Raw genomic sequence first — 260629 nt, 5'->3', positions numbered from 1 at the left:
TAATTAAAATGTTAGTACATAGTAGTTAAGGCCACCTAATATAAAGTGGGTCCTCGGTTAATGTTTTTGAAAGTGGTCTCACCAAGGCTGCATTTATTTGATCAAAAATACAGCAAAAACAGAATTATTGTGAAATATTTTTACAATTTAAAATAACTTTTTTCTATTTGAATATATTTTAAAATGCAATTTATTTCTGTGATTCAAAGCTGAATTTTCAGCATCATTACTCCAGTCTACAGTGTCACATGATCACATGATATAAAATTATATGCAACATTATGAATGTCTTTACTGTCACTAGATCAATTTAATGCATCCTTGCTGAATAAATGTATTCATTTAAAATAAAATAAAAATCTTACCGACTTTTGAACGGTAGTACAATGTTATAAAAGCTTTCTATTTCAGATAAATACTGTTCTTTTGAACTTTCTATTCATCAAAGAATCCCAAAAAAATGTTTTATACAACTGTTTTCAACATTGAAAATAATCATAAATGTTTCTTGAGCAGCAAATCAGGCATATTAGAATGATTTCTGATGGATCATGTGACACTGAAGACTGGAGTAATGATGCTGAAAATTCAGCTTTGAATCACAGAAATAAATTGCATTTTAAAATATATTCAAATAGAAAAAAGTTATTTTAAATTGTAAAAATATTTTGAATTTCTACTGTTTTTGCTGTATTTTTGATCAAATAAATGCAGCCTTGGTGAGATTAAGAGACTACTTTCAAAAACATTAAGGTTTTTTAATGTTTCCAAACAGTTCTTATTTGTCAATGGATATATACTATAACTATAACTATACTTTGAGGACACATTGAAATTAGTTGAATCTGGTACAACATAATTCTCAAGACATCTCAGGATATTCGCAATTAGAAATAATGTGTTCTCAATTGGTGTGTTCTCATGTTGTTCCAGTGGAAACCACTGATACCACTTTGTAATAGTAGAAAAAGAATAAAACATCTTGTCCTCAGCTCTGGGGGACATGACGTGATACACATTGCTGTGCCTAATAAGATCATTGTGAACAAAATTATGTTGTTAAACAAGGATCGGCGACCCATAGTGAAAGACGGGGAGGAAGAAGGGAGGCAGGAGGTAAAAGGTCACTCTACAGCCTTTGAAAGAACAACAGCTCACCTAATGCAGAACAATAGCACTTAAAGTCAGCATGAAACAGAATCTGTGATCGTCTTTTCTTCCCTATTGTGACGTATATTCGAGTGAAACGGCTTCTTGAACAAGAAAAAATTTAGGGCGGGACTTGATTTTGTCCATCAGGAATTGATTGGATTGTGGTTTGCTATTGGTCAAGCTCACACTCAAAAAAAAATTATTCAGGAGCTTCATAGATATGACATTTAAATTCTGTTCACTTTACTTAAACATATATAATTTTGCCACAACTTAATTTAATTGTGTTCAATCAACCTCATATATTTAAAACTGAAGTTTACTTAATTAGGTTGTGTTAAAACTTCATGACATATTTGTGTTGACATAACTAACTGTGCAGTGGATCTGTAGTTCCCATCATGCTTTGCAACGGACTCCATTAGGAGAGTACATTTAGGGATTAAAATGTTATTTTATGTGTTTTTCTGTAAAGGGAAAGATGTTGTTAGTTAATGCTAGTGTTTAATGTTCAGTTATGTTGGACATTTAGAGGAATTTCTGTTATGTTGTTTAATTGTGTGGTTACCATTATGCTGTAGAGTGGCGCCATTGATTAGGCTGTGGGCACTCAGTGAGCTGTGCTAATGTCAGGAGTGACACCTCTTTTCTTATATTTTCATTATATACATTACATTGTGTGTGATGATGAATGAAACTGTTTATAATTGATTTTCTAATTTTATGGTTTAATTTAAGTTTGACAAGTATAAAAAAGTCATTTTATAAGTATATAAATACCATTTAAACTGTATTTGATAAAATTGAGTTGGACCAACAACTCCAACATTTCATTGCATGAATTCGTTTTTTATGAGTTGGGGCTACACATATTTATTGGATGGAAAACCTGCCCTCAATTCAATTGAATTTGTCCAATGGGTTATTTTTTTGAGTGCATGTGAGTGACAGGTTGTCCCGCCCTCTCGCCAGTAAACACATCATCAGAGAAAAGATGAGATGTCATTCCAAGCGTCACAAGAACGCCAGGCTCCACCCTCTCCCAGTCACACACACTCCATCACCAGAGTACTGATCACACGCACCTGCACCTCATCATCACCGTAATCACTGCCTGCACTTAAGCACCACGCTCACAGTCATTCACTGTCCGGTCTCGTTCGCAACAAGCTTACTGCTTACCTCCAGGAATCCTCTACGATTCTTACCTCTTCTCATCGTGTCTGCAAGTCTCCAGTGTGTCTCCTCGTCCTGTCTCCTGTCTTCATCGCTCCTTCTGCCTGTACGCCATCACCATCTGCAAGCAAGAGTATAGTATTTGCCAGTTATCATCTACCATAATTTGACACTCACCTGACCTCATCAATAAACACTGTTTACCTCCATCATCTGTTCTCCGTGTCCCTCTGTTTGTAACACCAAGAGGGAGGGAAAATTATTTTGATTAAAGATTACGAGGGCACATTAATAAAAAAACAAAAACAAAAATAATGATGTGCACAGATAAATCATTTATAATATATACTGTGATATTCCATAAAATTAAAAATAAAGAATTTTGAAGGCATCATTCATTCACTCCATGTTATTCCAACCCCACATTAGTTTACCTTTCTCTGGTATCAAACAGATCTGTTGACAATGAATTGCAGACCGTGGCATACTGGTTAATTAACTTGGCTTCCATATCTAGAGACAATATTTGTTTTTTAACATTACCATGTTATGTGTCATGTCCATGAGTAAGTTGAATCAAGAATACAAGAACAATTTACATTTCAAAAATAAATAAAAACTTAAATAAAATACATAAATGTACAATCCACTCATTAATTACAAAACCCCTTGTTAAATCATATTTTGCTGTATATTCAGCATTCGTGTATTTTCATATATCAGCCAGGAAAGGTTTAATAATAAAACGTAGTGATTTTTTTTGTTGTTGAATTTTTGTAACCGTAAACTGAGCAACTGACACAGACAGGATACAAGAGAATTGTATTTTGGAGATTAAAGGTTAATAATGGCTCATCTTGCATTTAATTGTTATTCTATGCTAAGATGCATTTGTGCATTTTGACCAGACTGAGCTGAGTTTACTTGCAGACTTACACAATATGCACCATAAACTGAAAACTGCACAGAGAGAGAGAGGATGGTAAGTGTTGACCTCGCTCTGTCCTTAACTCACCCTGTGATATCAGGCCAAGAGCTCTGTCTGTGTGTGTGTGTGTAGGCTCAGTGACTCAGACTCAAGCAACCGCCTTAATGTCCTTAATCTAACAGAGATGTCACAGACCATAACAGGTCATGCGTTTGTCCTTATTTTGCGTAACTGCAGTAAGACAAACACTCTTAAAACATAAAATTGGTTAACTGGTCTTAATAAGAAGTATTTAAAGAAGCCATATTATGCCATTTTACAAAGTCTTGATTTTGTTTTTGGGGTCTATGGGTATAATAATAATAATTAATAATTTGTTACATTTATATAACACTTTTCTAGGCACTCAAAGCGCTTTACATATAGAAGTGGGGAATCTCCTCAACCACCACCAATGTACAGCATCCACCTGGATGATGCGACGGCAACCATATTGCGCCAGAAGGTATGGGTTTTCATGTTTGAATGTTTAAAAAACACATTATTTTCATTTTTACATATTTTACACTGTTGCAGCACCTCTCTTCCCAGTCTGTCAGTAACACTCTGGAGTGCATTTACCTAAGGCATTATTAGCGAACTATGGTTGCAAGTTCCATTGTTATCAGCATACCGGTAGTTCAATAAGTCTGTGTTTACCGAAACCATAGTTCCAAAGAGCATTTGCAAACACCATTGCAGAGTTGTGTTTCGAGCTGTGGTAAGAAGAATAGTTTCTTGTATGTATGACATATGGACTTAATATATCCTTATATTGAGCAAAATAAGCAAGCTGACATTCAGTACAATATGCATTATACTGCCAAAAGTTTTTGGACACCTGCCTTTACATGCTCATGAACTCTAATGACATCCCATTCTTAATCCGTAGGGTTTAATATGCAGTTGGCCCACCCTTTGCAGCTATAACAGCTTCAACTCTTCTAGGGAAGCTTTCCGCAAGGTTTAGGAGTGTGTTTATGGGAATTTTTGACCATTCTTCTAGAAGCGCATTTGTGAGATCAGGCACTGATGACGAGAAGGCCTGGCTCGCAGTCTCCGCTCTAATTCATCCCAAAGGTTTTCTGTCGGGTTGAGGTCAGTCAAGTTCCTCCACACCAAACTCACTCATCCATTTATGGACCTTGCTTTGTGCACTGGTGCGCAGTCATGTTGGAACAGGAAGGGGCCATACCCAAACTTGGATAAGAGCATGAAATTGTCCAAAATGTCTTGGTATGCTGAAGCATTAAGAGTTACTTTCACTGGAACTAAGAAGCCAAGCCCCTGAAAAACTTGGTGATGTAAGGCTTGAATGCAGCTGCTCGGCCATGGAAACCCATTTCATGAAGCTCTCAACGCACTGAGATAATCTTGAGATAATCTGAAGGCCACACGAAGTTTGGAGGTCTGTAGCTGTTGACTCCGCAGAAAGTTGCAGACTTCTGGCACTGTGCACCTCAGCATGCGCTGACCCCGCTCTGTGATTTTACGTGGCCTACCACTTCAAGGCTGAGTTGCTGTTGTTCCCAATCGCTTCCACTTTGTTATAGTTGATCATAGAATATTTAGTAGTGAGGAAATTTCACGAATGGACTTATTGCGCAGGCGGCAACCTATCACAGTACCACGCTTGAATTCACTGAGCTCCTGAGAGCGACCCATGCTTTCACAAATGTTTGTAGAAGCGTCTGCATGCCTAGGTGCTTGATTTTATACACTTTTGGCCATGGAAGTGATTGGAACACCTGAATTCAATGATTTGGAGGGGTGTCCCAATACTTTTGGCAATCTAGTGTATATATTTCTTTTATTTTAAGTATACCTTGGGCGGGAATTATTTGAATTAAGAATATTGTGACATGTACGGTCCCAGAAGAAAACTCAAGACTACAATCAAGCCATTTTGTGGGAGTTCAGAAAAAGTGCACACTGACATAGAGAATAACTCCCTTTGGAGCTTTTTAACTCTTTTTCATGCTCAAACAGCAACATTACACACTAAAGAAAGTTGAAAATGTAAAAAAGCAGGTACTCTTTAAGAGTAGATGGTCAAAAAAAAGAATGCTATTGTATGCATCATTTCTCTTTTCCAGTCATTTGCATATTTTAAGGTCATATCTGCATATTCTAATATCTGTATGTGACATTTTACAATTATTGATGTTCTGTTGAACTGAAATTACTACTAACACTAATGTCAGTCATAGAAATTGCTTACAAACTCTCTGAATTTGTAAAGCATTAATACAATAATGCGGTTAAGCATGATCAAATTGGTTGCCCACGTCCAACACACACTCTGTTAGTTAAGGGCTTAGGTTCTTTAAGGTAAGAAAGAGACTAATGGTATCATGAGATTTCATTGCATGCTTTGTTGCTGTGGTAACTCAATGAAGAGCTGCTTTACAAAGGGTCTTTATGTTGTTTATCTCTGGCTGTCTGAGGTCAACAGTTCTTTTTCAAGACAGGCCCAATGCAAGACTATTTGTGCATCTGTCCTCTCTAGGATTTTTCAAATTTATTACCAAGATCCCTGGGTGGACAGAGAGACAGGCCAGGGATGTTCATATATCATTTATAAAATTAAATGCTGCATTTAATGCTTAATTGTCAAATAACATGTGTATTGTATAGCAGAGATGCAGAAAGTACAGCATGGTCAGTAAGGAGCTCTGCAGGATTACACATCAACTAAATCACTCCTCTTAAGCTCAAAGTCACTTTCTCCATTCAGCATATTGTGCAGATCCATTTGGTTAAAGATTCTGACATAAAAAGGTGATGTGTCTGATTGGTATCACTGCAGGTGAAATCTTTTAAAGCAGTTAAGTTAAGAATGCATGTTATAGTTTTTACAGACTAGCCTTAATTTATCACAAAAAAGGAATATAAACTTTCTTTAAAAAAAGAATATGAAAAACATTTGGGTTACACGGAGGCACTTAAAATGGAAGAGTATGAGGCCTATAAATGTTATATCCAATAGTTTTAACACACACACACACACATATATATACACTCACCTAAAGGATTATTAGGAACACCTGTTCAATTTCTCATTAACGCAATTATCTAATCAACCAATCACATGGCAGTTGCTTCAATGCATTTAGGGGTGTGGTCCTGGTCAAGACAATCTCCTGAACTCCAAACTGAATGTCAGAATGGGAAAGAAAGGTGATTTAAGCAATTTTGAGCGTGGCATGGTTGTTGGTGCCAGACGGGCCGGTCTGAGTATTTCACAATCTGCTCAGTTACTGGGACTTTCACACACAACCATTTCTAGGGTTTACAAAGAATGGTGTGAAAAGGGAAAAACATCCAGTATGCGGCAGTCCTGTGGGCGAAAATGCCTTGTTGATGCTAGAGGTCAGAGGAGAATGGGCCGACTGATTCAAGCTGATAGAAGAGCAACTTTAACTGAAATAACCACTCGTTACAACCGAGGTATGCAGCAAAGCATTTGTGAAGCCACAACACGCACAACCTTGAGGCGGATGGGCTACAACAGCAGAAGACCCCACCGGGTACCACTCATCTCCACTACAAATAGGAAAAAGAGGCTACAATTTGCACAAGCTCACCAAAATTGGACAGTTGAAGACTGGAAAAATGTTGCCTGGTCTGATGAGTCTCAATTTCTGTTGAGACATTCAGATGGTAGAGTCAGAATTTGGCGTAAACAGAATGAGAACATGGATCCATCATGCCTTGTTACCACTGTGCAGGCTGGTGGTGGTGGTGTAATGGTGTGGGGGATGTTTTCTTGGCACACTTTAGGCCCCTTAGTGCCAATTGGGCATCGTTTAAATGTCACGGCCTACCTGAGCATTGTTTCTGACCATGTCCATCCCTTTATGACCACCATATACCCATCCTCTGATGGCTACTTCCAGCAGGATAATGCACCATGTCACAAAGCTTGAATCATTTCAAATTGGTTTCTTGAACATGACAATGAGTTCACTGTACTAAAATGGCCCCCACATTCGCCAGATCTCAACCCAATAGAGCATCTTTGGGATGTGGTGGAACGGGAGCTTCGTGCCCTGGATGTGCATCCCACAAATCTCCATCAACTGCAAGATGCTATCCTATCAATATGGGCCAACATTTCTAAAGAATGCTTTCAGCACCTTGTTGAATCAATGCCACGTAGAATTAAGGCAGTTCTGAAGGCAAAAGGGGGTCAAACACAGTATTAGTATGGTGTTCCTAATAATCCTTTAGGTGAGTGTATATAGCGCTGAGCTAAACTCATCTTTAGGGAGTCTGACCATCGAGTTTGGCAGGTGTCTGAGTGGTCGCTTTATCCCGATGAGATAAAGTGACCACTCGGACACCTGCCAACTTGATGGTCAGACTCCCTAAAGAAGAGTTATGGCAAATCATGGATCCGTACAGCCAGAGACAGACGGGAGAAGATTGAATTTGAAGATAAAATAAGTTAAAAATAAAAATTGAAGGTAAATTGTACTTAATTTGTCTTCTGGGAAACATATAAGTATCTTTGTATCTTCTGTTGCTTCCGAAGGGCAGTAATAAATGAAACAAATGTTTAAACAAAATTGTTATTTTTTTGTCTTTCGGACTGTATGTAAACATTTTTATGTAAAATATCTTATTCAGGACAGCACTAAATACAAAATAGCGCATTTTGTATGATATCTTTTATTTTGTTAAAATTATTCACATTTTCACAGATTCTGCAAGCGGTTCATATACTTTTTCTTGCAACTATATATATATATATATATATATATATATATATATATATATATATATATATATATATATATATATATATATATATATATACACTATATATATATATATATATATATATATATATATATATATATATATATATATATATATATATATATATATATATATATATATAGTGCAAATTATACATTTTAACAGAATTATTAATGGATGACTTTACAATATAATTAAACGTAATATTTCAGATACTCCAAAATTGGTCCCATTCACTGAAAGTGTGAACAAAATTTTTGCTTTTTTAAAGAAAATAAGGGATGAGTCGAAATTAAGTTTAGCTGTACTCAATATAGCCTACCACAAATGCTGTTGAATTAGCTCAGTTTATTACGTGCATTTACAAGCAACACCACCAAGTAATTCAATATTACTGTAATGAAAACACTGCCATTTGAACAGTTGTATGTCGCTGCCCTTAACAATGTGATAAGCATTTTTGCATTCAGTCTGTTTGTGTAATCCGGCACTAAAGTGCACTTCGCGCGCGCCTGTTGCGTTCGTTGCTCGGTCTGAGTTCAAACCAGCTGACCTCGCGACTCGCGACCCGAGCTAAACCCTTCAGAGAAAGAGAGATATATGAGCAGCCGTTTCCTGATTAGGACAGACCCCTGCGCTCGCTACACGGAGGACATCGCTTTTCTCCTGACTTCTGACATGCATCTTCCGATTTTTAAGCGAATCATTAAGCGTTTTACTGGAAGGTAAGCAGATGTAATAATTTGACAGCTCGTGGTTGGCCGTAAAACATGGTCCGTTATATAGGCTATTTGTACATGGTACACTTTGTAAAAAACCACAGACATGGATAATCGTACAATAAATGTAAAACATTTGACGTAATCGGTAGTAATTGCGTTTTAAGAAAACTCCACATTCTGAAATATAGCGCGTACAATTTTGTGTTAAGAAAAATGACTAAGTTAGCATGCCTACCATTTTAAATCTGACATTAGCTCTGATTATACATGCAACATCATTGTGTTCTACTCTACATTTCTTTCAAATATATTTTTCTAAGTAAATTTGAACTGTATTCAACATTTTTTGAGTCATGCTATCAAGATTTTCACGTCACTCATGCCTTTGTAACCTATACAAAAATGTAAATATCAGATTTTTAAATATTTTTCGGATAAAACACTGTGTTCCATTTTTTTAAGTTTTATTTTTATTTATTAATAATTAAAAGTGATATTTAAAAATCGGAATAACGAATTATCATGGTTTTCTGGCTTTAAGTTATGCATAAATGTTTGGATTCTCGACAGATATTACACTATACACAGATAATTATTATATTTTTTTTCCTCAAATTTGTCGCTGGGGCAGTTCCCTTAAAAGGACATATTTGTCCCTTTAAAATGTGCATATAAGTACCTTAGAGTACAAATATGTACCTTAAGGTTCTACTATGAACCTTTTTGAGGTAAAAAGGAACAAATATGTCCTTTTAAGGGTACTGCCCCAGCGACAAGCTGTTGAACCCCTAAAGATACAATTTTGACACCTTTTTTCCTCTGTGAGTACCTTTATTTGTAATTTGCCATATTGCTACACAGTTATGTAATATGTGAGCCTGCTATACATAAACACCTCAATTTTATTTCTGCGTTCAACCACTAGGGGGAGCTAAAGGTCTTCAGGACGGCAACAAAGAGATATTCTTGAATGCCAGCATTGCAGGGCCTGTGAGTGTCTTGAGATTTCACACATTCATCAAGCCCCAGACTCGCAGTATGAGGGACCAAAGTGTCATGCTGGCAGAACAGAGACTAATGTACCCTGAAGGAGTAACTGGTCCAGTCAGTCAGGATGGTACTGTATCCTTCACAGAAGAAACAGTGTCCAGCAGCATGCTAGCCCGCTCTCTTCTCATCCATCCAAGAGGTCTGAGATGCCAAGAAAGTTCAGAGACTGTCTGCAGTCGCAAACGTGAGTCTATCCCTGCCGAGAAAAAAAACGAAGGTTATTGGGACAAGCGCAAAAAGAACAATGAAGCTGCCAAGCGTTCGCGTGAGAAACGCCGCGTCAGCGACATGGTGGTAGAGAACCAAGTTCTGGCTCTTCTTGAGGACAATGCACGCCTGAAAGCTGAGCTACTGGCACTTAAGTTCAGATTCGGTTTGATCAAAGATCCCACAGATTCACCAGCACAGATCTGCTCATATGGTTCATATAACCAAACATTTCCAGCAATACCCTGCAACACTAACACACAACCTACCGATGGACACCTGTTGTCGACCCCACAGCCAAACTATGGGCTCTTCATCCCCGGAAGATCAAGCATTGGGAGGCCAGAGCTCTTAGATAATGCTGTAGGTGAACATATTAGAGGACCTTATAGAGGTGACGAACAGCCAGGCCGTACCACAGAAGTGGATACGAATTCATTAGTGTCAGGATGGCAAGAGAACAATATGAAAGGTCTTCCTCATAAACTGCGTTTTAAGACGCCATGTAGAATTGAAGGTGCTGAGGTGGAAAATATCTCCTCGATTGTACAGTCTCATTCTACAGAGGGTTTATGGAGGCCACAGACACACACAGTACCAACAGCTTGTTCAACAGCACCTCAGAATAACTCTTCCATTGACAGATACACAGAAAGTCACGGTGCTATTCGATTCCAGCTTAGAGCTTTGACTGAGGAAGTGGCCGAGCTCAAAAAACTGTTCTCTCAAAAGCAGCAGTGAACTGAGATCGAATCTGTAACACCTGACTTCTGACCTATGCAAAGAAAGAAGCTCCTTTTTCTGATTGCCACTGACAAATATAAGAAGCCAGCTGGAGATTCACTGAAACAGCTGGCAATCAGAGCGATTTTTCATTCTTGTGAAATTTTCATATGCCTATCTGCACCACTACTAAAGTTCATTACGTGCTGATAGATTTAATGAGAAATATTGTGCAAACAAAAGCTCACCGGGTTTCTCCTGTATACTGTTGTGGCGTATTGTGCTTTGTTTAATATTCAACATTGAACCTTCACAATGCAATAAAATCCAAACCGTTTCTGTGTAAATTTCCTATTCAGCACCCGTTATGTTTTCATTACATTTCTGTTTATGGACTTTGGTTTTGTCAGTTTGTTTAAATGCACTTGGGATTCACAGCATTGTTCCTTTTTTACATTAATTTTACACATCATTAATTTGATACATCTAGCAAAAGTGATGATTTTTTTTAATAGTTTTTTTTACTCCGAAAGAAGGGTAGTGAAATGTTACAACTCTGATCTAAACCACATCTCTTATTAAAAGATCTGAGATATAAAAAATATAAAAAAGAACACCACACAAAGGTCCACAATGACACTCAAGAGGATTTTTATGATAATATTTTTTCTACAAACCCCCATTCTTTACAACCCAAGGTCTATATTTACCTCCATGTTAATAATCTATAAGACTCAACAGAAAATGAACTGTAGTTTTTGCTGCATAGTTTGAAATACCCAATCTGTAAGATGTATATCATTTCAAAAATAAGAATAAAGAAAGTGCAATCATGACAATTTTATTTTTATTATTTAATACTGTCCGGGAGCTATTTTTAACACAAACAATTTATACAAACATTCAAAATAAAAGTTGTTTGTTTTTTTGTTTTTGGTTACACTTTATTTTTAGGTTTCCTTGTTACAGAGTAATTACACAGTAATAAGAATTATTATTACAGTAATAACGAGTAATAAGAATCAACTACATGTACTTATTATAGGGTTAGGGGGTGGGTTATATGGTTAGTTGCATGTAAATATACATCATTTATAGTTATTACTAGTAACTACATGTAACAAGGACACTGTAAAATAGTATGACACCAATTTCTACTTACAATAAGGTTAGGGTTAGTTGCATGCAGTTATGCAGCAAGAACATGTAACACTGTAAAATAAATTAATAATTTTATTCACCAAGTATGCATTAAAAAGTGATAATAATGTGTCAAGAAGTGTTAGTAAAGACATTTATGTTACAAAAGATTTCTTTTTTAAATAAATGCTGTTTGAAAAATATTCAGCAGCACCATTTTCAATATTAATAATCATAAGAAACTTTCTTTCTTGTGCACCAAATCAGCATATTACAATGATTTCAGAAGGATCATGTGACACTGAAGACTGGAGTCATGATGCTAAAAATTCAGCTTTGCAATCGTGTTGAATAAATTACATTTTAAAATATATTTATATAGAAAACAGATGTTTTAAATTGTAACAGTATTTCAAAATATTACTGCATTCTCTGTATTTTTGATAAAATACAGTCTGTGTTCATAATATTTTGAGTTTATTATTTTGAGAATATTTGAGCAACCACTGATCAACTGTAGGGAGAATCCAAAATGTGAAAAGGGGTCAAAAACTATATTTGTTATGCTTATTTTAAAATTGTACAAAAAAATATATATATAGAAATAAGCATATTGCAGAGCAGAACTATACATATTCATATAGTAAAATATACTTTTTATGTATTAATTTAACTCTGGTAACCAAAGCACACAAACCTCAAGTACTACTGATCACAAGCAGCTCTTTACAGGGCAACAGTCTTTGGCTCCTACAGTGCTGAAGACTATAAGTGGCTGATAACAGCAACAGCTTCAATGGCAGCGTCAGCATCTAAACGGCTATTTAAAGATGTGGGAGTGAAAGTCATTGATTCCCTATAGGAAGGTGTGACTATACAAAGCTAAAAGAAACATACGGTTAAGCGGGGAATGGTGTTCTTAGGGTCACTGTGATTTTGCCAAGACAGACATGTTCCTGGATCAACATTCCTGAAGTTTAGTCCTAACCCTATCCCTACCCCTAAACCTAATGCTATTGATAACTTTTCCCTAAAATCAGAGGGAAATGATAGGTGAATAACCTAACCCTGGTTTTAAGCCTGAGTTTATAGATTATGTCAAGTTTGTTCCATAAATCTGATTGGTTGATTGCAATTTTGTTCCAGGATCAACAAAGATTTTGATTCAGGAACATGTTGTCCTATGAAATCACGTCCACCGTGTTCTTGCACTAAGGAGTGAGTATAGCAGAAAGAAACAAAAATGTATTTTCTCTGGAGATTCCCACAGTTCCACTGTCTGCTAGACAGTTTATTGCAGCTACATGTTCAATGTCAACATCAGCACTTCTGTTGCTATTTTAAGCAGCGGGAGACAAAGATATTGATTCACGAATGCATTTTTGCTCAATGTTAAACATGCAAAGCAATGCAAAAAGAAACAAGCAAGCAGCAGGAGTGGATCGAAGCAGAAGGTTTACAGGCTCAACCGCCTAAACTGTGCTCTGTATTCTGTACTGATCTGTGCTTGGTTTATCTGTTTGTGTATGAATAAACGTATTAATTTAATGTGTAAAGCAGCCTTTAGGGGTAAGGGGTCAAAGAGTCGATTTGCACCCTGATGTAAATAGTATATACAGTACTTCTATAATATACTATTGCCTAGTTTCACAGATGGGGCTTAAGCTAGTCTCAGACTAAAATACATGTTTGAGCGGTTTTAACTGAAAGCAACTTGTACTGACAGATTTTAAAATATGTTCAAAATATGCCATTGTTTTGTCTCAAGATGCATACCAGTAATGTTTTTTCTAAGGCACATTTATAAAAGTTACTTAAATGTCCTAAATTTAAATAAAACCTAGTTCTGGCTTAATCTAAGCCTTGTATGTGAAACCAGGCCTATATTTACACTACAAATATCCACCAGATTATCATTATAATTAGCTAATAATTATTAGCAGAGCTTGACATTAACTTTTTTGCTCACCAGTACTGGTGGCTAGTGGTTTCCTAAAGTAGCATTTTTAATAACCACAATATTGACACTGATACCATGGGGGAAAACTGTCATATACTGCAGATATTTTTAATATCTCATTATTTGGTATTAGGTATATTAGGCTGCTGTCACTTTAAGACCTGACGCATGGATCCATTATACTGTTACACGTTTACTGTTACAGAATCTTCATTTTTGGTCATTTTAGGTTTCAACTAACCATTTAAAACATAACTGACTGTATGTTTACCTGGATACTTGCCAAGACAGGCATTTTTCCATTATTGTGTGGGTATTTTAGCCTAACGTCGTCATACTGTCTTAGCCTGAGTCTGATACTGCTCCATTGGGCTATGATTTTTGGCATTTCAACCAAACCAGGAAAGAAAATGCCTCTGCACTCAATTGGATAGACCTACAACCAATCAGATAAACGGAGTAAGTGATGTATGTTGAGCGACGCATAGTTGTCAACAGAACTGCACGCACACTGGAAGAAGTAGAAGAAGAAGATGAGTGTAAACGATCTTTGCCGGTGTTGTAAAAGGAATTTAAGGATTCACGGAGTACTTACCAACACGATCATCATTTTTGAGAGAAATAGTAAAGGTGAATGCATATACAAACATGTTCTCCGTTTAGGATTAGAACTCGACAAGACCTAAGCACTCTATGGTGACGTGGATGTTTACGTTACTGTTGATCCTCTGTCTATCATCGTATAAAGCCCGCCCTGACAATTTGATTGGTCCAAAAAGCTCTGGTTCGAGCATAGTTGCTCCACAACAGATCAAGTCCAGACCGAATTTTACTGTTTAACTTTGACTGTTTAAGCGCAATAAGCAGAAAAAAAGAACTAAAATTCTAGTACTAGCTTTATGGGTGTGAGCACAAAATCTGTGGGAATGAGTAAAATTCTGCGCAATATGTGTAATCCCACCCTGAAATTCAAGCTCTGTAACACCAACAATATTCATCCAGAGCAAATTAAACGAGTGAGGGGAGGCGGGTTTGTGTGTCAACTCGGAAAATGAGTGTTGGAAGTGTTTCAGATATTTCAGTATCCATATGTATCAAAAAAATAGATGTTTTCGACAACACTATATAGCACTTATAGCCTTTTTTAAAAGACTACAATTGACAAATGTGCGTATATATTCCACCCACATTTGGCAGGTGTTAATGTCAAGCCCTGATTATTATAATAATAAATGTCTGATATAGTAGGGAACATAATATTTTACTATAAATTCTTGAAGTTGCGTCTCCAATCTCATAATTTGTTAGGTCAGAAAGGAACAATCTTTAATAGGCTAGTCAATCCTGATACATGATTTTATGCAGAAAACCACTGATTATTGAAAACTGAATATTTGTAGAAATATCAGCGTTACATTTTTGTTCTTATAGGGTCATGACCTTGAGCACAAGGCTAAATTACCTGTAAAAACATGAACACTGTTAGTTTTTTAACAGACACAGTTATAATAACAATGATAGTTGTTGTTATGTATATTATTATTATTATCATGAGACACTTAACATGTCTCATGTTTTAAATGTTACCATGTGGGGGCACTACCAAGCTTTGTTTACATATTTATTGGTTGGCTGTTGACTATGACGCAATAAAATGTGTTTTTAAAATGTATATTAGCTACAATCATACCAATAAACAATATGCAAATCTACAACATAAAGATGGTATTTTTATTTTAAAACACTGAGGTGTAAAACACATATATTTTATGAATGAGGCAGGAATGGATTTCATAATATTGCCCCCACTCATAACTACTAACATCTGCTCCCCTTGGATCTTAGATCTACTAGTGGACCGGCAAATAGACAACACAGCTTCACAGAGGATGCCTACGCTGCTTCCTGTTCCATGATTCACATTAGATAAACACACATTGGGTTCTTTGTCTCTCCCAGCACCCCTCATCAACCCCTCTCTATCTGCAAGGAGGGAGGGGGGTGTGGGGGGAACCAGTTGCTAGGCAGGCAGCATAACGGTTGCCTAGGGAACTGTAGCAGACGCAGCTGTGAGTGAATGGGGGAGAATGCAGAGGGGGAGGGAAAGGCAAGTTCAAGGCCAACACCCCCAATCTGCGTAGTGTCCGTCAGCACCGCAACAGATGAAGAGGGGAGCGCATAGGCTGGCGGCATAGGCCTAAAACTGGCATGTCTCCTACCGCGACCCTCTTGATCCTAACACTTCACTAGGATGTTCTAGCGTGGATTAAGACAGAGCAAGAGGTCACATGTTATAAAGATTGTTGCAGCTGGCTTTAAAATATTGGTGCTACTGCTAAAAATACACATACACAGAGGCAAGAAAAAGTATGTGAACCACTTGCAGAATCTGTGAAAATGAATAATATAAACAAAATAAGAGATTTTTTATTTAGCGCTGTCCTGAATAAGATATTTTACATAAAATGTTTACATATAGTTGAATTTATTAAAATAACCCTGTTCAAAAGTTTATGAACCATTACTTCTCTGTGTGATTAAAACTGTGTGTCGTTCCCTGGATGACCCACGGCTGTTTTTGTGTTTTGTGATGGTTGTTCATGAGTCCCTTGTTTGTCTTGAGCAGTAAAACTGCCCAATGTTCTACAGAAAAATCCTCCAGGTCCTGCTCATTCTTCAGTTTTCCAGCATCTTTTGCATATTTGAACCCTCTCCAGCAGGGACTGTATGGTTTTGAGATCCATCTTTTCACACTGAGGACAATTGAGGGACTCAAACACAACTATTAAAAAAAAGGTTTAAACATTCACTGATGCTCCAGAAGGAAACGCAAAGCATTAAGAGCCGGGGGGTGAAAACTTTTGGAGCAGGATGAACATGTTTCTTATTTTGTTTAAATATAATTTTTTTCATTTAGTACTGCCCTTCGGAAGCAACAGAAGATACCGGTACTTGCATGTTTCCCAGAAGACAAAGTGAGTACAATTTACCTTGATCTTCAAATTCTTTTCAAGCTCTTAATGCGTCGTGTTTCCTTCTGGAGCATCAATGAATGTTTCAACCTTTTTTTAGTAGTTGTGTTTGAGTCCCTCAATTGTCCTCAGTGTGAAAAGATGGATCTCAAAACCATACAGTCCCTGCTGGAGAGGGTTCAAATATGCAAAAGATGCTGGAAAACTGAAGAATGAGCAGGACCTGGAGGATTTTTCTGAAGAACATTGGGCAGTTTAACTGCTCAAGACAAACAAGAGACTCATGAACAACCATCACAAAACACAAAAACAGCCGTGGGTCATCCAGGGAACGACACACAGTATTGAGAATTAATGGTTCATAAACTTTTGAACGGGGTAATTTTAATAAATTCAGCTATTTTTTTTTGTCTTGTGGACTATATTTAAACATTTTTATGCAAAATATCTTAATCAGGACAGCACTAAATAAAAAATAACATGCATTTTGTATGATCTCTTTTATTTAGTTAAAATTCACATTTTCTGCAAGGGGTTCACATACTTTTTCTTGCCACTGTAGTTGAGTTGATTTTGAAACGTTCTGAAGGTTCACATACACATTTGCAGAGAAAATAATTGTATTACCATACTTGAATTTGAATGTAAATTAATTTTCTTTGAAAAAACTTTCTCACAAAAGGACCTGAGTCAGGTGCATTTACATGTTTGAGGCGATTACTTTCACCCAAAAATAAAATTCTGTCATCATTTACTCACTGTAAAGTGGTTCCAATCCTGTTTGAATTTCTTTCTGAACACAAAAGATATGTTAAAAAATATGGATTACCGAACAGTTGATAGGCCCCATTGACTTCCATAGTATATATATTTGTTCATACTATGGATGTCAATGGGGTTCATCAACTGTTTAGTTACCGACATTCTTCAAAATATATTCTTCTTTTGTGTTCAGCAGAAAAAAAGACCACTTGAGGGTGAGTAAATTAATTACCGAATTTTAATTTTTGGGCAAACTATCCCTTTAAGCGGGTATCTAAGGATTCAAACTGAGTAAACGGTTGGAATACCCTAAACTTGATCTCTGAGAGATGACGTTAAACATTTGTTTATGTATAATTAGAATCTTCTGAGAATTGTACTGTAGCCTGTATCATTGTTCAGGTCAAGGAACTTAAAACAGGAAGAACCTACTAATTCATGTTGTGTAATATGTGACTTGGGGGGGAAAATTACACAGACAAGCACACATATCCATATGTCTGTAAATGCATACAAGAATAGAATGTTAAGAATGTAACTTGAACTGGCCTCCCTGTTCTGAGACTGTATCTGTGGCCTGTATCATGTTTTGAAATAGGCAGTCTATACCTTCTTAAACAAGCTGTCCTGCCAGCAATAAATTGTATTTTTGGACAACTGGAAATCAAAAGGCAGAACTAAAACCAAATAACACTTAATTTAGTCCGCAGGGTAAAAACGTGTTTATTCTAGGCTCATTTATTTATAAATGCATGTATATAATCTTATATGTTTTATTGGGTGTTTTTAACTACTATTTATTCAAATGTAGGTTACACTGGCTTTATTTCAATGGTCCACTTTAGACATTCTACTAACTATTAAGTAACTTTGCAACTACATGTCAACTAACTCTCATTAGAGTATTAGTAGCAGACTGCTATAGACTGTTAGGGTTCGGGTAGGTAGAATAAGCTGACATGTAGTCACAAAGTTACTTATAGTTAGAAGAATGTTAGATCATCAAAATATTTTTATTGTGACAAGTATTGTTATACTGCACTTACATTTACTGCTAATTTGCAGCCCAGCGTGTGTAAATATACACTACATTTACACAAATATACGTCCTCTAGATTATCTTTTTAATTGGCTAATATTTAATTATAAGATCGATAATAACAATGAATGTCTGATATAGCCTATTAGAGAACATAATCTTTTAAAATATGAAGTTTTGTCTCTATAGTCTAATACTTTGTTAGGTCAGTATAGGGAACAATCTTTAATAGTCAATCCATGATTTTATTCAGTAAACCACAGATTGTAGAAAACACACAAAAAGTTATAGAAATATCAGTATTACATTTTTTCCCAATAAACCCCTTGTAGGGTCATGACCTTGAGCACAAGGCTAGTATGGCAGAAGACCGCAGAAGACAGACAGACAGACAGACAGACAGACAGACAGACAGACAGACAGACAGACAGACAGACAGACAGATAGATAGATAGATAGATAGATAGATAGATAGATACAATGTTTCTTTGGTTAGCATTAAGTTTGTAATAAAACGAGACATTTCTTTGAGCAGTGTCTTTAATGTAACCGTGAATATTTACGCAACATTAGCTAGCAGTCTCGTAACCTCCTTCTTTGAGAGAAGCTGTTGAATACACAGCGGCGTGTTGAAGCAACTACACACTGCCGTATATGTGGTCGGTCACGGTGTATGAGGTGAATGTCGTTACAAGGAACCGGAGAAGAGCTTTTTTGACCAACTCCGTCCCCGTTCTCTTCGGTCATTTCGGCAGGAGCGGAAGCTTGTGTATCGTCATGATGAACAAAAACGTGACTAGGCACCCAAAGCTCCGTGTTATGCAACCGCTGACCTACTAACACACATTCGAGGACGACAAGAGGAGAGAGTGTGTGTACGTGTGTGTAAGAGAGGAAAATTGGAGCAAAGCCTCCGACATAACACAAGGACGAAGAGGGAGGGAGAGATAGACGGCGAATAGCAGCACATTCAGGGAGTCACATTATTCGACACAAAGCCGGTGAGTGGATCACGACCCACGCGGGACGGTTTCAGCCCAGACTGAAGTTGTAAAAGGACGAAAGACCAGAATCGGGACGAGAAACGGCATATATGCGCGGACGTGCGATTTATTGAAGAATAAAACAGGATTCTTCCGTTTACCTAAACGAATGCGCCATTTCACATAGGTGAGTTCAACTGCACCCTGTTTATCATATAGCCTAATATTTCATAATATGTGCTGTGTGTATTGTGTTTTGCTGAGCTTGTAGCAGACTGAACAGTTGTAGGCTAGGCTCTTACCTTGCAACGTGGTCAGGGCATGTTATTGTTCACATGGAAACAGACTCCGGGTCTGCATAGCTCTCAAATGCTTCGCTGACTGAGAATTGTATTGGTTTTCAATGACTGTCTATTTATTGTTTATGTTTGCCTATTGTATAATGTGAGGTAGCAACAGATTATCTCGCATTTTGCTTTGCATATACATATTCACATTCAATGTCAAGGCGAGACGGTCGTGGCGTGGGGGAGGTGGTGATCATTACGAAATCCAAAAGCATGAGTGGCTGTGGGTCAGTTAATGTCTGTGCATTGCGGTGGCATCATTCCCGTGCTTTTCATTAAGTAAGTTGCAAGTCAGCGTTTCTATCAAAGCATATTGTTGTAAAATAACGCGTGGCGGCTTGCATCTCCCGATAATGCGATACCACGCGAAGGGTTGCGCGGTGTTCAGTGGCGAGCAGAGAAAGACCCTCTTCGGATGCGCGAGATGTTCAAAAATCGTGTCACCATAGTGAATTCAATTCTCGTAATGCGAGTGCGTATCTCATGGTTTATTGTGCAATGTGAAGCGACGTCAAACTTTTGGTTGGGAAAGAGAGAGGCAGGTTTAGTTACAAGCAGACTGAAGTGCAAAATGTTTAATCATTTATTTGTCTTTTATTTTGTACAATTTATTTGTATATTATTTTGTACAGTTGTACAAAATTGTGATGCAATCCTCATTGCATGTTTAGCTTCTAAAAAAAAAAAAATCACCTACTCCCAAACTAAGTAGACACTATGCCCCTTTACAATTCCACCACTCCCCATTCAGCAATGCCAGGAATCTGAAACTGCATCATATTGCTCCCAAATTTCTTACAATTACGGAGCATCAGTCTTAAAACCAAATAAGAACATTCAAAAGATGTGCATTACAGGTGGTGGGTTTATTTCTCCACAGGATAAACTAGTCAGAAGGGTAGCTATACTAGTCTCTTGACAACTTTCATAGACAGCTATTGTGATTTCAGCATTAACCCCTGCAATTATGAGTCTAGCCAAAACACTCTCTCACAGTCATACTGGCCTACTTGGCTTTTACGTTGGAAGGAAGACTAGAGGCGTAACAGTTCTGCTTGCATGTGACAGGGCGAACACATGCAGGGAGGCTTCCAGCTGTAAACACTATACATGTGGGACGGTTCATAACTGTGTGTTCAGTTGGACCTCAAGCTCTTTTTCCCTTAAATGTAGACTCTTAATACTTGGAAGAGGAAAAGTAAACAAGCTAAGGGAACCAATAACACAAATGTGCATGTGGTCAAAATATTGTTAGGACGGTTATGTAATGTCTCCCCCCTTTTTCTCTGATCACCATTACTATCCTAAGCCACTTATCTACCATAAAATAAAGGTTCACAGACACTATATTTATAGTAACTTGGGTGTCTGAGCTCAGCATGTCCTAAAAGGATCCTCAATTGTGATAATCTGGCATCGAGCCACAACCTGCAGTCTGAACTGCACAATACTGCATGCTCTGATTCCCGGCTGATGAGTGATATTACAAAAGCTGAACCGCATCGGACAATCCTTGTGGTGTAAGAGCAGAATCTCTAATCTTCCTCCTTTTCTCAATGTGTTTCGGGAAAATGCTAGTGTATTTGATGCGTATTAGTGCATGACTGGCGTGAATCATAGCCAGCTAGCTTTAATCTAATATTCTGATGCTGACGTATTTGCTCTTTTTTCGTACCTCTGCAGTGCTGGTAGATTCCTCTCATCCCCCATTTGGAATCCTTAACTCCTCCCTCACCCAAGCACACTATTTTTGGTAGGCACTATAATTCCTCCCCACTTGCTCTGACGCACTCTCTCACAGACACACAGCCGCGGACGCACACACCGTTGCCGCCCCACTGACCTATTTTACAGCATAGCGTTGGACCCAGTGCGCGCACGCACCGTGTTTACGGAGCAGCCGATTTCTAGGTCAGTGGGACACACACGCGCAACGTCCACCGCCCTCCCCGTGCTCTCATTTACGTTCCTATGGAAAAATGTTCATGCATGGACCATACTTTGCGCTTTCATGTTGTCTAGAAGGATGCTTAGTCCCCACAATGCTGTGTGCCTAACCACAATGGACAAAGTAGCCCACAAATTTAAAAATACAAAGTAATACTCACTCGTGTGGTTGAAGATAAGGGAAATTCAATCATGCTTAAACAAAACAGGCATAGGCAAAGTTCTATGTTTGCTTTTGAGAACAATGGGCTGTTTGTGTTGGACTTTTTTGTTCCTCTTCCTCTTTTTACCGTTGAACTATGAGAATGCCGGGTGTTGAGGTTGTGTTTTAGCGATGGTGCAATAGCTGTGTGTGATTATGTAACATGTACTCACGATGAGCTAACAAATCAAGGGCAAAGTCGTAATAGTTTAAGCACAGTAACAAAAAGACATCATTCTCTACTGCAGAATAAAGCACAAATCTTGAAAAAAAACACAGGATCATAAAAAAAAAAAAATCACAAAGTCATTTAAAAAGAGATTGTACTTTTTAATAAATGAAAATGTCCTTAGTTACATTGTCAATAAATGATGTTTGGATCACAAATAAATAATGCAAAGAGAATGAGGGTTATTCCGGATATTCCACACCTTTGGTTCCCTGCAGTCCTGGCAGTCAGTCAGGTGTCTCTGATTATATGACAGTGCAGTATCTTACACAATAAGTGTCCTACTGCAGCGCGGGGCATTATCTCCTACTCGCTTGTGCTACACTACTCTACTGACCTACATTTCTCTAGAGCTCATAGGACAGAGGAAAAGCAGAACATTTCAGTTGCTGCCAAGATTGGAAATGGAACACTGGGTTGTTTCCGAATTACTACAAGAGAATAAATTTTGCTAATGTATCATTTGACATTCGTCCATGAAATTTATCATCAAAGCTGCAACTTTTGGATAGAAATTGAAAGGAATTAAAGTTAAACACATTCTAATTTAAGGGATTGAAATTATTTCTAAACTACGTACACACAACTACAATATGCCATAAAGTAGAATACAAATAGAATTCAAAACAATATACTATTCATAATAACTAATCTTACTCCTTTAATTCTTGTTACCTTTAACTCTATGATGTGGTTGCTTTTGTTCATTCTTGTGGACACATTTCAGTAAACACATCCTGTTTCTTTGTTTTTACAGATCTGTTCAACAGAGACTGGGATAAACCATTGAGCTGAGACGGATCTAATCAAAGATCAACATCTTTCGGGGGTGCTTGGAAAAAAAAGTTTTCCCAAAAGAAATCCCAGCCTATACTACCACGTCACCCATCAAGCACAAGGAGCTTTGCCAAGTCAACAAATTTACATTGTCTAAAATCTGAGAGAACTGAAAGCAAGCTAAACAAAAAAAAGAAGGCAATCCCTTTTCTGGGACTAAAAAAAACTTGGAACACACTTATCCAATGACGGTTGTTTTCGTTGCCTTCCATCTTTTTCTTATCTTTTTGACCAATCTGGACACTTGAAAGGTTTGAAGACTGGACCGAGTAGGAGGAAAAGAGCATCAATTAGAAATAGGTACGTTTCCTCTTTGGAGGAAAAAACAGAACCTCATAAGTCATTGCACATACTGGCAATTAAGTGTGTTTTTGAAGTTTTAATCAGAAACACATACTCTCTTCAGTATTCAAACATAAATTTTCAATGTCCACTGCGTGCCAGTTATACAAACTGGCCTCAATAGGACCGCAATGGAAAGCCTAAATCTTCCTACCCAAAATAACAGTGCCAGCTTGGACACATTAGAAACGTACTCAAACTACAGTGAGAGTTTACCATCACCTCGAATCGCCAGTCCTACTCGTCAAGGCCGACTAATTAAACCAAAACCCAACGCCTCCTGTCGACGGAAGCGGGAGTTCATCTCGGATGAGAAAAAAGATGCATCCTACTGGGAAAAACGCCGCAAGAATAACGAGGCTGCAAAGAGGTCAAGGGAGAAACGCCGGCTCAATGATATGGTGCTGGAGAACAGGGTAATAGCACTGAATGAGGAAAATGTGCGGCTGAAGACAGAACTCCTGCAGTTGAAATTGAGATTTGGACTCATAAGCTCTGCCTCTTACATGGAAAAGACCCAACAGATCAGCAATGGTACTGAGGCAGTGACTAATGGAGCTAATGGTACAGGAGCAACTTCCGGAAATCCATATTACTCAAGCAGTGGATACTCTAGTGCTTCTCAGGTCATGATGAACTCTGATTCCTCGGAGGCTGAGCAGCCGACCAGGAGTGAACGCCACACAGCGTTATCCAAGTACTCCCCCCGTGGATCAATCTCCGACATGTCTGATGGATCTTCACGGGACAGTCCCGAACCTATAAACTTTGACATCAAACATGAGAGCTCTGGAATGGACATTAACAGGCTTGAGGCAAGTGTTCTTAATGGCATGTTCAATGGCCATCAAAGTCTCGGACGATTGGAGACTCACCAACCTCTAGAAATGGATCAGCAAGAAGGCGTCAACAACCCGGCCCCTCCATCTGCCACGCCCCAAAGAAGTGTCATCCTCTTTCGTTCTGGAAGCAGCTCCTATCCTATTGAGAGCCAAAGGGTTGAGGACATGGAGCAGCAGGTGGCATCCCAAACACAACAGAATGGGCAAATCACCCATTTTACTCAAACAGGGTGCGGTCTACAACTAAGACCTGATGGTTTAGAGACTCTTTCAGAGGTGGCACAGCAGCTGGCCAGGAGGTCTTTGGATTCACCAAGCTATGAATTCACTAACGGCAAGGCAGATTCCGGGGAGAGCAGGCGGTTTGTCATACAGCAACAAGACCTGAGTGGACAATGCAGAAGTCAGGTTCAAGACAGCACCTCAAATTCGTTTGCCCCAGATTTGCTCAGTGAGGCCGGAAAAGCCCTTGTATGCCAGCGGTCCAATCCCTACCTCGGCAATCTGAACGAGGAGCCACCAGAGCTAACGTATGAAGGCTGCCCAAGAGCAGATGGCTTCTACCAAGAGCACTCCTCCTCAGGCAAGGACACCTCCTCTAGTGACGGAGACCCACGCAGCTCCGATAAAGAAGCCTCCACCGATGATGAATCTCCCTCATCCTCTTCCTCTGATACCGGTGGATTTCACGCCATCCACCAGTCAGCATCCTCCCCCACCATGGTCATCAGTGATTCTTACCAGTATGGAGACAACCAAGGTGAAATGAAAGGCACTGCTCTGCCACACAAGCTAAGGCTTAAGTATAGAGCACTATCTAATGGTGGCTCCCAAGACTTTCCGGTTACAACAGCTGCTACGTCACTTGATTCCGCTCTGCCTCAGCACCCGTACCTGGCGCTAGCTCAGGTTCACCAGCAGCAAGGCAGCAGCTCTGGAAGCAAGGATGGGGAGAGTGAGACAGCAGATGAACTTTGCACACAACAGTTTCCTTCCAGAGAGAAGCAAGAGGGATGGAAGGAAAGCGGGAAGAGGAGCTCAGGAGGACGAGGTAGCAGAAACAAGAAACGTGACTGAAACTGGCACATCACATCCTTTAATGGAGTTGAGACAGGACTTGATAAATGTCTTCGTTACCATCCTATAGAAAGAAAAACGAAAACGGTACCAATTGCATGAAAGTCAACTGCTTATACATTACAACAACAAGAAGAAAGTAACTTGTGTTCGAGGTCTGTTTTCTTATCAAGAGCGATTCTGTGACTTTTAATGCAGCTCTGGTCTCTCTCTCTTTCATAAGCACTTAACTATAACTTTAAAAAGTTACAAAGAGGAAATTGAGCTCTTTCTAATGACCTTTTTCCTCTTTCAAAACAAACCTACAAAACTCTGTATAGCAACCGTTGACTCCACCTTTGAATATTTACATATCTTTGCCATGTTTCGTAGCTTAGCTAAATGGATGGGTAGTTCCTGAACACCACAATTCATGGAGTAAAAGACAAGTCCTTGTCTCCCTAATGATTTCAGAAGAAAGAACCTCAACAGCTTTATGCCTGTCTCTCTCCTCCTCTGCCTTTGGACTTTATTGAAGCACTTGGATTATTATAATACTGTGACATGACTAAACATATCATATTTCAGTATATTTTATGAAAAACATGTCAATCTTTAAGAGTAGAAAAGTGGGAGAAAGACTACGAACACTGTCTACTTCTTACTGTTTGAATTCCTGTATAGTCTGTTCCTAATGTTCATGTTTGATGCTTCCATTATATTTTCTAAGTCATCGTATTTATGTCTCTGTATCATTTGAGAGATACCAGAATGTTCTCTTTGTAGTGTTTCGGTCATTCATAGGTCAACGCTAACCAGTGAAAATCACCTTTTGTCCAGTACATTGCTATACTGTATCAATGTAAAGGAGCCTGATGGAATGACCCTCTCCAAAGGTCACTGTGACCAGTCCTTTTTTTAAAAAAAAGAAAAGAAAAAGAAAGTGGCAATCTACCTGACATTTAGCCAAATTAGAGGAAAAGCCCTTTCAGAAATGTCAAGGTGGTCTCTTCCAAGTTAATATGCGGACTGTACAAAGTGTAAAATATATCATTGCCATCTCAAGATGGCCATGTCCTCTGTGGTCAGGTTTCAGAGACGCCTCACATGCTACCTCATGAGAAGAAACGGTTGAGGTTACTCAGAACTGAAGAGTTTCTCCTTTGGTGCGTGTAGCTCATTGCATCATCATGCCCATTAAATGTTGCATATACAAGTCAACACACAGTAAAATGCTGCAGCACACAACTAAGTGTTACCTAGACACAAATTCAGTCCTACTAGTTGTCTTTGTAGAAATGACCACAGCTGAAAGCTGCTTCTGCACTGAATTTTTTTCATCAGATTTTATACAATCTGTGTTTATTGTTCCCAAACAGGTGCCTGGCACTGGCCATTATGTAAAAAGTGTACAGACAAATTCTCTTTTGAGTATTTTAAGTTTGTATCAAGTTTATTTTGGCATTCTATAATAATAATTATTAATATTGTATTTTTATTTTATTTTATATTCCAATGCTATTATTCTTTTTGGGTTGATATTTCTTGTGTCTGTTGTCTGTTCACCTCAATGTGATACAGTATGTATTTTCATGTCCTGTTAATCTATTTCACCTCTGTACCCTGGTGTATTGTGTGGTATTTACTGAAGTTTTAAGAAAAACTAAAAAAAAGATGTTTGTTAAAAGAGGTGGGCGTACCTGTCAAGGTGCTCAGAATGACACTAAAGGAGTGGAAAGAAAAATAAAACATGTTGTATGTTGAATTTAAGTCGTCTAATGTTGTTTATACTACCCCAGAAGTCTTAATGCCCCATAATAAAGTGTTACCATAAACAGTCCCAACACACGCACCTCCACGAGATTTAAAATCAGGCCAAAAGTAGAGCAGATAGACTTCATGCTTCCAACTTTTCCTCTCCCCTTCTAGTAAGTTAAACTAATTGAAATGAGAGCTTTGCAAATGCATAGGGACACTTTGTACTCCTGCAGGGCGCAAGAGTCATCCAATATGATGTAACACTGGCCAAGTCGCAGCACTTATGTCACAGCCCAAAGAAACACACTCACGCACTGAATAGAAGGATTCTTCATTTTCTCTCCTCCAAACATGCATCGATGAATTACCAACGTCATAAACAAAAGTCAACTGCAAATTATACAACATTTAAAACAATGTGAGATAATTGTAAAGGATTGTGATGTAGCCGGTCACACTGTTCACAGGTCATGAAAATATACTCAACGTACAGGCACTAATTCAAAGAAAAAAATAGACCAGAGCAGAAAACAAGTTATGTAACTGTCCTGGTATCAATTGACATTATAAAAAGAAATGCTTGGAGTGCAGGTCATAATCCAATCTTTTCTACCTACCGCCTCAAGAAATTACATCTCGTCTTTCTCACTATTTCTCCACCAGATCATTTCTGATACACATTTTTTTAAGCGTTAATGATTACCTGTCATTTATTCACTAATTTATTGCTCCTGGTAGACTGCCAGTTTGTTATATCACTTACCCTTTCTGGCGTTAAGTAATATGCATGCCTGGTACTTACACAACCTGCCATACAACCTTCATCTGTTATGCGTGTTCTACCATTTTCCAACTACAACTACAGAGCTATAATTCAAAACAGACATAATCTGTTGACAATACATTCTTTAAAAGGTGTCTAATTCTTTTTTTGTGTCGTTGATGATGTCACATGAATAAACAAGCACCGAACTGTGCCGCACTACCGGTTGCTACGGTAGCGAGAGCCAACGCAAGAACAAAAGCAAGGTGACTTTTAGCAAGAGCTGCAGTGCTTTGTTCTCTTCGCGGATCTTTTTCACTCTTTTTTCCCCTCTTTCCCCCTTTCCCCTTGTTTTTTGACTTGTTTGGAGTATGCGCAACCTTACGAAAGCAGGTCAGTGGAAAAGTAGGTCAGTGTGAAGGGGAGGAGAGGGATGAGAGAAGGGGAATTCAGAGAGTGAGGGTTGGGGAGGAGAGAGGGTGGAGGTGCAGACGTCATTCAGCCTGCAGAGAGCTTAAAGGGAGTAAGCAGAAAGCTGCATTGTGATCTCATTAATAACTGAACATTACACAGATCTGAGTGACCAAACACCATTCAAATTCAATACTAAACAGCAAAAACACACATTATACTGCTGTAGTGTAGTTGAGAAATATCAGAATTATTTAATGCTTTGTAGCAGTGCATAATGTCATTTAATGATTCTCCCTATCTAAAGAAAACACAACCTACTTGCATAATATCAGATGATATTTCAAGCAAATACAGACATTTTTAAAAAATGTCTCATAAATTGCTCAAAATTCACTGGAGGCATTACTTTTTTTATGTTGTTTATATACACTATACTGCCAAAAGTTTTGGGATGCCTGCCTTTACATGCACATGAACTTTAATGACATCCCATTCTTAATCCATGGGTTTAATATGGAGTTGGCCCACCCTTTGCAGCTATAACAGCTTCAACTCTTCTGGGAAGGCTTTCCATAAGGTTTAGGTTAATTTTTGACCTAGAAGCGCATATTTGTGAGGTCAGGCATTGATGTTGGGCGAGAAGGCCTGGCTCGCAGTCTCCGCTCTAATTCATCCCAAGGGTGTTATATCGGGTTGAGGTCAGGACTGTTTTGGTATGCTGAAGCATAAAGAGTTCCTTTCACTGGAACTAAGAAGCCAAACCCAACCCCTGAAAAACAACCCCACACCATAACCCCCCATCCACCAAATTTTACACGTGGCACAATGCAGTCAGGCAAGTAAAGTTCTCCTGACAACTGCCAAACCCAGACTCGTCTATCGGATTGCCAGACAGAGAAGCGTGAATCGTCACTCCAGAGAACACATCTCCACTGCTCTAGAGTCCAGTGGCGGCGTGCTTTACACCACTGCATCCCATGCTTTGCATTGCACTTGGTTATGTAAGGCTTGAATGCAGCTGCTCCCAATTGCTTCTACTTTGTTATAATACCACTAACAGTTGACCGTGGAATATTTAGTAGTGAGGAAATTTCACGAATGGACTTATTGCATGCACAGGTGGCAACCTATCACGATACCACGCTTTAATTCACAGAGCTCCTGACAGCGACCCATCTAAGGATGCTGATTTTTCAAAAAGTTTATCATATTAATTAGCATTACGTGTCCGACGTTGTAGAGAGCGATACATAAAATGCAATACCGTTCTGATACATCAACGTGTATACTTCACTCTTTCACTTCTTCTGAATCAATTACCGGTTCAAACATATATGGCTGAATTAAACCAGTATGTCCACTTGCCATTGTGCAGTGATTACTACAGTAAAGTTGAGCGAGTGGATCTCTGAGTGAGTGGAGGTTTGGCTAATTTGCATATTCATGGATCCACGTATACTAACTGAAGCAACGGTGTAGAGTTACATTCAAACTATTTAAAGGCGTGAATACATTTGTTTCACAGGAAAAAAACTTTTAAATATGTAATTTTGGTGACCAAGGATGAGTGTTAAGGGATAAAATTATTGACTACAGGGGGACTTTAAGAAATCAATGAAGAGCAAGGCAAATGGCAGAATAGATCTGCTACACTGCTGTTTTTATTACAGAGCAAGTATGGGACTTGCTACTGCCAAAACATACACGACATGCTGCTGTGAGCAAGCAAGACATGCTGCTGCTGTACAATATAGCGTAAATTAATTACCCATAGATCTATACAGGTGGAGCTGGGGACGGAGGAGGGTTTCTTAAAGCATGTTCCAAAAGCTACAGCAAATGCTGACCAGTATTTGAAGGTTGAGCATGCAAGCTCATTGGCTACTGATACAGCAGGAGCCAATCAGCTGTGCCCTATAGAGAATTATTTGATTGCAAGCAGATTGCGTTAAGGACTTATTAGCCTGCGCCATCTAGATTTTCATTACAGAACTTTGTATATTTCACAATTATCGTGATAATTGCTAATATCAACATTTTTATTGTTATGATTTTTTGGCAATATTGGCCAGCCCTAGATTCATTAAAAAAACTTGTCTTAGTATTTGGTTTAGCCATGAACTCCAGAGGTTTGTGCAAAACCTGATGATCCATGTTATCTGAGAACAGGAAAGGAAACGAGAAATGTAGATCTTTTGTACAAAGGTTTACACAGTCACACATATGACCTAGTGACCTAATAATAATGCATAATACAAAACATTTCTTCAAAAAAAAAAATACTAAAATGTTTTGTTTACTTCAATTTTGAATCCCAGATTTTCCATCTGCTCTCAGACGTTCAGAGCCCACTGCATGTATAAAGGAATGAAAGAGCAGAGGCAGAACAAGTAGGAACATGAGAATAAAAAGGAAAGCAGAGAAAGGAAGAAGGAAGAGTAAAAAGAGGAGAGGAAGAACAAGGAGGAAAAGGAGGCAGAGAGAGGAATGGAGTGGGAAGAGAAGATGTTTTGTCTCCGAACATCTGCAGGAGCGCTGGGATTCCAGAGCACAACATAACTCTGGTTACGTAACTGAGTTGCCTAAGATGTAGGTCAAAAAAATAGAGAGCACAAACAAGGGAAGAAGTGTCTGAGCGTGTATGTGTGTCATGTGGAACAGTATTATAGCATAATGATGTGCGTGCTTATAAGCGGGTGTATATCATTAATAACGGTAGTACATGATGTGTATTAATGAGGGTATGTGTGAGTGTATAATAAGAGCTGGTAAGAGTTTAAAAGAGGCAGTGTGATTCACCCAGGCAGATCACTGAAAGGCCAGCAGAATGTAGGTCAGCCAGCCCTGCCCACACCCCATTCCCTCAGTCCTAAACTGTATGACCCTCTAAATTTTGTTCTCTCTTATTCGCTCTCAGGTCAATGAACATTCACGCACTACCTTTATGCTCTCTTTAACTCTCCTTTACTTTAAAAAAATAAAAAAATAGTTTTAAATGTTACTAGTGAATTTAGGCATCACAATATTATATAAAAAGTTATACTAATTTTGATTTTGCTAAAGATACACTACCATTCAAAAGTTTTGGCTCAGTATGATTTTGGGGGAAGAAATTAATACTTTTATTCAAGCAAGGAGACATTAAATTGATCAAAAATGACATTCATAATGTTACAAAAGATTCATATTTTAAATAAATGCTGTTCTTTTGAACTTTCTATTCATCAAAGATTCCTGAAGAAAATAACCAACCTGTATCAAAGTTTCCACAAAAACATTAAGCAAAACGACTACAATGTTTTCAATATTGATAATAATAAATGTGTCTTGAGCTGCAAATCATCATATTAGAATTTGTGAAGGATCATGTGACACCGAAGACTGGAGTAATGATGCTGAAACCATCACAGGAATAAAATTACATTTTAAAATACCGTATATTAAACAGTTATTTCACAATATTATTACTGTATTTTTGATCAACAGGGTTTGTAGACATCATACACATTTCAACCAATACATTTTTTGAAGCAAATATTCATGACCTAACGTTTCATGAAACATCTGTGTTTACATGTAAAATGCTCAACGCGGCAAGACGAAATCTGACAGAATGCGGCAGTCGGATGGATCATATATATATATTTTTTTTTTTTTTTTTTTTTTTATGTTTTTAACAAATTTTCATGACTGTTCCTAAAATTTTAGGTTTTGGGTTTATTTATTTTTCCAAACCTTTTCCAGGCCTGGAAATTGCCATTTTAAAATTCCAGGACTTTTCCAAGTTTTTCATGACCGTATAATAAATGCAGTCTTGGGCATTTGAAACTATGTTCATCATTCAAATCATTCCAATCTCAAACTTTTGAATAGTAGTGTATAATTAATAGTGTTATGAAATTACCTTTAGTTTAAATGATGGAAAAGCTGATATATATCTGGGGAAATTAACAATGAACTTGATACTTGAACTTAATATTCACTATATCGACCATAGTAAAATATTAAAACATCTGAAATGTCAGTTAACCAATATGCAGTGTTGGGAAGGTTACTTTGGAAATGTAATGGGTTACAGATTACATGCATGGTATTGTGAGTCTTTTTTGTTGTTGTTATTTCACCTAAATATTGTTTAGACTCAATGACCAATCATTGTGTTGTTAAAAAGCTCTATTTTGCAAGTTGTTTCAGGTTAACATTCCTCACAGGAGATGCAGGTTCGACATTGAAACCTTTGATGTCGAAAGTATTTAAATAGTTGGCAAACATATTTTGCACTGAACTGTTATATTTGTGTAGCCTAGAAATCTAGACGCACCCTAGCGGCAGAACATTTATTTTGCCGCGAGTGTAGTCTAGCAACTTTCGGTAGACCTGAGAGCTGGAAAAACCAAACTCTGGTCAGGCCAATCATAGCGTGTGTAGAGTCGGTGGGCGGGCTTAACATAATGACGGCACGTCACAGCAGAGTTGCGGAGGTTCTGCATGCTACTCGTAAACAAAGAAGCTGACGAACAGCGGTCTTTTGAATCGGCTTTTGGCGACTCTGGAAGACTTGGAGTTTAGCTTTTCTTTGAGAAAAGAACGGCACTGAAGTCATTCTTGAGAAAAGAAGATATGTTCGAAGTTTTGCCTAACGGATACGGCAAAAGTCTATCAACTAACCTTAGCTCGGCTTCACCTTCTTCTTCGCTCTGGTTGGTTGTGGCGCTCAAGGCGCTATCCAATTGCGTGCAGAGGGAATTTGAAAGATAACCGTTTATCCCGCCTCTCGGATTGAGCTCTGTCAATGGTGAGCTTCCAGACCCAACATCTTGATGTGGGTCTAGCTTGTCAGGCTTATATTTGTGCCCTTTTCTGATATTTGCATAAATGATTTTTACATTTCCAGCACTGAAATACATTTTTATCACTCGCCATGGTGGCAAGTAGCAACTCTCAGACAGGTTGTAGCCTAAAGCTTTCAGCTGCGATGTGGATTGATGTAATTGGCAGACGTAGAGCACTGCACAAGAGAGCCAATAAAAGCATCAGAAAAGCATCGCTTTACAAACTGCCTTTAAATGGCAGGAGACACCGTGAACATCAAAAACAGGCAAAGCAACAAATGAGTATTATTCGACATCTCCTAGCTTTTTACAGAAAATATTCAAATGTAACCCCTTTGTAATCGTTAACATTTTTATAACTGTAATTTAACTACACATTTTTTCTCAGTAACTGTAACCGAATACAGTAAGATTTAATTTGCAATTAAATTACTCCATTACATGTATAGTTACTCCCCAACAGTGCCGATATGGTACATCCCAAGATACCTCATATTACTCTTTTTATATTATCAACCAACAACCAATAAACAACCCAAAGCCGCATAGCAACATGCTAAAAACCACTCTGAACACCTTAGCAATGGCATAATCACTAATAACAGCGTGGCAGTTTGAGCACCACTCACATTTTCCACAATCTAGTTCATCTTCCTCTTTTTGTCTTTTTATCATTTTGGTTGATTGTTCTCACTCGCTCGACTCTCTATCAATCTCCCTCCTCCGCTGCACCTGTGGCACAATCACCAATTTACATGCCAAATTCTTCTCATTATCCTCTCTTTTGTAATCAGTTACTTTAATCAAACGCATATCATCTCAAACAAAGAGTGAAATGATATTGACGGATACCCTATTGAGAAAAGTTCCACTCATAGTGACACATCACATCACCCACTTTGTTCAGCTCCAGATTACATGCAATAGTGAGTTAAAGGGGCTGAAGGGTTTACTGGTTGCCTTGAAATTAAGAACATAACTCTGTTTTGATGGAGGAATTTTGATCATGTGACCGGCAGAGACATAGACGTGCATAAAAAGACATTCCACAAATGATTCTGGAATATATAAAAGCCTAGAAACCTATATTGTTCTGATGTTGCTTCATAAATTCAGATTGGCCCAAAATTTGGATGCTCAAGCCTATTTAAATTGATCAACATTTTCACATTTCAAGAAAAAAAAAAGAAGAGTTTTGTTTAAAGTTTTTATATACCGGTTATCAAAACAATTTATACATTTTCTGTTTGTTAAACATTCATGGAATATCCCGACCCAATATCACTGGAAAACGTAACTTTTTTATAAAGGTGTATAAAAAAGGATGTTTGGGAAAAAAGCACGAAGGTCCTCCCCTGACCCCTAAACCTAACCGCTACTCTGGGCATAAGCAGATCATCCGAAAATGTATAAATTAGACTGTATGAATTGTCGAAATGTAAAGTAGTTATGAACTAGCATGAGATTGTGTTGAATATCCAGGGCCCAGTTGTTCAAAAAGTTTAATCAGAATTATCTAGACTTAGAAATCCCATGTTTTGCTATCCAGGTTCAGGTAATCAATCTTACATTGGTGCCGTTTTTTTTTCTCAAAGCAAAATAGGATTGGTTCCACACTTTTTCAAATGACCAAATCTGGATTACTAGTGCTCCGAATGGGGTTACATTTCACAAAGTAGGCTGCTAGCTATGAAGAAAACAACATAACCAAACACCATTTTCAATTAATTTCCTTTAAACAAACAGATCCCTAAAGAGGCACTAAAGGGATGGGGGGAAAAAATGAAATGGGAGAAAATTTGTATTTTAATGCTTTTGCAATAGTTTTGCATTCCACTAAGAAACTTTGCACTCATTTGCAAAGAACTCAAAAGTTTTGACAGTGAATGCAAAGTTTCTAAAGCGAACGCAAAACATTAACGAGAGAACGCAAAAGCATCTGATCTCAGAAAAAAACTTTTGTTTGCAGACGCCACTGACTTTGATATTTTGTTATCCACACATGAAATGTGTACTTAAGTGTCTAAACACGGATTCGTCTCAAAATTAACTTTGTCTCAGATGTTTCTCGAAATAAAAAGAAAGGAATTATTGACGGATAATTTGACAATTTTACAATAAACTGATAGTTTGCAACCAAAAGTGAAATTAATTCAAATGTCTACATTTAAATAAATAAATAAGAATATGAATGTAAATGTTTTTACAAACATATTTACAAATATGTGTAATACTTGTTGAGATCTCAAACAAAACTCTGAAGTTTATCTACATTGATTTTATATTTTATTTTATTAAAGTCAAAAATATTCCAAAACCCAGCAAGTTACAATTAACAGATGTCGTTTTAAGAGTTAGATCAGGTAGAAATAACTCCTAAAGGGAACAACTAGACATTTTCACTAAAATCCCTAGTTTTGAAGTATGGTTCTTATCTGAAAAGGGTTGTTTTCAGCACTATACAAAAACATATTGGTATGTTTAACCTTGTCTTATTGAAATTAAGTGTAAATGGTTGTAAATGCACACACCCAACCTCGACAAACTGCAGATGGATAAGTGCCCAATGCCATTTGAGCGAATACATAATCAGCACCAATAAAAGCTCCAGCCTCAATAACAGCTCTTTATTATGTCATGCACAACGTCACATCATTCCATTATATGAGCAGGGCTAAGATTATAGCCATAAAAGAAAGGATAAAACAACGTCTCAGCCCTGAAATAATTAAAGAGGCTGGAATTGTATACAAGGAGTGAGATTGAGGCTACACTTTGAAAAAGTCAAAGAAAGTGGGGCAGAAATGCATGAGATTTCTGCTCATCCATTAAAAGTGAAGGATGAATTAGGCCACTAGAGCAATGAGTCAGCCTATGTTATGCAATGCTAGCGCTCAGGGTATTGCCACACTCTGTGTGAAGGAAAGAAGGGGTATGGAGAAAGAGAGAGAGAGGTTGTTTTGCATGCACGCATCTGCGTATGTGAGAACATGAGTGACATATGTTGTGGGTAAAATGCGCGTGGATGGAACAGCTGCCTTCAGTGTGAGGCTGAGGACCATAAGGTTTGTAGGCAGATTGTGTTACTTTGCATATGATTGTTTAAATGTGTCGAAATATGTTTCAACTGCTCTAATGAAAGCAGCACTTCATTAAAAAGGCATTATTCTGCAATCATAAATCAATACATCCAGAATGTGTGAAGTATTGTGCGCTCACAGTTTGTTTCTGCATCAATATTCCACTTCATATTAATAGAGCACTTGAGCTTTATGAAGTCAAGACCACTGTCCTCTTGACTTATCGCTCTGTGATCGCAATTATTTCATGGGATTGAAACCTTCTCCTCACAGATGGACAACAGTTGTTCACATACAACTCATTCTAAGAGGAGTTCCAAAATGATACATTTTTATTCTGGATGTTTATTTCTTTATGTTCATGTTCATGTCCCCCGTTTTTATATTTAGACCAACCTTGTCATCATCTAAGTCATCCCCTTAAAGTTATTAAAACTGCTAATATTTAAATAACACTGTTAAATAATCTTGAGTAAGTGTCAAAATTAATCTCCATTTCCATATCAACATTATAATGTTGTGATACGTAGCTTAAACGGTCTCTTTCTGTTTAATTTTTAATATTAACTCAAATTTATTTATTACATTTATTGTAAGATTTTATAAAATATTACATTAAAAAAATCTATATTTCAAATAATATATAGGCCTATATAAAAAAAAGATATATATTATAATGTGTGTGCGTGTGTGTGTGTGTATATATACATATACACCGATCAGGCATAACATTATGACCAGGTGAAGTTAATAACACTGATTATCATTTTGACAAGGGTCAAATTGTCATGGCTAGACGTCTGGGTCAGAGCATCTCCAAAACTGCAGCTCTCGTGGGGTGTTCCTGGTCTGCAGTGGGCAGTATCTATCAAAAGTGGTCCAAAAGGAAGGAACAGTGGTGAACTGGTGACAGGCCAAGGCTCATTGATGCACGTGGGGAGCGAAGGCTGGCCTGTGTGGTCCGATCAAACAGACAAGCTACTGTAGCTCAACTTGCTTAAGAAGTTAATGCTGGTTCTGATAGAAAGGTGTCAGAATACACATTGCATTACAGTTTGTTGCGTATGGGGCTGCATAGCCGCAGACCAGTCAGGGTGCACATGTTGACCCCTATCCACTGCCGAAAGCGCCAACAATGGGCACGTGAGAATCAGAACTGGACCATGGAGCAATGAAAGAAGGTGGCTTAGTCTGATGAATCACGTTTTTTTTTTTTACATCACGTGGATGACCGGGTGCGTCACTTACCTGGAGAACACATTGCACCAGGATGCACTATGGGTAGAAGGCAAGCCGGCGGAGGGAGTGTGATGCTTTGGCCAATGTTCTGCTGGGAAACCTTGGGTCCTGCCATCCATGTGCCATATGCAATTTCAGTATTCCCTGGTGGCTGTGGTCTCTTTCAGCAGGATAATGTGCCCTGCCACAAAGCAAAAATGGTTCAGGAATGGTTTGAGGAGCACAACAATGAGTTTGAGGTGTTGACTTGACCTCCAAATTCCCTAATCTCAATCCAATCGAGCATCTGTGGAATGTGCAGAGTCTGATCCATGGAGGCCCCACCTCGTAACTTACAGGACTTAAAGGATCTGCTGCTAACATTTTGGTTCCAGATACCACAGCACTCCTTCAGGGGTCTAGTGGAGTCCATGCCTCGACGGGTCAGGGCTGTTTTGGCAGCAAAACAGGGACCAACACAATATTAGGAAGGTGGTCATAATGTTATGCCTGATGTGTGTGTGTGTGTGTGTGTGTGTGTGTGTGTGTGTGTGTGTGGGTGTGTGTGTGTGTATACACACATTGAGAACTTAACCCGCAACCTTCTGACTCTCTAACCATTAGTCTACACAATCTGCTCTCTTACAAAATTTGTCAAAAAAGAAAAAACAGCTATAATGCAGAACACACACAGTAATGAAGGAGTGACACCTTAACACATCTACGACGGAGAACAAATGAAAACACATGCATATAACAGCATGTTCAGGCTTGACTAATTTTGTAATTGCAAAAAAAAAAACAATACTTTAGTACGACAACAAAAAATGCTAAACTTTGACAAAGAGTAATTTTTATTCTTATAATAATGATTTTACAATGTCAAACCTAAATCCTCTGTATCCATCTAGTGTCTGCAGTTAAAAATTCATGTTATTTTCATTTTAAAAGTGTTTGTTTTCCAGTAGAAGGCAGCAATGATCCACTATAAACCAAGGCACATTTTTCATGTTATCACCACGAATGAAATCAAGACAAGTAGATCTTTTTTTAAAGTGACATTTACATAAAAATATTGCTATTTTATATAAATGTAAATTATTACAAATTCAGGAAAAATATTAGTGATATTACGTTTGTTAAAAAGAGTAACATTTATGTTACAAAAATCACATTTTACTGTCTGGTTATGTAAGCTAGTTGGACAGAAACAAGGACAAAGCATAAAAACTAGGGCTGGGCAAATTAACGCGTTAACGCTGGCGATTAATTTTTTCAGCTTAACGCATTAAAAATATTTAACGCAAATAACGCAGCGTCCGTTTTTATATCCATTTTTGCTTATAGCGTTACATGATCACCACGCTCCTATTCATGTAAATGCTTCCAAGCGCGACAAGACACAAGAGAGCGCGCTGTATGCCAATGTCCTGTCGGTGTGTGTGTGTGTGTGTGTGTGTGTGTGTGTGTGTGTGTGTGTGTGTGTGTGTGTGTGTGTGTGGATGCGTCTCATGTCAGCTAATCAAGGGACACTGACACACACACACACACACACACACACACACACACGACGCATAGATAGACTCGCGTCAGTTTCCTGCTCACATCGAGTTCTCTTTTGCTCTTGAACAAACAATAACACAGAGGATTTTGAGTATTCTCATATTAGGAGTCTTAAATTAGTTAAATAACGTCTTAAATGAACTTAAAGAGTTGTGAGGAAATGAGATGCGCGGGACAGCGCGTGAGATCCGCGGCTGTTCTTAAAGTGACAGTAGCACTGATGATGCCTGTCATTAATGTTCATCAAAGAACAACGGGAACAGAGAAAATTGTAGCTTTAATGATGATTCATCTATATTTCATTTATTATTTATGCAGTTAAAGGGTTAGTTCACCCAAAAATGAAAATTCTGTCATTAATTACTCACCCTCATGTCGTTGGACACCCGTAAGACCTCCGTTCATATTCGGAACACAAATGAAGATATTTTAGTTGAAAGCTGATGGCTGAGAAAGGCTTCACACAGGCCTCCATTGGCATTCAGTACATTGACACTTCCAAGATCCATGAAAGGCACTTAAAACGTCGTTACAAAGTCTATCTCACCACAGTGGCTCTACAATAATCATACAATGCGACGACAATAGTTTTTGTGCGCAAAAAAAAATCAAAATAACACCTTTATCCACCTTGTTCTCGACTTCCGTGTATGCCTCCACGACGCATGCGCGAGAATATGACGCAGATCCGGCGTTCGGACACATGACCCAGAAGCGATTTGTTTACGAGCAGAGGAAGACGCGCGTGTCTAAGCTGTTGGATTCTACATTGATCGTGCTTTAGGTCTCGGCGTAGTGCTCAAAATGGGGCTTAAGTGTGTATTTCATCGATTCCCGAACACCGGCGCTACGTCATATTCTCGCGCATGCGTCGTGGTGGCACACACGGAAGTCGAGAACAAGTTGGATAAAGGTGTTATTTTGATTTTTTTTTTGCGCACAAAAACTATTGTCGTCGCATTGTATGATTATTGTAGAGTCACTGTGGTGAGATAGACTTTGTAACGACGTTTTAAGTGCCTTTCATGGATCTTGGAAGTGTCAATGTACTGAATGCCAATGGAGGCCTGTGTGAAGCCTTTCTCAGCCTTCAGCTTTCAACTAAAATATCTTCATTTGTGTTCCGAATATGAACGGAGGTCTTACGGGTGTCCAACGACATGAGGGTGAGTAATTAATGACAGAATTTTCATTTTTGGGTGAACTAACCCTTTAAGAAAGGTTTGATAATTATTACATTTCTGTATATATATAACAGGGAAGGCCATGGGTAAATATAACATTTATTATTTTGGGTTTATGTAAAGATTGTTTTAAGTTCACTTAAATTAAAAAAATTTTTTAAAGCCTAATAAATGTTGAAATTGGGAGCTTTCAGTTATACTGTAATGTAACGTCATTAATGTTTCATAGAGACTTTAGTATCAGTGATACTGGCCTTCATTCATAAAAAGATGACAATAAAACACATATTTAAAATATGCTGTCTTTAAATTGTTTATACATTAATTTGGAGAGTAACTGAAATTATTACAATATCAAAATATTAAAAACTTAAAATATTAAAAACTTGCGATTAATTACAGAAAAAAATGCGATTAATTAGTTAATTTTTTTTAATCGATGCCCAGCACTAATAACAACATAGCATAACATAAGTATTTAAGCCCATTTTATTATTTGCATAATGAGATGAGTGATAGCTGCATAGATTTTCTTTTGCACGTTTCCACTCTTCCCTTTTCCTCTTTTGTTTTACTAAATTGGTCTCCTGGTATTTAGATCTTTTTTCTTACCATAATTTCAGTTTGTTGATTTTGAACTTACAGAACCACGTCACCTCTACCAACCCCTGCCCCTTCTCATACTTTTGAGTGAGAGTCCTTCTCCGGGTGCACGCTCCGAGTCCCGACCAGGTTAACATGATCTCATTGACGTGACGTGCAAATGAGCCGTAACTGAGCTGGTACTTAACTAGAAAACTGGTGACCTATTTTAATTGTAGTTATGTAATATTGTTGATTCTAATGTATCTTTTAAATCATTAATCTGTCTAACATCATGGTGGTGTCAACTTCCTGTTGTAGCAACACATTAAAATGACACACTGAGATACAGCAGTGTAGCTCCATTCGGCCTGCATTTTAAAGATTACTAGAGGGGCTATAACTGGAACTCAGGCCCCTCTATTCCCCGTATTCAAACACCTATTTTAATCTCTCAGACGTCACTTTTGCCCTTGTAACTGGACAGCATTAGCCACATTTTAGCTGAAATTCAGTAGTGCCACAAGCACATTAACCCGATTATCCATTAGATAAGCATCTGTCTCCTCCTTCTGTCCGGTTACCTGTAGCCGACAACCTGTCAGATGTCCTCGCACGGCCCAACACTAGAACAGCTCAGTTTTGACCTACTTGCTACAGACATGCTCATGCTAACTGAAACACTAATCTAATCTTCAAGACATTATGCTGATTTGTAGAAGCATTCTACAAACGTAATCTTCTCCTTCAGAGCATAGGTTGTGACATATATTACACTTTCGGCCATAACACACAGAATTCATGAGAAAGTAAGCAAATTAACGCATTTTTAGCAAATGAAACGAGTTGAGCAAACTCAAAACGAGAACTATACGACTGAGAGCTCGGTGTGAGTTTTCAGTTGTATAGTTCTCATTTTGAGTTTGCTCAACTCGTGGGTTTGAGTGAACAAACTATTCAAGCTAAATGTCTCCAACTGAGTTGTTGACATGAAACTGACATGCCGTTTTAATGACCTAATGTTAATTGAGACTTCTAAAACATTTGCCACACCGCCGAGCTATTTAAGTGAACTGAAAAAAGCTTTGCAAAAAAATTCAAAGCCATTTACAGCATCAAAAGTAAAAAAAAAAATAAAAAAATTAATATCTTACAATTCTGACACAATTTTGAGTTTACAAATTACATTTTTTACTTTATTTCTCTTTAATTCTGAGGTGTAAACTCAAGAAAATCTGAGTAAAAAAGTCAGAATTGTGATATGATAACTCAAAATTGTGTCAGAATTGTAAGATAATGCTGGTTATGCTGGTTCTGATAGTCAGAATACACAGCGCATCGCCGAAAGCGCCAACAGTGGACATGTGAGCATCAGAACTGGACCATCAAGCAATGGAAGAAGTTGGCCTGGTCTGATGAATCACGTTTTCTTTTACAACACGTGGATGGCCGAGTGTGTGTGCATCGCTTACCTGGGGAACACATGGCACCAGGATGCACTATGGGAAGAAGGAAAGCCGGTGGAGGCAGTGTGATGCATTGGGCAATGTTCTGCTGGGAAACCGTGGGTCCATGTGGATGTTACTTTGACACGTACCACCAACCTCAGCATTGTTGCAGACCATGAACTCCCAAACGGTATTGCCTGGTGGCTGTGGACTCTTTCAGCAGGATAATGTGACCTACCACAAAGCAAAAATGGTTCAGGAATGGTTTGAGGAGCACAACAATGAGTTTGAGGTGATGACTTGACCTCCAAATTCCCCAGATCGCAATCCAATCGAGCATCTGTGGGATGTGCTGAACAAGCAAGTCCGATCCATGGAGCCCACATCTCGCAAATTACAGGACTTAAAGGATTTGCAGCTAACATCTTGGTGCCAGATACCACAGCACACCTTCAGGGGTCTAGTGGAGTCCATGCCTCAATGGGTCAGGGCTGTTTGGGCAGCAAAACTGGGACCAACACAATATTAGGATAATATTAATAATAGTCATAATGTTATGGCTGATCGGTATGTATAATCTACATATATTATATATAGGGTAAACATACCTATTAAGCTCACCAAAATCTGCATTGAGACATTTTAGTGCACAGGGTATTGGTTTGAGTACAAAAAGTTATGTTAAAATAAAATATTAATCTCTCACACAATAGTTTTATTTTAAAATGACAAAAGCATTTCAATTAAGATATACATCATTAAATACAAAAGGTCTGGCTGTGCTTAATGGGCACATGTTTGCACCCTTTAAGGAAGCACACCCCTGTTGCCATTACGCTCAAATCATGTTTTTTGGGGGAAATTCTTGTTTATTTTAAACAACATTTTTAAAGAATAATTTTATAAAGATTAACTTGAAGTGACAACCATGAGTTAATATTTAAAGTCTGTTTATGAAGTCTTTACATAGACATCCAATGTGGATGAGCTTAAAGGGAGCACACTGAGCTTTATTGGAACAGCAAACGTTTTTTTTTTATTAATAATTATTCAATTAAAATTAAAAGGACAATTTTGCTAAATAAATAATCCATGTCATGTATTAAGTTCATACATATTTTAATATGAACAGCTATTTCTGAAAATGTCTATGAAATTATGCTTTTTCTTATTGATATCACACTGAAGCTGTGAGTTTCATAGGGGTGCACCCTTTAAGCTCACCTTACAATACAATAAACAACTGTACATTTATAATATAATAAATTTAAAAGTACAAGCCAGCAATGCCCGTGAAGTAATATATTAGTGTAGCACACAATCTTATACAGCTAGTAAGCTAACAATGTTCCGTAGCACCTGCGCTTTGTTGCTAAAACTATCTTTTGGATCGAACTGTAATTATTTCCCACATCCAGGATCCAGGTTATAATATGCAAAAGTCTAAACATGAATCTCTTAATTTTGCAGTAAGAAGTTATACTTAGTTATAATAAATAAAGGCTTAAACGTTTAAAAAATGCACATTTAAGGGGCTACTCTTCTGGTGAACGTTTTCAGACAGCTTTCAAAATGGCCGCCAGACAGTGTGAACACATGACTACCCATATCTCAGTGTGCAAAGGACTGATTAGCTTGAAATTACAGGAGGTATATAGTAACAAACACATCAATTGGTTAAGACATCAAGTAGGATGCTAAATATATATTTTTTTCATTTTATAATCTGAGCTCAAAGATAGTAGTGTGCTTAATGGGTACTTGAGCTTAATAGGTACGTTTACCCTATATCAGCCATAACATTATCACTATAAATTTTTTTAATAGATCATCTTTTCCCAAACTCTCTAACAAACCTAAACTATCCATTTCTACTCTGCATGTCCTGTTCACTCAAACCCACTCAGACCAGGCCAAATAAGGCATTTCTTTAAGGGTGGCTGTACTGTCACACAAGTGACTCAGGGAATCATGATAATTGGTAACAGAGCTTCATATCTACAGCCAAACAAACCCAGTAAACACAAGCCAGGGCCTGGGGTGGCCAGCAGCTGTTGGGAGGAAGCGCTCTGAATCACAGGGACAACAAAAGAAGTCTGTTTACAACGGCACTCTTTCACCCATGCCCACATCTTCTTCTCATCCTCTCCGGTGCTTCCCGCCCACAGCCTGAACGGTCCTGCTCTTTTTGCTCTAATCCAAACACCCAAGGTTGATGGGAGGTGCGAACATGTGACCGAGGACTCACATGAGGCCAGGCGCTCTGTGTGAGGGAAAGTCAGGCGAGTGTAAAACTAAAGGTAACAGAAGTCAACACACAATTACACGCTCGCTTAGGCCAACGAGGCTCTTAAACAGGCTGGAACTGTAAACTAATCACACTTGACCATGTGGCGACTGCTTTTCAACATTGTGGTGTTTATTTTTATACTGACATCATCGTGAATGAGTCATAATGCAAACCATGCAACTTTCTTAAAAAGTATCCTTTGAGATGTGATGTTTTTTTTATCTTCCATTTGCAATTAGTTTGAAACGCCTTCTGGCACTGAATTAAAATAGACCAGTTCTAAGAACTATCAGTGTGTTTCCAATTAGTTGCTGTATCATGTCCAGGCGAGACACCGGAGAGATGGGATAATTTAAGTAGGTTAATCATCAGCATTAGGACATGGGCAGTCATAGAGCATGTTTCTTGTTTCTGTTTAGGTTACTGGGTCAAGCAGGAGGAGAGAAATATCACGTGAAGAAGCAAAGCGTGTGTGTGTGTGGAGCAGGCATCATGTGCCGGAGATGGATATGGTTGGGTTTCTCAAACACACACACACATACGAAAATTATATTATGATTAATCTGTTCCAGCTCAAAAGATCCCATAAAAAAATATCTATCTTTGCATTTGCTTTGGTCAATTCATGCGTGTAAAAAAAAAAAAAAACGTCTAACCCAGATAGCAAAAAATATCGGCACGGCTTCTTTTTGCCGCCGGCCCTAAGCTGTCGGCTATAGGTGCGTCCCGCTGGCGGTGATGAAACGTTTGCCGCCGAATACGTCACTCCCATTTCTTGCGAGATGCCGCGGCCGACTAGCCGGCGGGCCGCCGGCTTCATTTTCTCTGGCGGTTGCCTCCGCCTAATGGACCGCGGCCGGCTGGCGGCAAGCCGCTGTGAAATACAAGGATTTCTACTCTCAAATTCGACCAGCCACGTTGGCTATGTTTGGCTTGTTGGGAAATAGAGTGGAACTGACAGCATTTTAACTAGTTCTCACATTTGAAGCGATTATAAAATCATAATAGCCTATATGTGAATTATATCAAATATTATTTTTTTTTGCTCCAAAGCCATTAGGGTTTATAACAGATTCTTGACTCTTGATTCCATGATAAGGTTAGGTTTAGGAAATTACATTTAAATTTTCACTTGATTATTTGCATGTCGAGTGTGTTTAAACAGTGTTGGTCAATTTGACCCATAATGGATGTAGGCTAATACTTTTTTTTTTTTTAGCATAATAGGAGGGTTAAGAAAGTTTGAAAGTTCATTTTAGGATAACACTTATTTTTGTATTGGCCTTTTTTCTATTTCTTTTTGGACTGACTTTAAAATAGACATGACAAAAAATTAGAACTAACTTCATGACATTTTACTTTGTTTTCAAAACCCATATTTTTCTGAAAAACAAAAATATATTATTAATTATTTAGGAAAAATTCTACATTCATAAGACAAGAATAACTCAAAAGAAGCCCTCTAATATTACCTCTTATAAAGCTGATTTTTACAATATTTGAAACCCTCTCAAACATGAGGTCGCAAAACAAAAAGCTTACAAAAACAGAAACCTGAAAGCTTTTCAATTTCATGTGACTGCCTTAATATTATAAAGTATTTTCTATCTCAGAATTCTTATTTTTATTATTTATTTTATATACAGTGTTACATTTGTTGTTATTCTTTGTTCTACATATTCGGAACTGTACCACAATGCTTTATTATTTTTATTTTTCTCTCATTGTACTTTTTGTATTGTACTTGTCTATACATGTACTAATTTAAATAAAAATAAAATAAAAAAAAACAGAGAAGTACCTCCACCGGCCGAGAGGGGCAGTATACTTAAAAAAGACGGAAGACAAACCGGTAAAACATACAGATTTACCAACAGCGGCCGCTCATCACATGGTTTTAGTATTTGAAGAGAGGAGATCAGAAAATATCCTCGACTACGAGCGTTTAAGTAAGTACATGTTTCCTTTTTGTGTCACACAATATTATGTTCATTTTTGATGTATAGCTATACCGGTAGGTTGTTTTAATTAGTTTGTTCAGACACGCACGCTGATATAGTGCACAATACACAGTGTTAGCTAACACGTGCTGTTTCGCCTTTTTTACACACTGAGTTCAAGCATGTTCTACATGTTAAAATGTATCTAGCTACTGTAGGTAAGTTAGCCAAAGCTTTACATCTAGAAAGACTTAAGTTTAACTTTTGGTGTTTTCTAACAAAACAGAATGATGTATATAGGTTATTTAAATTATTTTGTTAGTCCGAACAAGCATGCTGCTAACGTTAGGTCAGTTTTAGCAAGTGTTAGCTAACATGTGCTGTGTTGCTACTGTTCTTCTAGCATTTAAGGTCATTTATGAGTTATTTCTCTGAACTGCTGTACTTATTATGTTTGAGGACAATGCAGTTTACTTGAATCACTACACTGAATGAATACATTTTACTGTTCCACATTTGGCTGACCAGTTTTTCCCCCCACAGCATAGCTACTGTATATTCTGTATTTAACGTTAACAATGCGGTTTTGTTCACATTTTCTTGCAGATACCTTGACCAGAGCACAATCGGTTATCTTCATCCAAGAGACCTATTGTTGGACAATCGTTTCGGCTTTCAAGGTAAATAAATTGTTAGTCACAATGTCTAGTTACTGGGCTATAAGGAGAAGAATATTGAAAGGAGTTGAGATGGACAAACAGGAAATTGCAGATGTTGGAAACTTTAACAGTATGGAAAATTGTGCCTGTAGTTGTTGTTATATATATATATATATATATATATATATATATATATATATATATATATATATATATATATATATATATATATATATATATATATATATATATATATATATATATAATTAAAATAAAATATTTTTTATGTAGATTTCCAGAATGAGAACCAAGCCCTGAGGGAAAGCAATGCACGAGCAGGTGAGAACATGCACTCTTTCTTAAATTTTACTTTTTTGACTGTGATGTAGGTCCAAAATTACCAAATGCCTTTCATTTTGTAGCTTCGGATGACAGCGGCTCACTTCATGAGCAGGTGAAGCAAGTTGGGACAATGTTGACGACGTTTGCTCGTACTGGGCAATCAGGTACAACTTGCAAACAACACCTGTGGTTGTTGGTTTAATTCCCACTGGGGCCACCTGTACATGTAGTAGACCTAGTTGTAAATGTCATAGTTTAGTAGTTGAGGGACCAGGACTGACTGCTTTATTCTTTTATTCTGTGAACCCCTGTAGGTGCAGATCAGACCCTAATGCTGCGACGTCTTGGAGAGTTTGGCGATGTTGTGCATAGCATGGACAACAAAATGGACACTATGCTGCAACATTTCAGTGCCAATGTGTCTTTTGGAGAGTTATCCCTGCCAGGGGGTCTGTTACTCCCCCTAGACAACCCATTTGGCGTTGCTTGACAACAGTTTGAGGCAGGATAAAGAGCTCCAGTAAGTGTGCTGATTTTGTTTATAATGCTGTAGGGTAATCTAAAAAGTAAAATTTAAGATTGTACACTGCATATTCTACAGTCTGAATCACAGCCTGTCACATTTTTATATTTATGTATGAGAAGCTTCAGAGATATGTAATTTGTAACACTTTTTTGTATTTTCAGCTTCGGTTTTTGGCAATCAAATGTGGGAGGGACCTAAAGACAACCGTGTGGCGAATGCTTTAGAGTATCTTCTCTAATCACCTTTCCATTAATACAACCTGGACGGGTGTAGGGGATAAAGCATGTTTTAGAGACATGTTCCTGAAGACCATTGTTCAAAGTAATATATATATAAATATATAAATTTGTTATATATTTAAGTAGATGTGTGTGGCCTTATGACATTCACATGGAATGACAGATCTGTATTTTCTACAGGAGCCATCCGGAAGAACCCGGCAACCCAGGATGCCACTGATGAGGCGGTCCAGGTTAGCGCTATGCGTTACCTGAAAGGAGCATCTGATCGTGAAGGTGGAAAAAGACGCCGCACAGCTGAGAGGGACCCACAGCCGACCTCTTACACCTAGGCTGACTACTGACACCTGGAACCCTTTCTTTATCCTGCAGTCAGTAACATCAAGACCCCTAAAGAAGCCAGAAGTTTCAGGCTACACTCACCCAATCCACACTGTTCACTGTGGAAATTACTTTTTTTTTATTCCCTGTGACCCTGCCTTGAAGGCAGCTCCTTGGATAGATATGGGATGGCGAGGTTGTTTGTCCTTTATATAGGCGCACAAGAAATCACTGAAGATAAGCCAATTTGCGCTGCCTCATTCTGGAGGTCGGGGAAAACCGGAGAACCCATAGTCAGGCTTGTTATAATGTTCTGTTCTACTACTGTTCTATTCTTCTCCAGAGCTTTACTCTAAATTATTACCATTTATGCTATTGTTAGAAATGGCTTGTTAAATGTGATGTTATACCTCGATTTATTTGGTATCCTGCACATTCTTTGGTACCAAATATCCTCATTATTTGATATAATATTTAATGGTAATTCTTTTCATCCCAGAGCTGACCTATTTGTTATTAACAAATATTGTAAGTGTTATAATTTGCTTGTAAGGCTGTTTTTTTTTTTTTTAAACCAAAATTTAATTGGAAACATGCAGGTTCTTTAGTAAAAATGTTTTTTGTTATTTATAGGCCTATTTAAGCTTATTTATTGTCTGTTATATTTAATTTATATTATCTTGTATCATTGATAGTTAATGTACTTTGAAATGTGGAATAAAAATGCCAAATGGGAATTTATCTGGTTTGTTCAATTATTATCCATCATAAACTGCATGTTACAAATATATGAATAATAAATAAATATATATATTATTTATTACACAATAAGCGGAGGCAGATCGTTCGAAAAAAGCGTTTGCCTCCGCCGGGCCGCCTTCTGGTATAAAGGCGGCGGAACGGCGGTTTGCCTGCGGGCCGGCGGCGGTACGAAGGCGGTAGGAAGCCGGCTGCCGCTTTTAAAAAGCGGCTGCCGCCGGCGGTGCGCCGTCAAACGTGTTTGCGATTACGCAATTCTGACGCTTCTACAGCCGCCGGATCACCGCCGGTGGTCCGCCGACTCATTGCTATCTGGGAAACAGCTGGCCATTTTTTAAACAAATGCTATACTAAACAACTTTACTAAGTGAAAAAACTATCAAAAATAAATGTATAAAACTAAATACGTGAGAGAAAAGATGTAGACAAACTAGCCAACAACCTTGTTTGCTGAAAGCCTGGATGATTAGTCAGTTAGTCAACCACTGTGACCCACTCCAGTTATGTTTATAAATATGAAATCATCCGAATTAAATTTGACATCTACAGCTGATGCTATGATTTCAGAAGCCTTGGAATATAAGTGCACAAGTCAACTGGAGTAGCCTACTTGGTGCTTGTCCGTCATTTTCAGATTTGTACGGTCTCTGATGACTATTTACTTCATTGTATGAAAAAGTGCAGTATTTGTCTTGTTTAACATCCCTTCATTGTGTGTTTCCTGCAGAAGAAGAAAAAAATCCAGCTAAAACCAGCTTAAGCTGGTTGGCTGGTCTTTTTTTTACCAGCCATGGAAGAAGTAACTCATACAGGTTTGAAATAACAAACATGAGTAAATTAGGAGAACATTTTTAGGGTGAGCTACTCCTTAATTTTCAAGGCTGATCTGAATTTTCAATACCTGACATAAGGCATGTGTAAAATATAAACTGGAGTAAATCATTTGTTTAGTTGTTTTAGGGAGTAGTCCTGAGGTAACACACATTGGTTTTCAGGACCCTAAAATGAATGCCACACACCGATGATGCCAGACTGCAGTAAATAGGAATAAATTACTGTACAAACTGAATAAAACGTTGCTTCCCTCTACTGGATAACCAAGTGAACTGTTTGCAACGAGACTGCAAATATACAAATGAAAATCATCACCATAAATCGCTGTAAAATGATTATAAACAACTGTAATCACAAACAAGTGGAACTGGTCCGTCCTGACCACAACAACAGGTAGCACCTTAAAAACGGCGACAATGCAGCTGAATAATAACGACGCCAAAAAATAGTCACTAAAATGGAATTTAGAAACAGCTAGTAGAAATAGAAGAATTAATTGAACTCACCTGAGAAAGTACACCTCAAAAGCCTGCCTCAAAGCCGCGTCCACCGCTGAGCTCCAAACAATCACTAGTAAATGGACGGGTGCGCCATCTTGCGGTAGGAAGAGTTGGGAAGCTTGTGTCTTTTTTTGTTTTTTGACTTTGTTAAAATACCCACAAAATCTGATTTTACATTCCAGTTAAATGTAACTGAAATTTTAAACATCATACTTTAAGGCATCTTAATGTGGTTCTGCGCTTACTCCAGCCACATAACGGCCTGAATGTGACAGATCTGGGGCCTCATTTATAAACGTTGCGTACGCACAAAAGAAGGCGTACGCCGCTCTCTACGCAATAATTGGTATTTATAAAAAGCAAACTTGACGGGAAAATGTGCGGTCCTTCACGCAAGCTCTGACCCAGGCGTACGCATAAAAACGGGTGAAATGAGAAATGGCGACACCGTCGGCAGATGGAAGAAACACGTGAAAGTGTGTGAAACTGTACCGTTGTGTAAAAGAAATGGCAATACTGCCTCTCATAAATAACAAGAAGACTTCACAAAGCAAGTCTTACGTAATCGATCAAACGGGTGTTCGTGTACACCCGAACACCGTTTGATCGATCTGCAGTGTAAAACAAACAGAATCAAACGAAAATTACAACAGATGCAAATTAACCCATATTTGCAAAAAGAAAAGTGAAATATGTTCTGCAATAATATTGGCATGTTATGCAATTCATCCTCATAAATAATATGGTAAACAGAACGAAATAATGTGCAAAACTGATATTCTCGTCAATGTGTCCGTCTGGCGGATTCAAGACAGATAGATAGATAATTAGATATATAGATAAATAGATAGATTGATGTATTCATTGTCCACTGGGGAAAGTTGTTTTCATAGTAAAAATGTCTTCATCAGCTACGGAATCATTCATGCATATGCCTTTAGTTTGTTTTATTTTTGATAAAATATCGTATGTATGTCTCAACCATTCAGAAAGCTGCAAGACTTTCCATTTGCACTGAACTATAGCCTATTTCCACGTAGATTATAACCGACATCTGTAGCTTGTCAGATGCAATTAAATGGATGGAAATAAAATGCCCCATCACAATGCATAATGACGCACAATGGCTGATCTTGCGCTCTTAGAAGATGTCGCAAATGGAAGGAGTCGGAGTGAACGCATCTTCAGACAGCAAGAAGACTTGCTGGCAAACGAGGACACACTCAGGCGATGGTGCGCTAGACGATTTTTTGCCTCGACTTTGATGTCCGACCATTTCTTTTTTATTTCGGCCACGGTCCGAGGTTGTGAGGCTACAGCATTCACGGCGTCTGCAACCTTTTGCCACTCAAGTGCCTTTTTGTCATTAGTAGCCTAATGCCCACACTGTGCCCTCCAAAACAACATTTTTCTCATCTTTTCCACCTTGCCAACGATAACTTCTACTTCACATTGAGTGAGGTTACGTTTTTTTAGTTTTCAAATGTGGCAAATTTGTTTGCCATGATTTCCTCTCTGTGTTTGCCATGATTTCGCAATCGATGAATATTAACTTGGGGGCGTTTCGCGGACTATTTATGGGCAACTATGGGCGTGACATGAAGCCGCAAAAGCTGCGCTACATTTAGAATTGATTGTGATTTATTAAGGGAAATCTGCGTAGGACGTGCGTGCGCACGGTTTTATAAATCCGAATATTTCTGTGCGTACGCACGTCCTATGTTTCATCCGTACGCCACTTCTGACGCAAATCCTACGCAAAGTTTTATAAATGAGGCCCCTGATCACTTCAGCCCCTTTTCGTCCTAGAGGCCGCTCTGGTCCTGCTGTGCCTCTGTGTTCATTTAAATACAGCATCAGGGCAGCATTAAACTGTGCCATTGTCATGACAGGTTTCTATTTTACATCAGTGCTTTACTATATTTTATAATTTTACTATATTTCCATTCATAATTTCAAGTTTATTTATTCAGAGAATTCATATTCAAGTTTTCACATTTGAGCAGTGTAAAGACAGCATTAGATATACAAGTTACAAGATATACACCGATCAGGCATACCATTATGTAATATTGTGTTGGTCCCCCTTTTGCGGTCAAAACAGCCCTGACCCGTCAAGGCATGGACTCCACTAGACCCCTGAAGGTGTTCTGTGGTATCTGGCACCAAAATGTTAGCAGCAGATCCTTTAAGTCCTGTAAGTTGCGAGGTGGGGCCTCCATGGATCGGACTTGTTTGTTCAGCACATCCCAGATGCTCGGATGGATTGAGATCTGGGGAATTTGGAGGCCAAGTCAACACCTCAAACTCGTTGTTGTGCTCCTCAAACCATTCCTGAACCATTTTTGCTTTGTTGCATGGTGCATTATCCTGCTGAAAGAGGCTAATATATCCCACCCACTAACAGGTGCTGTGATGAAGAGATAGTCAGTGTTATTCACTTCAGCTGTCACACTGGTGCCTGATTGTTGTATATTTAGTTATAAGACCTAATTTCTATTTGAAATATAAAAGAAACATGATATGAACGATATTGACTGGAACTTATGTTTTTTTTTTAATTATTATTATTGTGTTATGACCACAAATAGAAAACAAAACAGAATAATTTTTGAAACCATCAGAAATGCATGTATTATTTTAAATCAAAGAATGCAAAACACAACAATAAGTGCCAAATTAATTTTTAATTACACATAAAGAGACAGACACACATTTCAGTCAGGAATTGTGGCTTTCTGTGAAAACAGCAAATGTGTGCTTTTAATGCTGATTCAGGCCCCCTTCCATTTAGCAAAAAACACTTATTAAAGTTTCCAAGAAACACAACAGCTGCACCACTATTTAGCAGCAAACTATTCCACACAGACCAAGCACTTACTTTTCACAGACTTCAGCATCTAACTTACTTTAACTTTCACAAAACACATACAAAGTCAACGAGATTCATCTAGTGCACCCAGTGCTCTTCAGTTCTCCGAAATGCATTTGCTCAGAAAGTCACAAGATATCCAATATGGATGAGTAACTTCATTTGACACTACTAGAAAAGCAACTTTAAAAAAGAAAAGTATTTCTAAAAGTGATAATGAAGTGCGAACATCTTTCATTAGGACAAAGATTAGGCACACATGCCACACATCAATAAACATTTTCCATCAGTACAAGTCTTAAATAAAAGTTTAAAATAAAGTTTTAGAAGAGAAACAGCTTATGGGTTTGAGATTATTGCACATACAAATAGCTAAAAAATAAAACCAGATGCAGAAAGGAAACAAAGAGATTAATGTGCACATACAAAAGTTAAATTAAATACTCTAAAACTGAAATGCATCAAAATATTTAAATATTGCTATTAAAATAATGTGATCTTTATTAAAATTATATTAAAACATATTTAAATATATTATCTCAACATTGTCATTTAGAAAATGACCTAAATAACTTAATGTATCTTTCTATTCAGTTTTAACCTACCACTGAATATTAGCTGCATAAAAGCTTACATTTATAAGTCATATTTAAAACAAATGTGTTCATCCACCTACATACAGATGTTTCTCAGCAAAACTGAGAAAAATCATCTGCATGACCCCATTTCAAAGCAAAATCTTTGAATAAACTGGCAGTAGACGTGCTCAATTCTGCATCCATAAGTCTGTTTTTAAATGTATCTGAGTTTCGACATCCAGTAGTCACCAGTTCTCCTCATCAGCTCTTTGTTTGCTAACAGAGCGTTTGTTCTATGCAAAGTCAACCCAGTAGTCCATGTGGTTATATAGTCTCTGTTCACATTTTCATGTATTACACCCACCATGTTGTGGGTTGTCATTCACGTTACTTGCGTCCCTTCAGTACCGCTCCAGGGCTCCACGATGAACCAGGCGTTCTGCTTACTTTTTTGTAAAGCTGACGAAGCACAAAGTCATAGTTGGCAGTGGTGCACATGGCATAGAAGACGTTGGCTTTGTCTGGGATCAGCAACTCTAATATAAAAAAATATATATAACATTGATTTATTGCATGCTAAATAAACATAAAATATAAATATATAATACAATTTTGTAATAAAACATTTAATTTAAAATTAAAGGGATAGTTCACCCAAAAATGACAATTCTGTCATCAATTACTCACCCTCATGTTGTTCCAAACCTCTAAGACTTTTGTTCGTCTTCAGAGCACAAATTAAAATCTTTTTGATTAAATATGAGAGCTTTCTGTCCCTCCATTGACAGTATGAGCAACTATCCCTATGACGCTTCAAAAAGTTCATAAAGAGATCGTAAAACTAATCCATATGAATTGAGTGGTTTAGTCCAAATTTTCTGAAGAGACAAGATTGCTTTATATAAGGAAAATATTAAATTTAGGCTTTTATTCACATACAAACATTGATCAGATCATTAAACAGAAGCTCAACCCGAACCTGCTTGACGTCCGAAAACAAACCTCTTGCGGAAGCTCAAACATGCTGCATAATAAGAATGAACCTCACTGGTTCTTGCTGAAGCTCAAATGTGCTGCGTAATACGAGAATGAACCTCATTGGTTCTTGTGGAAGCTCAAACGTGCTGCGTAACACAAGAATGAACCTCATTGGTTCTTGTGGAAGCTCAAATGTGCTGCGTAACACGAGAATGAACCTCACTGGTTCTTGCTGAAGCTCAAATGTGCTGCGTAACACGAGAATGAACCTCATTGGTTCCTGTGGAAGCTCAAATGTGCTACATAATAAGAATGAACCTCACTGGTTCTTGCTGAAGCTCAAATGTGCTGCGTAACACGAGAATGAACCTCATTGGTTCTTGTGGAAGCTCAAACATGCTGCGTAACACAAGAATGAACCTCATTGGTTCCTGTGGAAGCTCAAATGTGCTGCGTAACACGAGAATGAACCTCATTGGTTCTTGTGGAAGCTCAAATGTGCTGCGTAACACAAGAATGAACCTCACTGGTTCTTGTGGAAGCTCAAATGTGCTGCGTAACACGAGAATTAACCTCATTGGTTCCTGTGGAAGCTCAAATGTGCTGCGTAACACGAGAATTAACCTCATTGGTTCTTGTGGAAGCTAAAATGTGCTGCGTAACACGAGAATGAACCTCATTGGTTCTTGTGGAAGCTCAAATGTACTGCGTAACACGAGAATGAACCTCATTGGTTCTTGTGGAAGCTAAAATGTGCTGCGTAACACGAGAATGAACCTCATTGGTTATCGTGGAAGCTCAAATGTGCTGTGTAACACGAGAATGAACCTCATTGGTTCTTGTGGAAGCTCAAACGTGCTGCGTAACACAAGAATTAACCTCATTGGTTCTTGTGGAAGCTCAAACGTGCTGTGTAACACAAGAATGAAACTCATTGGTTCTTGTGGAAGCTCAAATGTACTGTGTAACACAAGAATGAACCTCATTGGTTCTTGTGGAAGCTCAAATGTACTGTGTAACACAAGAATGAACCTCACTGGTTCTTGTGGAAGCTCAAATGTACTGTGTAACACAAGAATGAAACTCATTGGTTCTTGTGGAAGCTCAAATGTACTGTGTAACACAAGAATGAACCTCACTGGTTCTTGTGGAAGCTCAAATGTACTGTGTAACACGAGAATGAACCTCATTGGTTCTTGTGGAAGCTCAAACGTGCTGCGTAACACAAGAATGAACCTCATTAGTTCCTGTGGAAGCTCAAATGTGCTACGTAACACGAGAATGAACCTCATTGGTTCCTGTGGAAGCTCAAATGTGCTACGTAACACGAGAATTAACCTCATTGGTTCTTGTGGAAGCTCAAATGTGCTGCGTAACATGAGAATGAACCTCATTGGTTCTCGCACATCAAGCGAACATGTTTGAGGTTCCGTTCACCACAACTGATGTGTGAGTTGATGAATGTTTATATGTGAATAAAGGCCTAAATTCAACCTGTTCATCATATAAAGCGACTTTGTCTCTTCAGAAAATTTGGACTAAACCGCTCAATTCATATGGATTACTTTTACAATCTCTTTATGAACTTTTTGAAGCGTCAAAGCGTCAGTTGCGTAGCTGTCAATGGAGGGACTGAAAAGTCTCAGATTTCATCAAAAAGATTTGCATTCGGTATTCCAAAGACGAACAAAAGTCTTACCGGTTTGGAACAACATGAGAGTGAGTAATTAATGAAAGAATTTTCATTTTTGGGTGAACTTTCCCTTTAAAATAAAGATAAAAATATTAAAATAAAAGTTAATTAAAAAATATTAACAGATACTACAATTATATATAAATAATACTAAAATAACTATATTAATTAAATACACTTTCAAGGCCATACATAGAATCAAGAAGCTCACCTTTGTCATTAGAAAGCACTTGTGTGAGACTAAAATCCTGGCAGTTCATCTCCTCCAAGTTGTGTTTCTCCAGAGCTCTCTGAATCACTTGAGCTGTCTTGTCTTGACTGGTTATCTAAAGAAAAAGAGATGATACTGTTTCAAGACTTTAGAATCACTGGGCCTGACAACTAGCCCATCAACAGACATATTGCCTACCAACTGCTAACAAGAACTGTAAAATAAAAAAGACCAACAGAACAAAGCAGAAATCTAGGACCATGAGACACCAATTGTTAAAGTCAACTTACCAAAATACTTTTATAAATGTTTCCGTTGTTGCCAAATTCCACGCTGACTCTGATAATACAAGTATCGGCAACTTGCTTGTTGTACATTGGATGAAGGGCAGCGTGCAGCTGGAGAGAAGGAGAGGATGACGAAGATGATGAAGATGTTGCAGATGAAGTAGGGGAGGGGCTGTCGGACAGATCTGCCTGTAGGGATCTTCGAAAGGAGGTGGGTGGAGTCAGAGAGATGGTGGGTGCGTCTACTGAGATGTCCTGACAGGAAACAGACGGTGACTGAACGAAAGAAAGGAGAAAGACTACTTACTACAACACATCGAATTATCTGCAAGAACAGCACAGGGTTTTCAGATATATTTAAAGGAATAGTTCACCCAAAAATCTCCCCCTCAAGCTATCCTAGGTATATATGACTTACTTCTTTCAGCCGAACACAATCTGAGTTAATTATATAATATCCTGGCCTTCCCAGCTTTGTAATGGCATTGAATAGTGTCTGATTTTTTGACATTCCTAAAAGCGCATCCATCTATCATAAAAGTAATCCATACAACTACAGTGGGTTATTAAACGCCTTCTGAAGCAGAGCGATGGTATTTTGTAAGAAAAATATCCATATTTAAAACTTTATAATCTATAAATCACTGGCTTCCAGCGACGCCAGTAACGCCGTTCACGAGAGAGTCGAATACTGGCGGAAGGGTGACCTCTGACCCGACGTATGACATAGGAGTAGCCAGGATATTTAATATAACTTTAATTGTGTTCGGCTGAAAGATTAATGTCATATACACCTAGAATGGCTTGAGAATGAGTAAATTATGAGATAAATTTCATTTTTGGGTGAACTCTTCCTTTAAGTAGCATACGTGACAATATGAGGTGCATCAGATAGCAACACAGATTGCAAGCAATAAATATTTCTGTAATTTATGTAAAACAACAGGCCGGCAGAGTTGTTATCTAAAACACTGTGTTCTGTCAACTTCACTAAAGCTCTTTGTTGATAGTGCAAACATGAACTACTTTATGACTGCAAGGTTAAGGCAAAACAAATCAGTCACAAACACCTGAATGGAACCCAAAGACCACAGTATAAACATATGGTCAAATAGGTTTTGAGTTTATATTAGGCCAGTCAGATTCAGGACTACTGATTTATTTAAATTAATTATAAATAAATAATGCAATAAAAAACAACACACTTAATTATACCCCCTGACCCGCATACACCGAAAGACACTGAGAACACAACAAGACGTCATGCAACAGCTGAAGACATCCGTCTGACGTATATGTACATCAGTGCTATTTTAGTGTTTTTAATATACTATTGGATTACTTGTTTTGAATTACCTTTTTTATTTGTATATTTTTCAGTTTTAGTAATTCTGTTTTGTATGGAAACTTGTTTCTGCCACAGAATAAACAAATACAAAGGTAATTGCGACTTTTTATCTCACAATTTCTATCGCGATTGCTAGATAATAACTCACAATTTTTACTTTTTCTTTAGTTTAGTACTAATTTAGTACTTCAACTTTCCATTTACATTTTTTAAGTTCTTCATCAAATATTAAAAATGTATTTTATTTCAGCTTAGTTTCAATGACCCAAAATGTTTTTAACAGTTTTAGTTAACGCTGGTGTACATAAATGTACACAAAAACTGTGTAGACAGAATTTGAGAACGAAGTTTGAGTGAACAGCCCTACATCTACAAAACCATCAATATACTGAATTTTTAAAGCCACATTTAGTCAATTCAGTGCTTTTATCAGCCACAATAATGTAATTTCTCAGCAAATAAATGGCATTATGTGCTACTGATTAATTTAACATATCATAATTATTTTGATTAAACGCTTTAATCGAGTGATAGCCTACACTTATATTAAAAGAAGAAAATATTGTAGAAACTAAAGTACAAAACATCTGTAGCTCTAGTCTGCAGTTTTTACCTGTACTTTGTAGCTAATTGGTGAGAGGTAGGGGTTGATAAGATCTTCCATCTCTGAGCCACTGGAGCCAGAGGATGATACACTGATCTGATCAGCAAGAGTTTTCTTTGAGCAGTTCTCACTCCCAGACAGCAATCTACAGTAAGCAGAAGAGAAACACATCACAGAAAAACAAGGAAGTTAGCAAAATTTCTTATTACCTTCTGAGTCTGAGAAAGGCCCCTGTATACTTCATGCGAAATCAAAGAACCAACTGGTGTGACATTTCTGGAGAGCTGCTTTAATGGACAAATTGAAGTTATAATCCTAATTGAAAGCGACACTGACATGTTTTTTTCATGTTTAATAATGTAAAGCTGCTTGCTTTAAAGCAATCTATTGTATAAAATGCTATACAAATAAACGTGACGTGACTGAATGGAGTGCCGAACTGCAGAGCTGGTGCAAACACTAGATGCTTACTTAAATGCTGTTTTCTCATTATTGTAATTTTTGTTGTGTGTTTATTTTGTTATTGAGAGCAGCACATATTTATATATTAATCTAAATGTCGCTCTCAGCAGCGAAGGTGGCGTCGGGATGTTTGCTTACAGTATATCGCAGCAAATGTATTTAAAACGTCCTTTTACACCCAAGTGAAAAATGCTGTGAGTATATTGGGGCCTTAAGTCTATAAAATGGAAACATCTGCTTTGAAAATGCGAATAACATCACTCACGAGGTCAGTTTCTTGGATATGAGGCGGTGGCTCCAGTGGTTGGGTGAGCCTGGGCAGGGGTCAACTGGTGGCTCCAGCTCTCTTGACAACTCATAACTGTTGAGAAAGAAATACTGACAGTTGGTATCCAAACATCTGATATGGTGAGATGACAATCTTCTGAAGTACCCGAAATACCACTGCCTTGAATTCAAAGTCATTTCTTTTAGGGTGTGTTCACACTTGTAGTTCGGGTTGCTTGGTTTGTTTGGTCCAGACACTTAGTGCTGGTCTGTTTAGCATTCACATTGGCATTTTTAACACCGAACCTAAAGGCATAGGGATACGTTCACAACCTGATTGGTCAGCTTTTATGACGTGTATTTCAAGACAAAACTTACCGAACATCCAAAACAATGCTGTTTGCTGGGATAAATGCGCCTGTTGTATGTGCATCAGTGATGCGCGGGTCAATGTATAAACAACCCGCACCCGACCGACGTTTTCAACTAACCCGCCCGCAACTCGGACCGCAAAAAAAAAGAAGAAAATATTGTACCCGACCCGCTTCCTGACCCGCATTTTTTAAAAGTAGTAAATGCTCATCGTAGCTCATTGGGCCATTGAGAAAATGTTTCAGGCCCTGGCGTGGTGCGCTCAGAGGTGCAGCAGCGAGAGCAGGAAGTTCTTGAGGCGGCCCATCATTTTCCATTTCAGCTCCAGATGCATATTATTGATGAACGCGATGTTTATGTTTCGACCCGGCTTGAAGAATTCATCAGCCCACATTTGGAAAACATTTGGAAAAGTGTGAAAGCCCTTAGGAGCGCAAACTGTTATTTTTCTGAATGCTGTATGATATAGCCTAGTGTTATGTAATACAGGCTTGATTTATTCATTTATTTCGTTAAATTTTCTTAACAATTAAGATGCTGCATGTGTTTATCCAGTCTAATCGAAGTGTGCGTCTCTCCCCCGACTTTCCCAACAAAAATCCCGCCCCCTCTCAGAAAATACATAAAACTGACTTTAAATGCGTTTAAAAGTAGCCTATTAAAATGGTACAATGGCATTGCTCAGCTCAACGTTTTGGGAAATCGGGCATTTTGTCCCGCGTCAGCATTTATTCAAAAGTTAATAACGCTCAACATTCAAAAGGTAAATAAGGATTTATTGACGATCCGACCGACCTTGACCCGAATATCATTAAAAATATTTTTGGATGACTCGTAACCGCGGGTAACCGCGGGTGGCCGCGGGCACCCGCTCATTTTGGATCAACCCGCGCATCACTGATGTGCATACCCTAGGGGTTGAACGACCTCAGATTTTCAGTCGACATTTATTGTGATGAAAGTCGAGTCGACTAGTCGCTGAAGACGTCATTAATTAACAAATAAGTCTGAACCTTGAGCTGAGACGCGAACGCAGGTTTTTTTTTTGTGCACACCTATGGCATATGACACAGCGCTGTCCACAAGGTTATTGCTCCTACATAACAGCTTTTTTATCAGTTATTTTGTCTTTGGGTCGTTATATTTCTCACAGATTTCTGCTCGATCTGAATCAGATACAGATAAAGTAGCACAATAAAGTTTACATATACACTCACCTAAAGGATTATTAGGAACACCTGTTAAATTTCTCATTCATGCAATTACCTAATCAACCAATCGCATGGCAGTTGCTTCAATGCATTTAGGGCTGTGGTCCTGGTCAAGACAATCTCCTGAACTCCAAACTGAATGTCAGAATGGGAAAGAAAGGTGATTTAAGCAATTTTGAGCGTGGCATGATTGTTGGTGCCAGACGCGCCGGTCTGAGTATTTCACAATCTGCTCAGTTACTGGGATTTTCACGAACAACCATTTCTAGGGTTTACAAAGAATGGTGTGAAAAGGGAAAAACATCCAGTATGCGGCAGTCCTGTGGGTGAAAATGCCTTGTTGATGCTAGAGGTCAGAGGAGAATGGGCCGACTGATTCAAGCTGATAGAAGAGCAACTTTAACTGAAATAACCACTCGTTACAACCGAGGTATGCAGCAAAGCATTTCTGAAGCCACAACACGCACAACCTTGAGGCGGATGGGCTACAACAGCAGAAGACCCCACCGGGTACCACTCATCTCCACTACAAATAGGAAAAAGAGGCTACAATTTGCACAAGCTCACCAAAATTGGACAGTTGAAGACTGAAAAATGTTGCCTGGTCTGATGAGTCTCGATTTCTGTTGAGACATTCAGATGGTAGAGTCAGAATTTGGCGTAAACAGAATGAGAACATGGATCCATCATGCCTTGTTACCACTGTGCAGGCTGGTGGTGGTGGTGTAATGGTGTGGGGGATGTTTTCTTGGCACACTTTAGGCCCCTTAGTGCCAATTGGGCATCGTTTAAATGCCACGGCCTACCTGAGCATTGTTTCTGACCATGTCCAACCCTTTATGACCACCGCATGTACCCATCCTCTGATGGCTACTTCCAGCAGGATAATGCACCATGTCACAAAGCTCGATTCATTTCAAATTGGTTTCTTGAACATGACAATGAGTTCACTGTACTAAAATGGCCCCCACAGTCACCAGATCTCAACCCAATAGAGCATCTTTGGGATGTGGTGGAACGGGAGCTCCGTGCCCTGGATGTGCATCCCACAAATCTCCATCAACTGCAAGATGCTATCCTATCAATATGGGCCAACATTTCTAAAGAATGCACCTTGTTGAATCAATGCCACGTAGAATTAAGGCAGTTCTGAAGGCGAAAGGGGGTCAAACACAGTATTAGTATGGTGTTCCTAATAATCCTTTGGGTGAGTGTATATAAATGCATTAGTGAGAGAGAGCGATTGTGTGTGAATTAATTCTACCTGTCAGTGTCTCTCTACTTATAGCTGTGAGTATTAGTTATCAAGAAATATATGCTAGAACTTTTCAGTTTCTACGCTATTTTGATAAATCACAGAAACAGTGTTGACAATACATTTCTACGCTACTGAATGATTCTGTGTGCGGCGCGTGCAATCTCCATGTGATGTGCGAGCTATGTGTGTGCACATTACAATGCAGCACGCATTCGTTTAGAATGGTGATTAACTTACCGGTTTAAAACGTGCTTTCTCCCGATCAATTTTGAGCATCCAGATGGCATAATCAAACATGTCTTGTGAAGAGCTCTCTGAGCATGTATTTATTTGTCATTTTAACTATTGGAAACGGAGCGTGCGTGTCGGGAAATGGCTTATCCTGTTGTGCCTTCTACAGGCCAGCGGCTAGTCGACGTCAAGCTTAAAGCGTCATGGCAGAGCATTACTATATTTTATTATAATTATTATTATAATACTATTATCACATTATTTTAAAGTCGACTAGACCACTAGTCTGTGCAACCCCTAGCGTACCCTACATATGATGGTATTTTGTCCAGCTGAGAACTTGTGAAGAGCTTATAATGTGTGTAAAAGGAATCATTCTGTCGCACACACAAATGAAGATCTGCTGTGAGGAGATGTGGTTCTGATGTATGACGAGAAAAAAACAGGCATGCATGAGCATTCTGTCCTTTTTAGGGTTGCATCTTGTGACATCATGTCCTGTTTTTGAAAAGATGGGTCTTGGTCCGCTTGTTTGGTGCACAACAGGGTTCAGATGGCAGCGTTCACACTTATTCAAATGAACCGCACTAACAGAGCAATGGCACCAGGGTTTGTTTTAATCTAACCAAACATGCCAATGTGAACACACCAGAATGTGCAAGAAGCGTCTCACCTCTTCTGATCAGAAAGGGGCATGCTGTTGTTGAGCCAGGAAATGATATGAGGATGTGATTGTAGAGTGTACTGAGCACATGATGCCTGCAGCTGCCTGATCTGAGACAGAATCTCAAACTCCTGAACACAGAAAGGAATGGAGACAGAGAAGCCTTGCGTTAACACTCTTGACATGCTAGCTCTGGACCAAAACCTAGTGAGCTTCTTTTCACTAAAACAATATTTAAGTTAATTGTACTTACTTTCCTACGCTTCTCAAAGTTGATGAGACCTCCCTGTGAGCACAAAGAACAAAGTTTATCTTTTAATAAAAAAAAACCTCTGAAATAGAAAACATTATGTCTATGACATGAATTAAGGCCAGAAAACAATTCTCACCTGTACATTATCACTTAGTGCAGTGTCCAACATGGTGAGAACGGTCAGATAAGTGCCCAGGTACGGCAGCTCGCCGTTGGAGGGGTTCTGCCAGAAAAACAAAGTTGTACATTTACAGGCAAAAATACACTATAGTTCAAAAGATCAAAAGGGGTCTGTAAGATTTAAAAATATTTTTGAAAATACTCTAATGTTCACCAAGGCTGCATTTATTTGATCAAAAACATGGTCAGTAATATTGTGAAATATTATTACAATTTAAAATAACGGTTTTCTATTATAATATATTTTAAAATTATTTTATTCCTGTGATTGCAAAGCTGAATTTTCAGCATCATTATTCCAGCCTTCAGAGTCACCTGATCCTTCAGAAATCATTCTAATAAGCTGATTTTGTGCAAGAAACATTTCTTATCGTCATCAATGTTGAAAACAGTTGTTGTAATCAGTGCCATTTAATATTTTTGTGGAAACGTGATACAGTTTTTTTTCTTCAGGATTTTGTAATGAAGAAAACATTCATTTGAAATCTAATTTTTTGTAACAATGTAAAAGTCTTTACTGTCACTTATGGTCAATTTAATGCATCCTTGCTAAATAAAAGTATACATTTCTTTTTAAAAAAATGGTTCTTTTGAACGGTACTGTATACTATATTTAAACACATGAATCCACAGAGGTGTTTCAATTAAAATGTCCTCTTTTAAGCACAGCTAAAATTGATTTATGCCAAGTATAAATATCTTAATAAGACGAACACACTGTTGAAGAATCTTTACTGATGATAAACCTGAGTCCATCAAACGGTGTCGATTGGCATTATGGTAATACCCTTTTGAGTGTTTTAATATTAATTAATACACTCAAAAGGGTATTACCATAATGCCAGCCAAAACAGTTATAATTTATACTCATATCTTCCAGAGCTGGAAGATTTAGACACATTTTCATTTTAGAAATGAAATTACTTTAGTCAAATTAGCTGATGCAGATGCATACATCCCAAACAGGGTGGTTGTTTCCCAGAAACAACAGCTCAAGTTGTGCCAGTGACCTTAAATAAGACAAATGCACAACATACAGAAGGGCCTTGTTATTATGAAAATGGCTCTAGTGAATCTTACCGTGTGCTTAGATGTAGGACTAAGTCTGGGAGATTTTGGTGCAGAGTGAGTCTCTACCTCGGCTGACTGGTTTCCTTCCTAAAGCAATCACAAATAAATAGATGAAAGAACATTTAGCATACTTAAATGCAAACAATCTCAAGCAGTGATTTAGATAAGCATATGACTGCAAACCGAGCATAAGATACACTGAAACAACTGGCCTGGAGAAACATTTACATAAATCACTTTAGAAGGCATTCAAAGCCAATCTCCCACACCCGAAGAGATGCCACAATTCTAGATTATGTACAATTACAGAACATAATAAAGATTAAGGCAAAAGAGGAGTGGAACAGACTACTACAAGCCACCGTAGATAACAACAATGAATGTTTTGTTGTTAAACATTGAACACTAAACACTGCAGAACATTGTGGGATGTTTTCCCTCCATAATGGCTCCTTTGCCAACAGGATGATTCTGCATTTTTTAACCTCATCTTCGTCCAGCTCCTATTGATTTACTCTTTGTATGTGAGCTAGAGTGAAAAGTGGTGTGGAAAATATTGAATGTTGCCAGGTAGCATCTTTTGAGATAGTAAAAAGAGCATAAAAACAGCCATGGGATGAGATCACGTCATAATCTTATCAGAGATTCAACAGTGCTATCAGTTGCTACACATAATGTTAAATCATTAGAGGCACCTGTTTGCACATTGCAGGCCAAAGTGTTAGATATTGATGGAAGTTTGGGGTCAGTACGATTTGTGTGGCTAGAAATTATAATTTTTATTCACCAAGGATGCAGTAAATGAATCAAAGGTGACAGTAAACAATAACATTTTTAATAAAAGATTTCAAATAAATGCTGTTCTTTTGAACTTTCTAATCATCACAGAATCATTAAAAGTATATCATGGTTTTCACAAAAATATAATTAAGCAGCTCAACTGTTTTCATTGTTGATGTTAATAGGAAGAAATGTTTCTTGAGCAATAAATCCTCATATTAGAATGATTTCTGAAGGATCATGTGACACTGAAGGCTGGAGTAATGATGCTGAAAATTCAGCTTTACCATCGTAGAAATAAATTACATTGAAATATATATTAAAATAGATACTAGTTATTTTAAATTGTACTAATATTCAACAATATTACTGTTTTTAAAGTATTATTGCTTAAATAAATGCAGCCTTGGTGAGCATAAGAAAAATCTTACTGACCCCAAATTTTGAATGTCAAACTTTTTAGAAGATTAGGGTAGACAACAGGTTTAAAACAGGCAAAGTGGTGAAACTTACCTCTACGAGGATCTCTCGATTGATCAGCACACAGTTCTCATCGGGAAAGGTGTCGCACAGCTGATCAAAGGCAGTCATACTCTCCCTGAAATTGCACATTTTATGGATTTACATTTACTATTTTGCAAACTGTGTGCTTTAATGGTTTAATGGCTGCTTGTGTCAGGATCAGAAAGCACTACCTGCTGATTGCCGCCCAGGTTTTCTTTAGCCGGTAGACAGCATTGGACTGAAGAGCAGATAAGATGGCTCTTAGAGAGGAGAAGTTTCTCAACTGACGGCACTCCTATAATACAAATAAAAATAAAAAGAACAAATCAGCTTAAAATAATGGAAAAAAAAATCTAAGTCTTAAGAAAAGAAGAGAAATATTAACTTCACAAATTCAAACCGGATGAAATATGCACCAATATAAAGTGATACAGTTATCTTTAAATGTCTGTTCCATTCAAATTCATGTCACCAATTCGATTATTTTTAACTTGCTCAACAAGATTCTCTTCAACCTGTAGCTCTGTCAGGACAGTAATTAACAGGAAAGAGAAAACTTCAGCAGAGTGTATTCTGCTAATGCCTATTATAGTGCTCCGTGTGGCAGAGCTAAGGCATTTTTTGCATTATGATTTGCGCTCTGACACATTTCAGAATGCAATCATGCATTTAAGTTTGCGTTCACATACATGCCTATTCATAGTTTTCACATGACGTCACACCCATCCACCTGGAGGGCAAAACAAGGCTTTCCTCCATTGCTCACCAGCTATTTTTACCAGGTTTGTACTAAGCACTAATGTAGTAAGACAAAATGTATATAATGAGCGAGTACATCATAATCCATTTTCCAAACCGTGGTTTTGTCTTATCTTGAATCACTACGGTGCGCCTATAATAAGTGTTTCTATTCAAACTATTTTAGACCAGTTGGGTCTCCACCGCTGCGGAGTAGCCCAGTACCAGCGTGACTTGTCATAGACATAAACAGAAGTAGCTCCAGCTATAATGTTCTTCCGTAAGATACATGCAGTTTTGTTTATTAACCACTAAAGTGCCAAAAGTTATGTACTAAAGCTACTATTTATAGTAGTGTACAGGCAAGTAGATGAACGCAGAATCAGTGAGTCGAATCAGCAGTTTGGATCGCCAAATTTCAGCAGTTTGGCGGTTTGACACGCGATCCGAATCATGATTCGACTCACTGATTCATAACGCTTCGAAGCTTCATGATGCTGTGTTTTGAAACCGTCATCACTATACAAGTCATTATTTAGGGTTTTTTTGCGCACAAAAACTATTCTCGCCGATTCATAAAGTTATTGTAGAACCACTGTAGTGAGATGGACTTTGTAACAACGTCTTTAGTACCTTTTAAGGGTCTTGAGAGTGAACCGTGCATTGTGCCAATGGAGGCCTTTCAGAGCCATCAGATTTCAACTAAAATATCTTAATTCGTGTTCCGAAGATGAACGGAGGTCTTACGGGTGTCGAACGACATGAGGGTAAGTAATTAATGACAGAATTTTCATTTTTGGGTGAACTAACCCTTTAAGTGTTTTTCACATGAAGTGTTTTGGAATGTCCCGCTGTTTTTAGTGAAATACTGCAGCAGTGCTGTATATGGATCACCAGTGAACAAAACTTGAATTTTGTTCACATTTTTGTTTACTCTTCTTTTGAAAGGTGATCTAATTACTTCTGACTTGAAACAGATGGAAAATGTACAGGCCTGTGCTGCAGTTCTATGAATGTTTTTCCCTCCAGATCTAAACGTTGAAAACTATCAATAGTATGTTTACACACCTGAGCCACAGAGATCCACTTTTCAATAATCTTTGCCCTGTGTGTAGGGCTGCTACGAGGGCAGGATGGGGAGCCGAGAGGGGAGGTGGCAGAAGGGCACAGCAGAGAGGTGATAACGCAGTTAGTGATGGCATTAAACTGGGCAATGGTGGCACGGACCGTAGGTGCTAGATCCCGGTTTTCTTTCTTGTCCCTTTGAGACCAAATGCAGCCAAGGCAGTGAAAAGGAACCACTTTGACAAAGAGTTCCTGAGAAAGAAATGGAAACAGATGAATAAAAGTAGGCCAAAAATAAAAACTAGCCTCAGTATGCAAAACTTGACACCTACAGCATCTAATAGCGTGAGCTGCTCAGCTATGTCTAGTGCGGGGAATGCCAGTACATCCCCAATCTCTTCTAGGTCCCGTCTGTCCATGGTGTCTTTAGTTGCTGGACTCTCTTCACCAGCAGCACTGGCTTCTGCTGATGTAGCCATGTGCTTGTCTGTTGATTCATAAGAAGTTATTTAGCACATTTTTGTTTTTTTTTTGGGTGTATGTGCATAAAAGCTAAATTAGTCATATTTCAAGGCTTGCCTTCAGTCTGAAATTTTCTGAGAAGAGTATCGGCTTGATGAACCAGACGTCTGAAACAAAGGCGATGACGTAGATGAACACAGAGTAGCCGGAGAGCCTGGTGATCCGGAGAGTCCCGAAGGTCCTCATGATATTCATCTAACCACAGCCGAATCAGACAGGGCAGAGAACTGCACACACATAAACACACACTCTTTGTTAGTACATTATTATTTCAGACTAATTACTGAAGCTCTTGGAATTAGGATGAATTACCAAGATGAAAAACCAGTTTCAAAACTTTAATGCAAGTATAATGGTTGCATTCGCAAGTTTCAATTTAAAGATCATAAAACATTGGTTCTCTGAAATGCTTGATTCTGATTGGTCAGTCGCAGCATTCTGAGGTCAGTTATTCCCTGATAATGACCATGGAAATGCTGTATAATGATTGCTCATTCGGGTAATTGAGGCTGGCACTTCTTTCATGTCTCTCGTATCACACCATGGACGTGTTCTCTCTGGTTTCCTTCCAAAAACTTTAAAATGGTTTCTTCTCAAATCAATATTCCATATCTCCATCATTATTTTTGTGGTGAAAAGCTATGCAATAAGTGATACAACTGTACATTTTACCTAATGTCTGTCTTGTTTCAACTTGTTCATTCGTTTAGGCTCAAAGTGTGTTGCTAAGATCAGTTTTCTTCACAGAAGCTTTGTGTTTAACTCTTTCCACGCCAGCGTTTTTTTTTTTAAATAGTTAATGAGTTCATAAAATATTTTAAAAAATCATAAAATCAATATTTTGTGTCTAATTATTTACTTATGTGATAAGTAGTCATTTAATAAGCGGGAAAATCACTCCTGGAGGGCCGCTGTCTTGCAGAGTTTAGCACTAAATTGCCTGAACACACCTTTCTGGAAGTTTCTAGTATGTCGAGTAAGACCTTGAATAGCTGGTTCAGGTGTGTTTAATTAGGTTTGGAGCTGAACTCTGCAGGACAGTGGCCCTCCATAAGCAGGACTGGACACCCCTTACATATTTGACCACAGAATATAACAAATTAAGCAGAATTAAAGACTTCCAGGACGTTTCTGAAGATTCAACTCACCTCCTGACACAGACACTGTTGTCCAGATTGGTGACCATGTCCTCTCTACAGAGACAAATAAATAAGTCTAAAGTTTATATTCAAAACATTCCCAAAACCCTTGAAAGAAGCTTTAGCATTATGAACATTGCAACAATATCTGTTCATGTTTTTAACACAAACGTGTCACAAGTGTTCTTTCAAGGCATATTGCCTTTATTTATGGTTCAACAGAACACAAAGGACTCTCAATGTTCAACAAAAGAGCCTCTGCCACCTCTGACTAGTCAAGTGAAACCTGTTCTACAATGTGAGGTGTTCTCCTCCATTCCACTGCATCACTGATATGTATGGTGTGACTGTCATACTGCCAGTCATTGTGTGTCTCATGGGAAACACTTAGCCTCACACTGAATTTGGAAATTTGGGCTTCCCCCTTCATTTGATTATTCACTAAGCCTTACCTACATGGTGTAAATATCATATTTAAATACCTGAGGGATAGCTGTGTCAAAAACTAAAGGTAACAGGCTGACAGGTCTTCAAGGCACTATAACATTATGACTAAAGAGCTAAAAGACATTTAAGTGTGTTTTAGACAAAACCAAGCTAATATTGATTGATTATAAATGCTTATTTTTTAGTAGAAATGGAGTCATAAGTAAAAAAAATATATATAGAGAGCATTTGCCCGCAAAATGGTTGTATTTCCCAGAGAAACTTTGCGTTCACTCGCAAAAGCATTAAAATATAGTTGTTCTTAACAACCTTAAATTAGAATGCAAAGTTCCTCTAAGGAACGCAAAAAAAAAAAAACATTGAAATAACAATTGTTAATTTTGGCTATACATATAAATTGCAAAAAAAAATAAAAAAAATACACTATCTACTGTATATACACCCCAAACTAACTAAGTAAAAAAGTATTTTATGCTCGCCAAGGCTGCATTTATATAATCAAAAATACAGTCAAACAGTAATATTGTGAAATATTAACCCCATTTGCACTGTCACATGATCTTTCATTCAAATATGTTGCTGCTCATATTTGATGTCTGCTCATATAAATGTCTTATTAACATTATATATATATATATATATATATATATATATATATATATATATATATATATATATATATATATATATATATATATATATATATATATATAATATTATGTTAGTTTAATGTCCTTGAACCCTCTGAGGCAGCAATTAAACTTTTTAACTGAGCATGTATGCTCACCTTTGAAACAGGTGTTCTATGAGAGTATTTGCGCAGGTAAAGGCTCTGTAGGTGGAGAGGAAGATTTGCATGTAATCTGGGTCAGGGCACTCCGGGTTCACCAATTCTGTGACAAGACGCTCCAGAGTGGCTGCTTTAAGCCTGCGGACCTTCAGTGTGCGGTACTGCATGAAGCCAGAGGCAGAATCGTTCTCAGCGGCATCAGGTGGGGGTTGGATGGGTTCTCTGTGAAGAGTGACCCCATAGACGGCCCCGTCTTCCACCTCCTCTCCCCACTCCTGCACTGGGTCCTGGACAAACAGATCATCAGGCTAAACATGTTGAATTTGCAGCTGATATGATGCCCATTGCAGTGCTACATAAAACAAAAACTGTGCAGTCCTGATGAAACTGCAGTGCGTCATGAGATTTTAGAAGAAAACTAAAAATAATGCCTGCAAAGCACTGAGCTAACATTTCACGAGTCCAGGAAGAAATATACAAAACAGGAGTTGTTTGGAAAATACAGGCAAATTGTTATCCAAATTGCAAGTCAGGAGGAGTGAATACACTTTATCTTCATTGGCTTGAGAAGAGAATGCATTGCATATTACATTTATGTTCTCAGCAGATGCTTTCTCAACAAAATCGTGTAAAATAAAGTTCAAATTATGCTATAAGCAAATACACCAAACATGTTTACGGTATTAACAATAACACACTGTTCAATGATGCCCACACAAGAAGACTTCTCATTTCCATTTTTTAAGGAAAGAGGAGAAATCATTGTGCAAAACCATAACTAGTTTACAACAAAAAGCCTCATTGGTGGTAAAATGAAACCACGATTATTTGCATAGCAAATACCATCCCTGAATGAATAACAGCTGTGGGTAAATAATAATAAAAAAAAAACATTTGGGGTTTAAACAAAGACAGACTGTGTGATACACAGAAGTAGATTAAGTCCAGTGTTTTCTCTTTCAGCAAATCTAGGTTGTTGTTGGGCTGGTTATTGTGGTTGTTGACTGATTCAGATGTGACCAGCATTAGACGACCTGACTTGAGAACATATTAGCATAATGGTGTCACTGGTCACAGATTCTTGAGGCACGGGATGTTCCCACCATTTACATGCTATTAGTTTTTAAAAAAAAAGAAATATGAAACAATTCCACATTGTACTAAAATGTTCTTAAAACAAAGTCTATTCAATTTTCTTTTTTGATTTATCAAAATAATGACTAGCTATAAAATCACCTATAACTCAACACTATTAATTGTAAACAAAATACACTACCATTCAGAAGTGTGAGGTCAGTAAAAAAAATGTTTTTTTTTTTTTTTTTAGCAAGGATGCATTAAATTTATCAAAAGTCACAGTAAAGACATGTATAATGTTACAAAAAAAAATCAGATATTTTGAACTTTATATTCATCACAGAATTGTGGGGGAAAAAATAGCACAGTTTCCAGAAATATATTAAGCAGTACAACTGTTTTGAGGAACTTGTTTTGTTCTATATCTCACAAATCATTGCTCAGAATATACATAATATGCAAACCACACATTTGGAAAAGGTTGCGCTTCCAAGTAACCCAAGGACAGTCTATTCTTCCAACAAATCAATTGCTGTGAAAATCACAAGTGCATTCTTCCCAGAAACTCCAGTCAAGCAAAACAGAGAGCTTTCCAAGCCAGTGTCTCCTTTAAAACAGTGCCATGGAACAAAACACAGGGAATGATGGGGGAGGGAAAGCTGAAACTATCACAGGTCAACTGTGAAACAAGACATCTTCAATCTACAGGTGGGTCTGAGAACAAACACAAAATGAGTTCTGTTAGAGACTCCCAAGGGACAATTGAACAGCACCACACCCTTCCCTGAGCCCTCATTACATATTACCCTAGGGTCAACAGCCTATTAATCGCTTTCCTAAAGCCAATATCTCATCTAAATGTAAAACCACTGAGTTTTTGTCAGTGACAGGAGAACATTAGTGAGATGTCCACAAAGAAAGAACAGGAAATACAGCATTTTCTAGCCTATAGCTATTCAAGGGAAGAGAAAAATAGCCTAAGCTGAACGCCGCGCGACACTGTACAACAACCCGCGGTTCATTCTGATGATGAAAGTTATTTCTCTCTAGTCATTTTAATTTCTTAAAATCACATTCAACAGACTTAATGTCCTCGATAAAACAGCTTAACTCAAAAAGTGACTTACCATTGTGAACTCCCATTTGCCCATGTTGTCAGCTCTCTATTCTTCAGCCGTGTTCAAGCAGTGTAAGCGTTCCGACTTTCCATTAGCGCAGCAAAAACTTTGGAAACTATATTCCTTAGTCAGCTGGTGTCAAAGTTGACTGTCATGTCTATGGAGATGCAGGGAATGAATAACTTTGCGAAGTCCGGTTTAATCAAAAACTCCAGTGAAGATAAAGTCAACCTACTGTACATTTCATACCTACTGTACTATATTTATTGTCATCAATTATAAATATATGCTTTAACAGAAGTCTGACTGAAGAAAATGATCTTCGTTATGATTATGTCGGAGTTTTATTTTAGCTGTCTAAATAGCACACAGCGCACCTGTCAAGCGCTTTAACTGCCGTGGGTTGGTCTCGCTGCGTAGACCATGGCGTCTAGCATGACGTACGGGGCGTGCTTATTAATATTAACTACGTTACGCGAAGATCAGCGAATCGTACTATGGTGAAGGCTTGAATCGTGAATATTAATTAGGTGCATGTCCAATCGCGTCGGGGAGTCTACCAAGTAACTTTGCATTGCTTTGCTAAATTGATAACAATAATATCGAGTGTTTCTGATAGTTTTTTTGTTTTTTGTATGAAAATTCAGGTTAAACAAAAAGATTCTGAGGATTTAAAATAAACGTAGGCTACACAAAGCTAAAAGTAACAACATCAAATGTATAATACACAATTAATTCAAACTTTTCCCTTTGTAATTTAGAGAGCAGCCAAAAAGTCTGAGACCAAGTGAAAATCCTTTTATTTACCAATAAACTTTCCATATTTTCATCTTAATCAATGGAAGTAAAGGAAATCTGATTGTTTGTACAAAGGTAGGCTACAAAAAAAGGTTTTTGACCTACATGCAGAATCGTAAATATTTTTATTTAATTAATTTTACATTTTATGTGTCATTGTTTATGTCAAGGTTTAAATTACATTTCAAATCCCAAAATTGTGCTGATCAACTGGCAAATACTACTGCAGCCCACTTTATCCAGGAAAAGAACAAATGACTCAGAGACCACTCTGCAGATCCTAAGATGGTGGAAATAGAGATATTGTGTGTATTTTAACCCCATTCACACAATATCTCAATGAGACAATGAGCAGATTGTTGGTTTCTGGGTACAGTGAGTTCATTAATGTCTTTCTGTTCTCTCTGACGTAGATCTGTGAATGTGCAGTGGCCTCCAAGAAGCCCACCCCATGCTCATAGAGACACGACAACCCAACAATGGGTGACGCACACTATACTGAACTCTTATTGACAAACCGCAATCATCATGCTTAAAGTATTTATGCATATCATTATCCACTAACAATACCACTCATTACTAAGACAGAGGTCACATGCTGATGTGTGTGCATTCATACACTCCAACAAACAGATCCTTATTTCTTTATTTTAAATTAATTTGAAATATTTTGTTTTACCATCCAATTCCATGGTGCAACAAAGTCTGAAAACCAGGTTCAATAGCTAACACACACAAAAATCTTACATGCCAGCAATGCTAAAATACTTTTCATTACTGACATGCTTAATAACATTCTGGTCGGGTAGTACATTTTAGTGAGCTTCTTGGTGATGGATTGCTTTTATTGAAATACAAGCAGTTTTATTGAAAGACACTTTGTTAGGACAGCATGTGCTTAGGATGTAAATGTCAATGCCTTAGTTTATTTTAACCCTATGAGGGTGTTTACTACAGTGGACTGATCTTTTACATCATTTCTAACCATTCAGGGTTGTGATGCTACCTAAACCACTTTTGACACACTAATTCTGACTTTTCTCATAATTAGGGCCCGAGCACCGATGGTGTGAGGACCCTATTCGAATTGCTTGGTCGATTCTTCTTCTTCTCCAAAATTAACCGCATTTTTGAGGGCCTAAACATGCTTGAAAACTCATGAAACTTTATCAGAAGTGGTGAAAATGTACGTCTGATATGGGTTTCAGAATTATTTGAGGCAAAAGGGCTCGATAAATAAATATAAAAATATAAATTAAGCGTCATTCGTGCTACGTTTCACGTACAAGTATGAAATTCGGTAGACACATGTAACAGCCCAATACCTTAAAAAAAACAGGAAGTGAGATATTTTGAATTTTCTCAGCAAAATGTTTGCAGTTTTGGCCATTTCCAGACGTTGTACTTTAACAAACTCCTCCTAAAGAGTCTAATCTTAAGGCCTCAGCGATGTTCATTTGTGAAGATCTTGAGTTTTCGCTGAAGGCCGTTTCAGTGGCGGCCCCACAAATGAAACAGGAAGTTGTTGTAACTCGGGCATACAATGAAATTTCATATGTTTGATAAGAGTCCTGGCCTGAAGACATCTATATGCCAATATTCAGTTAGTCATAGCACCACCTGCTGGAAATGGCATCCTTGACACTGAAATAGACCCTTTTCACAGACTGTGATGACGCGTTTTAACAGTCATCAATATCGTAAAATTGCAACGTTTTTTGTATTTTCATAAAAAAAAAAAAAAGTACATTTATAACACTAAGACTTTATATTTTATTACTTTTGCATAAAATTACAATTAAAAAAAAGTTACCGCTGCTGTGAGGGTGTTTAGTGATAGCGGCTATGGGAGTGATGGTGAAAATGAACATATTTCTCTCTTTTCACTGCTGTTATCAATCTCTCTCGATTTTTTCCCTTTTTGAAAGTTGTGAAATCACTACATATTTAATGTATTCTCTCATTCACAGCTATAATATTTAACCCAACTATGACGACTTCCGCTCTGAGAAACCCGGAAATGTGAAACGGGTCTATTCACTCCCTGAAACACATTTAAATATGCCATGAAGTCCCAAACATGCTAGAAACACATTAAATCAAGCAACACTTGGATAAGTGCTAATGCATGCGATTTACACCACAAAACAGGAAGTTGTTGTAACTCAGGTATACAATGTCCGATCTGCCCCAGACTTCACATGTTTGATAAGTGCCCTGGTAGATGACACATCTATGCGGCAAAATTTATTTATAGTCATTGCGCCACCACCTGGTAGCAGTGTGGCAAATACAAATGACTGACGTAGTCCACCTATTTTTTATATACCACCGTGCTCTGTTTTTCTATTGGGTGCACGGGTGCAAGGGCCCTTTCATCGCGGCTTGCAGCTTTAATCTTCATTTTATTTTCTTACAAATACACTAACTTATTTAAAAGTTTGGTATTGGTACGTTTTTTTTATGTTTTTGAAAGAGGTCTCTCCGATGCTCACCGATTTTAATCAAAATAAAACAGTTTTCTATTTGAATATATTTTCAAATGTAATTTATTCCTTTGAATACAAGGCTGAATTTTCAGCATTACTCCAGTCTTCAGTGTCACGTGATCCTTCAGAAATCATTCAAATATGGTGATTTGTTGCTGAAGAAACATTTCTTATTATTATCAATGTTGAAAACAGTTGTGCTGCTTAATATTTGTATGGAAACCCATATTTTTTTCAAGATTCTTTGTTGAATATAAAGTATTAAAAAAAAGCTTTTGTAACAGTATAAATGTCTTTACTGTCACTTTGAATCAATTGCATTCTTGCATAATAAAGGCATTAATTTGTTCCAAAAATTGTACTGACCCCAAATTTTGAATGGTTGTGTTACATTCAACAAAAGTGAAGCTGACAACAATTTTTCATATATTGCAATCAACAAATATTCATCAAGGGGTTAAGAAGGGATGGATATACATTTTACTGTGTTACGGTTGTTCTGTCCTAGTTCATTAACTCATTTCTAGCCAGCTTTGGATCTTTATACAGCAGCACTACTTAAAGGAATAGTTCACCCTTCAAAATTAAAATTATCATTTACTCTCCCTCAACTTGTTTCAAACCTGTTTCTTTGTTTCAGTATCCAAACAGTTGATGGTCCCCAATGATTCCATAGTATTTTTTTTTTCTCCATACTATGGAAGTCAATGGGGACCATCAACTGTTTGGTTACCGACATTCTTTAAAATATCTTTTTTTGTGTTCAGCAGAACAAAGAAACTCATACAGGTTTGGAAGAAGTTGAGAAGAGTAAATGATGACAATTTTCATTTTAGGGTGAACTATTCCTTTAAGTTTCTCTGTTCAGGATGAATCACTTGTGCGTCCCTCATTTGGAAGCCACTTTGAATAAAAGCATGCACTAAATGAACGCAAAAGCCATTGTCAAAGGATCACCATCAGCACTGACCTCACTGGGTTCCTCAAGGTCCAGAAGATGGAAGCTCCTGAGCCAAACGCCGGGCTCCTCGTCCATCTGCGCATCCACATGATGCCCAGTCTGGCACAGCAGATGCCTCATTCGTCCCAGTCGTGCCCGCAGACCCTTCTCTCCCCCAGACACCACAAGAGACGACCTCATCCTCCACTCGTATCACACGCCAACTTCCTCCAACAGCAGTAGACACAAGTCAGGCATATTATCCGGCTTTAACATGCATTCAGTAACAGTGGTATGGATCTTCTGTTTGTTGAACTCCAATATACACTGCCCGGCCAAAAAAACTAACCAAAACAAACATTATTGTAGTGATTATTATGCGTGTTAGCATGTTATATGTTTGCCAACAGTTCTTCTAACCCTAATCGATAGAGTGTGTAGCTTTTCATTTCTTAAACAACCATGTAGGAAGACACATGGCCATATTCCAGGATGGCAATGTCAAGATTCATTAGGCTCAAATTGTAAAATAATGGTTGGGAGGGAGCATGAAGAATCATTTTTTCACATGAATTGGCACCTCTGAGTCCAGACCTTAAATTCATTGAATCTTTGGGATGTGCTGGAGGAGACTTTACTGAGTCCCAAAAAACGATGCACATCTTGATGGAAATAAATTTAGTGATGTTGTTTCCATCAAGAGGTGCATCAATTTTTGGTCAAGATCTTGTATTGGCAATGCAAGAGTCGTGCACTCTGTAAAGTCTCCTCCAGCACATCCCAAACCAAAGACTTTCAATGTAAAACAAACTCGCTTTTATTTATTTTTAAAGTTTTGTTGTAGTTTTGAATTTCCTGTTAATTCAGTAAAATGACCTGTAATTATAATAGATACAAGTTGTCTTCCTTGGAGGGATTTTACTTTTTTAGAAAAAAGCCATACAAATCTTTAAAGATCAAATGACTATTAATATAGTATTCATATTAAAATATATTAACATTTTAATATATTTAAATAAAATATAATCAAACTGTATGACAATCATGGGATAAATCGTATTCACGTGAAACACAGGATGAGCTACTCACTTTGGAAGATGCTCCTTATCCAACGTCTGTTCCAAGTAGATCAGCTCCTAATCCATGTTTGTACTCTGACTGCTAAAACCAGGAGACATGATGACCTTCCAGAAAGATCCATCATGGTCTGACGCAGAAACCTGAACACTGTCTGCTGCACAAGTGACTATGAACTGAGGATGTCATCTAAACTTTAGTAACCCAGCAATTCTCATCCATGCATCTCTGATTCTCTCCATGCTGACTAACATGAACACACTCACACAATAATCTAATTGTCTGCACAGACTAATGGGCTGTCAGCTTGGGTTGTTCCACTCAGTGCATCCTTTTCATTGACACAATCTCTCCTTTTTCTGACATTCTTTTGTTGTACATACATATTAATTAGCAGTAACAGTACAGTACAGTGTTCTTGTGTGTATTCTGTAACTGTGAAGTAAATAAACTATTAAAAGTGCATAATGTGAAGCATATAAAATGTTGAATAAATTCTGCATGTCAGAGACGCCAAAAAAGCGATTAGTAACAGATGGGTGATTACTCCAAAAGAAAAAGTGACCACATGTGCTCTACTAATATCACAACAACACAGATTATGGGTGTTTCTATTAAAATTTGATGATTTTCTAACTGTTCTGAACGACACAATTGTGATTTACATAAAATTCTCTTATGATTGAAATATTTGCCCGAAGAAGAAACCCATTAGGTTATGTCCCATTAAACCGTTTATATTCAAATACCTGCAGGTTTCACCCTGTAAACAAAGAAGCAGGCCTCCTTTTCCCGATTTACAAGCCATACCACCTCCTCTTCCACTTATTTTTGAACACAAGCACGTGTCCTATAAGCAAAACTCGTTGTTTTCACATTTAGCGTGGAAACAATAAAGCTTTGATACTCAGCTCACGAGGAGTAAAATCGTGGGGTTGCGCGTGTACCTGAAGCTCACGCGGTGGCTGCAAAGGTATGAAATGGTTAAATTCATCTTGCATTTATTAGTATGGCGCTTTTTACAATGCATATCGCAGCTTTGGGGTAGCAGAGAAAATGTAATTTTGCTCTTTAGGTTGTACGATTCAGACTATTACAAAACTATGTTAGGCCTACTGAGGATCACCACCATGATATGTCTCTGTTGGTCTCTGGGTCTTATTGACTTTAATTTATTTACGAGTGTTATGTTTCATGTAAATTTTTGTTGTAATGACTCTAAATATCAAAGTAGTTTTGGATATTTATGAAATAATTCAGCACGCGAAAAACAAACATGATCAATGCATAGCCTACTGCATCTGCCACTATAATTTTCTGAAAATGTTGATAATCAACCTCAGCAGATTATTGATTAGCTATTTATTATAAACGCTGATTTGTGTGATTTTTGCAATTTTCTAGCAACAATCATTAAATGAATGAATATTAAATTAATAGTAACATAGGCTACACAGGGAAAAAACTGGCTACTTTCATAAATGTATCTTCCTAGACCACCAAACCAAAGTGTCCTGTATTTGTGGAATGTGCCATTTAACATGAAAAGGCTTTGTTTAAATAAATGACACACACACACACACACACACACACACTTCTCTGGAGTCTTATGCTAATGTGAGGCTCGTGCACAAGTATCATCAAAACATATGCAGAATATCTGACAATTACAAATGACTACATTACAATAACAAGGCTGATTGCACTGCGACATTTCATATTTTATGTTGTTCACGTTACTGGGAGATAGAACAACACCAATTAACTGACAGTCAAATCAGAAATGAACCTGTTTTCTCAGCAGTGGTGTTAAGCTCTAATTTACAACTTTGAATAAAGATTCATTAATGCTGATAATTAGCCGAAATAGAGACACAATGGAGATGATAAAACCATGACATGCACAGAAAAGAACCCTGGATTATAACTTTATTATCTCTCAGTGCATGCTTCAGCACTAATGGCAGTGAGGCCTAATGAAATGCACACACCCTCTTATACCTTGGTGTACAGCTCAGCCGCTCACACTGTTATCTGCTTCAGTGCCACCATAGTGTTATATAACAAGGGCAGGAAAGGACTTGGAAAAAGATAGGGAACCTGGAAATGTACTTCTGCTTAATGTTGCGGGAATATCACTGATTCACTGCATTACCTTAAAAACCTCTGTGATTATGTTTTGTTATGAAACAATTCTCAAAAGGGGAGGAAAGAGGAAACAGTATTATGCCAACAAAGAATCCTCTGAATATCTCTGTTATGAAGACATCCGAGATTCGAGCATTAAAAGGATTGAGTACAATGTTGATGTCAAGTCATTGATAAAATCCAGGTATTTTCTAAAGTGCGTGAATGTCTTTGGAGAAACCAAGTTCTTAATTTTCCTGCGGGTTTAGAATTTTGTTAAGCCAAATGAATGACCACTTTAGTTTAATTTTACGCTATACACTTCCACTCAAAACTTTGAGGTTTGTAAGATTTTTGAAAGACTCTTATGTTCACCAAGGCTGCATTTATATGATCAAAAACCAATAAAAACAACATTGTGAAATATTACTTAAAATGTAATTTATTCCTGTGATGGCAAAGCGGAATTCTCAGCATCATTACTCCAGGCTTCAGTGTCACATGACCCTTCAGAAATCATTCTGATATGCTAATTTGCTGCTCAAGAAACATTTCTTATTATCAATGTTGAAAACAGTTGTGCTGCTTATTTTTTGTGGAAGCAGTGATACTTTTTTTTTTCAAGAATAGAAAGTTCAAAAGCACATAAATGTCACTGACGGTGTGCACGTATGCAATCAATTCTAGCAACAATCAAGGGATCCACAGGACATTTTTCAAATTCTGTGCTGAGATGGTATCTCGGCTTTATCTTCAACACAGGTGTCACGTGTCATGTGAGAACTGAGATCACCATGTGTCACATTAGAGTCATGAGTCTTCTGGCATGCAAGTAATCATGCACAAACAATTCAAGCAGCTAATACATTTATTCAAATCAAACTACATCAACTGAATAATTCATTTATTTTCTAAAGCATGAATGTGCAGACATATAGAAGGGGGATAAATCTTCTAGATAAAGCTACAACTCTGTCAAATGTTGATGAACTCTCCGGTGACTGGATAAGATCAGAGTTCGCCCTTCTTCTTTTTAATACGAGTCGTCTTCTTCTTCTTGGAATGTGCGTCAATGATAGTCTGCGACTGGTGCTTTAGGGAGGCTCGGGTGATGATGTCACCCTCATCGCCACTGTCATCCTCGTCTGTTGACAGAAAAGACATGCAGGTGTGTAAGGTGTGCCATCTTTGTCTGCTAAATGTAACAGTTCTGTTATTGTGCCCTGTACGTATATGGATCAACAGCATTCACAGTTCCAGTGCCAGTAGGTCTGGTCACATGTAATTGTGATCAGGGCCTTGAGACATTAACAAATCCATCAGCACTCTGTACGCCAGGAGGATGAGCTTTTAACTACCACACAGTGTACAGATAGAGGAATGGAACTAAATCAGAACTAAAACATGTGGCCATTCCTGGTGTGCCCAAGATAAAGAAATACAATTTTAAACATGTACAGTATGCCAAGTTCTTAGATGTACTGTATGTAATATTTGTATCCATGTTGATTTCATATGGCTTTTATATAATGTTCAACAAGAAGTTTAAATTTAACAAATGTCATGTGGTGTAACCATCAGGTAAAAACGAATAGCATATTTTCCTTATACCTTGATGAATGATAAAATATATGTTTCAAGGTAAAAAATAAATGTAAAAAATATCATTAAGGTTTTCTTTTATTTATTTATTTTTTACAGTAGAAACCTTCAGATTAATTTAAATTCAGAAATAGGATCTATGTATGGAAGCCCATTTCCGCCATAAAGCAATAATAATGAGAATTTAAATTTGCATGCCATAATTAACTTTTATCTCATAATTTCAACTTTTTGTAAAAAATTAAGATTTTTCCTGATAATTTAAATTTGCATGCCATAATTAACTTTTTATCAGGAAAAATCAAATTTTTTTACAAAAAGTTGAAATGATGAGATAAAAAGTCAATTATGGCATGCACATTTAAATTATCAGGAAAAATCTATTTTTTTTTTTACAAAAAGTTGAAATTATGTGATAAAGTTAATTATGGCATAACATATTTAAATTATCAAGAAAAGTCATAATTATTACAAAAAATTTAAATGATGAGAAGTCAAATATGGCATAAAAATGACATTTTTAGGAAAAGTCATTATTATGACAACAGATGAAACAGATAAAAGTCAATTATGGCATAAAATATTTAAATGAGCAAGAAAATACATAATTATTACAAAAAGTTGAAATGATTTGATAAGAAGTCAATAATGGCATACAAATTTTAAGTATCAGGAAAAATCATAATTTGTATCAAAAAGGTTGAAATTAGATCATCAATTATGGCATAAAAATTTTAATTATCAAGAAAAGTCATAATTATTACAAAAAAAATAAATTATGCGAGTAAAAAGTCAATTATGGCATAAAAAATGTATCAGAAAAAGTAAATTATTACAGAAATATTAAATTGTGATATAAAAAGTCAATTATCAGAAAAAGATCAAATTATGAGGAAAAAGTTGTGACATAAAACATAATTGTTACAAAATAAAAAAAAAATGTTATTGACTTTTTATCTCATAATTATGACTTGGTATTTCATCAAAGCATGATTTTTTTTCTTATCAGGCAGAAATAAGATTCCATGGTGATATGAGCTAGTGTCTCACCATCAAAAGAGTCCTGTTTCTGGGCCTTCTGCAGCTGAATGCGCGTGTTGTACTGGGGTAGATTCCCTGCTATCCTGGAAGAGAACTGCAAGGGGCATGAAAAAAACAACACTAAAATATTAGTAAGCGTTATTTTACAACTTCCGAATAAATCAAATATGACACGTATTCCTAAAGTAAACAAAACGTAATAATGTTTCACTAGTAACACATCGTCAACAAGCCAAAATACAATAACAGCAACTTGTCTAATCATTGTTCCGCACCTCTTCTTCATCCATCTCCTTCCGGGTGGTTGTCAGATCTTTGCCATGTATTCCCTCCTCTAGTAGCATCAGTTTCTGCTCAACCTCAGACATCAGCTGCAGAGTGTGTTCTTCAGAGTCTGGAGGCAGCTGTGGTGTCGGACCCTTCATCTGCCACAGACCAGGAGAAATACTCTCTGCTCAGTTACAGACAGTTCATGCATGCATCATTTGAATGTAAAAACGTTTCCTTAATCACTAACTACAGAGAAAACAACATCCCTGGTCACTTTTAATTCATATTTCTTATGCATTCTAGTGCATTTTACTCCAAAAATGTTCTGAAGGATCATGTGACACTAAAATGTAATGAGGCTAAAAATTCAGCTTTGCCATCACAGGAATAAATTACATTTAATATATATTCAAATAGAAAAGTTGTTTAAAATTGTAATATTTCACAACATTACTGTGTTAGTGTATTTTTGATCAAATAAATGCAGCCTGTGTGAGCATAAGAGTCGGTAGTATGCAGTACATACAACCAGTATGATGTACTATGAACAATATTGCAACTTTCAGAATTTGCATACAAGAATTAAAAACTACTTTTATTAAACTGCAACTGTATGTAGTATTAATGCTCATTTGACAGGTTAGCCAATCATAACCGGGCATTTGCAATAGACGTCTTAAATGTACTGAGGCATATACTGTTTAATTTAAAGGTCAGATAAATGGTGGAAAAGGTCAACTAAATTACAAACAAATTAAATGTACTGGTGCAAGAAACCTTGACTAACATTATAAATGGACCTCAGGGAAGAGAATAAAGTGGGAAATGAAACCTCAACCTTCTATTTGCAAAAACACATTCCTTTAAACCAGGTTCACGAAAAGGCATTTTTTTGGGGGTAAATTTCACAGACAGGGCTTAGATTAAGCCAGGATTAGGGCTTAGTTCAATTAGGACATTTAAGTAGATTTTAAACCTTAAAAAAAGCATTACCGGTGTGCATCTTGAGACAAAACAATAGCACTGACATATTTTATGATATGTCAGTGCAAGTTTCTTTCAGTTGTAACAGCTCAAACATATCCTGGTCTTACCAGACTCTCTTATATTTCATTTGTACAGAGAGTCTGGCCACTCTCCATTGACAAGCGTTTACTTCCTTGAAGGCGGGTACTCTGTTGAGGTTTAAAACTATTGGATCTGCCCAGAGCCACTCTGGATCTGCCATAACCAATAGCTAACGTTTGGTCGTGACGTATATCATGTGCCGTTCGCCTCTGTTTCTCACATGGAAGTCCGTAAAAATAACTGCAGATTGTGCACGCCACCTCAGTGATAAAACCTAGAACTTGTGCATTCGGATTGTGATTTTATTCACGGTGGAGGGGAGAGTTTTGTGATCGGGAACGCGCTGCTCACGTAGTCCGTAACATGATGGTATGCTGTGAATAAAATATCATATGCTTGGTATGATAAGAATAAATGCTGCCGTAAATAACGGCCCAATTCAAATGTTTACGTGCTTTTCTTCTTTTTATTTTTTGAGCGGTTTGTAAATATATTGCTCTTTTAAATACTTGCCAGCATTTAAAGAAATACAAGTCTAGAAATGCATCCAAATTACAGCGAAGCGCAACCGTACGGTGGTCAAAAAGGATATAAACAGTGAATTTTGAAGTGATATATTCTTAAAAACTCAGAGATGTGGATTCGGACAGCAATTAAATTACCACACGACCTTGGTGTTTGTCTAAAACAGTAGGTAATTAGGCAGCAAATGTATAGAATATATATTTCTATAAGCAGAATATACAGCAATCCTTGACGGAGTACTGAAGGAAAATGAAAATTGAGCAGAAGTATAGGAGGGCGGAGCCAGGCTAGCTCAAACATGCATTTTAGTCTGTGAAACCAGGGGTTTATGTATTCGGCAATTAGTACCAGTGGTATGTGATGTAGTTTGTCACTGAGATTCTGCACTCCTGCTTTGACAGCGTTTACTGTATGTGTGAGTCTGTCCAGACTATCTTTAACTGCATCCCGGCGCTGCTGCTCCTGCTGCAGGTGACGCTCACAATCCTGGAGCATCTGTTGGCTGCTAAACAATCAAACCGAGGAAAATAAAGTTATGGTATTATTCAGTCACAATAACAGAGCATGTGAAGTGATATCATAGTACTATTCATACAGCCTACAATGTTTGCTCTCACCTTGAGTGTTCAGTTTCTCGTGAGTATTTAATTTCCTGAAGCTGAATCTTCAGTGTATTCCACTCTTCCTTCAGTTGAAGCAGCATTTTCTCATTTTCTGCCTTCATCTTCTCCAAATGTTCCTGTGTTTCACTCTGTGAGATAAACCTGTCCACTATTTCCTATTACAAGAGAAATCATGAATAAACATGGCTTAACATAAGAAAAGGAGTAATCCACTGAAAATAATTTAATGTTGTCTGTCCTCACCCGTGAGTCTGTGACTCCAGTGGCATCTTTGATGCTCTGGAAAGCTTTCTCAAAAGTAGAGATGGCTTCCACTTCTTCTCCTACTCCGTTGGCACTGTGCTGGGCCTCACTGCTCAGCTCATCAGGGTGCATGGCCGCCCACTGGGGCTAGACGTGACAGGTGGAAGGAGAATGGAGGAGAGATGGCTGAATAAACTTGACAAAATCATTCTAAGATACTTAGTTTTGACCAAGCGGAGAAGGCTTAGTGAAAAGAACTGTCTAAAATAAATGTTGAGAAAGAACTACCAGTCAAAAGGTTTGGAATACTTACAATGTTTTTGAAAGTTTTGCCTCTTGTGCTCACCAAGACTGCATTTATTTGATCAAAAATACAGTAAAAACAGTAATATTGTGAAATATCATTAAAATTACTGTTTTCTATTTGAATATATTTTCAAATGTAATTTATTTCTGTGATGGTCATCATTACTTCAGTCTTCAGTGTCGCATGATCCTTCAGAAATCATTCTAATATGCTTATATTTGATGCTCAGTTATTATCAATTATTAATGGTGCTCAATTATTAATAATGGTTATTATCAATTGAAAATATTAATATTTTTTGAGGAAACTGAGCGTCTTTATGGTCAATTTAAATAAATGTAATGCATCTTTGCTAATCAAAAGAAAAGAAAAAAGTATTTCTCTTTTTTTTTATCCCAAACTTTTGAACCATAGTATATCACGGTTTCCGCAAAACTATTAAGCAGCACAGGGTCTTTCAACAGTGATAATAATACGAAATGTTACTTGAGCACCAACTCAGAATGATTTCTGAAGGATCATGTGACACTGAAGCCTGGAGTAAAGATGCTGAAAATATAGCATCACCGGCAATAAATTATATATTAAAATAGAAAACAGTTATTTTAAATAGTAATAATATATTTCAAAATATTACTGCATTTCTCACCATATAAATGCATAGAGACTTCTTTCAAAAACATTACAAAATCATACTCACCTAAAGGATTATTAGGAACACCATACTAATACTGTGTTTGACCCCTTCGCCTTCAGAACTGCCTTAATTCTACGTGGCATTGATTCAACAAGGTGCTGAAAGCATTCTTTAGAAATGTTGGCCCATATTGATAGGATAGCATCTTGCAGTTGATGGAGATTTGTGGATGCACATCCAGGGCACGAAGCTCCCGTTCCACCAGATCTGATGACTGTGGAGGCCATTTTAGTACAGTGAACTCATTGTCATGTTCAAGAAACCAATTTGAAATGATTCGAACTTTGTGACATGGTGCATTATCCTGCTGGAAGTAGCCATCAGAGGATGGGTACATGGTGGTCATAAAGGGATGGACATGGTCAGAAACAATGCTCAGGTAGGCCGTGGCATTTAAACAATGCCCAATTGGCACTAAGGGGCCTAAAGTGTGCCAAGAAAACATCCCCCACACCATTACACCACCACCACCAGCCTGCACAGTGGTAACAAGGCATGATGGATCCATGTTCTCATTCTTTTTACGCCAAATTCTGACTCTACCATCTGACTCAACAGAAATCGAGACTCATCACACCAGGCAACATTTTTCCAGTCTTCAACTGTCCAATTTTGGTGAGCTTGTGCAAATTGTAGCCTCTTTTTCCTATTTGTAGTGGAGATGAGTGGTACCCGGTGGGGTCTTCTGCTGTTGTAGCCCATCCGCCTCAAGGTTGTGCGTGTTGTGGCTTCACAAATGCTTTGCTGCATACCTCGGTTGTAACGAGTGGTTATTTCAGTCAAAGTTGCTCTTCTATCAGCTTGAATCAGTCGGCCCATTCTCCTCTGACCTCTAGCATCAACAAGGCATTTTCGCATACTCAGGGCCGTTTTTAGGCATAGGCGAACTAAGCTGTCGCCTAGGGCGCCATCAGCTGAAGGGGCGCCAATGAACACATATCAGGGGTGTGTGTAAAGGGTGTCACGGCCACCCTGAAGTATGATTGCCGCCCCCACTGGTTCCCCTAACACTATTGGGATAGAGTACTGTCAATCAGACGATTCCTATATTGGATCAGAGTACTGTCAACTACTGTTGTTGCATGTAAAGTTTGCATTTGGAGCGCTCAACACCATCAGATCAAAGAGCTCGGTCAAAGCTTTGGCAAGGTAATGCTTTTTTTAGCCATACAATAAAGCTAAATTCAAAGGCAATTAAAAAAACAGGTACAATAAAAAGTGCACAAATCTGTATTTTGTTAGGGCCGTATTTGTGGCAGTCGAGAAATCACGCTGTGAAATGGGCAGATAACGTAATATTGTGTATTGTAGAGGCAAAGATATAGGCTAACCACACTCACTTTAGTATGTCATGATATTATAATATTTTGACTCTAAGAAAGCTTTCTTCTCTTACTTGCACCTCCAAAAGGTGTGCGTTTTTCCGCCAATGCATTGTTAAAAGATCAGTGTGTAATTGTCCCATATAAAACTTTAACGGCCAATTTAAAAATAGTATAATAAAATGTGCTAATTCACAATATGAATTACATCCTTTATTAAACCGCTTTGTCGAATTTAATGCATCTTTACGGATGGTGTTGAATGCTGAATCGATTCATTCAGTTCAATAGTGTCGTACAGGGAATAGCGTTGCGTTATTTAAAGGGGAAGTTCAAGCGTCAATGAGAAACAAAGACTGCACTGAATCAGTATTTATTCTTGTTACTTTCATGTGACTGGTCAAGCTTTTATACATAGTTTCCAACTTGTATTTGTATATATTTGTTAATAAGGATTACAGTTCCAAAATGGTATGGGTGTATATATTTGTTAATAGGGATTCAAATTAATACCAGTAATACCATGTTGCTTTTTAAGATTTGGCTGGGGGGTGCCAAAAAGGATTTTGCCTAGGGCGTCAAAATGGCTAGAAACGGCCCTGTGCATACTGGATGTTTTTCCCTTTTCACACCATTCTTTGTAAACCCTAGAAATGGTTGTGCGTGAAAGTCCCAGTAACTGAGCAGATTGTGAAATACTCAGACCGGCCCGTCTGGCACCAACAACCATGCCACGCTCAAAATTGCTTAAATCACCTTTCTTTCCCATTCTGACATTCAGTTTGGAGTACAGGAGATTGTCATGACCAGGACCACACCCCTAAATGCATTGAAGCAACTGCCATGTGATTGGTTGATTAGATAATTGCATTAATGAGAAATTGAACAGGTGTTCCTAATAATCCTTTAGGTGAGTGTAATTATACCAAGCTTTTGAGCCACTGTGTATACTTATAAATAAGTGAATTTACTTTTTTTTTTTTTTTTTTTTTTGTCAGCTTAGCAGTGTGCTAACACCAAGCTCTATTAACACCAATAGTGAGTCCTATCTCCTGTGCACTTCAACTGAGAAGTGCTATTAGTATGACACATTTTTAAGCTTATTAGAGTAACGTATTGTTAGCTGATGTGTGTTGGATGATGCTCACTCTTCTCTTCATCCTCTCTGCCTGAGCCATCCTCTCCACCCTCTGCTTCTTGTAGCGGGAGAGGATTTTATCTCGCTCTCTGCGCTCTCTGTACACCTGCTCCTCCTGAAGCTGCAGCTCAGCCTGGACACACACGCACATCTTACTATTAGCATTACTTGCACAACCTTTATTTTGGCACACTTACACATATGCTTGCTTTATTATCTCATTACAGTTTTCAAGAATTCATTAAATGCTTTGTCTTTACCTTGGCTGCATCCTTTGACATGTGAGCGTCGCTGTTCATGACCTGTAGTTCTTTGAGCACTTGTGTCTGCCAGTGGACCTCTGCCTCCATCCTGTCCAGCTGTGGCTGAAATGTAAGACTTTCTTCCTGAAGAAACAAAACGGAGGATAATCATAAAATGTTTATTTACCGTGCTGTTCAAAAGTTTGGGGTCACTAATCTTAAAGGGATAGTTCACCCAAAAATGAAAATTCTGTCATCATTTATTTCAAACCTGTAAGACTTTTGTTCATCATCGGAACACAAATGAAGATTTTTATTTTTATTTTTATAAAATCTGAAAATCTTTCTGTCCCTCCATTGACAGTCTACGCAACTACCACTTTCAAGCCCTAGAAAAGTATTGAAGACATCATAAAAGTAATCCAGTAATCCATGTGATTTCATGAAGCATCACGGGTCCTTAGTTTGTGCTAAAAAAAAACATAATTTACCACTTTATCTACAAAATATTAATCTACAGCACGTCTGCTCTCATGTCAACACAACACGCATGTATTGGTAAATTACTGATGACTTAAATTAAAAGTGGTAAAAAAAAAATTTTTGCGCAAACTAACGTTGCCGTCACGTGCTATCGGAATTATCGTAAATACGAGTTTCCTAGGTAAAAATTGCACATGAATGCCCTCTGATGTCGTGTTTACCACTGGGAAGTTATATATATCAAATAATTTTGATACCCAAATTCCTGAGATGGGCGTGCCATAAACTTTAAACATGGTGGCGGGGAGAACTACTGCGAAAGGTATGATTTATTAGTTTTTTCCCCAAAACAGCTAGATCGTCTTGTCTTGTCATTAATGTAGTGCATATTTACATATACGAGCAATCATTTGTAGCGCATTGTATGTTTTATACACGAAAATAGCCTGCATTTGACCGAAATGACAGAATCGGCAGAAATCTGGATAGCATCGTAAATGTTTATATGGTTGTCAGTGCATGTGACACTACATATGGGGCCCTAGATAAGTCGCACGGGTATATTTGTTGCAATAGCCACATTGTATGGTTCAAAATTATTGTTTCTTTTTTTATGCCAAAAATCATTAGAATATTAAGTAAAGATCATGCTCCATGAAGATATTTTGTAAATTTACTACCGTAAATATTTTAAAAAAGGCGCTGTGTAATTTCATTGCGCCGCTGCACCCATGGTACGGCAGCAAAGTTCCTTGATTATTACGCAGGAATGAGAGTATAGTTCCTAGCCATATCGGTCTAGAAAATCGCAACTTTTCATTTTCCGTCGGTCTTAGTACACGATGTAACTATACACATCACAACATGTAAATAGTAAAATGCTGGCGTTATTTTGTCACTTATTGAGCAGTAGGCTAGATGGAACCATTTACCTCCAGTCTTTGTGCTAAGCTAGGCTAGCGGTGGGTGCGTCAGACAGAGTTATGGCACGGAGATGAGATGGTATGTACGGACTTATCTAACCCTGGGGGATTCGGTGAATAAGCTAAAGCTCATAATCACGACTTCTGAAGTGGGAATTATGAAATTTTCCATACCACGTGAAGGTAGCATAAGCACTCGTGGCGCTTTATAAAATTTAGGTTAGACTGGAGTCACATGGATTACTTTTATGATGTCTTTACTACCTTTCTTGGACTTGAAAGTGGTAGGACTGTCAATGGAGGGACAGAAATCTCTCATATTTCATTAAAAAGTTCTTCCTTTTTTCCCAAAGAACAAGTCTTACTGGTTTGGAGCGACATGAGGTTGAGAAATTAATAAAAAAAAAATGTTTTGGATGAACTAACCCTTTAATGAAAGAACTCTCTTATGCTCACCAAGGCTGCATTTATTTGATCACAAATAAAGTAAAATGTAAAACAACTTAAAATAACTTTTATATAAATGTAATTTATTTCCTGTGATGGCAAAGCTGAATTTTCAGCATCATTACTCCAGTCTTTAGTGTCACATGATCCTTCAGAAATCATTCTAATATGCTGATTTGCTGCACAAGAAACATTTCTTATTATTATAAGAATATCTTTGGAAAGGTAGTGTATGAGTGTTATTGAATACATTGGATTGCCAACACATATATGGACTATCATGCTTTATAATACATATCTATGTGGGTTTATGTGTGTGTTGTGTCAGAATGTAGATTCTTTCTCAGATACCTCTAGGTGCTCCTTCAGTTTGAAGTATCCTCGCATTATGTGCTCTGCTTCATGATATTTCAGCTGCGTTTTCTCCAATCGGTTTTCCAGAATGCGCAATTTCTATACAACAAGCACACAAGTTCATTCATTTTCTTGTTTGAACTAACATATTTAATTGCGCTCATCAATACAGGGTGTAAACACTGTGTTTACCACTAATCATGATGGAGAGGAGGATGAAAGACTTGAGAGAAGGAAAAAGAGAATTTATGTAGGAAGAATGACTGCTTAGGGAAACCTATTGGCTCTCCTCTACTGTAATTTTTCATTATGGTGTGCAAAATATCTTATTCTCATGAATGCAATAAATGGTTTAAATTGTACATGGTTTTGGACAAGATCATTTTCTTTTAAAAATTACATTAAGGAGAAATTGGGTCAAAAAATAATTTGACAGTGGAAAAAGGCTTAATTTTCATAATGCTGTTTTTCCTTTTGATTTTTGTAGAAAATAATAATAATATCCTGGACAATTCTTAAGTTTTCAGATTCACCAGTGTTCACCCCCCCAAAAAAATACAATTTCTACCTTTTCCTCCTCCTCTCGTTTCTGGTTGTCAGGCAGAGGGCTTCTGTTCTGTGGCTTCACGCTCTGGTACTGGAGCTTCAAGTCCTCTAAACACTGTCTCTGTGTCTCAGTGGCGTGGCATTCAGCATTCAGCTTCTTCATTTTATCACACACCTCCTTTTGCAGCACCGTCCGAGCTGACTGCACAAAAAAACTTTCTGTCAACCACAAATTATATGCAGGTGATTCTGTAACCACAGGCAATTTGACTGGCTAGTATCAGAAGTGAAAAAGGGTGTAAAAAAGTTTTTACACTGATTCTTGAGATAAGGGACAAAACCTGTCCTAAACACAAAAGCCATATTTATGTTTAAGTAAGAATATCAACAAAATAAAAATACTGAAGTTACATCTAAAGGAAATTTGTATATTCAGGACATTCATTGCTTATACTTATATTAATTTTTTTAGTATTATTTTAAAAGCACACGCTATACTTGGAAACACATGTAATTTAACCTGTCCTCAGCATGAGGTCACAATGTAAAACTGCCAAACAAAGGGTTTAAAAATACCACAACATACACTGTGTGGAGAATTATTAGGCACGTTGATTTTCTGCTCATATTTCTTTTTCAGGCACATTTGACCAATTCCAAACCACAGTAATTCTAAAAACTACTATTCATTTAGAATTTAATAATTTATAAGTGATATATAATTGTTCATGAAGGCTGGAAATGAAAAACACCTTATATTCAGGTGTGCAGAATTATTAGGCATGTTTTCTTTTACAGATAAAATGAGCCAAAAAAAGAGATTTAACTCAGACTGAAAAGTCAAAAATGATTAAATGTCCATGAGAAGGATGCAATACTATGCTGCGTCCCAATTCGCATACTATCCGTACTAAATAGTATTCGAAAAAAGAATTAGTATGTCCCAAATCGTAGTATGTTGAAAAAAGTATTCCAAAGATTCCCGGATGGTTTACTATTTCCGGTCAGAATCCGAAGTGCAGATCGATGCGCACTCTAACGGCTGATATTGCCCACAACCCATTGCGAGATGGACGAGGATTCGATTAGAACTACAAACGCGGATAAAAAGTGTTAAAAAACTACAAACATGACGGTTACGCGAGTCTGACGGTTAAGTGGAGAGAATTAGATAAAGTGGTTTGAGTGAGCAATTATCAGTATTTAACCTGACAAAAAGATATTTATTCAATATTATCCACATTATATTTCTCCTTCAGCAGCATTGAGAACTTTTGTAATGATACGTTTGGCCATTAACTTTTTAAACACATGAGAGGAGTCTAAAGACCCACGAAAGGCAGATCAACGAGCGACTACATTTCTCTCCGATACGGTAGGAAATTAAATTGAAAGTGGGGGATTTGAACTGTGACGATGATTGACAGGGCAGTTTAAACGGTGTCGGGACTCACGTAAGAGTGACGAAGTAGTATGTCCCAAAGCTTGCATACTCTACTGCTACACACTCAAAAGTATGTACTTTTTCTTCACAAAAAGAGTACATACTTTTAGGACGTAGTATAAGTAGGCGAATTGGGACGCAGCCCTAGTGTCACAATCACAAGTGAGAGTGCCCCTGATTACCACCTGAGGGCACTCCACCCCGGACTGTCACTCCATCACAAACTACATTACCCATAATCCTGTGCCCGGACTCATCATCATTCATTGTTTGCACCTGTGTCTCATCACCCCAGCCTATATAAACCATGTTCACTCTATCATCAAGTGCGAAGTCTTCTATAACGTACTGCTCCGAGACAGAGGTTGAGAATCCAAATGCAGCTTTATTTGTAAGGGGTAATCCACAATCGTAGTCAAAAACAGGCAACAGGCAACAGGTCATACACAGGCAAGCAGTCCAAACAGGCAAACAAGACAGGAGAGATAGGAAAACGGGTAATCCACGGAATGGGCAAGTAATCAAAGACCAAGATATGAAACCAGGGAAACGCTCAGAAATGCAGTTTACAACAAAACAAGACTTCGCAGTTGATGATAGGGTGAACATGGTTTATATAGGCTGGGGTAATGGGGTAATGAGGTGATGAAACACAGGTGCAAACAATGAATGATGATGAGTCCGGGCACAGGATTATGGGTAATGTAGTTTGTGATGGAGTGACAGTCCGGGGTGGAGTGCCCTCAGGTGGTAATCAGGGGCACTCTCACTTGTGATTGTGACAACTAGACATTGCAGTTAAGGCATGACCATTGGATAGTGAAATGCTCGTTGGGTCAGCAGGGTCAGACAAAAAACAGGTGGTGAAGAAAAGACACATGTTAACTGCAAAAGAATTAAGAATTAAGGTGACGAATTAAGTGTGAAACCATTAGGAACCCTTTAGTCTCCAGCGCCACCATATTACAGAACTGTAACCTTAAAGGTCCCATGGCATGAAATTTTCATTTTATGAGGTATTTCAACATTAATTTAAGTTCCCCTAGCCTGAATATTGTCCCCAAGTGGATAGAAATGTTGATTGGTGTAAACCCGAGTTCTGGCTGTCTTTCTCTGCCTTTGAGAAAATGACAGGCCAGACTAGCCAATCCTGAAGTCTCCTGGTTTGACTTCCAAGCAGGAACGGTTACCTCCCTTTCCTCCACCCAGAGAATCTGGCACGCCCATGCAAGCGCTCGAGAGATAATTGCTTTTGAACGAGTGAACGCTGGCAGTTTCTCAGTGTTTGGATGTACAAATGAAAACAGAAGTCTTTTTTCAGTTCCTTCTGATCTGTGATCAGTGATTTCTGATGTGTAGCTAATTATTTATTATTCGTGCACACGCAGCGGCTTCTCTCTCTCCCGACAGAACGGTGTTTTCGTGTTTTCTATCTTGTGAGTCTGTGTTTTTGTACGTCCTCGTCGCGTCTATCTGTTCTAAAATGTGCATACAGTCGTTTCTGCTCAACATCAGCAGAGTCACATCTTTAGAGATAAACTTCACGCACACGCCAAAGCTCGGGCTGCACTGGCCGGTCGGCCTTCAACATCACCGACCCCCAGTACTGCATCTGGCCCACAGCGGAGGCGCCTTACGTGGCGCGAGATTAAGCAGAAGAGGGGGGTAAGCGTGAGCATATCCGGGCTAGGCAGCCTAGCCCCAGAATAAACTGGATTACATTCGATTACTGCTGTTGTGTCTTTGTTTGTGCTGTGTACCCAATGCGCGTCACTGACGCTTTTCATATGATAGGAACATATCTAAAAATAATGCTATTATCAACACTCACTCATATCTCGACAGCTGTAATGGTACTTTGCATGTGTTACAAAGTTGGTAATAATGATGAAGACGGACTCGGTGTGACTGGGACTCGTGTTTATTCAGAACTCTCAAATACAAACACAATAAACTGACAGCACTCTCATAACTCAGTAGTTACTATAAATAACTTTGTTAGCAATCGCTCAGTCTCTGATACATTAGTGATGTCCGGTTCGCGAACGGTTTTTAGTGAACCGAATCAGTTCACCAAATCGGACTGAATCGTTCTAAACGGGTCGCGTCTCCAGTCAGCGCTGATCCATAATTTACTAAAGTTACTAACTTTCTGACATGAGTGACAGCCCCTCCGACTAGAAATAAACTAATAACCTGAAGTATATTCTAGTAACTACAACAGTTCACCCTGAACTGAGACATGCTGAGAGAACTGATGTGAAGTGAACTCAGGTCCATCCGTCTCTCTGCCAGCAGCTCGTGCGTCGTAGACCTCGTTAAACCACGCCCCCTCAGCTCATTTCAAATGCAAAGATGTCAGCCAATCACAACAGTGGGCGTTTTTACTGAAGTCTCACAGCAGACACACCTCTTGAAACAGGGCAGTCAGCCACAGGGCAAACAGCAGTATAGAAAAAAAATGCCTTTTATTTCTAAATTATGACATTTTATGATGTAAAAATCATACTAACAATATAAGTACACCTCAGGAAACACTATAAAATAATAGAAAAATGCCATGCCATGGGACCTTTAAAGGGGCTATATGCAACTTTTTCCCCAAAATAAACGTAACAATAGCCTTTTTATTTTACCATTTATGACTCAAACATCTCCTGATGAGCATACTGACACCTTGTCCGCTCACAGTGGGTGCACCTATAAGCCTGTATCCTATTTTTCCTATTTTCTGTCGGGTCGTTTTTTCCCCGCGCTGTCTGCGGATGTGACGTCACCACCGCTGCGAGAGCGAGCAGAAAATTAGAGCAGTTCTGTTTTTTGGCCAGAGGTGTCAGTCGCGAGTTTAAATTTCAGAAAAACGCATATAGCCCCTTTAAGGCAGCTACAACTGAGGAAAAACAACTCCATCAGGTTTTATGTCTTATGGTTGACAAGTGCTCTCAAAAAGTCTGTATAATGTGATTTAATATGTTTTTTGCATATATGGGGAATTTTTCTAATGCTGTTTCATGATTCTGTTTACATATACTGTATATTTGGCCGCAACTGGACCTTTGTCAACTCCGCCAGTATTTAACACCGTCAGGTGGTTTTTGTTCATTTTGAAATAAAAAAAATGTCTTATTCTTTTTTTTCAATTTATTGTATAAAATTTTTAAAGCATCAATGGAACTACATGATATTATGTCTTAAAGCTGCAGTCCATAACTTTTTGCGCTCTAGCGGTTAATAAACAGAACTGCATGCGTCTTGCGGAAGAACATTGCAGCCGGAGTTATTTCTCTCTGTTTATGTCTAGGGCGAGTCACGCTGGGACTGTGCTCCTCCGCAGCGGTTCCTACCAGACCGGTCTGAAATAGTCCCAATATAAACACTATTATAAGTGTACCATAATGATTCAGGGTAAGACAAAAACACGGTTTGGAAAATGGATTCATGTTGTACATTCTCATTATATAATTTTTGTAAATCTTGAACACAAAAAAAAGTTACGGACAGCAGCTTGAATTACCTAAGAACATTGGTGATATATGTTTAATATTAAAAGAAGGGAGGAGAATTGAGTAATTTAGGAACTGGGTTGTTCATAACAGTGTGAAAAACAAAACAGAATGTATTTTATGACTTAGCTCCTTTACTGAACACCAATATTACATAACTTAAGACTTTACACTGTTTTTGGATAGATTCAATTAAATTAGCATGCTTTCTAGTGTGTCTGAAGGAATTGACACAAATTAAGTTATGAAGTGAATAAATATTAATTTTTAGAAAAAATATTTATCTGAATATACCCATTTTTAAAAATGTAGTGTTATTTTATGTTTTGTCCCTCATCTCAAGAATCAGTGAGTAAATAACTGAAATAAAGGTTCATTTAACCCCACCTTCACAGACATGTTCCTGAATGATGCTTTCTCCATCTCACGGCCTTGAAAAACATTCTTGATAGCTTGTTCATTTCCCTGGACACCATGACCAATATATGCATCAATACACTTATACTTTAAATTATATGGTTATATTTTAACATTACGTATGTGTGTGTTATTGATGTCTGACCTCAGACCTCTTGTGCAGGTTTTTATTCTCTTGTTTCATCCGAAGGATGGTTTCTCTGTTCTTCTTGGCGGCAGACAGAGAGCTTTCAAAATACGCGCTTCTGTCTCCCTCTAGTGGACAAAGAAAAAAAAAACATTCAGCGGGAAGTTGTGTCATGCGATATTAACTTTCTGTAATGTTATTGAGCTCTTTAAAATTAATATAACGGTATTAAACAGCTAACGTTACAGAAGCAACTCTGCTATTGAAAAACTCCAGGCTGACTGCTGACATTATAACACAACATTGCCATCCTTGAGAATATATTTTTAATAAGAATAATAAAACAATGCAAATACTTATTCCTTCGCTACCTCCGCACTATTACTGAATATTTAAGCAGGTTTTATGTTAACGTTAACTGTTTCAGCTTAATTGGCAAAATTTGAAATAAAAACTTACCCAGAAGTTGAATTTTTCTTTGGAGCACCGAAATTTGATCATGGATATGGTGCTTGAGGCCCCCTGAGACATACGGGCCAGGCATTTTTATGAATATTTATTATTTTGAGGTTTATATTTGGATTTCTGTCTCCTTTACCGCCGTGCCAACAGCCTCCTCGTTTGTGTCTGAAACATGCTGCCTAGCAACTGAACCACATTGTAGCTGCACGTTGGCTCATGAATATAAATTAAGTTACGTACCTTTACGCTCCAAGAAAGTGGACATTACGTGGATGACCTAATTTATATTTATTAGTTTCTCCCGTATACATATCTATGGTTTCTCCTCCCAGATCACATCACAAAATTATTTACACTCAGAAACAAACTAGTAGAAACAGAAAAATGGCTACGTCACATGGACGCATCGAAAAACACTGCAGGAATCTTTTATTATAATAAAACGAGTGGCTTCTATTACACTCAAAAAACATGAAACGTTGTCAGATAGCTATAAACAATGGTTATCATTACTGTAACGAAATATAACAATTTTAAACGTAAACACTGTCGAGAATGCATTTGAAGTTATTCAGTAACACATTATTAGATATTCAAATAAGACTGAACAAATATGTATATATTAGTTGTTCCTAGTCTAATAAAGCATAATATATATACATATGACAACACAAAATTCACAATATTCTGTAATTAGAAAAAACAAAACGAATAGATTTGTAACACTTGGCTGTAATGACGTGGCATCATTTACTGGTGCCTGAGCTGAGCCATGAAATCAGTGCAATTATGGCAGGTCCCTCTATTTTTCTGTCCCTACAATTCTTTCTATCAATCTTTTCATCTTGTCCTAGTCCACTGTTTTCACCCCCTCATTGGATTTCTTGAGGATGGACAACAGTCTCTCTGGCATGAAGTACGGTCTGTCCACTGTGCCATCATTGCGTTCAAGATCCTCCACTGTTGGAACAATTTAGGTTGAAACAAACAATAGCATGAGGTTAAAATGAAACATTTGCCAAAAAGTATAAGCGCCAACGATAGAAGCAGCACCTTGAGAGCAAAAAAGGCTTGAGATCTCAACAAAGAGAGAGTTCAGTTTATTAAAGCACTGGGAGGTCACATTAACAACATGCAAAGATTGAGAAAAGTGAAGCACAGAGGTAGAAAAAGAGGCAACAGAGCGGCATACAGCGACAAATATCAGGCATTGAAAAGGTTGCAATCTGTCGATACAATAACCAGTCAGAGAAGACCAAAATATAAGGGCAATACACGTTTTTTTCTTCTTTGATTGTTTTGTTTTTAAGTTGACTTACTTTCAGAGGCTTTTTTTTTGTAGTGTTAATATGCACCATGAAATGACCACATTAGGCATAAAATTAGCATATTTTTCAGATACATTTCCACAAATTCTTACAAAATGACATTGTTTGGTCTTGGCTGGTATGACTGTAAACAGATGTTTTTTTTGTTGTTGCTGTAAACATAGCGATACTGCGAAATCTTTTTGCATTCTTCAAAATGATTAAGACATTGATAAGTAACAATAATTAGGCACAAGTCGAGCACCTACATTACACTTTTACATGTCCTTACATTAAAACGTTCTACATAAAACACGTACACAGTCACATTCTACAAGTGCTATGTAGGCATATCTAATGGGGTTTAGGTCCACGTAACCAATTGTCATCCATTCAATCGGCTCACACTTTGAGTAAAAGACTGTTTCTGTCCTATTTGTGTCATGCCATCCATTATGACCAGTGATTATTCATTAAGAGGCGGTTCTCAGAATTGATTGATTAAGTAAACATTATGACTCAAATGAAGGAGGTACTTTCCTTTGTATACTAATGGCTTGCTAAAGCCACCAAAGTGCACTAGTTCCCAAATCAGTAGGCTTCTCTGAATCTTCACCTTCAATGAGCCTCCTTGTACAACTACTCCTGAGGGGTGAGCAGGGTCTCGCTCTCTTGAGGTCCGTTTTCTTGAGGCTTCGGTTCCTCTGGTTCTTGTTCTTGTAGGTTCTCGGCCTGTGGTGGTTCTGCTTGAGGTTGGGCGGCCTGCTCCTCCTTGTCCTCGGCGTTCACTTCTTGGGGTCCATTTTGCTGTGGAGTCACTTGTGGAGGTTCAGGCTCTTGCGTTGTAACCTGCTCTTCGGGTTTCTCCTCGGCAACTACGGGTGCCTCTGGAGGTGCTGTTTCTTGGGGCGGCTCTTCAATGTGCGTTTCTTGATTTAGTGGCGTTTCTTCTTCTTGCTCCTGCTTCAGAATTCCCTGCTGTTTGAGCTGCACCTCTCCATTCTCCTGCAGTGGGACTTCCTCTTCGGCTTGCACATGTACGACAGGTATCTCAGCATTGTCCGTCTCCTCTATACTTTTTTCAATGGACAAAATCTGGTGCAGCTCAGGAGACATGAAAAACGGCTTGTCCGAAGAACCGTCATTTCTCTCCAGGTCTTCGCCTTGAGTTTGTATTTGTATGTGATAGTGATATTTTTAAATGTTAGTGTTTCAAAAGAGCACGCAGCAGAAAGGAGCACAAGGACACATGATTGGACAAAATCATGTGGAAGAGAGAAAAACAGAGAGAAAGAAAGGAAATGGTTAGACATAAAGCAAGCCAAAAGCCCCTGTAAGCATTTGTGATATGCAGATATGTCGACAGTGAGTCCCGGAAGTAAAAATCCCAGTCATTTTCTCCATACAGAAAGACAAACCATGAGCTCTGAGGTTGTGATGCAACGGTATGTGCTTCTTTAGAAGCCATACATGTGTTTAATAGCCAATTTCGTGAATAAGAATTACAATGGGAATCACCACAAAAATGCTAAGCAGCGATTGCCCACTCCTATAAAGCATTGTGGATGGGTCTCTCTAGTATGCTGTCAAAAAACTGTATACTTTTTTTTTTCTGAATCACTTGCAACTTTTACAATACTTCGTGGGATGCATTGTTCATTGTTCAAATTTAAAGTCGGTATGTAACAATAGTTGTGATAGCCTTTTATTCCCTGTTTTGGTGAATATCCCACTGAAACAGCTTCTCAAACAAGATAAAATGTAGGGCAGGACTTGATTTTGTCCATTGGGAATTGACTGAATCATTGTGGGTTTTCTATTGGTCAATCTTCCCGCCCTCACGCCAGTAAACACGCCATCAGAGAACAGATGTCATTGCAAAAGGGAGGGGAAGTTATTTTGATTAAAGATAAAGCACATTAATTAAAAAAATAATGATGTGCACAGATAAATTATTTATAATAAATATTGCAATATTCTATAAAAAAAAGAATGGCAAATTTAGATTTAAGTTATCAGTCTTGTGCTTTTTTTTTCTCAGAGCTGTTTGGTATGGTTCAAGGCTTGGAACTCTATATTGAATAACTTTTAAAAATGATTATAGAGAAAATGAATGGGAATCCGGTGGGTGGTCACTGTTGCTCTGTATTGCATTGTAGGAAAGAACAACAGTTAAAAGAAAGGAAAGAGGGCGGTTTGAGTGCTGCTTATGTGTTTAGCTGTTGATAAACATCTATGAAACATCTGTGAAACTTATAACTCAACACCCGATAAAAATCTAACACAACAGCTGCTATTTATCAGAACCTTCATTCTGTTACGCAACCAAAATATTGACAGCTTGTTAGATTTGTTCATTACGTATTATCTCGTGAAATAAATAAAGCTTCTTCACACTTACAGAAACACAGGAAGAGTGTGTCCACACACATGGCATAAACGCTAAAAAAGCCATGAGCAATCAGATAGGCGCCAAACACCACAGTCTGTAAAAGAAGGGAGATGTGATTAAAACGCAGTCTGGACATTGGAATTGTTGGTATTGCAAATGGAAAGTCTGATATTGCTTACAACTCAAAATCACTTACCAATATAGGCACCCAGTAATAATTGAGGGATGGAGCAATGTCCTCCACTGCCTTAAACTTGCCCGTGAAAAAGAAGAAGGAACAAATTCCTGAGAAGAGAAGAAACAGTGTGCTGTGTTACATTGATGAACTGGAATATGAGAAGTCAGTTCCAACCAAATAACCTCTGATTTCACGTGACATCTGTGAGCAAATCACTCACCCACAATTCCAACGATAAGGAGTTTGCCCAAAAATAAGAGGAAGTCTGTCACTTTGTCAAGAACTACCACACTAGAAAACAAATCAAGAAAAGAAATTCAATTCTGGACTGTTTCATCCATTTATTCACTCAAAACACTGACTATTAGATTTAGATTTAAGTAACACTCACCGGACAATGTTCCTCATCAGGAGGAAGAATGCATCCGTGGCAGATGTACAGAAATTTTTACCATATATTGCCATCTGAAAAGACAATCTGCCTTTCATCAGGTTTCAGCAATTTTGTTTGAGCACTATAACACTAAACATGCACTACTATGCTCCCGAGTCCTTAGCCAGAAATGATGCACAAAAGAGAGAAATTAAAGTGTACCATGATGTAGGCGTTTCTGTTCAGGAACTTGATGAATTTCTCCAGACACCAGAAGCAGCACTTAAGGCAGCTGAGCAGGAATTTTGCACACTTATTCTGGGCACCTGAAGGAAGTGAATCACACAATCAAGACTCAAATGCACATAAGAGACAGAATACAATGGATAAAGTATTCCGCAGTATTCCATAATCACTTTCCACACTTATTTCTTTGATATAGATGTATTTCAGACTTGTTTACCTGCCAATCAGCATATTATATTTACCAGAAGTGGGATAGAATCAAGTTCAAAATACATTTCAACAAAGGAGCAGGGCACATCTGAGCTGATCTGATTTGTGATTCATGTTTCTTTGTTTTTGATAGATTTGCTTATGGATTTTGCTTATAGCATTTTAGAGAAATAGTCTACCAAAAATTCAAAATTCTTTATTCAGTATCATGTCCAAACCTGTATGACTGGCTTTGTTCAACACAAACTTTGATTTTCCATGTTGCTATTTTTCAAACAACAAAACCATAAATTGACCAGTGGTTGCCAAGTGTAACGTGTTTGATCTGTTTTAGTTTAGTTTCATTGTGTTTTGGTTCTGTTCCTGTTTGCCTGTGATCCCTGTCATTGTAAGTTGACCTAGTTTCCTAGTGTGTGTGCCAGTTTGTTCCCATAGTTACTGATTACGTTCACCCGTTGTTCCTTTAGTTACCTAATTACCTCTCCTTGTGTACTTTAAGCCCAGAGTTTCATCTTGCGTTAATGTTGCATGTAATGTTAGTGTTTCTAATTCCTAATAAAAGTCTATATAATGAATTCTCTATAGTCATGTTAACTGACCAGCAAATCGTAACAGAACGCAAGACCTAAAATTAGATTATTTTGCACCGTTTTTCCTTCTTTTTTTCTTCCCCCCTTCACTATGGATTTACCGGACCCTTGTGGACCACACCAAGGATTGTTCAGACCCGGCGTACCTTAAGAACTTTCCCAACTGCTTGCTGCGTGCACAAAGACATGTCTGCCTAGTGATGGTCCTCGGGGGGATTTTGCCGCATTTGTGGAGTGGGTGCTGGTGAACAATGGATTGGCTTTCACCATCTGCCCCGAGGAGGACAACACCAGCCCCACTCCAGACCCAGAGCCCAGCCACGTCCCCCACTCTGCACACAGTGAACGCCTGAGCCCACCGCAGACGAAGAGCTTGATCCTGCCACAATGTATGAGCCAGATAGAAGGACTGGTACCATCCAACTCCAAGTCTCCTGAGCCCCTGCTGGTTCTGCCCAGCTCAAAGTCTCCTGCGAACTCAGCCTCCCTCTCCAGCCTCCTCTTCCAAAATCAGCCAGTCCATTGTCCCCGCCTCCACTGGTTCCCTTCAGCCCCTCGTCTCCTCTGATGCCACTCTACTGTGTGGAATTGCCTCTGGACTTTCAGTCTGTGGCTCCGCCTAGGTCTCCTAAGCCATTGGTGTAGTTATGGTCCCATCAGCTCTCCGTCTTCACCTGGATCTCTCTACTTCCATCAGCTTTGTCTCCATCATTTGTCTCCCTGGTTTCATCAGCCAAGCCTCTATCATGGGTCCTTCCTTCTTTTACTTCACCGTGGGCCATCGTCCTGGCTTCACTATGGGTCTCCGCCTGGCTACTCCTGCTCCTGGCTCCTCCCACCATTATTGCCACCCTGGTCTCTCCCTGTTATTTCCCCTGGTTTCCTGCCCCTTCCCTCCCTCCTCTGTTGGACTTTTAACGGTTCAATTTTCCCTGTTCCTGTTTGCCTGTGTGCCCTGACATAGGAAGTTGATCTAGTAAATATGTACATTTTAAAATATTTTTTGACTATTTCTTGAATTGTTGGGGGGGGGCATTGCACATAATGCAAACATTGAGATAAAAGTGAAGAGGTTTGAATAGTTTCTGAAGGCACATTCTCTGAAGCAGAACAATGAAAACACCACTGTACAGAAAGCATGTAGAAAACACTGAAGCAGTGAGACCTTTCAACTTTTGATCCAGATATTCCAATATGACCCTGATGACCTGAACGATGGCAAGGATGAGGGAACCAAATGCCAGAGAACCAGTGTGATACCTGGAGAATAAGTGAACAATATAGGGCATACAAAAATTCAATGTATTACAAGGATTTTGATGCATTTGTGAAAGTCAACTGGAAAATATTCCTCTAGCCACACACCTGAGGGCCCGTCCCAAAGAGTTGAAGACAGGAAAAGCTGGGATATCCTCAGGCTTTTTGAATGCCCAGTAATAGGAGGCAAAGGCCCCTGCCAGTGTGACCTGGCCCAATGCTGTCACGAAGTTGACACACCAGAAGAAGAGGAATAAATTATAGAACTGGAACAGAATCAGGTACTTGTGGTATAATGTCTCTCCTCCATAAAACGCAAACAGACACTCAGCATCAGGACATTCGGTGGTGATATTTGAGCTGTTGAAAGTCTGTGGAGAAATCAAATCAATGCAACTTTAATTAAATGTATGCATTTTATCAAGTATTGCTCTGCAAAATATGCTAAAACAAATAAGACATACACAGTAAAAACAGTCATATTGTGAAATATTGTTACAATTGAAAAGAGCTGTTTTCCATTTGAATATATTTTAAAATGTAAAAGCTGAAGCTGAATTTTCAGTCTTACATGATCCTTCAGAAATAATTCTAATATGTTGATTCTTTGTTCATTAAATATTTTTTATTAATATCAATGGTGAAAACGGTTGTGCTGTTTAATACTTTGTTGTGGAAACCACAATAAAAAAAATGTATTTGATGAATTGAAAGTATTTGAAATATTTAGTAGCATTATAAATGTCTTGACAGACACTTATGATCAATTGAATTTATCCTTGCTCAATAAAAGTATTAATTAATTTCATTAATATATATATATATATATATATATATATATATATATATATATATATATATATATATATATATATATATATATATATATATATATATATATATTAGGGCTGGGCAAATTAACGCGTTAACGCGGGCGATTAATTTTTTCAGCTTAACGCAATTAAAATATTTAACGCAAATAACGAGGCGTCCGTTTTTATATCCATTTTTGCTTAGCGTTACATGATCACCACGCTCCTATTCATGTAAATGCTTCCAAGCGCGACAAGACACAAGCGAACGTGCTGTATGCCAATGTCCTGTGTGTGTGTGTGTGTGTGTGTGTGTGTGTGTGTGTGTGTGTGTCAGTGTCCTGTCTGTGTGGATCATAGACAAGCCTGTAGTGCTCCAGTCAGAAATTGAAGCTTTCGCGCCTCGATCGCCCCCCGGTGGCCGGTCCCAGTATAGCTCCTAAACCCCGCCTCTCCATGTATTTCAATGGGCGCGAGACACACTAAACTATTTAATTACACTTCAAATAATTGTTTCCTAAAGATGGTTTCTGTCATTTTAGGCAGTTTTTATTACAATAATTTCATTTCAAGTGTTCGTTTTTTAAATAAGTTTAGTTTTAGTGAGTTATTTGATGCTATAAAAACGGGGGTGTGACGTCATGATTGACAGCTGAGATTGACGGCTTCTCTGAGTGAAGTTGTCACTGAGGCACTAACGGACTTTTTTCTGGATTTTTGTGAGGAGATTGGAGCTTTAGCTTTCATTTCTACACTTCCATAACTGTTTATTTCACACCAACATAATTAATTATTCTGCATCTGTGAGAGTGTGGGCGGGCTTTTGATAATCGCGCCTCTACTTCCTGTTCTCTACTGCGCAACTCCGGTCCCGAGATCGCTACTGCGCAGACTCGGTCCCAAGATGTCAGCGCCGTGAGCGGGCCTATGAAAGCTTCAACTTTGGTCAGCGGAAGTCAATGAAGTCGCGTCGTCCATATTTTTTTACAGTCTATGATCATAGACCGTAAAAAAGGTGTGGATGCGTCTCATGTCAGCTAATCAAGACACACACACACACACACACACACACTCGACGCATAGATAGACTCGCGTCAGTTTCCTGCTCACATCGAGTTCTCTTTTGCTCTTGAACAAACAATAACACAGAGGATTTTGAGTATTCTCATATTAGGAGTCTTAAATTAGTTAAATAACGGCTTAAATGAACTTAAAGAGTTGTGAGGAAATGAGATTCGCGGGACAGCGCGTGAGATCCGCGGCTGTTCTTAAAGAGACAGTAGCACTGATGATGCCTGTCATTAATGTTCATCAAAGAACAACGGGAACAGAGAAAATTTTAGCTTTAATGATGATTCATCTATATTTAATTTATTATTTATGCAGTTAAGAAAGATAACTATTACATTTCTGTATATGTATAACAGGGAAGGCCATGGGTAAATATAAAATTTATTATTTTGGGTTTATGTAAAGATTGTTTTAAGTTCACTTAAATTAAAAGTAGTTTTTTTTAAAGCCTAATAAATGTTGAAATTGGGAGCTTTCAGTTATACTGTAATGTAACGTCATTAATGTTTCATAGACACTTTAGTATCAGTGATACTGGCCTTCATTCATAAAAATATGACAATACAACACATATTTAAAATATGCTGTCTTTAAATTGTTTATACATTAATTTGGAGAGTAACTGAAATTATTACAATATCAAAATATTAAAAACGTAAAATATAAAAAATTTGCGATTAATCGCGATTAATTACAGAAAAAAGTGCGATTAATTAGTTAATTTTTTTTAATCGATGCCCAGCACTAATATATATATATATATATAATATATATATATTTATTTATTCATGACTGCTTTTATGTAAAGACATGGCAAAATATTCATAATAATGCACTAACCTCAGGTTTGCAGGTATCTCTGGAATATGAACATTCGGTTGTATTGAAAACCTTGTATATTGCCTCATTGGAAGTGGACAAAAATCTAAATAACAGTTAAGGAGATTATATTTCTGTAGAAACCGCTTCTTTCTAATATTCACTTTTTCCCAACATTTATTACTAAAGTTTTTGGGGTAAGAATAGTGTTTCAAAAAACAGTGCACAATTGAAATTAGTAATGCCTCCGTCTATTTGTGGTTTGTTGCATTATTTTCTTTAGGATACACGGCGGTGATGGCCCAGTATGCGATGACCAAAGATAGTAGGGCAAATGTCAGCAGCGGGTAGAACAATGATGACATCACATGACCGATGGCCCTGAAAAATAGATGAGATTATTCGAACTTCCTGTCTAACACTCCCAGTTAACCTAATTATTATTTCATGACTTTAAGCCTCATTTAATCCATCCCGCTGAGGAAAACTCTGCTGTTTAACTACTAATGCTATTAAAGTACCCAAAGAAAGCAGTAATATGGAATAAGAGACAAAACAACGTCAGCAACACATCTGAAAACACAGTTTGTTCTACAGTAAGAAGGTAGACTGACTTGCTGGCCTCTTTGATGAGAGCAATAGCAATGAGGATCCTCTTCCTGAGGAAGATGAGGAGGAGGATGATGACCACTTCCACAATACACAGGATAATCACTGTGTGGTGACAAAGGAGGACAGGACACGGTAGAATGTAATGAAAGTTAAATGTGACAAAGAAACCAGGTACATAATATGGCTCATTTAAGTGCCACAATTGAAGTAGTTTACTGTTACTTATTTAATGAACATGTATATTTACAGTATTATATTACTGTTAAAATGTTGGGGTCAGTAAGATTTTTTAATAAGATTATTTTAGCAAGGATGCATGAAAGTGATTAATAGTGACAGTAAGGCATTTATGTCACAAAAGATTTATTTTTAAAATAAATGTTGTTCTTTTGAACTTTCTATTCATCAAAGAATCCTGAAAAATATCTATAACAGTTTCCACAACTATTAAGCAGCACAACTGTTTTCAATATTGATTAAAAAAATAATAATAAATGTTTCTTGAGCATCAAATGAGCATATTAGAATGATTTCTGAAGGATCATGTGACACTGAAGACTGGAGTAATGATACTGAAAATTCAGCTTTGATCACAGGAATAAATTACATTTTAAAAAACATTCAAATACAAAGCAGCTATTTTAAATTGTAATAATATTTCGTAATATTTTACTGCATTTTTTATCAAATAAAATGCAGCCATCTTTCAACAACATTAAAAAAAAATCCTACCAACCCCAAATTTTTTATGGTAGTGAAGTGATTTTTTGTTTTGCACATTACTAACAAAGATGTAAAAACTCACTGAAGGCAAGCCAGGTCTGCCGAATCTGTAAGTACACAGAGAAGTCCGTCTGTATACCAAGATCCTTGATAGTGACATCAGAACCAGCCTGTCCTTTCAGACTGGCGTAATGCATGTAACAATCGAAAGTACCTGCAGAGAGCCAGGAGAGGAGAAAAGCAGAAATACAATGAATACAATATTTTTTTCTGTAATTCCGTAAAATACGAATTAATGAGAATTTGTAATGTCCACAGGTGCATTACAATAGTAGGAATTTAGGGAGAAAATGTGCTTAAAGGGTTATTTCACCCAAAAATTTAAATTAGCCCATGATTTACTCACCCTCAAGCCATCCTAGGTGTACATGACATTCTACTTTCAGACGAATAAAATCAGAGTTATATTAAAAATGTCCTGGCTCTTCCAAGCTTTATAATGGCAGTGAATTGTTGCTCCATTTTTGAAGTCCATAAAAGTGCATATATCCATCATATAACTGCTCCACACGGCTCCAGGGGGTTAATAAAGGCCTTCTGAAGCGAAGCGATGCGTTTGTGTACGAAAAATATCCATATTTAAAACTTTATAAAGTAAAATATGTAACGTAAAAAAAAAAAAAAAAAAACGTATAAAAAAAAACGTAACGTGCAATGTTGTCAGACGTAGCGTAAGAATTTGAACTGCGAGAGGCACTACACTTTTTCCGTAAGTTGAATACGGAAGGTGATTTGGCGGAAACTGGATATTTTACTTTATAAATTTAAAAAATATGGATATTTTTCTTACAAAAATGCATCTCTTCACTTCAGAAGGCCTTTATTAACCCCCCAGAGCCGTGTGGAGCAGTTATATGATGGATAAATGCACTTTTATGGACTTCAAAAAAAGAGCAACATTCACTGCCATTATAAAGATTGGAAGAGCCAGGACATTTTTAATATAACTCTGATTTTATTCGTCTGAAAGAAGAATGTCATATACACCTAGGATGATTTTAGGGAGAGTAAACCATGGGATAAACACAGCACAAGTGTTTGGTAACTATAGGATAAACATGCACGGGACACGTAATGTTATTTGAGAGCTGTAGACAAGACAACACAACAGCCCTTACCGTATCCAATAACAATGATGACCATGATGATCATAACCCAGATCATGATTCCAGCCAGACAACGCAAGAGGAGAATAAAGATCAGACTGACCAGCATGGCAATCACCAAGCCACTGAAAAGGACAGCACAGAGATTTGATCAATGCTACTGTAAGTCATCTAGAATCACTAGGGCTCACCAACACTAAATCAGACTGCCATAACCGAACACTGAATGTTATTTATGCTGGTGCAGAGGGGAAATAAAAATGAACCTAGAATATTATGCGCTTACAGAAGTATCCAGTGCCAGGACTGAGTATAGTCCTCAAAAATCCTCATGGCTACCGCCCGGGCCTCAACCACAACGTTAGATTTCCTGCAAAAAAGAATCATATGTATGATATGATCTGCAATATGATTCACATTATAATATTTGAAATAATATTTACTAACACAGTAATATATTACAGTTAACAAATGCATAATAACACAATCTAACACAAACAAATGCATAATATCACCAACTTTGAGGCTTCAAGGAGATCTGTTGCGTTTATATTGTCTCCTTTATCATCCATGAATGTAGTTTTGTTGTCAACTACAACAATACCACCTTTCAAGGTCTCTAGGGCGGGCAAGCATCTCCGTGTGACTGAAACACAGGGTGAAGGTTATCATTTTAAGGCAATTTACTGATACAGAGCAGATCAGTTGTTAAAGTGCAGACAACATAACTTAAATCAGAGTAGCTTAACTACTTTATGTGGTTTAACAAGTATGTTTTGAAAGGTTTTGAAAAGGCTTACAATTCTTGCTAGGTGTGAGAATTGAAGGGCACAAGCCATTCTTCAGGATTTCAGGAGCGGGCTAGAAAAGAGAAGATTTTTTTTTTTCAACGCTTAAAAATAAAGGGTCCAAAAGGTTTTTTTTTTTTTTTGCAGTCACGTCATAGAACCATTTTAGGTTACCCAAAGAACATGGGGTTACTGGACTAAAGCAACTTAAGCCCTATTCGGACGGGACTACTTTTCCAGGGGGGCGTTCCGTCCAAATCTGCCAAGTCAGTGTTTTCCTCACACAACCTCTACTGTTTTTCTGCAAACTCAACGGTTCTCTGATAAATCTAATCCTGTCGAATGCGAATGTCTGTGATTTCTTATTGCTGACTATTATTCTTACGTTTTTCGTACCTGAGCTAACATTTGCTCACCAATCTTCGGCATGTTTTCTTTTCTTTTCAATATAGATGGTATTCAATGAAAAAATAACATATACAATCAATAAATAGAGCCAAATTGCGGAAACTGCAAAGACTGCCCATTTTTATATCAGTGTCAGGTAAGAGTAAGATACTTGTGTAGATTTCTCTGCTTACTTATTTAAGTTTATTTTAAACAGCCACTGCTATAAACTCTTGAAGTCTACTTAAATAGGGTTTTTCATAATAAATTATATTAACAAATAATAAATTAAAAGACATATGTGATGCAAGCAAACACAGCACATGACCTTCTGTAAATCCCATGTCTAGAAAACACACACTCCCTCCTCTGTAATAAACATGGAATTGTTAGTCCTGTCCGAATTGGTACATGAAAACACAGATGAGTGAAAAGAATTGTAACTCAAACATTCAAGTTTGAATAGGGCTTGAGATTTACTTCATTATCCGTTCATCTTTTTTGTATTTTATTTTATTTTTCAAGTTAAAATGTGAGTAGCCTATCATATATGATACATCAGGCTTTTGAGGAAAGTTTTTTTGTAAATTTTTCAGAAATCACTGTACTGCCTTGAATTTTATGTTTTGCCCCCACAATAAAAACTACCATTTTACTAAGACATGATTGGGAGATATAGAGTGACAGCTGGTATTTATGTATATGCACTTATATATACACTAAGTATGGGCCTCTGAATAAAATCAAGATGTTTTTTGTTTGAGCTCCATATTCTCACTATATCATACTATACGAGTCATAAAAGCCTGATGTAGCAAATATGATAAACACATGCACTTTTTTTAAGATATTTAAAAAATATTTTGTCTACAAGTTCAATAAACTGTTGCAAAAAAAAATACTTTTCTGACTATTATTTCATATGCCAGAATTTACAGGGTTAAGCTCAATGCTCAAGGATCTTGATTTTCATGTATTTACCTCAACCAGTGTAAAAAATATTAATTTTAAGGTTGCTTACCAAAACCCTAAACCACTGTATTAAAACTTGTGCGTAGTGTGAACAAAATGTCATATCATAATCGTATTTTTCATGATTAAAGGATTTTTGCAGGGAATTCAAGACAAAAGTTGTCCCTTTCTGTACAGAACCTACCGTGTTCATGTCAACTCCCTCCTTGCAGAAATGCTTGTAGTAATCCTTATCATCTTGTCTTTGCAAAGCCTTCAATAAAGTCATGAATTTATCGGGACATCTCTCCACACAGATCTGTTAAATCAACAAAAACATGTGACATGCTGTGTGACAAACACTATAGATGCATATGGTACTGCAAAAAGTAGTTTATTGAAACAGTGCCAAACCTGAGTGGTAGGACACTGAAACTCCAGCAGGACCAGAGGACTGGCACACTTCAGGATGTTGAAGTAGAACAGCAGGGGCTTGTTCCTGATTATTTAGACAGATTAAGGTAGGAACAAAATAAATGTTCACACCAAAGAGTGTGTGGTGTTGATCAATGTTCCCTCTAATTTCTTTTCTCGCTGAGCAAAACTTTTCTCTATCGGGCGGACATTTAGGTCACCTGAGCAAAAACATTCTTTACCTGTACGGCGTATGTAAACGCTCATAAAAAAGTGGTTTCATCATGCAGTTATAACTTTTAACTTTAATGTGCCATTTCTATTTTATTTAACCATTGATGTAACTTAGTGATATATTAAATACAAAAATAAAATAAAAAACAGTTAATTCAGAAGTCACTAAATTAAGCACATTTTACAGTTCTGTTAACTGTCTTCTTTACCAAGAAATACTATTAAAATCTCCCCACGGACAGTTCAATTATTTTAATATAATAATAAAATAATAATATAATTTAATATAATATAATATAATATAATATAATATAATATAATATAATATAATATAATATAATTAATATAATATAATATAAAAATTAAGCGTTAAACTGAGATGGTTCTTACTGTGTTTTTGTACAATAATTTATTGGCGACAGGCAGCATTAAACCATCTATATTAAATGTTTGTTTATTGCTTATTGATGAATTTACAAGATTTTCTAAATTAATGGCAAGGATCCCTAAACAATCCCCTTGTGAGATCAATTCTTTATTAGGCTTACACTTTAATACAATTATAATAGCCTATGATATAATATAAAAACTAATGGAAGTATTTAAACTGATAGTATATTATATCAGTTTAAATGCTTCAATTTGTTTAAAAAAAACTAACTGAAGTAATTAAATTGATCTAATAGCTAAATATGTTCAAAAGATCATGTGAACTCTTTTATAGTTGTTATCTAAACATCACTGAAACCCAAACCACACACATCTATTTAAACTGATGTGTGTTACTTTGGTGTTTAGAGTTTGCACGCTACACTTGAGGTGGGTGTAACAAAATGTCTGTTTTGTTATCGTGCTGTGTCCATCATCAGTTATTTCCACCACTTAATCAAGCCACTCTTCTTTAAAGGTCCTATGGCATGAAATTTTCATTTTATGAGGTTTTTCAACATTAATATGAGTTCCCCTAGCCTGAATATTGTCCCCAAGTGGCTAGAAAGTTTGATCGGTGTAAACAGAGTTGTGGCTGTCTCTCTCTGCCCTTGAGAAAATGACAGGCCAGACTAGCCAATCCTGAAGTCTCCTGTTTTGACGTAAAAACAGGAACAGTTACCTCCCTTTCCTCCGCCCAGAGAATCTGGCACGCCCATGCAAGCGCTATATTTGTCCTCGAGAGATCATGGCTTGTGAACGAGTGAATGCTGGCAGTTTCTCAGTGTTTGGATGTACAAATAAAAACAGAAGTCTTTTTTCAGTTCCTTCTGATCTGTGATCAGTGATTTCTGATGTGTAGCTAATTATTTATTATTCGTGCACACACTACGGCTTCTCTCTCTCCCGACAAAACGGTGTTTTCTATCTTGCGAGTCCATGTTTTTGTACGTCCTCGTCGCGTCTATCTGTTCTAAAATGTGCATACTGTGCATACAGTCGTGAGTTTCTGCTCAATATCGGCAGAGTCACATCTTTAGAGATAAACTTCACGCACACGCCGAAGCTCGGGCTGCACTGGCCGGTCGGCCTTCAACATCACCGACCCCCAGTACTGCATCTGGCCCACAACGGAGGCACCAAACGCGGCGCGAGATTAAGCAGAAGGGGGGTAAACATGAGCATATCCGGGCTAGCCAGTTTAGCCCCACAATAAACTGGATTACATTCGATTACTGCGCTGTTGTGTCTTTGTTTGCGCTGTGTACTCAATGCGCGTCACTGACGCTTTTCATATGATAGGAAAATATCTAAAAATAATGCTATTATCAACACTTACTCGTAACTCGTTCATCTCTGGTACGTTGCATGTGTTACAAAGTTGGTAGAATAATGATGAAGACGGACTCGGCGTGACTGAGACTCTTGTTTATTCAGAACTCTCAGATACACACAAAATAAACTCGCGCTGACAGCGCTCTCATAACTCAGTAGTTACTATAAATAACTTTGTTGGTTATCGCTCAGTCTCTGATACATTAGTGATGTCCGGTTCGCGAACTAATCATTCTTTTGAACCGGTTCTTTTTAGTGAAGCGAATCAGTTCACCAAATCAGACTGAATCGTTCTAAACGGTTCGCATCTCCAGTTAGCGCTGATCCATAATTTACTAAAGTTACTAACTTTCTGACATGAGTGACAGTCCCTCCGACTAGAAATAAATTAATAACCTGAAGTATATCCTGGTAACTACAACAGTTCACCCTGAACTGAGACGTACCGACAGAACCAGTTAAACCACGCCCCCTCCGCTCATTTCAAATGCAAAGATGTCAGCCAATCACAACAGTGGGCGTTTTTACTGAAGTCTCACAGCAGACGCCTCTTGAAACAGGGCATTCAGCCAGAGGGCAAACATCAGTATTGAAAAATGCCTTTTATTTCTACATTATGACATTTTATGATGTAAAAATCATACTAACAATATAAGTACACATCAGAAAACATTATAAAATAATAGAAAAATGCCATGCCATGGAACCTTTAAAACATGATGATGTTTTATTCCACGTCTTTGCATTTCTCGTTGCCTCTCATTTTGAGCTATTTGGACCGCAAACACGACTCACTGCTGGGTGCTCACACGTGACATCACTGTCTTTCTATGAAACCTATAAACTGCATCCACCGGTTCTAACACGATAGCGGTACTAACTCTATAGCGGTAGAACAGAGCACTCCAATTATTTCTCATTTAAACAACAATCAAATGGATTTCTCCCCACATTTCGCATCTGTGTCTATCGTCTGCGCTGCATTTTATTCTTTCTGCGAGGCCGCGGCATCACAAGTGCACACGCGCGCGCAGCTTAGAGGGAACATTGGTGTGGATGCTAATATAGTTTTCGTTATGGTTATCTTTATGGCTTTAAGAGCCAAAAAATTGCATTAAAAGTCTTTTGAGGAGGCCAACGCAACATGAAACGTGTCTAGATACGTTTTCAAAGAGACAGCATTACTCACTCAAGTGGGGTGCCGGCCTGCCCACAAAACTGCCCCTTACTGTCTGTTGGGTAAATCACCTTCCGGGGGTCACCTTGAGACCATGCTATAACAAAAGACACAGCACTGTCAGTGTGGTATGACAAGTAAATTGTACTCAGAAATGGACAAGGTTCTACACATAGTGGCATCGTGAATAGAAATGTGAAAATGAATAGCCTGAATCTTACCCAGAATGCCAACTGCAAAGTAGCCCAGCAAGGCCAAGATGAACAGTATGCAACAGATAATGTCTGTGCAGCCCCTGTTCACCAAGAAAAGTAGACACATTCAGTGCTACAGCACAAATCTTGCCATGAAGTTTAATTAAATCCCATAAAAATAAATCCAAAATTAAGATTAGATTTCTAAACATTTGATTAAATGGTTGTCTCACCTGTTATAAATCGGGCCTTTAAATGTGGGGTCAAACTTCCTTGGCTCACCTGTGAAGACATTGAAATTGTGTATTTATTCTCAAAAGAAATGTCATTTGTGGGCAGGAAACAAACTGAAGTTATTAGTTATTATGGTAACACTTTAGTATGGGGAACACATATTCACTAATAACTACGACATTTGCCTCAATAAACTCCTAATTTACTGCTTATTAATAGCTAGTAAGGTAGTTTTTTAGCATTTAAGTTTAGGTATTTTAGGATTAGGATTATGGGATGTAGAATAAGGTCATGCAGAATAAGGCATTAATATGTGCTTTCAAAGTACTAATAAACAGCCAAAGTTCTAGTAATATGCATTCTATTAAGCAACTAGTTAATAGTTAGAATTGAACCCTAAAACAAAATGTTACCGTTATTTTATATACAGTATATATAATAAAAGTTTAGAAACATGAAAATTCGCTGTATTATAATATATAATTAAAAAAAATAAAAATAAAACAAAAGAAGAAAAATATCTCACTATTAAGTATTTGCTTATTAGCATGCATATTAGGATATTCGCTGTTTATTAGTACTTATAGAGAACATATTAATGCCTTATTCTGCAAGACCATATTCTACATCCCTTAATCCTACCCAATACCTATACTTAACAACTACCTTAAGCAGTAGTTAGGAGTTTATTGAGGCAAAAGTCTTGGTTATTAGATAGTTAATAGTGAGAACTTGACCCCAAAATAAAGTGTGACCAAAAACTCTAAAATCTGATTTTGATGTTGCAAAGTTTTCTGGTTTGATGTTGTTAAAGGGATAATTCAGCCAAAAATTTAAATATTGTCATCATTTAGTCACCCTTATTTTGTTCCAAACCGGTTTGAGTTTCTTTCTTCTGTTGAGATTTTAAAGACTATATTTTGAAGAATCCTGATACCAAAATTGTCGACGGCAGCCATCGACTTCCATAGTAGGAAAAAATACTCAATGGTCAAGGTCAATGGCTACCGTCAACTGTCTGGTCACCAAAATTCTTCAAAATATCTTCTTTTGTGTGTTTCAACAGAAAAAAGAAACTCATACAGGTTTGAAACAACATGAGGGTGAGTAAATGATAAACTGATATTGGGTGAACTGTCCCTTTAAATATACAATTAAATTTGTTACTGCATTTGAATTCTCTGTTGTAAAGCAGTCCTGCCCACAGATAATAGCCCAAATATATCTACCACGGTAGCCACCTTCTTTTTAACATAAAAGTGTCAATTGAATGTGTTTGGCTTCCGTTGTCATCTGCTTCCAGTTGTTTTTAGCTGTACAAAACAGCTTGTTATGCTGCTTGATATTGCAAACTGGTATTACATGATTTTATTGTACCGTCTTAATTATAAACACATTGGTCTATAGCACAAATAGTTTTACCGTTAACTGCACTTTGTTCTTCTTCTAGTATTTACCTATAGCAGCTAATAAATCGGAAGTCTCACACATTCACAAAAAATAGCGTACTTTCACGTTGCAAAATAAGATTGATAAAAGGTATAGCAATCTCTAACAACACATTGCTGCCACAGTGTTATAGTTTATATCGTCTTACCCCCCAGACCTAGTATTTCCATGTATTTTCTCTATTTGCCTCCCTTCACTTAAAGGTGTTGCAACTATGCGGGTTGGCTCCTGTTGTGATGAGGAGGTTGTGCTATCGTACAGAATCAAGTAGCCAATATCATAGGGAATTACCTATCTACCCCAACACCATTCTCTAAAGTTCTCCCTGTTAGTGAGTGTCAAAGTCTAAAGGTTAACTCAGGCAATAGGAAAGAATATTTTTTTAAACTAAGGTGAAACACTTAGGAGAAGGCTGGTTCTGTTTAGTAACTATATTAAACTGGGTAAAAGTGCATGTTACATGCTGAACACATCTGTCACATCACTTTGGGCCTGTTTACATCTGGTTTTAAGATGTGTTTTGTTCAATCAAATCAAGTAGACGAGGGAGACACATTCCTGTTTACACCTGGGATTTTAATCCGTCTCTTTTGAACACTTCAGTCCTGATATCTTTGAGGGGAAGAACTATGGGTGGGCAAATCAATGTATGGGCTTTTTCAGATCTTTCAATCTAATGATCAAAATAAGCTCATGCAATTTACATATAAACACGACTGGAGATTACGGAAAAACATACGGAGAGCATCAGCTTTTGTTTCTGCTCAGACAGCCACACGCTGTGTGTGTTGAATGTGAGAGCACTGTGCTTGGTACGTTTTTCGTCTTCAAACCAAACTTGGGTCTTCAACCGCCTGGCTACTGTGCTTCTCATAATTTTTACGCATTAAGTCAGAATAGTAGAGACGGGCTTTTGTGACTCTGGAAGTGGTCGAAAGTGCACAAGCTCAAAACGTTCCAGACCATTTGCCCCTGGTTTTAGCGTCGGCCACTTGTGATCCGATCGACCAAAACGCATCTTAATACCAGGTGACGTCCTTCATCCTACATGAGACGAGCATTAGCAAGAAAGCTGAATTATCAGGCATATTTAGATGATGCTGCGGAGTATTTGTTTAACTGGTCTGGATATTTGGCATGTGTTTGTGATGTCTTCAGTCATATGTGCAATGCCTCACTTTCAATAAACTCAGCCAAGTGTGAATTTGGCAAAGCTGCAGTCTATTTAGGGAAGCAAGTTGGGTGGGAACTGCATCCTGTAGTGGCTAAAGTAATGTTATGCACACAGCTCACTGCGTGCTGCTCCAAACAATTCACTTTATTTGCCATTTATTTATTTATATTTTCCTTTTTTTTGGATTGCTTCCAGGAGTACTTATCTGTTTATGTGGTCCCAAATGTATTTGATTTAAATGTGCTTAAAGTGTTAGGATACTTAATGTATTAATGTTACTTTATTGAACATGTATCAACAAGGGACAAACAAACAATAGCACCAAAAATAATGCTGGTGCTTTTTGAATTATTGTCGAAATGGCCAAACACATTGTCTTTTAAACAGTATCTCTATTGTTGCATCATTTTAAACCTAAAATATATTTTGTGAATTTTTTTTTATCTACAATAATGTCCAAGCACTAAAAGTTTAGGTTTGGTAAAGTTTGTTGTATGTTTTTAAAATAATTTTCAGCAGCCAATACTTTAGTCTTCAGTGTCACATAATCCTTCAGAAATAATTCTATTATGTTGATTTGCTTCTCAAGAAACATTTGTTATGTCGAAACCCATTCGGGCAACACAAGTTTGAGTAATTACTTCCCATTCCAATTGATTCCATTCCCTCTCCCTCTCCCTCTCTCTCTCTCTCTCGCTCTCTCTCTCTCTCTGCTTCCTGTCTGCTCTCCACTGTGCTATATAATACATGGAAAAAAGAACAACAACAACAAAAACATTTCTTATTTTTATAATTGATGAAAACAGTTGTGCTGCTTATATTTTTGTAGAAACCAACTTTTTTTTTTTAGGATTCTTTGCTATAAAAAAAGTTCAAAAGGACAGCGTTTATTTGAAACTGAATAGTTCATAACATTATAAAGTCTTCACTGTCACTTTTGAAGAGAGTCCTTGCTAAATAAAATTAATATATTAATTGCTTGCTAAATAAAATATAATATTAATTTCTTCCAACAATAAAATATTAAATTTGAACAGTATTTTTTGTGGCAACACTGTACATTTTTGTATATGTTTGAGTTTCCGTTTTAAGAAATGTCCTAAGTATTAACTCTTAATTTCTGATGATTTGATGTTATTGGATTGGCCAGTTGGCTGTGTACATTTTTGCCACTGCCCTTAAGTCCCTTAAGGCTACACTACACTAGTAACCAATGCAGATCTTGGCTCGTAATAAGCGTTTTTTTATGTGTGTAGGCCTGTGTGTGTGTGTGTGTGTGCACTATTGACAGTTTATTTTATTGAGGTGCCATCCATTTAGAGCAATCATCAGTGAACCAGACGCACTTAGCTATCCACAAACAGCTCCCTAATGACCCAAGCTTTCCAAACAGCTACAATCGCACTCCACATCTCTCAATAAAGCTCTTTGCATCTGCCACATACTGCTTTAAGAAACCTAAGTTAAAGGTACAGTAACTAAGTTAAAGGTACAGTATGTAACTAAGTTAAAGGTACAGTATGTAATATTGACAGCTAGTGGTTGAATGTGAGCTGCAGTCCAAATTCAAAATATTGGAGAAAGTGGCTCGATGCTCACACGGGTTGAGGACACACAAAAGGAACAAGCACGATTGTCAATGAAATGCGACAAGCGTTACACTGTAAGCTGATCCAATAATGTATGTGTTTGCTCTGATCATAGACCTTTTAAGATGGACGGCAAGGCTTTTTAGGTTGGGTAGAATCAAGATGTCCTCGATGCAGCCTGTATCACGAGGACATACTGAATTAAATCCAATACATAGTGGAGTGGACGCATAAATAGGGTAGTTTTAGAGATTAGTATTTGTTGTAGCGTTGTATAGGAAATCAGCACTCATTGACATCAGTACTGAAATCTTTTGAATCGGCTGTGGGCAGAGTATGTGCTGAACTGCTTTCATGCGTCCACTACGCAATGGATTTAATCCAGTATGTCATTGCGCTACTACAGGCTGCAGCGAGGACAGTCTCGGTAGAATCAGCAATATCTGAACCAATTCATTTTCTGGCTTACATGGCTTCCAATACACTGTTTTTTCCAGCAACTGGCAACTCGGGGTGTCAAAATAATACAGGGTAAAATGGCAGTGGGCGGGATCACACAGACCAAAACAAAAACAGACAATCTCAACGCAAATTTCAAAGTAGAACTGGCTGTAGTATTGTTTTTCAGAGAAACAAGTATATGAACTTAGCATGTTTCCTAAATCTCTGCAAACGTGATTTTTTATGCTTTAGTACAGTCAAAAAATACACAGCACCTTCAAGCAGGTCTCTAAATTAAAATTAATTCAACGAAATTAAAACTAAATGAATCACTAGTATATAGAATATAGAGACTGATCTGTTGCTACCTACAGTATAGTCTGTTCAGTGATTAAGTGACATCATAAATTCACACCAGTGCTGCATGTAGGGGAGCGGGGCACTACCTAATGCGTGGTTACTTGTAACACACGTGGTTTAAAACTTTCCACACATGCCAGGATGATGAAACTTAGTGTATTTACTAGTTACCATATCAACATTATTTAGAGAAAAAAATTGCATCAAAATTTAAAAAATCTTTGGAAGATATCACTGAACATTTATTTAAAGGATTAGTTCACTTTCAAATAAACTTTTGCTTATAATTTACTCACCCCCTTGTCATCCAAGATATCCATGTCTTTCTGTCTTCAGTCGAAAAGAAATTAAGATTTTTGATGAAAAGATTTCAGGATATTTTTCCATATAATGGAAGTCAATAGACCCCATACGGTTCAAGGTCCAAATGAGAGGTTCAGTACAGCTTCAAAAGGGCTTTAAACCACATCAAACGGTACCAGACGATCAATAAGGGTCTTATCTAGCGAAACGATCGGTCATTTTTTTTTTATATAAATAAAGTTTAAGTTTTATAAGCACAAATGCTCACTGTGCTCTGTTCAGTGATGCGCGCTCGTGACGTCACGTAAAAGGCAATTACGTTGAAAAGGTCACGCTAGACGCAGGCGGAAGTACCGAGTCAGTGTTTACAAATGAGTGGAAGGAGGACCGTATCCACATATTCAAACGTCTTTGCACCTGCGTCTAGCGTGACCTTTTCAACGTAATTGCCTTTTACATGACGTCACGAGCGCGCATCAATGAACAGAGCAAGGCGAGCATTTGTGCTTATAAAACTTAAACTTTATTTATTTAAAAAAAAATGACCGATCGTTTCGCTAGATAAGACCCTTATTGATCGTCTGGTACCGTTTGATGTGGTTTAAAGCCCTTTTGAAGCTGTACTGAACCTCTCATTTGGACCTTGAACCATATGGGGTCTATTGGCTTCCATTATATGGAGAAATATCCTGAAATCTTTTCATCAAAAATCTTCATTTCTTTTCGACTGAAGACAGAAAGACATGGATATCTTGGATGACAAGGGGGTGAGTAAATTATAAGCAAAAGTTTATTTGAAAGTGAACTAATCCTTTAACCATAGCAAAAGTACATTTCTTAAATTTATTTTTTTGTGTTTATTTAAAATAAGACAAATCTGATATTAATATTATTTAAATCTTATATCTGTTATTTAACAGTTGAGATTGTTCTTTAATGCTGATCTAACCTGCAGAAGACACAAGGGTTTAAATCCCAGTTGTGCAGGCGGGGCTTGATAAAAGTATATATTTTTTTTTATTCATAAAAGTATAGAATATAATAGCGTAGTTCACACAGTGTTATAACTGCGTTACAATGAGCCCCTATTAGAACTACGCTATTATATTCTATACTTTTATGATTTCTATTGAGAAACCACGAGAAAAAGGTGAATAAAGACTGAGAGTCAATGCTCAAAAGTTATTAATTATTATTATGTTTTTAACTATGCCGTATAGCTGCGTTTTGTTGTGTTTGTTGTCAAACTCAAAAATTTGTATATTTTTAATGATTAAAAGGTGCCATTATTTTATTTTAAAAATAATTGTATTTCATTGACAAAATATTTTAGTTTGCCTTGGATTTTTTAAAATTATATCAGATAACATCTTAAGCTGTCATTTGGTCACGTTACACTGTACCCCATCTATGGGGCATGTTGTCACATTTCACTTCCATTCTTTCGGGGGAGATCAATAAAAAAGTATACACTATATTAATGAAACAAAACCACATAATTGTACTAGACAATGTGGGGAAAAATAAATACTCTGAACCGCAAGTGGATTTACACAAACTGAGAAAGTCAAAAAGCACCGCTCTCCCCTACTGTAAAAGTAATCATATTAAGCACATTTTCTCAATGGTCTGAAAATGCATTACTGATGTAAATAACCAAACCTTGTTTTCCATAACGTGCACCCTTTCCCATTCGATTGCCTTTTTAGTCCTTTTTTTAGTCTAAATGTTTGCTATCGTCAAACAGTCTGTACACCACTTCCGACCTCTTGAAACAGGAAACTATGATGTTTTGCATTGTCAGTACGTCTTGACTGTTCAATGCACTTCCTTAACCTTAAATTTGTTGCATGTTTACATATCACACTTCAGTTAGAGAGAAAATTGTGGAACTTTTTTAGTAAAATGTAAAACGGTGTTGATTTTTTTGTTCTTCTCAAATATGAATGCATGTCCTTCAATACATTCAAACTGAATCCAAGTTCTGTAAAACAAGGTTATTTCTGGGCGACTGTGACGCACAGAAGATTTATGGTAAAACAAGGTTATTTCTGGGCGACTGTGACGTACAGAAGATTTATGGTGGCACTAATGGTCAATTGTCTGTTTGTTTCAATGTCATTGTGACAATTGTTGTCAACATGAATGTGTACATGTTTTCAGTACAAGAAAATCCAGGTTATAAAGTGGCTGATCAATACAGAAACACCAGATGTCAGGCACAGTGCACAACTTCCCACTATATAAACCTTTCCATGCAAGTTAGATCAGTGACAGCTGTGTAGTTAAAAGCAGTGATCAACAGCCTCAGGGTGTCTGGGGGGAAATTACAATTTAAACGATCAGATTGACATTTTAAGCGCCAAAAAGAGGGAGCTATTTTCATAAAGGCAATCTGTAGTGCACAGCAGCTGTTGTTTATGAGGAAAAGCATGTTTCTGCGTTATCAATTTGCTCTGTCTCTTCCACAGATTCGGCATTCTTTTCAAGCCTGATCTGATCAGACATATGGCCAGAAGGCAACCTACAGCTTGATTCTAATCACACACTTTGGCCCCTGTTTCAAACTGACCTTTTCCACCCGCAAAGTCACGTGATCTCCAAACACAATAAGGGGCACGGATATTTGAGATGCCTTTGTAGTTATAAGGGCATTGCTACAATGTTGTAAGATTGCTAGGCAACTGGAGAGAAATGCATCATTGTCATTCTGGAAGAGGCCTAATAAAAGTTGCAGACAAGGCATCATAAGTAGGCACTTCCTCCACTTCCTTACTTCCTTACTGATCTAAAGCCCACATTGTCACTGTATGATAATTGAAATGAACTGATGACATCACCGTTTTCTCCAGAACGGCTAAACGGCTGAATAAAATTCTGTTGCATTATTTTCCTGTTTAACACTGTGAAGCTGCTTTGAAACAATCTGCATTGTTAAAAGCGCTATATAAATAAAGTTGACTTGACTTGACTTGACACTTCCCATAGTCTTAGTCAGAGGTTTACCATAAAGACCTCTGGGGTTCATGTGGTTAAAAGACTGTAACGCAAGATGACAACAAGTCATTTGAGCATGAGAGTATACTTCACTCCTGCCCAGACTCCTGATAATCACGTTACAACTTGTTCTCATAAGCAGAACTTTAAAAACTCTTCAACTGAAGTTCAGGAATGAGACTGGGGTTCTAGAAAGTCTCAGGGACCTGATAAGAGGCTTTACACTATTAAAAATAAAGGTTCCATAAAGGGGGTTTTGCAGCGATGCCACAGAAGAACCATTTTTGTGCCACTGAAGAACCTTTCAGTGAACAGTTCTTAAAAGAACCACTGTTTTCTTAGTGTTTTCGTGTTTCCAAGCTTTCTGAACCAGTGAAGCTTTCCGCACAATTGTATCAGAAAAAGGTTCATTACTCGAAGCTTTTCAAATCAGAGCTCGATGAGGACCTCTGCTGATGAAAGTGAGGGAAAGCGTTGTGTCGCAAAATGTTTTGCAACGATTATCTTAGAAGCAAAAATTAATTAATGGATAGATTAATGAATCAATAAATTAAATACAAACATGACAACAATCTGTTCCATTGTATACTCCTAGTAACTCAAACTAATAAAGATAACATTTTGTATTGTGAATGTGGACATTTTTCCTGTTTGTGAACAAATAAAACTCATGAATAAGGGAAGTAGACTAAATAAATGCGCTATATATATATATATATATATATATATATATATATATATATTAGGGCTGTCAAAAGATTAATCGCGATTAATCGCATCCAAAATAAAAGTTTGTGTTTACATAATATATGTGTGTGTACTCTGTTAATTATTATTTATATATAAATACACACACAAGCATGCATATATTTAAGAAAAAAATATTATTTTTTATATATAAAACATTTATATTTATATATATTATAGATTATATAAATGTATATACAGAATATACATGCAAATATTTCTTAAATATATACATTAATGTGTGTGTATTTATATATAAATAATAATTAACAGAGTACACACACATATATTATGTAAACACAAACTTTTATTTTGGATGCGATTAATCGCGATTAATCTTTTGACAGCCCTAATATATATATATATATATATATATATATATATATATATATATATATATATATATGAATGAGAGAGAGAGAGAGAGAGAGATTGAGATTTAATAGGTTCACATAATTGCCAATCAGTGTTGGGCACGTTACTTTAAAAAAGTAATTATTTATAGTTACTAGTTACTTCTTACAAATAGTAACTGAGTTAGTAACTGAGTTACATCATTATAAAAGTAACTAATTACCAGGGAAAGTAATTACTGCGTTACTTTTTTTTTTTTTTTTCAAATGTTCAAATATGTCAAATAACTTGGATGCCCCCAATATTAGATATGTTAAATGAATGAATTGGACACTAAATAGAATAAATGATTATTATAAAACATTGTACATTAATGTACACTATTGTAATGTTGCTGTGGGACAATGTAAGAGACACCTATCAAATTCAATGCATTATTGTAAATATTATCAGTAGGCCTACTATAGTGTAAATATTATCCGTACTATACTTTCCTTTGGTAGTGGAGCTCACGTTATCACCTGGGTTTTTAGCCACTAATTTTGTGGCATATGATGATGTGAGGCGCTTCAGAATCACTTGCCACCGGCGTGGAGAGACTCTTTCTTCCTGGGCATAAGTTGCATGTTACATAAATATTCTTACCTTTCACCTCAACGAGGGAAAAGTAGCGCTTATACTTCCAGTTTGCGAAAGATACATTTGAAGTCGTTGGACCATCGCTGAATGTGCATATGCGTGTGCGTCATTGGTGTGTGTGTGTGTGTGTGTGTGTGTGTGTGTGTGTGTGTGTGTGTGTGTGTGTGTGTGTGTGTGTGTGTGTGTGTGTGTGTGTGTGTGTGTGTGTGTGAACCATGGACCGTAAAAAAAAAAGGTGTGAACTCAACCTATCAACTTCAACCTTGTCTCCCACCCACCAATCATCATCAGTTATGTGCACCACCGCACCCACCCCCAACACGCATGGCTGGTGCGCGCGCGCGCACACACACACACACACACACACACACACACACACACGTTGCAGGTCCGACTGACAGAGAGCCTGTTCGGATGAAAAGCGCTTCAGTGAGCTCAATTATAGTAACGCGACTAACGCCGCATTTTTTTCCCTCAGTAACGCTAACGGCGTTGTAACGGGAGGAACAGTAATAATAGTTTGATTACTCGTTACTGAAAAAAATTATTCCGTTAGTAACGCCGTTTATCTGTAACGCCGTTATTCCCATCACTGTTGCCAATAACAACAATATTTGTTATTATTGTATAACAAACTAGCGCAATACAACAGTTCTAACAACCCGTGTAGCGCATTTTTAAAGGGGTGGTAAACCACGATTTCACTATTCTAACTTTAGCTAGCGTGTAGTGTTGCTGCTTGAGCATAAACAACATCTGCAAAGTTACAACGTTCAAAGTTTAAAGCAAAGGGAGATATTTGCTTTTAAAGAAATCAGTTTCTAAGGACTACAGCAAACGGCCAGCAGGCGACTACAGACATTCCTCCAGGGTTGGTGACATCAACAGGCTCAATATTTACATAAACCCCTCATCCGAGAATATTAAATAAGGGGGGGGGGGCATTTTGTATCGCGGCGCTGTTGTGGTATAGTTAGGCTGGAGTGTTGTTGCCGCGATGCCAAGGAAACGCTGTTATTTTCATCCGGATTGCAGGTCTGGGGTACTTTGTTCAGCCTTCCTTGTGGGACGGGGGTGCGTTGCAGAGCGTTTAACATACAGCATGTTATATGCACGTGTGTATGAGACAGAGGGAAACAGGTGCGCGCGGGGCTCCCGCTGCACATCTCACGGAGGAAAACTTCCACCATCTACGCGAGTTCAATGCAGGATATGCACAACGGCTTGTCCTGAAAGCTGGATTTACACACAGAAGCTGTTTACGGGCCACAACCTGTAAGTCTGATTTATATTTCATCGATGTGTTTTCCTGTAATAGGTTGTAGCAAGGAAGTAAACAGATGACAACGCTGTTCTGCAAACCAGTCTGTTAAATGCTCATTCATACTTAACGTTATCCGACGAACACCTAACGTTACAAACACTAACGTTAAAATCTCAACAGCGAACTTGGCATTAGTGTAAATGATTCTTTGATTAGAGCTTTTATGTATTGTTTATCTTCAGGCATGCTAAACATGGTTCTGTGTGTGATTTGGCTAACTTACTAGTAAAGCCAGTGTTTAGTGTTCGTTTTGGGTTAGTTCTTGCCACAGATATTTGGCTATAATCGTTCTAAAAATACAAAAGTAAAAGTGCCATTCAGTAGCGATCACTATAGATCCGCAGTCTTTACTCTTGAGGACTGAACAGGTTCTGCTCGATCATCTTCACTAAAATGTTCTGGGTCTGATTCGGGCTCAGATTGGTATGGTTTTATTGACGCCTTTGTTTCTAATACTGCCAAAGCACAGTCTACCGGTAAAGGTAAGGGGCGTGACGTTTCCGACAAACGTGCACTAGGCGGTTAGCGAATCACAACACACTGGGCCAGCTAACCAATCTGAGCCCATCGCGTAATTTTGAGGGACTGGCTTCATATAACCCGGAAAGCATCAGACCGTTTTACAAGGAGGGACAGAGCAGTGTAGAATAAAGGTCAAATATATGAAAAATAATGATTTTTTTTTTTAAAACGAAGCATGAACACATGTTACAGTGCACCCCACAAACACAATCAAGCCTTCAAAAGAATGTGTTTTACCACCCCTTTAAACCTTTTTGAATCACGTGGGTGTGTGTGAAACAAAGCTTCGGACGTCATTGGTCACATGATTTTGATAGAATGAATCAAGCTTCGATACAAAGCTTCACAGAAAAATGTTAAATTTTTTTGACACACTTTTGACTGTTAACATCACTAATGGAAAGGTTCCATGGATTTTAAAGGTTCTTTGTGGAAGATGCTAATAAAGAACCATTATTTGAGGAAGTCTGAATCTTCAGCTGAATCTAGTTTAGGCATGTTGTATTGTTTCATCAGGCTTTTTACATTTTGATTAACTCTTCTAGAAGATGTAGTAATCAAGGAGTATTATCATTAACCATTTTCTCAAGTGAAAAGTTGAGAAGCAGACCAAAGTTGTAGCAGAATATAAAAACCCACAGAACCAGGCCCAGCTCATTTTCTGACCCATGACAATAAAATCCACATCTTCAGTGACATTAAGCAAGAATCATCTTAGGTTGAACAGCACACTGAAGCTAAGAATTGGCAGATATTACACATTATATCGGTTGGTGGAAATTAACAAGTACTTCAGAAGTCAGAATGAAAAATAGGAAAGTCATTTTTTATTTTCCTCACTAGAAATCACTATTCTATTTTTCTCAGTGTGACATCTAGAACTATGGTCCTTGTGGGAGACCTGGGTTAAAGTCCGGCCTTGGTCACGATCTTTCATACGATCTTGTATGAAAATCTCATGTGTTGAATTAAGGGCAAATTAATGCGACAATAATGCATTTTCCCTACATCAAACATTATTTATAGCGTGCCTCCCATCCAATAATCGCAAAGAGCTTTGTGCTTTGTTACTTCTGATTAGAAACAGCTTTCAAATTCTGTCCATTTAATCACAAAATTCAAACAATAAATGGTGTTTTGATACTTTTAAATGTGACGTGACAGATCACTGTAGCATCTCGGTTCAAGCGGTAGCACAGAACGTGAGTAATCTCTTCCACTGTACAAGTTATAGCATGAAAAAACATGCATGAACATCAGAGGGTATGTTGAAAGATACAACTTACCCAAATGAATCATGTCTCATGTAATCTCTTAATGCAGCGCTTCAACCGCGGGAAGACGTCAATAAAACAGCTTGTGAACAATGTGTCAATGCCCCAATTATGCTATTTTAAAGGCTCTTAATTTTGTTTTGGAGGTCTCCTACAACAGGTTTACATGCATCAAAGGTCAAAAACACTTCAATTTTCTCATAATATACATTGCACATCACCACATTTCAATGATTCTCAAACGACTAGCTGGATGAATCAGTCTCTCTAAATCTCTTCTTTCCTCAAGCTACTCTGCTCTGATTGGCCAGACGGCGTACAGCACATGTTGGAAGCTAACCTCCCATTACCATAACTGAATTTCAGCTTGTACACACTGTAAAGACAGTAACGATGACGTCGATTTTACCATATCGAGCGCAAGTCCGATAATGAAACATTGGAAGAACTAGTTATTCAACCCGAACCTCCATCGCAAGGACGACTTGAGCAGGACGTTTCTCAGTTATACGCTACTCATTTTGAGGTACATTATGAGATGTTGCAACTCTAATTCCTCACCATCAGCATGAACAAGTGTATGTCCATCAACAAACCCGCGTGTGTGTATTTCTAATTTATTGCGGTGCATATGCAGCGACTGTATCAATAACGGTGCATACATTAGCCCAGCACTAATGTGAATAACTGATGTAACATTAAACATTTGTAAAATAAATCTTGCTCCTTCATTTATCCTAAAAGTAGTAATAACGACAGACAATCTGCATTAATAGACACAGTTTTAGGTAACAGTGGCCCACAGCTGATTTGCAAAAATGTTGTGATTCAGATGATCAAGCTGGTCCAAATAAAGCACTGACCCGTCTTTCAAGAGCAAGCGTCTGTGAATCCCACGTTGAACTCTGAGATTTGAGAAGAAGTCGCCATTAAAATGACGTGTTTGAGGGCTGTCAATTTGTTCGCTGACGGATAATGTACAACATAGGCAGGCATTATGCAAATGTATTTTCTAGTGACGTAGAACCGTCACGCAGTGGGATTCGAATTACAGATGACTCGTTTAGGCGGTTCAGAGTCGATTCTTTCTTTTGGGAGTCAACAACTTCATTTATTGTGCACTTTCGGCTTTACAACTTTACAGAACGTTTACATTCACAAACAGCAATATTACACACGGCATGAAAGGGAATATTCAAAAAACTATAATAGGGACACTTTAATGTTCACAGTTCCTTAGTTAGCTATAAAAATTACTAGAGAGGAGACTATTTTTTGTTAATTATATATGTATGCTTGAATAAATTTGTCATTAAGACAAGGGTTTATGAAAATGATCTTATGTGCAACCGAGTTACATACAAACATTTCAGTTTTTAATTATTTTGTAATTTTGTAATTATTTTATCTGAATATAATATCTCTGTTGTTAATTTTAACCTCTAATATAATAATAATGTACCATTTGAGAGGGTTCGCTCTTTAGCTTTAAAATAAATTAAAATAAAATTACATATTAAAATAAAAAATAAGCAAGATTTCTCATTTTCATTTAGATTGATCGATGTACTAAAACTAAAACTGATATAAAACTGTATAGGCTAGACATGTTTAAATAAAAAAGGAAAATGACAAAAACATGGCAAAAATATAAATATAAACTAATTAAAAATATCAATAAAAGCTATAATAGTATCTGAATGTGGTTAGCCTCCTACCTTTTTATAGTGAATACTAGGCTACCTGTTGTTTCTATATTTAAAAAATTGTCTGGTTTTATAGAAACCAAGTTTAGTTACCATGGTAATGGAAAGCCAATCAGGGTTTTTACATGTGGTTAATATGGCCTTACTACAAATATCACAGTTAAAGTATTCAAGAACTATGGTAAAAAAAAAAAATTTTTTAAAGTAGCCTATTTGATTTAGAGTAAAATATTTGCTTTTTCTTTCAAATGTTGCGTTTAGTTGACAAACACACACACACACTCGTTTTTACAAATTTGTATATTTTCATTATGGCTTATTTTAGAGCGAGCTAAGCCACTGGAAATGCTCCAACAGACATTTAAAACATACTTCAGGTTTCCCAAAATTAATAGGCAGCATTCATTAAATTCATATTTATAACGGGTGTGTGGTAGTAAGGCAATGCGAGAAGCAATTCTATTTACATTTCTTATTAGGGCGCATAAACCAACCATATGATGAACGCAGTAATTATTGACCCGAGAGTAATTACGCCATGTGTTTAAACACACGCCTATTGTTTTGTTTTTTTGCTTACATCCGTCCAATTGTATCCTCTCTCACACTGGTTTAATGCAGTGCTTCGTGATTTAAGTCGACCACCAGTTTGCAAATCTGCATTACTAGTATTCTTCATCAAAATGCCTGAGACCCACGCCCCACGCCCCACGTATTAGTCATTGTTTCCACCAGAGGACCATCCCTACCACTTTCTGAAGGAGGAACCCTAAAAAATGAAAACATCTTACCATATTTAGACTCTGGATTTTTCTCCTCCGGCTCCATTGCAAATAAATGCTGCGCACTTGTAGCAGTCACTTAAATCTTAAAAGGAATTGTATCGCCGTTGCCTAATAATCTTGTGAGGAATTGGCCATCAGTAATTCCGCGGCTCTACAGTAGAGGTGTATGGCAGACGGCAGCACATTCTAACAGTACACGCATGACGATGTGTTTCGTTTTTTTCCGAGGAGAGTGTGTGAGGGCTAAATCCACCAATGAGAGGAGAGGAAAAAATGACAGACAGTCGTGTCAGCCAATGAAACATAACGCTCCTTCACTGAAAATCGCCGACGCTTGGCACGTCAAGAAATCACACTTTTAGTTAGCCTACCTTACCTTTAATTGTAAAATACAAAACGAAACAAGTTTCATTGATCACAAAATATTCAATAGTCCCACCATTGCCAACTTTTAAAAACTTTAACTTACTCCGAGTAAAAATCTCTTTAATTCTGAGTTTATGTAGCTATGATAATGCAACATTGTTTCTACATTTTAACAAAAAGCCCTTTGGCGCTAGAAAAAACTGCAAATTCATGCAGTTCAACAGAAAACAAGGAAGGTTAGATATACTGATTAAATTAACGTTTTAACAATACTTACCAAATCTGATACTCTCTGATTGTCATGAATAATGTAATAAACAGAATCATGTTTCACACCAGGTGACAAAGTTGTGTAGCTAATTTGTGTAAACTCACCCACACCCTTTACTAAACCGTTTTAATAACAGGTTAAAATTCTATAGACCAGCTACAATTTTATTTATTTATAAAAATTAATCAGCGAATGTAACATTGTAATTGTAAGTTTTAAAATTGTTTTAACCAGTGCTCGAAATTAATCAAGTCTTCTAGGGGTTTGTGGTTAATCTTGCAATGTAAAATATTTTTATAATACAAAAAAATTATTTACTATACTACTTAATTATTTACTATTATTTACTAAAACTATTCTTCTTTAAAATGGCTTGCTCGATTTAGAGGGTGACAAAGCAGCAAAGCCAAAAGGGCCACCATGGCAAAAGAAGCAGGTGACTATAAGCTAAATTTGAGATAAATAATGACACTTTTGTCTTATTAGAGCTGCTTTACAGCAGAATCTCAGTAGTTGAGTTTCTATTATTGATTATGCTATTTTCCTGTTTATCATTGTAAGCTGCTTTTACACAATTTGTAGCCTATTGTATAAAGCGTCACATAAATAAAAGTGACGACTATATATGACTATACACATTGAAATATGCATAATTAGATGGCTTCCAAACTCACTGGAAGGTCTCACAGTCAGATTCAGCAGTGGCTGATTATGTTATGCCTCAGAAAGCAGTGATAAAGGAGCAGTCATTAACTTCCAAAGGACCTTAAATGACCTGTTTAAATGTTTCATTATTTTATCTTCACTTAAAAGTGAAATGTCAAATCCAGCCTACTGAGCAATGGTGCTAACCGTCCCTTTGTGGCACTTGGTGGTGATTTTGCGCAAGTTTCATATACTTTAAGTCCCCATGAAATCAAAATGTAAGTTTTTTGGTTTTTAGTATAGCTTAGAATATGTTGGTCTTAAGGCCAATTTATGCTGCGTTCCAGGCAGGTTTTTGAGCCCGTAAATTACAACTTCAAACCACGACTCACGACTTTGTTGCGTTCCAGGCAAAGTCACGCCAACTGCCTGAGTGCAAGGAATTGTGTGGTAGCTATATGTAAACAAAGCATGGCGGACCGATCACCCCGTATGCTCATTTACAATCATTTCTATCGCCAAAGGTGCTTACTCCTTGCTTATTTGAGGGAAACGGAGGATAAAAACAGCGCAGACGGCAAGAAAAGCTGTTATACCTTTTATTTTACGTTATTTGTATATTTGTTTCATAAACACGGCATCCATGGGGGCTGCCATTGTTGCTTTTCGGGCTATGTGACGTCAAAACTCGTAACTGGGAGTACATCGATCGGGTGGGAAGTCACGGGTTTGACTGCCGTTCCAGTCCACTTTCACGGGTAGAAGGTTGGAAAAACACGGGTTACGGGTTGCCTGGAACGCGGCATTATACTTCTGCGTCGAGTGCATGCAGAAGGTACGGCGTACCATACGCATAGACGCGTTGGATACGTCGTACCCTACGCCGTACCTTGACACGCACCTCTCCAAAAATGTAACAATGCGTCAATTCTACGCGGACCGCAAGCGCTGTGATTGGTCTGCCGGAACCCTTCCCTCAGGTCAATAAATAAATAAAAAATCTGTGATAGGAGTGTGTGTGTGTGTGTGTCCAGAAATTGGATGATAGTTCCTCACGTCTGCTATAACACAATATTTTGCAGTCCAGCGATTCTTTATGGTAGTAAATAAATACATAGATCCGCTGAGTATAGTTTATCTATTTTCTCATTAAAACCAAAGATGTTAATCAGTAATTGTATATCAAGAACAGGGACACATTAGGGTACATTTCGTGAATGAAGTCTCCGCAACAGCAATCGATTGCTCGAGCCACCGCTGCTGAAAACAGCGGCCACGAGCCTACGGCGTACACTATGGCGTACACTCGACGCAGAAGTATAAATTGGCCTTTACTGTTATCCAGAAGCTAGTGTGCTCCAAAAAAATGATGAAACTAGCATTAGAAGATATAAGCATTCAAAACTTAAGCCCTATTCGGACGGGATTAGTTTTATGCAGAGGTGGGGGTAAAGTAATTATTACCAGAGGTTCTCTGTGACTTTAGTCCCGTCCGAATGTGCCAGCTCGGTAATCATTACGGACAATGTCAGTAAAGATTACGGAGACTTTTAACTTCGGTAAAAAGGTCCGAAAAAATGACCTTGGGTAATACTAATCCCGTTCAAATAGACCGACTGTAAAGATGTACGGTAAAATTCAGACATTTCCTGTTTAAACGTAGTTTTTAGGCACTTGAAGAAGCATTCGGTTGCGATGTAGGTGGGACAACTCTGTGGCTAACCTCCAGTATTTTCCGCATACCGTTTAAAGCAAAAAGAAGATCGAAAGCACTTAGAGGCACAACACTTCTTTTAGCTCTAGGTAAGTGTCTATTACCAACACAATCCAATCAGAATCGTTAGACTGGACCGAACTGTTTTATAACACATATATATATATATATATATATATTATTTTATTATGGTTTATGCACCATGGTCTTAAACTGCCTCTGAAACCGACGTTCTCCCCAAACCGAGATTAAACACAGCGTTTCCTCCCTGCTCCAGTTTCGCGTTTTTCTTGTTGGCGCCATCTTGTGTGTTTGCTTACGTGATAACAGGAAGCAACGTCATACGCACATGACGACAAGGAGGTTACTGTAGTGCGTAAAGCGAGTTACCCCTCCCACTTCTGCTAGTTTTACTGAGATGTCTTATCCCGTGCGAATTGGCCATTAATATTACAGACGTCCTGAGGTAAAATTACTTTACCCCCACCTCCCCATGTAAAACTAATCCCATCCGAATAGGGCTTTAGTCGCTCACTTCCGCAAATAAGGATCAATGATTTTGATGACATCACTCTGCACTTCAGCTTCTCATCAGATTTCCTATCCAATCAAATGCTCTCTAGAATCCGAGGCATCCCGCCCCCTACACTATAAAGATGCTGAAGCTGCAGTTGAAATTAGTTACTTGTTCACACATTTACTATTTTCTACATGGTGAATGTCACATAGTGCACTATATTAGGGATAGGGAACGGTTCAGACAGTGAAAATATGATTTCCATTGGGGCGAATGAATTCTGGTTTCGCGTTAATGTCACGCGAACTGCTGCAGCGCGTACAGTCTGCTCTGGTCCAGAGAGGAGATTAGGAGGAAGCTGTGGTTATACAGAGCTCAACTGCCGAGCTGTGATATAAACTAAATGCAATTGGCTATTTTAGTCTAGCTGTTCAATATGTCCCACGCTGTCTTCCGGTTTCAGTGGATATTACGTCAACACACTGAATAATGTTGCACGTTTCAAGGCACTTCAGTGGGCCTTTAATAGAATGTCATTCATGATCATTTTACCAACCGAAAATATTAAATATTTGCTAGGGGCCTACAGTTCTACAACCCTGACTTTGTATTATTAAACTGATAAAAACAAAAATGTTGCCCCTAGGAGGATAAAAAAAAGCATAAAGAGCTAGAACTGTAACAAGTGTTTATTTTTCTAACATGCAGGCATTTATTATTTTGTATTAACATGCTTTTTTTTTTTTTTTTACTATGACACTTTACCTTTCTATATAATTTATCCATTATTTAATTGTACAATACATTACCCCTAATTAATAAACACTTAATAAAAAATCTCAAATGCAATCTGTATTTTATACAATTTCAGCCTGAACCAACACACATCGACACATTGGCTTTTATGTTCCTTTTTGTTACAAAAACTTATGTCGTTGTTTCATTCTTTCCCATTGGTAGCCATGCAAGTATTGTCAAAGTCTTAGTTTTCTATTACGCATCAGACTCATTTACGTTATGTTTTTTTAGAATATAAAGGCTACGGCTATCTGTAATTATGAAATAATTAATAAAGAGAATATTTCAGACGACTCCAGCCCCTCCGGCTTTGCAAACATTTTATGTTGTAACAGAGCAATGTACTTCAAAAATTCCTCTCCGCGCAGACGCCTCTTCTGACCATCCAATCAGAGCGCGAGGTGCCCGAAAACGCCTTCGACATGCCACAGGATTTCAGACGTTGCCATCAGCCATTTTGAGCGTGTCATTATCAAACAAATTTAGATTAAAATTTACGTTTAAAATGTCATTCAGGGTTTTTTCTTCATATTTTGGTCATATATAATCACTGCTGTATGTAATTATGTAGTGTAAAATAATTATTGACGTTACTGTGGGGCGAACGCAGAGTCAAAGGCATTATGAAACAGCACGCAGAGTCAAAGGCATTATGAAACAGCACGCAGAGTCAAAGGCATTATGAAACATACCACACTAAAGATGGAGGGTGCGCTCTTCCACTTTGTGCATGTGACACGTTCCTCCAATAGTTGAATATAAATAGTGTACAGTAGTAGACAGGGAAATCATCTGATCGAAGGCGCTGAAGGTAGGATTTTGAAAATATGTTTTTTTTCAGTTCGTCTGCATGACGAATGGAACAACTGTTTATGACTAAATGTTGTAAATCGGAAATATAAGCTATATAGAAGATTTTGAAATCTGTACATGAGTTGCCGTTGTGTAACCATGTAGACTAGGCACTTATGCAATAGAAAAAAACTTTCTAATGGGAGAATGATACAGTATGTAGTAAGCATAATATAAGCTGATACAGTAACATCCCACGATTTTGCCTAGAAAGTTGCAATTGTTAGAAATGCTTGTGTTTTACAACATTTATGAATGAACATAAGCTAAAAATATGTATTTAATGTTTTGTGTGAAAACAAATATGGAGTGTAAAACCAACATACAGTTAATTACCACAGGAAATTGTAAAAATGAAAGTTAAATTTGTGCAAACACTGCTATGATGTTGCTGTAAAACTGTTAGTAACAATTTTTGTTACATTTTCAGGTCTAAGTACACCATGGCATTGAGAACAGCTTTATCACGCCTGCTGTTGAACTCACAGCGATGCTCTCTGATCTCTGTGTCAAGGGCCCAGGGCACTTCAGCATCTGCTGCATACGGTTAGATCACTAATTTAACATAACTCAACCAGAACTCACCCAGAACTTGGAATGATCATATCATTTGTGAGGACAACAAAAGTAGACAATATAGGCAAATGGCAAATTATTTCGGTTTTCAAACTAATAATAACCAGTGGCATCATCTAGGCCCACATGACAATGTGTACATGCATTGCGTGATCATCAATACATAAAAAAAATGTATCTAAACTAAACTTATTTTATATTCCATAGGCTTACACATTGATCAAATTACATCAAGTTGGAGAATTGACATGTCCTCATGTTAAAGCTTGGCAACTGCTTGATTGTGCTAATATCCATATTTTGAATTATCTTATTTTTCAGAGACAGAGGAGCAAGTGAAAGAACCATCAAAAAAACGTAAATATACTGGTTTCATATTTTCTAATTTGTAGTGCTTGAATTTGACATCATGAGATATTTGAGCTAAAAAAAAAGATTTATATTTTCGATTTATAGCTAAGGTGGATTTTAACTGGCGAGATGCTTTGGATCTGGAGGGGCAGCTCACAGAGGAGGAGATCATGATCCGAGACAGTTTCCGCACATATTGCCAGGAAAAGCTCATGCCCCGCGTCCTCATGGCCAACAGGAATGAACGTAAGTGGAAGCGCTAGTCACCTCTGATGTATCAGATCAGGGGTTGACAACCTTCATGCATAATTAAAGGGATAGTTCCCCCAAAATGAAAATTCTGTCATCAGTGACACGCTCTTATTTTGTTCCAAACCCATAAGACTTTAGTTCATTTTTGGAACACAAATCAAGATGTTTTCAATGAAATCTGAAAGATTTCTGTCCCTCTGTTAAAAGTTTATACACCAATAACTATAAAGGGAACATAAAATAAATCTATATGAATCGAACGGTTTAATCCTATTCAAAAAACACGATCGCTTTTATATCGCTTTATTTCGAATTGAATTGAGGCTATTATTCACAAATAAACATTGATCAGTGAACATACATAAAGCACTCAAAATTGGTAAAAACATGCTTGCTTGCTTGAAGCACAAGAACCAATGAGCTTCATTTTCGTGTGTCACGCAATATGTTTGGAATACCCATGAGGTTTGTTCTCTCGTGTCAAACAAGTTCATTTCAGCTTTCATTTACCATGTTGAGTGCTCTACGTGTTCTCTCTGATCAATGTGTACAGTGCATGCAGAATTATTAGGCACGTTGATTTTCTGATCATATTTTTTTTCCAGAGAACGCGATAGCAGCTGATGATACTGAAGGAGTTTATATGCATGCTGTGATAGGCATCGTATTCCTATAGGTAGACGTGATCAGCTGACAGTCAGCAGATGCAAGCTTGACTAACGTGTCCTGCCAGAACTAACGCTATACGCTGAATTTATTAAGATTAATGTGGTTTTGAATTGGTAAAATGTGCCCGGGAAAAAAATGTCAGAAAATCAATGTGCCTAATAATTCTGCACACACTGTATATGTGAATAAAAGCCTAAATTAAGACATCATATAAAGTGATTGTGTCTATTCAGAAGACTTGCTTCTTGATTCATATGGATTTCTTTTACGATCTCTTTATGAACATTTCAAACTGTTTTGAGTGAACAGACTTTCAGTGGAGGGACAGAAATCACTCAGATTATAAAAAAGCTCTTAATTTGTGTTTTGAAGATGAATGAAAGTTTGGAACAGCATGAGAGTGAATCAATTATATATATATATTTTTTTTTTTTACCCAACATTTTATCCCGGTGATTCTTACCAAAATAACTTAATATTTTATTTTTTTAAATGCCTAAAATTCAAATCTGTGGCTGTGATTCTTCAGATTTCCATCGGGAGATTGTAAACGAGATGGGAGAACTTGGTGTCCTTGGGCCTACGATTCAAGGTAAAATCATGTGTTGAAATGGCTTTCAAAGGATCATCTTCATGAAAGTGGAAATAAATACAAACCACAGTCTTAATTAACTTTAGAGCTTGTGTGTACAGCTTACATGTGAACCTGATTTTGTTGTCCATGAAAAATCAAAAATGCCTGTATAATGTACATTGTCTAATGTTTTTGTGTTGAAGGATATGGCTGTGCGGGCACTAGTTACGTGGCATACGGTCTGATCGCCAGGGAGGTGGAGAGAGTGGACAGCGGGTACCGTTCAGTTATGAGTGTCCAGTCTTCACTGGTCATGCACCCTATCAATGCATATGGAACAGAAGCACAGAAGCAGAAATACCTGCCTAAACTAGGTTAGTAAACTGCTGAAGCTGCATGTCAATGCATTGATCTGCTATAAAATTATATAGGGTCATTTTAAAATATACATATATTTTATACATCTCACTGACTAGTGGACTTGTAAAACATTGAAAAGCAATTTTTTACATCCCAGTTATTCAGTGGTTAACAGTGAGTGCACAAATAATGGAAATTCATTCAAAATGTCCCCACATTTATTAGTTGCCCTATGTAATAGTGTCTATTACAGTTTTATTAAAACGTAATTAATGTAATGTATTGTTTTGTGCCTTTTCCTTCTTCCCAGCTCGTGGAGAGATTCTGGGCTGTTTTGGACTTACAGAACCAAACCATGGGAGTGACCCTAGTGGCATGGAGACCAAAGCCAGATACAACCCCTCCAGCAGGACCTATTCCATCAGCGGGGCAAAAACATGGTAAATGCCAGTTTGCATAGTTCAGTTTAGTCAGGAGCTTTGCCTTGGACATTTGTTAATATCACAAAAATTGAGCTTGCTAAAATGTTTTAAAGTTCCGCAATGTCCAATTTCAAAACGATTTTGCAGGATGAATACTGAGTTTTATGCTTTAGAATGATACTAGGCGATAATACAACAGGCTATAATAATACAACATTAATTTTGTAAATGTGATTGATAGAGTCGTCAACACCGTTGAGTTGCACAACACGTCACCATTTAACGTGAAGGTCAGTTCATCGGACGGTTTCTTATGTAAGAGATCTCATCTGAGGGCTGTGTACTTAAGTCCAGATTTAGATTTGGTAACTTCACCCTCTACAGGGTGTTTGTCCCTTGCTGGTTTAGGAGGACACTGAAATATTCTGACCATCTGTTTACTTAATAAGTCTGTATATGGTATGATTCTGGCTTGAAGTCAGATATGTGTCTGTCTGAGCAGATATTACATTTGCAGTTACATTTAATCATATCTAAAGCCACAGTAGTACCGCAATGTGAGTTTCAAGTATAAACTAGAGCTCTGAATACTTTCATTTTGCAATCTAGTCCGATGAGCTGTTATTAGGGGCCAAGCACCGAAGGTGCGGAGGCACCTATTGTAATCGTTAGATTTCTTATTATTATTATTATTCCGCCATGGAAGTCAATGGCAGCCCATAGAACCGTTTGCGGGAAAATTATGAAATTTGGTACTGTGATAGAGGTCATTACCAATAGTACCCACACCAATTTTGGAGTCTCTAAATCAATCTCTCTAGCGCCACCACCTGTCCAAAGTTTGACTCATGTTTTTGCTGATAACTTTTGAAACATAAGGGCTAGAAACAAAATCTTTTTTTCTTTCGATTCATTGGTTCAAGCCGATTCGATCGCACCCTATGACGTCATTTCCGTCATTACAATGTTCCCGCCATTTTGAATTAACCGAAACCCAACTTTTTCGAACTCCTCCTAGGCCGTTGGTCCGATTTTCACGAAAATTGAACCAGATCATCTCCAGACAGGGTTGACAAAAAATAATGGAATTCAAGTTGATTGGTTTAATCGTTTTTGATTAACACCCAAACAAATTTTACGTAACGCTTGAAAAAACACACTTAAGGCAATATCTCCGCAACGCTTTATTGTATTCAAACCAAACTTGGTACAAGTCATCACAAGCATGACCTGAGGTAACATGCAGCGTTTCGGCGCAGCGCCACCTACTGGTCCAGAGATACGAAAAATGGCTATTTTTGCTTATAACTTCTGAACTGTTTGTCCAAAAATCATAAAAGTGGTCTCGTTAGATTCAGGACGTTATGCCGAGTTGTCTGATATCCAATTTTACAATATCAGCCATTTTGACTGTCGGCCATTTTGAATTATGTACTAAAATGCTGTATTTTATGAACGCATGAACAGATTGTTACGAAACTCAGTATGGGTCATCAGCACGAGAACCGGAAGTAGCCTGGCAAGTTTCGAAACAGCGCCACCTAGTGGATAATTTTTTTTTCCAAACGCTTATAACTTTGGGTGGGGTTGACTTATTTTCATGGGACTAACTTATTTTGTCTCCTGAATCCTTGCCGAGTCCAACGATACCAGACTTGCCAGGTTTCGGCGTATGGTTTGCGCAGCGCGGTAATTTAGCGCATAAAAAACTTTAGCTGATATCGTCGAAACCGCTAGTCCGATCGAGACGAAACCAGCGCCAGAAAATCGGAAACATAGGTCGATAGCTATGTAAGTAAGCCCAAATGTCAAAATATTGATAGTAAGGGGTAGTAAAATCCAATCAAAGTCAAGTGTCAGTCATTTTTTACATGTTTTTTCATATAAATGTCTATAACTCCAAAACGAAATGAGATATTTTCACCAAAATTGACACACACATGTATGGGCTCACTCCGATGACACAAAAAAAATTGTAGGATTTTGCCTCTTGGTGGCGCTATAATAGAACAAAACATGACATTGGCACTATACAACTCAGTGTTTTAATGTGGTGTTTTAACGGTTTTGCTTCAAATGTCTACTCATTTTTTCAGTTGGTCTGCTGCTATCTTCCTTGTTTGCTTCTGTTGCGCTTGGCCCCGTTAATGGCTGCTTGCAGCTATATTTTTGTTATGTTTTTATGTTATTAAGCTGTTATGTTTGTTAACTAAAATAAGCATAAAAACGGAAATTAAACATTAACTAAAATAAAATAAAAATGTAAACATTTATTTTAGTTTTTAATACAGAGTATATTGTAAAGATTAAACATTTTAGAACCCACCTTCATTAAACTAGAAGACACTAGTGATAACAAAAGACGACCCTGAGAAACTATGCCGCTGTTTAAATTATTTAATTTAACACAAATGGCAGCTCAAAATACTCAAATTGAAATAAACTGAAATGATAAAGCAAACTACACTGAAAAAAGTGAAACGAACGTGTCATTTATTTATGTACAGTGCAATCCTAATCTAAAATCATGGTTTAAGCAAATAACACTACTCATAGACAAAATGAAAAAGGAAATATGCCAGCATATGCCAGCCCATGTTCAAGGCCAGGCGGAACTGCACAGCCGAATCATCGGAAGTTCTGCAGGTATTGTGAAGAAACAAGCGTCAAGCGAGGATAGCGAAAATGGCAGATCATGGAAATAAATGCTATGTTCCAGGCTGTGCAGGTTGATGTCTATAACCGGATACTGCAACAATTTAATTCAAAGTTGTTAGTTTGCTCGGCCCATTTCACCACGGACCGTTTTTCTAACCTGGGACAATATTAAGCAGGCTTTGCTCAGCCTCTGATACTGAAGAAGGGGGCAATTCCAACTATATTCCCACAAGCAGTAAGTACTGATTTTATCCAATATAGTACTCTTCTGCCAAACTGTACTGTACAACAACATATTTACGCACTACTCAGTTCGCTGTTTAGAGTTTGTGAGTTCAAAGTGAAGAAGCTGTCATTGTAAAATCATACAGTGAAAAATTACAATAATTTAAAATGTTTTTACAATGCTAAAAACAAAGTTGTGACTGCTGACGTTATGAGTTAACATGTAAAGGATAGTTTACCCTGAAATGAAAATAAAGCCATCTTTTACTCACCCTGCTGTTGTTCCAATGCCCTGTGTCCTTCTCTCTTTTTTGGACCTCAAAGACAGAAATTTTACAAATAGTCCTGCATGCACTCCCTCATATAAAGGCAGAGAATAGTGACCAGGCTAAAACACTACAAAAATGATACAAAAGTATCACGCAATGATACAGTGAGACACGCGGCATATATGGAAAGTGTTCAGTAGGCATACTATAAGGTTTTGCGAGAAAGAAACCATATTATTATGTCAAAATACTGAGCTCGGCCGTTACTCTGTGCTCGTTCCTGTGAGTGCGTCCACTCCTAATGTTCAGGCTATCTCTCTGATGGATTGTTTTGTTTTTGAAGCCTAATGATTACCTGTTTGACTTGCATGGAGAGCTCCTTTGAACGCACGATGTGGGTTCACAGCAGTAGATTCCAAATGCAAATACAACACTTAGAATCAACTCCAGACCTTTTACCTGCTTAATTGATGAAGAAATAATAAAGGAGTAGCTCACACCTGTCTATGAAACCGCTTTTGATTCAATTGTCCAATTACTTTTGGTCCCTTGAAAAAGGGGGGTGGCTACTCTCAAGAGCTGTAATCCCTAAACCCTTCCTCAAATTAAACACTTTCAGTGTGCACTTTCAGCCCATATCCATTATACAACCATAGCTTGAATATGTTTAGGTAAATACCTGAAGAAAAAAAAAAAATCGTGCCCATGTCCAAATGTATATGAACCTATATATATATCTTTTTTTTTATGAGTGCTGTGAATTCGGACACTTATTTCGTCACATCCTATTTTTCGCCTACTATAGAGTAGGGAAGTACAGTATGCTATTTCGGATGCAGCCAAAGCAGTATATCCTTCTTCATTGTTTGTGTTTTGGTTCTTGTTCAAAACACTACTTTTCTTCTTCTCTTCTTCCTGAGCGAATGTCCTATAAATGACCCAACTCATTGCTGCCCTCTGACGTCTGGTAGAGTGTAAAAAAGCAATTGTACTGCGCATGTGTCAAACTCGTCCATCCAGAGAATTCAATTCAAAACTATAATAACTCCACAATGCACCACTTATCTTAAACACACAGCACAGGTGAATGATAATAAGCCCTTCACACCAACACATTTTTTTTTTTCTCTGAGCAGGATCACTAACTCCCCGTACGCTGATATCTGTGTGGTCTGGGCAAAATGTGAGGATGGCCGAGTCAGAGGGTTTATCCTGGAGAAAGGAATGAAGGGATTGAGCACCCCTAAGATAGAGGGCAAGTTCTCCCTCAGGGCCTCAGCCACTGGGATGATCCTAATGGACGAGGTTGAACTGCCAGAGGAAAACCTGCTGCCCCATGTGTCTGGCCTCGCTGTGAGTATGTTTTTTTGCTATTATTAATAGTGCATACTAAGCATCATTAGTAGTCCTGATCGTACTTCTGAACAAACCCCCAAACCTAAGTACTGTATGAAGACAGCATATTCCCTGCAACCACACAAATGCATGACCACTGAAGTGGTTCTTTCTTATTTTTTACACATTTTAATCAGCTGATACACTGCCTGCGGTTGTATGTTGATTTCTGTAGGGTCCCTTTGGCTGCTTGAATAATGCCCGCTATGGCATTGCATGGGGCGCTCTGGGTGCTGCGGAATTTTGTTTCCATGCTGCCCGCCAGTACACCTTGGACAGGTAAGTAGTTTAGCTTAAGGAAATGCAATGGAGGAAATGCCTTATAGTTGTATTTCCATATGAAGTATTTTTAAAACTATACAAATGTGTTGTGCTAAATTCCAAACAATGTGTGCATATATGAGGAGTAGTAGGAGGTTTAAAATAACTTCTAGCATTAGCTTTGTTTTGCACTTCATTTTAATAGTCCTACAGTGTGACAAATTGATACAAAAATTCCATGTATGCATATGAGTGATTCTATAGTTTTGAGATACATTTTGCATTTCAAAAAATTATGGATTTTTTTTTTTCCAGTATTCTTATTGAAAACCTATTCAATTTGAATAATCCAGTGCTTGCCAAACACAAATTACTTCTTCTTTTTTTAAACTTAAACTTTAAACTTTTTTTAGACAGAAACTCCACTTGCTAGCATAAATGCTAAGAGCACATTGCACTAATGAAACCATAATTTAAAAACTTTTAAACTGCCCACTGTGTGATCAGTGATCAATTCTGCTTTCCTTTTGATATTGTGGTAACAATTTTGATGTTTTACAAAATAACTCTTAGTGTAAGAACTTTTAGATCAAAATATTTTCTCAGAGAGAGCACACACAACCTTGTGCTTCCTATCTTATCAGTGAGGGAAAGTGACATCATTTCCTGTATCTTAGTGTTGTGGGAGGTAATTCCACCAATTTAAAGGCAAAGTATGGTAAGGTAACAGAATTGACGCAATATTTATGGACACATTTTTATAAGATGACATTTATTTTTAAACAATTTAGTGTTGTAAAATTAGGAGAATTACTATTTAGGGCTTTTATAAATGAAATATTACCAAAAGAAAAGTAAAATAAAATATTTTGAATAATTCGGACAAGAAGAAATCATGCTTTTCAGCTACATAAGACACTTTTTACAGAAAATATTATATTGTTATGGCCTGTAACATCTTGTGATCCATGACAATGAGTAACAAATAATTAATATAATTAAAAATATAAAACCTTTTGAAAAAAGCAGGGGAAAAAAAGACTGGACACAAATGTACCTGCAATTATAGAATCACCCATATAATGGCATGTCCTACAGCAGGACAATGCGGCCTCTGCTTTAATATTTATTTTAATTTACAAGTTTGGGGTCAGTAAGATTTATTAATGGTTTTTAAAAAGATGAAGTCTCTTATACTCACCATGGAAGCATTTATTTGAATAAAAAAGAAAAACTGTAATATTGTGATACATTACTAAAATTTTAAAAACTGTTTTCTATTTTATGTAATGTAAATGTAATTTATTCCTGTGATGCAAAGCTACATTTTCAGCATCATTACTCCAGTCTTTGGTGTCACATGACCCTTCAGAAATCATTCTAATATGATGATTTGCTGCTAAAGAAACATTTCTTATTAGTATCAATGTTAATATTTTTTTATCAGGATTATTGGATGAATATATACATTTGAGAAACAGCATTTATTTGAAATGTAACTATTCTGTAATATTATAAATGTCTTTACACTTTCCTGACACTTTTGATACATTTAATGAATCCTTTAATAAAGGCATTAATTTCTTAAAAAACAGCAACAAAACTTTTGAAACAGAAGTATATTTGAATGATATTCACCATGTAGAATCCAGTTCGGAGTCCCACTGGCCAGAAACCAACTCATACAGAAGAAGATGGCAGACATGCTGACAGAGATTTCACTCGGGCTGCAGTCCTGTTTACAGCTGGGTAGACTCATTGACCAAAAGAAGTGAGTCTTCCATCTCAGTCTTGATAGATGTGTGTGTATGTTATCTAACATATGTTATGTACAACATTTCAAGGAGTGCAGAGCTCAAAGCGTCTCATTCCAAAACGATCCTGTAGCTCACTGAATTTTCTCACACATTTCTCCAAAAGGTACTCGGCAGAGATGATCTCCATGCTGAAACGGAACTCATGCGGTAAGGCCCTGGACATCGCCAGGCAGGCCAGAGACATGTTGGGAGGAAACGGCATAGCAGACGAATACCATATCATACGCCACGTAATGAACCTAGAGGCCGTCAACACATACGAAGGTGCAAGGAGAAGGAAAAACATTTTCGGTTTCATTTTAAAGTGCCCCAATTATGCTATTTTAAAGGTTCCTTTAAATAGATTTACATGCAAGGTAAAAAAACACTTTAATTTTCTCATAATCTACATTAAAGCATCACCCCTTTTCTCACAGTTTGATCAAGGATCTGTTCTCTCTAAACCCCTCCTTTCCGAGAGCCTACTCTGCTCTGATTGGGCAAATGGCCCAGTCTGTTGTGATTGGTCTACTACTCTGAAACAAAACGCCCATTATCATCTGAATACAAACAGTAACGATGATGTCTCGAAGTTTTAGGCCTCATCCTTTGGAAGTGCAACACAAACCAAACCCTTCCTCAACTACAACTACAGAGTGTGAGGGCAGGTCAAAGTAGACGGGTCAAAGTCAACATATGAAGACCATGGGCCCTACCATAGAGACAGAGCGACACGAGTCATAATCTGATCCAATCCAACGCTTCATTGACTTTGTATTGCGTGAAGTGGCCTCCTTGTCAAAAAACAGAACAAGGTCTAAAAGCGGATATGTGACAAAGTGTACAGCAAACAAGCTAAAAAAAAACCCAGAGGTTTGAGACACTACACCCACTAGAGGGGAACGTAATCAGTGACAGGAAATATAATATATAAAACTGACATTTGGATTTTTGACTTAACAGTGACAAAATGTTTACTGCACACATAGGCATACTGAGTGTCAGGATCCCAAAATGTACCCATTCTTCCTGCTGATGCATCACGTCTTATTGCCTGTATCCACTTTTGTCTCCTTTTTTGGGTCGACAGCTTATAAAAACGTATTTCTGTTTTTTTTAGCTTGTTTGCTGTACACCCTGTCACATAGCAGCTTTTAGACATTGTTCTGTTTTTGTTATAAGTCAGAAATGACAAGGAGGCCGCTTCAAGCAGTACAAAGTCAATGGAGAGCGTTGGATTGTCCCCAAGGTGTGGGCGTGGCCTACACTCTGTCTCTATACACCTGGCGCAAGTGTTTTTTGCTAATTTCAACCCGACGCAGTTATCATTTTCATGTCCAGCGCCACGTTGTTTAAATAGCAAATGCATTTGCGCCCATTTGTGTGCCCATTGGCGTGCTGGTCTGAAAACAAGGTGTGTTCAGGCACATTGTTGGCGCGTTGCTATTTTGAGTCAACTGAAATAGACTGTGCCATTGACCAACTGAAACCTGGTCTAAAGTCAATAGTGCAGTATTTTGTGTTATTTAAAGGGCGCGTTAGTAATATGCGCCTATAGGCGGGTCCACAACACGCGTACACTCTGCTTATTACACGCACAGGGACACACAGCAGCACACAAACATTTTTAAATTTAGGGGCGGCAGTGGTTCATGTAGGTTGTCTACAAACCAGGTGGTTCAATCCCCAGTTCCACCCAGTATGAATGGGTGAATGTGAGGCAATATGTAAAGCGCTTTGGATGGCCATGGGTCTGTTGAAAGTGCTATATATAAATGCAGTCCATTTACCATTTAAATATGAAAAAATGAAAGGATTAAAATGTAAAAGATTATTATTGTATACATAAATATAAAAATGCCTACATGTCATAATGAATAGTCATTGCATGTATCAGAATTAGCCTACCTGTAATGACGAGCAAACAGGCATCATTGGACGAGCAGATCCGTTTCCTCGCTAGAGAATCATTCAGTTTTTCTGCTCGCAAATTCCGCCATGTAAATAGCGAATCCGCCATGGTGCGAGCACAACTGGCTTTTAAAGGGAATGGGAGATGAGACTCTGATTGGTTTATGTCACGTTACGCCCAAAACACACCCATTACTCATTGTGAGAATAGGTACAACTATTTCAGACCATGCGCCAGGGGCGCCAATTGTTTTTCCCGTCGTTAATCTAGCAAAAGTGGATTCAGACACGCCCTAAGTGCACTTGCGCCGTGCGCTTTAGACCATGCCCTTAGATCGTTAAAATAGTGCCCTATAAGTTGGCATTATGTACATTTATTACAAACCTACGTAGGTACGAGCAGGAAATAATACTGACGACTCATTTCAGGCAGTTCAGAATCGGTCCTTTCTTTTGGGAGACAATAACTCCATTTATTGTACATTTTGATCTTTGAAACTTTGCAGACCTTTTACATTCACAAACCGCTATATTACACGCTGCATGAAAGGGAATAGCTGAGAGAGCATTATAGGGGCACTTTAAATGAAATCTATACATTTGGCCAGCAGAGGTCAGAATAAGCTTAATGCCAAGATAATGAAAGACGCATTTATATACGCAATTAATAACGCAATATTTTCCTTTTTTACAGGCACTCATGACATCCATGCTTTGATCTTGGGCAGAGCCATCACTGGACTTCAGTCTTTTACTGTTGGAAAATAAACCCATATTTATCTCTTAAAATGGGGGTAATGGACTTTTTGCATCTGTCTCTGCAATAAGGGAAACTCTTTATCAACATCCATCCATGAGTGCTTCTGTATGCGCTCAAATCTTTTGCTTTGTAAATGGTCCAAACTCACATCTGCTCTTTCTGTGGTCACATGCATGTCTACAAAGGGGAAATGTATCTTCTCCAGGGTACTGGTTTGACATGCATTAATATGTCATGTTGTTACAAAGACAGTTGCGTTATGAAACGGTTTGTGATCTTTATTAATAAAATTAATTATTTCATTATATAAGTCATAAAATTAATTATTTCAAGTCATTTTTCCACATTATTCATTGAAAGGTGGACAACAACAATAATAATCATGAAAACTAAAGGATAAGCGATATCAAAATAGATCAAAATACTACTTTTAGTCAAAGATGCCAGGCATCCATTTGCACTTTAGTGATCCAGTCTGACCCACTGCTCATTTTCAATGACTCTTGTTAATTTTGTTGTATTTATTGAATAAACAGTGATTCTATTCATTAATCTCATTTGTTTTATGAGTGTTTTATATGCATCTATGGGTACATAATATGTTAATTATAATTAAACATCATATTTTTTTTTATTATGTCCATTTTAGTAATAGGTTATGTCTCAATAACACTATTAAATAACTAATATTTTCATATTGGGCTATATAGCATTTACTAGATCATTGGAAAAAATAAAAGTATATTTACTAGAAAAATATATTTATTACCAAGACTCTCAGCCTAAAAGAAAGCTAGACTTCCTCAATTACACTTTAATAACTAATACTTCTACATTATGGTATATTTACTGTAGTATTTATCAGATCACTGGAAAAAATAAAAGTAGGAAAATATATGTATAGTATTACCCAGACTCTCAGCCAAAAAAAAAAAGATTTCCTCAATAACACTTTGTAATAATTACTAATAATTCTAAATCAGGCTTATTAGAAAACATAAACGTTTATGTACTACCCAGACTCTCTGCCAAAGACAAATATTTTATTATAAAAGTAAAAATGTGTTAATAATTAGAAACGGCGTAGAATGTTTCTATTCTTCTATGTGTCGGTGTCCAACACCTATCTAGAGCAGAGCAGCTGATGTGCACGATTTCTGGTTTACCTTGATTGACCCGTGCGCGCGCCTTTATGAGATTTAAGTGATGACGCGTGAAATCCACCAATCGTCTCGCTGTCCGAGAAAAGATCATGACCAGTCGATGGTGCGAGATCTTCAAATCTCCGACACTTACATCACAGTCCATCTGCCCGTTTCATCCGGGGGAAAAATGCTTATAGGTAGCTGGTTTTAAAATCGCGTCCTTGATTGAGTGTACCGCTTTCTTTCACGGCATAAAACTTTGGAAGTACAAACTAATTGAATATTTTCACGTGACATTATGCGCCGGTAACTTGGAATAAACTGCCTGGAGGACAAGCAAGACACATTTTGGAAGTGGGACAGATTTTATTTTGTGAAATTACAAGCCGTGTTCAATAATGAACCCTGTGGATATGAACAGATTGAACGCCTCCATCTCTGGGAGTCACGCGTCGCAGTATGCGGTCTATGAGTCTCCGATGTTTAAGGACTACAAGCCTCCAGCCAGAGATCTCATCCAGTTTCCCAAAGCCTTGCTCTACCTGATGATGGCCGCGGTGGTGGTGGTCGCTGTCGCGTATGCCATTGTGGGACATTTAATTAAAGACCTCGCTTATGACATCTTGGGTAAATCTTGCATTATTTACCTTGCTGTTAAAGTGGTCGACCAAGTTAGCAGATTGTGCTGGTCAAGTCATGTGGTTGTCCAGTAGTGATGGTGATACATATATATATTAATAAATTGGCTATTGAATTATTATAATTTTTATAATTTATTTCAAAATGTTACACAAATTATATAAGTTCTATTTTTTATTTAGACCACCATTAATGATTGAAGTTAGTTCTTAGAAAAGGCCGTGCATCATTTTATTTTATTTTAGTTATAGTATAACATATATATCTGACATTGTTTTAAGTTTGCTATTATAGCATCTAGCACAGACCTGCTTATCTCAATCTCATCTGGAAAGCATATGCAGAAAAGGAGGTTTTTTATGTGATTTATGTCATTTTCTACTTCCTTTTAAGCATACTGTCTAAAACATAATAACTGTTTCATTGGCGTTCATGTATCACCATAGATAGAGAGATAGATGCTTAATATTGCTAATAAATTGTAAATTGATAAAAGAAGATTAAGCTTAATTTAGGACCATTAACATCTTTGAATTGTGATTTTATTTTCATGATACTTGGGCACCTTCCCTGCATTTCTCATTGTCATCATGTAATCAAAAAATAAGTAATAGATGTAATATGTAATGTATTTATACATAATACATAACATTTATGCATATTTTTATCACTGTAATTGTATTACAGTAATGCGAATTTGAGAAAAATGTGCTATAATATAGGCTTCAATTTCTTATCATCTTTTGACATTTTTTCTTGAGTTCCACGCATATATAGTTGCTGTGTATTTTCTGTGTGTTTGCAGATTGGGCTTTGGGTCCAGACGAGGAGATCTTGAAGGCCAGCAGTGAGGCAGGGGATGAGGGTGCAGCGCACATGCCTGCAGGCCTCACACACTCCCACCCCAACGCCTTCCACGTTTGGGATCAGGACGATGTGGTCATCCCCCTGTCTCCGCAGTACAGCCCCCAGGCCAGCCCTCTTCTGGCTGCCATCCCATTTATTCCTCACTTCTTCCCCTCTCCTGCCTCTCACGGCGCGCTCAACAGCCCTGCACTTTCCCAAATTTACCACGGGGAAAGCAAGAGCCCCACCAAGACCCCACAAGAGGCCTATGTCTTTCCTCCACCCAAAATTACAGGACATGGCTCCACTTTCTCACACGTATCATTCCATGAGAGGAGAGACGGGACTGATAAAGTTTGAACTACAGAACAATGGCTCACACTAGATTGTAGTCCAAAACTGTTTCAGTCTTAAATAATAGAAAAATACGAATTTTAGAACAACCCTTTTCCATAAAACAAAAGATTTTCATTTTTGGATGAAGGTAACACTTTATTTCGATAGTCCACTTTGGGACCACCACTAAAGTGGACTATCGAAATAAGCTTAAACCCCTCTCTTTAAACAGATCAAATCAACGGAAAAGCTTGTTTTTTTTGTTGAACGCCCAGCAAACATTAGTCCGACGGCAACGTCGTGCCCCTGGCCAAAAATAGTCGCGGTATGACGGCGTAAATCGTTAAAAATATGTAACATGGAATGCATCTCCTAAAAATGCATTATGGATAACGTCAGAGACTTTCATTTTGGAACTATTTTTCAACCATGATGGGACGTGTCGGAGGGGCATCTTTTCAACGGTCATTAAACATCCAAATGTTTGCTGGGTGTTGTTGGTATTTACCACAGTACACTATGCTTTTCAATTTGACTGCAAAAGCTGGGCCTCGCCCTGTGGAGCATGTGAGGATGGTGCCCTGACCTTAAAATAAGTGCTGTTGACCCTAAACGACCTCAATAAGCGGAGAGCCATGTCAGTCCAAGCCGCATTACCTGGACGTGTATGCCCAGTAATAAAAGGACAGGGCGAGAGTCTGCACGATCGCGTCTGTAGGATTGTGCCAATTCAGGAGCAGCCTTCATCCTGAAGCCAAATGACATCCTCAGAACATGTTTGAACTGTTGAGTCATTCAGTTCAACGCAGGATAACCAGCATTCTGCAGTTTATGGATTTGCACAGAAGTATTTGGATACAAGTAATACTAAAACTGTGGCCAGTGAAACTGGATTGGATTCGGAATCCAACGTGTTATTTTCAAGGTTTAGTAACCAAAGGCCCTTTTCTAACTTTTTGGGGGTTATTTTTTTTCTCTAGTTTAGCCTATATATTGCAGGTGTGTGTTCAGGCTCCAATGTTAACACTTGCAGAGCATCAATGCAAGAAAAAAATGGGGATTTTAACTAAAATAATGAAAATGTGCGATAAATATACTTTTCCACCCCCTCGCCCCTTAAGGCAAGCCCTTAAGAGTCAATGATTGGATCATTATTGCCGTGATTATTGTGTTTCTAGCATGTTATATGTTTGGCAACAGTTCTTGTAAGCCTAAGTGATGGAGTGTGTAGCTTTTCATTTCTTAACCAACCATGTATGAAGACACATCATTGCCATATTCCATTCCAGGATGACACTGTCAAGATTCATCAGGCTCAGATTGTGAAAGAATGGTTGGGAGGGAGCAAGAAGAAAATATTTTTTACACATGAATTGGCACCTCTGAATCCAGACCTTAAAGTCATTGAAAGTCTCTGGGATGTGCTGGAGGAGACTCTACAGAGTGTTGGACTCTTGCATTGTCAATACAAGATCTGGACCAAAAATGTATGCAACTCTTGATGGAAATAAATGTTGTTTCCATCAAGAGGGGCATACATTTTTGGCAATAGTCAAGGACTCTGTAAGGTCTTCTCCAGCATATAACAAAGACTTGTAATAATATATATTATACTGATATTTATGTAAAGACTTTGTCTACAAATATATGTCATTTTTTCCCCCCACTGGCCATTGACAGGTGCAGGAATTTTTTTTACCCTGGGTGTGTGTGTTTACATTACACACTCTTTTTCATGTGTGTCGCTCCTATTCCAGTCATGTTTAATGTTCTGAATGTAATGCTAAGCATTGTACCATTAGAGGATCAGCTTAACTTGACTAGCTGGTTAAGAGCAAGAGTTAAAGTGTTTAGTAAGGATGTTATCAGATTACACTCCCCTTTCTGCCCTGTGAGTTAAACCTGAACGGGAAACGGTGACAAAGTTAGCAAATCTATATATATATCTATATATAGGGTTGGATTTTTGAAAATGTTGTCTATGACAGTTTCCTCTCTTGTAGCATTCGAGTTATTTTATACACATTTATGACCGTTTTCTGTATAAACATGCTGTACTTGTTAATCTTTGGACTTAAATGACATTGGAGGTCTGGTGACCACCTGTTTACCTGACTGTTATTATCAGACCGCATTTATCAAACTTAGTGATGTTGAATATGCTCATGTATTTGATCTCATTCCAAGTATTATTCCATTTTATTTTCCTGTTGTTAGTCTTAAAGTTTATCAAGGATTGAAACGTATGATCTCTGCAAAATCTTTTCTTTGTAGTGAAAGAATATGTAAGAAAATGTCACACAAGTGGGGGTGGTTTAGGCACTGTAAATAGGACAATTAAACCTATTAGATACCGGTAGTGGTTCACACTTTAATGTCACAGGCAGGAAATCACGCTGCAGGTGGGTAGAGAAGTCTTAGCATTACACTAATAGGCTATTAAAGAGCAACATAAAACTGCAAACTGACCTGCACACCCTCCACAGAATTTAGATCCTTCTAGAAGTTACGTGCAAGGAAGAACAAAGCTCAAAGTAGGCCTACATCATTATAGAAAGTAGGCCAATAAAAGGCATCATGAATGTTGTGTCAATTTTGTATAACGTCATTTTTATTTTTGCCTTGATATAGATTGTAGGGGCGAAACCAATATCTTACACATACAAAACACCTTCCTTTCAAACCTTTACATAAAAGCTAAATTAGAAGGGGGCTGCGCATTGTCTGTGGATTTGCGAAGTGTTGAGATTTGACCAGATTGAATTGAGGACAGAGACACAGCATGTGCAGAAAGGATTAGTGCCTGCATCCTGACTGCCAAGGATATTGTGATGCTGGGAGTCATCGGATTTAGTCATGAAGCTTACATTCAAACCATTCTTTTTTTAAGCACCATTACCCTGTAAACAAATTATATACATGCATATAAATACAAGATCTGTTAGTGCCAAGCTGTAGGTTTCTTTGTAAAAAGTCCCAGATTTCAAAAAGCCTTAAAACCAGAAAGTATACATCTACACACATCATTTCTAATTATAAAAGAACCGTGATCAGCACCCTTCATTGAACAAAAACAAGGTATGGACAACAACAAAAGGCAAGGCTTGAAGGTGAAAGTAAATAAAGGAAATTTATTTTTCCCAGACTACCATTACTGTAGTCGACGTCCGTTCCGATTATGTGAGGTTCACGCTGCAGCGAGCATTGGGTTCTGATCCGTTCCAGATAGACTTAAGGCTAGCAGATGCCCAACTTTGTGGGAAAAAACAGGATAAGGTTGTGCCAAGCTATTTGTGTGTGCATTAAAAATGGCCTATAAAAAGATGGGATGACTTGAGCTAACAACTGCAGCTCAAGCCCCATGAGAGCCACCCTAGGTGTATGACTTCATTCAGATGATAGTCGCAGATTAATGTCCTGGCTCTTCAGAGTTTTATAATGGCAGTGAATGAAGGGAGAGATTTTGAAAACTTAAAATGGACCACAAGAGAAGTTTAAAAGGAGTCATTTAATAATCACTTTAACAGTTCTCAAAACAAACATTTATTCGTTAAACTATTTAAAACTAATTTATAAATACTTAAAGATTCAATAATGCACTTTTCTAATTTATAGCAGAACGCTAAAAGACCTGGTTCAATATCCCAAAGTCACATTAAAATCGTATGATACATTTCAAACATCGTCGTCATCTCTTGAAATATCATCACGCCTTTTAAGAACAGCCCTGTAAAGAGAGGTCCCTCTAGCCTGGATAAAAGTAACAGTCAGCTGTTTCTTGTTGACCTCCACATGTGCAAAGCCACCCAAGGTGCCAGCATCACCGTTGAAGAACTTGAGGTAGCCTTGAGGAACCTGGTTGCGGTGCCGCACGTCGGGATCCATGAAGTTACCAGCACCACTAACCACATAACCAATACCAGACTCCTTGATGTACTGAAAGAGCAAAGCAGAGGCAAAGAGTCAAAGACGTTTTGAACCAAACTAAACTCAAAAGGCTTCAAGTACCTACTTGTAGATTGTGATCATGGCCACACAGGTAAGCAGTGGCCCTGTACTTCTTAAGCAGTGGTCTCAAGCTCTTCAGCAGACAGTCGGTTGGCCCATGCTCTGATATGGACCACACCGGATAATGGCCAGCCACCAGGAGATAGTCAGCCTTCGACTTTGCCAAGCGTTCCTGAAGCCACATCAGTTGTCTATTGGCCTGAACGCCACTTCGGGGAGCTCGGGGTTGCTGGTCAAGGAAGTCGTCAGAGTTGCCACACAGCAACACAGTGTCCAACATGATGATGGTCAACGTGCGGTCCGTTCGAGGAATGCGGAAGTTCATCTCATAATAGTAATATGGGAAGTTCCTGTGAGACAGAATTAATGTTAAAACGGCCTATTTGGACAGGAACAGGGCGTCTGCCAAGTCAACACGAAGCACAGCTGCATTAACAGTAGAAAAAAAAAAATCATTGCAAATTGGCATGAGCCAGGAAACCTTAGACATGGAGGCCAAGATACTTTGGCTCACGTACCATCTCTTTGACTTTTGGCTGTACTCAATTTGAGCAAGGACGTTTCCTGCATGGTCGTGATTGCCAGCAATGACGTACCATGGAATATTAAGAGAATCCTGAGTGTAGACGTCTTCAAATGTGACCTGCAAAGAGCATAATGGGACCATGGCCTACATTCGGTGGAAAGGACTACACTGATTTGCACCCTGATCTCAGCACACAACTATAAATGGTCACACTTGTGTGGAATTAGCATAGGTCATATGGTCCATGAGAAGCTTCAAGCTCTCATTAAAGTAAATAAGGTGGGAAAAAACAAACAACAACCTGCATTTACAAAACTCAAGGGATCTAAACTCTCGAAGCCAAACCTGGAATCTAGGGTCATTGACGTCACGGACGCCCTTATAGTAGAAGTTGTCACCAAGCGCTAAAATAAAGTCTGCCCCCATCTGGGAAGCAGTTTTAGCCATCATGCGGGCAGTGGCCTTCTCTATGGGGGTAACGTAGGGAGGATATGGCAGTCCACCCCAATCCCCCAAAACCAGGAACCTGATGGACGACTTGTTACCTGATTGAGGCAATAAAAGGGCAGGGATGTAAACAGTCAAGAGGTTATAAAATATCCATAACCCTCAAAGAGATTGTTCACCCAAAAATGAAAGTTGTCATTTACTCACCTGTATGAGTTGAACAATAACGATGCTATTTTGAAGAACATTGGCAATTAAACATTCGACGGTTGCCATTGACTTCCATAGTAAGAAGAAAAAAAAAAAACTATGGAAGTGTATGACTATTGTCAACTGTCTGGTTACCAACATTCTTCAAGATATCTTGTGTTCAACAGCATAAAAGGTGAGTAAATCACAATTTTAATTTCTGGGTGAACTACCCCTTTAAGGTTTGAGACAAAGATACTTTTTTCAGCATTTAACATATCAACACCAACTTACTTCCTTTTGCTTCCAGGTCAATGAATGAGGACTGGTAGCAGAGGACCCCAGGGAGAGCAGTTAAAAACACCAGCATTAGTGGTGACGCCATCTGTACAGGAAGACAGAAACAACTGCATATACAGCTAACTAGCCAATTCTCAAACACATGAACTGAAACTACATTGAAACACAAGACTCGAGCAATCCCATGTTGAACGAAACCACCTACACCAGCAGCTTTTGCTCTTTGAGAATCCTCTCTCTACACCTCAAAGCTATTTTCCAGCATTACCTCTATATTTATATCATTCTGCTCATCAATAAGCCACACCTTGATTTCAATTTCAGCTGTTTTCTTTTACCCCGTTGATCAACTTGACCAATGGGATCGTAGAAGGGACCCTGAAGCTGAATTTTAAATAGAATACAACACTTTTCGCAGCAATGCCATGGAAGAACCATTTTGAGTTCCACAAAGAACCTTTCAGTAGACATATGAAATCTAATCTTAAGCACCTTTTTCCAGTATAAAGAACCTTGCACATTGGAAAGGTTCCATGGATGTTAAAGGTTCTTAATGGAACTACAGATGGCAATAAAATACCTTAATTTGTAAGAGTGTAGCACACTATTCTCATTATTTTGACCATATATGTATTATGCTAGTATTCTTAATAAACAGACATGCATACACATACATATATACGATTCCCCAATGATGTGAAATAGGAAATACTGTTTTAGTTTAATTATTTCAATTGTATAATTCAAACAGAAAAAGGGGAACCGTATCCTAAAAGTCGCCTGACTAAAAACTATAACTGAGAAATAGACAATAGACTTGTGGTTATTAAAACCCTGTGGCTATAAACTGACATTATGATTATCCAGAATATATAAATTAGACTCACAATGTTTGGCTTAGTCCTTGAAGTATCCTTGTGTGAGTGAACCCTCCACTGGATGCTCTGTGTCCTCTCATCCACTATATATCAGCTCCTATATAGGGATGGGTGTGTATGCATGTGACTTAACCATGCAGGAAAGGCATGTTCCTACTGATTCAATGACAGCATGTGACAAGTACACTTGTTTCAAACACTAGACTAAGATTTCCAACTAGGCATTCTGTTCTGCTTTTATGTTCCGTCCCTATTCAGGTGTCTGAAACAACCAAAAAAACATTTTTGTGACATTTAACTCCCATCAGCTTTGAGGCTTTATGCTAGTTGACAACATGTAGAGCATCAGGCACAGCGTTCAAGGTTCCAGTTCATCCCAGAGGTGTTCAGGTTTTGTGCAGGCCAGTCAAGTTACTTCACACCAGTCATATGGATTTGGTTTTGTGCAAAGGACCATTGTTATGCTGGAATAGAAAAGGGCCCTCCCCAAAGTGTTGCCACAAAGTTAAAGCACAGAATTCTCTAGAATGTTGTTGTATGCCATAGCATTAATAACTGTCCTCATAGAACTTACTGGAATAGTATATCTGTTAATATCTAACATCTATTGACTAGGGGGATAATAAGCGGTGTGGTGACCACACAGTTTTTGGCCAGTACAGTAAAAAAAAAAAAATTATTTATAACTTTATTTTTTCAACCGAGTCACGCTTTAATAAGTAACCTTGTAAAGCCAGGCATATGATTTTTTTTTTTAAATGAAACTGTTAATTGAACTTTTAGACAAAAAAAAAGTTGTGTATAATTTGATACACCAGGCTTTTAAGTCTGCTAATAGTATGATACAAGAAAATATGGAGCTTGAGGCCCAAACTGAGCAAAAATATGAAATTTGGGTGCAATTGCAAGTTTTTGATATTTATATAGGCAAAAAGTTAAATTATGGGTATCAAAACATAAAATGCCATACAGTGATGATTGAGAGACGTACAACTAAAAGTTCTCAAAAGCCTGATGTATCACATTCGATACATTTTAACACAATTTTGGATAAACAAGTACACCCAATTTGCTTCAGTCCAATAAGTGTTCATCTTGAAATACTACAAACAATATGAAAGTTATTCTTACGTTCACTTAATGATTTCACAGCACACACAAATACCACGACCTGATGGGGGTTGCTTATACTCGTAAAAAAGTATACAAAAGTATTTTATGAACTTGTTTCAAATCTTGTCAAATGAATCAAAAAAGCAATTAAAAATAGAAAAAAAGAGGTTTATTTCTGCACAGGTCAAATATGACATACAACACCCACCTCAGAGAACACAAAACTTCCTGCACTTGCCTATTTAACAGTGAATAGCTACATTCTACATAAAAAGACAATACCGAGATTAAACTGAGTAAAGCAAACCAAACCTCTTAAAACTCCAAACAAGGAACAGCTTAAGTGGTTTCAAGGAAGTAAATAAAGTCTGTTCATTCTATTGTCCACATTCAGTCCCCCCCCCCCCAAAAAAAACCTGATAAAATTTTAGAATCAAAATAAGAGGATGACTATAAATATACCTTTGGGGAAAAACAGAACAATGTGACACTTCATTTCCATTTGAGTCACACCCACCATTCAGGCACAGACAGAACTTCCACAATCCTGATGTATTATTTCCTGAAACTAGTGGTGAATCAAAACCATGCTAATTCTGATACCGAGGTGCAGTTCAAATGGCAAAAGTAACAAACAGTATAAAATCTCAAAAGGTTTAGAGTTAATGTTTTAACTCAGGAGGACACCGTAGGCTTTAGAATTACAGAAATGACTTTCAGTTGCTTGAATAAGCATCTGTACAACCTCAAGCTGCGGGACCAAACATGGTACATTTATCTGTATGTGTAGTCTGTGGTACTGGCTCCACTACTGTAGCCACCCAGGTTGGGGTAGGCGCTCTGGGTGAAGCTATAGCTCTGATTTGTTGTTCCAGGTGGCCCGAATGTAGCTGTACCAGGTGGTCCACTGTAGGCTATTAGGGAAAAAAAAGAGTTTCAGATAGTTCTGGCTTAAAAGCAAATTATTACACAGCATGTCAGCACTGAAACTCACCTGCGTAATTGAAATCAGGTGGTCCTGCCATTCCCATGCCAGTCCCTTGATATCCATAGCCGTAGTCTGGTCCAACAAGAGGAGCTTGTTGAGGTGTTGTTTTGCTCTGGTTCTGATTCTGGACCGGAACCTGGCCCTGACTGAGGGGTTTTTTGAATTGTGAATAGGATTGCGAGTACTGATTATAATAGCCAGTCATTGGTGGAGGGACAGCCTGGTAGGTGGAGGAGCTGACGGAAGCAGTTGCAGATGGGTCCTCCTGGGGAGTCATAGGTGTGCTGGAGTTGGTAACAGACATGGCTGGGGTCAGTCCAGCAGTAGTGGTGGCGGCTGGAGAGACAAATGGATAGAGACTACAAGTTTAAACGGATAGCTCACCCAAAAATTTTAATAACCCCATGATTTACTCATCCTCAAGCCATCCTGTATAGGACATTCTTCTTTCAGACGAATACAATGGCGTAAAAAAACAATGTCCTGCATTATAATGGCAGCCCAAAAAAAGTGCACACATCCATTATAAAAGCAATCCACACAGCTCTGGGGGGTTAATAAAGGCCTTCTGCGATGCATTTGTGTAAGAAAAAATTCCATATTTAACATGTTATAAAGTAAAATATCTAGCTCCCGCCAGACCGCCTTCAACTTACGGAAAAGCGTAACTGCCGTGACGCATAATGTTGGACGTAGCGCAAGCGTTTTGAACTGAGAGAGGCGTTACACTTTCTTCGTAAGTTGAATACAGAAGGCATTCCGGCAGAAGCAAGATATTTTACTTCAAAGTTAGTTAAATATGGATATTTTTCTTACACAAACGCATCGCTTCAGAAGGCCTTTATTAACCCCCCCAGAGCCGTGTGGATTACTTTTATATTGGATGGTAGGGGTGGCACGGTACATGGAAAAAAAACGAACCGTTCGGTTCGCTTGTCTCGTTTCCGAGTGTGTGCGTCGCATGGTTCGACGCATGCGCAATGTATCCTCGTGCATGTATGTTGCCTCAGACAGTGGGTGTCCTTTTTGCGTGAAATAAGAGGTAGGTGTGTGTGTGTGTGTGGACATACAGGAAAGTAAAAGTGGAGTGCTGCAGGTCACGTCACGTGTAGAAATGCAAGTGGGAGAGATAAGGAAGGCTGCCCGGAGTTGGAGGATGCGCCAGCGTCGTATAGCAGGCAGGGCAGATGCAGTGCGGAGAGCGGGAGCCGCGCGGCCGTTGCGCATACACACACTGGCAGTGTTTGTCTCACGCAGCTGAACCGCGGCTCGTGTATTGCAAATACAGACAAATATTGTCCATTCTGTCACATTTTCCGGTCTTCTCCTCCGACCCCCTGTCTGTCTCATGCTTTGATTTATGATGGGCAGCATATATCTGCTGCAAATGCGACCGTGTTCCCCTCTGTCTCATACACACATGCATACATAACATGTTGTATATAAGTAGTTCACTTGATAAATGTAACAATTAAAAGTTAAGATATGCTTCTAGTTTTAATTATTTAAACATGCCTTTGAAGTTTCTGCAAAAACTTCTGGCAGTGTTGTGTTTTCGTGTATTTTTTATTTTTTTCACAGCGCTGGATGTCATATGGTGATTGTGAAACACACGGAACACTTCATGGTGAAATTTGTAAATCAGGCCAACTGAATTAAAGCCACAGTGCATTGTTCTGATCAAAATTGATATGATTAACATGAAAAATGTTACGCCAATGTGTCGGACTCGGTAGACAGCCAGTTAGGAAACAACTTGATATAACAATTTTTTAATACGGTATCCTAAATTGTGGATGATTAAGCTATATATATATATATATATATATATATATATATATATATATATATATATATATATATATATATATATATATATATATATATATATATATATATATATATATACACACATTTCTGGAGTGTTAATGATTAAAAAACAACAACAACAAGAACCGTACAGAACCAAAAACCGTGACCCTAAAACCGTGATATGAACCGAACCGTGGGTTTTGTGAACCGTGCCACCCCTATTGGATGGATGCATTTTTTTGGTCTTCAAATTTTGGGCTGCCATTCACTGTCATTATAAATGTCTTGGAAGAGCCAGCACATTTTTTTAAATAACTCTGTATTCTCTAAATAACTGTATTCGTCTGAAAGAAGAATGTCATATACACTAGGGTGACCAAACATCCTGTTTTCAAGTCCTGTCCTGGCCCTGATATAACAATTTTCTATCCATACAGAGGGGGCATACTTTAAATGTATTGAAATTAATAAGGAATCTTTGAGTAAACTTCGAGTATCATTTGAGTATCTCATTGCCAGGCCGAGTGTCCTGGTTTTCGATAATCAAAATATGGTCACCCTTATATACACCTAGGATGGCTTGAAGGTGAGTACATTTTTGGGTGAACTCTTCCTTTAAGTACATATCCACAAAGGAACAGGCAATATGTAATATGCCTATAAATCACTGACGAGCCAAAACATTATGAGCACAGGCAAAGTGAATATTGTTGATCATCTCCTAAACAAGGCCACATATTAATGCTGTGTTCCAGGCAGGTTTTTGAGCCCGTAAGTTACAACGTCAAACCATGACTCACGACTTTGTAGCATTCCAGGCAAAGTCACGCCAAACTGCCTGAGCGCAAGAAATTGTGGTAGCTAGATGTAAACAAAGCATGGCAGACCATACGGGGATTATGCTCATTTACAATCATTTCTATTGTCAAAGGTGCTTACTCCTTGCTTATTTGAAGGAAACGGAAAAGAAAAAAACGGCGCATACGGCAAGAGAAGCGGTTATACCTTTTATTTTACGTTATTTGTATATTTGTAAACACTGCATCCATAAGGGCTGCCATTGCTGTTTCGTGGACTATGTGACGTCAGAGCTCGTAACTGGGAGTACAACGATCTAGTATGAGTTCAAGGGTGGGAAGTCACAGGTTTGACTGCCGTTCAAGTGCACTTTCACGGGTAGAAGTTTGGAAAAACACGGGTTGCCTGGAACGCAGCATTAGGTCTGTGTAGATTAGATAGTGAGCAAACCATCAGTTCTTGTAAATCAACAAATGCAGGAAAAATGGGCAGAAATAAAGATCTGAGCGACTTTGAAAAGGGTCAAATTGTTATGACAAGGCAACTAGGTCAGAGCATCTCAGTGCCAGATACAACAGGACACCTTCCGGGATCTTGTAGAGACCATGTCTCGGCGGGTAGACACTTTTTTTTTTTTTTTTTAAACTAACAAGAAAGAGACTGAAGCCTTTAATGATGTTAGTACCTGCAAAATTGCCAGTGTTGAATCCCCTGCCTCTACCTCTGCCTCTTCCTCTACCTCGATTGCCTGCATAAGGTACTCCAGGCATACCATAGCCCTAAAGAATAAAACATTTTATACAGAAGACTGTAGACCAAAGGACAAAATCATATCAGACAAGTAAGAGGCTAAATTAAGCTCCATAAAAACATTGCCTTTACCATAGGAGGGAATCTCTTTTTCTTGATTGGGTCTGCAGGAGAACCTTCTGGAAAGAGCTGTTCTAAAGCCGCAAGTGCTGCGTTGGCTTTGGCCAATTTCTTATTTGATCCAGAGCCCTGGAATTTCTGCCCATCAACCTCCACCTGAAAAAGGGAAAAACACATGCACATAAGATATAATCTGAGCTGCAAGTTCTGTTTAAAGCGAGAACAGCTGGAAAACGTGTCACCGGAGTAGATTTTAGCAGCAGTGCTGTCCTCATGCTTATTCAAGAAGGTCATCATGAGAAACAGGCAACAGAAGGAACTTTTTTTTTTTTAATAAGAATATATATGTAGAATGATCACACAGTTGCTTACTGGGGGTTGAATGACAGGAATATAAAGATATAGGTGTTGTAGCTGCAGTGCACATTGTTTTCCACAAGTGAATGCAAACATAAAAGTATATTTTTTATATAATTAAAAAATTTAATTTAAGTGATGGCATACCAAATAATTTATGACATGCCTCATAATCACTTACAACGCATCTCCAGCTTCATATGGTGAATAAAAATGGGAAGTAGTGTTCTTGCATTACTGAGTCACTGTAATCAGTGATTTATGAACAGAGCTGTCGAGTTTGGGAGGAAATCTCAGGCTTCCGTCATTCATCATTGTGTATTTCCGTCATGTCAAAGAAAACAAATTCCAGCTACACAATTTCAGTGTACCTTTAAGAATATATGATTTTAAAAAAAGACGCTTGAAACATGGAAATTATTGAAACAATTTATTCATATAACACATACTGTTGAGTTGCTCATGTTGTCTTTGACTGACTGGGTTCCTAGAGAAAAGGGAAAAAAGCTCCGAATTATTCATAACGAATTATTGGACATATGAGGAGCGATTTGTGTCGATCTAGCGTTGATGAATTTCTGCTAATATTTGTTTTGATAGTTTCTTTACAGTGTTTATATATTTGTTTTCTATTGCAGACAATTAGGAATACATATGTTGCCTGCTTTTTCGGTTTCTGAGCAGCTGGGAACAAAATACATTTTACAAAAAGTCCTCAATATATTTAGCACTACAGTGTCATTTTACTGTCGGGATTTCGAAATTCTTGGGATTTTTTTTGTTGTTGATATTTTGGGTTGCATAAACTGCATCTGAGATTTAAGACTCGGGACTCTTGTGGCCTCTTTTCACCTCGTCACAGGTATGCAGGGCATATAAAAACACAATTTAACATTCAATATTTCAATTTTACAATAATTGATTATTACTGATTAATCAATCTTCCTCCTTTCCACTTTATATTTTTATACATTTTATACATAATTTATGAATTTTCAGCATCATTACTCCAGTCTTCAGTGTCACAAGATCCTTCTAAAATCAAATATACTGATTTGTTAAGCTGCTTAATATTATGATAGATAGATAGATAGATAGAAAGAAGGAAAACAGCATTTGAAATAGAAATTGTCACTTTTAATCAATTTAATGCTTTCTTACTAAAAAGGCATTTCCCCAAAAAAACACTTACTGACAGCGAAGTGTATAATACACTCCAATCACAGCACAGACCACTTTTGCTGCCTCAGTCACCATGTACAGTACCATTGCTTCCCCACTAGGTACCACCTAATATGTCTTTGCAACCCACCATCACTAGCTTTAGTCAACATGTCTAACCTCAATGGTGAAGGTCTTGTCATTGAAGCGTCCCTTGACAGAGATAAGTTCATATTTCAGACTTCGTCGCTTCTCGTTGAGCTCCATGACTGGATTCTTGCCATGTTTGGTGAGGATGGGTCCACCCTGCAAGATAAGGTGGAACCTATCATGACAAACCAAACTCCCAGAGTGTACAAACACATCAAACCCCAAAGTTGTTCAAGGAGGATCAGTCTTTGGACGCTAACCTCAGTGCCGTCATCAGACCCTGAAGGAGTGGTTTCATCGGAACCAGAGGCTGCAGGTGTGGAAACAGACTGGCTCTTATTTTCATCAGCAGGTTTGGTTTCAGACGGCAAGGGCACCCCTAATGCCTGCAGGACCTGTGTGTTGTGAACATGGCATAGACAACAACTGAAATTTACAAAAAGTTTATTTTTCACACTCTCTGCGTAACCGCTGCACGTGGCATCTAGAACACAGTTTCATTCAGCACCCTTGAGACTATCAGCAGACTCACTTTCTGGGCAACATGAAGCTTGGCGCTACGTTTGGAAGGGCCTGTAGCCTCATACGTTATCCCATCCACCTCAACAGCCATTGTGAACTGAGGTTCATGTTCAGGCCCAGTCTGTGATGCCAATCTGTAGAGGGTCCCAGGCCGCAGCTGGTTCAACTTCATTAGGGCATTTGCTGGTTCACTCTTTTCTGCTAAGAGAAAGCACCGGTATATAGGTTGTAGTTCACTAAAAGTCGTATTAAACTAAAAGATGGGACGTGCTATCATTTTATATCATCAAATATAAAAGTAGTGCAGGGTAACAGAAGGGGATACTGGGAAAGAGACTGGAATTGAGATGGATACCTTTTCTTGGAAATTTCGATTTTATTTCAAGATCCCCAGCATCATAAACTTCCCTTGGTCTCTTTGATGGGAAATCAACCACTGCAATTTAATTTAATGGAAGGAAGCATTAAAAAGGTAAACGGACATATGGAAAACAGGATTTTCTTTGCCCTTATGAAATAAGTGTTCATAATACCATGTAGACATATTAACATGCAAAACGCAAAGGTCTCTCTCCAGTGCACCCAAAACATGTTGTTTACTTTATTTTAAAAAAAGGCTTAATTTACTATTTCAAAGAATACAAAGAAGGTGTGCACATCCTCAAACCCAAACAGGGCTCAGGTGCAGGACAAAAGAAATAGCTCAAGCAAAAAAACAAATGTGATGTCCACACACTGATATGACTGCTCCAATTTATTGCAACGTTTCGAAACAACATATGTACAAGACCTGGAAGTCGAAACGTTGCAATAAATTGGAGCAGTCATTTCAGTGTGCGGACATCACATTTGTTTTTTACATTTACATTAACATTTTATGTTTCAATGCCTATTCAGTGTTGCAACTTGGCCCACCCTAGAAAATGACACTGTGAACTATGCCTGTAGTTTTCATTTTTTACATGTAGAAGCTTTACAGGTACAGAAGCAAACACAGCAAATTTCATTCAAAGAGGAAAACAAGTAAAACTGAACAGTCTGTTTAGGACACCAGAAAAAGTTGCTTTGGTACCTCTGTTGTGTTCACTGAGCATTCTAGAGGCTTTGGAATTGAGGCGATCCATTCCAAGAACTTTGTAAAGCTGGCCAAAAGCTGACAGCCTTAAGGCAAACTAGGGGTGGGAAGAAAGCAACAAATTAAATCAAAGAATGTGTTTCCTCCAAGGTAAGAAATCTTGTAAATGTGGCAAGCTTTATTAACCATTTTATCAGGACACTTTAGAACCTTGTTTGTGTTTAAATTAATAAATAAAAAATACACAAGGCAATTTTGAATTGTGAGATAAAAGTCACATGGACAGTTCATATATTCAACAGTGTTAACAAGTCTCATTAGGTTGGATGCCATTGTTCTGCATATTTGAAAAACATTGGGAGCTGCAGCAGAGGTTAAGATTTACAGAGAATAAATAATGCACATTTTTCTTTTGTGTCTTTGTCCTTTTTCGAGCTTGACAGACATGGTCACAATGAATAGTTAGTGTATAGAATTGTGTTCCACCACAACAACAAAAAAATACACTATATAGGTTTGGAATGACATTGGGCCAAGTAAATAATGATTTTATTTGTAAAGTTTATAGACCAGTACAATGAAAAATAAAGTCAACCTATAGTGTAGTGTAGTGTAACCTAAAGTCACCTGGGCACTCTGGGTAATGTCTTCTCGCTGTTGCAGTGTAAGATGGGCACCAGCATCAGTGCTGTCTCGCTCACAGGGATCAGAAACGCCTGGACCATCTGTAGAGTGGGGTCATGCTCAGTAGATGACTCAAAACACACCAAAATATGCTTAGACACTCACAAACACAGACAATGCTTGGATTCGGTCTTTACCCTCCATTAGTATCCCTGACGCAAGACACTCCAGAACTCTCCGGAACGCCTCTCCAGGTCCCAGCAGCCTCTCGCTGGTTGAAATGGCCTTCTGACACAGCAGCTCAAGCATCTGCAGAAAAAAATATATTAATAAAGAGACATACTCAGAAACGCAACCAGTACATTTATTTATAAAAGCACCCATCAACGTCTAACTACAAAGATCCTGTATATTTTTGTTGATTGAGATCGACTCACCCAGCCTTTGAGCGGGGCCCACGTTGAAACACGGGAACACAAGTCCCGCAAGATCCGAATCACGACGACACAGGACTCAATCACGGACACTTTAGCCTGTTAACCCAAAAAAAGAGCAATCCTATTAACACTTTATAATGAATCTTGAAAGAACTTCTAGATACTTTTTAGAGGACGTTTTGTATTAAGCAGATCAATCTGGCCAAGTTATAGTTTCTGACCAAGAACGTACAAATTGCAACCTGGGTAAGATACATCTGACATTTAAACGGAAACAGGTTATACGCAATTCAGTTTAAAGCATTTATGGACGTTTCAATATTCAAACAGCCTTTAAAAGTATTTCTCAGAGAAGCTCAATGTGCAAATATGTATTTTCCCCAGGTCAAAGGTCAGATTAAGTTACAAGTCGACTTTTAGACAAATAAAGACGGGATGCAAACCTGGAACCACTTGGCCTGGCGGAGAGACGCCAGAGAAGCCAGGCATTTCTGCCTGTCCAGAGCGTCCTGCGGAGAGCTTTCCGCGCACGGTTCTAGTGACGAATGGAGTAAGAAGACAAGGTACAGTTTGACCAAGGGGGGGTTCTGTCATCTGGCCAGGGGGTAGACGCAGTGTCCCCATGCCCACAGGCAAGAGGAAGAGGGGGAACTGTTCAGGAAGTAATCTAACACAAAGCCTAGTATGCACCCCTGTCCGTTTTAACACTGGTTAATGACAATCTTTATATTACTCTACTTCATTAGACATTTCACCCTCTTCTTCTGTAGGCCAACTGCGCCCCCCTTCCGAGACAGAGAGTTTCCAGTTGGTCAAAAGTCCAGCGCCCCTAAAATTGACAAACTAGAAGGCTTGGTTGAGAAAGTCAATTTGCAACCACAGGCAACAAAAGCAATACTTTGATTTAAAGGAATTCAGTTGTGAACAGGGTAAATACTGCAGCAAAATACATGATACGGCAGAATACGTGAAACCGGCTCTAGACAAACAGATCACTTCTTAAGCACAAAAACGGTTGTTACATAATGAAGCTGGCCGCAATTATCTGAAATTGTCTAAAGACAAACTCTTACCCAATGTAGAATATAAAAAAAATAAAATAAAAAATCATTCAATAAGCACATATTAAACTATTAGCCTATCGACTAATTTTTGCTGCAATGCAAACCCTTCGTAACGCTTTGGAGGTGACGTTCGGAAGTTTCAATGTTCAACAGTAAAATGCCGAAAAATAACGAAGACAATACTTGTAACATTCAAAATGCTGAAAGCATCCAGTTTTTGGCTCAGAAGGAATCACCACAGCATTTTTTGCAGCAGGACTGTACTGCAGGACCTTTATTTTCACTCTTCTGATGGTACTGAAGGTCTTTTTGGTCCAAAAACATAGAGTGAGATCATACCTCCAGATGCCTCTTTTTGCACCTGCTCCCTGACCACTGGCGAGGTCAGATGGATGATCAGTTTCAGCATGGGCTCGTTCGTGCTAGTAACAATAATGGCAGCTTCTTGGATAGATGGAGTGATGACGTATTTCTCCTCAGTAACATCCTTTCAATGAGGAAAGTGAGAGAAGAAAGTTAACAACCCGCCTTGATTGGAATCAGTTCTACACATACACTACTCAAAAGTTTGTTGTTGATAGACTTTAAAGAAGTCTTGTATGCTCACCAAGGCTGCATTTATTTAATAATAAAAACAGTAATATGGTGAAATATTTGTATAATTAAAAGAAAACTTTTATATTGTAATATATTTAAAAATGTCATTTATTTTGAGTCTTCAGTGTCATGTTTCTTCAGATGTCACTTTAGGTTAAATTAATGTCTTTGCTGAATAAAAGTATTCATTCTTCCAAAAAAAAAAACAAAAACGTATTGACAAACTTTTGATTGGTAGTGTATACCTTGTCCTTTGCATTTACTGAACACATTATAAAATGTTATAATGTTTTCTAATATCAAGTGTAGTGTTGTTAGCTCTTTTGAACTTTTTCCTACATTTGAATACATTCAGCAGAAAGATGCCATTTTTTCCTCTTAATGGGTCTACTGAAACAAAAGCAGAGCTATTTGCACAGTCATTGTAACATGCTTATATAATGATAGCATTGAATAATAAAGGGTAAGAAAAACCTTTATGAATTCCGAAAGTTTTCCAGAGATCAGCCTGAGCAGAGAACTGGTGGGCATATCCCTGCAGAGCAGCACCAACTCTAACTCCAAGTCATCTTTCAGCAGAAGTCCTTTAGCCACCAGGCCCACTCTCAAAACACCACGCAGTTTACTTTGAGTTGAACCACTGCTGGGAAAACAGCATGGACTGTAAGACTATACTTCTAACAAAACTGTCATTTGCAATAGGGATAGCTCACCCCAATGTGAAAATTCTCTCATTTACTCACCCTCATACCATCCCCAATGTATATGACTATTTCTTCAAATAAATCACAAATGAAAATTAAGGGAAATAATCCATCTCTGTGAGTCCATAATGCCATTGAAAGACTGCTAATCATTTGACTCTTTTATATTATAAAAAAACAAAAAACATCAATTGTAATGGTAAACCATACAATGGCTGAATTAATGTCTTCTGAAGTGAAACGAGGTGTGTGTACCAGAAAATACAACTGTTTTTAACTATAAATCAATTTTCAGTCATATGATTGTTCACAAGAGGGACGTTTTATTCATTTTTTTTGCTTCAGAAGACACTGGCTATGTTTACAAGCACACCTTTTGTTTCAATCCGACCATAGTGTTTACATGAATGCTAAATAAAGTGATCGGGTTGATGTGCACGCATGTCAAGCTTCTAATCAGAATTGATTTTTTTGACATGCGCACTGCAGTTCCTCACTGTTTCTGCATACTATTCTTCTACATTGCTTCTTTATATTGACTTTGATATTTATCAAACAGTTAAAAAACCCTTTCCCGTGCAGAAAAAAAAAAAGTGTCTGTGGATGAGAGAATGAACCATGAGAGGACTGATGGGATGTTGTTCAGCTCCACTTCACAATGAGTGGTAGGAGAATATTAAAATAAGTAATTTATGACATTTTATTTAACAAATGCAGCTCGTTCAGAGCGCCATACGTCATTATGCCATCTCTACGTCATTGCGCATGTGCAGTCCTTTCCAGTTTAGGTTTTCAATCCGATCAAGTGTTTACATGTTCTCTCGATCGGATTAGAAAAGGAACAAACCACCCCTTTCAATCCGATCAATTTCATTCAGATCAAGCTAAATCGGAACGACTAAGGTGTTCACATGAAGCTCGTCAAACCGATTACTAATTAATTATTTGGTCACATGTAAATGTAGCCATTGATTTATCTACTAGGGTCGTATGCATTACCAAACAATCGCCGCGTGGTTTTTCAAGAGTCAAAAGAGCAAAAGACATTGAATGGCATTCACAGAGATGGATTATTTTCCTAAAAATCTTCGTTTGCATTTATCGGAAGAAAGAAAGTCATACACATCGGGATGATATGAGGGTGAGTAAATGAGAGAATTTTCATTTTTGGATGAACTTTACCTTTTAAAAAAGGTAGGGACACACCAAAACGACACCAACAAACTAGCGTCGGGGGGAAAAATCTGCACTTGAATACACTGAGTGAACTATAGCCGACTGTCAGCTAGCATGTGCGTTTTGCGTCTGCATGTAAAGGAGATAACTGTCTATTTTTGCAGACATATTCGTCATCCAAAAAAGGACACAGACACTGCAGGCTGCAAAAACTGTAAACAAAGAGGCGCGTGATTACCGTTTTGAATATCAATCGTGCTGATCACTTTCTTTATTCCACTCCGCCCCTGTTATTATTAAAATATTCGCCCCGGTACACTCTGTAAGATGATGCAAAATTAGAACAGCCTTCTGTCTGTACTGTCTTGACTTCTTTGTTTTCCGTTTTGCTATCATTCCCATTCACTGACGTGTTCACTAAACAGCCAACATCAGAGTTCTCTCACTGACGGCCCGACGCCGATTCTACATGTTGAATCGGCGCAAAACAACTGACGCCGTTCGACTAGAGTCAACGGTGCAGAACAAACCTATAAAAACTAAGTCGGCAGACTCTCAAAAACAGTCCGACGACCGATCGTTGGCTTGGTGTGTCCCTGGCTTCAAACATAAAATGAAAGGCAGCGACTTGCAAGTGTAAATGCACTAGGGCGAATGTCTTCTATGACTATCACCAATACCTTTCAGTGTCAGCGGCACTACTCTCTTTTTCATTTAACCAATCAGAGACAGACTTCAGGGCACGCTCCATATGAGACACCATGCTCTGCACTGCATCCAGCTGCTCTGCTGATGGGTACACAGTTGTGTGCTTGGCCTTTATATAGCGATCCTCATTCACAAATGTTCGCTGAGGTGGTGGCCTCATTGGTGGAAGCGGCTGTAACACAAGTTTAGAATTAATGAGACTTGAGTCAAAATGTTGCAAGTTGCACTTCAATTATTCATACGTTTCTCATTATTTTATGCAAACAATGTTGGAAACAAACATACTAGACTTTTAGAGAGTTATTCTGTGAGCGAAAATGAATTTACATTGTAACTTTAATATTTATTGGCGTGACATACCTCCCCTGAGTGCACGTTCTCATCTTCCCACTTCCTGTACTCAACGATGTAGTCATTGTACTGCCTGAGGTCTTCTTCATAACACAAGCAGTCATACCAATAACGCAACTCTTCATACCTGCAGCAAGAATTTAGTTTCATTGCATCTTTATGTACATACATTCAAACGATAAAACTTGGCTTGCTTTTTTTTGTTTAAATAATAATAAAGAAACGTATTTAAATACAACACTGATTTATTCCTTTGCACTTACAGGTTATATATATATATATATATATATATATATTAGTTGTAAGAATAGACTAGGTGTTTTACCGGTCGTAGTCCTGGGGGTGGAGGCGGTAACCCTCCTGCATGAGATTATCCCAGTATAGCAGCTCCTCATAGGCCTGGTGCTCGTCCCAGGAGGGTGGTGGATGAGGTGGAAGAGGTCCTTCCCTCCGCCTCTGAAAAGGTCCCATTTGAGCCATATCCTTCAAACAATGATCTGCACACAAGACGCACAATGTTCACAAACGATACAAAAACACGCGCGCATTAATAAACCAGTGGACATAAAGGCTTATCTTTTGTGTTCTAAAAATGGTTTTCTTAATAAAAACTAAAACGTCATAACACTACGAATGACAATAATAAAACGTGTAACGTTATTCATTACAAAACATATATTGCGTCTTAACAAAACATTCGTTATCGGCGAAGCACGCTAGCACGCACGCGAACGAGTCTTTTGGCAAACGAATGACACGAAACAACCATTCATATTTACCTGCACAGCTGCTAGTGTTACTAAAAACTCGTGGACGTCTTTAAGATCACGTAGACTTTAATATTGCGTGTCCGTGTATTTCTCTACAAATCTAAACAGATTTGTTGTACTCACCATTCGCTCAGTTTATTCAATGGAAGCGAATATGCTCAACTTCCGGGCCACGCTCTGACCCCGCAGCGCATGCGTACTCAAACTTCTCCACGCCTAGAGGAAGTATGTGTAACTGCATTCAGAGATTATAAAATGGCATTTAAGACAGCTTTTTTTTTTAACAGTATGAATGCAAAATATATATAATTACTATACCAGCTATTACTATTAGCCAGTGCTTTTTAAAGCATTGTATTGCTTGTTTGTTTTTACTTTATCTAGAGACATATAGAATTTCAACCACATAGGCCTGGTTTCACAGACATGGTTTAGATAAAGCCAGGATTAGACCTTAGTTAAATTAGGAAATTTAAGTATCTTTTATAAACGTCCCTTAGAAGAAGAAAAAAAACCCTATTGGTGTGCATCTTGAGACAAAACAATAGCACTGACATATAAGATATGTCAACAAACATACATTTTAGTCTGGGACTTACTTAAGTGAAACCGGGCAATAGTTTAGACATTTGCTGAAAAGCTTATATTAAACTATTTAATGGCAGATTCTGTGACAACTTACCTTATGTATTGCATCATGTTTACTCAATGTTGAATAACTAGTTAATTAAAAGAAATACCTAATCAGTGATCATTTGCAGTGCTGGGTTTGTTAAATTATTTATTTCTATAAGTTTGAGCATGTAGATTGGTTTAGTGTGCTTCATGTGGCAAATTAGTTATGAAGTAAAATAAAAAGTATAAAAACTTGTTTCATAATAGTTAGCAACAGAAATGGAATTCGCATATAGTAATTTGATTTATTTTGTATAATGCTTTTCGATGTAACATAACAACAAGCCTCCAGAAAATTGGAGGGATAACACAAAAAAATAAATTATACAATAATATAAACAATTATTATTCACATGAGCATTTTTGCACAGTAACATATATGCAAGATAAACATATGGGAAATCTCAGTCTCAGAAATATAAGTATATACCTCACAGTTAATATATTATTGATGATCATGCGGTATAAAATCTATGATAGGTTAATTTTAGGTGAACATTTCTCCTCAGTATTTTTTTAGTGCCACTTGTCACTGTCAGGTCGGGTTTCATGCCCAGGGCTGTCGTCTTGGGCAACAACTGGTGACAAATGAAAACATTGTCCCAGACCTAAAGCAACAAAACTGGCTGAATTAATGCTTCAATTATTTTCTTCAAAGACAGCAAATAATTACTGTTCTTTGTTACACTGGCATGAATGTTTCCAACCAAATCCTTAATATTAGTGCTGTATAGGGCGTAAAAGGAATGTTCATCTCATGCTTTATTTATCTTTGTGCAAATTTGCTTAAATAAATAACATGTCTTAACATGTGCACCACATGCTGAAATAAAAGGGGACCACTGAGATCCTCAATGGTATATCTGAATAACACCAAGGCCTTGCATTGTACACTCAGACTCTACTGACAGGATTCTTCTCTGAGCTTGGGAAGGAATGGATCTCCCAGCAGCGAAAAGTGCTGTCCTTAAAGTCTGTTTGACGTTTGGTGATGAGGTAAATCTTTTGGAGGATGGAACGACGGAGAAGAATGTAGACCCATGGGTCCAGTATCTGGTTCCAGGAAGCTATTCGCACCCCCGTTATCATCAGGGTCTTATAGGTGACAAGGTCATCTCCAATAGAGCCCTCATATGACTGTTTCACTGTAATTAGGCCAACAATCTAGAGTTAAAAGTCAAAGACAAAACACCATAAGGATTATGATATCACAAAATATTAGGACGTAACACCATCTCTAGTCTCGTGACACTTTGCAGACTCTGCTGTGTGCGTTCAAATAGTGTGAGTAGTGTGTTTTTATACTGAAAATTCCAAAAAGAAAAAAGTGTACTTCAAATACCCGGTTGATGCACTAAATTGTGCGAAAATGAAGTGTGGAATGTTGGACACTTTATGCACTTAACTGTCGCAGCTTTAATTATGTATCTGAGGGGGAGGGGCTACCACACCTTGAATATAACCTTATAAAACTCATAGACTGCATCTGAAATCCCATTCTCTCTTGAGGTATTTTGATAATTACTTCACGAGAGCTAAAATAATTATGTTCTATATAGTATGAATGTGTTTAGTATGAATAATCTGGACATACCTCGCCATGTTGTCATTATCATGTGACCTACCAGTGTCAGTTACGTCGCATTCACAAATCCTCTGCCGTGGACTCATGGGATAGTAAAGTGTCCATCATATGCACACTTCAGAATCTCGCCGGATGAAGGTTATCCGGGTACTTTTTGCCTACTCTTTTATAAGTACTGTGAATTTGGACACTTATTTTATCACATAATGTATTTTGCCTTCCCTAGTAGGGAAGTATGTGATTTAGGATGCAGCCATACACTACACCAGTGCTTCTCAAAAATGTCCTGGGGACAGCCCCACCACTGCACATTTTGGGATGTCTCCTCATCTAACACCCCTGACTCCACTCACCAGCTCATTAGATTGCAAGCCTTGAATTGGGTGTTGTTCAATGAGGGAGAAGTACAAAATGTGCAATGGTGGGGCTGTCCCTAGGACAGGTTTGAGAAGCACTGCACTAGACCAGGGGTGTCCAATCCTGCTCCTGGAGGGCCACTGTCCAGCAGAGTTCAGCTCCACCCCCAATTAAAGTGTCAGTTCACCCAAAAATGAAAATAATGTAATTTATTACACACCCTCATGCTGTTCCACACCCGTAAGACCTCCGTTCATCTTCGGAACACAAATTAAGATATTTAAGGCTCAGTGAGGCCTGCAAAGGGATCAATGTAATTTACACTCTCAAGATACATTAATGTACTAAAAACATATTTAAATCAGTCCATGTGAGTACAGTTGTTCAATATTAATATTATAAAGCGACGAGAATATTTTCTGTGCGCCAAAAAAACGAAATAACGACTTATATTGTGATAACCGATTTCAAAACACTGCTTCATGAAGCTTCGGAACGGAAACTAATCAGCGAGGTGCTCCGAACTGCTGAATCGACTCGCTGATTCGGTTATCACTATAATAATAATAATAATAATAATAATTTGTTACATTTATATAGCGCTTTTCTAGGCACTCAAAGCGCTTTACATATAGAAGGGGGAATCTCCTCAACCACCACCAATGTGCAGCATCCACCTGGATGATGCGACGGCAGCCATATTGTGCCAGAACGCCCACCACACACCAGCTGATTGGTGGAGAGGAGACAGAGTGATGAAGCCAATCTGTATATGGGGATGATTAGGAGGCCATGATGGAGAGGGGCCAATGGGCAAATTTGGCCAGGATGCCGGGGTTATACCCCTACTCTTTATCGAAGGACATCCTGGGATTTTTAATGCATAGCAGTTTTTTTGTCTCTTTATTTGTAGAAAGTTTGGTTTCAAGAATTGGAAAAAAACCCACTATAATGTGTTTATACTTCAGTAACTATGTATCAGCAATTACTGACAGTGAATCTGGATAAGGTATATAATAGCTCTAATTGTAACCTTTCATTAGAGCCCAAAATTATGACTGTAGAGTAAAGCATTCAAGAATAGCAGCATGTTATGTGTCTGTGGTTACAAAGGGTCATTTGGAGTCTCCAAGTGGCCTTTTTTGGGGAGCGCCTAGACATAAACTTAGATAAACATGTGTAAAACACTCATTATCCAAGGTATTGTTATCAAATTTTAAACTGGGTTTGGTAAGGCTTCATGCTGTGATCCCATTGTGTTTTCCAGCTAATACCTCCCAGCTGGAGTTATCTGCAGTCATGTTGTTACAAAAAAAAATGTAGGCGGAAATTTTTTACCCCTTTTTCAGTGTGTTCAAAGTTCTATTACTCAATAACAGTAAGACTTATAGTGATTATAGTGAAGAAACCTCAAAGTGTCCCCTTTCAAAAGAGACCAAAACCATGCATATACTCCAAATGGTTCAAGAACAGCAAGCAATTTAATTTGGGGAGGCCTTTTTTAGGCGTTGTTGGCAAAATTTGCACGACCGGGAAAAGGTTAATGACCACAGAGAGTCAGGACCTCGGTTTAACGTCTCATCCGAAGGACGGTGCTTGTTACAGTATAGTGTCCCAATCACTATACTGGGGTGTTAGGACCCACACAGACCACAGGGTGAGCACCCCCTGCTGGATATAAGTTGTTATTTAGTTTTTTTTTTTGGCGCACAAAAAATATTCTCATCGCTTTATAATATTAATATTGAACCACTGTACTCACATGGACTGATTTAAATATGTTTTTAGTACATTGATGGATCTTGAGAGTGTAAATTACATTGATGCCTATGCAGGCCTCACTGAGCCCTCGGATTTCAACAAAAATATCTTAACCCTCAATCTGTCCTTGGGGTCAATATGCCCCCAATCGACTTTTCATTAGTAAAAAAAAATGGTTCCCTTCATCTCTGAGGAATAAAATTTTGTGACTTTTCCTACTTTATCTATATATACATACACAAAAAAAAACTGGGCTTGATTCGGTTGTTCTGAAGGTATGTAAAAATTTACTTAATGTTGTCTTTGGGGTCAATATGACCCCAATTGAAAATGAATGGGAAATGCAAAAAAAAGACTTTTTTTTCCATTTGTCCCAAAAAAAAAAATCAATAAACCCAGCATAAATCTGAAAATTTTTACACCGAAATGAAGGATTGGTACTTGAGCACAAATGCAATGTAGAAATTACATGCTCACACACACACACACACACACACGTGCGCACACACAAACACACACATGTAGGACTGCCACAGAGAGCATTTGTATAGAATTTGGCAAATAAAATCAGCCACAAATGTAGAAAAAAGATATAAAAGGGTGAGGCCTAATGCCCAAACATGCACACACACGCAAACACTCTCTCTCTCTCACACACACACACACACACACACACACACACACACACACACACACACACACACACACACACACACACACACACACACACACACACACACACACACACACACACACACACACACACACACACACACACACACACACACACACACACACACACACACACACACACACATAAAGACCATAGACTGTAAAAAAATGATAAAGAAACATTGAGACAAATACACTCACTCTCTCTCACACACACACACACACACACACACACACACACACACGCACGCGCATGCACATTCACACACACACACACACACACACACACACACACACACACACACACACACACACACACACACACACACACACACACACACACACACACACACACTCTCAGAGAGAGCAAGAGAGAGATCAAATGGAGATGAAAACAACTGACCTTTTCCACTTTGAGAAAGTTTATGTTGAGATCAGTGGCGGCTACTGGTCTGTCAGAGAGGGGAAGCTCATTTTCGGCCTACATCATAAAATTGTCTATTTATTTAAAAGTAAATTCTGCCCTACGTAGCATAGCCTACTAACGTTATATGAATGAATGAATGAAGGAATGAATGAATGAACAAGGAATGTGGTGTATAATTGTGTGAAATGTATGATGAAAATCAAGCAATTTCGCCAAGCAAATATCAAAGAAATAGGTTGCAGCAGTTTTTATTTCGACTGAACTTGAGAAATCCGCGATGGGACTGAGCGCGAATAGCTTCAGTGATTCCTTATAGTACATGGCAAAGCCCTGCAAAGAGTGGTGCGCTTATCCGAGCGCATCTCAGGCTCAGCTCTCCCGTCTCTGCAGGACATCTACACCAAACGCTGCAGAGGTAGAGCTACTAAAATCATCAGAGACATTAATCACCCTGCAAACTCTCACTTCACCCTGCTGCCATCTGGTAAGCGCTTCCGTAGCCTGATGGCAAAGACTGAAAGACTCAGGAGGAGTTTCTTCCCCCAGGCCATCAGACTCCTGAACTCAGTCACGTGACTTCACTTCACCCCGCACACGCATAAACATACAGTTTTTTAACATTAACATTCACATACTGCCATTGCACTGCACTTTACTTTCCTATTGTTACTGCGTAACAACCTGTAATAAACCTTGCACATTATACTTCTTTATATATACATATATATATATTTATGTTAACCACTTATTTCTAAGTCTACAGTTTATCTCACTTATCATATCCACTTATTTTTTTATATTTTTTATATTTTAATTTTTATATTTTTATTTTTATCTTATTTCCTATTTTTATCTTTTACTTGATTTATTTATAATTCTACTTATGTTAATACTTTTTATTCTAATTTTATTCTATTTCTATTTTAATTTCTTGTAACTGTTATTTGCACTGTCCATGGAGCGGACCTGTTTACATTTCACTGCCAGTTGTATATTGTGTATATAACTGTGTATGTGACAAATAAAACTCTTGAATCTTGAATCTTGAAAAGAATCGCTGTCAGTCAAAAGGAGATGCAGTCTTTCGACAGACCCTCCAATCATCACGCAGAAGCTCGGAGTCCGGGCCAGCCCACTCCCCATTCACCCCCAGAGACGCTGAGCGTCCGTGGGCGGGACATAATCGCAGCGTTTATCCAATGACCGTCTAGTTTCGAAGCGCTGAAAAAAAACGTTCAAAGCAGCCCCATTGAAGTCAATGGACGCTGGGCTTCAATAGGGAAATGCACTGTGATGCTGCGGGAATGTATGAGAAGGAAATCGAGTCAGCCGACCTGCTATATGTAACTGATTCTGAACAAACTCGTCTTTGAGATGAACGTTTTCTAACGCATTTTTTGTCAATAAAATGTTAATACAATAGTACATATTTGACCATTAATTTTGTAACATTATAAGGGAAGCCGAGCTTCCCTTGCAGTCTTAAAGAAATCGCCACTGGTTGAGATGTAAGAGTTGCATATATGTTTTGAAAACATAGTTGTTCCCACGCAAAATAAATAAAAGAGTGCCTTTGGTGTCCTGCACGTGGATCATTCTGTGCTGGCAGTATGGCAAAGAGGTAGGCCTACACACTTCTTGAGACCCTGGACTATGTGCTGAATTCCAAAAAATGTGCTGAAAACTGGAAGACCGGGGACTCTGAGCCAGAGGATTGCTATCCCTTTTACCCGTTTAATTCTGGATAATGCTGTTGGTTTTATTTACACATTATTTATTTTATCTACATTCTAAAGTTAAATTATTATTTTTAAAATCAATAATATGCAACTATAATCTGACTCTGAGTCTTTTGACCTTTAGGTGTGGCTTTTGTGGCCTTTATAAACAAGGTGGCCACATCCAGTAAAATGAATGGGTTTCAATGGCCCTCTGGTGGTCAAAACAAGTTATTGCTTAAACTGTTATACCCATAGGAATAAATCCAACCACCAGATGGCAGGATTCTACACCCAACACCTAGATCAATATCCAGAAACAATTTAAATTAAATTTAGATCATCATTTAAGTGATTTTTTCATAAAAAATTGATATTTCTCATGCAAGCTAATGGTGTAGTTGCAGATTTTTGTGGTAAATTGGTACAAAAGTACTTCAAATCTCTCAAAACACAGCATTAATGTATAGATAAGGAGTAAACAAAAAAAATGATATATTATTTGTATTATTGAAAACGTATATATTTTTTACAATTACGCTTTCAATTTTGGGGTCATACTGACCCCAAAGACAACATTTGTAAACAGTAAATGAAGACCATTTGAGGGTTAATTTGTGTTCCGAAGCTGAACGGAGGTCTTACGGGTGTGGAACGGCATGAGGGTGAGGAATAAATTACATTATTTTCATTTTTGGGTGAACTAACCCTTTAAACACACCGGAATCAACTCTGATTCCAATTTTTCAATCGCAAATCCAATTCTGAGGAAAACATTTTTCTCCTTAGAATTGAGAGTTTTATCTCATGATTCAGACTTTAGAACTCGCAATTGCGAGTTATAAAGTCAGAATTGTGTGATAGAATTGCGTGGTATAATAATGTCACAATTGCGTGTTATAAAGTCAGAATTGCGTGGTATAAAGTCAGAATTGCGTGGTATAAACTCCGAATTGTGTTGTATAATGTCGCAATTGCGTGTCATAAAGTCAGAATTGTGTGGTATAATGTCACAATTGCGTGTCATAAAGTCAGAATTGCGTGATAGAATTGCATTGTATAAAAGGTCCGAATTGCGTGGTATAAAGTCAGAATTGCGTGGTATAAAGTCAGAATTGTGTGGTATAATGTCGCAATTGCGTGTTATAAGGTCAGAATTGCGTGATAGAATTGTGTGGTATAAAAGGTCCAAATTGTGTGGTATAATGTCGCAATTGCGTGTCATAAAGTCAGAATTGCGTGATAGAATTGTGTGGTATAAAAGGTCCAAATCAGAACATGTTAAGGGCTATATAGCACCAAAAGTCCTTTTAGAGTGTACTTTCCTCTAGAGTTTATCTCCAACCGTGATCAAACACACCTGAATAAGATAATCAAGGTTTTCAGGATTATTAGAAAGTTACAGGCAGATGAGATTGATCAAGGTTGGAGGCACTAATCTGCAGTAAAGTGCATGGACCTCGAGGGCCAGAGTGTAGAACCCCAGTTGAATTATTGCCATTGCTCATACTTACCAGAAGAGGGCTCCAACAGATACAAGATGTGACCATTATGCCCACAAGTTGCACCACCATCTCGATATCATGGGATCTGGCTGATCGACGGTTACAGGGTTTCTTTCGTATCCTCGCTAACACCAGAGTTAGTCCACTTATGGTGTTACAGACCAAAGCAACAGCAAGGGATGTCAACCCCAGTCCTGAGAACAACAAAACAAAAGCCACGTCTGCCTTCTCTGTATCCTCCAGCACTTTAATGAAACACCAGGTTCCAGGGTGCTGGTAGGTGTATGAACCCAGATGAAAGCAGGGCAGAAGGGCAACGCAAAGAGCTGCTAACCAGATAACAGAAAGAGAGAGTTTAGTCCTTGTGGTCGTAACCAGTGAAGCATGGAGCAGCGGCTTTGTCACACCCAAACATCTCTCAGCTGCCATGGCACAACCAAGAAAGAGCGGACACAGTCCGAAAAACACCATGCTGCCCCCAAGAAACTGGCATAATGGGTCCGCCCTGTTGTATTCTTCAGAGGGTACACCTCCAGAAAGATACAGCCTTATGACTATTGAACCAGGTATGACATGTCCCAAAAAGTCTGTGGCCACCAGCGAGCTGGCGAACAGGAGAAAGGCTTTGGATCGTCGACGTAGACGGGCATATGCGTTTGCCAGGATGAGTAAAGCCACGATGTTAGACAGGATCCCCAGGGTCATCGACAGCATTGCAGCTATGGGGCCGCTCAGGATTGGTCTCTCCGAGGTGACATTCTCGGAATCGACAAGTGATGGAGAAGTCGCCTGTCCTTCCCACTGACTGTGATTGGAAAATGGGTTGAGTGGCGCAGCGCCTGATGAATTGCCGTGATGCATGGCTAACTCGGTGGAGTGTTTAGCTGCGGGGCTCCCATCTTCATGTAGAGCTGTTGGAAGAGTGGAGAAATGTATCTTAGTACAGATAGTTTGAAAGACCACATTAATTCAATATTTAAATTAGATTGTAGCGTGTTAACTTTAAGGCCATCTACCCAGCTAATAGGGAACATCCTCAGAACATTCTGGCAAATGTTACTCAAGTAACATTAATAAAATGATTATTCATAAGTTATCTGGTCTTTAATAATGCTCTCAAAACATTAGCACAAAAACATTATCTATAGTTTTAAATGTAAATGTTTGAAATGTAACTACTTGTTTCAGAATGTTAGGAGAGCATTCAAATGTAACTTTCCCATGATGTTTGCAAAATGAAAAGATGTAATGTTTTCTTAACATTCGTATAACCAAAAACAATCTTTAAAAAAACAACAAAAAAACTGGACATATAGCTGGGTATTCACCTAATTTTTAAGAGTGGGTGTTACTATTTGTAACTTAAATATACAAGACTTCCGGTGTCATCAACTTCCAGTTATTTAGCTGGTGTTTGTTTATAGTAATCATAAACATACTGGTTTGTAGTGCAAATAGTTATAACGTTTACTGCACTTTGTCATTCTTCGAGTAATTTACCTATAGCAGAAGTCTTGCACATTCACAGAAAGTAGCTTCCGTGTTGCAAAATAAGGTGGATATGCTGATATACCAGTTCACTTTTAGTAGATGCATTTAAAATGTAAAATCTCTCACTTTCTACTTTACAACTTTCTGAATACTTAAAACATGTGTTTTGTGTTATACATTTTCTTTCTTATAGACAGGCCACTTATGATGAACTCTGATTCATCATGTGCCTTTCTACCAACATTATTATGATGGTAGCCTAGTTATCAGTATATTAGGGTTAAATACCATTTAAGGGCAAAAAGCTAATTTTGATGGTTTAAGTATGCCATCCTGCCCTTTAACATGCCCCAACCAAACTTCAATATGCCATACTTTGATATTGCCATCTAAAAAAATAGGCCTAAAAGAATTTAAGGTAAATTAGGGGAGACCTCAGGGCCACACCAAATGTTGATGGCTGAGAGAAACCGACATGTACTGACAAAGGCTCTTGCAGCCACAAATCGTTTAAAAACATTCCTCGAGGATCATACGCCTGGGGATGACCTCCCGATGTTTTTCTTTCGTCCTGTCAACAACTCTCTTGAAGAATGCAACTGTGAGTCATATTTAGTTGGTTGCGTGGATGCATTAAAATCCAGAAAGATAAAAACAAGTTGCATTTTGCAACAAGTTCCTATGACACAGCATCTTTGTACAACTCAGTGAAGACCCATGCAATGCTTACCGTCATTAACGAATATCCATTGTGATTAAAATGTCAGAAACCACGAAGACTGCCTGCGAGTGTAAAAGTTAAAAACTAATTTCGTAGGCTGTTCTATTTTGTAAACAAAATAAATATTTCATTTGATATAGCTACAAAGTGAACGTTACCTTTAACTAGTAAAAAAAAAAAAAGTAAATTAGGCTGCTGTTAAAAATTAAAAAGATTACAAAGTTATATGAGTAACCGGTGGACGCAGAAGAAAAGGGTGCATCGCCATATCCATATATTCCATACGAGCGCCTGGTCATCTTTACTTCAGTAGCAAAAAAGGTAGAGCAGTAGGTTCACCTAGGTTCAAAAATTGTTTCCCATAAGAGGATAACATGGTTTTAAATGACGAAATGCAAACTGAGAGATTCGTAGTCGCGGCGGTACATTCCACCAGGAGACGCGCGCGCCCGGATCAGCCGTTTCAGTACAGTGTGTTTCTGACGGAAACATGCGGGTGACTATATAACCCCTCCCTGATGAAGTTCACTGCTCTTAGGTGAGTGTGAATCACTCTTACCGCTTGAGAGATGCAAGTGTTTGAGAGAAATCTCAAATCATTTATTATTATCATTTTTTAAGAATATGGGTTCATGAGAAGATAGAAGTCATATAGCCAATAGCCTACAGTACAACACTTGAGCAATTCAGACGTTGGCTTATTCTAATAGTTATTTATAAATTACATAATTATATAAGCGATTTGCCTATTAATAATGATAAACACAGACAGGTGTCTGTGTTTGCTTATTTTTTTTTAATCTGGCAAACTAGAGTGGCTCCACACTTGTGGTTTGGATTTTGACTAACAGCACACATTTTCACATGGGGATATATTAAAGGAGGCAAAAGAAAACATGATGTTGACCACAGACAGAAGTGACCATGGGTGTATAAAGCAATGATTTCTTCTCAAAGACTGAACAGCGAATATGCATTTAAGCACTTTAATAATATATTGAAGCAATATGATTGAATTAAATCAAAACTCTCACCAATATGCAGAATTGAATGGGGATGGTTGTCACACAGGCTATTACTCATTAGGGTTTGAAATTGTGTGCATCCTGGTGGTCTTGCTCAACACATTCAATACAATATTTTTTGTGCATTCTGTCCTCCAAACTAAAATGGATATAGTTATTGTGTAAACAACACAACCACAGTAAATAAACACAGAAATACATTTTGGCAAGACTATATAATGTGTAATATGGTTTTTATGTAATACGCTATAGAAAAATATGTATATTTGGACTGATCGCTTCTCAGAACAAGTAGTGAAATCATGAATTGGTTTTTGTCATTTTACTGTTCAAATTTAGCTGAAACGCCCATAAAAGGCTGTTCAGTGAAAGGTTATATTGTGTCAACTTGCCCAAGAGGCACAAAAATGTTGCTGTCAAAAAAGGTCAATGTCTGTTGCATGACCTGTATCTTTTTGGTGGGAATAGTGGAAATAGAATGTTTGTAGCCAATATTTTAAGGTATGTGTAAAAAACAAAAAACAAACAAAAAACAAAAACAAAAATTCTCTCAAGTGTGACAGTTTTCCCTATTTGCCTTTGAATTGATGCACATTTGCAAGATTGTATAATGAAGTATAATGGGTGATTACCTGCCCCAGATAAGAAAAAAACATGAATTATTTAAATTAAAATGGAGGTTTCAAGTATTATTTACCTTCTGTGGTTGGTGCTTTTCTTTAAACAAAGATGACTAGCAAAAAGGAAAAAAGAAAAAGGTAACACTTTACAATAAGGTTTCATTAGTTAACAACATTAGTTCACATGAACTAATAATGAACTGCACTTATAAATAATTGATTTATCTTTATTAATGTGAATTTCAACATTTAATAATACATTATTAAAATCTTGTTAATTAACATTAGTTAATGCACTGTGAACTAACATGAACAAACCATGAACAGCTGTATTTTTATTAACTAACGTTAACAAAGATTAACTAAAACAGTAACAAATGTACTGCTCATGGTTAGTTCATGTTAGTTAATACATTAACTAATGTTAACTAATGAAACCTTATTGTAAAGTGTTACCACATTAATGATAATGCATTAATGAACATGAACTAACAATGAGCAACACATTTGTTACAGTATTTATTGATATTTGTTAATACAAATCCAGTTGTTGATTGTTCATGTGAGTTCACAGTGCATTAACTAATGTTAACAAATACAACTTTAGATTTTAATAATGTAGGCTATTAGTAAATGTTGAAATGAACATTAAGATTAATAAATGCTGTAGAAGTATTGTTCATTCTCAGTTCATGTTAACCAATGAAACCTTATTGTAAATGTTACCAAAAATGTTTTACAGCAAGGAGCTTGGAATTGATTGATTCATAAAACAGGGTCACTTATCAGCCACATCAATGTTGAAGTTTTGAACCTCCCAAGTTTCTCATTATGTCATCAGACAGGGGTTTTGCTTGTGAGAAGCTCATTATTAGACTATTGACACTGGAACGCTAAAATGGACAGATGAAGAGTGTCATTTTCTTTGTCAAGTTAAAGATTTGGTGTTCAGAAATGTCTGGTGTTTTCAGCTATAGCAGAGATTTTCCATTTAGTATATAGCACTATTCCCCCATTGTCAGTAAGGGTGCAGGAATACACGAAGATGATTCAAAACAGAGTTTAATAAAAATCCAACAAGCTAATCAACAGAAGGTTCAGAACTGATGCAACTTACACACACGCCAACTTAAATGAGACTGGACAAACACTGAGTGAAGGCAAGTAATTTACATAGACATAAAATGATGAACAGCTGTGATGAAGTGTCCATGGAAACTGATGAGTGGCGGGAAACTCAAACAAAAGGAACACGCGATTTATGAAAACAAACTAAGTCCATGAACACAAAACTAACAAACAATTGATATATCGTAACAGAACGCCCCGCCCTGGAAGGCGCGACCTTGCAGCATGGAGATGGTGGTGACAGGAGCAAAGGGATGATGATAGAAGGCAACAAAGGGATGGTGACAGGATGAAGAAACCTCTGCGGCAATGAGAGAGTGCCCGATCATGGCAGTGATGACAGCCCACAGCGGAGTCGACAGAGAGAGGAGCCAAGGTGTTGCTGTGGCTGCCGACATTTTGGTGACGACCAACGGAGGCAAAGGATCCCAGGATGCAGACGGAGAGCCGATGTTACGGAGCGACATCGCTGACAAGCGCCTGAGGCGGAGCCAGAGTGCCCCGGGACTGAGGCAAAGCCGGTGTGACAGAGGACAGAGGCGGAGCCGGAGGGACCCACTGTAGCCTTAGGGGTGGAGGGACCGAGTGCAGCGGAAGGCTTGCAAGTCCGTGGTGGAAATATGATGACTGACGAAGGGGGAGTCGGTGGGACAAGGGAACCCGGAGAAGCCGCAAGGTTGAGGGTCTCTGTTGGAGCGGAGGGTGGCAGGAGCCAAGGCAAAGCCAACAGGTCGACGGGCTGAGGTGGAGCGAAGGGATCAGGGGTTAGGGTCAGAGGCGGAGCCACAGGATCCTCTCGCTCGGGTGAGGCTGGTGGTTATACGACCTGCGACTTTACGTCACAGCAAGGCATTCCCAGGGAAGACGAAGGGCTGCAGGCTTCCAGCAGAGGCGGGGCTGGAGGACTGGCTGAGTTTTGAGGCGAAGGAGGTAATTTTGACGCAATCAATAACGGTAATTCCAATTCCCAACAGGTCAATTAAACGGTGTCAGTGCTGTCTTGAAACAGCGAGGATTCAGAACAGACAGATAATATCATGTGGGAGGCAGTTCCTCTGTGTCCAAATCCATCAGCCAGTCCTCGTTGTCCAATTTCACCAGAATTCCCTGCCACTGACGTTGCTAGCTCATACCCCTGGTCAGACTGACACTCTAGGCCTAGGGCACCCGCTCCGGGGCAATGGTCTGCGCTGTCCCTTCTTCTTTGGGCTCTGGCTCACTCATTGTGGCGGTTGCTTTCTGTCTGTGAGGGATTCTAGCAAAGTCTCCACGGTCGAGGGTGGTGGTGGGATGGGCTCTGGCTGTGTCCTGGATCAAGGACAGACGCCTGAGGTGTCTGGGAGGTCTACTAGGGTGGTGGTAGTTGGCCCCGATCCAGAACAGCGATTTGAGGGTCTTGTCATCGTAGGGGCAGGTGACGGCAAGATGGCAGAATTGTTCAGTGTAACAAAAACAACAACAACAACAACAGCAACAACCTTTTGGCCAATCACAGCAAATTTTGCTGCATAATCCATTTCAGTCCGGTCTTCAGTCAGTAAGGGTGCAGGAATACATGAGGAAGAAGAAGATGAAGACGAAGATTCAAAACATTGACTTTAACAAAAATCCAACAAGCTAATCCACAGATGGTCCCAAACTGACACAGCTTACACACACGCCAACTTAAACGAAACCGGACAAATGAATGAAGGTGAGAAACTTAAATACACATGGTGATTAACTAAATGACCAACAGCTGTGATGAAGATTAGTGTCCATGGAAACAAATTAAAAGTCCATTAAAACGAAACTAACAAACACAACTGATATATATATATATATATATATAGTAACACCCATTCACTTAATAATCTTGTGAATGTAGCCATTTGGATTCTGTTTGATTTCAGTCTCCAAGACCAAGTCTGAAGGCTCTGACAGCGACCAAAGCTTTATTTATTTATTTACAAGAAAAAAAAACACATGCTGCTTCCACTCTTCCCATGTCAATCTGCAGATAACCGAACCAACAAATTGAGAGCAGAATAATGTTTGAAAAGCACACCAAAGAGTCAATCCAGATCAAAAATGCATTAATGTTGGAAATCAAGGATGTGCTCAAAGATGTGTTTTATGAGTGCTAAGAGTGTGCAATTGTGCAGGTCTTAAATGTAGACATGAAGACTTCAGATGGAAAAGCCTCTAAGTCCATGGCTTCTATGTATAGGTTTCTACCTAAGTACCGGTACTTCTGAATGGGCTGAGGCTGGGATTTAGTGGGTTTGAAGTGAAAGTATTTTATGAACGTATACTATATGCGGAGAGCATTCACTCAGTATCGTCATCTCATTTTTGACCGAAGTGGTTTTTAGAGGCTTTTGCATCTGAACTCTTCACATATTCATTTTAATTTTAACAGGAATTTATTCTTTAATATAAAGGAATAGCTGATAAACAGATGTTCAACACATTTGAAACTTAAATTTATAGGAAGAGTTAAAAAATGTGTTTTTACTCACGCTCATGTCATTCTAAATCTTTATGAATTCCTTTATTTTTGTGGAACACAAAAGCATATCCAAACGGCTCTTTTCCATACAATTAAAATAAATGTTGACAGAACTTTCATTTTTGGGTTAGCTATTTAAAAAAATATATTAATTATTATGTATTAAGTTTGAGTCCCACTAGTGCTGCAGTGTTATAGTGGTAGACATCTTGGAATGAAAATGTATTATTTTTAATATTTTCAATTTGCTGAGGAAGAATAATCTTTAATAAAGTTTGACTCTAATGAAGTTAGACTGTGGAATGAGGGTGTAGGCCAAATGGTAAGATAATTTCTTTAATAAACATAACAAAATTGCAGCCTGAAATGAAAATATTTAGCAAAACTTTGAGACTGGACCGAGAGCAGGTTTGGTTTAGATCCCCAGAGTACTCAAAGGGCACAAGTCAGGAAAAGACAGTGGCTCCCAATTTTCCGAAGATGTGGAACATTGTTCACTACTTGCCAGACATTACAAATCAACCCAGATGCATATTTTTTCCCTCTGGCACAAGAAGTAAAAACAGGTATTTATCCTGGCATGCACATGGACATGCTGATCCAGAAGTGGATCTATGTGGATTGGAATGTGGTCTCTGTTGATCGGCATGGTTTCATGTAATCTGCATCGTAATAATAATAGGCTCATTTTGTTTTGCTGTATTCTGCTTTTTGGTTTTTGCTGATTGCTCATTTGTTTGCTCTAGATCGAGGAATTTTGGATAAGATCCCATTGGAGCTGAAACAAGACACAAGGAATGAGCTGTGGGTAGAACTACTGCAGACACAGACAGGTTTGACGTTATACATCTGTTTTTGTTCGCTCATTTAAATAAAGCGATCAAGGGTCTCAGTAATATGATTTCTAAAAGGGCAGAGTCTTCCACTGATCTGTCTCTGTGACATTCACAGTAAGGAAAACAACTAAAGCTATTTCCTTAACCAATTAGCAAAGCATTTACAGATGAGCGCAAACTAAATGTCTTCTCTATGAGGCAGATGTGGAAGAAACTAAGGTGCCAGATGGATTCTTGGAGTCTTGCAATCGCTTTAAGATTGACAACTCCAACTATTCAGTGATGGCACACGTAGATGCCTGGATTCAATTTTTTTTGCATATCAGCATGATTATGCCATCATTTCAGAAACGTCTTGTCACTCACAAATGTAAAACAAAACAAAAGGAATATATAATTGCTCTGAATTACTTGAAAGACGCATGCGTTACTGTCAAGTTAATTCTTAAAAAATTACAAAACTAAAGCCTGAATCACATAAAATAACCATCAATATTGTGTAAATAGGTCAGGAAGATTTCTAAAAATAATTCTTGCTGTTAACCTTTTATCCTCTGTATGGCCACAGGCTGAATCTTTGGTTTGAAAGCAAGAGACAGGCAAAACCAACCATTTGATCAGCAGCCCAAAATTCCACCCAGCCATGAATCTTTCACAAATCAAATGTGGTTCACCACATTCACATAAAAATGTCAAGGCTTTGAAAACGCTCCCCCCCCAATTCTATTGCCTGGCCCACCAAACAGAATGCCAATGTGATGTGGTGTGGAGGGGTCAAGAAGTATGAGAGAAACCACAGGTTCCCATGGACTACAACAAGGCTGATCTTGGTCACTTGCTCTCAACAGGACGACTTGGACAACATTTCCAGTTTTCCAAAAATAGAATATAAAGTAAAATGCTTTTTCTAATATTACCTTTCATGTATAGCTGTTTGCAAATGTAAAAGGTCTGCAAAGTTTTAAAGTGCCCCTATTGGGCTATTTTTAAGGCTCCTATTTTTGTTTTGGAGTCTCCTACAACAGGTTTACATGCATCAAAGGTCAAAAAACTGTATCAGATTGCCCAGTCTGTTGTGATTGGTCTACTGCGTACAACGCGTATTTCGGAAACTAAAAATTACCATAACTGAACTTCAGCTCCGTCCGGAGGCTTCCTAAAGCTCAGCGACTGGACACACTGTAAGGACAGTAACGATGAAGTCAGTTTCAATCCGAACGCTTCTCAGTGATACGCTACTCATTTTGAGGTACATTATGAGATGTTGCAACTGTAATTCCTCACCATCAGCATTAACAAGAATATGTCCATCAACAAACCGGTGTTTATATTTCTAATTTATTGCAGTGCACATGCGGGAACTGTATCAATAACAGTATCAAAACACAGTTTTAGGTAATAGTGGCCCACAGCTGATTAGCAGAAGTATTTCATTAATAATGTGAGTTAACCGGTTAGCCGGAAACTTACACAATATAAAACACAAAACTACGTATCTTGAACACCCGGTCAAAAATATATACATCAATAATTATTCATACTTACAGGTTGTGATTGAGGAGCAAGCTGGTCCAAACAAACTGACCAATCTTTCAAGAGCAAGCATTTTGTGAATCCTGTATTGAACTCAGAGATTTGAGAAGCAGGCGTCAGTAAAATTATGTGTTTGAGGGTGGGTCAAGTTTGGATAATGTACAACATAGATGGGCATTATGCAAATGTATTTTCTAGTAACCATCAAACAGTGGGATTCGAATAACAGATGACTGGCATTATGCAAATTTGTTACATTATTATGTAGGTTATAACAGAAGGCTGGCATTATGCAAATTTGTTACATTATTATGTAGGTTTGTAAAAGGACTTGAATTGCTGACGACTCGTTGCGACAGTTCAGAATCGATTCTTTCTTTTGGGAGACAATAACTTTATTTATCGTGCACTTTCGACTTTACAACTTTGCAGAATGTTTACATTCACAAACAGCAATATTCCACACGACATGAAAGGGAATATTCAAGAAACCATAGGGGTGTCAGAATAAGTCTCGGAGTCAGATGCAAGTTCTCAATGTTTATTATAGAGGAATAAAGAGAGCGTCAGATGAATCACAAAGTCACAGTCCACGGCACAGAGACCACCCGCGGCGTCCCACGAAGTAATCCACTCTGGTCGGTGACCGGGAAGAAATCCTCACACGGCGAGAGACTGACGATAACCTCAGAACACTGGACGGAAGGCAAAACAACGTCCGACAGAAAAAGGTAGCTCACAGGAACCTGGATGATACTGGATCTCGCCTGAAAACAAAGCGCACCAGTAATACCAGAAAACAGAGCAAAGTTCACTCGAGGTCAAGTTCACAATATCCACAGGCGGGTAAACTCTGGGCTAAGACGAGCCTCCAGATGCCTGCGACCGAACCTGAAAAAACAGAAAGAGCTACCGACTGGACTCGGACAGCGAGACTGAAACCAACCAAGACAATGAGCACGCGACGAGAGACAGGACAGAGTGCTATAAAAAGAGAACAGCTGATGAGACACGACAGGTGAACAATTACTGAAACGAGTGGGAGGAGCCAGTGAACCAGTGAGGAACCACCACCAACAGGTAAGACATACATACACACACGATCACCCAGGAGTCCTGACAGTATCCCCCCCCCCATGACCGGCACCGGACGGGCATGGAGGAGACTCACCCTGTCGCCGACGGAGATCCTCGATCAGACCAGGGTCCAGTATATCCCGGGCCGGAACCCAAGACCTCTCCTCCGGACCGTAACCCTCCCAGTCCACTAAATACTGAAAACCTCTGCCCCTGCGACGAGAATCTAGTAATCTCCTAACAGTATAGGCAGGAGCACCATCCACTAGACGAGGGGCGGGGGGTTTAGGGGCAGAGACAGGGGGATTGTTCCGGGCAAAAATCACAGGTTTAACCCTGGATACATGAAAAACTGGGTGAACCCGACCAAGAATAGGAGGTAACTTAAGCTTGACCGCTACCGGATTAATGACCTTAGATATACTGTATGGCCCAATGAAACGAGGAGCCAGCTTACGAGAAGGCTCACGGAGAGGCAGATCCTTGGTGGAAAGCCATACCTTTTGTCCACACACATAACGGGGTGGAGGTCGCCGGTGACGATCAGCCGCAGCTTTGGTTCGTCTGGAGTTTTGCAACAAGAGTGATTTAGCTTTCTTCCAAGTGCGTCTGCACCTGCGCACGAAAGCTAAAGCAGACGGAACCGCTGCGTCGGGCTCCTGTGATGGGAAAAGAGGAGGTTGATAACCGACAGATAATTCAAACGGAGACAAATTAGTGGATGCGACGGGAAGAGAATTATGAGAATACTCGACCCAAGGAAGCTGTTGGCACCAAGAATTCGGATATTTAGACGACAGACAGCGAAGCGTTCGACCGAGATCCTGATTAGCCCGTTCGCATTGCCCATTGGTCTGCGGATGATAACCAGAAGACAGGCTGGCAGTAGCGCCGATCTGTCTACAAAACTCCTGCCAAAAACGAGAGATGAACTGAGGACCCCTATCTGAAACTACATCAGTCGGAATACCGTGTAACCGAAAGACGTGATTAATCAAAACCTGAGCCATCTCCTTGGCAGAAGGAAGTTTAGGCAGGGGAATAAAATGAACCGCTTTGGAAAAACGATCCACCACAGTCAATACGACAGTGTTACCATTCGACGCCGGTAAGCCGGTGACAAAATCAAGGGCTATATGAGACCAGGGGCGGGAGGGGACGGGCAAAGATTTAAGCAGACCAGCGGGAGGTTGATTAGATGCTTTATTACAAGCACAGACTGAACAGGCTAATACGAACTGTCTGACGTCCGAAGTCATAGAAGACCACCAAAAACGTTGACGGATGGCAGCCAACGTTCTCCGAATTCCTGGATGGCCGACAAACTTGGATTCGTGACCCCACCGGATGACATCGGAACGTAGGCGCTCAGGAACCCATAGACAACCCGCCGGACACCCCTCCGGAACTTCCCCCTCTCGGCCGGCCTCTCTCACCCGCTGCTCGATTCCCCACACGAGGGCACCGACCACCCTCCCCTCCGGGAGAATGGTCTCGGTCCGCTCCGAACCGGAACCCTCGAACAGACGGGAGAGAGCGTCAGGTTTAGTGTTTTTAGACCCCGGCCGGTACGAGAGGGTGAAGTTAAACCGCTCGAAGAAAAGTGCCCAGCGAGCCTGTCTAGATGTTAATCTTCTGGCTGAACGGATATATTCCAAATTCTTATGATCCGTCCAGACCAGAAAGGGTTCCGAGGTTCCCTCCAACCAGTGACGCCACTCACCCAGAGCGAGTCTAACCGCCAGCAGCTCCCGATTACCTATGTCGTAATTTCGCTCCGCTGGGTTTAACCGATGAGAGAAAAAAGCACACGGATGCACTTTCCCGTCAACAGAGGATCGCTGAGATAAAACGGCGCCTACCCCGACATCAGATGCATCCACCTCCACTATAAATTGTTTCGCCGCATCTGGAATAGAAAGAACAGGTGCAGAGATGAAACGGGACTTTAACTCATCAAAGGCCTCCTGAGCTTCAGTATTCCAACGGAAACACACTTTAGAGGAAGTAAGAGCGGTAAGAGGTTTAGCGATCTGACCAAAGTTTCTGATGAAACGCCGATAAAAGTTGGCGAAACCCAGAAATCGCTGAAGCTCTTTACGAGTGTCGGGCACTGGCCATTCGGCGACCGCTTTAACTTTAGCGGGATCGGGACGAATCTCTCCCTCGGCTATTACGAAACCCAGAAACGAAACCGACTCCTGGTGGAACTCACACTTCTCCGCCTTAACAAAGAGCTGATTCTCTAACAACCGTTGTAAAACCTGGCGAACATGCTGGGTGTGTATCTGCATAGAGGGAGAAAAGATGAGAATGTCATCGAGATACACAAAGACAAATTTGTTAATCATGTCACCCAGCACTTCATTGACCATGGTTTGGAAGACAGCCGGTGCGTTACAAAGACCGAACGGAAGAACGCAGTATTCCCAGTGCCCTGATGGTGTATTAAAGGCTGTCTTCCACTCATCGCCCTCTTTGATACGTACCAAGTGATAAGCGTTGCGCAGATCTAACTTGGTAAACACGTGCGCTCCCTGTAATAACTCGAACGCTGATGACATTAAAGGCAAGGGGTACTTATTCTTAACAGTAATGTCATTCAGCCCTCTGTAATCAATGCACGGACGAAGAGACCCGTCTTTTTTCTTGACAAAGAAAAATCCAGCGCCAGCTGGAGATGAGGAGCGGCGAATGAGACCGGCATTAAGAGATTCGTTAATGTACTTATCCATAGCCTCTCTCTCTGGTTTAGATAGGGAAAATATGCGACCCTTAGGCGGAGAAGTGTCTGAGAGAAGTTTGATTTCACAATCATACGACCGGTGAGGAGGTAGGGAAGTGGCCCGAGCTCTACTGAACACCCGACGCAGATCAGAGTACTCCGCCGGAACTCCCGAGAGATCAACATCCGGAACCTGAAAAGTAGAACACACAACAGGAGAAGGAGCAGGACCGAGACAAGAAACATGACACGAAGACTTCCAAGATAACACAACACCGTTCTGCCAATCAACGTGAGGATTATGTTTGGTCAACCAATCATGCCCTAAAATGACGGGTGATTGAGAATGTTCTAATAAAAAGAATTCAATCTCCTCACGATGATTGCCAGAAACAAACAGACTCACAGGGGGGGTGCGATGAGTGATAACAGCCATATGCTGTCCCTTTAAAGTCCAGGCGGAGAGAGAAGAAGACAGAGGAATAAAAGGAATATTCCATGATTTGGCCACACCGGCATCCAGAAAACTTGCCTCCGCACCAGAATCCAGCAACGCCTGTGAATGATAAGACTGTTTATAGTTTATGATTACTGGAAGTGTGGTACAGCTTACGGGAGACTTTAATGACGACACGCCCACCGAAACTCCCGAAGTCATCGGCGGGCAGACTCTTTTACCGAACACACAGCAGCGATATGTCCCGCCTTACCGCAATATAAGCACAAACCACAGGACAGACGACGATGTCTTTCAGTGGCAGTAAGACGGAGCTTGCCCAGTTGCATGGGTTCCTCCATTTGGAGAGAAGATGCGGGGAATTCCACCGGTTCAGAGACGGCGAGATGACGAAATGACCGGCGGATGTCACGTTGACGGTGGCGTGTCTCGATCCTCAACGCCAGATCGATCGCCGTCTCTAGAGATGTCGGCGGATCCCGTGCAGCGATCTCATCCTGGATAGCAGGGTTGAGACCCTCGAGGAACTGAGCCCGTAATGCAGCGTCATTCCAGCCGCAGGTGATGGCTAGCGTCTTGAACGCGATGGCATAATCCGTGACGGAAGAGGTCCGTTGCAAAAGTCTCACTAATTCGGCTGCTGCCATGTCCCCATGAAGTGACCGATCAAATAAACTCAACATCTCCGTTTCAAGAGCCTCAAACGAAGCCGTGCACGAAGCCCTGGCTCCCCATGCAGCCATTCCCCACTGCCTTGCCCTTCCGGTGAGAAGTGTCAGTACATACGCCACCTTAGATGATGAAGCGGCGAACCGCCGTGGCTGAAGGGCAAAGACAAGGGAACACTGCTGTAAGAAAGCCCGGCAAGACTTGGGATCGCCATCGAAGGACGGGGGTGTCGCCGCGTGTGGCTCGCGGTCTGCAGGTGCACTTTCGACTGGTGCAGGAGGAAAACGCTCACCGACCTGGGAAACCATCTGGTCTACCCGGGTACTGAGTTCAGTAAATTGTCCGGACAGAACACGAAAATCTCTGGAAGCTTCATTCAACAGAGATGCATGCTGATCAATGATCACTCCCTGCTGCTGAAGTGCGGTGTACATCGTATCCGAACTCTCCGAACTCGCTGACTCCATCGGTGGCGTGCTCATTCTGTCAGAATAAGTCTCGGAGTCAGATGCAAGTTCTCAATGTTTATTATAGAGGAATAAAGAGAGCGTCAGATGAATCACAAAGTCACAGTCCACGGCACAGAGACCACCCGCGGCGTCCCACGAAGTAATCCACTCTGGTCGGTGACCGGGAAGAAATCCTCACACGGCGAGAGACTGACGATAACCTCAGAACACTGGACGGAAGGCAAAACAACGTCCGACAGAAAAAGGTAGCTCACAGGAACCTGGATGATACTGGATCTCGCCTGAAAACAAAGCGCACCAGTAATACCAGAAAACAGAGCAAAGTTCACTCGAGGTCAAGTTCACAATATCCACAGGCGGGTAAACTCTGGGCTAAGACGAGCCTCCTGATGCCTGCGACCGAACCTGAAAAAACAGAAAGAGCTACCGACTGGACTCGGACAGCGAGACTGAAACCAACCAAGACAATGAGCACGCGACGAGAGACAGGACAGAGTGCTATAAAAAGAGAACAGCTGATGAGACACGACAGGTGAACAATTACTGAAACGAGTGGGAGGAGCCAGTGAACCAGTGAGGAACCACCACCAACAGGTAAGACATACATACACACACGATCACCCAGGAGTCCTGACAAGGGGCACTTTAAAGATCAAAGGGCACAACAAATAAAGTTATTCTCTCCTAAAAGAAAGAATCGATTCTGAACTGTCGCAACAAGTCGTCAGCAATTCAAGTCCTTTTACAAACCTACATAATAATGTAACAAATTTGCATAATGCCAGCCTATGGTCTTCATTGGCTGCCCGCGAACAATGTCTACTTTGACCCTCAAACACTGTAGTTGTATCTGAGGCCTGGAAGAGTTTGATTCTTGTCGACATGTAAAAAGAATACTCTGTTTTCAGAGCAGCAAATCCACTTTGCATGTACTTCCAAAGGATGAGACGATAAAACCTCCATTGTTACTGTTTGTATCACTGTGTATCAAGTGCTGAGAAAGCCTCTGGAGCTGAAAATCAGATATGGTAATGGGCGTTTTGTTTCCAACACACTGTAAGCGGTAGACCAATCACAACAGACTGTGCCGTCTGACCAATCAGAGCTGCGTAGGCTCTCGGAAACGAGGGGTTTAGATAGACTGAAGACTTGTTTGACTTCATACAGCGCTGCACAGACTGATTGGCTTGAGCTGTCTCACGACACAGCTGTTTCATGATTGGCCGGATTCACCGCTTTACAACGAGCATGTGTATTTCGTGTTTATTCTAAAATAATGCACCTGTATATCATTAATTCACAATATATATATATATATATATATATATATATATATATATATATATATATATATATATATATATATATATATATATATATATATATATATATATACATACATACACACACACACACTATTTATTCCCTTCCTTTGAAATCAGATAACTGTGATTTCTTGTTGCATTGCTGTATATAGGAAGAGAATTACAATAATATGAATGAAGTTCCAAGTGCTCAACCAAAGGGAACACTAATCACATAATGGTGAGAAAGTCTATATAAAAATTGCCCCGCCTCAAAAGCCTTTTGCCCGCCTGTTTTTTTTTCTTTGCCAAAATGGTACTCAAACCAGTGAAGTAATGTATAAGTAATGAAGTTTTCTAAGTAATGAAGGCATATCATGCAAATAGTTCAGAATACTAAATTGTTTTAAGTAAGTTCAACAAACAACTGTTGGATTTTACAGTAAGCCGATGTCGAACACACCTTGAATCTTTATATGAACCATTTTCAGGTTCTTTGAGAAATTAGGTGATGTGCATGTATATTATGAGAAAATTAAAGTGGTTTTTGACCTTTGATGCATGCAAACCTGTTGTAGGAGACCTCCAAAACTAAATTAGAAACCTTTAAAATAGCAAAATAGGGGCACTTTAAAATATTGTCTGAAAAAACTTACATTGATTGTATTCAAGTAAATAGAAGTACATTCAATTTAAAGTAATTTCATTAAAGCATTGTCACTTTTTTAAATCATGTGCCCTTTATTGACGTGTTAACTGGCGTGAGGACGTGACAATCTGTCACTCATGAGATCACAGAAATAACTATCCAAGGATCCATTCAATTTCCGATGGCCAAAATCAAGTCCCGCTTAACATTTCTTTTCTTGTTTGGTATGGGTTTCACTTGGATATACAAGACTAAAAGACATTATTATTAAACATATAATGTTGAAAGTAACTATGCAGCACAAGTAACATTAAAATCTGTTCAAACTAAATCTGTTTCACTCTTTATCAGGATTAGAACAAGATTATTGCTTTGATGGTGGGCTCAAAAATTGTGTATATACACTCACCTAAAGGATTATTAGGAACACCTGTTCAATTTCTCATTAATGCAATTATCTAATCAACCAATCACATGGCAGTTGCTTTAATGCATTTAGGGGTGTGGTCCTGGTCAAGACAATCTCCTGAACTCCAAACTGAATGTCAGAATGGGAAAGAAAGGTGATTTAAGCAATTTTGAGCGTGGCATGGTTGTTGGTGCCAGACGGGCCGGTCTGAGTATTTCACAATCTGCTCAGTTACTGGGATTTACATGCACAACCATTTCTAGGGTTTACAAAGAATGGTGTGAAAAGGGAAAAACATCCAGTATGCGGCAGTCCTGTGGGTCAGAGGAGAATGGGCTGACTGATTCAAGCTGATAGAAGAGCAACTTTAACTGAAATAACCACTCGTTACAACAGAGGTATGCAGCAAAGCATTTGTGAAGCCACAACACGCACAACCTTGAGGCGGATGGGCTACAACAGCAGAAGACCCCACCGGGTACCACTCATCTCCACTACAAATAGGAAAAAGAGGCTACAATTTGCACAAGCTCACCAAAATTGGACAGTTGAAGACTGGAAAAATGTTGCCTGGTCTGATGAGTCTCGATTGCTGTTGAGACATTCAGATGGTAGAAGAATTTGGTGTAAACAGAATGAGAACATGGATCCATCATGCCTTGTTACCACTGTGCAGGCTGGTGGTGGTGGTTTAATGGTGTGGGGGATGTTTTCTTGGCACACTTTAGGCCCCTTAGTGCCAATTGGGCATTGTTTAAATGCCACGGCCTACCTGAGCATTGTTTCTGACCATGTCCATCCCTTTATGACCACCATGTACCCATCCTCTGATGGCTACTTCCAGCAGGATAATGCACCATGTCACAAAGCTCGAATCATTTCAAATTGGTTTCTTGAACATGACAATGAGTTCACTGTAGTAAAATGGCCCCCACAGTCACCTTTGGGATGTGGTGGAACGGGAGCTTCGTGCCCTGGATGCGCATCCCACAAATCTCCATCAACTGCAAGATGCTATCCTATGAATATGGGTGAACATATCTAAAGAATGCTTTTAGTACCTTGTTGAATCAATGCCACGTAGAATTAAGGCAGTTCTGAAGGCGAAAGGGGGTCAAACACAGTATTAGTATGGTGTTCCTAATAATCCTTTAGGTGAGTGTATTTATATTCATATAGTATGTACACGTGATAATAACAGTAATGTAGCATTTGCTGTTGCTTTTTGAGATCTGAAAATCCTCTGTCTTGTTTTCATGTAATTAAAGACTATGCAGCGAAAGCACTTTCTTCATGTAATCGGAAGCCACTATAGAAGAACATCATGTTCAGAACAGAGCATTTTCTTGTCAGGATAAATTATTGGTGAGAGATTGCAGACAGAGAAATAAATGGAGACTGACAATAAGAACGAGATTCATATTATGAAATGGGGAATATAACATTGTGATCCCATTCAGACACGCATCTACGTTTGAAATAAAAGTAGTGTATGACCACAAGTGACTCAGAGTTATTAACAGAAGATAACCATTCATATACATTTTAATCTAGCACTTGTCTGAACATCAGGTTACATCATAAAAAAGGTGTCAGGACTCGTCAGGACATTCTGGTCTGCATGGTGTATCTCACGTATTCATCAGCCTCAGGGCACTGGGGGTCAATAGGACATAAACCTGCATATGAAGGTCTTGCTAAAGGCCACATGAAACAACCGAATGCTTTATCTTATCAATGGCAAATCCATTGAAATCCCATTAGGCTTTCAGCATACTCTTAACCATTTGCTTTCAAAATACAGTGAGCAAAGCAGTGTAAGATTGCCTTAGGTATATAGACACCCATCTATTCAGACAAAACTGTTTTGCGGTGCACACTTTCTTGGTAATTATTGATTCAGAATTGGCTCCACCAGACGGTACATATTCTCAAATCAATTAATGGAGTTTTCTCACAATATGTACTGTTACTTCAGCTGATTTAGTGTTTGCCGTTGTCCCTGAATGGCTTAGTTGGCAATACTGAAGCTTGCTATTTTTCATTTCCATGCTGGCATGCCTTTTATCTGCTTGTAAGTTCTTCAAAATGGCTCTTACAAGAAACCTATTTGGCTTACTTGAACTGAATATTATTTTCTAAATGTGAAAAGTGATTAACTGCAGTCATAAAATGCTAGCTGAGCAACAATGTAAGATGTTTCTACAGTATGTGTGATAAATAACTGGCAATAATAATTCTCGGTCCATTACACACTGGCAATAACAACTCTTGGTCCATTAGTTTTGCTGTAATTTGTAAGAAAATTTAACTTATGGGTGGTGAGAGGACCATAATTACATTGGGTGCAATGTGTAAGAAGATTCATATACTGGGGAACATCCATGGAGTCAGCATGAATCAGAAAAATTACCTCAATGCAAGCGTCTTGCAGCTTTGTTTATAGAATGGACACTAAGGTATAGGTTAAACACAAATGGACTCTCTCACTCTCTTAAGCTGTCTAATGATGGTTTATAAATGCTTTTATGTGCGGTTGAGCTCACATAAACTGTCAATGAGCACCACACAAAAAAAAAAAAGAATCTGTATCTACTATGCTAAAGACAACAACCTTGCAAGGTTTCTTACTAGCCTGTTTTTATAGTGGTCAAACTCTTGACCTCTGATTTCAGAGACTTCCTGTTGTCTGGAGGTTATGATCATGGCTAAATATTGAATTTCCCCTGATGGATAAAAAGCCACAGCATGTATTTTGAAGGCAAGGAAAACCATAGATTGTTTGGTTTGTAGCAACAGATAATTAGGGCCCGAGCACCGATGGTTTGAGGACCCTATTGTAATTGCTCGGCCTATCATTCTTCTTCCCTGAAATGAATTGCATTTTTGAGGGCCTAAACATGCTCGAAAACTCCTGAAACGCATCAGAAGTGGTGAAAATGTACGTCTGATATGGGTTCAGAATTAGGTGTGGCAAAATGGCTCGATAGCGCCACCCACAAAATTTAAATTAAGTGCTGTTTGCGCTACGTTTCACGTACAAGTATGAATTCGATAGACACATGTAACAGCCCAGTACTTACAAAAAAGTATCCTGGGAGCAAAATCTGAAAACCCAACAGGAAGTAAGATATTTTGAATTTTCTCTGCAAAATTTTAACAGTTCTTCCCATTTCTAAATCCTCCTAGAGATTTAATCAGATCAACATCATATTTGGTCAGTCTAATCTTAAGGCCTTAGCGATGTTAAATTGCGAAGATCTTGAGTTTTCCCTGAAGGGCTTGTTCGTGGCGGCCTGACAAAGTCTGATGTTTCGCCATGAAACAGGAAGTTGTTGTAACTCAGGCATACAATGTGCCCCAAACTTCACATGTTTAATAAGAGTCCTGGCCTGAAGACATCTACATGTCAATATTCAGTTACAGGCATAGCGCCACCTACTGGCAACAGGAAATGACATGTTGTACACTGTGATTAACTCCTCATAGAGATTTAACCAGAACGAAATCATATTTGGTCAGTCTAGTCTTAAGGCCTTGGTGATGTTAAATTGTGAAGATCTTGAGTTTTGGCTGAAAGGTGTGTCAGTGGCGGCCTCACAAAGTCTAATGTTTCGACCTTCGAAATGGAGCGCATTTTTGAGGGCCTAAACATGCTTGAAAACTCATGAAACTTTGCACACGCATCAGAAGTGGCGAAAATTTACATCTGATATGCGTTTCAGAATTAGGTGTGGCAAAATGGCTCGATAGTGCACCTACAAATTTTCAACGAAGTGCCCCTCGCACTACATTTCACATACAGGTATACAAATGTAACAGCCCAATACCTATGCCTACAATAAAGTCTCCTGGTGCAAAATCTGAAAACCAACAGGAAGTGAGATATTTTGAATATTCTTTGTAAAATGTTGCCATTTCCAGACTAACTTTGACAAACTAGAGATTTTAATCAGATCAACATCATATTTGCACAGTCTAATCTAAAGGCCTTTGCGATGTTAAATTGTGAAGATCTTGAGTTTTTCCTGAAGGGTGTGTCCGTGGCGGTTTGACAATGTTTCGCAATGAAAGAAGAAGTTGTTGTAATTTTGGCATACAATGTCCATAAAACTTCTTGTGTTTGATAAGAGTCCTGCTATACCCATAGAATGTATAAAACAATGGACGTAGTGTCCGTGACATCAGCCGTAGAATGGACTCCCTTTTGGAGCCTGTCTCTAGTGGCCAGTTGATGAATTTCACTTCCGTGTTGGATTCAAGCGAGAGGCCGGAAGGTTGTCGCTTGGCTACACCCCACTGATAATTAGGTGGACCTTTATGCTTAGTTTTTTTCTTCTTCTAAAAATCATATGTTTCCGTACAAATTCCCTTGTATGAATTCATATGAAATTGCCATCTCGCAAATAGGTACGTTTTCTCATGAGATCGGGTTGGGTGTTTCATTCCTGAACGAATCAGCTTTTTGAACGATTCGTTTGAATAAATGATTCAGTGACTCACATGTAATGATGTAACCTGTAGAAAGAGACAATTAAAAGAGACTAACAGTGCGTCTGAAAGAAAAACAGACAAGCGGAGAGATGCTTTGAAAAAGCAATGCTGTTGGACTGTAATATCAGCACAATTAGAACTCTCAATCAGATTTAAGGACCAGTGCTCGCATTTTATGATACACTTGTATAAGGTATCATTTCTACAGATATTACTTATTACAATATTAGGAAATTAGCCTTTAAGTACAAAGATATCTTAGCCTATATTTGATTAAACCGCATGTTTTACCTTTGTGGAATTTATGCCTTGATTGAATGTTTTCTACATCATAAAAGTGCAATAAAATATCCACTTCTGATGCTTTTACTGTGGCTTGTTCTTTGAAATGCCTGAAACACAGATCAAATAATATGCTGGGATGGATGAGACCTTTCCAGCTGTCTTTAACATCTTCCCTGCATGAGAGCAGAAAACATCTGTGTGTGGAAGTGTGTTTAACAAAGGTCATTCCTGGGAAAGATCTTTTTTCAAATTTCAGCCCCCTGTGTTATTATATAAATAAATGAAACTATAATTGTTCTGACCCCTCTCTATAGCAGGGCTTTCCGAGGGGCCCGTGACCCTAGGTGGTCTGTGGCGGGACAGCAGGGGGTCAGCCAATTATTGGTTGATCGCAAACTAACTTTAACTGATTTACACAAAAATACTATAAGTTAACAACCCACTGATGCTGAAGTTCAGTATAGTCCCTGTCATATTTATTCAAAGCAACTTATAAAAGAGGAAAAACATTTCCTGGTTTTACAGTCCTTGTTCTTCCACAGCTGCTGTGGCTGGTATATCAAATTACAACTGAAGAGAATCCACGCTGTGAACTGATTTTAGTAATTTGGGAACTCCCTAAATAACCATTACAGGACCTCTAGTTTTACAATTTAATATTGTCAGCTTTCAGGATATGGATATGTATTTCCCCTGATGAACTTTAGATACAAATTAAAAGTCTGACTGCATATAATCCATCTACAATAATATAAAACACACTGCTGTAAGAAAGATTTTTGATAAAAGGAAAAAGATAAATAAAAGGAGGTTGCAGTGAGGCAGTGGAAGTGCATGTGGCCAAATTTTATACACACACACACACACAAATATATGGAAACACTTTAGTTTAGGGTCCAATTCTCAATATTAACTTACATATTGATAATGGCTGTTTATTACTTATAGAGCACATATTAATGCCTTATTATGACCATATTCTTCATTAGTCCTACCCAATACCTAAATGACTGCCATGGCCTAGGTTGTTTTTCTTCCTGCCTGACCTGGACGAATTCCTGCTTTAATCTTCTTTTTCAAAAGCAGGGTCCATATTACATATCCATAAAGCCAGCTGTGGCTTAATTCCTCTTTATCTCATGCTGCCAAGTTTAACACGTACGTTTTCCTTTGAACTGAGCTCTCAACAGTCTGGATCTGAAAACGACAAGAAGATTCAATCCAGAAGATTGAAATATTTTGTGTGAACTGCTCACAAATCCTTCCTTTTTGACAAGGGAATCAGTGTAAAATGAAAGTTTAATACATTATACATCCCACACATAACACCTAAGTACCATTCTCATTCTGATTCATATTTTTAAATGCGACATATATTTTTAGTTTTTTAATGAGATGTCAGAAATACTCCCTCATAGGGTCCAAAAGTCTGAGACCATATTGAAAATCAGAGATTCAAAATCTAACTTAAACCTGTAAATGAAAGCTTGAGGATAACAAATCTTAAAGAAAGAAATGAATAACGACATGAATAAAAAAAATCAAATTCTGCACCATTTCTAGGTTACTGATCAAATAAGAAAATACATTAATCATGTGAACTCAAAAAGTCAGATTTTATAGGTGAAGTATATCATTTCCACAAATATCTATTGTTTTCTCAAACACTCCCCTCCGTATTCTATTGGTCAGGCAAACAGATGATCCCGCCCCACAATCACACCATTGGTCGAGTCAATGTTGTTGGATTGTAGAATGCAGGGGAATATTTTAGATATGGTACAATGTGTTTAAAGGCAATAAGAATAGGCCTATTAGACACTTTGATAACTGGAAACATAAACAAAAATGTCATGTATATAATAACAAAAACACATATTTTTGAGCATTTGTAGCGCTTTGTGAATGACATTCTGTGGTACAGGCACTGTTGTATAAGAACTGGGATAAGAAAAAAACATTTGCACATAAATGTACACATTACAACTTTAAAATTCAATAGATAATATATAGAGAACAGATCAAATAAATGCACGTGCCAATAAAATTTGGAAGGATTACACACTTTTGCATCTGGAAAAGGTTGATGTTGTGACCAAAACACTATTAGTTAATGTCTCTGGCACACACAATGTATTTCTCAATGGATTTGATCTTTCCGGAGGCTCTGTGCTCTTTGAAGACTCCTGAGAAATGAAAAGCATTTCCAGAGCTATTAATCACAAGTGGACATACATCTCCAATGTGCGATGTTGAATAAAAAGTGAGATGATGAAAGATCGTCTCATAATTCATTTAGTTCTTCATAGAATAAGCACACACTGGTGTTCTTGGATTTGCAGTTACGGTCAATCTGTTCTTAAATAAAACACAAATTATGTTTGTCCCCTCTTGGATTGTGGTCTATTGGAATTACAATAAATGTGCAGAAAAACATTTAAATGGTCGATTAACGAGGACTATAGCAGTTATCTGGCTTTGGTGTAAATATTACATGATTAGAAATTTTATATAAATAATCATCTAAACATCGTTTTAACGTTTTAACCATCAAATATCTGGTTATTTTAATTCATACAATATATTGTTCATTATACATGGTTTAATTTGATAAATGGATTTATAAAAAGTCTATTTAATTTTGATGTTTATAGCTAGAAATGTACAAATGAAATAAATAAAATATGTAATATAATATAACTGTTAGCAAGGGTTTAATAAAACACACACAGTAATCCATAGAAGGTTCTGGGGGGTATTCCAGAAAGCAGGTTATGTGACATACCTGGGTATGTTTAAGAGTAAGTAAGCGGATAACCTCAACTCTCCAAAAATGGAGATAACTTTCAGGGTATGTAAGTAGCCATTGCAACTCACTCTCTGAACATATCCTGCTCCGGAGTTTAGTTTGCTTAAGAGGTATTCAGATGCATGTTATATCATTAATATAGTTTTATTAATATAACTAAATTTGTTATATAGTTACAGTTATATCATATATATTATTATATATTAATTCTAAAGCACTATTATAACAAGATAATGTTTAAATGTTAATTCAATTCAAATATAGGCTATTTATTATTTATTTATTTGTCATCTCACACATTCAATTAATTAGCATCAAACAAACAATATAATCCTTATTCTCAGTGAATAAAGATTACTTATTAAATTAAAAGATTGAAAAAATGATTGCATAACCACCAAATAGGTGGCGATATGCATTATGTAAACTGCCATTAAACAAAAGAAGAAGAGGAAGTAGAATGGCGCGCTTTTTCTTAGCGTCTGTTTCCATGGTGAATCATCGATTCGTCGCTCTATCGAGAACGTCTTGTGTGTTAACCGGGAACATACTCTGGGTTTTCTTAACTTACTCCCGGACGCGTTGTTGGAACCAGCATACCTCGAGTAAGCAATGTTTGGGTTAATCAATATGTGACGGTAAATTAACCTTGCTTTCTGGAATACCCCCCAGAACTGACGCAAAACTAGACCGCACAAACACAAATACACATGGTGATTAACTAAATGACGAACAGCTGTGATGAATATTAACTGATGAGTGGCGGGAAACTCAAACAAAGGAACACATGTGACTATAGAAAACCAACTAAAAATCCATGAAAACGAAACTAACTGAACATAAGTGTGACAATAACATTGTCACATGAGCCAAAATATCATTGATCATCTCCTAACAAGGCCACATATTAATGTCTGGGTAGATTAGATGGTAAGCAAACAATAAGTTCTCGTAATCAACGTGTTGGATGCAAGAGAAATGGGCAGGAATAAAGATCTGAGCGACTTTGATAAGATCAAATTGTTATGACAAGGCGACTAGGTCAGAGTATCTCTGAAACGGCAAGGCTTGTGTGTTGCTCTGTGATCTTTTGTAAATTCTCAGTGGTGAGAATTTACCAAAAGTGGTCTGAGGAGCAACAAACCACAAACCAGTCACTGGTTGTTGGGCGCCCAAGGCTCATTGATGCACAAGGACAACGAAGGCTATCCCTTCTGGTCCGAGCCAACAGAAGGTCTACTGTGGCACAAGTCACACAAAAATTTTAATGATGGTTATGGGAGGAATGTGTCACAACACATATTGCATCGCACTCTGCTGTGTAGCCTCAGACCTATCAGAGAGCCTATGATGACCACTGTCCTCCGTTGAAAGTGCCTACAATGGGCACACGAGAGTCGGAACCTGGTCCGATGAGTCCCGTTTTCTTTTTCATCACGGCCATGTATGTGTGCACCGTTTACCTGGGGAAGTGGTGTCAACAGGATGCACTGTGGGTGCACTTTCCAAGATGGCGCCGCTATGTTTGGCCGGCCACTTGCTCGTCTGTTTTTCCCTGTTTGTTTTCGCTACAGTTTCGTCGCTTACTGTTTACGACCGTACCACGCTACTGGAATTGCGTTTCACAACTTACCGCCTCCTGAACTCACAGTTCTTTAATCTTCCACCACCATTGTTGTCATTAATTCCCCCTTTTCTGAGACGCCCTGTCTGTCTGCTACCAGGCAGTAAGCGCCGCAGAAGACGCGGTCGGAGAGGCGGACAACATGTCAGGCTGAGGATTTACCTGGATTCATCGTCACAGAGGTGTGGAAATCAGCTTGGATTTGGCGATGCTAGAAGATCGCGGGAATGCTACCGGTGGCTTCGGCCGGTAAGCCCCTTCACTGGCGTCCCTTCTCCGTGCTCCCGCCATGTTGGAACATCCACCCGGGGTTGCATCCATGGAAACCTCCGTCCGATTCTGTGCGTTACATCGCCGCCTGTCAACAGCTTGACTACGCTCCACATGGCACTTTGCAACACCAGATCACTCAATAACAAAACATTTGTCCTCAATGACATCATCTCTTCTCATAATCTGGATTTGTTTTTCCTCACCGAAACCTGGCTTCCCCCAGGTGACGTCAGTGCTTTTTCTGAGCTCCTCCCATCTGGCTACCTTTACCTAAACTCCCCGCGGTAAGCGGGTAGGGGCGGGGGGATAGCCACCGCACATAGACAGTCCCTGAAGTGTCGCCAGTTGTCCACTAGAGGGTATTCCAGATTTGAGCTGCAAGTATTTGTATTAATACTACCCAGTCCTATTCTTTGTGCAGTAATTTACCGGCCGCCCAAATTAAATAAAGCTTTCTTAACTGAGTTTGCAGAGTTCCTAACTGAGTTCCTGGCAAAGTTTGATAACATTTTAATTTGTGGTGATTTTAACATTCATGTTTGCTGCCCCTCTGATAAACCAGCTAATGATTTTAAGGCACTTTTAGCTTCATTAGATCTGGTTCAGTCCATATCTGGTCCTACTCATAGGTTAGGTCACACTCTTGACCTTATCATATCTCGTGGGGTGATTGTGACAGCTTGTGAGGTTGTGGATTTTGCCATCTCCGACCATTCCCTCATTCAATTTGACATCTGTGCTGTTACACCAGAACCTACAACTACTGCCCCTCATCGTCGTTGCATTATCACCTCATCTACTGTTGAAGATTTTATTGCTTCATTTTCCGCTTCTGACTTTGCTTCTGTTGAGTTAGCATCACCTTTTTGCCCGGACCATTTCATTTCTTCCTTCAACACCGTCTGCTCCCAGATTATGGACTCTGTTGCACCCTTTAAGGTGAAGTCGACTAATGGTCCTCTGGACCCGTGGCTCAATGATGCAACTAGGTCCCTTAGGCGCCAATGCAGACAGTTCGAGCGAAAATGGAAGAAGGATAGGTTGCAGGTGTCATTGGAGATGTTTAGAGCCAGTATGGCCACATATCAGAGAGCACTGAAAGAAGCTAAAGGACAATACCTCTCACATCTCATCAACAGCAATAGCCACCGCCCTGGAATATTATTCAATACTATTAATTCTGTTATTAATCCGGTGTCTGTAGCCTTGATTGATGTTTCTGAAAGAACATGTAATGCATTCAAGCAATATTTTGTGGACAAGGTCGTGGCTGTTAGGCAATCCATTATTCAAGACTCTACTGTTGTCATGCCATCTCGTGCTGCGCAATGTGTGCTGGAGAACTTTGAGGCAGTTACTCTTGGGGAGCTCAAAAAAGCTGTCCTTGAGTTGAAACCTACCACCTGCCCTTTAGACATTGTTCCTGCAAGGATTCTGAAGGAGGCTGTTGACATCACTGGTCCCTGCCTTGTCTCCTTCATAAACAGCTGTCTTACTTTGGGTACTGTTCCTACTGTTCTCAAACATGCCATCATTAGACCGTTGCTTAAGAAACCCAACCTTGACCCCTCCATTCTATCAAACTTCCGCCCTATTTCTCACCTATCCTTTCTGTCAAAGTTGATGGAGAAGCTTGTGTACTCCCAGCTACAGGCTCATCTGCAGTTACACAGCATTGGGGATACATTCCAATCTGGTTTCAGGACCAGGCATAGTACTGAATCTGCGTTACTGAGGGTACATAATGACATTCTTGAAGCACTTGACAGAAAAAACTCTATGGTTCTAGTTTTACTGGACCTTACCGCTGCATTTGACACTGTGGATCATGCAATTCTCATTTCTCGTCTACAACATGTTGCTGGTCTGCAGAAAGTGGTGCTGAATTGGTTCTTCTCATACCTCACTAATAGAACCTTTTCAGTAATGCTCAATGACTTTGCCTCCTCAGTTGCCCCTATGTCATCTGGAGTACCGCAGGGTTCCATTCTCGGTCCTATTCTGTTTTCACTCTACATATTGCCACTTGGGCAACTCATCTCCAGACACAACGTTCATTTTCATTTCTATGCCGACGACCTCCAGATTTACCTCCCTGTGATTCTGAGTAATCGTTCGTCACTGGATCCTCTCTATAATTGTCTTCAGGACATCAAACAGTGGCTTTCCCAGAATTTCCTTTATTTAAACGAAGAAAAGACTGAGTACATCCTGTTCAGCCCGGATTCATCTAATAGTGCTTGTAGCTTTGGTCCTATGACACCTCAGTTTGCTCCGTTTGTACGTAACCTGGGTGTTATTTTGGACAAAAACATGCAGTATGATAAACAGATTGGTGCAGTAGTGAAGGCGAGTTTTTACCAGCTACGACTTCTTAGTAAGGTCAAATATTTTTTGTCCAGAGCCGACCTTGAAAAAGCAATTCACGCCTTCATCAGCTCGAGGATCGACTACTGTAATGCCCTCTATACTGGTCTAAATACATCACTCATCAGTCGCCTTCAACTGGTACAAAACGCAGCCGCTCGTCTTCTCTCTAATAGTTCGAAATGGTCACACATCACCCCTGTCCTCCGCTCGCTTCACTGGCTTCCAGTGCAGTTTAGGGTGGAGTATAAAATTCTGTTGTTTGTGTTTAAGGCCATCCATGGTTTGGCCCCAGTATACCTCACTGATCTAGTAAAAACATATCAGCCAGCCAGAACACTCCGTTCCTCAGATCATATTTCTCTGGTTACCCCAACATACAGGTATAAAAAGTTTGGAGGCCGGTCATTTAGTGTTCAAGGACCAAAGTTGTGGAATGCACTCCCTGCGCACCTCCGAAACATCATGGTGCTGAGTGTTTTCAAAACTCATCTGAAAACACACTTTTTTAATCAAGCTTTTGACTCTTAGCGCTGGACTTGCTTGGTTGGACTTGTTTTTATGTTGTCGTTTGATGCATGTTTTGGAAAGCGCTTTGTGCACCTTTTGGCTGCTGTAAGGCGCTATATAAATAAAAATTTATTGATTGATTGATTGGGACGACGACAAGCAGGGTGAAGGGAGTGTCATGCTGGCAATGCTCTGCTGGGAAACCCTGGGTTCGGCCATTCATGTGGACATAAATTTGACATGTGCCACCTACCTAAACAATGTTGCAGACCAGGTACACCCCACTTTTAACATTTTCAGGAGGCTAACCTTCTTTCACTGATCATTTGTTTAAAAAACATTAGAATGAGTTTCAGAACATTGTAGCCCACTATGGGATTTGCAGAAAGAAAAGTTTGAGAATCAGTCAGTGAGGAAAAAGAAAAAAAAAAAAACTGGAGAAAGAAAGAAGGTTAGGCAATGTGAGAAAAACAACACAACAAGTGTCCAGACTCTCGTCTCTGGATTTTTTTTTGTCTTTCAGCGGTGTCTAGAGATTGATGATTAATAACACAAACACTCATAGATTCAATTTGTTCATCCCAACTTAAAAAATAAGCTATTTGATGTTTTTTATTGCTGGTAAATAAACTCAAAAGATCAACTAAGTTCCGATGAAATTCCATTAAATACTGTATATAAAAATTCTATATAAAACAATAGTAGATTTAACATAAAAAATGTTACATCTTATTTTAAAGGGGTGGTAAACCACAATTTCACTTTTCTAACTTTAGCTAGTGTGTAATGTTGCTGTTTGAGCATAAACAACATCTGCAAAGTTACAACGTTCAAAGTTTAAAGCGAAGGGAGATATTTGCTTTTAAAGAAAACAATTTCTAAGGACAACAGCAAACGGCCAGCAGGCGACTACAGACATTCCTCCAGGGTCTCTGACATCACCAGCCCCAATATTTACATAAACCCCTCCTCCGAGAATATTAAATAAGGGGGGGGCGAGGCCATTTTGTATCGCCTCGGGGAAGTGTTGTTGTGGTATAGTTAGTAGGCTGGAGTGTTGTTGCCGAAATGCCGACGAAACACTGTTATTTTCATCCGGATTGCAGGTCCACTTTGTTCAGCCTTCCTAGGGACGGGGGTGCGTTGCAGTGCGTTTAACATACAACATGTTATATGCATGTGTGTATGAGACCGAGGGGAACAGGTCGCATTTGCAGCAGATATATGCTGCCCATCATAAATCAAAGCACGAGACAGACAGGGGTCGGAGGAAAAGACCGGAAAATGTGACATAATGGACAATATTCGTCTGTATTTGCAATACACGAGCCGCGGTTCAGCTGCGCGAGACAAACGCAGCCAGTGTGAATGCACAACGGGCGCGCGCGGCTCCCGCTGCACATTTCACGGAGGAAAGCTTCCACAATGTTCACAAGTTCAATGAAGGATTCGCACAACAGCTTGTCCTGAAAGATGGATTTAAAAACAGAAGCTGTTTACGGGCCACAACCTGTAAGTATGATTTATTTTCCGTCGATTTTTTTTTTTTTCTGTAATAGTTCGTATTGTTAATTGTACGTTGTAGCAAGGAAGTAAACAGATGACAACGCTGTTCTGCAAACCAGTCTGTTAACTGCTCATTCATACTTAACGTTATCCGACAAACACCTAACGTTACAAACTTTTTTTTAAATCTCAACAGCAAACTTGGCATTAGTGTAAATTATTCTTTGATTAGAGCTTTTATGTATTGTTTATCTACAGGCATGCTAAACATGGTTCTGTGTTTGATTTGGCTACTAGTAAAGCCAATGTTTAGTGTTTGTTTTGGGTTAATAGTTCTTGCGACAGATATTTGGCTATAATCGTTCTAAAAATACAAAAGTAACGGTGCCATTCAGAAGCGATCACTATAGATCCGCGCATTCTTTACTCTTTAGGACTGAACAGGTTCTGCTCGATCATCTTCACTAAAATTGTCTGGGTCTGATTCAGGCTCAAATTGGTATGGTTTTATTGATGCCATTGTTTCTAATACTACCCAAAGCACAGTCTACCGGTAAAGGTAAGGGGCAGGGCCGGATTAACAATTTCCTGTGCCCTGGGCAACAAGACTCAAGGGCCCCCCCTGCCCCTGCCCCAAAGCAACAATCGCAAAGTCGCTATCACCAAGAGCATATAGTCTATACTTCTATACTAACAAATCAGGCTTCTGCAATGCTCAGTGAAGATGTAATAGCCTCAGCATAAAGTGCATTCAAGAGACAGAACACTAATGATGCACTAATGTTTAACATAACTTTTTACAATGAATCTTTCACAGAACTTGGTGGCTGCTACAGAGTAATTATTAAATGTTTCAATATAGCCAATCAACCTATATTTTGACTGCAACAGTGAAATAAAGCAGACAGCTAGGGAAGCCTTAACCTAAAACCAGAGATTTTTTATTCCTAAAATGCTACAATGTGAAATTGTGGCTATTTTTGGAATATGTTTCATAATGTCGACTAATTTCAATTCCTTTTCTCTTTTACATTTTCTTTTAGCGCTCCTGCTTAAATTTCAGACAGTGTTGACTGATTGGGTCGACGATTCCAAGCCCAAAAGCTCACTAAAACCCACCCAATTCAAGAAAAAAACGCCCAAAATTTGAACTGCCAAAATAATATGATATAATTTTATTGCCATGTCAATCAAGGCTGATTAGCACCATTTTATCTCCTTAAAACAAAATAATGATGTAAAAATAAAAATAAATTCCCAGGAAAATGGATCAAAACAGGGCATTCAAAAACAGTCATGCATGACATGGAAAAACACATGCATCATTTTCAAATGTCAACAGTAAGAATAAACTAATTTAAGTGCAAAAAGTGCCCAATATAATCAGAATAAACAATGTAATTAGCATTACGCACACACCACAGCCAAAATGTGTCATTCACTGATGCTGTACAATAGTCCTACAACAAAAAATTAACAACAAGAATGCGTTTACTTTTGTGCTGTGCTTTAACTTCAGATAGAACTAGTAACGTTATGTCTTTCGTGAAGTACATATTTATAGAACATAACGCAGAACTTAATTAATCGTTGATTCAAACCTCTTTCAGCAGCTGTTGGGACGAGTAGAGCGCAGTCTAGACGCTTTAAAAGGTGCAGATGTCCTGATCAGGCCAGTGTGCACACGATGCTCAGGAGTCATATAAGTTACTAGCCTATTCGATTTCAATTCAAGTCATTCAACCTCTTGGAGTTAGTTATATGTATAAAGAGTCTTTGAGTCACAGGTGTAATCCACGTTTTGAGAGTTGGATCCCTCTCCCACTCATTACTGTAGATAACTTACTGTATATTTATGCCACTTTGGCATAGCGATCATTTGATATCCAGATACAATTTCGCTCTGAAAACCTGTCATGAATGAGCGCGAGTCGCGACTCCCTGCTGATCGCTGATTGGCTGAAAGTGCGTGCTCGTCAGCGACGTCAACACCAACGCCAGCTGACTCTACGCTGAACGCTGGGCCGGTGTGTGTCATGCACACTTGAGTTTGTTATTAACCAATTAGACTGTACAATTTAGATGTTTGAAAACCACCAAACTGACCCCAAACCAACCCAAATTTTGTCCACCTGCCCAAACCCGTTTTTAACCGCACAATCAAATTCAAAACCGCCCAATCTGGCAACACTGATTTCAGAGCGTCAAGTCACGTGATTCGACTTGACAGCTCGTCCTCGCTCGCTGCACAGCAGCGCAAGAAGCTACAGACACTGTTTTTTACGTGATTTAACATATGTTGATCGAACGGGTTGCAAAAATATAATTAGGAAAGTAAGGATTGCGTTTATAACGTGATCTAACATAATATTTGACAGTGCCCAGGGCCCCTTAGATGTCCTGTGCCCCTGGGCAAGTGACCAGTTGCCCTAATGGTTAATCCGGCCCTGGTAAGGGGCTTGACGTTTTCGACAAACGTGCACTAGGCGGTTAGCGAATCACAACACACTGGGCCAGCTAACCAATCTGAGCCCATTGCGTATTTTTTAGGGACCGGCTTCATATAACCCGGAAACCATCAGACCGTTTTTACAAGGAGGGACAGAGCAGTGTAGAATAAAGGTAAAATATATGAAAAATAATGCAATTTTTAAAAAACGAAGCATGAACACGTTACGGTGCACCCCACAAACACAATCAAGCCTTCAAAAGAATGTGTTTTACCACCCCTTTAAAATGTAATGTAATCAGTTCAAGAACAATTTATGCAATTTTATATTATTTATTTGAAAGAATTAAAAGAGTTTCATGTCTTCTGGTCGAGATTGATATGGGGTTTAGAAAATAAGTAGTAATAAGTGGTTAGTAATCTAATTACGCTGTTGAAGATGTAATTAGTAGCTAGTAATTGATGACTTTTTTTTGAGAAACTTACCCAACACTGCATAAATTATGTTAGGAGATTCATGTTTTAAATATAACAGTTTTAATGTTGAAATATGAATTGATTGGGGGAAAAAAGAAATATAGGCTACTTTTTAAATATTAATCTAAAACTAGGGAACTCAACTTATTTCTACAATCTCAGTTTAATATTCAGGGAGGGGGAGGAGTGTTCAGGAAACGTGTTTGGAAACAGTCAGTATTTCATTTGGTGCCACTAGTGTGAATGTGTGTTTGCTGCTTCTGGGGCTGCTCAGATCATAGATATGTATACGTAGATGCCCCATTCGACCTCTCCAGGCACATCGATGCACCGCCATTTTAGAACAGTCAACACACGTCAACACTTCAGATGCTGTCAATCATCACTCGCATAAAAAACAACAGCCTCTGTAAAGCCCAGCGCGATTTAAATTCCCAAAGAAATTGGATCACCTTTCACAGGTGACAATATTTAAACACAGGTGTTTTCATATTTTAAATAAATGTATAATAATTGATCATTTTGACTCATAATTTATCATTTTCCCTGTTCTTAAAAATGGTTTAAAATTGTGATGTTGATAATTTTATGACGGGTTTTTTAGGATGATTTTTGAGAATTTAAGTTTTCCGATACGTAATACCTATGATGATTACTTAAAAAATGGGTTGAATAAATAGGCTATATTGATGTTTATTAAACACATTACTAGCTAATTTATTACTATTTTTATAATTTATTTAATTTGATGGCTGACTGGCTGATGGTTTAGGATTTCTTTCCAATGAACTTGTTTTTAATGAGTTCACTGCGTTCATTAAAGGGTTAGAAAATTCTTTCATTAATTACTTACCCTCATGTCGTTCGACACCCGTAAGACCCGTTCATCTTCGGAACACAAATGAAGATATTTTAGTTGAAATCCGATGGCTCAGAAAGGCCTCCATTGGCACAATGCACTGTACACTCTCAAGACCCATAAAAGGTACTAAAGACGTCGTTGCAAAGTCCATCTCACTACAGTGATTCTACAATAATTTTATGAAGCGACGAGAATAGTTTTTTTGCGCAAAAAAAACCTAAATACCGACTTATATAGTGATGACTGATTTCAAAACAATACATCAAGCTTCGAAGCGTTATGAATCAGTGAGTCGAATCATGATTCGGATCGCGTGTCAAACCGCCAAACTGCTGAAATCGCATGACTTTGGCGATCCAAACCGCTGAATCGACTCGCTGATTTATAACGCTTCGAAGCTTGATGTATTGTTTTGAAATCGGTCATCACTATATAAGTCGTTATTTAGGGGTTTTTTTGCGCACAAAAACTATTCTCGTCATCGCTTCATAAAGTTGTTGTAGAACCACTGTAGTGAGATGGACTTAGTTACCACGTCTTTAGTACCTTTTATGGGTCTTGAGAGTGTAAAGTGCATTGTGCCAATGGAGGCCTTTCTGAGCCATCAGATTTCAACTAAAATATCTTCATTTGTGTTCCGAAGATGAACGGAGGTCTTACGGGTGTCGAACGACATGAGGATAAGTAATTAATGACAGAATTTTCGTTTTAACCCTTTAAAAGGTGAGCAATGTGTCTGTAGGGTTCTCTGATGGTCAATATTAATGATATTAAGAAAATGTAAAGATCTTTAACCAATATTTTTTAGAATATGCAGAATTATCTACCATTAATGATAAATGAAAATCCTGACAGTCTATTGCTGTCATTGCAGTCTATTGATGTATAGATATTAATTTCATACATGCTTGTGTATAACTACGGTTGCAGACGCACAGGCAACATTTGAATATTCACAAAGCACCTTCACGCTTTGACCGTTCGAAAATGGCGGACGGCTAACGTATAGCGGCCCATAGAAACAGTCGCTAATGGGGATCTACGTATACATATCTATGGCTCAGATGGTTAAGCTCACTGTTGTGACATCATAGTGGAGATTCCGTTCTGGCAGCTCTAAACTGCAGCTCTGACTCTGGTTTGCTGTTGGTGTGTTAGGAGTGAATAGATCGAAAGACTTTCGAGACTTTCTGCAGATATCAACGACAAATATTGAATTCACTTGCAGTATTCAGTGTCCATAATGGCGCTGATTAGCAGTGTATTTAGACAACTGTTTGAGCGTTTTGCTCACTTCTTGCTCAGAAGGGAGACACCTCAGAGAGCACAGCAGTGTGCAGCGCAAGAACTAGCGGAAGAGAAACTTCCAGAGCAGTGTGAGGCCTTCGACTACACTGCCAATGACAGGAAGTCCAGGAAGAGACGCCGCAAGGTACCTGAGAAGTACCCACTTGGACACCAGAAAAAAAGAGAGATGCACAGTCTGGAAAAGTTGATGGAGGGTGGAAGTGAGCTTAGAGAAGCTGGAGAAAAGAAAAGGAAGGAGAGAAAATGGAAGGGGCGGAAGATCACAGAGCCAACGCCACTTCTTGTGGAGGTCAAACCTCTGCATACTACAGTCAGATCTGCCTTCTTTATGAAAAAGCACTGTCGATTGATGCACTTATGTAATCTCGTTGTACTAACAATGACAAATAAATTATATTATTATTATTAAAGCCAATAGAGGGAGAACTACCAATGCTTCCAAGTGTCCCCGGACACCTCGCTCTACCAGCCGCTCACTTCAAACCCCTACCGCCATTGACAAAACCAGATCCAGCACCTGAGGATGTTATCCCTGCCATGTTCTCCACTTCAAGTGGATCCTCCCAAACTGTTGGTGGTTCCTCCATGTTCCAATGAAGTTGTTTCCTTCCAATGCTCTTCATCCCAGATGCTTCCATTGGCGGTTCCTCCACGCCCCATTCCAGCACCTGATGAACTGTTTTCCATCTGACGCTCTTCATCCCAAGTGCGTCATCCCAAACGACTTCCTCCATGCCCCAATCCTGCACCTGATGAAGTACTTGCTCTGCAACGTCCTCCCAGCCGGAAGCCTCAGCCGTTCACTTCTTCCCTGTTTGAGCCACCTCCACAACTCATGCTGGTTGACATAGAGGATGAGGAGAACGAGTATGTGGAGTACACGGGGAAGACCATCCGGGCCAGTGACTTACTCAAGTCTGAACACCCCCAAAAGCCGGAGGCTGAAATCAAACCAAGAAAGATGATTGCTTGGTTGGAGAAGGAGAGTGAGGTGCTGGAGGAAGTGTGGACAGGTGAAGTGGTGGAGGTCCAGGCATTTGAGGAAGAGGAAGGTGACCACAGTGAAATGGGAGACTCCAAGGCCATACAAGGACGTTCGGATGATGCCTCTCAGATCGATGAGCTCACGATGAAGCTCTTCTGTGTAGCCTCTCCTGACAGGCCCAAGAACGAGACCCAGCACAATGTAAACGTCCAGACAAAGTGCAAAAGAAAAGTGCCACTTGTTCTGTTCACCTGGGCAGAGGAGAAGGCCAAGAAAAAGGAGGAGAAGAAAATAATAAAGGAGAAGGAGCGAAGAGAAAAAGAGTTCTGAAGCACTTGTGGATCAACAAGCACAACCACAACTACAACTCCTCCTAATGCAGATCATTGTCCCTCTTCATCTTTAACCTGTGTACATAAAAAAGTCTGCATACTAAAAGTTGAAAGATTCATGACTCTTCCTGACTATTACAACATAAAACATGTGTATATGAAGTGAATAAATTTGAGCTCCTTGGAATAACTGTTTACCTAGAGCAGCAGCAGAAAGTGAATTATTCAATGCAGTTCATTACAGTGAAGTTCACAGATCAATATTTTCTCTGATGTGGATCCTTCCAATCCATCACCTCCATGCTCGTCTTTTTATGTTTCTTGTCTATTGTTGTTTTTGGAAACAATTGTAGCCTATGTGTTTTTTTTACTTATAATGTCTCATTGAGTCAAAAACTGCACATGATCATATCTAATTTAATTTGGCAAGTCCTCTCTTGGAGGCATGCATAGGAGATCAGAGATGGAAGAAAGGAAATAAAGAGACAAAAGGAAGGCAAAGCATTAATTTAACTCTGTGGAGTGAAGAAAGGATGGGAGGAGTAATATTTAGATGCAGATTATAAAGCGTTAAAATAAGGACACAATTAAAATAAAGTGTTTAGAGTGTCTTTTGTTTTATAGTGGTTGACATGTTTCTCTTATAACATTTTTTGTTAGCCTTGTAGTTGCATGTGTTATAGTCACATTTTTAATATGTTGTAGAATTCATTTTCATTCATTAGTATTCTGATTTCATCAAATTGTCAAAACAACACGTTCTATCAGTTGTTTGTTGAATTTCACACATCCATTGAGTGATGAATTTTACTCATAGAAGGCTACATGTTTTAGGGTTTGTTAAATATGTTTGTTTGATAACATGTGTTAATAAATGATGTGTTTTTAATTCAAATGCAGACAAATTTCCTTTTCAGTGATGGCCTTCTGAAAAGGAAATTTGTCTGGAGTGCATGATCTAAAATGTTCTATTGGTATTTACCTCGCAAATAACACATTATATGAACTCTATTCAAATTTAAATATTATAGATGAACCTTAAAATTAACAAAAGTATAAAAGAAAAGGGGGGAAAAAAACATATAGATATCTAAATTACACGTTTAACAAAAAAATGGCCCACTTCACCCAGTTAAAAGTATAAGCTTATGATTTTGCAAAAACATAGCATGTTTGCATTCTATTCGAAAACCACAGGCTATTTTTCTCGATTCTTCCTATTTTCCAAAACTAAAAATCCATATCCTTCCTAAAATCTGCTGAAGAACAAAACCTGACTAAGGTTTTGCTGTCTTTGGTGGCTGTTTTCCCTTCTAGACCAGCTGATACCAGAAAACTTTAGGCTGGTGTAACCCCTCCTGTTCAAACCGCCCGCTCCAAGTAGGACTTCAATCCGGGTCTGCCAGCATGAGAGTCGGACGCTCTAACAAGGAGGCTAAAGGCTGCAAACTCTAGTGTCAGTCGCTAAAGCATCTCTTGAGATCAGAGGAGTGAGGTTTACTCGCACAGCGACTACAAGCTGGCCTCCGTTACACTGGCTCAAGATGCATTTTTTTCAGCAGGGAAAAGCAGTATGCAAAATAATGCTTTTTTTCCCCTCATATGCTATACTTCTCTAGGTTTGGGAACCCTGACAAAATGCATCAATAGAGAGCAGCAGACTTTCTCTCTTTATAAAAAAAGTACACATTTATACACAAAAATGCACATAACATGTACACATCTACCATTCATTAGTCAAAAATGCTGTATTAATGAAAAATATTGATGTTCTTCAAACAGCAGTCCTTGGCAGGCCCGGCTCCAGCTTTGAGATGTAGGGTGGGCCCTGTCACAGACACCCAATCTGTCACCTATCACTTCTGCACTACACTTCCCAGCATCCTTCTTGGCTCTCACCTGCTGCACTTCACAATCACCTGCACCTGTTTCTCATCAACCTCATTAACTCACCCTTTATCTGCCTCCGTTCCCTGCACTTCAGGTGCTGGTCTCATCACTACACTACAGACTCATTTCAGCTCACCTGAGTGCCCTGTCGCCTGTCGCCTGTCGCCTGTCGCCTGTCGCCTGTCGCCTGTCGCCTGTCGCCTGTCGCCTGTCGCCTGTCGCCTGTCGCCTGTCGCCTGTCGCCTGTCGCCTGTCGCCTGGTCTTGAAAGGGAATCTCTATATTTACAGCACTCACTGCTAAGGAGTAAGGACCCTTTCTACAGGTTCATTTTGGTTCAGATTTTTACTTGCCCTACAACTTTTCGCTGGCTCCACCACAAAAAAGTATTATTAGTATTTTAATAAATATATGGACAAGTAAACAGCAATAAAATGGAACAAATTACAAGCAAGAGCACAAATAAATACAATCAGGGCAGGACTGAGGGGGTTGGGAGCCCTGAGATTGAATTTATTTTGGGGCCCTATCTCCTACGCTACAAATGACCTCAACTAGAACATCAGTAGCACAAAATACACATTAATGCAACATGCCTAGCCTAGTCAAAGTTTAAGGTAATTAAATTGCATCACTCTGAAATTACACTGCTATTTGCCACACAATAAATACTTATATACGAAATATTGACTTGAGTTGAAATATTTTATGTTCTATATATAAGTTAGATCAGTGGCTAACGTTACAGTGCTTTAAACACACTTCCGCAAAGAAACTAGCAGGCGGCAGCTCAAACTAGACGGACATTTAAGGGTTGCGGTCATACCACTTGTATACACAACATTTTGCCACATAAATAATTATGTGGATGAGATTAAACTCTTAAAATTGTACCCGTTTTCCTATAATGTCTTACAGTGAACTTGAAGTACAACATTCGTTGCAAAATGCTAGCAGCTGCGCCTGCGTCTGTATGAAAGAGAGCGAGTCCGTGTTTACCCGGGTGACATAGCCTAATTAAATAACTGCAAAATGGATTTGAGTTGTAATGTTTTATAAGCTTACCAAACGCAAAACTTCCACGAAGAAAACTGAATGAGCCTGTGTTTTTCGTTTTTAGCAGTTGTTATCGGGGAATAACTGGAATAAGCACAAACGACCAATCAGAATTAAGAATTCAACAGAGCCGTTTAAAAATATACAATAAAATAAAGGATGCTTTTCTACAGGTGTGTGTCCTCTTCATGACGATAAAAACTCTAAAATACCAATAAAGCCAGAGATGAACAGTATTTTTTAATGTATTGTCGTTGTGTCAGATTTAATCAATAAATTGAATCCGAATAAAAAGACACGTGTACAGTACTGTATGGCTATTGCCAATAAAATAAAATCAGATACCAAAATCAGATACCATCAGATTTATCTGATTGTTGATAAAAATCAACAAAATCCATCTTTACACTTTATGCAGCTCAAGTGCCATGAATTAGGCTACACTGCAATTATAATTGCATAATCAGTGTTGGGTGTAATAAATTAGCTAGGCCTACTAACTCATTAATTAATTACTGTTATTTATTTACTTTCCCTTCAAAAAGTAAAGTAAAAGATTAATTAAATTACAGTTAATTTGTGGGCCTGGCCCACCGAATCAGAAGCTTGGCCCACCCTGGCCCCACGTAATAGCCGTTTTCAACATTTCAGCTCCAAATTTTGAGAGATCATGGTTTTCGGTTGCTCTTCATAAAAAAAAAAAAACAATTATTTATTTAAGCTACCCATTCATAAATACAGTTTGCAATTTGAATGAATTGTTGAATGAAGGATTCAACTCACTCAATACAATGCTTGCCGCCACCTACTGGCGGTTTTAGTTTCATATTTAAAAAAGTAGCCTATCATTTAATTAATTAGCTACTAATTAGGCTACATCTTCAATGGTGTAATCAGATTAGCCTACTTTAATTATTCTCCTCCTAAAAATCATTCCATTACTTATTACTAAGTAGGCATACTTTCTAAATCCCATATCAACCTCGACTAGTTGCTTTTTTTAATTCTTTCAAATAAATAATAGAAAATTGCATAAATTATTCTTGAACTGACCAAAGTATTTAAAGGGTGAAGGTTACATTACTTTTTAACATAAGATGTAAAATTTTGATCTGACATAAGAGGACACAGATATGACATTTAATACATTTAAAAATACATTTCATCTCTGGCTTTATTGCTCACTGTTATTTCAGGGTTTTGATCTTCTCTCGACTCTTTGACTAGGCTATATAGGCATGTTGCATATTAATTGATCTAGGAACCTCAAAGTATATTTAAATTTGTGTATTTTGTGGTACTCCATGATGTTCTAGTTGAGGTCATTTGTAGGGCCCAAACATAAACTCATAAGCCCAGGACCCCCAGTCCCTGATTCTATTGATTTGTGCTACTGCTTGTAATTTGTTAATTTTGTTCTTATTTTAGTACTGACTGTTTACTTGTCTTAATATTTATCAACCTCTTATAAGATCTGGGACCATTTTTGGGGATTCCACCTTGATTTGGCCTACCCAAATTGAAAAGCTTCCCAGTACACAATTTTGGTGTCATTTTACAGGAAACCCTTTAAAGTTACATAAACCACTGCTAAAAGTGATAAACATGTAAGTATGTTGTCTGAGCTGTAATAAACCCCCCCAAAAAATGTTTGTCTGTATCATGTATGCAAGGTTTATTCAAATGGATCTGAAGGGAGGAATATTACCTTTTTATGTTATTTCCTACTATCCTAATCTAAAGTCTCCCCATACCCATACAGTGTATAAATGCAATATCACAGTGTCATTAAAATACTAATAATACTTTTTTTGTGGTGGGGCCAGTAACTTTTTGCAGGGCACCAGAGCGAACCTGTAGAAAAGCTCCCTGCAAATATAGAGAGTTCCTTTCAAGACCTGCCTCTTTTGTTATAAAATTAAGTTTTGTTACGGGGAAAAAATTATGCAAAAATAATGTTAAACGTCTGGGCCCACCAGGAATTACATTTGGCCCACCCTGCTTCTCAAAGCTGGAGCCGGGCCTGACTAAGATGCACCTGCAATTTACAAATATATGCAATTCTTTGCCCTTCAAATGCACTTATGTTTCCTGGAATGTAAATACAGACTACAGAACCAGCCAATGAATGATTCAGACACCAGAGATAAAGATAAATAGCTGTTTGTCATTGAACATAAACATGCACTGAATGCCAAAGAGAATACGATTTAGCTTCCTTGAATGAGTTTTAAAGTATTTTGAAGTAGTATAATGATAATTTTGTAAACTGACAAGTTATAGGATTGCCAATCATGTTAAAGGGGTCATATATTTTACTCATACAGAATTTCTAACAAAATTACTTCAATTTACACAAAAATTAACCTACAAAAATGTTAAAGGTTTGTTCAGTTTAAAGGGTTAGTTCACCCAAAAATGAAAATTCTGTCATTCATTACTTACCCTCATGTCGTTCGACACCCGTAAGACCTCCGTTCATCTTCGGAACACAAATGAAGATATTTTAGTTGAAATCTGATGGCTCTGAAAGGCCTCCACTGGCACAATGCACGGTTCACTCTCAAGACCCATAAAAGGTACTAAAGACGTCGTTACAAAGTCCATCTCACTACAGTGGTTCTAAAATAACTTTATGAATCGGCGAGAATAGTTTTTGTGCGCAAAAAAACCCTAAATAATGACTTGTATAGTGATGATGATTTCAAAACACGGCCTCATGAAGCTTCAAAGCGTTATGAATCAGTGAGTCGAATCAGCAGTTTGGATTGCCAAATTTCAGCAGTTTGGCGGTTTGACACGCGATCCGAATCATGATTCGGCTCACTGATTCATAACGCTTCGAATCTTCATGAGGCCGTGTTTTGAAATCGTCATCACTATATAAGTCATTATTTAGGGTTTTTTTGCGCACAAAAACTATTCTCGCCGATTCATAAAGTTATTTTAGAACCACTGTAGTGAGATGGACTTTGTAACGACGTCTTTAGTACCTTTTAAGGGTCTTGAGAGTGAACCGTGCATTGTGCCAATGGAGGCCTTTCAGAGCCATCAGATTTCAACTAAAATATCTTCATTTGTGTTCCGAAAATGAACGGAGGTCTTACGGGTGTCGAACGACATGAGGGTAAGTAATTAATGACAGAATTTTCATTTTTGGGTGAACTAACCCTTTAAGTAAAATCAAAGTGCGACTCTAAAAACTAAATAGAAATAAAGAGCAAAAATGACTGTGACAACCTAAATGGAAGGAAACAATAGCTTACAAGAAATCGCTGGAGTTTCACAAGGAGATTCCACAGGTAGAGTAGTCTGTAATCTGTATTTGGAGACCAGACAAAGTGTCTGTTTACAAGGCTGTTTTCAAGTAAAAGCCATTTTCAAGTTTTGGCCATTCATTTACACGACAACAGTGTTTTGGGGGCCTGAAAGCGCACACTTAAAACGATATTCAAAGTGCAAGTTAAAACACTTATCATCCTTGTAAACTGCAAAAATGCGAATGAGTGAAAACGGTGATGTCATGCGCATAGCGTTACTTTACAAAGTGTTATCGGCAACTACTGGCCGGGCAGCAGACACGCACTGAAAAGGTCAAAAATTGTTCAGCCTTTTAAGTTCAAAACGGAGTCGGACCCTGATGGAGCTCAAGAAGAAGTGACAATATAGAATGCAAAAGGACGTTTCTGAATGGTTAGTTGATGAATTTATGTAGCTGATGTGGAGTTAACTATCTTCAAGTCATTGATTAGCATATTCTGTCATGATAATCTATAAATTGCTGGTGTGGGAACTGTTTTAAGATGCAAGACTCTAAAAAATGCTGGGTTAAAAACAACAAGTTGGGCATGTTTTAACTCAGTGAATGGATTGTTTTAACCCAGCAATTGGGTTGTTTTAGCCCAGTGAATGGGTCGTTTTAACCCAGCGGTTGGGTTAAATGTTTGCTTAAAACAACCCAATTGCTGGGTTAGTCCAGTTTCATTTTTTAGAGTGTGATGATGAAGAACAGGTGTAGTTTGGTTTAATTACAGTTCTAACTTATGTTGTCATCTTGCTTTTATGACGTTATTGCATTTGTACTGTATTGCAATAAATGTGAAAGACAGATGCGACAGCTTGAGCAGACTCATATGTGTTCTACTACAACAACTCTTCCTCTTTTCAACATGGCCGCAGCCCTTTGTTGTGTGTTCCCGGGGGCAGGGTTTATGTACATTTTAGGGAAAGTGATGTCATTAACCTGTGAAGAAGCTCATTGTAGTCCCTACCAGCCGTTTATTGTAGTCCTTAAACAGCGATTTCTTTAAAAGAAAATGCATTGAATTTTGTGTTGTTGTTTATGCTCAAACAGCAACATTACGCATAAGTTAAAAAAGTGAAATCATAATCAAGGACCCATTTAACTTTAGCTACTGCTAATCAGACTCTCTCTTTCTTTCTCATGAATTGTTAAGACCCTCTGCCTGGATTTGTCATTGAATCCGTCTGCTTTAAAAATAGCCCATCTGTAAGTCAATGCGGTGGCTGGACCGTCAGAGAGGCCAAACATCAAACAAGAAATCATCTGGAAATGTATTCAGACAGTGGACTCGCTGTCTAGAATATTATTATTATTAATATTCAGCCTCATATTGTTACGTGTGCTCACATGAATTATGTGCTGAAACATTCTTTTCATTTAAACACTGTGACAGAATGTTTTTGAAACTCAGATCATCTTTCGTGAAAGTGTGGCGGTATATAGAACATGCCTTAGGACAAATTCAAAACAATTTATTTTTACTTATTTTCCCCCCTCAAATGTTTTATCTATAAAAAAAAAAATTGGGATTCACACAGCACATAAAATTGCCTTTGTCAAGTTCTGTTACTACTAGTTAATACGTTCAATCAAAAAATGTTATTTAACCTGTTAACTGTCACCCCCCTTTTTGAAAATATACATGAAAATGCACTATCCAAACTTAAATGGTTGCAATTCAAGAATGCTTTGGAATATAGACATAAGTTTGGTCTCATTTTAAAGAAGACAGTCAGCAGATTATGCCTCAAGTGAAAACACTTCAAAAAATGAAAGTATGAAAAAGTTATGAAAGTTGATATTTACTGTAAATCAAATGTACTGTACAAAATATTTGATATTTTATGTAAAATATATGTTACAAAATAATTTGTACTCTAAAATTACTATCACATAAAAGCCAAATGTCTAACCAATTTGTGTTCCAAATTTGAAGTTGATATCACAAAAATTAAAGTTCCCATGAGATTTTGTTTAGGCGCTGTACCACAAATAGCCACCGGGTGTCATTGAAATTCCATTTTTTTTTACGCAATCTCCTGTAACAAATGTATATATTTTTGACAAAACAGTGGGTAGATATAGAACTGTGAGACTCAGACCTTTCCGACGATATGTGTTTTGTCAAGATTAGAAAAGGTTTTTATCATAAAGTTTTTAAAACAAATGTTGTAATATGAAACTTGACGACGCCCACTAGGGGAGGAGCCGCTAGAAGAATTTAGAGTACCGTTTCCATGGTAACGCAAAATCCGATTTGAAAACGGTTTTCACAGGATGAATCTTGAGTTCGTAAGCTTTCGAATGATATATAGTTTGTCAACATTAGATCAGGATAAATATAGGATATAATTGGTTTAAACATGCAGTGGCAAATGGGCCCACCGGTGGGCCAAACACCTAAACAAATTTTACAAATATGAAATGTTTCAAATGTGCACCCACTGGTAAAACATTACTCCCTTTTAATGTTTTATTTCACACACTGATGTTTACTTGTCGCCTTTGTTTAGTTAAAATGCATCAATATTCAGCTAATCTGAATATTTTGGCTCCTGAAAATTCTCTTGAGGTTTTGCAAATTCTTCTCCTTTTTCCTCCAGTTTTTCTGACTCTGAAATTTCAGACTGCAGTGACTTTTTCAAATGTCAAGATCATTGTGTATTTGACTAATATTTGTTATATATAACTTAAATGTCGCAAGCAGGGCGGGGCCGGGAGCCATTAATGGAGCGAGGCCGGTGGCACACGTGCTAATGAGCCTCACCTGCGACGCCACAATGGTCTCGAGTCCAGAGATTGGCTTATTATAGGGAGATGAGAGGGTCTGTATCTCTTACCATTGGAGAAAGCGTAACGGCTAACTTGGATCACGTGTGGCACCTCAGCCAACCGACGGCACAAAAACTTCACTGTAAGGGACTTCACTTGTTAAAAAAGCAAGTTTAAAAAACCCTGAACAATTACCAACAGGGCAAAAATTAGTCACTTTAGTTAGTGTTGACTAGTAAATAAGGATTCATAACACAGCAGTGGATTTCACCACAGCCCATCATAAACACTGTTATGCAACTTCCTCCTCTTCCTTCCTTCTCTAATTTCACCTTTCCTTCTACTCCTCCTTATCTCATGGGATGTGTTATCAACTATCATACTGTGCCTTATTTGTACATTGCCCTAGTAAACTGCGTAGTGAGAAGTGTTAAAAAATAACCAGCAGAAGCAGCGTTAGCATTAGCCGTTACCTTTTTTTTGGCTAATGGTTGCAGGCTTGTCATCCAGTGGCTTTGTCGAGTCTCACGGACGAGCTCCAGAAAGAGGAGTGATAAGAGGACGAGAGATGACCAGGCCTGGGACATTTATGTTGCGTTTTGTTATGTTTATATGTGGCAGACATGCGTGAGGAGCTGCTGCTTTACTTTTATTTTGTTGTTTGTTTATTATGGTCATTAAAATGATGTTGAATGTTTGCTGGTTCCCGCCTCCTTTTACCCTGAGCTTTGAACATTGTTACACTTAAAGATGCTCTGTGTAAATTGTAGTGTCATCTAGTGGCGAGGTTACGAATTGCAACCGTCCACCGCTCACCCCTCCCTTTCGTAGCACATAGAGAAGCTAGGGTGGCCGACACAGGACAAAGATGTCGTCGTCTGAGACGGCAGAGAGTAGTTAGCGCTTTGTAGAGCAGTTTGTCCGTTTAGGGCTACTGTAGAAACATGCTGCCGCAAAAATGGTGACTTCACTGTAAGGGACTTCACTTGTTTAAAAAACCCTGAAAATGTACGAACATACAGGGTAGAAATACAGCTAGTCACTTTTGTTAGTGTTGGCCAGTAAATAAGGATTCATAACAGAGCAGTGGATTTCACAACAGCCCATCATAAACACTGTTATGTAACTTCGTCCTCTTCCTTCCTTCACTAATTTCACCTTTCCTTCCACTCCTCCTCATCTCATGGGATGTGTTATCAACTATCATCTTGCATACTGTGCCTTATTATATTTGTACTTTGCCCTAGTAAGCTGCGTAATGAGAAGTGTTTAAAAATAACCAGCACGTGTAGCGGAAATTCCTCTGAAAGTGAAGAAAAATATATTTAACAGCCACATTTATTTAATCATATTGATTCAGTTGATGTTTTTATATCATTATAAAAAATACACCCAGATAAAGGTCATCCATCCATCCATGGGCCAAATATTGCCCCTTAATAGAATGTAAATAATAAAAGATTAATTTCTGATACGGATTTTGAGATGCAAGTCTTGTCAACCTGCAGTGAAAAACCCTCTGAATAATCTTAATAAACATTCTCACACTATGCTGGAAATATCCTTGAGAAACATGATGTCTTCAGTTACATGATGAGAGAACAACTGAATATGTTCACGATATTCACAACCCCGAAAGTGATTTAAAAAAAAGGTACACGATAAATAATTTTAAGCAGAGCTATGCCATTCATCTAGATGTTCAAACACCCTTTGGTTTAAGATCATCTTACCTGAGCTTTGGCAGTATATTGCTTCAGATATATCTAGTCGGGTCAGCCGTGTCATATGACAGTCCACTCCAAATGCAGAATCAATGTGTCATCAGTAGAGGAAACCGAAGATGCAGAGAGCGGAAAACATGTTGTTCCTAATAGAAGGTTTATTCTAAGAGCATTAGAATAGCAGGAAAGATATTGTCTCTTGTGAAGATACAGAGATAATCCGAAATACCTGGTTTTGTCAAATGAACCGTCTGTGAAGATCGAAATGATGTAAAAAATGCTAAGATTTCTTTATGGTAGTTTGCTTACTAATGTCATTTCTTCACTGTGAAATTGTGTTGACTGTCAAAGCTGTATAATTATCATTATAGTTGTGGGATTACACATTTAAGAATCTGTTTAAAACTAAGGGAAGTACATTGTATTTAGCATTTAAGATAAAGATGATGACATTAGTTATGCAAAGTTTCCAGCAGGATATTTCTGCCAGTTCCTGTTTCTCTTTATTGAAAATCAAATGAGCCAGATTACTGAGATTCTCACCTTTTGTCTTTAATGGCTCTTGGAGCCCCTGTAATCGTTATGCTGATTGGAGTAGGATTGGAGTCTGGGGCAGGTCTCTTTACCTGGATAATTCATTTGCATTCATTTGTTTAGATTGTCTCCTCCTATATGTGAATTCCTCCCCCTAAAATGTAGTATAAATTACAGTGTAGACTGTTTGAGTTAGACTTGGATGATCACAGCAGCGACCAAACAGCGCATCTCAATAAAGAGTAACGTCTGCTTGAAAGATATCCCAACGTCTCCTGGTCTCTGCTTCAACAAGGAAAAGAATGTAAGGCCGTTAAAATCGTTCCAATGGAGTTAACGATCGCGGGTGAAGGTTGCTGTACGTTCTGTATTTTCAGCTGATGGACAAACAGGATTTAATTCCAATTCATCTTTTATCATCTTTTCATCTTTTGCTTCCCTTAATCATTACAATGTAGGCAACTTAATTTATAATCACTGAGATCCCAAATGCGAGGTAGTTAGGGGGGTTCAGGGTTTTTGTTCCCTCGAGAAAATTTTGATTTCCATGATCTACATATGTGCATTTTAAGATATTCTGAATGCCAAAAATTAGATAACAATAGCTTTAAACCATGTCAGTGAGCAGATATGACTGATAAAGTTTGTCAGTGAAGACTAAACATATGTTTAACGGCTATTTATGTTTTCATAATCATTTTCATAATACATGTTAATTTACTGAAGGCTACCAGGAAAGGTAACTAAATTTATTAAATTAATTCACAATATGCACACATTCATTACTAATATTATGCCCTATAGGCTACAGGCTGAAAAAAACTGAGCTTTTTTATTTACTGACAGCTACAAATGGAATTATATTAATTTACAATATGAACACATTAATTACTATTATTCATTACTACACATACTATGCCTAATCTGAAGAAAATGGTTTTGTTAATATTTCTTGTTTGTTAAATGGGCTATATGCAACTTTTTCCCCAAAATAAACGTAACAATAGCCTTTTTATTTGACCATTTATGACTCAAACATCTCCTGATGAGCATACTGACACCTTGTCCACTCACGGTGGGTGCACCTATAAGCCTGTATCCTATTTTTCCTATTTTCTGGCGGGTAGGTTTTTCCCGCGCTGTCTGCGGATGTGACGTCACCACCGCTGCAAGAGCAAGCAGAAAATAAGAGCAGTTCTATTTTTTGGCCACAGGTGTCAGTCGCGAGTTTAAATTTCAGAAAAACGCATATAGCCCCTTTAATTATATTATTTAAAGCAGCACTAGGTAACTTTTCAACCGTTATAATTTATTTTCAAGACTCTTGTGATGATACATCGACTTACAATAGGTTGAATGACACGTCTGCCATAGCCTGACGGGGTCTGTATCGTTTTTAATCGTACTTTTAAACTTCGGGTTTCGGGTAGTAACCCGAGAACAAAAAGAACTACGAAATTCGACTGCTTTACGGCATATACGTCACTTCCACCACCACCCCCACTTCCTTAAATTTGGACGTGCGAACCAAACTATCATTTGTTTGCCGAATGTTATAGTCATGGCCGAAGCAGCACAGAAAAATAAGAAAGCAAAGGTTTTGTCGGAAAGCAAAAAGAGGAAACGAGAAAGTGATCGGATTAAAAACAGGACGAGGATCAACATTGGGCCAGCGTTTGCTCGTTGGCGTAAGCTGAAGGAGGAGGGGCTACATTCTTGCAAGTAAATACATAAGACGTACAAAATCATATTTTAGGATACCTAACATGTCTGTGATATTGGTTTATTTGTCTTGCCTCAAGCTATAATGCAAATCGATTTTTCAAATTTGCAGATTCATCTATGGTAGCTTGATATTATAATATTGACGATATATGGTTATTACCTACCACTCAAACATTGAATTGAAGTATCATAGATTCTGTAAAACGGGAACCAAAAGACTAGGCTATTATAATGACGCTGGCTTGTAAACATGAGCATCGCGATCATTTGGCGTTTGAAAAAAATAAAACCCATGAAATTATATTCATATGACATGCTGAAACATATGCCACTGTACCTGGGATGAAGACATTTCACACGCGACGCAAGCAGAACACCTGAATGTGAACTCTGGCAGTGTTCAGGGCTATCATGGTTGTCATGTCAACAAATGCACGTGCGATGTATCCACTGATGTAGGATGACAGTTTACGACAGTAGTAGAGGACAAAACTGTTTCCCAACTGTAGGAGGACCCAGAGAGCAAAACCTACCTAGTGCTGCTTTAAATGACATTACATAGGCCTATTTCAATTCAAAATGGCGAAATTAGACACAAGTTTATTAATTTGCCTGAATATTTTTGTCATGTGTTTAATATTTTTGACCTAAAGAAGCAGCTGTCAAATAGCCTATGAAACGTTTAGTTTAGCTACATATCTCGCACTTGATGTCGAGTCGTGCAGCTAAAATTCACGCTCAGCCTCAGCAGCTTCTGTGAACATAAAGCCCGCCTAACGTTACTCTGATTTGATTGGTTTTCTCAAATATTTTGACATTGATAAGCGCTGAAAGACCAATGAGGCTCAGATCAACGCACACACCTCTGCTTCTGACGTGCGCTCTGTTCGCCGCCACAGTGGATTGAAGAACACACTGATTAACGCAGATTAAAAGACTGGACGAAGCCGAAGCCTCCCTCCAGTTTCATATGTTATAAAGGTTAATCACACATTTTTTAGGGGGGCTGAAGCTAGTGACGCCCATGATTCTGTTTAACCCTTTGTTAAAATTATACCCGTTCATAATCTACTAGAGATAGTTAATAATTCTAGAGTAAGTCAGAATAGATCAAAATGTAACAATTTATTAAAGGTCCCGTTTTTCGTGTTTTTTTGAAGCTTTGATTGTGTTTACAGTGTGCAATATAACATGTGTTCATGTTTCGCGTGTAAAAAAACACAGTATTTTTCACACAATTTACTTATCTGTATACTGCTGTTTTCACTGTCCTCAAAACGGCTTGAAAGATTTCCCTGTTCTATGAAGTCCCTCCTTCAGAAACACGTAACGAGTTCTGATTGTGCCAGCGGTTCCCGTGTTGTGATTCGACAGCAGCTTAGCACACGCAGAGCGCACGTTGTTACCGGAAAGGTCACGCCTCTCACCGGGGATGCATGCGCTCAATGATCTCTAAGTACAGCGTCCGTGGGAAAGCCAAACAAAGGTGACTTGACTCCGGGATGAAAATAACAGCGTCTCGACGACATGGCAACAAACAAACTATACGAACGCAACCGAACGCAACACTTCCTATTCTCCACGCGGGAGCAACAAGACCACGCCCCCTTTTTCGCGTGTTCTTGTGGGCGGAGTTTAGTCGACATACTGCTCTACTGACGTAATTAAAGCAGGAAATACCAGGATGTAGTCCTAACCAGCCGTTCGCTGTAGGCTTTGAAAGGGAACTTCTGTTTAATAAAATATCTCGCTTGCCATTGAACTTTGAGCTTTATAATTTTACAGGTATTATAAATGCTCTAACAGCAACATTACACACTAACTAAAGTTTGAAAAATGGGATCACAAAGAACAGGACCTTTAACAGTCAGGTAAATGTATAATACCAAAAACATAATCAATTCAAAGATAATTCATACATAACATCAAATACTCTGAAGTAAAGAGTGAAAGATGCATACCTGGCTTCTGAATATTACATAACGCAGAGCGTCTAGTAGACATTCCGTGTTTTGGGCTGAACTGATTACAGTATCCAAAAGAGAGAAATCTCTTTGGAATGGAAACACGTTAACAATGGTAATTTACATTTAATCACTGTCCCATATGACCTGTATTGACAAGAGACAAATTGGCTCCAAACGCCACACCCACCGTAATAAGCAAAATATCTCTAAACTTTACTTCTGTGGTGATGAGATCTTTGTACCAGTCGCACTGCGACATTTCAAATGATATCAAACACATATAGTATAGTGAGAAATGACATTAAACCAAATAGATTTTGGATGAATTCTGGAGGAGAGATGTGGGGAGATTCAGGTGAAAGGAAAGGCATGTAAATTAAAGTCGTTCTAAGATAATTCACTCAGTGTGACATTGTCTGGGATGGGGGTGCTAAGGCACTAACTGTATGAGTTAGTTCAAATGCAAACAGTGTCCTTTGTCCTTTCAGTGAGTAATTGTCCTCCACCAGACGTTTTGGCATATGCTAGCTTTTTTCAGTCCTACAAGAATTTCCAACACAGTTTATTATTTTATCATGACAAAAAGCGGAATGGAATATATAGGATGATAGGTTTTAAAGGATAAATGGCGTGAATTATTCTTAGATGGGGATTATTTTTGTAGAACATTGTGAGGCAGCTTAAAATGGAATACAAAAAAACTCCAAGTATCCTCCAGCATAAGTCCATCTGCACTGAAAAACGGCTCCTCTGAGAGCTCTGATTGCAAAGCCACAAGTCGTGTTAGAAACTGTTCTCAGCTGCCAAACCTTGAAGTGTATAAATCATTATCAAATATTACAGACCTCATTTTGGATGCTCTACTGTAACTCAATATAGTCATCTCAACGTTTTAGCCAAGCTCCCTTTTCTCTGGCCTCATGGACTTTGTGTTTGGCTCAGGTCTGATACATGGTCTCTTGTACTTTGCAATGATAATGGACTTCAAAAGTCATTTTTGAAGTCCATTAACCCCATTCATAAATACCCCCCCCCCCCCTCGAAAGTGCTGCCGAAATACATTTATCCAATGTTTTGACTTTTGACTAGAGAAGAAACAGAATATTCTGAAGATTCCAAATGTCTTATTTTAAATCTATGAGCATTTTAATCAAATTGCAGATTGTAAATCAAGACCTAACAATTTAAAGGGGATGTATTATGCCATTTTTCAAAGTCTTGATTTTGGGGTCTACTAGAATAGGTTTTCATGCTTGAAAACACATTATTTTTCACATATTTTACACTGTTGCAGCACCTCTCTTCCCAGTCTTTATGTAACGCTTTGTTTAGTTCTGGTTTCTATGAAGCCCCTTCTTCCGAAAAGCACAGTGTGCTCTGATTGGTCGGCTGGACCAGTTTGTTGGGATTGGTCAACTCCTTTGAGCGTGTTTCAGAAATGTCACGCATCTTACCGTAACCGTAACTGTGTTCGAAATCGCTCCCTATACCCTCATTCACTATTCCCTACATTACTCAACTAATATAGTAGTTTACTTGAAGGAGTGAATGAAAATGAGTGAGTGAATTTGGATTTCCGCCCTGGTCGTGGAACAACGGACCAGCTTTTTACTCTTGCATCCCCTGGAATGAGGTTGAGCCATGGTTCTCAGCAGGAAACCGATGGAGTGCCTCCTCTGGGAATGAGTCCTTGCCCCAAGTGAACAAGTTCCTCTGGGTCTTGTTCGCGAGTAAGGGGACAATGAAGAGGAAGATTGGCCAGAGAATTGGACCAGTGGGAGGGGTACTGCAGTTACTAAAATAGAGCTGAGCCGGTAGGCAAAGCTCTCAATCTACCGGTCAATTTTCGTTCCTACCCTCACATGAAGGCTGGGTCATGACCCAAATAACTAGATTTGCGGGTACAATCAGCCGAAATGGGTTTCCTCAGGAGGGTGGCTGGCATCTCCCTTAGAGATAGGGTGAGAAGTTTGGCCATCCGCGAGGAACTCGGTGTAGAGCTGCTGCTTCTTTGCGTCGAAAGGAGCCAGTTGAGGTGGTTCAGGCATCTGGTAAAGATGCCCCCCTGGATGCCTCCCTAGGGAGGTTTTCCAGGCATGTCCAGCTGGGAGGAGGCCTCAGGGAAGACCCAGGACTCGGTGGAGAGATTATATCTCCACACTGGCCTGGGAACGCCTTGGGATCCCCCAGTCAGAGCTAGTTAATGTATCTTGGGAAAGGGAAGTTTGTGGTCCCCTGCTGGAGCTCCTGCCCCTGCGACCCGACCCCCGATAAGCGGTTGAAGATGGATAGATGGAATTTGAACACTGAGTGGTGGTGCTTTTGCATAGGTTGTGCTTGCCTTTTAATAATCATTTGAAACGTGATATGATATTACGCTATACCAGGAGTCTCCAAACTCGGTTTGGTTTTTAGTTCCAACCCCTATTAAACACACCTGAACCAGCTAATCAGTGTCTAACTAGGGCCTTGTAAGACACTGATTAGCTGGTTCAGGTGTGTTTATTTGGAGTTGGAGCTAAACTCTGCAGGACAGCGGCCCTCCAGGACCGAGTTTGGAGACCCCTGCGCTATACCCACATTGGAAAAGCGGTTTGGAAAATGGATGGATGATTTAGCTGCGGCGAGACGTAAGAATTCATTCAGCACAACCGTCACAGTGCATTATGGGTATTCTCTAGCTGTTTAGTGTATATCAGTAGACTCATTATTGTGGTGAATTATAGGATGGAATGAGTGCACTCAATAATGTCCACTAGGGTTTTGGACACCATTACAACTGGCTGTACCCTTAAAAAGTGCCCTATTTAATTGTATAACCGCCAGACCCGGAGATCGGCTGAATGGATTAGAAAACGTTAAAACTCAACTGTTTAACTCTTGGGGAGTTGGAAAGTGAGCCTATTTTCACAAAAAAGAAGAGTGTTTCTTTAAGACATTGACCTTCCTACATGAAGGGCTCATGCTAAGCAAGAAAAACACTGTATTCTTGCTTTGGTAAGCACGGTCATTCTGGTATAATTGTGCTGGATCGTTTTTGGATTTTTAAAAATAATTTAATTTGAAAAGGTTACTGCTGAACTTTCCAGAAATCACATTTTCCCACTTCAGCTCCAAAGTATCATTAAATATGATGTCAGAAAAATAAAGCTGCAATTTTAATAGGGGAAATGTCACAGCATAATGGACCCGAACAGAAAGTGAAGGGACGTGGACAAAAACTTAATAGACGATAAACCTTATGCGCCAGAGAAACAAGCGCGCAGCCATCTTTAGAATTTTGTGTTTGAAAATTATTGGATTTTTTCTTCTTGTAGTGGTAACAAAAGTTATCATGAGCATTGTAAGGTTTGAAGTGGGTGTCAAATGTCATTTGATTGGGAAGAATTCAAAACAAGCGGTTTATTTATAAATCTGTAAGATCTTACCATCATGCTGTGGAAATACAAACATTTCAATAAATTTAATCATTTTAATAAAATTGTGTTAAATTGCCTAAAAATAAGGTTTATATAAAAATAAAAAAAAGTTTTAAGTTAAAATTTTTAATGAAATACACACACACACACGCACGCACACACACACACACACACACACACACACACACACACACACACACACACACACACACACACACACACACACACACACACACACACACACACACACACACACACACACACACACACACACACACACACACACACACACACACACACACACACACACACACACACACACACACACACACACACACACACACACACACACACACACACCTAAAGGATTATTAGGAACACCATACTAATACTGTGTTTGACCCCCAATCCAACCAGACAAATTTGATTGGTGTGGTCCAATCAAACAGACAAATTATAGATCAAATTGCTTAAGAAGTTAATACTGGTTCTGATAGAAAGGTGTCAGAATACACAGTGCATCGCAGTTTGTTGCGTATGGGGCTGCATAGCCGCAGACCAGTCAGGCTGCCCATGCTGACCCCTGTCCACCCCCAAAAGTGGGCACAAGAGCATCAAAACTGGACCACGGATCAATGGAAGAAGGTGGTCTGGTCTGATAAATCACGTTTTCTTTAACATCACTTGGATGGCCGAGTGTGTGTGCGTAGCTTACCTGGGGAAAACATGGCACCAGGTTGCACTATGGGAAGAAGGCAAGCCGACGGAGACAGTGTGATGCTTTGATCAATGTTCTGCTGGGAAACCTTGGGTCCTGCCATCCATGTGGATGTTACTTTGACACATACCACCTACCTAAGCATTGTTGCAGACCATGTACACCCTTTCATGGAAATGGGATTCCCTGGTGGCTGTGGCTCTTTCAGCAGGATAATGCACCCTGCCACAAAGCAAAAATGGTTCAGGAATGGTTTGAGGAGCACAACGAGTTTGAGGTGTTGACTTGGCCTGCAAATTCCCCAGATCTCAATCCAGTCGAGCATCTGTGGGATGTGACGAACAAACAAGTCCGATCCATGGATGCCCCCACCTCGCAACTTACAGGAATTAAATGATCTGCTGCTAACATCTTGGTGCCAGATACCACAGCATACCTTCAGGGGTCTAGTGGAGTCCATAAATATATATATATATATATATATATATATATATATATATATATATATATATATATATATATATATATATATATATATATATATATATATATATATATATATATATACATACAGGTGCTGGTCATATAATTAGAATATCATCAAAAAGTTGAATATTATATTCATTCATTCATTACACACAGACTGATATATTTCAAATGTTTATTTCTTTTAATTTGATGATTATAACTGACAACTAAGGAAAATCCCAAATTCAGTATCTCAGAAAATTTGAATATTACTTAAGACCAATACAAAGAAAGGATTTTTAGAAATCTTGGCCAACTGAAAAGTATGAACATGAAAAGTATGAGCATGTACAGCACTCAATACTTAGTTGGAGCTCCTTTTGCCTGAATTACTGCAGCAATGCGGCGTGGCATGGAGTCGATCAGTCTGTGGCACTGCTCAGGTGTTATGAGAGCCCAGGTTGCTCTGATAGTGGCCTTCAGCTCTTCTGCATTGTTGGGTCTGGCATATCGCATCTTCCTCTTCACAATACACCATAGATTTTCTATGGGGTTAAGGTCAGGCGAGTTTGCTGGCCAATTAAGAACAGGGATACCATGGTCCTTAAACCAGGTACACTGTGTGCAGGTGCCAAGTCCTGTTGGAAAATGAAATCTGCATCTCCATAAAGTTGGTCAACAGCAGGAAGCATGAAGTGCTCTAAAACTTCCTGGTATACGGCTGTGTTGACCTTGGACCTCAGAAAACACAGTGGACCAACACCAGCAGATGACATGACACCCCAAACCATCACTGACTGTGGGAACTTTACACTGGACCTCAAGCAACATGGATTGTGTGCCTCTTCTCTCTTCCTCCAGACTCTGGGACCCTGATTTCCAAAGGAAATGCAAAATTGATTTTCATCAGAGAACATAACTTTGGACCACTCAGCAGCAGTCCAGTCCTTTTTGTCTTTAGCACAGGCGAGACGCTTCTGACGCTGTCTGTTGTTCAAGAGTGGCTTGACACAAGAAATGCGACAGCTGAAACCCATGTCTTGCATACGTCTGTGCGTAGTGGTTCTTAAAGCACTGACTCCAGCTGCAGTCCTCTCTTTGTGAATCTCCCCCACATTTTTGAATGGGTTTTGTTTCACAATCCTCTCCAGGGTGCGGTTATCCCTATTGCTTGTATACTTTTTTCTACCACATCTTTTCCTTCCTCTCTCTATTAATGTGCTTGGACACAGAGCTCTGTGAACAGCCAGCCTCTTTTGCAATGACCTTTTGTGTCTTGCCCTCCTTGTGTAAGGTGTCAATGGTCGTCTTTTGGACAACTGTCAAGTCAGCAGTCTTCCCCATGATTGTGTAGCCTACAGAACTAGACTGAGAGACAATTTAAAGGCATTTGCAGGTGTTTTGAGTTAATTAGCAGATTAGAGTGTGGCTTTAATATTTAACCTTTTCACAATATTCTAATTTTCTGAGATACTGAATTTGGGATTTTCCTTAGTTGTCAGTTATAATCATTAAAATTAAAAGAAATAAACATTTGAAATATATCAGTCTGTGTGTAATGAATGAATATAATATACAAGATTCACTTTTTGAATAGAATTAGTGAAATAAATCAACTTTTTTGATGATATTCTAATTATATGACCAGCACCTGTATGTATAATATATATATATATATATATACACTATCAGTTCTGTTAATATTTTTTATTTGTAGCAAGTCATGGGAATATGCAGCACAAAAACGGATCATTTTCTTGAGAATGATTAATCTAATAGCATAAATCTAACGAAAAGATGATTAATTCATTCAACAATAAATTATTAATTGTATTTTATAAAGGTTTATGTAAATCTAAGTATATAAAATGTATATTTTTTTTACACCGGTAAGGAAGTTTTAGCATTGTTAAGAAATGATCCACATCATAATTCAGTTTTTTTTCCTGACAGAACAGTCCAGTGCTCAATTTCACCTCCATCTTTTCCTCTGAAAAGACCCTTTATCCATATAACAGCTTCATAAAGGTGTCGATTCTGTGTAATTAACATCTCCCAGGCAGCACTGCTCCTCACTGCAAGAAGCAGACGACACTGAACAGGAGGGTTTCATTTACATAGGAATACAGCAGACATGAGTGAAAAAGCAGAAAGGTAGCTCTGGGAATATCATTGTCTTTTATGTCTCAGATACAAGAGATAGAGATGCTGAATTGATTATGCAGAGGATTCAGGAACATGAAAATGTACTGTAATGACCCACAAAGCAGTAATACGATTTAAAGTGTCTTTATTAATTGATTAATAATCAAACGCAGGTATAAAAGCTTTAATACTGTATTTACCAAATTATTTTTGCAAGGAATACATCTGGTCATTGACAGTTTGTTTCTGTCAATCTCGCAAAGCCTAACTAAAAAAATGCCAAAACAAATCTTCACATAATCGCACTAGAAATAATGTATATGAAAATATTCAATTTCCACGTACATTCTGTAAATGATTTATTTAATAGCTGCTGTTGGAGTATAAAACACCCTTTACTCAAAACAGACACTGGCACAGTGCTTTACAAAGACAAATACACAAGTACATATAATCACACTGTTGAATTTAACTGGTACTATGTAAACTGATCCTCAAAAATGCATTAGTAAAAACATATGACATATTACCAAACAAAGACGTGTTAAAAGTCTGATTTAATGCTGAGATCACTAGACACGGCCTGGCAGGTTTCTGCTTAAAATTTGAAGAAAAAAAAATCTGAAACAATTTTCATTAATACATATGAATGGAAATCTGTAGAAATCCCTTTTATTGGATTTTTGGCATCGAAAGATCAGATTGTTCAAACATGGGAGCTGTTTTTTTTTAATTCTAGTTCAAAAGTACTATACTAAAAGGTAAGAACAAGAACTTCATTTCAATGACCAAAAGCTGGTCTACACTATTTTTTCACAAAACAATAAAACATTCTTTAAAATGTAATGCATCAAATACTATTGGACACTTTAAGTACAGTATAAAACAGGTTTGAAATCTTGTTGATCAAGAAAACAGTGGTAACACATGATCAAAATACAATAAAAACAGTGAAATGCAATAAAAAGTACAATACATTCAAAACATCCCACCTGGAAAACACCTGACATGTTAGAAACGCTGTGGTCATAATCCTTTTCAGTAGTGTCTTGCAAAAATCATCTAAAAGTCAAAAAATAAAATCCACATCACAGTTGGAAGTTAAGGTCCAGGTAATAGAGCAATATTTATAATAAAGAGTCCGTATTTGTAATTGTAGAATTTCAAAATGATGAAAATAATAATCTAGACAGCTTGAGGGCCGATAAGCAGTGGCGCTTCGGTGTGATTGAGAGGAGGCTGAGGCGATGAGGTTGAGGCAGAATCCTTCTTAAGATTCAGGATATGTTGCTGTAGGTGCATCACCCAATCCTCCTGTATGGACAGCGGTCCTTGGAAGACCTCCTCACAGAACCTATATAATCATTATAGAAGAGCATTTATTGTTCTATTAGAGTATTTATGGGCATTTAACTACAATCAATGCATTTAATTACAAGGAGAGAGACAACTATTGAGAGGACATTCATGCACCATAAATACAAGCACTGCTGTAAACTTTTTTTAAAGGATGAAGATTTTAATACTTCCAAAACAAAATAGTAATCTCTAGGGATGCACCGAAATGAAAATTCTTGGCAAAAGCCGAATAATAATAAAACACTTGGCTGAAGGCCGAAGTCAAATACCGAAGGCGTTTTTTGGATTGTTTCCCATTTATTTTGCCAATTTTTTCACTATTGCATAAAATAAATTGTAAAAATTAGCTTTTTTACTATTTTGTCCTGCTTTAAAAAAAAAAAAAAAAAAAAAGACAAAACTACAATATAAATAATATGGATTTAACACTGAACATTTTTTACCATTCCAGCAGACATTATACAAACAAAGCACAATATAACTTAAAAAAAACACAAAAAAACCCTGCATAGTCTTTACCCTATACATTAACTACACACTGATTCTTAAAGGGGCACTTCAGAGCTGGGAAGATGAATGTGTATTTAAACTGTGTCATTTTGAATTTGGTGCTTTCTAGACTGAGAAAATATATTTTTGTCTCATGTGGTTGAAAGACAACAACTCCCAGAATGCACTTGTTTCGCTGCCCTACGAGGCACCTCCCTACACCGCCCCCAACGTCGTTTTGATCTTCATAATAATACAATAATTTCGTTCAGTTAGAGAATAAACACTACAATTAAAAACTGAACGTGTCTTTTCAATAAAGTGTGAGTGAGCCGAACGAAAGTCACAGGACAAACGCAGCAGGAGTCAGATTTCATTCAGCACAAGAGGGAAGTCAGAGCTGAGAAGAGCTGAGGTAAGCGCGGCTGTCATTCTCAGCGCGTGTCCAGTCTGGCGTGTTTTCTGATCGCATATGGAAGCTAAACTTTCATAGGAATTCATTGAAAAGTTGAAACACTCACTTTGCTCTGCATCGCTCCGGTTATGAATGCCCGAGGCCGAGCGGAGCGCATTTACATAATTACATTCTGTGCGTGAGATCTCTCCCCTGTGGGCGGGTTGAAAACATGCGGAATAGCACCCTCTACTGGCTGTAGTCTCTAGCCTCTGGCCAAAAAATCCTCAGATGATGCAAATATCATCATTTTGCGTCATCGGAGGATTTTTTCCAGAAATAAAATGCATAATTCTCTCATCTCAGGGGGATATGAGGGGGGAAAGTACCATAATTCAAATATACTACAGGGTTTCTACTGATACAAAGCCTAATGCTGAATCACTGAAGTAACCCTTTAATAAATATATTAAAGTTATTCAGTCAAGCATGGGGTGATTTTCGATTTTCTTTTGATGTTGTGATCGCATGCTGTCTGAGTGAAAGGTCCGAGTCAGTATATTTTTGACTGCTCTGCTTCCATTGTTTAGTGAACGGTGGAAGTAGAGCTCTGCACACACATCCTGACTCCTGCTGTCACACATTGACGCAAAACTGTTATATCGTGCAACACTAATTCAGTCAAGAGCAGTAAGTTGTTTTCTCTTTATTTTCACATTAATGATACAGAGCAGCAGGTGAGTATATTAGGCTGCTGTCACTTTAACACCAAACGCACAGATCCATTGTACTGATACACCCATGTGTCTGGTTTACACCCAACTGTTTACTTTCCCTTGAGACATAATCGGCTATTTACACATGAATACACCATGCGGTGGGCATTTTGCTTGTGTATTCGACCAATTTAAGCGCAATAAAACATGAAAGAGAAGTGAATTCGTGATCGCATGATGAGAGACGCAGCATTCTTATTCACTGCTCATTGTGCTCAATAACACTTTAACATCAAGCACGTTCCAAATTTGACATTGTGCCAGTCAGCACGAGCACCGCACTGAGTTCCTTTTCAGGACATATTGTGCTTATAGCTCTTTTTAACATCAAGCACGTCCCGCTCTTTATATTCTCATTTTCATTCATGTTTTTCATCACTCAAAAATGTCAATAGTGCTGTGATATGCGTATATATTTACATACTGTAGGGCTGGGCGATATGGCTGAAAACTGTATACCGATATAAGTGTTTCATATCGGTCGATATCGATAATTATTGATATTTTATGACCTATTTAAAATAAGGACCAGGAGAAACATATTTTACATTTAAACATTTTTATTTTAAATTTCACCGTTCTCTGATTATAATCCCCTCAATTATAAAGGCAGAAATGTCAACACAACCATGGAAAACACTCAAATAATTCAAATATAAACACACGTCTAAAATCACAATGAACACTTAATTATCTCTTAACTTTTAGGTGCAGTGCCTCCGTTATTTCTTTGTAACGGTTACCGTTTAGATGCTTTGTCATAAGGCACTGATGCAGAGTAACATTACCTCTCCATGTAGTTTCAAAGGCTGAATCCGAAATCGCCCCCTATAGCCTTAAATAGGGTGCTATTTGAGGGTGACAGCCATTTGTAGTGGTGTCCGAAACAATAGTGAACGTTATTGAGTGCACTCATTCTATCCCACTTTGCACCTCAATAACGAGTGTACAGCTGATGTACACACGCGCCTGTCCGAATTCACTCACTTGTTTTCATTCACTCCTTCAAGTGAACTGTATCAGTGGACTAAAGTAAGGAATAGTGAATGAGGGTTTAGGGGGAGATTTTGGATTCAGCCAAAGTCAAGAATAGCAGAACGGCGACCGCGTTGAGTATAAACATTACGAGTATAAGCTCTAACGATAGACATTTTATACCGTTGTAATGATATATATAGTCATATCACACAGCCATAAATCAGAGCAGTGTTGACTCTCAGAAAAGAGGGGTTTAGAGCACGGATCCTTGATCAAACCGTTTTAGACACAGTGAGAAAAGAGGTGATGTTTCAATGTATACTATGAACCTGGATTTCTTTTTTTTGACCTTGGATGCTATTGTAGGAGACCTCCATAACATTTTAGAAACAGCATAATATAGGCACTTTATCATAACACAGTAGTGTAGACTGGAGGAAGGAAAGTGAAGGGAGAGAGAGGGAGAGTGGGATCCGGTCAACCTGCTTATTTGTGAGCAGCACAGCTCTTCTCCACTCGCAGACAGTAAAACCACCAGATTCACAGAACAAACTGTTTTGTGGTTTCAACTCACCTGCACTTGAGGGAGTACATCTTCCCTACCAGCTTTACTAGGCTGGTCTCTGGTGGTCTTGGCACCAACGATGGAATGTTTCCAGTCCGAGAAGGCTTTGAAGATTCGGTTTCCCCGGGTCCACTCTCAGAGTGGGATAAATGCTTTGGAGGACGCCGTTCACAGCCTAAGACAAGCACAGTGATTCTCACAATGCAGAATTTTCTATATCGGCTAAAAGTTAATTAATACATAATTTGGAGCCCTAGCTTAAATAAAAAATACGCATTTCCCCTACCTCGAGGAGAACGAACATTCAGTTCCCTGCGGGCTGTGGGAGTCTGGATCAGGTTGCCTGAGGATAGCTCATCTGATGAAGGTCGTTTCTTGTGTGAGGAGGAGTGGCTCATTCCTGCTTTGCCCTCTCTAGCTGTTGCCACTGTTGTTTTGGAAAGCTGGTATACTGGCGGCTGACCAGCAGAGTCTCGAACTGCTGATGAACCTTTGTGAGAAGCAAGGCGGACAGACTCAGAGTCTGAGGAAGAGTATGGATTGGAGGATCTTTTGGAGCTCTACATCAGAGGGAGACAGAGAGACATTTTGTGAATACAAAAATACAGCAAAAGTCAAATAAATCAGTATTTGTGTCTTACTTTCCAGTCAAATATTTTTATTAAAAATGACAAGCTTACTTTTACTTGAGAAAAAAAACTGCATAAGATATTAAGATTTGTTTTTTTGGGAATATATGTGATGAGATGTGGGAAAACCTGTCGGATGTCGCACTGGAACGTTTTCAGCAAAGTCGAAGAATAGGTTGAATGTCCATTTTTTGTCAGAATTGGTTTTCATTAAATTATTATTCTAAAACATCTTTTCTATAATTTCTAAAAATATCTTGGCAAAAATAACTTGTTTAGTGCAGAAAAATTGCGATTTATAGCAGCAAGATGGAAAGACTGCGTCTTTCTCAAATTTTTATTTAGATCATGCCCGGCGGAGGTGCAAAAAAAACAAACAAAAAAACGGCCAGTTTTCGCTTTCTTAACACCACTTCACACATCAAAATAAACCCATTACAGGAAGAATAAAGGTGTCTCAAAGCATTTCCCTCCAGTCCTATGTAAACTACGGCACGCAAAGTTTTTATTTAATATGTTATCGTATCGCGAGATGGCGGAGCACAAGAGAACAACAGAGTCTGAAGTAACTGATCGCTTTTGTGATCTCACTCGCCTCAATCTGCTTAATCCTGGTGATGTCAGTGCCCTAAACGATCATATAATGGATTAATTCACATACAGAGATGAAGGATCGGATGAGGAAGTTGTTTAGCTATGCTGCAGGTGCGCTGTGCTTTCTATTCTAAAAATGTACACTAGCTGTGAGATCTAAACATACAACAGGTGATCACACGTTCAGAGACAGCCCATGATAAACAATAGAAAACGTATTTCACTACTTACTAAATTGCTGTTCTCTTCAGAGTAACGTTAGCTAGTCCCCTTGTGTAGAGATGCAGCTGATAAATTCTAGTTTTCATATTTTCGTATTCAGTTCAGACCTTTATTTTGAAATAGCGATAAACACGGAAAAAAATAAAGATTTGTAGACAACCAATTTGTTTTCATGCCAAGAGTTCAAAATATAACATCCAGTAAATTTTTTGAGATAAAAAGTTCTGGAAATGTTTTAAATATAAAGGGAAAAAATGTATAGATTTGCCATTTGATATGCAGCAGTGATCTATAATGCACATGTTCTTTTATATTTATTAGAGGTTGAATTCAATTCAAATACTGCTAAACTGCCTATACTACTACTGAATAGCAAAATCTTACTGAAAGCAAATGTTTTAATAAAATATCAACCTAAAACTTTGAACACAACTTGTTCATATTTCTGGCTTTGATTGTCTTGTAGTTTTAGAGTACATTTTTTTTGTAAAATACATATTATAAAATATATATTTTTACATTTTCATAAACTTTAACTTTTATAACGTTTTTTCTATTTTACTTTCATAATTTATTTGACATCTACAATAATCTGCCAAGTGTCTTCTTTAAAACAAGACCAACCGTAGGTCTTTATTCCAAAGCATGTTTGAATTACAGCCATTTAAAGTTGGATAGTGCATTTTCATGTCTATATGCGAAAAAAGGGGTGGCGGTTATTTAAACCTGTTTTTCTCAAAATTCCGTTCCTAAAAATCATAGCGATCAGCCGACTTTAGATAACCATAACTTCTGTTTCAGACAAGCCTTGAAAGAAATGAAAATATATTTGAAAAGGGCTTGGCCCCGGCTTTCATATGGTATCAAAAGCTGTAAAAGGTAAAATTTCACCATGTGTTGGGTTTTCGTAGATCACATCACATCACATATCTTACCCCTTTTTTCATGTTTTATGTGTAACTCTATCAAACTTTAGTAAATCAAAACACTTTCCTACAGAGATAAGAAATATTCTAGTTAGTCAACAATTCAACCTGGACTTACCTTCTTAACAAAAGGCAAGTCCCCCCTCATGTAGCTTTTGTGGAGCTCTGCTACCTTCCCCGGCTCACTCTTCATCCAGGCCTTCAGGGTCTCAATAGGAGAGCCGATGACTTTCCAATCCACTCCCTGCTGCCTCAAATGGGCTCTTGCGTGGCTGGCCAGTGCCTTTCGATTCTCAAAATCAAAACCACAGAGTTCACAGGTGGCATCACAACCTACAGCAGAAAAATAAGAGTGGAGAGCACAAAACATGAAAGTAGACATATTGCACTAACAGCCTTTGGTTAGTTTGGCCTTTGCAACTTTAGATTTAAAATGAAATGCTAATGCATTTAACAATATGCAATATATATACTGTATATACACTATAGGGCTTTGTAAAAAAAAAAAAAAAAAAAAAAAAAAAAAATTTCCTAGTTTTTCCATTTGCGTTGTAAAACCGATTCCCGTTCACACTAATCAACGAAAACGACTACAAACTTTGTATTACACATGCCAGACCAGTAGTTGGTGATGAAACTTTGTACCGTTTTCACTTGAAAACAGTGTTGTGTAAACTGCCCCTAAGGATGCACAAGATATCGCCACCATATCGGCCAGCACTAGAAATAGCGAAAGATCATGGCAAAAATGTAACCTTTGAAAGGAACACTCCACTTTTTTTGAAAATAGGCTCATTTTACAAGTGCCCTAGAGTTAAATAGTTGATTTTTACCGTTTTTGAATCCATTCAGCCGATCTTTGTATCTGGCGGTAGCACTTTTTAGCATAGCTTAGCATACATCATTGATTCTGATCAGTCCATTAGCATCTCATTCAAAAAATGACCAAAGACACTTTCAATATTTTTCCTATTTAAAACTTGACTCTTCTACAGTTACATCGTGTGCTAAGACAAACTGAAAATGAAAAGTTGCCATTTTTTTTACACCTATATGGCTAGGAACTACTTTCTCATTCCTGCGTAACAGTCGCGGATCTTCGCGGCCGTACCATGGCTGCAGCGGCGCAATGATTCGTTGGTATTCTGTGAAACATGGTGGTAGTATACACCTTCGACTTACTATCACAGCCCTTTACAACACACAGAACCATGGCTAATCACACAGGTAAATCCACAACATAATTTGTCGGCTGCAAGCCTGAAACTTTCTCTGCAACTACACGAACTTAGTGCCGGTCACATTGAAAGGTACCTAGCTGGGGGCTACTTTCAGGCGCTGTAATATCATTGTGCTGCTGCAGCCATGGTACGGCCGCGAAGATCCACAACTATTACGCAGGAATGAGAACATAGTTCCTAGCCATATAGGTGTAGAAAATCGCAACTTTTCATTTTCAGTTGGTCTTAGCACACGATGTAACTGTAGAAGAGTCAAGTTTTAAATAGGAAAAATATTGAAAGTGTCTTTGGTCATTTTTTGAGTGAGATGCTAATGGACTGATCAGAATCAATGATGTATGCTAAGCTATGCTAAAAGTGCTACCGCCAGATACAAAGGTCGGCTGAATGGATTCAAAAACGGTAAAACTCAACTATTTAACTCTAGGGGACTTGTAAAATGAGCCTATTTTCAAAAAAAGAGGAGTGTTCCTTTAAGGGTTACCTTTTTTTGAATAACACTTCCCCTTTAAGAGTGCACATCAAACATACTAACAAAGTAGTATAGATTCATATTTAAGTTAGCAGCCATAGCATTAACAATCATTTTTTGCATCAGAAAATGCAACAAACATTACAAAGACATTGTGGGCATGTTTCATTCAGCAAGTGACATCCAGTTATCAACTCAGAATTTAATATAATTATTTTGCATTAAAATCTCTTTGTATTCGCAGTCTGATCAAATAATACAATTTTCATTGCAAGTTGATGTTGTTTTCAGTATTCATCACACTGGAAATGGAAGGTCAACATCAAATACATTGCATTGTGGGATACAGTATTCCGTGTAGCTGATCTGGTTTTATATTATACACTTTAGCAAATGTAACCGGTCATCTGGGTAATCCATTCATATAGAGATGTTTAAATGTTCAAATTATATACCTAGCATGCGCCCTTCATTAAAAATAGAAGAATGCTATATCGAACATACTTTATGAATAGGCTCACAAGTTGCACAGGTGTCTTTGTGCATTTGTTGGGAGGTTATAATGTTAGTTACTTAGAGGCAAATAAATCTTGGTTCAGCGTACCTGTAGCTGTGTCGTCTGAAACAGGCATCTCTTTTTCCACAGGTGATAGAATAAACGTGCGAGGAGAGGGTGGTGTTTTCTTCCACTGCACTGCCGCCCCTGATGCAGGTTCTGGCTTGATTTGGGACGCCCGTTCAGTGTCCTTCCTCTTCATGATCTCATACAGGGCCTCTATAGGCGGGACTTTCAGCGACCACCTTGCTCCCATCTGTCGTAAGTGACCACGTGCGTGACAGGACAGGGCTTTACGAGTATCAAACATCTCGCCACAGTAGTCGCAGCATACAATCTGTTTGGGCTCCTGGTTTTCAGACTTAGGAGCTGAGGAAAGCAGACACGATACATCATAAACTGAACAAAATAAGGGATTCAAAATAAAACCAGATTTCTAGTGGCTGTTGACAGTTATTTATGTTTTGTTATGTAATTTATGTTTTCTTGCGATCTATGCTAAAACATTATACATCACATTAAGCTATAAAATTGACCAGGCAAATAAATAAATCAGAATGCAAATGCAAATCGTACAATTTGGTGATTATCTATTCATTTCTTAAATATATACTATTAATCTTAGATTAAAAGCACACCTAAACAGGTGGTCACACTACACCATTTGTTCCACTGACTTCCATTTATGCGCATGCGAACGCAGGAGACAGGAAACACAAGATCATGCAAATTTCACCGCTTTTGAAAGTTCAAGCTTGGTTAACTCTAACTTGCAAATTAGTCTCATGTAAAGACGTGTGACCAACAGAAAATCGGATTCGCCATGGCATGATATCTCTTAGCTGAATTAAAAGAATTCAAACTTTAAAGCTGCAGGTTTGTCGTTACAAAGTTTCCAGGGCCCGTATTCATAAAGATTCTAAGAGTCCTCTCATAAAACTCCTAATTTAGCTTAAAAACTTTTACGTAAGAGCTATTCGGGACCGATCTGAGAGCAACTCTGAGCAAGGAAAATACAAAAACTTTTATCTTAGTGAAGAGGCGGGGCTGACCCCGTTGCTACGTATGACACAGTCTTTTGAAGACTGTGATTGGTTGGTTTTCAAAAAGGGGAAAAAAGGAGCGCTTTTAAGTATAGGGTCTATTCTAAGCCTTCACTTTGAAATTACAAGCGCAAATTGTCCTATTTTACCGTTCTCTCTCACTCACACACACACATTATATGTATATAAATCCTTTTATTATTTACCATGCTGTTAATTTCCTATAAGGTATTTGATTGGCTTAGAATTATAAACATTGTTCCACTCTTTCCAATTACACTGATTGCTGGCATGTCTATTTAATTGGTGGTTTGAAAGTTGGATTTAATGCAACAAACATGATCCCTGCACGATCTAATCTACAGTGTCTTATTAACTCACTGTCATCCATTGTCTGCAACACATTTCTTCTCCCTCTTCGTATTTCTGCCATTTTCTCCGCTGCTAAAGAAACTCTTAAGCCTCTTAAAAGTCCTCGTCCATGCTCCTAACAAATTTGATTTTAAGACCTCTTTTAAGGGTTAAAATGCTTTTTGAATTACTTTTGTCTTTACTAGGATTTTTTAGTTAATTTTAAGAGTAAACGCCCACATTTCTAAGCATTTTCTTAGAATTTTGTCACTAGGAGCTACTCTTTGCATTAAGATTCTTTTGGAAAGTTTCTGGAAATGTACCAGAAATGTTCAGCTCCTTTGCAACCTGTGCCATAAGGATGAAAAATCTACAGAAAGTTTAAATATATAAAAAAAGAAAAGAATAAAAGAAGTAACTGGATGCACTGTAATTCTTACGCACCGATCATAGGTGATCTAACGGTGTTGGAATCAGATGGAGGTGTTAAAGGGCTGGTGGGTGTGCTTTGTGGCTTTGGAGACTCGATGATAGAGATATCAACTTCCACAGGTTCGTCCTTTGGTTTTGGGATCACAGTCCTGGAGCCTTTCTTGGCCTTTGGAACTTTGTGAGGAACAGGAGGAGGAGAGGAAGACTGGGTAATGGGCTTAGAGGATGAGAGGAGAGGGGGTGAAGAGGGGGGTACAGAGGGAGGTGCAGAGGGTGATACCGGCGGGGTCAGCGAGGGCGGCCCAAGGGAACTGAGAGACCCTGCAGAACTTCCACGTTGGGCCATCACCTCTCGCAGAGTGGCCATGGGAGACCCGTTTACAGACCACTCGGTGATGCCCAGCTGTCGCAGGTGATAGCGGGCATGACTGGCCAAGCTCTGACTCTTCTTAAATTTCTCTTGACAGAATTCACAGGAGACCCCTTTAGATGACTCGCCTTGAGTGTAAGAAAGAGGACATCTCATAAATGATCAGAGGAAGGCATGTTAGGACATTTTTTTGTAACAGAACTGTATCTGTATATTTGATAGTTCAGTAAATACAGAGGTCACCAACTTTTAAAAAAATGGTTTGTTGGTTATTGGATGTAAAATCATGCAAAATAATGCCCCTTGAGAAGAAGCTTAAAGGAAATGCATGCAAGATTGTGTCCAAAACTGGTACTGCAATCACTTTCAAATTACTGTAGAGCGGTGTATCCCCTCTACCCCCTGACTCAAGGTTGCCAGATAGGCTGCAGGATCCAGCAGGAACGTAGGCTGCTACAAGGAGCTTCCAATGGCAACTTTTAGGTTTGGTAAAGTTAGACATTTTTTATCCAAAAAGTTTGTAGCTGCAGCTGTAGTCACTAGAGCAGAGCTGGCAACCTGGATGCCGAAACACTAATGACTTTGTGATTGGTAGATAGGTCGCTTCAGGCCAAAACACAACATGTCAACATCAACATGAGTTGAGGGCTGCAACTTAACTTTCAAATGACAATATCCTGGTCGGACTACAGTTGTCAGTGATATAAGTATTTGAAATTAACATGATTTCTTAATGTCTAGTGACATATCAGGGCGATTTTATGATTCATTGAAATACATTTCTTACATGGAGTTCCTTTAAGGTTTACTGTATATCAAATACATTACCGTTTAAACGTTTAAGGGTGGTAAGACTTTTTAATGTTTTTGAAAAAATGCTCACCAAGGCAGCATTTACTTAATCAAATATAAAAACAGTAATACTGGAAAATATTATTTAAATGCTTTTTAAAATCTAATTTATTCCTATGATAGCAACCTGAGTTTAACATGATCCTTCAGATATCATTCAAAGATGCAGATTCTCAAAGGTTCAAAGATGCAATTTTTTAAACTTCCAGGATGAATAGAAATTTTAAAAGAACAGCATTTATTTGCAGGTTGTTGTAACAATGTAAAAGCATTTCATGTCATTTTAAATTATAGTATTTATTTTTTTCTTTCTTTCTTTCAAATCCATCCTTACCTCAAACTTTGGAATAGTACTGTATTTTTATATAGCTATTGACCAAAAAAAAGATTAAACGTGTACAACAATTTCAAAACAGGGTTCCCACACTTTTTGACCAATGCATTTAATTGATTTTCCAGTAGTTCTTGACTGCACTCAAAAGAGCAGTTTCTAGTCTATAGAAACATGCTATATTTAACTGAACTTTTAATATTTACACAGAAATTGATTCATTTCCATGAGTTTTCCAGGCATGGGCATCACATTTTAAAAACCAGGATTTCAAGGATTTTTCCATGACCATGTTTTGCTATAAATTAATCACCCACCCCTAGATCCATACATAGTCAAGTTATTCAAACATTCCTCAAAAATAAAAACAAAACCAATATTTTTGATTTGACTGCACTGACACTACTGGATGAGAACTGAATGGAGCTGGATGACGAACAGTGACAACAGCTGAACAACGATGCTCTGTTTGCAACTGTTTGCATCACTGAATCGTTTCCCTGTTATCACTGTAAAGCTGCTTTGAAACAATCTGCATTGTATAAAGCACTACATAAATAAAGGTGACGTAAAAATAATGAATCAATAAAATAAATGAATACATAATTTAAATTCTTACCTCGAGAGGGTGATTTAAAAATTGCCTTTTTGTCAAGCAGCAAGCCTGCTGAAACATCTGGAGAAATCTTCTGCTTCTTCACAGAGGGAGGTAATATCAATTCTGTTTTGTCAATGAGAGGTGAAGCCTCCAAAACATCTGGAGAAATCTTTTTTTTTGTGGCTGTGGGAGATTTCAATTCTCCTTTACCAGTGAGGAGCAAGATCCCTGAAACATTTGGAGAACTTTTCTTCTTTTTCTTTGAGGGAGGTGATTTCAATTCTGTTTGGCTGCTGAGGGGCATGTTCCCTGAAACATCTAATGAAATCTTCTTCTTTTTGGTTGAAGGAGGGGATTTCAATTCTGTTTGGCTGCTAGGGGGCAAGTTCCCTGAAACATCTGGAGAAATCTGCTTTTTGATTGTTGGAGGTGTTAGACGAATGGTTGTCAGTCCTTTAAACGATAGAGGGGTAAGAGAGGGATTTTTGCTGATGGATAATGAGGTGGAAGGAGCGGAGTACAGTGAAGTGTGATCCTCAAAGTCCGACCCTTCCAACTGCCCAGCACTGGCCTTTTCCTGGAATTCCTCGTTCTGAATAATTTTATGGAGCATCTCTATGGGAGCACCTTTAGACTCCAAATTCACCCCAAACTGCCGCAGGTGGGCCCGTGCGTGGCTGGAGAGACCTTTACGGGTCTCGTACCAGGCTCCACATAATTCACACACATGGACGTCATCCCTTGGAGTGGAATTTATCATGGTTGCTGGCGAAAAAGCACAAAACACATTTCAAAATTGATTTCGCAAGGACTAATTCATCAGTTTAACTAGCTTGCTTTAGTGAGTAGTAAAATTTGCTAGTCCAAGTTTTTTTTTTTATGGATCTCAGTTCCAAACACATACCAAAACATTTTTAATACCGTTACTTACTTAAATTGAGTGGAGCGTCTGTTTCCTGAGGGGCCCAAAGGGGCTTGGCGCAGGCCAGTGAGAGGGAGGTAGACGGGCTGCCATCAATGAGCCTGGGCTCAATAGCCTTAATAGGAGACAGGGCTGAAGATGGAGTGGACACCAAAATCTTCTTTGAAGATGCTTTATGAGGCTTCCCTACAGCGACAGGTGAAGAAGAGTGACCAGACGCTGCTGATCCTTTGACAGCAGAGGGTGAAGACGAGGAAAGAGCATATTTTTTCTTCACAAGGTTGGATATTTTAATCTTCAATTTGGGCCCAGCGTTCTTTTTGAGGTTGTGGGACTTGGGTTTGTGTTTCTTATCAGGGCTGGCCTGTTTTTTGAGCTTGGGTAGAGGTCCGCCTCTTTCTTTCATCAGCTGGCTCAGTACTTCTATAGGAGCTCCACTGCTGTCAGACACAGCCACTCCCAGCTGCCTGAGATGAGACCGGGCGTGACTGGAGAGACCTCGTCTGGTTTCAAAATTCGTCCCACAAAACTCACAACTATGGATGCCTACTGTAAAAATGTGAGATAGACAATGTCATGACACCTGTACGGAATATGAATTAATTTTTGACAGCCTGTTTTGTAAATTTTTCTGGAAATTTCAATTGTGTCTCTTTGACTGCAACATTAAACAGTACCTGACAATTCTGCAATTACAGAATTTCATGTAAAATCAAGTAAACTCAGCATTAAATTAAAAGTTCAGCAGAACCACAATTTCAGTAATTACACACAAATGTATTTACAGGTAATTGTACTCTTTCAGTCACTAAATTAATGTATCTACAGTCACATGATTATTGGTCAGTTTTCACTGCAAAACAACACAAAAAAATGTTGCATTGCCGCAATTTGAGAAAAGTTGCAGCAAATTCAGTTATTTTAGGCTGCCAAAATCAAAGAAATTCCGTTAATAAAACGATCAAAAGTGTCAGTGATCTTTAAAGGAATAGTTCACCCAACTAAGTTCAGCTCCTCACGGTTTTTGAATGACATGAGTGTAAATACAGACAGCATTTTAAAGCAACACTACTGTATCTAATGCACACGGGGAAGCTTATACAGCGACAGTATTTACAACACTAGAAACAGACAATTGCGCTTAACCACATGGGGAAACCATGAGCAAATGTTACATAGTGTTGCTTTAAATCTGGGTAAACATGCTCTCTTTAAAGAACAAATCCTTCAACTAAACTCTGTTAATTTAAAGGGTTAGTTCACCCAAGAATTAAAATTCTGTCATTAATTATTCACCCTCATGTCGTTCCAAATCCATTAGACCTCCGTTCATCTTCGGAACACAAATTAAGATATTTTTGATGAAATCCGAGAGCTCTCTGACCCCTCCATAGACAGCTATTTGATTAACACTTTCAAGGTCCAGAAAGGTAGTAAAAACATAGTTAAAATAGTCCATGTGACTACAGTGGTTAATGTACAGTACAGGTACATTAATGGTCTAATGGTACAGTAGTCAACCTTAGTTTTATGAAGCTATGAAAATACTTTTTGTGCGCAAAAAACTAACAAAAATAACGACTTTATTCAACAATTTCTTCACGTCTGTATTCGTCTCCTATGCTGTTGATGTAGTAAATTCTGTACAGTGCTTCCGAGTTATGTCAGAGCTACGCCAGCACGCCGGCTTACCATTGGCCGATGCTGTTCACGTGAGCACCACGACGCACGCAGGAGCTTGCCAACGTAAACTCTGTATGATACTGACACAGATGTGAAGAAATTGTTGAATAAAGTTTTTTTTTTTTTGGCGCACAAAAAGTATTCTCGTTGCTTCATAAAATTAAGGTCGAACCACTGGAGTCACAAGGACTATTTTAACAATGCTCTTACTACTATTCTGGACCTTGAAAGTGTTCATTAAATAGCTGTCCATGGAAGGGTCAGAGAGCTCTCTTAATCTGTATTCCGAAGATGAACGAAGGTTTTACGACATGAGGGTGAGTAATTAATGACAGAATTTTAATTTTTGGGTGAACTAACCCTTTAAGACTGGAATACATTACATGACTTTTCAAATTTGAACAGATTTTAAAACACTAGGCATCATACACGTGACTACTTTGTAAATGGTAACAGATGACTGAGGATCACACTACCAGTTTCAAATCATTCTGAAAACTACAACCTAACACACAGAAAGATGTGCCTCATTGCTAGTAGACCCATGACGAAAACACAAACAATATGTGTTCTAAAATTGGCTCAAAATATATAACATATTTGATATACTCAGACTGGATGGAATTATAGTCTGAAGCTCATAAAATCAGAGCCTGTGATCATCATATACACAACAGGATTTTCTGCTAAATCTGTCAGGTTCTGCTCAATATCTGTAGACTGGCTCTGACTTTCAGCAATGTGGCAAAAATCTGGGCAAAAGGATTGTATCTTTGGTGTACTTACTATCCGAGTCATCCAATTCTTTATTCACGACTGGTTCCAGACACTCTTTGGAAAAGGTAGAAGCGCTTGTCTTCTTTGCCGTGTCTGGTGTGGTCTTCTCCATGACTGGAATCTATCCCTGGCACTTAGAGAGAAAAACAGCTTATGCATTCAGACCAATCAAGAAAGATAAAAAAACTTCCAAGACAGTAATCATTTTCATAGCAGCAAAATTCTAAATGTAGAGATGTTTGAAAAAACATGAGTTAGAAAAACTGCTAACCATTGTTACCAAAATGCAAGAATAACTGCAGCGATTATTACAATAAAGAGTATTACATTAATAACATTACATCAGCAAATATGTATTAACCATCGCTGTAACAAAAATACCAAATTAACCAAAATGACAAAAATATTCTGAAATCTCCTAATGTTAATTGAAAGGTAACCAGTATTTACTTTTATTTATTATGGTTTTACAGTATCAACTATTGCATTTTAGCGGGAACTATGACTACCATGGTGATTTTTTTGGGTAATGTTTACATCTTACTATGACACTGACAAGGCACCGGTTGTTCCCTTTTCTCGTTTTCATGGTCACTGTTTTAAGATTAACTGGCTACATTTGTTCAGAATCATTTATTTTAATCAAGACTGAATAAACTTACGATAAACCGAAAACAAACTTTTCATCTCGAATCATTTCATGCATCAGTTCCAACCATTTAACACAATGCACGCGCACATGCAGCTAGCACGAGCTGATTATTATTTATCAGGCACTGCAAGTCGAAACTAATTTTGCTAGTGTGCAAAACCACAGAACATATTGCATGGTCGGCTACATGTAGGCAACCACATTGAAAACAAAATGTTGAAGCATATAATGCTCAAAATTACCTTAAAGTGGCGAGGTTTCTCTTACAGGAACGACTGGCGGCAGGCACTTTAATCACAACAGCACAATCGAGCTAGGCTAAATCAATCGATCCCTCATTTAGAAAACATTACATGGTCAAATCATAGATGCGTGGTTGCTATCAAAACTAAATATTATGCGTTTAGCATAAAAAATCTGGAAGACCAGAGCGACCGTATGTACTGTAGATTGACATTCATTTGATATCCTTTATTTTAAATGAGGAAATTAAAATTTACACAAATAGGTAAGCCATGATGAAGGTAAGTTGAGCTGCAGGGAGTTCCTACACAGTACCATTTGAGAATATTTGTAACGAATTGTGTCTTTTAGAATAATCTGTCATAGTTTTGTGATAACGTTTAGTGATATTTCGGGTGGAAAACAAACTACAGTGTTTAATTTTTCTTAGCAAATATTGTTAACTGCAATTAATTGCGACTGATT

At 38.3% G+C, this 260629-nt stretch overlaps 12 protein-coding genes and 1 long non-coding RNA gene across 21 annotated transcripts; 5 read left to right on the top strand and 8 right to left on the bottom strand.

Moving 5' to 3' along the window:
- The first annotated feature begins 8582 nt into the window (after positions 1 to 8582).
- On the top strand, positions 8583 to 11598 carry nfil3-3 (nuclear factor, interleukin 3 regulated, member 3). The gene is made up of 2 exons (XM_079840642.1): positions 8583 to 8784; positions 9707 to 11598. Exon 2 carries the CDS (start codon positions 9820 to 9822, stop codon positions 10777 to 10779), a length of 960 nt encoding a protein of 319 aa, XP_079696768.1. The 5' UTR covers positions 8583 to 8784; positions 9707 to 9819; the 3' UTR covers positions 10780 to 11598.
- A 7673-nt stretch (positions 11599 to 19271) lies between these two features.
- Positions 19272 to 26339, top strand: nfil3-5 (nuclear factor, interleukin 3 regulated, member 5). The gene is made up of 2 exons (XM_079841410.1): positions 19272 to 19804; positions 23100 to 26339. Exon 2 carries the CDS (start codon positions 23653 to 23655, stop codon positions 25438 to 25440), a length of 1788 nt encoding a protein of 595 aa, XP_079697536.1. The 5' UTR covers positions 19272 to 19804; positions 23100 to 23652; the 3' UTR covers positions 25441 to 26339.
- Positions 26340 to 46297: 19958 nt separating this feature from the next.
- On the top strand, positions 46298 to 49318 carry LOC307140590. The gene is made up of 7 exons (XR_013818261.1): positions 46298 to 46500; positions 47098 to 47171; positions 47442 to 47489; positions 47573 to 47656; positions 47807 to 48012; positions 48180 to 48339; positions 48438 to 49318. It is a non-coding gene; the product is annotated as an uncharacterized lncRNA (long non-coding RNA).
- Positions 49319 to 53338: 4020 nt separating this feature from the next.
- On the bottom strand, positions 53339 to 77846 carry rgl3a (ral guanine nucleotide dissociation stimulator-like 3a). Of its 2 annotated transcripts, none has more exons than XM_079841590.1 (17): positions 77649 to 77846; positions 71194 to 71483; positions 69969 to 70013; positions 68878 to 69047; positions 68631 to 68785; positions 68302 to 68550; positions 66687 to 66790; positions 66505 to 66589; positions 65221 to 65298; positions 64097 to 64183; positions 63961 to 63993; positions 63717 to 63838; positions 59970 to 60065; positions 59252 to 59387; positions 57294 to 57566; positions 57004 to 57118; positions 53339 to 54657 (listed from the first exon to the last, which is right to left on the bottom strand). In XM_079841590.1, exons 1-17 carry the CDS (start codon positions 77817 to 77819, stop codon positions 54509 to 54511), a joined length of 2358 nt encoding a protein of 785 aa, XP_079697716.1. In that variant the 5' UTR covers positions 77820 to 77846; the 3' UTR covers positions 53339 to 54508. The 2 variants fall into 2 exon arrangements, with proteins under 2 accessions (XP_079697716.1, XP_079697717.1); XM_079841591.1 differs by lacking the exon at positions 77649 to 77846 and adding an exon at positions 73401 to 73796.
- Positions 77847 to 81250: 3404 nt separating this feature from the next.
- Positions 81251 to 98812, bottom strand: odad3 (outer dynein arm docking complex subunit 3). The gene is made up of 13 exons (XM_079841079.1): positions 98604 to 98812; positions 98163 to 98272; positions 97988 to 98065; positions 92676 to 92855; positions 92105 to 92206; positions 89919 to 90044; positions 89669 to 89791; positions 86195 to 86341; positions 85946 to 86106; positions 85677 to 85833; positions 83741 to 83890; positions 83475 to 83559; positions 81251 to 81967 (listed from the first exon to the last, which is right to left on the bottom strand). The coding sequence occupies exons 1-13, from the start codon at positions 98686 to 98688 to the stop codon at positions 81834 to 81836; spliced, it is 1638 nt and encodes a 545-aa protein (XP_079697205.1). The 5' UTR covers positions 98689 to 98812; the 3' UTR covers positions 81251 to 81833.
- Positions 98813 to 99018: 206 nt separating this feature from the next.
- On the bottom strand, positions 99019 to 132407 carry slc44a2 (solute carrier family 44 member 2 (CTL2 blood group)). 2 transcript variants are annotated; one of them, XM_079841065.1, is made up of 22 exons: positions 132176 to 132407; positions 116505 to 116553; positions 116299 to 116372; positions 116090 to 116174; positions 112903 to 112987; positions 112694 to 112807; positions 111163 to 111223; positions 110882 to 111008; positions 110649 to 110732; positions 110375 to 110487; positions 109279 to 109410; positions 108476 to 108575; positions 108150 to 108242; positions 107883 to 107967; positions 105268 to 105530; positions 105068 to 105162; positions 103079 to 103182; positions 102875 to 102948; positions 102704 to 102774; positions 102502 to 102590; positions 102315 to 102399; positions 99019 to 99566 (listed from the first exon to the last, which is right to left on the bottom strand). In XM_079841065.1, exons 1-22 carry the CDS (start codon positions 132210 to 132212, stop codon positions 99457 to 99459), a joined length of 2130 nt encoding a protein of 709 aa, XP_079697191.1. In that variant the 5' UTR covers positions 132213 to 132407; the 3' UTR covers positions 99019 to 99456. The 2 variants fall into 2 exon arrangements, with proteins under 2 accessions (XP_079697191.1, XP_079697192.1); XM_079841066.1 differs by lacking the exon at positions 132176 to 132407 and adding an exon at positions 123484 to 123607.
- LOC307141135 (uncharacterized protein) lies at positions 99694 to 102234 on the bottom strand. Its single transcript, XM_079841098.1, has one exon. The coding sequence runs from the start codon at positions 101027 to 101029 to the stop codon at positions 100553 to 100555; it is 477 nt and encodes a 158-aa protein (XP_079697224.1). The 5' UTR covers positions 101030 to 102234; the 3' UTR covers positions 99694 to 100552.
- A 4489-nt stretch (positions 132408 to 136896) lies between the features above and the next one.
- On the top strand, positions 136897 to 150735 carry gcdha (glutaryl-CoA dehydrogenase a). Its single transcript, XM_079841082.1, has 12 exons — positions 136897 to 137291; positions 137763 to 137878; positions 138230 to 138265; positions 138365 to 138505; positions 139710 to 139772; positions 139958 to 140128; positions 140425 to 140554; positions 144825 to 145041; positions 145259 to 145362; positions 146990 to 147115; positions 147265 to 147425; positions 149746 to 150735. The coding sequence occupies exons 2-12, from the start codon at positions 137776 to 137778 to the stop codon at positions 149817 to 149819; spliced, it is 1326 nt and encodes a 441-aa protein (XP_079697208.1). The 5' UTR covers positions 136897 to 137291; positions 137763 to 137775; the 3' UTR covers positions 149820 to 150735.
- A 346-nt stretch (positions 150736 to 151081) lies between these two features.
- Positions 151082 to 155369, top strand: LOC307140443 (uncharacterized protein). The gene is made up of 2 exons (XM_079839999.1): positions 151082 to 151583; positions 152401 to 155369. Exons 1-2 carry the CDS (start codon positions 151355 to 151357, stop codon positions 152799 to 152801), a joined length of 630 nt encoding a protein of 209 aa, XP_079696125.1. The 5' UTR covers positions 151082 to 151354; the 3' UTR covers positions 152802 to 155369.
- A 5-nt stretch (positions 155370 to 155374) lies between these two features.
- acp5a (acid phosphatase 5a, tartrate resistant) lies at positions 155375 to 159526 on the bottom strand. Its single transcript, XM_079839998.1, has 6 exons — positions 159135 to 159526; positions 158242 to 158332; positions 157657 to 157856; positions 157304 to 157428; positions 156790 to 157135; positions 155375 to 156713 (listed from the first exon to the last, which is right to left on the bottom strand). Exons 2-6 carry the CDS (start codon positions 158330 to 158332, stop codon positions 156453 to 156455), a joined length of 1023 nt encoding a protein of 340 aa, XP_079696124.1. The 5' UTR covers positions 159135 to 159526; the 3' UTR covers positions 155375 to 156452.
- Positions 159527 to 160387: 861 nt separating this feature from the next.
- Positions 160388 to 174613, bottom strand: ilf3a (interleukin enhancer binding factor 3a). Of its 5 annotated transcripts, none has more exons than XM_079841848.1 (19): positions 174526 to 174613; positions 173958 to 174129; positions 173642 to 173759; positions 173254 to 173453; positions 171168 to 171336; positions 170436 to 170583; positions 169476 to 169567; positions 169033 to 169128; positions 168793 to 168904; positions 168599 to 168696; positions 167969 to 168068; positions 167252 to 167332; positions 166907 to 167097; positions 166635 to 166769; positions 166405 to 166530; positions 164719 to 164862; positions 164522 to 164615; positions 161233 to 161562; positions 160388 to 161152 (listed from the first exon to the last, which is right to left on the bottom strand). In XM_079841848.1, exons 2-19 carry the CDS (start codon positions 174110 to 174112, stop codon positions 161013 to 161015), a joined length of 2529 nt encoding a protein of 842 aa, XP_079697974.1. In that variant the 5' UTR covers positions 174113 to 174129; positions 174526 to 174613; the 3' UTR covers positions 160388 to 161012. The 5 variants fall into 5 exon arrangements, with proteins under 5 accessions (XP_079697974.1, XP_079697978.1, XP_079697977.1 ...); XM_079841852.1 differs by having other exon boundaries at positions 166907 to 167094; XM_079841851.1 differs by having other exon boundaries at positions 171168 to 171333; positions 174526 to 174604.
- A 691-nt stretch (positions 174614 to 175304) lies between these two features.
- ptger1a (prostaglandin E receptor 1a (subtype EP1)) lies at positions 175305 to 231829 on the bottom strand. 3 transcript variants are annotated; one of them, XM_079840384.1, is made up of 3 exons: positions 231743 to 231829; positions 183112 to 184013; positions 175305 to 176241 (listed from the first exon to the last, which is right to left on the bottom strand). In XM_079840384.1, the coding sequence occupies exons 1-3, from the start codon at positions 231795 to 231797 to the stop codon at positions 175972 to 175974; spliced, it is 1227 nt and encodes a 408-aa protein (XP_079696510.1). In that variant the 5' UTR covers positions 231798 to 231829; the 3' UTR covers positions 175305 to 175971. The 3 variants fall into 3 exon arrangements, with proteins under 3 accessions (XP_079696510.1, XP_079696511.1, XP_079696512.1); XM_079840385.1 differs by lacking the exon at positions 231743 to 231829 and adding an exon at positions 185324 to 185789; XM_079840386.1 differs by lacking the exon at positions 231743 to 231829 and adding an exon at positions 185473 to 185784.
- An 11008-nt stretch (positions 231830 to 242837) lies between these two features.
- On the bottom strand, positions 242838 to 260236 carry wiza (WIZ zinc finger a). Its single transcript, XM_079840341.1, has 10 exons — positions 260164 to 260236; positions 259279 to 259402; positions 256819 to 257358; positions 255909 to 256652; positions 253749 to 254234; positions 251959 to 252279; positions 249760 to 249974; positions 247557 to 247830; positions 247280 to 247445; positions 242838 to 244063 (listed from the first exon to the last, which is right to left on the bottom strand). The coding sequence occupies exons 2-10, from the start codon at positions 259379 to 259381 to the stop codon at positions 243895 to 243897; spliced, it is 3018 nt and encodes a 1005-aa protein (XP_079696467.1). The 5' UTR covers positions 259382 to 259402; positions 260164 to 260236; the 3' UTR covers positions 242838 to 243894.
- Positions 260237 to 260629: the final 393 nt, after the last annotated feature.

Source organism: Gobio gobio (assembly GCF_949357685.1).
Source record: "Gobio gobio genome assembly, chromosome: 17".
NCBI lineage: Eukaryota > Metazoa > Chordata > Actinopteri > Cypriniformes > Gobionidae > Gobio > Gobio gobio.
Note: the sequence above shows the minus strand (reverse complement) of the source record. Positions and strands in the feature narration are given on the sequence as shown.

Coding starts and splice junctions, on each gene's coding strand:
- nfil3-5 (XM_079841410.1), top strand. CDS start 23,653: ATGGAAAGCCTAAATCTTCCTACCCAAAATAACAGTGCCAGCTTGGAC.
- ptger1a (XM_079840384.1), bottom strand. CDS start 231,797: ATGACACGGCTGACCCGACTAGATATATCTGAAGCAATATACTGCCAA. Junction 184,014..231,742: donor AATATACTGCCAAAGCTCAG/GTAAGATGATCT, acceptor CTCTTCCAACAG/CTCTACATGAAGATGGGAGC. Junction 176,242..183,111: donor TCTGTTGGAGCCCTCTTCTG/GTAAGTATGAGC, acceptor TTTTAACTCTAG/ATTGTTGGCCTAATTACAGT.
- rgl3a (XM_079841590.1), bottom strand. CDS start 77,819: ATGAGGTCGTCTCTTGTGGTGTCTGGGGGAGAGAAGGGTCTGCGGGCA. Junction 69,048..69,968: donor AACAGTGTCTGTGTCAGGAG/GTGAGTTGAATC, acceptor ATGTGTGTGCAG/TTCTCTGCCCTGTCTGATTC. Junction 68,551..68,630: donor AGCTCACGCTATTAGATGCT/GTAGGTGTCAAG, acceptor TTTCTTTCTCAG/GAACTCTTTGTCAAAGTGGT.
- wiza (XM_079840341.1), bottom strand. CDS start 259,381: ATGGAGAAGACCACACCAGACACGGCAAAGAAGACAAGCGCTTCTACC. Junction 252,280..253,748: donor CGTTAGATCACCTATGATCG/GTGCGTAAGAAT, acceptor TGCTTTCCTCAG/CTCCTAAGTCTGAAAACCAG. Junction 247,446..247,556: donor GAATGTTCGTTCTCCTCGAG/GTAGGGGAAATG, acceptor TGCTTGTCTTAG/GCTGTGAACGGCGTCCTCCA.
- acp5a (XM_079839998.1), bottom strand. CDS start 158,332: ATGGCGTCACCACTAATGCTGGTGTTTTTAACTGCTCTCCCTGGGGTC. Junction 157,429..157,656: donor TCAATGACCCTAGATTCCAG/GTTTGGCTTCGA, acceptor TGCTCTTTGCAG/GTCACATTTGAAGACGTCTA. Junction 156,714..156,789: donor GCCATGATCACAATCTACAA/GTAGGTACTTGA, acceptor TTGCTCTTTCAG/TACATCAAGGAGTCTGGTAT.
- slc44a2 (XM_079841065.1), bottom strand. CDS start 132,212: ATGGAGCCGGAGGAGAAAAATCCAGAGTCTAAATATG. Junction 112,808..112,902: donor TTCAGTGTCCTACCACTCAG/GTTTGGCACTGT, acceptor TTGATTTAACAG/ATCTGTGTGGAGAGATGTCC. Junction 102,949..103,078: donor ACAGAAACGCCTACATCATG/GTACACTTTAAT, acceptor TTGTCTTTTCAG/ATGGCAATATATGGTAAAAA.
- odad3 (XM_079841079.1), bottom strand. CDS start 98,688: ATGCCTGGCCCGTATGTCTCAGGGGGCCTCAAGCACCATATCCATGAT. Junction 86,107..86,194: donor CTGGAGTCACAGACTCACGG/GTGAGGACAGAC, acceptor CTCTTGTAATAG/GAAATAGTGGACAGGTTTAT. Junction 83,891..85,676: donor AACTACATCACATACCACTG/GTACTAATTGCC, acceptor GGTCTGTGGCAG/ATGAAGGGTCCGACACCACA.
- LOC307140443 (XM_079839999.1), top strand. CDS start 151,355: ATGAACCCTGTGGATATGAACAGATTGAACGCCTCCATCTCTGGGAGT. Junction 151,584..152,400: donor CCTCGCTTATGACATCTTGG/GTAAATCTTGCA, acceptor GTGTGTTTGCAG/ATTGGGCTTTGGGTCCAGAC.
- LOC307141135 (XM_079841098.1), bottom strand. CDS start 101,029: ATGTCTCCTGAGCTGCACCAGATTTTGTCCATTGAAAAAAGTATAGAG.
- nfil3-3 (XM_079840642.1), top strand. CDS start 9,820: ATGAGGGACCAAAGTGTCATGCTGGCAGAACAGAGACTAATGTACCCT.
- gcdha (XM_079841082.1), top strand. CDS start 137,776: ATGGCATTGAGAACAGCTTTATCACGCCTGCTGTTGAACTCACAGCGA. Junction 137,879..138,229: donor TTCAGCATCTGCTGCATACG/GTTAGATCACTA, acceptor CTTATTTTTCAG/AGACAGAGGAGCAAGTGAAA. Junction 139,773..139,957: donor CCTTGGGCCTACGATTCAAG/GTAAAATCATGT, acceptor TTTGTGTTGAAG/GATATGGCTGTGCGGGCACT.
- ilf3a (XM_079841848.1), bottom strand. CDS start 174,112: ATGGCTCAAATGGGACCTTTTCAGAGGCGGAGGGAAGGACCTCTTCCA. Junction 169,129..169,475: donor GCCAGGCCAAGTGGTTCCAG/GTTTGCATCCCG, acceptor TTGGGTTAACAG/GCTAAAGTGTCCGTGATTGA. Junction 168,697..168,792: donor GTCAGGGATACTAATGGAGG/GTAAAGACCGAA, acceptor CCCACTCTACAG/ATGGTCCAGGCGTTTCTGAT.